Source organism: Pleurodeles waltl, chromosome 8 (genome assembly GCF_031143425.1).
Source record: "Pleurodeles waltl isolate 20211129_DDA chromosome 8, aPleWal1.hap1.20221129, whole genome shotgun sequence".
Classification (NCBI taxonomy): domain Eukaryota; kingdom Metazoa; phylum Chordata; class Amphibia; order Caudata; family Salamandridae; genus Pleurodeles; species Pleurodeles waltl.
This window is the reverse complement of record NC_090447.1, coordinates 151,403,298-151,691,655: the sequence shown is the minus strand read 5'-3', so window position 1 is coordinate 151,691,655 and position 288,358 is coordinate 151,403,298.

The window sequence follows — 288,358 nt, the reverse complement described above, 5'->3', positions numbered from 1 at the left end:
AGTCGAATTTACAGATAAAACTGCACACACAGACACTGCAATGGCAGGTCTGAGTCATGATTACAGAGCTACTTATATGGGTGGCACAACCAGTGCTGCAGGCCCACTAGTAGCATTTGATTTACAGGCCCTGTGCACCTTTAGTGCACTGTACTAGGGACTTACTAATAAATCAAATATGCCAATCATGGATAAACCAAACACATACACATTTTGTAAAGGAGCACTTGCACTTTAGCACTGGTTAGCAGTGGTAAAGTGCCCAGAGTAACAAAAACAGTAAAATCAGAGTCCAGCACACATCAACAACCTGGGGAACAGAGGCAAAAAGTTAAGGGAGATCACGCCAAGGATGAAAAGTCTAACAACATCACAGTGACATTATATGAAATTTGGCCCTCATGCCTCATGACCTTAACCCTTATGACATCATAGTAAGTAACATTGCTGAAGTTCCATAATAAATGCATGATTAATATACCAACACAACAAGGACATTACAAAAAGGGCCTGTCGTATATGAACAAGGACAAATGTCTATTTTGAATCCCTTATATATTGTGGTGCTGATATGATCTTCGAAAGAGCTGAGTCATAACATTATCTTTGAACCACAGTAAGCCTTTTAGGGAGGCTGGTGGGAGCAGCAGTGGTGGGGGGGGGGGGGTGAAATGGCATTCTTCACCTACCTAGGAAAAGTTTGAAAACATAGGAGTCAAATAGTACATTATAAGAAACAACTTTCAAATGAATGTGCCAAAAACCATTGTTTCTGATAAAGCACTCATTAAATATCCAAGTCGTTTCAAAGTGTACCAAGTCAGTGAAACCTGACGCTCTCTAGGAGATGACCCCATTTTTGTCAGCATGTGCTATGGGTGCCCCCATATGTCAGAAATGACCTCCCTTGTGTCAGGCCCAGCATTTTTTCATGGGTGCCCCCCTGACGCCCCATATCCCATTGATGCCCTCTTAGGATTAAATCTACATACAATATACCAGACTCAGAATATTGCCATTATTGCCATCCAAATGATGGGTAACCGTTATGTCAAAATTACCTCAGAATGTCAGGACCAACATTTAGTCACTGGTGCTCCCAGTGCAAAGAATGTTCTTAAGTTTTCCAGCTCCTGAATGTTTCCCTGGGTGCCCCATGTGACAAGAATTTACCTCTTTTATGCCAGTAACCGTTTTTCCCATGGCTGCCCATTGTGCCAAGAATTACTTCCAGTGTTCAAGTGGCAGTATTCTGTCACAGGTGGCTGTCATGCCTGGAACTGCCCTCAATGTGCAGGTGCCTGCTTATGTCCATGGGTGATTCTATGAGAGGAGAATTGCCTTCTGTGTGTGAGAGCCAATTGCATACTCGTAAGCATAATACTACATTCTTACTCATGCTCACTTACCTTCACCCATTCTCACGTATTCATTTTCGCTCACTCTCATTCATTGTTCTTACACTCACTCCTCACTCATTCACCGTCATGGATCTAACAGCAGTGGCAGCCGGCAGCTTTAGGAGGGAGGGGGGCCGGCGGGACGCAGACGCACACACACACACACACACACACACACACACAACACACATTCTTTCACACACAGGCACGCACACACATCCACATACACACACACACAAACACACACAAACTTACCTTCAGCCTCGAGGTGCCAGGAGGGCTGGGACTGCTGTCTTCCCTCATTGGCTGACCTTAGGTCAGCCAATGAGGGAAGGCAGCAGTCCCAGCCTCGTCACAGAGTGGGATGGGGTTAGTGAGACTGCTGGACCAACCCCACTCTGTGACGAAGTGTCACTGATTGACACTCGCCCTGGGCACTTCAGGGCTTAAACCTGAAGCGCCCATGGAGAGTGTCAATTGGTGACGCGTTCCTCGTCACCCAGAGGAGGGCCTCGAGGCACCTTTGCTGAGCCGAGGAGGTCACGCCCATAGGAGCTGTGACCTCCTCAGCCCAGCAAAGTTCAGCTCAGGCAGCCAGGAGTGTGCACAAATCGCACATGTCTGCTCCTGGCTGCCTGACCTGAACATGGAGAGTGTCTGTCAGGCTGACCTTTGTTCAGCCTGACAGACACTCTTCAGGCGGCGCAAAGGGTGGGGGGGGCATGGCCCCTCCGCCCTAAAGGACGGGTTGCCACTGTCTAACAGTTTTTAATTGTGTAAACTATACTAACCTTTGGTTAACTTTCCTTGTGTTGGGATTGGAGATGGCACTGTTGCACTTCATGTTAACATGAAAATCTTATCAGCTAGGGTTAGGATGGGTGCATCTGGGGAACTATTGGATTAATCTAACCTTTTGCACAGCATCTGGCGGGGGTACATTCTCGCCCCCTTCTTTTCATTCTGTACAATAATAATTGAGTTTTTTTTTTAGCAAACTCTGTTAGGGATGTCCCAGCTGCAAATAATGTTCCTATTCCTGCATTCTTATGCGCCAACGATGCGGGCCTGGTGGCGCGTCCACCTAGGGATTTACGTAAGCTGGTCAACTCCTTTGTACAGTTTATGGCGGGCCTTGATTTAAATACTAACTTTAATAAATCTCATACAGTGGTGTGCAGTTCCAAACTGCCAAGCAAATCTACTATGCCATTTCAAGAATCATTCATTTGGAATTATCCCTTACATTAGGGTTTCTTTTGACTACTCTGGCTCTTGGAGCACTACTATTTTAACCTGCTGAATAAATCTGTGCAAATCTGTGGGTGCCCTTTTTAACTTACCCCTGTCCTCAAAGTTCATAAGACCCAGTGTGTCCCCGCTGCGCTATACAGAACTGCGGTCTGTGACTATGGTAATTGTTTTGGAATACAATCTGAGAAGAATTGCTTTGTAGATGACTTCTCTTATTACCCTGCCCCTTAATTAATATTTTATCTGCCATGAGTATCTTGGCTCTGTTTATCCAGAAGTCAGATTCAAACTACTGGGCACTGTCTTTGTGGTTGTCTGTTTGGCTCAATCCAGAAGCTAGTCTAAATCACTCCTTTATTAAATATTGTCTGCGATAAATGGCTTAGCATAGCCTGGCTTGCATGTAGAACCCTATCACAGTTGGGGTATCTTTCTTTGTTTGATAATCCAACCTCTATCCACACACAGGTTAATAAACAAAAAAATCAAGATATTGTTCCTGGAAAAAAGTTGTATTGTCAGGTGTAGTGTGGAGTCTGGGAAATCTATGGTGAAGGCCTACGTCAATTTGAAAACAAGTATTGGCATAGAATTATATTTACTGATGGCACTTGGAAACTGGGAAGGTCTTTGCTGTTTCTCTTTAGGAAAGGTACAGTTATATACTTGCTCTGTTTTTCATTGGGCCATCTTTATGATTTTTCCACTCATATGTGCCCATGTGGTGGGGTTTCAGACCAATCACTGCTTAACTTTACTTTTTTTTGTAAATGTTATGCTATTTTTACCATTTTTAATCCTGCTTTTAAAGAAGTATAAATTTGTGCACTGTAGAGTAACGCTTCACTTTTATCAATTGTTAGGTGGTGAGGAGATATGTTTCAATGTAGGCTAATTTTTTTAATCAGCTGTTCATTCAGGAAAATCTATGCACTAGTAGCTGCCTGAATTATGTAAATTATTTATTATGAATTAAAAAAATATAATTATTTTTGTGCATTCTTTTATGTGCCACTCACAGACGAATAAAGAGTGTTTGAACTGAACATTCACTCATTTATTCTTATTCTTCCTGTTAGAAATGGGGCCTCTAGTTGGCAGAGGTATACACCCTTGTCCAAGTAGGGACCACAATCTCAGTCAGGGTAAATCACACACAATCCAAATTATCCTGTGCCCACTCTCTGGTAGCTTGGCACTGAGCAGTCAGGCTTAACTTAAAAGGCAATGTGTAAAATATTTGAGCAATAAATCATGCAATAACACAGGAAAGACACCACAAAAATACACCACACAGCTTTAGAAAAATATAAGATATTTATCTGGATGAATTAAGGTCAAGACGATCAAGGTTTGATAAGTACAAGTTGAAATACCACTTTTGCAATGATAAGAAGAGTCTTAAGTCTTTAAAAAGCCACAAATGTCTCTTGTGTGCACAAAGTACCTGGCATGCGTCAAAATTACATGCACGGAGACCGCAGAGGAGGAGATGCTTGTAAAAAGGAAGGTGTGTGTTGGATTTCCGGGTGCACACAGACGATGCGTCAATTCTTTTCCATGCGGCAAGGACTTTGTGTCGAATTCCGGCGCACAGGCTTGAATCCTCTTTTGCGATGCGCTGTCTTTTGACGCCCAGGGACGATGCGTGGAAATCCTGGGTGTGCTGGATGAAGTCACAGGTGCTGCGTCGATCCAGTGGGAGATGTGGTGGAGTTCCTGTTGCACGGCAGGCGCTGAGTCAATTCCTCATGCAGGAAGTATGGCTGCATCATTGCGGCTTGGTGATGTGTCAATCCGGTGGGCTGTGCATCAAAGATGCGGTTGCAACGCTGGCGCTGTGTCGATCTCCACTCAGGGAGCTGGGCTGCATCGTTCTGGAGCGGCGATGCAGTGATTCTTTCACTGCTAGGCAGGCTGTGGTTTGATTTTTGCCACACACAGAGTTTCTTGAAGAGAAGAAGTATTTTTGGCCTTGAGACTTCAGGAGGCAAGCTCAATCCAAGCCCTTGGAGAGCACTTCTCAGCAGAGGCCAGCAAGGCAGCAGGGCAAAAGCAAGGCAGCAGTCCTTCACAGAAAAGCAGTCCAGATGAGTCCTTTGGGCAGCCAGCCAGACTCTCTTGGAAGGTTGCAGGGTCTGGTTCAGAGTATCTCTCCCAGGAAGTGTCTGAGTTGGTGGGGTCAGGGACCCAGTTTATATACCCAAAAATGCCTTTGAAGTGGGGGAGACTTCAAAGAGTGGTTTTGAAGTGCACAAGGTCCCCTTTCAGTACAGGTCTGTCTGCCAGAGTCCCAGTAGGGGGTGTGGCAGTCCTTTGTGTGAGGGCAGGCCACTAGCATTTGTAATGTAAATGTAAAGCCCCTCCATCCTTCCAGCCCAGGAAGACCTATTCAGGATGCAGATGTGTGCAAGTGTGACTGAGCATCCTGTTTTTGTGGTTGCCTGGGTGAAATGCACAAGGGAGCTGTCAAACAGCCCAGGCGTGGCTTGCAGACAGGCTTGAAGGCACAGAAGGATTTTAAGTGCAAAGAAATGCTCACTTTCTAAAAGTGGCATTTCTAAAGTAGTAATATAAAATCCAACCTCCCCAGTCAGCAGGATTTTGTATTACCATTCCGGCCATACTAAATATGACCTGTCTACTACTTTATGATCAGAATCTCCCACTCAACAGTATATGAGGGTAGCCGTAATTTTAGCCTATGAAAGGAGAAGGCCTCACAGCAGTGGAAAACAAATTTAGGAGTTTTCCACTACCAGGTTATATAAAACACACAAGTATATGTCTTGCCTTTTACCTACACAGCACCCTGCCCTATGATTTACCTAGGGCATAACTTACTGGTGACGTATGTGTAGAAAAAGGGGAGTTTAAGGCTTGCCAAATACTTTTAAAAGCCAAGTCGAAGTGGCAGTGAAACTGCACACACAGGCCTTTCCAATGGCAGGCCTGAGTCATGGTTAAGGGGCTACTTTTGTGGGTGGCACAACCAGTGCTGCAGGCCTACTAGCAGCATTCAATCTAATAACCCTGGGCACACGTAGTGCACTTTACTAGGGACTTACAAGTTGATGAAATATGCCAATTGGGTGTGAACCAATGTTACCATGTTTTAAGGGAGAGAGCATATGCACTTTAGCACTGGTTAGCAGTTGTAAAGTGCGCAGAGTCCTAAAACCAGAAAAAACTGCATAAAAAAAAGGAGGCAAAAAGTTGGGGATGACCACCTTAAGGCTGTCAGGTCTAACACTTCCTATAACTCAGTCATACTTTCTCACTCATATTCACTTGTGCTCACTCTTCCTCATTTCCAATCTCACTTCTTATCGTTCACACTGACTCACTCTTGTTCATTCACACTCAGTGTCACATCCACTCTAGTTTCACTTTCACTCACTCTTGTACTCACTAACTCTTTTTAAGCTCACTCATTCTTATTCACTCATTCTCACTCTCTCTCAATCTCACTCTTTCCTGTTCACATTGATTCTCATTGACTCTAACACTCCCTCACACTCATTCCTTCTCACTCACTCTATCACTCTTACTGTCACTTAATCACTCACTGTGACTCACTCATACACACTTACTGACACTCTCTCTCACTTATTCTCACTCATTAACAGTCACTGACCTCCACTCACACATGCATACTTACACCTATAGACAAACTCACTCATAAACACACTTTCTCTCTCTCTCTCTCATAAACACACTAACCCACAAGCGTACACACAACATACCTTTTAAAGCATTTCTTTACCTAGCTCTGATGCCAGCGAAGGTCTCATTCCAGTTCATTGTGCTTAATTCGTTCTTCCACTAATAGCAAGTGAGAGGGTATTATTCACCTTTAGTATAATAAAAAGTTTCAGAAAACAAGGAGGGTGATACCCTTATTCCCCTGTGATCTTTGCACTGATTTTTCTACCTCTGAGGCCCGAAATCACAAAGAAAGCGCAAGGGGTCAAAAGGGCGAACCAGGGGTCACAGCTGGGACCTAGAAATGACGTCCTTGCCAGAAGTACACGTCTTCAATCTGCTGTTTTTGTATGATCGTCGTGCCTCTGGCTTTCAGTGGAAGGTGCCACCATGTAACATCTGCATTCTGTGGCCAACGCCAGCACGGTAAGTCTTGGCTCTTGCGGTACGAAATCCTCTTACAAGAAAGACCCCAGGATGTATTTGCTAATCTTTCTCAGGTCAGCCATTTTACTTTCCGTACCTCAATCACAATTGACGCAGTTATGCAATCAGTCATCTTTAAGCACTGATAACCAATGTTTATTTTACCGAACTCAATGTGACTCGTTTTATCAACCCTGTAGGTTAAGCATCTAAGGGGACTCGCCGGTTTTATAACTTCAGATTAGACACAGATCTCTGCATTATGTGTACTGACCCACTGAGATACCTCGTGCAAACACAAAACCAAGTCATATGCTGCTGGAGATAGCAACCCTGGCCCCACAATGGAGACGTAACTTGCTGCCAGTACGCAACACCTACATCTGATCAGTAATATTTACTCCGCTGTTCCCTACGGTTAGTTTCAGCGCAGTGTCATGTACCCCGTCCATGGTGCTGAAACTCATTCTCTCCAATCCACTGCTACCGAACAGCGAGTCAGACACGTAGCTACTCTTTTAAGTTAATGTTTGCCTTCGTTTTATCCTCTTCTTGTGGTCCCACTGGTCGACATTACTTTGTGATGATACCTATCGCTGCAAATCCTACGTCTCGCGGGGTGCGTTCCCATCCACCAAGACAGGCCCATATAGCGCCTGGTACTGAGAGCCATACCTAGCATGCACTTATTTCACATGGCATGCGTCCAGTGCTTAATTTGTGAATACAAAGGTGCCGGTGCCCAAAGCCCTCCTCTTAAACACGTGGCTGCTGTAATTAAATGTGTGAACATGGAATACTGAGGCAGCGTAATCCTGAAGCCATCTCGGGCCTCTTCAATCCATATAAAGCCACTCCCTGCCCTTCTGCTCATTCTTGCAGCTTTTTACTTTCTCCCTTGTGACGCGTTTTCGTTTTTCCCTTCATCCGTCTTTCCTATATGTGTCTTTTGCTCGCAGCAAATGCTTGAGGCATAAGAATAAGCCCCGGCCCTCAAAAATGAGTGCCGGTGCTCAGCACCGGAAACAACAAGCACAAATTAAGCACTGCATGCGTCACAGTGCCTGAAGACAGTGTTGTGCAATTTTTTATACTATTTTTTTTTTATTGAGAATGTTGATAGCGTTCTATTTGTGTGCGAACAAAAGTTGCTAATGTGGGTTAAATGTGATGATGACTTACATTTTGCAAGCGACTTTTCGAATTGGTGCAAGTATATTTTGAAAGGTGTGCCAGATAGCAAAGCGCCGACAAGTCTAGCCCGCAAGAAGTATACAGAGTTTTTTTTGGGGTGGCATTAAGTCAATAACTACTCCCTGTGCTCCTATAGACAGACTCTCTCCAGAAATCCTACCTTCTCTTTGGGTCTTCACTTTCCCTGGCTCGCTTCTTGCTGTTGTGATTGAGGCTCCCTACCCTACTGCTATTTGTCCTCTTTTTCCATCGACTTTTCGAAGCATCACAACCTTTTCCAGGGAATCGAGTGTTTGCATTATGTGGCAAAAGAATGGGAGTTTCATGCAGTCTGGTAATCTGTGCTTCGAATGAAGCTTTTGGCTTGATTTGATCATCTGCTTCTTTTTCTGGCTGTGCATGCCGTTCGTAGAAATCTCCTTCACCACCACAATTCAGAAGTATTTGTGCTTTTTCTCTCCTGTTTGTTCATTGTCAAACATTTGCATCCTTACCTTGTCATGGGAAATGCCATCACTTGTACATTTCTGACATTTGTTCTTGGAAACGATTTTCAGATACACTGTTTTCTTTACAAATCTTTCACCACAGCTCTGCCCAGTGCTAATCTGTGGTGTAAATCTTAACTGCTGGAACCTTCATTAATGATAGTTGATCCTAAGTGGTGTACAATGTCCACCACTCGGTCTTCTTCACCATCAACTCTAAAGTTGGTTGAAGTACCTCTTGTCATCACTTTGGTCTTTTTAGGTCTCTTCATTGAGGTTACAGCACAGCAGTTTGTTCACTTTTTATAAAGTATTACTATCATTATCGGCATTTTTATTGTTGTCATTAATAATGAAGAGAACTTTCATGCATACAAACCACTCGTCTTTAAGAAACAAAGTGTACTTTACTAAACAGTTCACATTTGTGCTTGTTATTAACTGTTAGAAATGGGGTCTTTGGTTGGCAGTCAGGTTACCCCCGGTCCAAGCAAGGACCCTCACTCGAGTCAGGGTAAGTCACACACAATCCAAATTATCCTGTGCCCACCCTCTGGTAGCTTGGCACTGAGCAGTCAGGATTAATTTAGAAGGCAATGTGTAAAGTATTTGTGCAATAAATCATACAATACCACCATATAGCACCACAAAAATACACCATACAGTGTTTAGAAAAATATAGAATATTTATCTGGATAAATGCAGGTCAAAACGATCAAAGATGCAATAAGTAAATGTAGAAATATCACTGAAAAGTGATACAAAGTGTCTTAAGTCTTTTAAAAGCAAACAATGTCTCTTTCAAGCTCAAAGTATCTGGTTTGCGTGAAAAATCTCCGCAAAGAACCGCAGAGGAGGAGAAGCGTGGAAGCGTGGAAACAAAGGGGTGTGCGCCGATTTCTAGGGCTGCACACAGTAATGCGTCGTTTAGTTTTCACGCAGGGACAGCTGTGCGTCGATTTCCGGCGCTCGGTCATGGATCCTCTTCAGGTTGAGAGGTTTTCAGACGCCCCGGGGACAGTGCGTGGATTTCCTGCGCTGGCAGGATGAAGTTACAGGAGCTGCGTTGATCCGGTGTGCGTTGCGTTTAAATTTCTACCGCACGGCAGGCGCTGCATCTATTCCTCTCTGGAAGTCGGGCTACGTCATTCCGGGCCGGCTCAGTTATGCGTCGATCCAGTGGGCCCTGCGTCGAATATCTGGTCGCTATGCTGGCACTGCGTCAATCTTCTCGTTGCAAAGTCGGGCTGCGTCGTTCCGGTTCGGCGTGCAGTGAACTTTTCACCACGGTGCAGGCTGTGCGTTGTTTCTGGCAGGCTGTGCATCGAATTTCGCTGCACAAGGAGTCCTTCTTGAAGAGATGAAGTCTTTTTGGTCCTGAGACTTCAGGGAACAGGAGGCAAGCTCTATCCAAGCCCTTGGAGAGCACGTCTTCACCTCAGCCAGAGAGCAGCAAGGCAGCAGGACAACAGCAAGGCAGCAGTCCTTCACAGAAAGCAGTCAGGTCAGTCCTTTGGGCAGCCAGGCAGCTATTCTTGGCAGGATGCAGGTTCTCGTTACAAGTTTCTTCTCCAGGAAGTGTCTGAGGTGGAAGGGGCAGAGGCCCTGTTTATATACCCAAACGTGCATTTGAAGTGTGGGAGACTTCAAAGAGTGGCTTAGAAATGCTCCAGGTCCCCTTTCAGTTCCATCCTGTCTGCCAGGGTCCCAGTAGGGGTTGTGGCAGTCCTTTGTGTGAGAGCAGGCCCTCCACCCTCCCAGCCCAGGAAGACCCATTCAAAATGCAGATGTATGCAAGTGAGGCTGAGTATCCTGTGTTTGGGATGTGTCTGAGTGAATGCACAAGGAGCTGTCAACTAAACCCAGCCAGACGTGGAATGTAAGGCACAGAAAGATTTAAGTGCAGAGAAAAGCTCACTTTCTAAAAGTGGCATTTCTAAAATAGTAATATTAAATCCAACTTCACCAGTCAGCAGGATTTTATATCACCATTCTGGCCATACTAAATATGACCTTCCTACTCCTTTCAGATCAGCAGCTACCACTCAAACAATGTATGAGGGCAGCCCCAATGTTAGCCTATGAAAGGAGCAGGCCTCACAGCTGTGTAAAAATGAATTTAGGGGTTTTACACTACAAGGACATGTAAACTACATAGGTACATGTCCTGCCTTTTGCCTACACAGCACCCTGCCCTATGGGTTACCTAGGGCATACCTTAGGGGTGTCTTATATGTAGAAAAATTGGCGTTTTAGGCTTGGCAAGTACTTTTAAATGCCAAGTCGAATTGGCAGTGGAACTGCACACACAGGCCTTGCAATGGCAGGCCTGAGACAAGGTTAAGGGGCTATTTAAGTGGGTGGCACAATCAGTGCTGCAGGCCCACTAGTAGCATTTAATCTACAGGCCCTGGGCACATCAAGTGCACTCTACTAGGGACTTATAATTAAATTAAATAGTCTAATTGGGTATGATCCAACGTTACCATGTTTAAAGGGAGAGAACATATGCACTTTAGCACTGGTTAGCAGTGGTAAAGTGTGCAGAGTATAAAAACCAGCAAAAACAGTGTCCAGAAAGTGGAGGGAGGCAGGCAAAAAGTTAGGGGTGACCACCCTAAGTCTGTCAGGTCTAACATGGCCCCCCCACCTGAAAGTGGGGAGAGCTACCCAATCTCCTGGGACCACCTCAAGAGTTTAGGATTCTCATCCCTCATCTGCATGAGCCATCTGATGGGCCTGTGGTCTGTCTGAACCCGAAAGTGAGTCCCAAACAGGTATGATCTCAGCTTCTTCAGTGCTTAAACCACAGCAAATGCTTCTCTCTCAATAGCACTCCACCTCTGTTCCTGTGGTAATAGCCTTCTGCTAATAAAAGCTACTGGTTGGTCTGAGCCCTCCTCATTTAGCTGTACTAGAACCGCCCCTATGCCATGCTCTGAAGCGTCTGTCTGCACAATAAATTCCTGGGAGTAGTCAGGGGCCTTGAGCACGGGGGCCGTGCACATGGCTTTCTTCAGAGAATCAAAGGCTTTCTGACAAGCCTCTGTCCAATTCACCAACCTAGGTTGCTTTTTGGAAGTGAGTTCTGTCAAGGGTGACACAATGGTACCATAGCCCTTGACAAATCTACGGTAGTACCCAGTGAGGCCTAAAAAGGCTCTTACTTCGGTCTGTGGTCTAGGTGGTTGCCAGGCCTTGATAGTTTCAATCTTGGCCTGGAGTGGCTGCACCTTGCCACCACCTACTAGGTGTCCCAAGTACACCATGGAACCCTGCCCAGTCTGGCACTTACTAGCCTTGATGGTCAGGCCTGCCTGTTGCAGAGCCTGGAGCACCTCCTTGAGGTGGAGCAGGTGTTCCTCCCAGCTGGAACTGTAGACAGCTATGTTGTCTAGGTAGGCTGCGCAGTAGGCATCCTTGCCAGCTAGGACCCCGTTAACCAACCGTTGGAAGGGAGAGGGGCATTTTTCAACCTAAAGGGCATCACCCGGAACTGGTAATGGCCATCAGGTGTGGGAAATGCAGATCTCTCTTTAGCCTCCTCAGTCAGAGCGATCTGCCAGTATCCTGAGGTAAGATCAAAAGTACTCAGGAATGTGGCAGCACCTACCCTGTCAACAAGCTCATCAGCTCGGGGGTTGGGGTGAGCGTCAGTCTGTGTGACTGAGTTGAGACCCCGGTAGTACACGCAGAACCGGAGTTCTGGCTTCGCACAGTGGGCAGCAGCTTTAGGAACCAGTACCACAGGGCTGGCCCAGGGACTACTGGATTTCTCAACAACCCCTAAAGTCAACATCTTGGAGAACTCCTCCTTGATGCTGACCTTCACCTTATCCGACAACCTGTAAATTTTGTTCTTCGCAGGGGGACTGTCGCCTGTGTCAATGTCATGGACACATAAGTGGGTCAGTCCAGGAGTAAGGGAGAACAGGGAAGAGAACTGCTCTAACAGCTCATAGCAGTCTCCTCTCTGGTTTAGAGTCAGGGAGTCAGAGAGAATGGCACCCTCCACTGACCCATCACCTTCTTTGGCAGAGAGGAGGTCGGGGAGAGGTTCACTCTCCTCTTCCATGCCCTCATCTGTGACCAGGAGCATACTGATCTCAGACCTCTCAAAGTGAGGATTGAGCCTGTTGTGATGGAGGACCCTTAGGGGGTGCCTAGGGGTTTTGAGGCCCACTAGGTAAGTGGCCTCTCCTTTATGCTCCTTAATCTCAAATGGGCTAGTCCAGCAGTCTTGGAGAGCCCTGGGCTCTACTGGCTCCATCACCCAAACCTTGTCTCCAGGTGAGAACTCAACCAGAGTGGACTTCCGGTCATACCACTCCTTCATCACCTCTTGACTGGCCTCGAGGTTAGTCTTGGCCTGCTTCCAGAAGCGTTGGATTTGGTTGCGGAGGGCCAGCATGTAGCTGACCACATCCTGGGGAGGTGTCTTGGGAGCTTTCTCCCAGCCCTCTTTAACTATGCTCAGTGGTCCCCTGACGGGGTGACCATAGAGAAGCTCAAAGGGGCTGAACCCCGCCCCTTTCTGGGGTATCTCCCAGGCATGGTAAGAGGACGTGCCACTTACTCCTCATGGCTTCAGTCAGGCCATTAATCATGCCTTTCAGGGTCTTGTTGAATCTCTCAACAAGCCCATTGGATTGAGGATGATAAGGAGTGGTAAACTGGTAGGTCACCCCACACTCATCCCACATGGACTTCATTTACGCAGACATGAAGTTTGTGGCCCTGTCAGACACAACTTCCTTAGGGAATCCCACACGGGTAAATATTCCCAACAGGGCTCTTGTCACCACTGGTGCAGTCACTGTTCTCCGAGGGATTGCCTCTGGATAGCAAGTGGCATGGTCCACCAAAGCCAGCATAAACCTGTTTCCCAAGGCAGTTTTGGGGTCCAAGGGACCAACAATGTCGATGCCCACCCTTTCAAAGGGGGGTGCCAACAACGGGGAGTGGGAGCAGGGGAGCTTTAAGCTTTTTCCCTGTCTTCCCACTAGCCTGGCAGGTGGGGCAAGCTGCAGAAATTATCTGAGGCTAACCTCATTTTGGGCCAATGGAAGTGAGTGACAAGCCTGTGAAATGTCTTGCCTCTGCCCAGATGTCCTGCCAGGGGAATGTCGTGAGCTAGACCCAGTAGGAAGGCCCAATAACTCTGGGGGACCACCAGCACATATGCTCCCCTAGGACCCGGAACCTTAGGCTCACTGTAAAGGAGATCATTCTCCCAGTAAATATGGTGAGTGCCAGAGGCGTTACCTGCTGCTTGGGCTGTGGCCTGTTCCCTCAGACCCTCAAGGTTGGGGCATTCCTTCTGCACCTTGCAGAATTCTGCCCTGGTTGGCCCACCCTCTACTTGCCAGCCAGCAAGTTCAGGCAGGTTACCCAGGTCAGCTATGTCCTCCCCAATTGGCTCAGTGGCTTCCTCCTCCTCTTCAGGGGCGCCATCCACCACTGTGGGAACATCTGAGGCGGGTTTCCCGCTCTTCTTGCCCTTCCTCTGTGCAGCTGTCTGGGCCATTGTTCCAGGCTCCAGACGCCCTTGACTGCCTTCCCGGGCAGCCATGGACTGTGTGGTCATGCAGATCCACTCAGGCAAACCTAACATCTCTAGTTGGGATCTGAGCTCTACCTCCTTCCAGGCAGTATGCTCAAGATCATTGCCTAACAGACAGTCTACAGGCATGGCAGGACTCACAGCTACTTTCAGAGTACCAGAGGCCCCCTCCATTCAAAGGGAACCAGAGCCACCTGTAGGTGACTCTCATGATTGTCAGCGACTATGACCTGGTGGAATGTATTAGGGACTATCTGCTCTGCTAACACCAGCTGACTCTTGACAGTAGTCATACTGGCTCCTGTGTCATGCAGAGCCTCCACCCTTTGCCCATTAATGGTGACCCACTGCCTATACGTGGAAGTATTTTCTGGCATGTAGGCTTTAGGTACCATCTCTCTTTCTCCCAGGGACACTAGGGAAAGCTCTGCCTGCCCCCCAAAGCTAACTGGGACTGTCTCCCCCCAAGCGCTACACTAGCCAACCCAGGTGTCTGTCCAGTAGTGGACTGTGCTCTCTTGGAACACTGGGAGTCGCCCTTAGAGTGTCCCTGCTGCGAGCGCTCTAAGCATTTGGGGATGAATTGACCTAATGTTCTATCAAAGCACCCTGGCTTCTTCCCAAATCTAGAAGAGGAATGGTTACCACCCCCCATGGGAATTCTTTTGGGGGCCTTTTGAGAACTCCTTATCTTTAAGTTTTTCTCCCCCCTCTTTCTTCTGTTGGGAACCCTGACCACCTTTGTGGGTGTCCCTCCCAGATGCCTTCTTGGACACTCTGGTGCTAACCCAGAGGTCCACCTCCTCAGCAAGCTTCCTGGGATCAGTCATCTTGCTATCTACTAAATGCTGGCACAACTCTGTAAAAGAAATACTGAGCATATACTCTCTCAGAATCAAGTCATATAACCCTTTGTAATCATCTACTTTGATGCCCCGAACCCATCCATCCAGTGCCTTATTGGAGAAATCATAACAATCCACCCAAGTTTGTGTTGAAAGTTTGGTGCTGTCCCTGAACCTCTGACGGTATTTCTCAGGGGTCAGCCCATACTTAGCCAGTAAAGTGGCTTTCATGTGTGGGTAGTCATTTCTATTCTGTGAAGCAAGTGTAAGAAGTGTGTCCCTCCCCACTGTTGGTACATAAAACCACATGGCCGCCCCCCAGTGCTCCTCAGAGGTCCCATGGGCCCTTAGTGCAACTTCATAGGCAGCCAGCCACTTGTCAATGTCATCTCCCACCACAAAACTTGACACCACATTCTTAGGTATATGAACCTTTGTGTCCCCAACAGGCCCTGCACATATGCTACCACCATCACTGCTGGACTCAGACTGTCTCGCCTTGATCTCCAGCTCCTTGAGACTCAGTTCATGAGCCAATACACGTTTTTTCTCAGCCAAGGCTCTCTCAGCTGCAGCTTCAGCTCTTTCAGCTTCAATCTGTTTGGCTGCTCTTTCAGCCTCAGCTTGCTAGGCTTCTCTATCTGCTCTCCTTTCCTCCTGTTGAGCCTCAATCTTTAACTATGCCATTTGCAACTGAAACTCTCTCTCCTCTCTCCTTTCCTCTGCGGTCAGGCTTTGATCAGAGACACTGCTCCCTGGTTTTGCAGGGGGCACAATTGCAGCACTAATCTTATCTAATGAGGGCAAAAAATCCTCTGAGGGGCCATCCTCTGGATCCTCTTCCTCAACATCCTCCTCTGTAGGGGGTTCTGCCCAGGCCCTCAGTGCCATTTGGAATTCCTCCTTCCTGGAGGCTTTCTGGGTAGGTACACCCATATCCCTGCAGAACACCCTCAGCTGTTTAACAGTGTAGGTCTCCAGCCTAGCCATATCAAAATCTTCATCTCCTGTTTGAGACCCAGCCAGAGACATGTTAATTGAGGATTTTAGTCACAAATTGACAGGAAAAACGAAATTGCAAAAAAGAGATAAAAATCAAGTTGACCTTTAACTGTGGGTAGGTAGTGAAATACTTAGCTACTGTATGTCAGTGCACAAATACAAGTCCTAGCCTCACCGCTGATCACCAATGTTAGAAATGGGGTCTTTGGTTGGCAGTCAGGTTACCCCCTGTCCCAGCAAGGACATTATCCTGTGCCCACCCTCTGGTAGCTTGGCACTGAGCAGTCAGGCTTAACTTAGAAGGCAATGGGTAAAGTATTTGTGCAATAAATCATACAATACCACCATATAGCATCACAAAAATACACCACACAGTGTTTAGAAAAATATAGAATATTTATCTGGATAAATGCAGGTCAAAACGATCAAAGATGCAATAAGTAAATGTAGAAATATCACTGAAAAGTGATACAAAGTGTCTTAAGTCTTTTAAAAGCAAACAAAGGCCCTCATTCTGACCTTGGCGGTCGGCGGAAAGACGGCGGTCGGACCGCGAACAGACCGGCGGTATTAAAAATGGCATTCTGACCGCGGCGGTCACCGCCGCGACCGACCGCCACTTCCCCACTCCGACAGCCACGGCGGTCATGACCGACGGGCTGGAGTCTGCGCACTCCGGTCCGGCGGTCGACCCAAGACCGCCAACGGTATCATGACCCTGCTTACCGCCGCGGTTTCTGGCGGTCGGGAACCGCCATGCGAACCATGGCGGTAGGCACTATCGGGGCCAGGGAATTCCTTCCCTGGCACTGATAGGGGTCTCCCCCACCCCCCACTGCCCCCCCGAGTCCTCCCCCCACACCCTCCACCCCCCTGCCACCCCCCAGAGGTGGTACGAACCCCCTCCCCACCCCCACCCCGACATGCACATACACGCACCCCGACATGCACACACCCCCTACATGCACATATACACACCCCCTACACACACACTTACACAACGGGGACACATACCCGCACACATACATGCCGACAAGCGCACCCGCCGAACTACACACATTGCCCATAGGCACAGCAGCACTCCCCGCCCGCATGCACGCACTCACACACCCCCTCTACACACTCCCACGCACACATCACACAACACCCCCCCACCCCCTCCCCTCACGGACGATCAACTTACCTTGTGCGTTGGTCCTCCGGGAGGTGACAGGAGCCATGGGGAGGTGACCGCCAACAGAAGACCGCCAACAGAAGACCGCCACACAGAAATGTGGGTCGTAATTCTGTGGGCGGTGTTCTGCTGGCGTGGCGGTGGAGGTTGACCAGTCTCCACTTTCCCGCCGACCGCCAGTGTGGCTGCTGGCGGTTTTCCGGCGGAACGCTCCCAGCGGTCAGAATGCGCACAGCGGCATACCGCCGCGGTCGGCGGTCTTCACCGCAGCGGTAACTCGGCGGTCTTGCGAAAAGACCGCCAAGGTCAGAATGAGGGCCAAAGTCTCTTTCAAGCACAAAGTACCTGGTTTGCGAGAAAAATCTCCGCAAAAAACCACAGAGGAGGAGAAGCATGGAAACAAAGGGGTGTGCGTCGATTTCTCGGGCCACACACGGCGATGTGTTGTTTAGTTTTCATGCAGGGACAGCTGTGCGTTGATTTCCGGCACTCGGTCGTGGATTCTATTCGAGTTGCTGGGTTTTCAGATGCCCTAGGGATGGTGCGTGGATTTCCTGCACTGGCATGATGAAGTACTTTTAAATGGCAAGTCAAATTGGCAGTGTCTGAGGCGGAAGGGGCAGAGGCCCTGTTTATATATCCAAATGTGCCTTTGAAGTGGGGGAGACTTCAAAGAGTGGCTTAGAAGTGCACCTGGTCCCCATTCAGTTTAATCCTGTCTGCCAGGGTCCCAGTAGGGGGTGTGGCAGTCCTTTGTGTGAGAGCAGGCCCTCCACCCTCCCAGCCCAGGAAGACCCATTCAAAATGCAGATGTATGCAAGTGAGGCTGAGTATCCTGTGCTTGGGGTGTGTCTGAGTGAATGCACAAGGAGCTGTCAACTAAACCCAGCCAGACGTGGATTGTAAGGCACAGAAAGATTTAAGTGCAGAGAAATGCTCACTTTCCAAAAGTGGCATTTCTAAAATAGTAATATTAAATCCAGCTTCACCAGTGAGCAGGATTTTATACCACCATTCTGGCCATACTAAATATGACTTTCCTACTTCTTTTAAGATCAGCAGCTACCACTCAAACAATGTTTGCCTATGAAGGGAGCAGGCCTCACAGCAGTGTAAAAACGAATCTAGGAGTTTTACACTACCAGGACATGTAAACTACATAGGTACATGTCCTGCCTTTTGCCTACACAGCACCCTGCCCTGTGGGTTACCTAGGGCATACCTTAGGGATGTCTTATATGTAGGAAAAGGGGAGTTTTGAGGTTTGGCAAGTACTGTTAAATGCGAAGTCGAATTGGCAGTGAAACTGCACACACAGGCCTTGCAATGGCAGGCCTGAGACAAGGTTAAGGGGCTATTTAAGTGGGTGGCACAATCAGAGCTGCAGGCCCATTAGTAGCATTTAATCTACAGGCCCTGGGCACATATAGTGCACTCTACTAGGGACTTATAAGTAAATTAAATAGTCTAATTGGGTATGATCCAATGTTACCATGTTTAAAGGGAGAGAGCATATGCACTTTAGCACTGGTTAGCAGTGGTAAAGTGCGCAGAGTCTAAAAACCAGCAGACAGTGCGCATTCCGAGGGTGCTGGGAAGGGGGTGCCTGGGTCCCTTGTGGCTCCCTGCACAGCCTTTCCACCAGCCTTTCCATGGTGGTTGAACCGTCATGGAAAGGCTGGGGGAAAAGGGACTTGTGCGTACCAAGGCAGTGATGAACTCAACATTGCCGTGGCTGAGCACGAGTCAGACTGCCGTGTTCCTGATGGGAACGGCGGTGGCCTGGTGGTCCGACCACCATGGTCGTAATGTAGAGGTCGGACCATCTGGAGTGTGGCGGTCCAACTACTACCATGAGTCTGGTGGTCCTTTGACCACCAGACTCGAATAAGGCCCTAAGTTCTCTATTCACAGAGCCACAGGTAGTACCCACTGCAGCTTCTGCATGCATTCACCAGTGTTCCTTCAAGTACTTGCAGGCATAGGTGTCAGGCTATAAAGACTCTTAGGGCATAGTCCTAACATTAATTTTTTTTGAGTCAAAGTATCAAGTCCTTTCACATTGCTTGTGTTGCTTTAGCCTGCCATAGGATCCAGGCTCCAGGCTCCACATCTTGCCAGGTGCCTGCTTTTGAAAGAAGAAGTGATTGAGTCATTAGTACATCTGACAGATTCGGCTTGACCCCTGGCACACATAAAGCAGCAATTGCGAACATCTCTCCCTTATAAGAGGATTAGCACAAAAACATTATCCCTTTAATCACAAAACATCGCTTTTAAAAAGTACCAACTAAATTTACCTCTGTTTGTCATTTTATGTTATTTATATGACCATCTACCCCTTAACATGTGAAAGAAATGTATGTGATTTACAATATGTAAAACATTTAAAAAGTTATTTTCACATTTCTATTTGTGCTAACATTTAGATTATTGCTTTTGTATAATGGTTTTAGTCAGTAGGCAGTTTGAGAGCTTTAATGTTAAAATAACTGAGTAACAAACTTTTGAGATTTTTGCCTGTAAATTGTATTAATGTTCCCTGAAATACTTTGTAAAATGTATCACAATAAATTTATTTGACATGCTATATCTCCCTTGATACAAACTTGATGAATTCCTTGCATAAGGGAGTAGAAAAGAACACAGCTTCTGAAAGCAACCTTTGCAGCCCTTAGTGTCTTTTTTTCCCACACCAAGCATGAGTAAGTGTTTTTAGATGCACACATTATTTTTTTAATGTAAGTGTATGTAGTGCTCCAAGCATCCAATCATTTGCAGACATAACCATGTTTTTCTTTTTGCACAGAAAACATGCATTGAAAATTAATGTATTTCCATGCATATTGAATGTGCACTGCAACCTTTGTCCCTTGGCTGTTTTCACAAAAGGGGCTATGATGGGCTGTAACAACCTTTTGTTCGATGAACTGCCATCATTTCGTGTGCTACAGTATTGAGATCTAATTCTCTCCTTCCAAAGGAGAGGCTGGTTAGGTGTTCAGTGCTAGATTGCTGGCACTACTTAATTAATAAATAAGTGTCTCATCCCTGGTTCTGGAATATGGGGCATGCAGTAATTCCTAGGTCTTTTCCGTGGGTCATCCAGCACACGAGTCAGGGCAATCTACTGTAAATGCATGACATCTCGCTTTGTGGATCTGCTACAAAACGGGGCTGGGCCACTAAATGGGGTTGGGCCCTACCAATAATTTGGTGAAACTGGCTCCCATGCCTGCAGGTACCTGATTTGTATGCAGCTTGTTTCCTTGCTGGTTTGTGACTTGTCTCCTGCAGCTACTGTGCTAGTTCCTAGAGTACATCCCTTGGAGTGTGTGCTAATGAAAGCCCAGCAGAGCGGAGGTGTCTGAAAGGTTGGCAGATGTGAATGCAGCTATTCAGGTAGTCAGGGCTTATGTTGTGGGGTGCTTTGTGGATGTAGGTGAGGAGTTTCATATGTGCGCACATGTGTATCAAGAGCAAGTGGAGTTCCCTAAGGTGTGGGGTGGTATGGTCTTAGAGTGAGAGGTTGAGGAATTGTCTGGCTGTTGCGTTTTGGACATGTGTAGTCTTCTTGTGAGTCGCTTGGTATTCCCTGCGCACATGTTGATACCAAATTCCAGTATGCTGCAGATGACGACTTGCGTGGTTGGTTTCCTGGTGTTGTTCGGTAGCGACTTGAAGATTTTCTTCAGTTTCTGTAGGGTGTTGAAGCAGGACAAGACCACTGCATTGAATTGGGCACTCATGCCCAGTTTGCTGTCTCTGATAATTCCAAGGTTTCTCACTTGCACATAAGGTTTGGGGGTGGGTCCAAGGTCTGTAGTTCACCAGGTGGAGTCCCATGGTAAGGCGTCTTTCCTGAGACCACCACTTTGGTTTTGTCCGAGTTCAGTATGAGGCAATTGGATTTCATCCAAGTGGCCGCTTGGTCATTCATGTGGTGAACATGTTCCAGGTGTTTCGTGTTTTGTCCAAAAGGGGAAGTATCAGTTATGTGTTGTTTGCATAAGTGAGGATGTTTATGTTGTGAGCTCACATGACATTGGAGATTTTGAGTATCAGGCTGAGCGAAGAGCCCAGCGGGACTCGACAGATTGAATATATAATAAAAATAACTTTCCACCGTATTGCTGTACAAACCCAACAACCTGCAACTAAAATTTATTACAAAACCCCAGAAAATTATAACAAAATATAAACAAAACAATAACCTTAAAATATGAATTAAATAAAACAAATATTACAACCAATAACAAACATAGAATACATTTTAGAAATGTCATTATTAAATACACTTATCAATCATCAATTAAGTAAAAACCATTACATAACAAATAATAAAAAATATAATATAATTTATTACCAAATAAACATTTAATTAAAATTGAAAAAATAGAATTCAAATAACTTACCAGCCAATACTCCTTTAAACTCAACAATCTGCAACTAAAGTACAGCATACAAGTTTAACTATACAAAACTAAAATGTACATTCAAAATCACAAAATGCACTTAAATAATTAAAAGAACAATTAATCAATTTACATAATCACCAATTAAATGGTTAACAGAAAAATAATTACATATGAAATAACTTCCCACTCTATTCCCAAACAAACTCAACGCTCCACTACTAAATTCTAATTCATTATAAAAAATTATTTACACATTTAAAATTGCAAGTTATACTTTAAAAAATGTCCAACAAATACATTAATACTATTAACACCTAAAGTCAGTATATCATTATATTAAATTAATACGTTTTATTACTTCATATTAAAGTAAACAATATTATATACAATAGTTTAAACATTGTATTATATTAATACAAAAGATATTCTTACTTTTTCTATATTTTGTTAGTCAATATTTTTGTAGTGATTATATTTTGTACGCAATATTCATGTCATACCATATTTTTGATTCAATATTTTTGTCATTCACCAATATTCAGAGTAAAGAACTGAAGCTGTAATTGAAAATAATTCCACAACATTTTATACGTTTATACTTGTTTTGCACTCAAATACAAATCCTTTTCTGAATTACTTTTTTCTGACAGTGGAAGATAGAATATTGTTCTCTGACTTATACAGTGATTTGGGTTCACAATACTATGCTCCCACAGATGATGATATTTTTGGTAGTGGTCACTGGGGATCTGGGTGGTGCCAGGTCCCGTCCAAACAACGCTTAGCTACCCACACATTGTCTTTCATGCTGCTGGATTGGTGCAGTCTGTGAAGTCTGTTGATTCTTTAATGGGGATCTTCCAGTTCCAGAAACTGGTGCAAGAACAAAACAATCACCCTGGGTTTCTACTGAGGGCTTAGACTGCAGTTTTGGTGGCAAAAGAGATGGTGTCCTTTAACAAGAAACCTGCAATGCCACTATTTCAACAGGATATCTGTCATGAGCGTACCTAACAGCAAAAGCAGTATCATCAAGTATGTGATTTGAACAAGAGAAACAGTGACCGTATGATTTCTTTGAGCACGTGAGAGGAGATCTCAATCCAAACCAGCAGCACATTCTGCAAAGGCAGGTTCCTTTCTGCCTATGGTGATTTAGAAGTCAAGGTTACAAAAAGAAGAGTCGGCACAGCAGCAGGCTGAACCAGGAGATGCAACCACAAAAGTGCAGAAGGCTGTGACAATGGCTGATAAGACACTAATAGCTGCACCTATGAAGCACCAGAAGACTCGAGCAATAAGAGAAACCACCTAGGTCTGGAGAAAAGCAGGATGGAGATAGTAAGAATAGAAAGTGTTGGACTTCGAACGGGTTTCAAATGTCATTCCAAATTCTAATCATTTTTAAACAAACATTTAAATATCTAACAACATAAAATATGTACTATGTAAATAAATACAATTAAATGTAAAAACAGAATGATAAAAGGACAATAATGTTGCACATAATAAAATACATTTTAAAAAGTGCACTTTCTTCCCTACTATCATAAATAACACAACCCCCATACATTATAATAAATTATAAATAAAACTAATAACATTAAAATAATAATTAACTTAAGCAAATAACACTAAAACTACTCCCACTCCTATCTCAACAACAGCAGGAAAGTTTTAGGCTTTGGAGGGGTTAGATTTACGTACTATTCCTACTCAAATCTATGCAAAGGTAGGGAAAGTCTTGGACTTCAGTGGGGTTAGTGTTTCTATGCCTCCTCAAATGTAAGCAAACGTAGAAAAGCACTGCATTTTGGATGGGCTAGATTTACTATTCCCTCTCCACTATAAACAGCAGTAATGAAAGTGTGGAACGTTTGAATGGTTACATTTACTATTCCCACTCTAACCTAAGCATGGAGTGAGATTAGTAAGCATGAAATGTTCTGGATTTCAGACGTGTGAGATAAACCATTCTAAACTCTAATAATTTTAAAATAAACTTTTGAATATCCAACAATTTAAGATTACTGAAACATATTCAAAACAAAAAATATACATTGCTAAATAAATAAATTTAAATTACAAAAAGAATATTAATAGAACAATGCTGTAGCAATTTGTAGCAATTAAAAAAATGAAATGAATTAAAAATGAATTTTTCTCTACTACCGAAAAACCAAAACACCTCAGAACATTATAATAAAGTATAAACAAAATACTAAAGTCAAAACAGTAATTAAATAAAACAGATATTAAAACCAATAATAAATATATAATGCATTATATACATTTTATTATTAAATGCATTTATCAATCAATCGTAATTCTGTAAAAAAACAATAATTATATAAATAAGTAGAAATATAGAAATTATTTTAATTAAATATTTAATTAAAATGAAATGATTAATGCATATATAATTTAAATAACTTACCACCCTATACTCCTTCAAACTGGACAACCTGCTGCTAAAATGGAACATACTAATGTAACTATACAAAAATAAAATATACATTAAAAATCACAAAATACACTTTATTAAAAGAAAAAATAATCAATTTACATAATCGCCAATTAAAATTGTAACATACAAAATAATTAAACATGAAAAATAATAATTATGTATAATTTAAATAACTTCCCACCCCATTGCCCTACAAACTCAACAACCAGCTACTAAATTATATATTACTAATTAGATGTAAAATACAAAAATTTAATTACACATTAAAAATCACAGACGTTACTTAAAAAAATGCCACACAATTACATTAATAATATTAACACCTAAAATAATATAGTAATATATTAAATTAATTAAAAGTGATACTTAATACAACCATATGAAAGTAAATTATTTTAAATATAATAGTTTTTCCAAACAATATTACATGCATAAAAAAGATATTCTGACCTTCTGTATTTTGTTAGTCACTATTTTGCAGCTATTATATTTTTTACACAACATAAATATATTATATATACATCTATTGCACCCTCAAAGACCAAGAGGAGCGCACTCAAGGATTACTTGGCAAGACCATAAAGGCAACGGGGAGGCGGGTGGGACCGTGAGGAATCCACAGGTAGCTAATGTATCCACCAGAAAAGTCGTTACCGAAGGTAAGTAACTCGTTCTTCTGATGGATACAACTACCTGTGGATTCCTCACCTCATGAATAGAGTCCCAAAGCAGTACCACGCCCGGCGGTGGGTGCCTAAATGGTCAAACCAAGAAATCCTGCAGCACTGACCGTGCAAAATGGCCGTCCCTTCTAACCTCAGAATCTAAACAGTAATGTTTTGCAAAAGTGTGAAGGGACGACCAAGTTGCGGCCTTGCAGATGTCGACCACAGGAACACCTCTGGCTAAGGCCGAAGTGGCCGACTTAGCTCTGGTGGAATGAGCTCTAATGCCCTCAGGAGGATCCTTCTTTGCCAAAGAGTAACATATTTTAATGCAAAGAACAACCCACCTGGATAGTGTTCTCTTGTGGACTGCCTTTCCTCTCCTCTTGCCCACGTATCCAATAAACAGCTGATCCTCCAGCCTGAAATCCTTTGTTCTATCGATAAAGAAGCTCAACGCTCTCTTTGGGTCCAGACGGTGCAGTCTTTCTTCCTCTTTGGAAGGATGAGGCGGAGGATAGAACGTGGACAAAGTAATTGCCTGAGCCAAATGGAAGGGTGAAACAACCTTCGGGAGGAAAGCAGCCTTGGTCCTCAACACCACCTTATCCCCATAAAAAGTTGTATAAGGGGGTTTTACTGATAAGGCCTGCAACTCACTCACTCTCCTTGCTGATGTTATAGCTATCAGGAAGACTGTTTTTAAAACCAAATACCTCAAGGGGCAAGAATGCATAGGTTCAAAAGGGGACCCCATAAGGAAAGTCAGGACTAAGGACAAATCCCATTGCGGCATAACGAATGGCTTTGGAGGATATTGATTTAGAAGACCTTTCAAGAATCTGATAACAATAGGGGATTTAAATAAAGATGGTTGGTCTGGAAGACATATGAAGGCTGACAAGGCCGATAAATAACCTTTAATGGTAGCCACTGCACAACCTTTCTGCGCCAGAGATAGAGCAAAAGACAAAACGTCCGATAGATGAGCATGTAAAGGATCAATCTGCCTCTCTCCACACCACGCAACAAATTTAGACCACCTATTAGCGTAGATAGATTTAGTGGAGTGTCGCCTGGCCGCTAATATAACATCCACTACCTCAGGCGGGAGAGAGAAGGAACTCAGGTTGCCCCGTTCAATCTCCAGGCATGTAGGTGCAGACTCTGGAGGTTGGGGTGTAGAACCTGCCCCTGCGACTGTGAGAGGAGGTCTGCCCTGAAAGGGAGACGGAGCGGCGGGCACGTTGAGAGTTGGAGAAGGTCGGAGTACCACACCCTCCTTGGCCAATCCGGAGCTATTAAGATTACTAGAGCCCGGTCTTGGCGAATCTTCCTCAATACTCGAGGAATCAAGGGTATGGGAGGAAACGCGTAAAGCAACTGGCCGCACCAGGTCATTTGAAACGCGTCCCCCAACGCTTCCTGCATCGGATACTGAAGGCTGCAGAACAACTGACAATGCGCGTTCTCTCGAGTGGCGAACAGATCTACCCGAGGAAACCCCCACTTCTGGAAGATTAAACGGACTTGATCTGGATGGAGACGCCACTCGTGGTCTGCCGAGACGTGGCGACTGAGACTGTCCGCACGCACGTTCAAAACTCCGGCCAGATGGTTTGCTATCAAGCAAATCCGATGGTCCTTTGCCCAGGACCATAGTCGAAGAGCTTCTCTGCAGAGAAGGTACGACCCCACTCCTCCCTGCTTGTTTATGTACCACATCGTGGTAGTATTGTCCGTTAGGACCTGTACCGACTGACCACGAAGGGAAGGGAGGAAGGCCTTGAGAGCCAGACGTACAGCCCGTAACTCTAACAGATTGATGTGAAAAATCTGTTCCCCTGGAGACCAAAGACCTTTGATCTCCAGATCCCCCAGATGAGCTCCCCACCCTAGAGTGGAAGCATCCGTTATGACTGTGGCCACTGGTGGCGACTGCTGGAACGGCTTTCCTTGTGAAAGATTGTTGCTTGCAATCCACCACTTCAAATCCACAGCAGCATCTCTGGAGATCTTGACAGTACCCTCTAGATCCCCTCTGTGTTGAGACCACTGCCTTCGGAGGCACCACTGAAGAGCCCTCATGTGCCAGCGAGCATGCGTGACCAACAGAATGCAGGAGGCAAAAAGACCGAGCAGACGAAGGACCTTGAGGACTGGAACTACCGCTCCATTTCGAAACATTGGAACCAAATCCTGAATATCTTGAATCCGCTGAGGCGGAGGAAAGGCCCGACCCAATGTTGTATCCAGTACTGCCCCTATGAACAGGAGGCGCTGAGAGGGCTCTAGGTGAGATTTGGGCTCGTTCACCGAAAAGCCCAGGTCGAACAACAACTGGGTTGTTGACTGCAGATGACGCAACACAAGCTCCGGGGACTTGGCTTTGATCAACCAATCGTCCAAGTAAGGGAATACTGCTATCCCCTTCCTTCTGAGCTCTGCCGCAACCACCGACATCACCTTCGTGAAGACTCGAGGTGCTGAAGTAAGACCAAACGGAAGGACCGCAAACTGGTAGTGTTGCGATCCCACCACAAACCGGAGATACTTCCTGTGTGACTTGAGTATCGGGATATGAAAGTAAGCATCCTGCAAGTCGACAGACACCATCCAGTCTTCCATGTTCAACGCCAAAAGCACCTGTGCTAGGGTCAGCATCTTGAACTTTTCCTGCTTGAGGAACCAATTCAAGATCCTCAGGTCCAGAATTGGTCTCAAACGACCATCCTTCTTGGGAATCAGGAAATACCTTGAGTAAACTCCTTGACCCCTTTCCTGCTCCGGGACCAACTCCACCGCGCCCTTTAAAAGGAGGACTTCTACCTCCTGTTCTAGCAACAGGAGGTGTTCTTGTGAACAATACGAAGGGCGGGGCGGGATGAGGGGCGGAAACTCCCGAAAGGGAAGGGTGTAGCCTTTTCCCACAACACTGAGAACCCAAGTGTCCGACGTAACAGTCTCCCATTTGGTGAGAAAATGCTGTAATCTTCCCCCTACAGGAGAGGAGTGAGTGGGAAATGGTGGAAGCCTAAGGCTGCTTCCCCTGCTGCACCCCGCCAGAGGATGAGGAAGAGGCAGAGTGCTGCTGAGAAGCTCCCCTGGTGCGGACCCTACCCCTCCCCCTAAAAGATCTATAGGGATGGGAAGAGGCAGGTTGCTGATATCTTCCCCGAAAGGAAGAGGAGGAAGAGCCACGCCCAAATCCACGAAACCTCCTGAAGAATCTGGAAGAGGCCCTGGAAGAAGGAGCTTGGAGTCCCAACGACTTAGCCGTGGCCCTGCTCTCCTTAAACCGTTCCAAGGCCGAATCAGCCTTAGCCCCAAACAGTTTGTCCCCATCAAACGGGAGATCCAACAATGTGGACTGTACATCTGCCGAAAAGCCCGAGTTACGGAGCCAGGCCTGTCTCCTTTCCACCACAGTTGTGCCCATTGCTCTGGCTACCGAGTCGGTGGTATCCAGTCCCGTCTGGATAATTTGGGTCGCAGCAGCCTGGGCATCAGAGACAAGATCCAAAAGACCCTGAGGAAGCTCTGTAAACGAAGAGGAGATGTCATCCATCAGAGCATGAATATACCTCCCCAGGATACAGGTTGCATTGGTGGCTTTTAATGCCAGACTGCAGGACGAAAAAATCTTCTTCGACTGCGCCTCCAGCCTTTTTGAATCTCTGTCCCCAGGCACCGTCGGAAAAGAACCAGGCGCTGACTTGGACGAACAGGAGGCCTGCACAACCAAGCTCTCCGGCGTAGGGTGCCTTGATAGGAAACCAGGATCAGTTGGAGCCGTCCGATACCTCCTGGCCACGGCTCTGTGAACTGCTGGGGAAGATGCCGGCTTCTTCCACACCTCTAAAACCGGATCCAGCAGAGCGTCATTAAAAGGTAATAGAGGCTCCGCCGCGGCTGAGGCCGGATGCAACACCTCTGTCAAAAGGTTTTGTTTCGCCTCCACCACCGGCAAAGGCAGGTCCAAAAAACTAGCTGCCTTCCGTACCACTGTATGAAAGGAAGCAGCTTCCTCGGTATATTCCCCCGGGGACGAAAGGTCCCACTCAGGGGAAGTGTCCAGCCCACTGGCCGACTCCAGTCCACGCAGCCCATCACCCGAGTCCTCTAGCTCTCCTTCCTCTAGGGCTCGTTGGTACTCCTGCTCTTCTAGTACCCGGAGAGCACGCCTCCTTGAATGCAGTCGTTGTTCAATCCGCGGAGTCGACAATACCTCCGCCGAAGTCGGAGATCGGCGCCGATCTTCCGAAGCCACCGACGCCGCATCCGGCGCCACGGGTAACTTCGGCGCCGACTGAAGAGCAGTTGAAACGGATGGACCCACCGGAGTCACAGGCCGAAATCTCGACGTCGACGGGATGGAAATCCCTGGGGCCAATCCCTCCGAAGCCACCGGAGCGGCCACCGGCGCCGACACTGGCGCCGAGCCCACGTTCCCAAACGGGAGAAAGGGCATAAAGGGTGCCGGCCGAAGAGGCGCAGGATCACCCAAAGAAAAGGCCAAAGGCCCAGCCGGAGCACCCCCTGGAGCCATCTGTTGGAAGATGGCATACATCGCATTCAAGAATGCGGAACTATCGGCTCCAGGGGTGGGAAAAGCCGGATACTGGGGTGCCTGACTCGGAGGCGACCCCGACGCCGGCCTCGGCGTCTGCGCCGGAGAAAACACTTGAGGCTCCAATACCTCAATCACCGACGCCTGTCCAGGCGAAGTTGGAGACGCCGGAGAGGGCAACGGCGTCGAAGGATGCGGCGTCACCGTGGGGCTGACCTCCCATGTCCTTCGGCGCCGATCCGGAGACCTGGAACGAGCCTCCCTTGAATGACGCCGAGATTCTCTACGGCGCCGGGAGTCTCGATGACGCCGATGTCTTGGAGAAGACTTTTTCTTGTGATGCTTCTCCTTTGACTTGGCCATAAACAGCTTCGCCTCGCGTTCTTTAAGGGCCTTCGGATTCATGTGCTGACATGAATCACAAGTCGAGACGTCGTGGTCGGAGCTCAAACACCAAAGGCAATCGGAATGAGGATCCGTCACCGACATCTTGCCTCCACACTCACGACAAGGCTTAAATCCAGACTTTCTCTGCGACATTATTTCCACAGAGAAAGAGTACGCAGCAAGATGTACACTGTAACCGCAAGAGTAACAGTTGCTCCCTCGAAGATAACCGTTTCGAATGCACGGAAAAAAGGGAACTGACGTCTGCACGTCGTCGAGGACCTCTTATTGCCTGTATGACGTCAGACGGCGTCGCGTGCGAGACAGTGACGTCCTCGTCGACGTGCAGAGACTAGTAAGAAGATTTCCGTCGGATGCTGGCGCCATGGGAGTATTCATGAGGTGAGGAATCCACAGGTAGTTGTATCCATCAGAACACACCCTTCTCAGACCACAGTCCTTTGCATCTCCACTGGAAGACAAAGAACACAGATCAACGTAATTTGATTTATCCTTAGATAAGGCACCCCTTTTTTCCCACCATCTCATGTAACACCTTGCACACACTTCTGTTCATCCACTCCCTATTGCACTTTCCCTGTTAAGCAAGTCCCTGTCACCCATTTTTTTGTCCACCATGTCACATTCCAAACATCCCAGTTTCTCCGAAGGTGAGTTGAGAGTCGCGGTGGATGGAATCATAAGAGTAGAGCCACAGTTGGTTGGAGTCCAAGTCCAGCACACTTCTCTCAGAAGGAAAATGGAAATGTGAGACAAGAAGCTTAACAGAGTGAATGCTGCAGGCACCACCCTGCACACAAAGGAGGACATTAGGAAGACGTGGACAACCGCAGGGGCAAGGTCTGTTCCCTGGACTCCATGCAGAAGTTGCAGGCCAAGAAGACTTGTGGTGGCCCTCCCAGTGCCCCTGGGAGGAGGAGGTCTTGGCCATCCTGTCAAACTGACAGGAATACCTGGGGGAGTGGAGCCTGGTACGTTACAACACAAAAACCGATCACAAAAATGCAATGTCAATCATGCATGCCCAAAGCTCACCTTTTCCCACTGTCTTGTTTGTGTATTTCTTCAAGATTCATTACCTAAAGTATCTGAGATATAACACTGTCAATGTGTATCATTGGACCCACCATCACAGTTACCAAGGTCCATCACATGCCATATGTCCAAATGGTGCCTGTAGAGCTCACAATACCAAAAACACAATCCAGGATCCATGGTATGGCCCAAAGTGTAAATGTATGCTTAAACCTAAATGCAGCCTGCGTAACAATATGTAATACACAACTCTTGTCAAGTGTTGTGGAGTAGAGAGAGTGACCTGACTACAGCTCCCAAGAGGCCATGTGTCTGTAATTCCAAACACCAGCCCAGTGGTCACTTGCCTATATACCCATGTTTGTCAACTCTCAAACAAAGTTTACTCTCCTGGGGAATACCATTTGGCTAGTGTTGGGAAATAGAGGGACTGACCTGCCTGCAAAGGCTACTAGGCCTGTTGCTGCAAGTACAAACACCAGCCCAGTGGTCACTCGGCCCAATTACCCCTGTGTCAGGACTCCCAATAGAAGGTTACTCACCTGGGAGGATACCATTTATACAGTGTGTATAGCAGAGGAAGTGATCTGACTGCAACTCCCAGGAGACCCTATTGTTGTGACTCCAAATACTACCCCAGTGGTCACTTGTCCAAATATCCTTGTCTGCCAACTCACTAGTGAAGTGTACTCACCTGGGAGTATACCATTTGTCTAGTATTGGGAAGTAGGGAGAGATACCTGACTGCCAAGCCCAATATGACCTGTTGTTGTGACTCCAGGCACCAGCTCAGGGGTCACTTGTCCAGAGTCTCAAAGTCCCTGTTTGCCAAGTCTCAATTGCATTTACTCATCTGGGAGCATACCATTTGTCTAGTGTTGGGAAGCAGAGAGAGATACCTGACTTCCAAGCCAATAGGCCCTGTTGTTGTCAACAAAGTCCTGGGTTTGCCTTCACCCCACCCAACAAGGCCTCCAAATGGTCAAAGTCAAATGTTACCTCTGCACTGTGTTGGCTGCACTGGTGGTAAGATGTCATTTACAGTCCATCATCCAAATTGCAACTGATCTGCACATCTCATCAGCTGCTTGAGTCAAATAGTTTAGGCAAGCTTCACACGTCTTGTCAAATCACCCAGTACCTTGGTTACCTGGCACAATTGGATTACCTAGAAATTAACTAGGTCCATGGTCTCTGTTTACTTTAATACAAAGCCTTTGGCGATAGATGTCACAAGTCAACCAGTAATAATGTATGTCTCTCATCAACAGGTTGATTTGCCGCTAGGCACACAAAGGCCACAGAACAGACTACCACTATCCCCCCTGGATGAAGCCCTCAATGACAACAACACTCCTAGACTTGTGGAAATGGAGGAAGGTTCTGGCCTATCTGGGCAATCTGGGCAGATGGCAAAAGTGAGCCTCCCTGTGCCCACAACGGCATCTCCCAGCCCCGTTGCTTCAACATCACAGGAAACCATTCGCCCCCAACCTGTGTACCTACCACAGTTTCCACCATCCTTTGCCACCCAGTACTGGATCCTGAGGTGCAGCTCCACACTATGGACACTGTGGTTCAAGGACCCAGTTGGAGAGGGCATCCTGTGGCAAGTGCACAGGCTTGTGGGGTTGGGTGTTGGAGGGATACTGTGGGCCAGCGGAGTGAGGCCACTAGGGCTGCTGTCGGCCAGGACACCATCAGCCAGGAGGTCTATCAGGAGTCCCAAGGCCTGATCGGCCAGTTGTTGATCGAACTCCGGGAAATCAAGCAGCTACAGAGGTACATGCATAGGGACATGCAAGATGTCTGATCATGTGAACCATACGATAATGTTCCAAGGTAATTGTTCAAGATAGGATATGTTATATGTACACAGTGTTTAGCTCAGGATTGCAACCATTCCATACAAGCACCTACATACAAGTGTCTGGTCAAACTAAAAATGTTATTACAGCACATAGGCTGTTAATATGTATGAACTATTGGAAATCAGAAATTCTTTGAGTCATACTGAGTTAATGAACATATTTACAGGTACAGACTTCCAGACCATGGTAGGAAGGGATTTACCAGACATTGTCCTGTAAAATAGGCAAGCATTGAAGTGGTTGATGTCACCAGCTTGAGTCTTGTTACATACTACACTAAAGTTATCCCACATTACATAATCCAACATTCAGACAGATGGCAGCGTGTTACAGTGATCTGATACACTATCCTGGGTAAGTAGAGGAGGGATCCACCAGTCCTGTCAAGACAGCAAAATCTAGTCTTCAGGAGCCCAAAAGCCCACTCCACTGCCCACCGTGTGACTGCTCACTGTGTTCTTCCATGGGTCTCATTGAAGTGGAATTCCACTGGTGTATTCAGATTCCTCACCTGTGTCAATAACCAAGGACGGTTTGTATATGCTGAGTCTCCTGTTAAGGAATGGGACATATGTGCAACAATGAGTCACTGACTTCATGACTGTAGCACCTGACATTGCTCACACACAATCAAGACAGATGTGACTTACCAACCAGCCAGTCCCTCTCTGGTTGCAGTTGTGACATCAGCTGGGGTGTGGTGCTGTTCCGCATTATGAAGGAATCATGGGCTGATCAAGCAAAACAGGCATATGTTTGGGAAGTAGCGATCTCCCACACAGAAAACTTGCATTTTGATGGAATAAAAGTTTTTTTTTTTGCGATAGACTTGTTCAATGGCCTGAAGTGGCACCACGCCAACATGTGTGCCATCAATGGCCCCCACCAGATGTGGGAGTCGAGCAAAACCATAGATGTCAGCCTTCACATTGGCTAAATCCTCACGTCGGGGGAACCTGAGATAGCTGTTAATGTGTTTCAGCATTGTTGAGAGGAAATCACTCAACACCAGACTGAATATAGGTTGGGACATACCACCAGATAGGGCCACTCTATGTTGGAAAGACCCTGTGGCCAGGAAGTGCAATACTGACATGAGCTGAACAATGGGTGATATGCAGTATGGATTCCTGAGATATGGCTCCAACTGATGGCATAAATCCACTATTGTCTTCTTATTCAGACAGTAGATCTGGATAACATGGCATTCCTCCATGGGCTTATGGTCTGGCAATGGATGGTAGACAAGAGGTTGTCACATCCTCCTTCTTCCAGGGTACCTATGTGTAGAAATACATCATTTGGAACATTAGTCACTGTGTCCACAGCAACATACATGATGCATGCTTACAATATCATGTGACATAGCATTTCTCACTAGAAATACTTTACACCCAGTACACATCATAGCTGTCAACCACACATGGGTCAAATGTGACCCCCCCCCATGGTTGTCCACATGTGTCCACAACAACGATTCAGGTGACATCCAACTATCTGATACTCAATTGCCCCTTGGAATGTGACTTTTTTTTCAACGCCAAAGATACCGTCAGCTGTGCCCAAAACACACTACACTGGTGGTTGTGCAGTCGGACCTACACAACAAGACAAACTGAGGATGTTTGTTGTGATCCTAAACACATATTGTTGTTTTTGCATTTAACAGGGCCATGCCTGACCTACTCCACTAGACCGCTGCTGCTGGTGGAAGTCATCCATGCGGTGGACGGTACCAACCGCTGTGGACACAGCTATAGGCTTACGTTGTTGCCAGTAATGGTCACGGCCCAATGGGTGTGTCCATCAGTGGTGATGACCGCATACGCCGCTTTGTGCAAAATGTGTCACTTGACTCCTGACACTGCTGCCAGCAACACCTCCACCACTTCAGCTGCTGTGTGCTGCCTCTGGGAGCAATCATGCCACGCCCAGCAGGTGACAGGGCCCCTGCCTTCTCTCCAAAGGAGCTGGGAGGAGCTTGTGAGCAAGGTCCTTCCCCTGTATGGTCACCTCTATGGCTCACCAGAGAAGCAGGTAAGTATCTCATATGCACAATTGACTCTGTTCAACACCATCCTTTCCCTCCTCACAGGCTACAATGTGCTCCTGTGTGCCAGATAACCTTCATATGTGCCTGTCATTGCAGTTTGTGTGGCATCAATGGGATGTACAAGGTGCAGGTTTTGGAGAACAGTACTATATGTTGTGCTTACTCACATTGTGATGTGCAAGGTTTTTGGAGGCCCTAGATCCTCCTTGTGTTGGATGTACATTACTAGGCAGTGAGAATTTATTGTCACACAATGACATTTTTTGTTTATGATTGTTGTAAATGTTAGTCAACATGTATGTGCATGACAGCATGAGCTGTGTATACCCCTTGTTGGAGGCATTTGAGTATCTTGTAAGCAATGTGTATTGTGCCACAGATCTTTAACTCCATATGTGGCCTTGCCAAACTGTTGTCTGGAAGGCATATCTTGACTCACTATGCCCTTCAAGGTGCCACACAAGCCACAATCCACATTGCTGATGGCCACATGATGAACTGTCATGCATGGAAGTGATGGAAATGTGAGTGTCATGTAGGTTCTGTTTGCTCAGCCTGCAGAGACTAGGGCCTGTCAACTGTATCTCCCAGTATGGGACCTACTCCAGGATGTGAAAGAGTCACTGTGGCTATGCAACTGTGGCACTGTGCCCACTCTCTGTAGACCTGCACATCCTATCATGTGGCCATTATGAGGTTCAAATGGCACAACATGCCCTGAATGCCTCGGTCCATTGACTAGATCAGGAATGGGTATTGTGATAAATCCCTGAACTAGTCCATACGTGCATTTTTGCATCATTGTCAATGTGTGTTTTTGACTCATGTCAGGTCCCTTGCTACCACAGCTCTGTTGTCACCTTCACATAAGTCATATTTGTCCTGTACAGGTGTATTGCACAAATGACAAACCCACAGTGCAGACAGTGTGTAGAGTCCTGGGAGGCCATAACATGTGACTCAGTAGCTTTGTGACACAGCTGAAATTGAAAAAAACATAACTGTAGGTTAGCAACATATGTTCAAAGATGGGTTCTGTGGTACAGGTACATATCACAGAAACCCACCCTGAAGTGGCATGAGTCTGCATTTGTTAGACCATGTGTCCACACATGCACAGGGAAGACACTTTTTGACACACCATGACAGCCTTTCATTGTAACTCAGGTGTAAGGATGAAGTTTGTACTGTTCTAGTTGCCTGTAGAGACTGCATGCATTGAGTCAGTCTTGCAGAGTGTAAATGTGTTTGTCCAGTCAGGCCTAAGGAGTTTACCCTTCAGAAGCCACATTGGTGTGTAGTGTTTCATTGTGTCTAACATCACAGTACATGTTGCTGGAGCATGGGCTACTTAATGTCAGTAGGGGTGCTTAGCCATTGTATGCCATAAGCAGGGTAGTGGGTTAGTGTGCAGATGACTCCAAAGGTGTGTAGTCATGTCCCTGTGCTTATTGGCATGTGTGCTTTACACTTGTTGAGTGTTGACAAATTGGCCATTTTGTGCTTGGTGTTTCTCTGACACAAGCATTTATGCATAAACTTGTGTTTGTAATCACTTGATTTGTTTCTTTCATCCATACAGATCAACGCCCATCAGAAGAGGGGATTTGGAGAGCCATCGCCCGGAAGGTGCGGACCCTGCGGTCCATAGCCAGCGGAGCGCCCACTGTCAGAAGAAGTTGGAGGACCTGAGATGCTGGGCCCGGAAGATCGCAGAGGTCCAGCTGGAGATGTTCTGCCTAAGTAGACGGGATGCACATCAGCGCCTGACCCCCCCCCAATGACCCACATTCTGGCGGTGGTCTACCTGGAGCTTGATGGGTGTTTGAGGGGAGCACAGCAGCCACAAGGAGGTGAGTACAGGCATATTCTTGCCTGTCACATAGCCAAGTTGATGTGTTAGGTTCTGACATCTCCTCCTGACGATTAGGGATGGACCATGTGTGAAACACAAGATGACTAACTATTTGTGTGGGTATGGTATTTGCTTTATACTGATGTGCCTTGCCTATTAGCTCAGGAACCTAGGACACAACCGTCAAATCACCCAATACCTCGGTACAAGGACAACATGCAGCTGTGTACATTGATCAATCTAGTAATGTTTGTTGTTGTAGTAGGTCTAAATTCTGCGCTACAGACCACTACTTCTCAGTGTTACAGTCCAAAGGAAATGAAGTGATGGATCACTGTCCTCACCCGTGTGACTGGTCAAGTGAGTAATTTGGCATCTGCACCCCTAGGCCACTTGTCTTCAGTGTGTGACAAGTGCTGGCGCCTCACTGCTATCTGTCATGTGAAGGTGGCCATACTTGCCCTTGATAAGTGGAGAATGTCCATTGAGATGATTTATGGACCATTCACTGTTGCCAACATTCCTTGTGGGTACATGTTAACATGTGTCCCTTTCTCTTTTGACAAATTGTGTACGCTTATGTTTCATGCATGGTTTACCTGTGTTCATTGGATCATTTTTGGATTCCTTCACATATATGTGCATGCCAATCGGTGTTTGGACTTGGACATATGTATTGGGGCTACATTTCATGTGTTACCTCAGCCAGGAGTGTGTCAGTATTGATTAGTGGCTCACATATATCTTCAGCCATTATAGATGTCATTTGGCATGTACAAATGCTATAGCAATCAGGGACATGACAGGTAGGACTACAGTTTTTACCCGCAATGAGCATTTCCATACTAATGATGTGGCATCATGTAGCAAAGTGCTCTGCACATGTGAAATGGGGAAGGTTCATTACCATCATGGAGTGACTTGCAGTTTTGTGGAAATCATATGTGGTTGTATCTGGGTTTGCATGACCAAATTGGAGACAGTGATGTGGCTCAACTTTAGGCAGCATGTCGAGGGCCTTCTACATGTACTTGAGAATCCCTGGGCCTCTCCAACATACAAAGGACTGATGGTGTCTACTGATGCAATCAGAATATGCCATTGTAAAGGGCGCCATACATTAGAGGTGAGTTCCCCGGGGCTAGCTGATTCCTAGTTTTGTGGATTTTGAAACATCTTTCCCTGACAATTTGCCCATTTTGTCTACAGTGTACATTTCCATGCCAAATGTGTCATATATCTGAGCAACATTGGTATGACCTCCATTACTCCATTAGGACAATTTACATATGGTGAAGTATGCATTGTTGATATGTTTCCAGTGTGACATGAGTATTTTCATGTCGCCTTCTTCAGGCTACTCTACTGCTATCAGCAACATGGCAGGATTTTGGAGCATCCTTTCTTATTGTTGAGGTATTGTGTATATGACAGATAGATGTATGCATGACCTTGTGTGGGATCAGTGGGAATTAACTTTGCATTGCCCTACTACTGTATGAGGTAACTGAGGGACACTTCATGAGGCACAGCAATGACGGTGATGAGGTCTCCTATTTGTTCAGTGGTTACTGTGATTACACAACCTCACCCTGCAATTGGAGTTGTCTGAGATTCCAATTTTCCTGTGGGAAGCTGTTGGCAGTTCATGTGGCATGGATGCATATTGTGTTGTACATGTATGAGACACCTTGATGTAGTTTGTTGCTGGGGCCTTCTTGACCTATTGATAATGTTTGCTAATCACAACTGTTGTACAATTGTGATCAGGAACATGTAATGACCCTTTTCTCTTTGTATGTGCAGCATCAACCCAGGCAAGCAAAGGAGACAGGGCGGATCCAAGTGGGGAAGCATCTGGCCATTGTACCTCCAGTCATGACACCACTGACACAGAGAGACCTGGTGGACCGGAGGGTGAGGGGAGTACCATGGAGGACACAGGCTCAACATCTTCATGTAGGAGGCTGGCCCTCTATGTAGTGTGCAAAACCAGGCACACTGTGTAGAGGGTCCGGCCAACCACACATTTGTTTACAGAGGTAACAACTAGACCATCTAATACTCTAATTTTTATGGTAGCTTGGTCGAGCAGTTAGGCTAATTTTGGAGCAGTGCTAAGCATTTGTTGTACTCACAGTATCAATAAATAAAGAAACACACTCAAAAGAATAACTCAAGACCAATTTACAAAAATACTTCAGATTTTTAAGACCAATGTCATCAAAATCGAGTAAGTACTTTTAAAGTTATGAATTTTCAAAATTTAGAAAATGTCTCAGTTCTGTGCGTAATTACGCACCATAGGAATCAATAGAGAAATACTTTTAAAATACATATAAAATCAGATTTTGGTTGTAGGTCGAGGATATCAGTTGGCCCTGTGGACCAGTTGGAGAAGTTCAGGTGGCTCCCGGTTTCGTTGGGAGCAGATGTAGAAAAGTCTTTGGAGCTGGTGCAAGGCCACTGCAGGGGACTACTTGGAAAAGCACTGCACAGGTGGACTTCAAGGTGAGTCAGGTGGGCCCCCTTGGAGTGTCCAGGCCAGGTCGAGGTCATCAGTGGGGGACCCTTACAACACAGATGGATCTTCTGTGCAGGGCACAGGGCAGCTGGGTGCAGAGCGAATTGGTGAGAGAGGAGCTGTGTGCAAAGGTGCCCCTGGAAGCAGGAGGTAGGTCGCTATGAGGGCCGCTTGCAGGTCCGAAGAGGTGCTCTGGTGGGAGTTCTGGTGTTTTCTGAAGTCCCTTGAATGGGGCTTCCTCCTGGTCCTATTTCAGTCCAGAGTGGACAGTCCTTCTGGGTGTCTGACGTGGAGTAACCAGTACCTGGGGCTATTGCACGGTTCTGCCACTGGAAGTCGCAGTGCCACCAAGCTTGGCACACTGGTAGGTTTTATCCTCATGATCCATCGGGTGAAATTTGGTCATCCTTCAGCATCTGGTTCCTTGGTCAGCAGCCAGTCAGTGAACTGGAATTCACTGGTATTGTAGTCTTGGTTGCAGGAGAGTGATGCCTTCACTCTGAAGGGAATCTTTGGAAATTTTTAGAAGAATGGAGGTCCTCCGGGGGTTTGTAGAGTCTGTCCGATGTCCAAGCAGCCCCTCAGCGGTGATTGTCGAGACCTGGGTGCAGCAGGCAAGGTTTGATGCCTTCTTCTTGGTGCAGCAGGACTTCAGTTCTCGAGCCTTGGGTCTTCTTTGTTTCTGGTCTTCTTGTGTGCTTGGAATCTGAATCTCTGGTTTACGGGTGCCCACAAAATATTGTATTTAGTGGGCGTTTCGGGGAGTACCTTGTAGTGACTAATGGGTCATCTACCTTAGGGTGGCTACACCTACCATGTGACCAGTTCCTGTGGGCGGAGGTCACTTCCCTATCCCTGATAGCCTATTTTCCTACCATGCAAGATGGAGGAAAATGAAATGGAGGGGTCATCTTGCATGTAACGCCTTAAGGGAGGTGAGATCTAGGACTGACCACTCCTCTTATCCTTTGTGTGTTTTCCCACCGTTGCTCCCACCAAAAGTGGGGGTTTGCAACAGGGGCAGCCATCTGCTGCTAGCAGCAGGCTTGGGGGTCGAGTTTCAAAGACAGTAAGCTCACCAGCAAAGCAGTGCACATTCCTGAAGAGCGAGGTGTGACACCTCAACCGAGGAAGGGCTTTGTTCTGGGAACCAGAGAGCAGGAGCTCTCACCCCAGGGTTCCAGAATCTTGTCTGGTGGTGGGAGGCTAGTTGTGACCGCCAAGCAACCATGCCAGTGTTAGTTAGCTTTGTAGGGGTCACCTCTAAGGTATCCCCTGGGTACATTTTGCAATAAATCTAATACTGGTACCAGTTTGGATTTATTATTCGGAGTTGTTTGATACAAAACAACCCAGGTTTCTTAGTAGCCATTATGTAGCTGTGAAACTCCTACTGACCAGTGTCCAGCACATGCATTTAAAATGGCTGCTATGTTCACTTACTATGTCCCAGGTTTGGCAAGGACACAGTAGGGGCATATTGCTCATACAGTACAGTGCACCCTGCATTAGGGCTGAAAGGCCTGCTAGAGGGGTGAGTTACCTATATTGTATGCATTGTATAGTGGACAGGGCACACAGGCTGTGTGCTATGTTGTGTTTGCATATTAGGATTGCACCAGGACACTTAGCTGACAATGGCAGTGCTGCGTGCACCTGGATTCATGGCCCTAGAGGGTGACACAATCTGTGCTGCTGCCCTCAGGGGCCTACCCTTACTACCGCATGCCCTGGGTACTTAAGTACCATATACTAGGGGCTTATAGAGGCAGCTAAGCGTGTTGTTAAGTGTGCCAATGCATCACAACAGTTTTGGAAAGGAGATCAAGGCACAGGTAACCTGGTTAGCAGGGGCCCTGGGCACTAACAACTTTGAGACCACGTAATGTACCAGGCAAACAGTAGTCGGGACTAACCATGACAAAAGAGGCCTATTTTCATACTACCTACCCTCCCCCAAACAAAAGAGGGTGAGTTTACCCTTTCCCTAGTGAGTCTTCATCATCTAAGTAGAAGAACCTGGAAAGGCCATCTGCATTGGCATGGACAGTCTCAGGTCTGTGTTTTACTTGGAAGTCCATTCCCTTTAGGGAAATAGACCACCTAAGCAGTTTGGGTTTTCACCTTTCATCTGCTGTAGCCATCTGAGAGGCCTGTGGTCAGTCTGAACTACGAACTGAGAGCTAAACAGGTATGGTCTCAGCTTCTTCAGGGCCCAAATCACAGCAAATGCTTCCCTCTCTATGGCACTCCATTTCTGTTTCCTAAGGAGTATTCTTCTGCTTTTAAAAGCAAGAGGCTGGTCATGTCCATCATCACTTTTCTGGGCAAGGACCACTCCCACCCAATTCTGAGGCATATGTTTGGACAATAAACTGCCTGGAGTAGTCTGGAACCTGTAGGACTAGAGCAGAGCATTCTTCAGAGAGTCAAAGGCCTTTTGACAACTCACTCCAGTTAACCTTTTTTGGCATTTTCTTGGAGATTTACTCTGTGAGGGGGACAACTATGGTGCCATAATCCTTCACAAATCTCCTATTATACCCAATCAAGTCTAGGAGTGCCCTGACCTGTGCTTGGGGTGTGGGAGCTTCCCAAGCCAGAATGGTCTGAATCTTGGGTTGACGGGGTTGAATTTGGCTTCCACCAACCAGGTGTCCCAAGTAAACAACTTTACACTGCCCTTTCTGATGGATACAACTACCTGTGGATTCCTCACCTAATGAATACTCCCATGGCGCCAGCATTCGACGGAAATCTTCTTACTAGTCTCTGCACGTCGACGAGGACGTCACTCTAGCCCACGCGACGCCGTCTGACGTCATACAGGCAATAAGAGGTCCTCGACGACGTGCCGACGTCAGTTCCCTTTTTTCCGTGCATTCGAAACGGTTATCTTCGAGGGAGCAACTGTTACTTTTGTGGTTACAGTGTATTTTTGCTGCGTAGTCTTTCGCTGTGGTAATAATGTCGCAGAGAAAGTCTGGATTCAAGCCTTGTCGTGAGTGTGGAGGCAAGATGTCAGTGACGGATCCTCATTCCGATTGCCTTTGGTGTTTGAGCTCCGACCACGACGTCTCGACTTGTGATTCATGCCAGCACATGAATCCAAAGGCCCTCAAGGAACGTGAGGCGAAGCTGTTTATGGCGAAATCGAAGGAGAAGCATCACAAGAAGTCTTCTTCACCAAGACATCGGCGTCATCGAGACTCCCGGCGCCGTAGAGAATCTCGGCGTCATTCAAAGGAGACTCGTTCCAGGTCTTCGGATCGGCGCCGAAGGACATGGGAGATCAGTCCCACGGTTACGCCGCATCCTTCGACGCCGTTGCCCTCTCCGGCGTCTCCGACTTCACCTGGACAGGCGTCGGTGATTGAAGTATTGGAGCCTCAGGTGTTTTCTCCGGCGTTGCAGACGTCGAGGCCGGCGTCGGGGTCGCCTCCGAGACAGGCACCCCAGTATCCGGCTTTTCCCACCCCTGGAGCCGATAGTTCCGCATTCTTGAATGCAATGTATGCCATCTTCCAACAGATGGCTCCAGGGGGTGCTCTGGCTGGGCCTTTGGCCTTTTCATTGGGTGATCCTTCCCCCCTTTCGGCCGACACGCTTTATGCCCTTTCTCCCTTTTGGGAACGTGGGCTCGGCGCCGGTGTCGGCGCCGGTGGCCGCTCCGGTGGCTTCAGAGGGATTGGCCCCGGGGATTTCCATCCCGTCGACGTCGGGATTTCGGCCTATGACTCCGGTGGGTCCATCTGCTTCGACTGCTCTTTCGTCGGCGCCGAAGTTACCTGTGGCGCCGGACGCGGCGTCGGTGGCTTCTGAAGATCGGCGCCGATCTTCGACTTCGGCGGAGGCATTGTCGACTCCGCGTATTGAACAACGGCTTCATTCGAGGAGACGTGCTCTCCGTGTATTAGAGGAGCAGGAGTACCAACGAGCCCTGGAGGAAGGAGAGCTAGAGGACTCGGTGATGGGCTGCGTGGTCTGGAGTCGGCCAGTGGGCTGGACACTTCCCCTGAGTGGGATCTTTCGTCCCCGGGAGAATATACTGAGGAGGCTGCTTCCTTTCACGCAGTGGTACGGAAGGCAGCTAGTTTTTTGGACCTGCCTTTGCCGGTGGTGGAGGCTAAACAAAACCTTCTAACAGAGGTGCTACATCCGGCCTCAGCTGAGGCGGAGCCTCTTTTGCCATTTAATGACGCTCTGCTGGATCCGGTGTTAGAGGTGTGAAAGAGGCCGGCATCTTCCCCAGCAGTTCACAGAGCCGTGGCCAGGAGGTATCGGGCGGCTCCGACTGACCCTGGTTTTCTGTCTAGGCACCCTACGCCGGAGAGCTTGGTGGTGCAGGCCTCCTGTTCATCCAAGTCAGCGCCTGGTTCTTTCCCGACGGTGCCTGGGGACAGAGATTCAAAGAAACTAGAGGCGCAGTCCAAGAAGATTTTTTCATCCTGCAGTCTGGCGTTGAAGGCCACCAACGCAACCTGTATCCTGGGGAGGTATATTCATGCTCTGATGGATGACATTTCCTCATCATTTACAGAGCTTCCCCAGGGTCTTTTGGATGTTGTTTCAAATGCCCAGGCTGCTGCGACCCAGATTATCCAGACTGGACTGGATACGACCGACTTGGTAGCCAGAGCAATGGGCACAACTGTGGTGGCAAGGAGGCAGGCCTGGCTCCGTAACTCGGGCTTTTCTGCGGATGTACAGGCCACATTGTTGGATCTCCCGTTTGATGGGAACAAACTGTTTGGAGCCAAGGCTGATTTGGCCTTGGAACGTTTTAAGGAGAGCAGGGCCACGGCTAAGTCGTTAGGGCTCCAAGGTCCTTCTTCCACGACCTCTTCCAGATTTTTCAGGAGGTTTCGTGGATTTGGGCGTGGCTCTTCCTCCTCTTCCTTTCGGGGAAGATATCAGCAACCTGCCTCTTCCCATCCCTATAGATCTTTTAGAGGGAGAGGTAGGGTCCGCACCAGAGGAGCCTCTCAGCAGCACTCTGCCTCTTCCTCGTCCTCTGGAGGGGTGCAGCAGGGAAAGCAGCCTTAGGCTTCCACCATTTCTCACTCACTCCTCTCCTGTAGGGGGAAGATTACAGCAGTTTCTCTCCAAATGGAAGACTGTTACAACGGACACTTGGGTTCTCAGTATTGTGGGAAAAGGCTACACCCTTCCCTTTCGGGAGTTCCCGCCCCTCATCCCGCCCCGCCCTTCTTATTGTTCAGAAGAACACCTCCTGTTGCTAGAACAGGAGGTACAAGCCCTCCTTTCAAAGGGCGCGGTGGAGTTGGTCCCAGAGCAGGAAAGGGGTTGAGGATGTTACTCAAGGTATTTCCTGATTCCCAAGAAGGATGGTCGTTTGAGACCAATCCTGGACCTGAGGATCTTGAATTGGTTCCTCAAGCAGGAAAAGTTCAAGATGCTGACCCTAGCACAGGTGCTTTTGGCGTTGAACAAGGAAGACTGGATGGTGTCTGTCGACTTGCAGGATGCTTACTTTCATATCCCGATACTCAAGTCACACAGGAAGTATCTCCGGTTTGTGGTGGGATCGCAGCACTATCAGTTTGCGGTCCTTCCGTTTGGTCTTACTTCAGCACCTTGAGTCTTCACGAAGGTGATGTCGGTGGTTGCGGCAGAACTCAGAAGGAAGGGAATAGCAGTATTCCCTTACTTGGACGACTGGTTGATCAAAGCCAAGTCCCCGGAGCTTGTGTCGCATCATCTGCAGTCAACAACCCAGTTGTTGTTCGACCTGGGTTTTTCGGTGAACGAGCCCAAATCTCACCTAGAGCTCTCTCAGCGCCTCCTGTTCATAGGGGCAGTACTGGATACAACATTGGGTCGGGCCTTTCCTCCGCCTCAGCGGATTCAAGATATTCAGGATTTGGTTCCAATGTTTCGAAATGGAGCGGTAGTTCCAGTCCTCAAGGTCCTTCGTCTGCTCGGTCTGTTTGCCTCCTGCATTCTGTTGTTCACGCATGCTCGCTGGCACATGAGGGCTCTTCAGTGGTGCCTCCGAAGGCAGTGGTCTCAACACAAAGGGGATCTAGAGAGTACTGTCAAGATCTCCAGAGATGCTGCTGTGGATTTGAAGTGGTGGATTGCAAGCAACAATCTTTCACAAGGAAAGCCGTTCCAGCAGTCGCCACCAGTGGCCACAGTCATAACGGATGCTTCCACTCTAGGGTGGGGAGCTCATCTGGGGGATCTGGAGATCAAAGGCCTTTGGTCTCCAGAGGAACAGATGTTTCACATCAATCTGTTAGAGTTACGGGCTGTACGTCTGGCTCTCAAGGCCTTCCTCCCTTCCCTTCGTGGTCAGTCGGTACAGGTCCTAACGGACAATACTACCACGATGTGGTACATAAACAAGCAGGGAGGAGTGGGGTCGTACCTTCTCTGCAGAGAAGCTCTTCGACTATGGTCCTGGGCAAAGGACCATCAGATTTGCTTGATAGCAAACCATCTGGCCGGAGTCTTGAACGTGCGTGCGGACAGTCTCAGTCGCCAATTCTCGGCAGACCACGAGTGGCGTCTCCATCCAGATCAAGTCCGTTTAATCTTCCAGAGGTGGGGGTTTCCTCGGGTAGATCTGTTTGCCACTCGAGAGAACGCGCATTGTCCGTTATTCTGCAGCCTCCAGTATCCGATGCAGGGAGCGTTGGGGGACGCGTTTCAAATAACCTGGTGCGGCCAGTTGCTTTACGCGTTTCCTCCCATACCCTTGATTCCTCGAGTATTGAGGAAGATTCGCCAGGACCGGGCTCTAGTCATCCTAATAGCTCCGGATTGGCCAAGGAGGGTATGGTACTCCGACCTTCTCCAACTCTCAATGTGCCCTCCGCTCCGTCTCCCTTTCAGGGCAGACCTCCTCTCGCAGTCGCAGGGGCAGGTTTTACACCCCAACCTCCAGAGTCTGCACCTACATGCCTGGAGATTGAACGGGGCAACCTGAGTTCCTTCTCTCTCCCGCCTGAGGTAGTGGATGTTATATTAGCGGCCAGGCGACACTCCACTAAATCTATCTACGCTAATAGATGGTCTAAATTTGTTGCGTGGTGTGGAGAGAGGCAGATTGATCCTTTGCATGCTCATCTATCGGAAGTTTTGTCTTTTGCTCTGTCTCTAGCGCAGAAAGGTTGTGCAGTGGCTACCATTAAGGGTTATTTATCGGCCTTGTCAGCCTTCATATGTCTTCCAGACCAACCATCTTTATTTAAATCCCCTATTGTTATCAGATTCTTGAAAGGTCTTCTAAATAAATATCCTCCAAAGCCATTCGTTATGCCGCAATGGAATTTGTCCTTGGTCCTGACTTTCCTTATGGGGTCCCCTTTTGAACCTATGCATTCTTGCCCCTTAAGATATTTGGTTTTAAAAACAGTCTTCCTGATAGCTATAACATCAGCAAGGAGAGTGAGTGAGTTGCAGGCCTTATCAGTAAAGCCCCCTTATACAACTTTTTATGGGGATAAGGTGGTGTTGAGGACCAAGGCTGCTTTCCTCCCGAAGGTTGTTTCACCTTTCCATTTGGCTCAGGCAATTACTTTGTCCACGTTCTATCCTCCGCCTCATCCTTCCAAAGAGGAAGAAAGACTGCACCGTCTGGACCCAAAGAGGGCGTTGAGCTTCTTTATTGATAGAACAAAGGATTTCAGGCTGGAGGATCAGCTGTTTATTGGATACGTGGGCAAGAGGAGAGGAAAGGCAGTCCACAAGAGAACACTATCCAGGTGGGTTGTTCTTTGCATTAAAATCTGTTACTCTTTGGCAAAGAAGGATCCTCCTGAGGGCATTAGAGCTCATTCCACCAGAGCTAAGTCGGCCCCTTCGGCCTTGGCCAGAGGTGTTCCTGTGGTCGACATCTGCAAGGCCGCAACTTGGTCGTCCCTTCACACTTTTGCAAAACATTACTGTTTGGATTCTGAGGTTAGAAGGGACGGCCATTTTGCACGGTCAGTGCTGCAGGATTACTTGGTTTGACCATTTAGGCACCCACCGCCGGGCGTGGTACTGCTTTGGGACTCTATTCATTAGGTGAGGAATCCACAGGTAGTTGTATCCATCAGAAGAACGAGTTACTTACCTTCGGTAACGACTTTTCTGGTGGATACATTAGTTACCTGTGGATTCCTCACGGTCCCACCCGCCTCCCCGTTGCCTTTCTGGTCTTACCAAGTAATCCTTGAGTACGCTCCTCTTGGTCTTCGAGGGTGCAATAGATGTTGTATATAATATATTTATATATGTATATATGTATATATCTTTGTGTATATACTTGATGTGTATATATATTTTAAAAAGAGAGAGTTATATATATATAAAAGATTTACAGTTATTCATGCAATGTTGTGTATTTTTACAATGTTATGGGATGTTGCCTTGCTCTTTCATTGCATTGCCTGGTTGTTCTCATGCACGTAAAAAATGATTGGTACTGACGTCGGCACGTCGTCGAGGACCTCTTATTGCCTGTATGACGTCAGACGGCGTCGCGTGGGCTAGAGTGACGTCCTCGTCGACGTGCAGAGACTAGTAAGAAGATTTCCGTCGAATGCTGGCGCCATGGGAGTATTCATTAGGTGAGGAATCCACAGGTAGCTAATGTATCCACCAGAAAAGTCGTTACCGAAGGTAAGTAACTCGTTCATCTGGCACTTACTGGCCTTGATAGTGAGGCCTGCCTCCTGCAGAGCCTCAAGGACCTTCCCTAGATGGATCAAGTGTTCCTGCTTCCTGGACCTATAGATAGCTATGTCATCCGGGTAAGCTGTACTAAAGAATTCCAGCCTAGCAAGGACTTGGTTCACCAACCTTTGGAAGGTGGCAGGTGCATTCTTTAGTCCAAAGGGCACAACAGTGAATTGATAATGCCCACTAGGAGTATAGAATGCTGACCTCTATTTTGCTACTGGGGTCAGGCCAATCTACCAGTACCCTGATGTTAGATCAAAAGTACTCAGATATCTGGCTGCTCCTAGTCTGTCAATGAGATCATCAGCTCTTGGGATTGGGTGTGTATGAGTTTGTGTCATAGAATTGAGGCCCCTGTAATCCACACAGAACCTAATTTCCTTTTTCTCTCCTTTGGAGTGAGGTTTGGGGACTAAAACTACTGGGCTGTCCCACGGACTCTCTGAGGGTTCAATGACACCCAAATCCTATATCATTTTGATTTCTGCTTGTATGCTCTCCCTGACACGGTCCTACTGTCTGTAATTTTTGTTTTGACAGACAGGCTGTCACCAGTGTCCACATCATGGGTACACCAATCAGTCTTCCCAGGGGGCAGGGAGAATAATTCAGCATACTGGTTGAGGACTTGCCTGCAACCAGTCTGCTGGTATTCTGAGAGGGTGCCTGATAAGACCACTCCATCCACAGAACCATCTTGTGGATTAGTGGAGGAGAGATCAGGGAGAGGCTTACTCTATTCCTGTCCCTCATCTTGTAACCATGAGCATGGTCACATCTGTCATAATAGGGTTTTAGGCGGTTGACATGTATAATTCATTTTGGGATTTTTGCAACTGCCTAAGTCCATCAAGTAGGTGCCTTCCCATTTTCTTTCAACAATGGAATAGGGCCCAGACCATTTCTCCTGGAGAGCCCTTGGAGCAACAGGCTCAAACACCAAAAACATTCTGCCCTGGTTGGAACTCCATCATAGCAGCTTTTTGGTCCTACCAGAGCTTTTGCAGGTCTTGGATGGCCTGAAGATTTTGGCTGGATTTTTCCATGTACTCTACCGTCCTAGAACATACATAGTCTACTATAACTTGCTTTGGCTTTTTGAGAGGTCTCTCCCAGCCTTTGTTTACAAGACTTAATGGTCCCCTAACAGGATGCCCAAACAAAAGCTCAAATGGAGATAATCCTACTCCGTTTTGTGGCACTTCCTTGTAGGCAAATAGCAGACATGGAATTAAGACATCCCATCTCCTTCTGAGTTTTTCAGGGAGTCCTCCAATCATGCCTTTTAGGGTCTGGTTAAATCTTTTAACCAACTCATTGGTTTGTGGGTGGTATGGGGTTGTGAATTTTAAGTCACACCACATTCCTTCCACGTGTGTTTTAGTTATGTAGACATGAAGCTAGAACCTTTATCTGATACTTTCTCCTTAGGGAACCGTACTCTGGTAAAAATACCCAGGAGGGTTTTTGCTACTGCTGCAGGCATGATTGTCCCAAAGGGTATAGCCTCAGAATACCCAGTGGCATGATCCACTACCACCAGAATGTATTTATGTCCTGATGCTGCTTGAGGGTCAAGGGGGGCAACAATGTCAACTCCGATCTTTTCAAAGGGAACCTCAACCACGGTAGTGGCATTAAGGAGGCCTTTAAGTGTCCACCTACCTTGCCATTGGCTTGGCAGGTAGTGCAGGGCAGACAAACGTCCCTTACTTTCTGGGGCATTCCAGGCCAGTAAAAGTGGTTTACCAACCTACTCCAAGTTTTATTTTGGCCCAAATCCCCAGCTAGGGAAATGTCATGGGCTATAGTGAGGAGAAACTTGCTGAACTGCTGAGGTACTACTACTCTCCTGGTTGCACCAGACTTGAGGTCTCTGGCCTCAGTGTACAGGAGCCCATCCTCCCAATAAACACTGTGGGTACCACTGATAATATCCTTTTCTTCATGCACAACTTGCTGCCTGAGGCCTTCAAGAGTGGGACAGGTTCTCTTCCCCTGGCATAGATGCTCCCTAGAGCGTCGCCCTGGGCCCAAGTGCTCTGGGTGGTAAGGCCCAAGATCCACAGGCTCAGTTCCCTCTGGGACTGGCAAGTCTTCTTCCTGGGGAGAGGGCTTCTGACTTGTGATCTGATTGGAAGCTGGTTCCCCAGTCTTCCTGCCTCTTCTCTTTGGATGTTGGTCCGCTATTTCAGGAGCCAACTCTCCTTTTTCTCGTTGATGTTTACTCTGTGACCTAGTCTTGACACAGGCTCATACTGGGATTCCAAGCATGGCTGCATGGGTCTGGAGTAGCCCAGAGGGAATGCTCCAGGTCATTTCCAAGCAGGCAAACTACTGAGATAGATGGGGACACAACCACTTCTTTCTGCCTACTACTCTACCCCAATCAAAGGTTACCATAGCCATGGGATGGAACTTTGTCTCACTGTCAGCATTGGTGACAGGATACAACTTACCAAGATCTGAGTGGACCAAGTGCTGAGTTACCATGGTAATACTAGCTCCTGTGTCCCTCAGGGATTTCACCTTCTATCCATTAATCAAAGGGTGCTGCCTGTATTTTTGCATATTACTTGGCCAGGCAGCACAGGATAATTCTACCTCTCCCTCAGTGACTAATGTTTCCTCTGCTGGATCAATGACATGGTCAGGCCACAGCTCTGATCCTATCAGGAGATTAGCAACTGCATTTACTGCATTCTTTTTGTTTTTACAGCTAGGGACTCCAGTTCGGAGCCCTCTATTCTTGCAGTCATAGCACCAAGCCTTGTTGGGATCAAAGGTCTTTCCTTTGTACCCATCCCTAGACTGTGAGGAGTCTCTGGGCCCACCCTCCTGTGCAGCTTTTTGGGGACCTTGAAACCTTTGGCTTCCATCTTTCCCTTGAGGGGCTTTTTGGCCTCTTTCGTTTGGTCTCCCCCACCAGTGGTAGTTTGGGTTACCCTTGCTTTGACCCAGTGGTCTGCCTTCCTCCCCAACTCTTGAGGGGAAAGTGTTCCTTGGTCTACCAGGTATTGATGTTGCCTCTCACTGGAGCAATTACTCAGCAGATGCTCTTTCATGAGTAGATTATACAGCCCATCTTAATCTTGCACCTTGTTACCAGATTACCAACCACCCAGCATTTTTACTGAATAGTCCACAAACTCTACCCAAGTCTGGCTCTGGGTTTTTAAAGCCTCCCTGAACTCTATGCGGTACTCTTCAGTTGTCAATCCAATGCCCTCAATCAGGGTACCCTTCATAAGGTCATAGGATTTAGAATCTGCAAGGTCATAGGATTTAGAATCTGCCTCATTCAGTGTCAGGAGCCTATCATTGCACTTTCCTGAGAATAACTCAGACAACGATGTGTCCCAGTGTTTTTTCTCAATTTGCCACCAAATGCAGGCTCTTTCAAAGGCAGAAATCCATTTCGCTATATCATCCCCTTCTGTGAAGGGAGGGACAACTCCTTTTGGGAATTTTAGATTGAAAGGTCTCTCTTTCATTACATGGATGCTGCCACCAAAGATGGGCCCTAGGCCCAACTCTTTTCTCTTTCCTTCAGTGTCCAAAAGCTGACTCTTTAAGGCCAGTCTTTTGGTCAACCTGGCTAAAACCAGGACTTCCTCTGTGGGTGCACTTATGCTAGGGGAAGAGGAGCTACCCTCATCCCTATTGTCCACAGGGTTTTCCTCTCCATAAGAGACTTCACCATCTACTTGCTCTGTGGAGTGGGCTTTCTCATGCTGTGCTACCAGGAATCTAAGCTGGTCAACTTTCACATGTTTTCCAGTAGGAATGTTGTACAGCTTGCAGAGCTTCCTTCACTGGGCATAGCTATATGCCTGGTAAGGGATCAGGGTGAGCTCCTGGCTCTGGTTCTCTGAATCTGACATGTTTACTTTACTAAAATTGGGACCTTTTTAGAAATTTGAAACCCCTTTTGCATAAGGCCAACTAAAGTAAGGACTTTTAAATTTGAACAATTGTTGTAGGGACCTAGCCAGGGCCCTAGCAGTTAGTAAAATATTTTGCAAAAATTCTAGCCAATTGGAAAAATGCAAGTAAGCTAGAGACAATCTGGAGAGCTATTCATGTGCTCACAAATTGACAAAGTGGTATCAGCAAATGTAAAGTCTTTATCCCACTGCTGAGACACCATATGTAGGAGGCTGGCCCTCTATGTAGTGTGAAAAACTAGGCACACTTTGTAGAGGGTCTGGGCTACCACACAATGGTTTACAGAGGTGGGCCCATGACATATTTGACTTCAACCTGACAACAGTCCAAGGCATGTGAGGAATGTGAGGGTGTCAGTTGAATTGGTAGATGAAATGTTGCTCTGGTGTTGCTGTTGTGTGACACAATGTTCTGTACTCTTTACTGTCCTTGTGCCTAAGATGAGAAGACGTGTTTTTGTGGAGTGTGGTGGTGCAGTGTCAGTGACCTGCCCAAAGGGGGTGTTTGATATCTGTGTATGTGTCATTTGTTGTGAATGACTCCAACTGTGAAAACAATGTCAAGTGTACCTGGTGCCCGTAGTGTACGCCCCATATCATGTGAATGGCGGTATGACAATCTCTTGTTGAGCTTCATGCCACAGACAGGTGTTATGTCTTACCATCGGTTGTGTCTACAGAGGCGTGGATTTTGGGCTCCATCAATGAGCAGTGGCACGACGTGTGTGATGGGCTCCATGTCTGCACAGGACGTGTCACGCTGCCTGCAGGTGAGTTGCTCCCTTTATACTCTCCAATCCACCTGCTGGGCTGTGGTGGTTGGACCGCCACAGTCACGTTAGTGGTGAGCATAATCATAATGTGTTTGGCGGAACCACTGACTCTGTAGGCCTGTTTAGCCTCCTTCGCCACTGTAGGGGTCTTCAATGCCTGGCGGTGCCGGTGGGTCTGTGTTGGTCTTTCCTCCATGGGACCACCAACATCGTAATACAGTGGTCTGACCGCCAAGCTGATGGTGCTCCGACTTCCGCCACCACTATGGCGGTTCACGGACCGCCAAACTTGTAATGAGGCCCTTAATCTGTCTGTAATCCCAGCCTCTATGGAAAGGAAAAATAGTTCAGATAAGCTTTATCCAAGATTTGACCTTATACCATAGCATAGGGGGAAAAGAAATGAAAAAGCTGCAGAAGATAGCAGAAGTTGAAGCATCCATCATATCAGTCTTGGAAAAGATGAATTTTCTCGACAAACAGCCAGCCAATTCAACTTTAGAGTCAAATCCATGATTAATTGCACTTAGAATTATATGATATACTATCACCATCATAAAAAATGGTCCACCACACCTTATTTCAAGCCCAGACCTGCCCTTCTTCAGGGTTTACATATGATTTGTCAAAAATACGTCAGGACTGAGATTTCTACCTCAAGCGTCCACTAGACTTCTTCAATCTTTCAGTGAGTCAATTTTTATTTCTCAGCATGACTCAGGCGCAAAAAAGGTAACAATGCATTAATAAAAAAATGTACAATTAATATATGAAAAAGCTTGAAATTTAGCCAGAGGTTATAACATGATGTCACTAGATGCATGACTGTATCTCGGGCTTTTCTGTATCCCGTTAAAGAAGAGACCCACTAATCAAAGACAACCGAAACCTGTAAGTGAACTGACCAATTTCTTAGCAGCTTCGGCTGACCCGGCATTGTTGTTAATCCCATGCACCTCAGCTTCAGCTCTGCACTTCAGGTCCTGGCACATACCCACACCTCAATTTAATGAAATGCCACGCATTGGTGCACACCTCATCCCACGAGGAAAGACACACGAAGCGACGCTTTCTGAAAGTTCTTTGTGTAAGGTGCAGGCGTCACACAGCCTGGGGTGGGTTCCTGAATCCATGACTTCAGATCAAATGGCGCCTCTGTGGTGCGGAGGAGGTGGCTGCCTAGAGAAATGGTCCTCCCCGGCAATAATGGGGCTTCAACTGTCACTCAGTGTTCATGCAATGGATAAGAATAAAATAGATAGGATCCTTGGGAAATCTCGGCAATATTCTAAGTTCAGCACACTAGAAAATAAAGAAGCGCTACAGAACCAAGGTGTGGCAAAAATCTACCAGAGCAACAAAGGCCTTATGCAAAGACGGCCAAGCACAATTGGGAATTCACAGAGGTCTTAGTTGATTCAGAGAAGTGTTCTGTTCACCCGGAAGTGCTTAAAAACACACACAGTACGTCCATGGAACTTATGGAAAAAAAGCTATCGCTCCTAGTGGGTATGTTTTGTTAAAGGGGAGCAGATAAAGTAATTGAATACATCGGGTTGTGGCACAATATTATGCACATAAAAGGAATAGCGAGCTAGGTAACAGTATCACAGTATCCAGTGCCCATCACTCGTTCTGTGGTTGTGTATATAACACCAAAAAGGTTGTGTTGGAAAATAAATCCTTTGGCATTTCTTCTGGCATATTTTTGGTATAATTTTTAATATACCAAACATTTCAGGGTTCTGCCAATAATAGGAGGCTCTAAGTGCACCACAACACAGCCAGTAATGCCACACACATACCATCCTTTAGAGTACATTCAGTAATATTAGAGTGCTGTTCAGTAAATCAGAGATGGTGTCCAATACACCATCAATATTTCTTAACATTATATGGTGATGCTCAGTATGCCAGGGTACATCTTGTAGCAGCATACCATGGTGGTCAAATGTCAGCATTCCGATCACTATGTCATGATGCTCCTAGTAACGCCAGTTTACCAGCCAGCATCCCTCCCAGAATGCTGCTCAATGTGCCAGGGCTGTTGATGTATTCCAGTTTTTTTGGAGGGGCTCCAGTGGAAGTTGGCATCTTTAAACATAACCTCTAAACACAGACTTTTAAGTGGCAAGACGTCTGCTTTATCAAAATTAAGATTGTATCCAGAACCTTGGAATAAAAATTACCTTGAGATAAAAAAAAGGTTGTTGGAGGGATTCGAGATCTGACATACAGAGTTAAATGTATATTCATCACAGAGGGTAGAGAGGAACAAATTATCAACTGGCTTCCCAGATAATAGTAACACACCGGCAAAGGTTACAATATGGCTTTCTTGCACATTAGAACACTTGACGAATGTATCACTACAAGGCGATGCCCCCTTGTTACCCTGGGTTAAGAACAGCTATTTTAATGACTGGAATAATCTTCCAGAGTTGAAAAAAACTGTATCATACATTTACTTTGTGTTATTAGCACCACTCAACATCTTTTTTGTACTAACACGGTAGTAGAATGAGTAAGGCTCTCACAGTCTGAGGAAGCCTGTCGACTCACTTAGTCATTCATTAGCGGTAGAAACATGTTGGCACAATCCAAGGGACTGTAGTGTGATATGTGCCCTGACCCCATCCAACCTGTTATGATTTTATTCCATGGGAACCCAAAAATAAATTCAATATGAATGGTATCCTTTTTAGACAGTTTTATCATCGTTGATCCAGATCCCTAAATACTGTATCATTTAGAGCTCTTAAAGGGCGACTGAGCTCCACCATTGTACATAAAAATATAAAAAAAGTGGAGCATGCCCAAGTGTAAGAAATTGGGTTATTAGTTGAGAGAGGTGAGAGTCCCACTCAAATAATAAACACAATCCATGCCAGGGTAACCATAAAAGTCACTAAATAAACTTGTGTGGCAAGTGTTCATTGCCAGGTGCAAATGACAATTTAAAACTGCAGTACTGGCTGCATTGGCAAGCCTGAGACATGGTTTACAAAGCTACTTTAGTAGGTGCCACAATAAGCGCTGTAGCCCATTTGTACCATTCAATTTCCAGGCCCTTGGTACATGCACTACCAGATACTAGGACTTATAAGTAAATTAAATTTGCCATCATGGGTAGGCCAATTGTACCATGTTTAAGGGACAGCACAAGTACTTTACCACTGATGAGCGGAGTCCAAATACCAGCAGAAACAGGTTCTGCAAAAACAAGGTAGTGAAGGATAAGGTTTGGGGGAAATGCTACGCCAAAAGTGGTCAGGCCTAATATGTGTTTCCTCCAGCTAAAAGAAGGGAGAACTACTGATCCTCGAAGGAGTTCTCATTGCTAAGGCCAAAAAACCTGGAAATACCATCAGCATTCGACTGGTCATTCACAGGGCAGTGTTCCACTGCAAGGTCCACACCCTGCAGGGAACTGGACCACCTCAACAGATTGGGATTTTTACCCCACATTTGCATCAGCCATCTGTGAGGTCTGTGGTCTCTCTGAACTAAGAAGTGAGTCCAAAACAAATATGTTCTCAACTTGTTCTGGGGCCAGACCACTGCAAATGCCTCCCTTCCTGTTGCACTCCACCTCTGTTTCCTAGGAAGTGAAGTCCTGAAGAGGAAGGCTATAGGTTGATCCAAGCCATCATCGTCCATCTGTGAGAGAAGAACTACAATGCCATGCTCTGTTGCATTCGCCTGCACTATGAACTCTTTGGAGACATCAGGTGCCTTGAGCACTGGTGCTGTGCACATGGCCTCCTTCCAGGCGTTGACTGCTTTCTGGCATACCTCTGTCCAGATCACCTTTTTGGGCTGCTTCGTAGAAGTCTGTGTGTTATGGGACAACAATGCTTCCATATGCCTTATCAAATCTCCTGTAATTTCCAGTGAGACCTAAGAAGGCTCTTGTCTCAGCATGAGTCTTGGGGGGCTTCCAAGCCAGGATGATCTCTGTATTGGGATGGAAGTGCTGGACATAGGCCACCGAAATGGTGGCCCAAGAACATCACTGAGCCCTGTCTTACTGGGCTTAATAGGCAGGCCGGACATCTGCGGGTCCTGTAGCACTTCCTGGTCGCACAGAAGGCCATCCGAGCTGGAGCTGAAGACAACAGTGTCATCTAAATAGGCAGCACTGAAGCCCTCCAGCCCAGGCAGGATCAGGTTGACCAACCTGCAGACAGTTGCAGGGGCATACTTCAATCAAAATGGCATACATTTGAATTGAAAATGGCCCTCTGGGGTGGAGAATGTGAAACTCTTCTTGGTCCCCGCGGTTAAGGCAATCTACCAGTACTCTCATGTCAGGTTTAAAGTACCCAGGAACTTAGAAGCTCACAACCGATCAATGAGCTCATCAGCCCAGGAGATGGAGTGAGTGTCCGTCTTGGTGGATGAGTTGAGCCCTCGGTAATCCACAGAAACCATAGTCCTGGGGTGGCACAAGGAGAGACAGCCTTAGGTTTCAGAACCACTGGACTGGACCATGGGCTGATGAGGTGCTCAATCACCCCTAACTCCAGCATGAGCATGGTGACTTTAGAACACTCAAAGTGGGGCTTGAGGCAACTGACATGCAGGACCTTCAGAGTGTTCCTGGGTTTTGGAGGCCAGCCAGGTAAGTGATTATCATCTGCCACTCTTGGACTTCATAGGGCCCAGTCCACTGGTCCTGCAAGGCCCAGGGCTTCACAAGACTCATCATTCACATTTTTTGCTTAATTTGAAACTTCTTCCACCACAGTGGCCTTCTGGTCAAGCCAGAGTTTCATGACATCCTGGATGGCCTCCAGGGTCTCAGTGTCCTTTTTCCAAAAACTCTTTGACAGGAAAGCCAACATGTAGCTTACTAAGATCCAGGAAGGTTTCTTGGGAACTTGCTCCCAACCTTCCTTCACAAAGCTAAGAGGCCCTATAACAGCATGGCCAAACAGAAGTATGAATGTACTGAACCTTACTCCCTTCTGAGGCACTTTCCTGTAGGCAAACAGCAGGCATAGTAAGAAGACACCCCACATAATCTCAAGAACTCTGACAGCGCCATAATGATGCATTTGAGGGTTTAGTTGAATCTCTCAACAAACCCAGTGGACTGGGGTGGTATGGCATGGAGAACTTATAGGTTTATCCACATTCATCCCACATGGACATCATGTATGCTGACATGAATTTGGTGCTCCTGCTAGACCCCACCTCCTTGGGGGAAACCTACTTGGGCAAATATCCCCAATAGGGGCTCTGGCCGTCACAGGCACAGTCACTATCCTCCATGATATGGCCTCTGGGTGCCATGTGGCTTGGCCTACCAAAACCAGGCTAAACTTGTTGCTCAAGGCTGTCATAGGGTCCAGAGGCCCCAAATGTTGATGCCCACCCTCTTCAAGGCGACTCCCATGACAGGGAACGGGAGGATGGGAACCTTCTGCTTCACCCAAACTTCCTACTGGCCTGGAAGGTAGTGTAGAACCTACAGAACGCATCTGTAGTCACTCGCATCCAGGGCCAATAAAAGTGGGTGGCCAACCTCGCAAAGGTTTTGGCCTGCCACAAATGTCCTGCGAAGGCTATATCATGAGCCAGATCCAGTAGGAAGGCCCATAACACTGGGGGCCACCAGCAAATGGGTTGCCTAGACATCAGGGACCTTAGGCTAGCAATATAGGAATTAATTCTCCCAATAGATGAAGTGATCACCAAAGGTGTCTCCATTTGCCTGGGCTTGGGCCTGCGGTGGACCCTAAGAAGACGGGCACCTATTTGACTCTTCTATCAGGCTGACATGGACCGTGTGGTCAGGCACACCCAGTCAGACAATCCTAACATCTTCAAGTGGGCCCAGGATGCCACCTCTTTCCAGAGAGTGTGCTCCATTTAATTCTCTAGTACGAGAATCCACAAGCATGGTTGGACTCACAGCTAGTGTTAGGGGATCTGAGACTCGCCACCTACTCAAAGGGAACCAGAGCCAATGCATAGCGACTCATCTGGTTGTCTGCTGTCACAACCTGGTGGACTACATTTGTGATTACCTACTCTAAGGACACCAGATGACACACACCAGTAGTCCTACTGGCTCCTGTGTCTCTCAGAGCATCCACCCTCTGCCCATCAATGATGAACCACTGCTTATATTTCTTAGTATTGTCAGGCATGTGAGACCTTGGCACATTATCCTTTTCACCCTGGGACACTAGGGTAACCTCTGCACTTCACATAACTAACTGGGTCTGTCTCTCTCCTGAGCACTGCACTTGGAGTCTCAGGGTGGGCCTACTGAGAAGGGCTGCTTCTTGCAGGAACAGATGAAATCTCCCTTTAACTCACATACTTTTAGCACTGATGGCCCTTGTTGTGGGCTGGAAGTGGTCCTGGGGTTTATTTGGTAGAAATACTGTTTCTTCTGATCGGAGATGGACTGGGACTGCCTCCCATGGAAATTCATTTGGGGTCCTTTACAAAATTCCCATGAGTTTTCTCAGTTTCCCCGTGGAGGGAGACTCCATCCACTAAACCTAAACCTATCAGGGGTTAGACCATATTTCCTGATAAGGCCTTCCTTCATAGGGTGTACTATATCCTGCTCCCCCTTGCTAACACCAACAGAGAGACCCTCCTCCTCAGGCACCCTATTCATCTCTAGAGCTACGTCCTAGGCTTCAAACCACTTGCCTATGTCGTCCACCAACACAAAGCTAGGAACCAGATCCTTAGATATGAAGACTCTTTTGTCTCCTTTGGACACTGGGTTGTCACTGCCCGTATTATTTCTGGACTCTGAGAGCTGTTTGGCTTTTAAATCCAGGTCCTTCTGACTCACTTCATGAGCCAGCAGGGACTTTTTCTCCTCCAAGGCCATCCTTCTCCCCTCCATGGTCATTATTCTCTCCTGTGCTGCCAGTTTAAATTTGGCTAGCTGTAGTTTCAGCTCCCTCTCATCTGTCCTGTCCTACATCTCCTCAGGGGTCAGGCTATTTGAAGACAGACTGCCCCTGGATGGTGACCTCACTTCTGTGGGCAAGGATTTTTCCTTCCCTTGCTGCAGCTCAGTGCTTGTGACCAAGCCATTTCCTTTATCTTTCTCATCTTCCATTTCATCATAATCCTCTTCCTTCTGCTTTTATGATGCAGACTGCCACATATGGATTTCATTCCAGGCTCAGGGGGTTCTCTGATAGCAACTTTGGTGGACCCTTTCCTCAAGGGTAACCCCCTCTTCTTGCAGAGATTTTTCAATTCTGCCATCTTGAAGCTCTTTTTGCAAAGATCCATCTCCATGCTTGCAAAATATCACAGATGCAAGTATATAAAACAGTAATTAAATCTGTAATAAGAAAAAAATGAAATGGTCAATCAAAAACCAAAAACTTTAAAAAATCGATTCTGATGTCGGGCTATAACGAGGGATTTTTGGTTTTATGCAATTCACTGAGTGCTTCTGTACAAACACAAGTAGTGGATCCTACTACTGAACACTAATGTAAGAAATATGTTAGTTGAGAGAGGAGAGACCCCCACTCAAATAGTAAACACAATACTTGTTATGGTAAACCATACAAGTCACAAAATAAGCCTGTGCTTAGCTCATTGGTACGTGGCAAAAAAGCAGTCTGGGTTAACATAGAGGCACCATGTAAAGTATTTGTGAAGCCCTCAAACAGCATTAAAGTGAAAGCACAAAAGTGAAAAGTGAACACAAAAAAAATCCCAGATCTAGACAATTAGAGTTCAGTTTCATAAATAAAATGACACCAAAACAAGAAAATCCAATAAGTAGAACCTGAGTTATGATTTTTTTAAAGGTTCAGATAAAAATAGTGCCACAGATGGTCAATCATGGTTATCGCATAGCACCAGGTCAGAGTCAAAAGTTCAGGCTGACTGCAATGGAATGCAAGTCAGATATAAGGACCTGGTTTGTCCTGTTGAAAGTTTACTTTTTAATAAAGTCCAGTTTAATACAGTCCGTAGAGTCCAGTTTAATACAGCCACTTCTGTGGTCCTGGGTTCAAGGCAAGCAGGTCCAATCTTCCTTTTTCTGAATCTTTTTTTTCCTACAAGCTATTAAAATTTTAGAGTCAATACACACAACATATTGCATAACAAAAATAAGAACATATGGCCTGACACAGTTCTAGCAACATCAGCCAGTAGCATTTAACAGTATGAATCAAGTTGGGCAGTAAAGGAATGGCTCAGGGCATGCAAGTGCAATGATGGAGACACCAACACTACCTCCTCTCAGTTCTTTTGCCAATGAAAATGTAGTTCTGCCACTAACCCCCTTGGCTTCAGTACAATTCGCAGTAGTCCCTTCACTGTTGGCCTTACACACAGGGAGAGTCAAGAGGTACATCCCACAACAAATCCTCCCATGTATAAATCTATGTATATATATATATAAATAAATATATGTGTGTATATATATATATATATATATATATATATACATATATATATATATATATATATATATATATATATATATATATATATATATATATATACATACATCCGCCTGAAGCGGCTGGGAGGAGCCAATGGACATAGGTAGTATCCTGTGATGCACCCTTTGACGAATGTATGACTACAAGGGGCATCCCCCTGCTCCCAGACATGAGGTACTAGTTCTCTTAAGTATGGGTTTTAAATAGGTGGGCCCTGTGCAATTTCACTATTTCTAATCATACTATTGACTTTCCACTTTTCCAGTGTGGGATTGTTAGGGATCCGTAGCCCAGATGAATACCCTAGACGTGTAGAGGCTTGGAAAATGGGCAGAAACATGTTGGCTTACCCATACATGAGCAGGGGTCATTGCACTCAAGCTCATTTCTTCCCTTTTTTGTTTTTTAATCATACCAGTGGTACTATATCTGGATCCTGTCACTGTCCAGTCAATTTTATATAACAACGTCTTCTGGTAGGTCCAAACCAGATGGTTGAGTCTGCCATTGTGACATTGTTCTACAGGAGTGGGTAGGGGTGGCCTATGATGAAGCATGACACATAAGGGGTCATTATGAGTTCGGTGGGCGGCAGTGACTCATTGCCGCCACTTGACTGCCAGTGCGGTGAAGTTCCGGCTGGCCCTATTATGATTTTCCTGCTGGTCCAGCACCCGCCGGCCCAGCGGGAAACAGGGCCTTTACATTGTGGCGGTGTGCCGTAATTCGTGCAGTGGAATGCGCGACGGGGCTGTGCATGGGGTCCCTCGAGTCACCCATTCCGCCAGCCTTTCCCTGGCAGTATAAACTGCCAAGAAAAGGCTGGCGGAAGGGGACTCATAATCCCCAGGGTAGTGCTGCTTGCACCTCCACCATGGAGGGTTACAAATGCCGAGACTGCCAGGCTGCTGGCTGGCGGCAGCCTGGCTGTGGCGGCGTTTCGAAAATGGCGACTCTGCCATGTTCATAATATGGCGGGTGGACCGCCACAACTGCAGCGGTCCTCCCGCCACCGTGAGTCTGGTTGTCCCAGGACCGCCAGACTCATAATGAGGGCCTAAGTGTGTGAGGTCACTCCTTCAATAGAGGAAACGTTCCTTAGTTCTTCCCATGCATAGAGGGATTTCTAAAAAAAATGTCAAGGAGCTTTTCTCTTCAGAAGGGGTAGCTGTGAAGTATTTTTGTTATCAACCCTTGATAGTACGAGGTCTGACCCCCATTGGTGGAGCCTTATGTTGAGACATTCTACTGTGATATTGTTCTTAGTTCATCATATCGTCCCCTCCACACCTTTTTGTGTATATAGGTCCCTCCATTGTTCCAAGACTATGCCAGCTTTGTGTGGGCATTTGCGGGCTGCGTACAGCATCTCATCTGCCCTCGTTCTCTAATCCATACCCATATTAGTCCAGTCTTCCCAACTCGGCATTGATGGACTACCTCAAAGTCTGATAATCTCTCTATTAGCCACAATCAGGGTTATGTTGCAGGGTGGTGTAGTGTATCTTGGTAAAGCCTGCTCTACCCATATCCCCATGGTAACCAGTGCAGGGTTAATATCAATGTCTTCTTTCACCACCTGTAAAATTGAGCTTCCCACCTGTGCCCAGAAATGTTGTAGTTGCAGGCACCCTTATATTTTGTGAATTAGTGTACCTGTCTGGCTGCAGCCTCTAGGACACCTGTCATTGTTGACCTTCCCCATATGAAACAACCTAGTCCTGGTGAAATATATTTGGTACAGTGCCTTAAACTGCAATAGACAGAACCCAGCACTTTTGGCCATCTCACGTGGGTAGCAACATGCTTCATCCCCCCGCCCCAGGATCCCTAAATCTCTCTCCCACATATCCTTCAGTGCCTCTAGTGAGGGTTTGGTGTTTGCATTAAGTGTTCTTTATATGTGGGATAGTGCATGTTTCCACAAATGGGCTGCCAACAACCTGTATTCAAAGGGCGTATCTTCCTCTACCTCCACCTCCTGAAAGTTTTCCCTCTGTTGTCATGAGAGCTTGGTGTAGTTGTGCATAGTGGAAATAGTGGCTATCTGTGGGTTCACACTGTTGCTGGAGTTCCTCAAATGGGAGGGTCCTCTGTGTGGTGTATCTCAGACATTTTGCAGATTTTGGATCCCCAGTAAGTCGAACACTAACACTAATCTTTTGTGCCCCCAGACAAGCTGGGACCAGGGCAGGGAGGCTGGAAATTCCAAACACATCTGATCTGGGGGTGGAAACCTCCAGAACCTTTGCCTACTTCAAAGCTGATACAAGGTATGAATACTGGACTCTCAGACCCAATTCTTCACAGCACCTCTGGACCCGTGGAAGACTCAGTAGGATTGATGTGCTGCTCTGCATGAAGGACTGCTACTCTGTTGCCCTGCTGTCCTGCTGCCTGAGTGAAAAGAACTGTACCGACTACTTGAACCGAGGACCACTAGAGTGACTCCAAGGGCCAGTTGGCTGGCCTCCTGATCAGAGCCTCAGGAATGGAAAAGGTTCCAACCACCTTGAACCCAGCACCTGGGCTCTGTCTGCTGTGAGTCCTACCCCCCAAGTGGTGCCACCCCAGTTCTGGACCCCCGGAAATGGACCTGAAAGTGCTCTGACTGTCAAGCTTGGGTCCTGTGAGCAAACCTGATGCTGCACATAACCGCTGCTGTGAATCATCCCTGACACAGTACCTCGCCTCACAGCACATAGCCTCCTGGGAACTGCCACTGCACAATCAATCCTCAACACAGGACTTCACATTGCAAGCATCTTATCGATGAAATCCTCGATGATGAAGCAGGACTCCTGATCATGGCCCCTCAGCTTCCTCAGAACTGTTACTGTGCAACACAGTCTCGATGTAGGATTTCACAACGCTCTGCAACCAGAGTTTAAGGTACTTTGTTCAACAGGCCTAACTGAGTCCCTGCATCCGGTCTGTGCACACATTCTGCTTGCCCTGAACTTGTAACTTTGTCCTAGATCAGCACGACTGGATAACCACAGTTGGCGCTTAGTGCATTAGGCACTACTTTCACTTAAATCTTTAAATTTTGATATATCTGGTTCTACTGACTGGATCTTTGGTGTTTTTGTCTCAAATAATTTATTACAGTTTTCTCTAGTTTTCTAAATTGGTGTGGGATTTTTCTTGTGTTGTGTTTTCTCCTTATTGCTGTTTAAAATGCTGTATAAATACTTTACATATTGCCTCTAAATTAAGCCTGACTGCTTTGTGCCAAGCTACCAGATGGTTAAGCAAAGGCTAATTTGCGGTCTGCTTGTGTTCACTGTGATACGAATTGTGGTTGTGGCTTGAGTAGGGTTTCATCTCCTCGGCCAGTAACCCAATTTCTACACTCAAAGATTGCCTGTTGGAGGCGGGCTCACCCCAAGCAGTCGTCTCCCACCTCCAGTCTATGGTGAACCTCCTGCATTCGCTGGGGTTCACTATCAACATGCTGAAGTCACACCTGACTCCTTCACAGATGCTCCCTTTCATTGGGACCAGTCTGGACAAAGTGCAGATTTAGTCCCATCCTCCTGAATGGCTTGTCCAGTATATTCAGGCTATGACTCCGTTGTTTCAGCATCTATCCAGGATTTCAGTGAGACTGTCTGTGAGGCTGTTGGGCCTCATGGCCTCCTGCATCCTTTGTGTAAGACATGCTCATTGGCATATGAGGGCTCTGCAGTGGGACCTGAAGGTCCAGTAGATTCAGCCTCAGGATACTCTCTCTGACCTGGTCCAGATCTCCACAGGAGCTACAAAATGCCTGCAGTAGTGGTTGATGAACCACAAATGAGTGTGAAGCTCCATCAGTCTGAATCTTCCCACTCGTGGGGACTACCACTGTGAAATTCCAGCAATGTCCATCTACAACACTGGCCAGCCCCTCGCTCTTCAGCTTACGTTTACGTTTTACGTTTACGTTCACCGACAGTGTCCCTTGACCCTCTCCCTGCTCCTCATGGCCCTCTTCAATGCAAGTGTGACTCTTGGCACGAACTCGAGAAGGTAAATCATCAACAGTACTAACTGAGGAAACCTGCGCTCCGTCATTGTCGGCCTAACTTAGGAAACCTGCGCTCCATCATGGTCGGCCTGAACATTTGACTTTTACCTGTTCCATTGCAATCAGTTAGCTGCGGTTGGCCCTTTTTGCTTTTGGGCACATTTTTCACTTTATTCTTTAAAAATTCATCTTTAGTTCTACTGATTGGATTTTTGTCATTTTGGTCTTGTTTATTTACTAAATTTTACACTACTTTTCCAACGTGATGTGTAATCTTTTTGTGTGGTGTTTTCACTTTTTTACTGTTTGAAGTTTTGTAGAAATACTTTACATATTGCATCTAAGTTAAGCCTGACTGCTCTGTGCCAAGCTACCAGGAAGTTGAGCAAAGGTTAATTTGGGTTTTTCTTGTGCCTTACCCAGATAAGGATCAAGGTTGCTGCTTAACCAGGGCTCAGACTCCAGTCAACCAATAACCAAGTTTCTTACACCGACCCATTCACGTTCCATCAAAGGAGAGAAAGACCATGCCCATTTTTTCAGGCAGTTCTTGCATAATGTATCATGTAGTTCTTGGCCCTGCTCTCCTCACCTGCTGGCCGAGTTGTGTGCTATCTTCCAAATCAGGCAACTCCCTGCCCCATAGAACTCCCCCTTCCTACTTCTCCAGGCTGCAAAGTTTCAAACTACTCACCTCCCCAATCCCTGGGATGCCTGTCCCCCACCCCATTTTAACTTTAAACCTGATATGTTCCTGCCTCTGTGTCTCATCTAGCAGTTTCTGGCTGGCAGGGATGTGTCAGGTTGGGTAAGTTGTTTGTCAATGATGTGACTCCTGCTTTTGATTCCACCAGACGTGTTTTTATAGTTTGGCCACGTTTCAAGTATAGTCCTGCAAGATTTGTCTTTGGACCTATAGTCGGACCTATTCAATGTTAGACCCAATGTCTCTCTTTTTTGTTTGCCTGGTGAGTGATGGCTCCTCTCGGTCTGAACCCTTAGGTGGTGATCGCGAGCTGCCTCATCGTCTGGTTGCCACTGGACTCCAACCCTCCAATCCATCCCATGCCTCGTCCAGTGACCCGAAGAACCAGGATTTACTTTCTGCTAGAACTTTAAGTTTAGCGTGGAAAATCAAAATATACTGCAGGTTGCTTTTTTGGAGTTCCAGTTTCACCTTATCAAAAGATCTGCAGCTAGCTTGCACCTCCTGAGTGTAATCTGGAAAGGCTGTGATGGTGTGGTTCTTGAAGTGTAGAGAGCCATGGAAGCAAGCCACCCAGAGAATTGTATCCCTGAAATTCAGGATGCATGCTATGAAGGACCGTGATTTTATTCTAGCCATGGTGGGGTGGTCGGCACGTGGTGGGCCCTTTCTTTTGCAAACTGTGAGGATAGTTCATCCAGTTTCACTATAGTTTGTACTAAGTTCCTCACTAAGCGTTCCACTTCTATGCCCTCCATTCTTTCAGATAAACTCACCATCTGTATGTTGCTGTGGATCATCCCACTGCATCCTCCGCTCTGGCATGAAGGCGGTTGGTAGTCTCATTAAATTGTCTCTCTTCTTTTTGCAACATTTTGATGGATTCTATATGATCGCTGATCGTGTTCTTCACAACATAGACTCTTTCTGCGATTCTTCCAACATCTACCATGAGCAAATGTATGTCAACTGCCACTGAGTCAATTTTATTCTCAAGGGCAGATCAAATTTCTTTGATTACCAATAACATTTTCATAAATGAGGGGTCTTGATAACCTCTTCCTATGGATCAAGAGCATCCGCTCATGTCTGTGTCCTGATTGGTGTCTCCATTCCAAAATGCATACTTTTCCAATTTGTGGCTGTGTTACTTTCTGCCTCTTATTACAAATTATGGTCATTACTACACCATGGGGTCTGCCCACCACTCCCATTTGAGCTGCTGTGGTAGTTGACTTTATTCTGCTTCCACTGATGCTTGTGACTAAGGGAGTGAGAGGGATTCAAGAGGAGTCCAAGGTCTGGATCCAAAAAACAGGGATTGGGATGTGGAAGGAGCATCCAGGAGCATGTCACACCTTCTTATGTCCTCATTCTAGAGTGGGGGTCCAAGAGCTCCTCAAAGTGGGCCCTGGTCATCGCCTTGTCCGGATGGACTCCATTTAGCTAGTTGGCCCCAAGTTCCAGAGGAGTGCAGCTCCTTTCTCCAGCACCTGTCACGGGAGTCATTTCCATCAGGGTCTGACTACCATCTTGGTTCTCAGCAATTGCCAAATGCGCTTAGGGCTGTGCGTCATCTGCAGGATTGTTGTGTCTCCCCGAGGCCAAACTGTGGGGCCTGGCAGTTCCTTGGACCGCCACCACCTGTTCCCACTTGTGAAGCCCAGGGAGATTATGGGGAAGCGCTGATGGTCAGTGAATGGACGGTGCACATTGCATGCCCTCTTTTCTTCGGTATTGTGGTTCTTTTTAATACTTACAGGTCCAGGAGTATTTTGATGAGAGATCTGAGGTGTCACTCTTTCACCCAGTGCCAGCCTGTGCGTGGGGGCCACCTCCTTTGACTAACACTTAAAAGTTCAGGTCAGTCCTTCGCCTTCCCCTGGGTCTGACTCCAATCTGTCTAGGGTAACAAAGTGAAGGCAGGCACAGGAAGCTAGCTTCCTGCATCCAACAGCATTAACACATATATTAAGGCACCAAACTATACATGACTAAAGCAGATTAATGCCAGGCTGCAATGTTCAGCAGTGAGTAGCCATCTCTCAGCACCAGATCATACCCATTTGAGAGAAACTATTGAATGTGGGTGATAGAGATAATCCACAAAGAAGCAGAAAAGCAGAAAGAATAATACATGCCACCTTAAGAGCAAAGCAGTCCTCTGCATAAGTGAACAAACCCTGACAAAACAAACAGTCTGGATTTATTTAGTGATAGTGCTTGATGACTGATGAATGAGTTTAAGTCTGTGTGTTTTTGTGATTTTGTATGGATGGCCAAGCCAGTGAGTGCAGGGGGTTATGTGAGGGGTAAATATGGATGATTGTGGATGGACAAATGGATGAGTAGGAGCATTGCGGAGTAACAGCAAAAGATGTTACCCCAAGGCCATACTGTAACACCAGTATGACAATGTCCATCCACTGACTGTGTCTTCCACTGATTCATCCATCCATCTGATCATTCACCCATTCATGTATGCAATCACTTACTTGTGCACTCACTCAACTACTAATTCATCTATGGACCAGATCTTCCAGTCATGCACTCATTCACTCACTAATCCACTGCCATTTTCATGGACTCACTCAGTGATTCATACTGTCACATGTGCAATATTGTTAATCAATGAAAAAGCCCTTTTATTTCCCTAAGGATCTGACCAGGAGGCCAACCAACTAGACTTGGGAGTTACCTGGTGGTCCTGGGTTCAAGATGCAGCGCCAGTCCTTCTCATTCAAGCAGCAGGGCAGCAGAGTAGCAGTCTTACATGCAGCAAAGCAGCACAGCAGTCCTTCTCTGTCTTCACAGGTGCAGAGATGTACTGAAGACTTGGGTCTGAGTGTCTACTATTTATACTTGATGCCAGCCGTGAAGTAGGAGCACATTCTGGAAGTTTCCACCTCCTAGTGTATTTGGAATTTCCTGCCTCTCTCCCCTGGTCCCAGCTTGTCTGATAGCATAAAAGACTAGTGTCAAATCCTTTGTGAGTTTGCTCAGGCAGACTTTGTGATGCACAAGTGTGCTAGGTGACAGCTCCTCCTCTCTGTCAAGTCAGAGATTGCCCATCCTGCCACATCTAATCCCCCTGTGTCTCACTGTATGTTGGCAATACACAAAGATCAACTACCAGCTATACCTAGTCATATGACCCAGAATACATTCTGCAGGCACCAAATGTTTGAGGCAAGGACAGGCCAACTTTCTAAAAGTGGCATTTTCAGAATTGTGACTTAAAATCCAACTTTACCATTAAAGAGGGTTTTAAATTACAATTCTTTAGAATCCAAACTCTACATTCTTACCTGCTCCCAATCAAAAGTTATTACCTACTAAATGTAATAAGGTAACCCAATGTTATCCTATGGGAAAGGCAGGCCACACAGTAGTGAAAAACAAAATTAATAGTTTTTCACTGCCAGGGCATGTAAAAGATAATAGTACATATCCAACATTTTAAATTCACTCCACCGTTCCCTATTGGCTATTTAGGGCCTAACTTAGGAGTGACGCGTGTTAAAAAGGACCTTTTAGGCCTGGCAAAAGGTTTATTTTGCTAGATCGAAATGGACGTTTAGAACTGCATACACACGTTTCAATGGCAGGCCTTAGGCATGTTTAAAAGGGCTACTTAGGTGGGTGGCACAATTAGTGCTGCGGGCCCACCAGAAGCATTTATATTTACAGGCCCTGGGTACATGTAGTACCACTTTACTAGTAAGTTAAATGTGCCAATTGGATGTAAGCCAAATTTACAATGTTTTAGCGAGTGAGCTATCACACTTTAGTACTGGTTAGCAATGGTATGTTGTACAGAGTCCTAAGGCCAACCAAACCTAGATCAGCAAAAATAAAGGAGTAAAGCAAAACATTTGCGTGAAGATCATCCTAAGGCTGACATGTCTAACATTGAGAAAAATCTCGTTCTTGTGCAAGTATGCACAGCCATGCACAAGTGCCCTTTCACATTGCTGGTATTGTCTACTTTAATCTCAGGCAGTCATTATATTTATCGTATCCCGTGAAGTGAGTCCCTGCTGCCTCTGCATTCACTTCACCACTGTGCTCCAGGATCTTACAGTGAACACTTGCTCTACCATTGTAGCACGTGTGCTTGTTCTGCACAGCTACCATCTCTGTGGGGAGAACGAGGACTGTATTATAGCTTGGAATGGATTCAGGTGCATGGCCTTCCAGTTCCAGGAATATTCAATACATTAGATTATGCATTACTGTTTAGAAGTTGTTTAAAGCTGAATTGATTAATTGAAAGTACTGCTGTTTTCTCTTTAATGTTTAAATTGTGTAAAATGTTGATGCATTAATTTGAAAAAACACCTTCTATTAAATGCTTATGTGCAATAGGACCACCACTCTCCCCTCACAAAGATGGCAGCCAGGTGAGAGGACAGCAAATTGTTTCCTTTTCCTGGTTAGGATGAGAAGAGGATACAGCTGAGGCTGACCATTTGGTGAGCAAAACTTCCCCATTACTGGGTCTCGACCATAAATAAGAAGCTGTCAGCACTGGCTAGATTTGGGAAGCTGGATCTGGACCTTTTTGCTGCTGTTCCCCACGCTGTGAGGCCTCTGCCCTTTGATGGAGCCTGCACCGCTGGTGGTCAGCTGATTGTACATGATGGACTGCCTCGTGTCTTTGACCTGGAGTGGAGGTAATGGGCTCTGGAGATCGGCTCTTCAGATGAGGTACAGTCTCTCTTGAGAGCCTCCTGGCTACCAGGGCCCGTATTATACAATGCTGTGCATTTTCCTTGCTTTCAAAAGGTGTGCCCTGCACCAACAAGGAGTTTGCACTGTATTAGACTGAATGCATTGCCCCCAAGGCAGCCTCAAACTCACGCTACCTTGAGAGCAGCGTATTCAAGTGAAATACGGATCGGGTTTGAAGCAGCCACTTCCTGTTTCACTGTGCAGGCGGCAATCCGCCTGCCCTTTTCAGAGGGATGAGACATCCATGTGCAGGCAGTTGCAGTGAGTCACTGCTCCCCCTTCAAGGGGATATCTGGGGGGGGGGGGGGGAGGGTCTTCCATAGGACTCCCTTCATCTCCTCCAGAGGGCTGCCATCCTGGGGTGGCATTGACAATGCTCTACATTTTTGTGGTGCACTGTCAGTGAAACAAAATCGAGTCTCACTATGCTTGTACTCTAGTCAGATATGCCACTGGTTCTAACCCAATTCATATGAAACACCCACATTATGTTGTAGTGAAAAACAAGCAATAAACCATCTTCCTTTTTGGGAGCAAATTAAAGTCTTGACATACTTGTAGAGACCGTATGAGCTTTGCCAAGCACGTCTTAAAAACAGATATAAAAAGTTTAAGACTGCTTCAGACTAACAAAATCTCCTTTTTGGGATGATCCCAAGATTTCCTCACATAATGAATCTCTTTTTTGGAAAACCTGGATATGTCACAATATAATGCTGCTAAAACAAACTATGCCTCAGACTTGAAAAAAATCATCTTTTTTAAGGAGATGAAAAAATGGTCTCCCACAAAATGCATATGTAACTATTTACTTGTAATCAAAACCTTCAGAGGAGTGAAACAAACTCATTTCACATCCTGAATCAAGAGCAATTGCTATTCTTCCAGCTATCTCCCTATGTACCAAGACTCACAACTAAGATAGTCAGAGTTCCAAAGTTTATTCTTTAAACAAAAAAGTGATTAGGAATTTGGAATGAGCAGAGAAATATCAGAAAATTACTGGCTTAACTATTGGAAAGATCTTACAAAAGTGACAACTAATTTGTAAGCAAATCTAATTTAACAAAAAATCCAAGATCTAAGATGGTGAATACATGGGCCCATATTTATACTTTTTGACGCAAAACTGCGCAGATGCAGTTTTGCGTCAAAAATTCCAACGCCGGTTAACGCCGTTTCTTTGTGCCGCTCGGGCGTCAAATTAATACTTTGATGCTCGGCGGCGCAAACCTCTGGTGTGAGTCATTTTTTTTTTACTCAAACCAATGCGTCACGTCATAAAGAAAAATGACGTTAGCGCTGCAAAAATGACTTTGATCCGGTTTACGACGTCGCAAACCGGATACGCGCCTTTTTTGCTGCAATTGCGTCAAAAAGAGGCGCAAACACAGCAAAATGTGCAAAGGTGAGTGAAAATGGATCCAAGAAGCTTTGAGAGACCCCAGGAAGATGACAACAGACCAGGAACCAGCCAGGAGGACCCACACAAGGCCCAGGAGAGGGAGAAGAAGAAAAGAAAGTGTTGGTTTAGTGCAGAGGAAGAGGAAATACTGGTGAACGAGGTGACGGAACACCAGCTCCAACTTTTTGTCACCTCTAAATTGCCAATTAGTAGGAGGGAGGCAATATGGCAACACATTGTTGACAAGATAAACAGTGTGGCAGAAGTACAGAGAACAGTCATCAAGTGCAAGAAACGCTGGCATGACTGCAAGCGTAGGACCAAGGAAAAGATGGCCAGGAACATGAAGGCAGCACTGCAGACTGGAGGTGGGAGTCCAGCACCGCAGGAGGCCCTGGACCACATGGAGGAGATGGTGGCAGCCGTCATCCCTGAGGAGATCTTGACAGGGATTCAAGGACAGGACAGCGCAGACTACCAGGAGACAACACAAATGCAGGGTAAGTCGCATGGGGAACTAAAATGCCCAAATGTTAACTGTAAGCAGGGGGGGCTGACATACCTACTACACAATGCATGTAAGTCATGATATTCAGGGAGTGGAATGGGTAAAGGGGCACGGCACGGGGGCATGGGCTGTTCAGAGGAAACCTGGGGCACAGTACTACACTACACCAACAACCTTTGCATTGGGGTATGCTGCCATGCCAAGGATGTTGGAAAGGTAAAGCCAGTCCAGGAGGGTAGGGTACAACGTAAAACTGGCCTGCTGTTACACGACAGCTGGTATTCTCCCTACATGAACTAGAGCTCAATTAACAGTCTCAGGCCATATCTGCAAGTGGAATGTAAGATTGACAACAGTTGCCACTACCACCTCTGCTGTGTGTGCAGATCAAGTAGCTAATGACAGTTACGTGCCCATGGATCAAACACACCCAAATTAGAGGGTTCAGGATGACAACTTTATCAATCCCCTGTAATCAATAAATGTGCTAATCCTGTCAAATGTGAATGTCCATAGTTGCTACAAACATCAACCATTGTCATAAACATTATGAGGTACACAGCACTAATGTCATACCCATGCTGCATATGTCAGGGTCCACCCTGTGCCTGGGTCACAATAGCTGCAATGACACCATGCAACATCCCAACTGTTATAGTGCTCAGACAACAGCATTGAGGGGGATGACATATGTCACTGGCTAGTGAAATATACCCGCACAGTCCGAAGAGGAAATGGAACACTGCAAGGGCCATAAGTGCAATCCTATGTAGCACACATTCCCCAACATCAACATTACACACTACCAATGCTGACATCTGAAGTGTGCCATGACAATGCTATACATAGTATATGCTAGGGCTCAGCAACATCTAGCTGGATGTGAAATATCAGAGACTGGGGCAGTTCCAGATTGTTAAGTGTGGTGCAAGTGCCATCAGAACACTCACAGCCAGTGCAAGGCCACAACATGAGAATGGAAGTAGACAGAGTGTTGAATAGGACAATAAGGTGGAAACATACAATTTGGGCAGAACCTACACCTAGAGGATGTGACGCTGACAAGTCCCCAAACTGCCCACAATACATGTGACATGCAGGTGGGGCATAGGCCTGGGAGAATGCTAATATTAAGACAGGAACAATGAACAGGAACCAATATCACAATGTGCAACTAATAGGAAGTCAGACACGTCACATTACAAATGCCACAACACAGACACACTAATTGTACAATATCTCATTGCAGAGGACGATGGCTCTCCTGGGGATATGCCTGTCCTGGACTTCCCTGATGACATGGATGACGAGCTGACAAACATCAGCCAGCAGACACTCCAAGATGTCCTTGGAACCCTCCAGACCCCACCTTCAGTCACAAGGAGGAGCACAGATACAGCAGCCATCACAAAGGACTCACCCACCACCGCAATTGTACGACCTGCCAACTCCAACCCAGCTGAGGACTCTGACGACACTGGCACCAGCTTTGAGAGAACTGTAGTTGGAGTACAGCGGGAGTTGGCCAAGGAGGTGCAGGTGGGGATGCAAAATATGGCAGCCAGCCTAGAGGGGGTGCATTTGTGCATGATGTCAACTGCAGAACAGGCAGCAGCCATGCAAGGGCAACCATCAATCTTGCAAGAACTTCAACAAAGTGTGAAGGAAACCAGCACTGCAGTAAGGGAGTTGACACAACCCCTCCAACAACAAACCTTTCAACCCGTGCACAAATGCAATATTGATCCCCTCAGGGCCGACCTGGCTGCCTACCACAGTGATGTAGCTGCTATCCTTAAGAACCAGCAGCTCCTCCTTGCTCCAGTACTGCCCTTAATAGCCCCACAGTTGGCAGCTACCGGGATTTCTGACTCCACGTCTTCAAACACTGAAGTGTGTGTTGCCCCTTCAAACCCACCACCACCAAGGGCAGAGGAGACGATACACACATCAGAAGATGAAGACGTGGAACAGATCACCTTCACCCGTAAGAGTACCCGGTAGCACAAGTCCCTGCCACATGGGCACTTATAACCAAGGTCCTGTGCTTTGTAACATGCCAGTCTTGCAACAGCTGCTCACAAGCACTGTTCTCCAGCCCACTGTTTACCTTGTGACTATGCCCTGTGATTGTCTCTCACTACATCATCGGAAATTCATGTCCCTCTGCACTGTATGACACTTCACCCCAGCATGTCCAATGACATTTCCTTTTACACTTGTGTAGGATCACAATGGAAGGTGTCACACTAATGGACTCACAATCCTGGACTCTGTAAATATAGCACTACAGCACTTTAAAATAAATAGCACTTACACAACCACTTTGTCTCTGTGTAATGTGACACATCAACCGTGAGGGAGATTATTGATGTTTGCATCATGTCAGTGCCCATAGAATGTCAATACAACTGCCCTGAAAGATTGTGAGCTGATAACTATATACTGTGGTCTGGAATGTGCCATCATCTGCCCTTTCTGAAGGTTAATTCTGAAGTAAATAGAAACATTACAGTATAATGCTGTGTTGAACAGAATAAGTCTTCTTCAAGGGATGTCTAAGCAGAAAATCATTGTCTTCAAATTTTTCTTCTAGACAATCTTTAGGTATGTGACATTTGACTCAAATGTTTAATCACACACACCATACAGCAGGAATGGATGTGTACGAGTGTACATACAAATAAGTAACCTGCCTGTACAATGTAACAAATGATAGGTGTGAGTTATGTATGCTATACTACATGAGATTATACCATCACTCACCTTATCAGGGTTCACATGAACATCAGGCTGCAGGCAGACATAACACAGTGTCCTCAATACCAAATGTGGTCTCAAAGTATGACAGATTGAGAACATACATTCAAACTTAACAACACATTGGGAACCATAGTAACATTGAGTGGCGTGTGCAATGGATGGCAGATTCCTAGCGAAGTAGCTTTAGTGTAGCTGCCAATGTGACATCTCAATTGGGATTTGGATGCAGGATGGAACACAATTGCAAATACTAAATTGACACTGTTCATGCATGCCAAGGCCCTGATCCCCAAGCATATGACACATACTGTAAAGGAGTACCTAAATATTTATTTAACAGTAAAAAAGGGTAATAAAACTTAACTAACCTAACCTATCCAAACTACACATTACCCACATCTGGCCCTAACTACCCTAAGCAAAACTTACTTATCACATTTAACTAAACACTCTAAACATCAACCCCCCTTATACGACGGGACACATGGAGGACAACATATACTAACCTAAACTCATACTATCTTCTACTAAACAAATATATATATGTGTATATATATATATATATATTTTATTTTATTCATTTAATACACAAAAAACACAATATCATCCAACCCACCCACAAAAAAACAAATGTAAAAATATCAAACCCTCCACCCCAACCCACTAATACTAACTAAACTAACAGCCTATTCTAACCTAACACTAAGGTGGTCATTACAACCCTGGCGGACGGTGTTAAAGCGGCGGTAAGACCGCCAACAGGCAGGCAGTAAAAATGTTGGAATTACGACCGTGGCGGAAACCGCCAACAAAGACAGCCACTTTAACACTCCGACCGCCACGGCGGTACAAACAAACACCACGGCGGTAACCGCCAACAGACAGGCGGAGGACAAAGTACCGCCCAAAGTATTACAACAGTCTAATCCACCACCTTTTCCGGGGTGGATTCAGCACGGATAAAAACACGGCGGAAACAGGCATTTCGAATGAAAAACGCTCACCTCTACACACTCCACGAGGAAGGAGGACACCATGGAGCCGGAACTCCATATTCTTCCTGCGATAGTCTTCCTGCTCCTGTACCAGGAGCACCAACTCCGGCAGCGAAGACCACGGTGAGTACTGCACCTACGACACAGGGGAGGGGGGAGGCAAAAAACAGGGACAAACACACACAACACCCCCACCCCCCCACACCCACTACAACACACACACCAATGCATATCTATACATTACAGTTACACCCTCCAACCCCAATGCAAAGACAAAAGGAAATGAGTGTAACCATGTAATATATCAAAATTCAGTAAGCAAATATATACATATATACACTATTAACAAAATATACACCACGATTAATAGTTCAGGTATTGCACCATTTATAGTCCGTGGACCACTGGGCCCAAAATGCATGGGCGAGGCCCACACACGATACCAGATCAAAACAGAGAGAACACTGCTGGGGCATCAGATAGAAATACAACAGGCACCTCAGGGGGAAAGGAAGGGGGGGCACCTCAGCCGGATGAGTGCACAACGCCAGCTCCACGAGGGGGCTCCATGCCCATTGATGTATCCTGGGGAGTGCAAAGCCACAGTCTCTCAAGTCTCTCCTGTAGGTGGGTTGCCCACTGTACCATCCTGGGGATTGCAAAGCCACAGTCTACCAAGTCTCTACAGTGGGTGGTTTCCCCACTGTACCATCCTGGGGAGTGCAAAGCCACAGTCTCTCAAGTCTCTACAGTGGGTGGTTTGCCCACTGTACCATCCTGGGGAGTGCAAAGCCACAGTCTCTCAAGTCTCTACAGTGGGTGGGTTGCCCACTGTACCATCCTGGGGAGTGAAAAGCCACAGTCTCCCAAGTCTCTACAGTGGGTGGTTTGCCCACTGTACCATCCTGGGGAGTGCAAAGCCACAGTCTCTCAAGTCTCTCCACTGGGTGGGTTGCCCACTGTACCATCCTGGGGAGTGCAAAGCCACAGTCTCTCAAGTGGATAACAGTCTCCACTGGTTCTGGAGGGGGACTGGTGCCCAGAGTGCTTCATCCTGTGCAGGACAGAGGTAGTGGATGCATGTCTCCACTGGTTCTGGAGGGGGACTGGTGCCCAGACTGCTTCATCCTGTGAAGGACAGAGGTAGTGGATGCATGTCTCCACTGGTTCTGGAGGGGGACTGGTGCCCAGAGTGCTTCATCCTGTGCAGGACAGAGGTAGTGGATGCATGTCTCCACTGGTTCTGGAGGGGGACTGGTGCCCAGGGTGCTTCATCCTGCCAAGGACAGAGGTAGTGGATGCATGTCTCCACTGGTTCTGGAGGGGGACTGGTACCCAGAGTGCATCACTCACCCCGTGACGGTCCCTGTTGCGTCAGTGCCCCTGCGCTCATGGGCTAGCGGTGCTTGAGTTGGCGGTCCTTGCCCTGTTCAGCGGTGCTTGCCCTGTTCAGGGGTGCTTGAGTTGGTGGTGCTTGCCCTGTTCAGCGGTGCTTGCCCTGTTCAGCGGTGCTTGAGTTGGCGGTGATTACCCTGTTCAGCGGTGCTTGATTTGGCGGTCCTTGCTCTGTTCAGCGGTGCTTGCCCTGTTCAGCGGTGCTTGACTTGGCGGTCCTTGCCCTGTTCAGCGGTGCTTGCCCTGTTCAGCGGTGCTTGAGTTGGCGGTGCTTGCCCTGTTCAGCGGTGCTTGACTTGGCAGTCCTTGCCCTGTTCAGCGGTGCTTGCCCTGTTCAGCGGTGCTTGAGTTGACGGTCCTTGCCCTGTTTAGCGATGCTTGCCCTGTTCAGCGGTGCATGAGTTGGCGGTGCTTGCCCTGTTCAGCGGTGCTTGACTTGGCGGTCCTTCATTGGTCAGCTGGGCTGTGGCTGGCGGGGTCCTCCGGGCAACTGGGCTGTGGCTGGCGGGGCCCTCCTGGGCAGCTGGGCTGTGGCTGGCAGGGCCCTCCTGGGCAGCTGGGCTGTGGCTGGCGGGATCCTCCTGGGCAGCCGGGCTGTGGCTGGCAGGGTCCTCCTGGCCAGCGGGGATGATGGCGGTCTTCTCCGCCGTGCTGCTCCTCCCAGACTTTCCGGGTTTCTTCTGCCCCTTTCCCACCTTGGGAGGAGTCACAGCTGAGTCCACACTCCCCCCGGCACCCCTGTGAGCGGCTTGGCTGGCTGGAGTCTTCCCCCTCTCCCGCCGGGCACTGGCCAACTTCTGGTGCTTCACAGGGGGGGACTGGCTGTGCTGTGGCTCTGTGACACACTGGCTGGCCTGGTGGCCGGTGCACTCCACATACCTGGTGGGAAATAGGTTAAGGGTGGACAGGAGAAGTTGTTTGGAGACACTGGGACGAGTAGCTGGAGGGGTGGTTGTAGAAGGTGTATGTTTTGTGGCTTTGGGTGCAGGTGCATGCGCTGGAGGCTGTTGTGAGGTGGATGGCTGTTGGGTGGGTGTGTGCCTGCGTTTGTGTATCTTCGGAGGGGGCGTCACAGACACACTGGGAGAGGACACAGGGCACGTGTGAATGGTAGTGGGGGTGGTGAGTGCACATGAGCGGGGTGTGGTGGTGGGTGTGCTGGTACGGGATGTAGTGGCTGTAGTGGTAGTGCATGCAGGTGTGAGTGGAGACGAGACTGGGAGTGAGGAGGGAGATGAGGAGGAGGGGGACACAGTGGAGGCAGTGGAAGTTGGTGTGTCTGTATGTGTGTGATGCTTGCGTGAGTGCCTGTTGGATGTGTGGTGCTTATGTTTGCCTGAGCTTCCCTTGTGTGGTGAGGTGTGTGCAGGCTGGTCTGATGGTGTGCTTGGGATAGGCAGAGGTACAGGGGATTGGGTCTGGGTGGAGGAAGTTGGAGGGGGGAGGCTAGACACAGGGACAATGGCTGCCATCAGTGCTGAGGCCAGAGTTTGAAAGGTTCGATGAAGGGCCGCCTGACCAGAATGAATGCCCTCCAGGAATGCATTGGTTTGTTGCAACTCCCTTTCTACACCCTGGATGGCATTCAAAATGGTAGACTGCCCAACAGTCAGAGAGCTGAGGAGGTCAATGGCCTCCTCACTGAGGGCAGCAGAGGTGACAGGGGTTGAGGTGCCTGGGGCGAAGGTGATGCCCACCCTCCTGGGTGAGCGGGCACGGGGCGAAGGCTGAGGGGCTGCTGAGAGGGCGGTGCTGGTAGGGGGGGTGGCGGCTGTACCTGTAGTAGTAGGGGGCACAGATGTTGCCACCACTACTAGGGAGCTCCCATCGGAGGACGAGTCTGTGTCGCTGGTTGCAGCTCCTGTCCCCGCCGTTGTGCTCCCCTCGCCCTCCGTCCCACTGGTGTATTCAGAGTCCGTAGTGTGGCCCTCCATGGCCATGTGAGATGCAGCTCCCTCGTGCTCTGGTGCCACTGCTCCTCCGCCTGATGAGGCTAATGCACACAAGAACAGGGAGACCACAAAAATGGTGGGGGGGAAACAGAAGAAAGACATGCTGAGTGCATGGCTTACCGCTACCGTTGGCGGACAAGACAGACACAGCAGCCCCCTGCACTATGCCGCGCTCTTGGGCTCTACAGTGCAATTCCTGGGAAATGGCCTACAAGGGTATGGATGACATCTGCACACATAGATGACACAGGTGCATGAATAGTTGTACTTGGCACTCTACAAAGGTGGGGTGGGGGGGCCACAGGGCCATGCCTTACGAAGGGGCCTAGCCTGCAAAACTCGCCCTGGCCTAGGGAAACCCACAGCCCTCCTCCCCCACCCAGACACCTCCACTGCGCGCAAAGTAAGCTGAATGAGAGTGTACTCACCCCCTTGTGTCTGCTGTGATGCCCTCAAGCGCCCATCCAACTCCGGGTAGGCCACCACCAGGACCCGGAACATCAGGGGGGTCATGGTTCGACAGGCACCTCTCCCACGTTGGGAGGCCATCCCCAGCTGAGCCTCCGCCGTCTTCTTGCTCCAGCGGCGAATGTCCTCCCATCTTTTACGGCAGTGGGTGATCCGTCTGTGGTGGACCCTCAGGGTCCAGACGTTCTTGGCGATGGCACGCCAAATATCCTTCTTCTGGTGGGCGCTGACCTACATGAAATATACAGGGGTAGAAGAGAAGTCATTACCAACTGCGCCGTCAAAATGAGTGGCCCCCATCCCTACCCTTGCCATGTGGTGCATGCACCCACCGTCTTTCATGCACTCAGTACTCTGCCCCCTTCCTTCTTACAACCAGCCCTCTCCACACAGGCATAGCCCATACTACATGCTCCCTGTGTACTTACCTGTTGGTCTGGAGGACCGTGGAGGACCGTAGAGTAGTGTGTACTGGGGAGGACCTCATAGACGAGCTTCTCCAACTCCTCCGATGTGAAGGCAGGGGCCCTTTCCCCAGACGCACGAGCCATTGTCTCTTCCAGACCGAGGTCACAGCAGCACTTGCAGTGTAGGTCCTCTCCTGTCGAAGATCAGGTATCGCGTGATTCAACAGATAGAAAATGGCGGTCACGTCCGTGGCGGTCACGTCCGCGGCGGTGCGTACGGTCACCGCCGGCGTACATCGTCATTGGCTCCTGGGACCCATAGGGTCCAATGTTAACCAATGCAGCATTGCGCCGCGGTCTTCGACCGCCTACCGCAACGGTGTACAACGCCAGCGCAGTTACCTCACATCCCATTGTCCCACTTTACAGGTCAGGCAGCCGCCATTTCAGGGGCCCACATGGCCTAGTTACCAACTGCATCACACATACCTAGACCTACTCTCAACGGACATACAGGCCAGATTTTGTGTATGAATGGTGTTCTGTGTAGACTGTGGGTACATACCGCTGAGTTGTTTGACTCTGTGCTCGCTGTTGTCCTTCATAGGCACCGTCCGCTGGGACATGTGAGGAGATGGCGGAATCCTCTGGTGTACCGACCGCTGATGGACCTGTCGACAACGGAGGAGCGACATTTGATAATCACCTACAGGTTTGACCGTGCCACAATCCAGGAACTGTGTACCCAGTTGGAGCCAGACCTGATGTCAGCAATCCGCCATCCCACAGGAATCCCCCCTCAAGTGCAGGTGCTGTCAGTGCTCCATTTCCTTGCAAGTGGGTCATTTCAAACAACTGTGGCCATGGCATCAGGGATGTCCCAGCCTATGTTTTCCAACGTATTGTCCAGAGTGTTGTCTGCCCTGCTGAAACACATGCAGAGCTACATCATTTTACCTCAGGTGGAGGACTTGCCTACAGTGAAAGGTGACTTCTATGCCCTTGGACATATCCCCAACATCATAGGTGCCATTGATGGGACCCATGTGGCTTTGCCCCCCCCCCAACAGGAGTGGACAGGTGTACAGGAACCGGAAGAGTTATCATTCCATGAATGTACAGATGGTATGTTTGGCCGACCAATACATCTCCCATGTGAATGCCATGTTCCCTGGCTCAATGCATGACGCCTACATCATGCGGAATAGCAGGATCCCTTATGTGATGGGTCAACTCCAGAGGCACCGTGTGTGGCTATTAGGTGACTCTGGTTACCCCAACCTGTCATGGCTACTGACCCCAGTGAGGAATCCCAGGACAAGGGCAGAGGAACGCTAAATGAGGCCCATGGGCGGACTAGGAGGGTGATCGAACGCACCTTCGGTCTCCTGAAGGCCAGGTTCCGGTGCCTCCATATGACAGGTGGATCCCTAGTCTACTCACCAAAGAAGGTGTGCCAGATCATCGTGGCCTGTTGTATGCTTCATAACTTGGCTTTGCGATGACAGGTGCCTTTTCTGCAGGACGATTGTTGTGGCAGCTGTGGAGCCTGTGGACAGTGAGGAGGAGGAAGCAGAGGAAGAAGACATGGACAACAGGGACTCAGTCATCCAGCAATATTTCCAGTGAAACACAGGTGAAAATACATTCCTGCCTACTACATGTACTTCTACACTTCTACCTCTATCCTATCTGTCGATTTCACCCAGTGTATGGTCACTGAGTTGTCACTTTCCCTTACGGTTTCACAGGTGTGGGTCCCAATGTGTGTCATCTGCTTAGATTCCTCTTGGACTAGAGCTGTGTGACATAGGTATGTTGACATTACTATTTCCTGAGAATTTTGTCACTGTAATTGCAAATACACTATTTCGATATCACAAACAGACTCCAGATCTTTTGGTGCTTTAGGTGTGTTTATTTACATACAAAATATTGGAGGGGGAAGTTAAATGGTGAGGGGTGATGGCGGAGGAGTGTCCATGGCAGAGTCCAGTCTATTAGTCTCACAGGTGCATTACCCATATGGGCATAGGAAGTGGAGCTGGGGCAGTTTCAATATGGACAGGGTGACAAAGTGGGACAGTGGGATGACAATCAGGGTGGTCTCATTTCTTGGCGGGGGTCTTGTTATCGTGCTCTGTCTTGTTCCTTGATCTCAGGGACCGTTTGCGGGGTGGTTCTCTGTCTGCAGGGGGTGGGGTGCTAGTGTGGTGGTCCTGTGGCGGTGCCTCCTGTCCACTAGCGCCGGCGGAGGTGGTGGGCAGTTCATCATCCATGCTAGTGTCAGGGGCCCCTTGTAGTGCCACAGTGTCCCTCCTGGTGCTGAGTATTTCCTTCAGCACCCCTACGATGGTGCCCAGGGCGGAGCTGATGGTTCTGAGTTCCTCCCTGAACCCCAAATACTGTTCCTCCTGCATGCGCTGGGTCTCCTGAAACTTGGCCAGTACCGTTGCCATCGTCTCCGGGGAGTGGTGGTATGCTCCCATGATGGAGGAGAGGGCCTCGTGGAGAGTGGATTCCCTTGGCCAGTCCGCCCCCTGTCACACTGCAGCTCTCCCAGTTCCCCTGTGTTCCTGGGCCTTCGTCCCCTGGACCGTGTGCCCACTGCCACTGCCCCCAGGTCCCTGTTTTTGTTGGGGTGGTGGGTTATCCTGGGTTCCCTGTAGTGGTGGACACACAGCTGATTGACGTGTCCGGGGGGCGGAGGTATGGGCCCGCTGGGTGGGTGCTGTGCTGGTGTTTCCAGAGGGGGGAAGGTCTGTGGTGGCCTGTGCCTGTGTGAGGGGAACCAACTGTCTCGAGGCCCACGATGGTCCGGGCTGGTCATCTAGATCCAGTTGGACAGAGCTGCTGTCATCACTGTGGGCCTCTTCTGTGGGTGGAGTGGAGATGTCTGGACCCTCCTGTCTGGTGACGTTGGGTAGTGGTCCTTCAGGGGTGTAAAGGCATGATTATTGCATCTGTGTGTGTCATCGTGTGCAATGGGTGGGTGAGCGTGTACCCCAGTGCTTGCATTCCTGTGTGGGAGCTTGTGTGATGATGGTTTAGGGGGGTTTATGGGTATGTGCAGTGGGCATGCTTTAGTGATGGGTGTCAATGCGTTGGTGGCAGGGCTTGGTGTTGGGATGTGTGGTTTGTGATATTGGTACATTTGTGAGGAGTTGGAGTGCTAGGGGTGGGGGCGAGGGTGGGGGTATGTGATAGCATGCAGGTAGGGTGGGGGATATGGTAGTTAAAGGTTTGACTTACCAGAGTCCATTCCTCCACCGACTCCTGCGAGGCCCTCAGGATGCAGAATCGCCAAGACCTGCTCCTCCCATGTTGTAAGTTGTGGGTGAGGAGGTGGGGGTCCGCCACCAGTCCATTGACCCGCCTGGTGGTGTCTTGAGACCACGGAACACACCTTCCCCCGTAGGTCATTCCACCTCTTCCTGATGTCGTCCCGATTTCTTGGGTGTTGTCCCACTGCGTTGACCCTGTCGACTATTCTTCGCCAGCAATTGAGGTGTGCTGCACCTGTGATCCAAATAGCTGTGGCTCTACCCAGACGATTTCCTCCACTATGACCCTGAGCTCCTCCTCCGAAAACCTGGGGTGTCTTTGCCGTGCCATGGGGTGGTGTAGGTGATGTGTGGGGTGGTGTGTGTGGTGTTAAGTGTGGTGATATCTAGTGGTGTGTGGTGTTTTGTGCGTGGAAGTTGTGTGGGTGATGGTGTTGTGTGCCTGTGGATGCTAGTTTGTGGATGGTGGTGTCTCTCTCTGGCCTTCTCTCTGTAGTATCGGTCATAGGGGTTTGTGGGTGATGTGGGTGTGTGTATGTGTATCAGGTGTGTGTATTTTGAATTGTCCAATGTGGCGGAATTTTGTTAGAAGTGTGTGTATTTTGAGCGCGGCGGTGTGTACCGCCACTGGAATACCGCGGTTGAAAGACCGCCGTGTGGATTCATGTGTCGTGATAGTGTGGGTGTATTTCTGTTGGCGTGACGGTGGAGGTTTTGTTTTCGCCAGTTTATCATTGACCTTTGGTGTGGCAGACTTGTGTGGGTGTCTGAATTTTGTCGGATTCCGAGATGTGGGTCATAATAGCGGTGGCGGTTTTCCGTGGCCGCGGCGGTGTGTTGGCGGTCTTCTGCACGGCGGTAAGCGGCTTTTACCACCAATGTTGTAATGAGGTCCCCTAAACCCACTAATTAAAAGAACCAGGAAAGAGGAGGGAGGGGAGGCAATCACAGGTGAGGGTATCAAATTCACAAGTTTGCCCTCCGCAGGGTCTTCTTAATAGCACGCACTCTCTTAATTATCTGCGACACCTCCTGCTGCAGCCTGTCCAGTCTGCGCAACATCTGTTGCATGTCACGTTGCATAGCACGAAAATCACCAGTGTCAATGACTGCAGCAGGGGTGGTCTGAGTGCCAGTTGTCGAGGGTGGTCCAGTTGGTGGTGCCATGCTTAGAGGGGAAGGTGCAGGTGCTGCTGTCAGTGGTCCAGGAGCTGAGGAAGTTGATGGACCTGTAGTGGTGGCTGTCATCCTTTGTGCCACCTGGGTCGTAGTGGAGGTGCTGGTGGTGGCGGCGGTTGTGGACACAGAAAGGTCCCCTTGGGCAAGTGCCCTCCACACCCCTGAGGCTCTTTCATGGTGATAAAGCCGTGCCATGTGGCGGAACCCAGACTCTACATCCAGAATGTGGCAGTAACGCATCGCCCTCCACTGAAATTCACAGATCTGGTTGCCATCCATATTGGCTGCTGTTAAAAAAGATAAAGCCAAACATTAGGTACATCATTGTGTGATACAGCTACTGATGAGAATCAGACAATACATCTAATGTAGCTGAAACAGGCCATATCACCATACAGATCACACATTCTCCCTGAGAAAGTACATGCCAACGCAGCCTACACATGTCCTATCTAACAGCACAGCAATGCTCTAAAAGATGTGTACCAACTTAAATGATCTAAGCATCATTGTTCTGCCATTAGTCATGTAACAAATGCTGCAAGTCCTCCACATGTGACAGGCCAACTAATGACTATCTTCTGGATGACAATCAAGGGCCACAAGTTGTGTGATTTGTAAATGGAATTGCCGGGGTGGTATGCAGTTTCTAATCAAGAGTAGGTATCCTAGGTTGGGACAAATGATTTACAGATTTACATGTCTGTGTACTACACTTGGATCATCACACCTAGGTACACATATTTCATAACACTAAGCCTGTGCCTCAGGGGGGCTGGACAAGCAATGCATACTTTCAAACATCAAGGACACCCATGAAGCTTTAGATAGCTGTACATGGATTTAGTCAGTCCACTACAGGTAAGGAGGGTGTCCAACTAGGATAGACACAAACCTTGGACAATCCCATCCACATTTATGTTTGTAATTGCAGACAATTGTCAACATCATTTGATACCACCAATATCTGTCCTACAATAAGCAGATAGATGCAAGCACACATCTGGGCATGTGCTGCATGCACACCTATGACATTGTACTCAAGTGCCACATACACGTAGCACAACATGTGGAGCTAGATGCTGCTAGGAAGCCAAACATACAGTGGAACATGTTCATTAGTAAACAGGGAGGCTCAAGTCTGTGGGTAATACTTTGGCATCCCTATCCAGTGAGATTCAGGGTATGACCTGCTGACTGAATCATGAAAATGGCCCTTTGCAAAATTGTGTTTACAATAAATTTAACAACAAATGTCACCCTATTCACATGGCCATGCCTACAGGGCTGCACTACAATCCCAAAATATGACTCTACACTACTGATTGCCCAACTCAAATATGGAAAAAAAAGTGAAACTCCAGTCAAATTACATATCAGATCATGTGTCAGCACATCGTACCTTGCTATGTGTCCAACACACAGGAGTCAATCACACAACAGCTGCAAACACAACACAGAACAGAAATATCAACACTTACTGGATAGGTCTGGATCTGCAAATCGAGCCACTTTTGCCAATTGTGTAAGGGGAAGGTCCACCTGTAAAGCATGGAAGGGTGAAATGTGCTCAATGTCTGTGCACTGTACAACACCTTCAAATAAAATTACTGTGTGTGACATTATATCTGAAAGTCCAGCCCCTCAGGCATGATGATACTCCAACAGACATAGCACTGCAAACATGTATAGACCCTGTCACTCCAGTAAGTGATCTGTGAATTGGCCACATCTGCACACATGCAGTGGCCCTAATTATCATGTGGTGACAAACATGATCCCTCATTTTTTGTAATGGGAGACATGCAAAGCCACATTCCTGGAGCACTGCAATACCAGTCACTCAGGTATTGTGGCTTGTGCATCAAGGGACAATCAGTTACCGTTGATGCTCACGTGGGTTGAGTGAACCTCATGATTTATTATGCTTTCTATGGTCCCTTACATGCAGGGCCTGTGTTGTGTGTAGGTTACATATGCTACATTTACAGTGTACCCTGAGCCACATAAGCCCCCTATGACAACATAATGGCAGGGATCCTGTGCGTTACTTGATGACAATCTGACGTAAAACATGGATTGGCCATTTTCCCAAATTTAATACAACAAAGAAATATATGCTGACAGTGTATATTGTGGTCATCCATGACAGAATGTATGGGCACAGGTGTAGTCATTGCACCTGAAATGTGTCACTCATTGCCCTGTGTACCCAAATTGGGTTTTGGAAATCACAGTTAGCCACGTTCATCATCTTATATTTGCCAAGTTGATAGATCAGAGGGGATACAGCAAACTGACACTGTCACATTATTGAAACCTGGTTTAGCAAATGTCCTACTGTGTCAATCATGATGATGTAGGTTTCAATTTGTATGTACCTTCGGAATGGCAGCAGTCTTAGGAATGCTGGTCTTCTGATCTTAGCGTACACCCATGTCTGTGATAGCCTCCATACTGGGACGTTAGCTATTGTACATATGCTGCACTAGATCAGCAGGGGTGTACCAAACGTAAATTAGCAAATTATTAGGGAACTTTATATGTATGATGGAATTGGTCGGGGGTCCCTTGCACAACATCATGCAAGTAATACATTGTGACCATGCATTCCCCAACGTCAGGCATCCCATGATGACCCAATAACTTATGAGAAGTGCATGGCTATAGAGTAACACAGATGGGAAATGCATCAGCTCTGTTCCAGCTATTGTGCCCAAGACCAATTTAAAACACACAGGTACAATGAACAGAGGGGCAGGGATAGTTGTTATCCCTCAATTTGTATAATTTGCTTCATGTTTTACGCTACAGCTATGGAAAGTAGCACCAAACATTTAGATATGAACCCGTGTGCATTACTTTGGCATCCATTTCTAATTTAATTGCGGCACAACCAAGTCAAACTATCAGCCTAAGATATTTCCGGAGGTTAGAAAGAAATTGGTACGTATGGGCCAGAATACAGTTCAGACATGTATTCAAAATAATTGGGGAATACATTCAATCTTTGCTTTAGCTTGTAAAAAACATCTCTTTCATGGTACACTCACAGACTATGGATAAAACATATGTTTGAGCCGCATTACCATCATCTATTGACGTGAAGGCAGCACTAATTTACAAGATCAAGTTGTGTTCTGTAAGTTAGTGCAGCTGTTGCGTCAACAAATTACGGTAATGTGTAGCAATTATTGTATAACTCATGGTCACTGTATGTTTAACTTGCATTCCACATGTCCAAAAACATTGCCTGCAGCATATCAACAAATCTGCTACTGTCACTACAGAGCATTTAAATGTGCACATTACTCTGAATTGTACTCACCAACAGGGCCACCAATCACAATACCCAGGTGGTCCAGCAGGTCTTGCTCTCTGGCAACAAGGTCAGCCCAGTGGTGCTTCAGTTAGTGGTCGCTGCGCGGTGTGATGAAGATGCGACGCAGATGGTACAACACCTTGGACCACTGGAGCCTCCTCGCCTCTGTGTGATACCCCTGTATCACCCTGCCACCTGCTTCAATCACCAAGGGGAGGAAGTGGCACACCAGCCAAATGAATGCCCCCAGCTCCTCCTCACCCATTCTCCCCAGACGTGGCCTACCCAACATGACAGAAATAATAGGAAAAATAAAGGGTACAGAGGAAAATAAAGGGAAAGGAGGGAGGAAAATTAAAGAAAAGTAACCCTCAAACAGCCCAACTATCCCCAAACTAGCAATACCCACAACAGTCTCCCAACAGTACAAAGACAAAATTAGACACTGAGGGGGTCATTACAACCCTGGTGGTCAAAGACCGCATGGGTTGTTTTGGCGGGTTTCAGAAATCCCTGGTACTACGACCGTGGCGGAATTGCTTCGGTCGCACCGCCGGGACCGGCGTTTTCCTGCCACTTTAGTCCCGGCGGGAGTAATCCTCCAGAGCAGCACTGCTTGCAGCGCTGCCTAGGGGATTACGAGTCCCCCTCCCGCCAGCCTTTTCATGGCGGTTTGCACCGCCATGAAAAGGCTGGCTGAAATTGGAGTCGCGGGCCCCTGGGGGCCCGTGCAGGTTTTCACTGTCAGCCATGCAGACAGTGAAAAGCGCTACGGGTGCAACTGCACCCGTCGCACGGCCGCAACACTGCCGGCTCCATTTGGAGCCTGCTCCTCTGTTGCGGCCGAGATCCCCGCTGGGCCGGCGGGCAGAAATCAGGTTTCCGCCCGCCGGCCCAGCGGGGATCTCCTGATGGCCGCGGAGGGAGTGCGGCCACATTGGCGGCCGCCCGGGTCGTAATGACCCCCTAAATATGACAAATAAACACTTATGAAAAGGCTGGCTGAAAGGGGAGTCGTGGGCCCCTGGGAGCCCCGTGCAGGTTTTCACTGTCAGCCATGCAGACAGTGAAAAGCGCGACGGGTGCAACTGCACCCGTCGCACGGCCGCAACACTGCCGGCTCCATTTGGAGCCGGCTCCTCTGTTGCGGCCGAGATCCCCGCTGGGCCGGCGGGCAGAAACCAGGTTTCCGCCCGCCGGCCCAGCGGGGATCTCCTGATGGCCGCGGCGGGAGTGTGGCCGCATTGGTGGCCGCCCGGGTCGTAATGACCCCCTAAATATGACAAATAAACACTTACAATGAACAACTGAGACAATTACAAATAAAGCAGATGACAAATAGGATGGCACACAGGAGACAAAAGCACAATTGGGACAGACAAAACTCTAATCACAGCCACACAGTCTAGAAAAATCACAGACTGGAAAGTGAAAGTGAAAGTACACCCACTGTGCCAATTCTGTAAACAGGATATCCTATTACATCACTTCCTGCCTCAAATATGGTGCGTTTTTATTATGATACGTCAACATTTTATGACTCTTACAGTCTGTGGTCAATTTTTTTTACTCAAATGCTTAAAAATTACCCCACATCCATAGTTCAAAATATTTAGCATTGGTAACCAATTTCATGGGGTGCAGTGTAGGAATTACCGCTCGGGGCCAATGGATATATCATGGCTGTGAGCGTCATTTTTCTATGCATATGCAGCAATTTTTGATGCATATGCATCTTTTTTGACGTGTTTGCGTTAAAATGTATGTCTTTTACTGGGTTTGTGTCATTTCTCACATTTTTTAAGTAAATGACAGCTGTAACTGTACAGGGATAGGCTGTTTGCACCTAAATAGTGTATTCTAGTGTTTGGGTACACGTGGAAGATCACACTACTGCGGACCATGATACTCCAGTTGTTGTACCGGATGAGCATTCTCCACTGACGCAATAGATACCCCAAATCTTTGAAATACAAATTAGTATTACCCAGTTTGAGCAGGTTGTGCGTCAATAGAGGATAGCAAAGCTACGCAACTTAATACATGAACTCATTGCCTGTGGGTCAATGTCTGTGAATTGGCCATATCAATTTTAGTTGGGCCTCTGTGTGAACGTTACAAGACGTGCTTTCATTAATGTGCTTGTATGCATGTGTTGTAAATGTGGATAACCATCAGATGCTATTCAGTGTGGAAATGAGTCAGGATATGTGTTTGTCATACACGTAGCAACTAATGATGTGTGAACTTCCCTGACTTTTGGGACAAAACATTTACCATGACAAACTATGCACAGAATAGATAGAGGATGGTTAATAATGGCAATGTTACAAGAGTAAGCCATCAGATGTACTGGAATGCTGGATACAACTTCTTGGTCACTTGTTTGGATACTACCCATGAGTCAGGCATTTGAAAATTCTATGTGGGTACAGTGTTTGTGACACAGAGTCCCAAGACCAATCCAAAAATGTAGTGTCACTTCACAGTTTGAATCATATAAATGACCTATGTTTCTTTTGTGGCAGTGGAGGACCAGCCGACCAAGCTGCATGTGTTCACATATTTCCAGTGGTTAATTGCATAAAGGTGTCCAGTTCAAGTGTGTGGCCATGTGTACTCTGTGTCATTATTGGCTACCATGTTGTCACAGTTATGTGCAGGTCTAGTCATGAGTCTGTGGAGCTATTCCTTGCATTAACAGAGTATCCTTCAAAGCAGAATTGACCGAAAGCCAAAGAGGAATTGACAACACACATGGGGATAGTCCAGCTATGGCACTGCAGAAGTTTTATGAGACTGACAACAGGGCAGCCTTGGTGTGCTCACAAAGTTAATGGATCAGTAATTAAAAACCGGCAGGTTTCATCACAACATTTGTACACAGGGTGCCCTCTAAAATTCCCATTGCAACCGGGAACATCAGTGCCTCTGTGCTGATTAATCTCACAGCTAGTCAACACGCAAGCACTATCATTGGGTTGCGGCCAATGTGAATCTGGGGGTGGACCGTCAGGGCACAAACACGTTTTGTCCTTTCATGCACATTAGCAAACGTTGTTTTTTGTGCTGGAGGCACCATACCCAATCCATGCATACAACCATGGTACACTGTCACTGTTTGTCACACATGCATACATGAAACCCAGACAAGGGATACGGCCGGGATTAGGCTATTTAAATACATGCCCCAGACTATGATACGGTAAGTAAACTGATTACACTATACAATCTATTTGAGGATTCATCATAGACCTACCAGACACAATACCCCAGGAGGAAAGTGAGGGCATGGAAAGCAACTATGAGACAAATGTAGCCACAGGGAGCCTTTATGGTAACACAAAGACAGGAACCAATCAGGTTTACAGGATGGAGGCTCTGTCAGGAACTAACATGAACAAGGCAAATACACAGAGAGCAGACTCTGGCTGGGAAAAGCTGGAACAACACTGTGGAAAATGAAAACTGTATTTGTGCTGTGGGCTGCAACGTTACACAATAACCCAAGGCCTGTGTAACACAAGTGATTTATACGGCAATGCACAACAAGGATATAAATAAAATGGCAGCTTCTAAGCCGTTCCAGGCAGCAGCAAGGGCAGTGCAGGTTCAAATGGCTAGTCTGCATGGAAGTGCTCACAGGTGTGTGCAGCTTCAGTCTCTCAAAGTCCTGTAGGTGAGAATCAAGTTTAAAGGGCGAACAGTACCTTTCACATGGGAAGCAATGGACAGGTGATTAAAGGTCCTATGGACTACCAGGCAGTGCATTATCGGACCTGAAGTCCATGCAGGCAGATGAACTAGGACTATGGCATGCCATAATAAAGAGGGAAGCACACTGGAGTCAGAATGTGAGTCTGGGTGTGTGTAGATGAAGGATTATCGCGGTACAAATAGTCCAGTTACAGGGCCCCCTAGAGAAGGGTGGGGAGAGACTGAAAACATGCCTGTGGCAGGACTTATAACCTGGGTGTGGCATGCACAGGGCATGTCTTGTGATCAATGCTTGTCATACCTGGGGAACTCGTGCTATCCATTTGCAGCTTACATGGACTTCTTATCACACATGCTCCTTGCAGAGATAGCTGATGTCACACTTACTGCTGTCAAGGGTCTGGTCATACATTCCTGTTACCAATGCAATAGCACATCCACTGCCTCATGTATGAAGCAGTTTTTCACCTTATGATTGATGGTGTCTTAGTTGTGTGCCACATGCTGCAATGAACCATGTGGCCAACATGGATGTGTGCCATAGCTGTGCTACTCTGATATTGCCCTTCAAATGTGAAATGGACAGGATATCTGCCATTTACACTGTGTGTGAAGTTGGGTGTACACTCATACCCATCAAATGTGATGTGGTTTTTTCAGTATCCTAATCTGTATATCTGCAATGCTCCATGAGGCTAAAGTCTGAGTATGATTCCTAGGGATCATATGATGCATGATTAATTACCCAGACCATGATTTAGTGATGAAGTGAGGTGTTTAATGACATATGGTAAGACAGTGGTGATGGTGATTAGAGTTAAAGGAGGTTTTGTACAATGTGTTGTCTCCGACGCAATCCTGCCACAGTGTTTGGATGGTCCCCCTCATGTTGATGGACAACATACTCCTCTTCATCCTCTTCAGGTATTTTTGGGTCTGGTTCATAGAGGGGAATGTTCCTCCTTACACAAATGTTGTGCAGGATGCACAGGTCAAAATGATCTTGCACACCATTTCAGGTGAATATAGGAGGCTGCCTCCGGTGATGTCGAGGCACCTGAATCTTGACTTCAGGATGCCAAAGGTCCTCTCTACTATGGCGTGTGTCCTCCGATGTGCCTCATTATAGGCACACTCTGCTGCAGTGCTTGGGTTTGCAAGTGGGGGTCATGATCCATGGCTGGATCCCATACCCCTTATCAGCTGAAAGAGAAAATGAGTGACAAATTTTGATGGAGCTTGCACCATGATTATCACTTTGCATGGCAGTTGTTATCTTGTGTTGTCTGTGACTCATCTGTGTTTGTGTTACTGTGTGGAATCCTATGCTTCTAGGATGTACCATCAACATTGGGATGTTTCATTATCTGAACTAGTGTTTGGCTGATTGACACGGATGTCAGTGGTATTTTTGTAGACTTGCTGTACATTGTGTACTCCCATGCCTTATGTCATGTGAAAGAGGTGTCCATGTGTCTTAGCGGGGGTGACATGATACCTCCATACACAGAATCAATTCCACAGTGGTGGTAACCCGGTTGCATCTATATGGCCTGGACATCCAATCTAATTTAACATATGCAATAGAATTTGTTCAACATCAGTGAGGCCCTCATTGATTTGGCTAGGTGACAATGCACAACACATCTCCATAAGTTGGCAGCACTGATGGGTTGACAATTGACAATGCGAAAATATCCCATGTGTGACAAGTTCTATGCAAACCTATTTATCTGCCCTCACCGAGTTGGCTCATGTTCAAACGTGTACCTACACTACTGAACCTGGTCCAGGTAAGCTGGCTAACTTGGTTGTAGGGGTGAAGGTTTAAGTGTCAGAAGGTCCATATGCCTGTACATCCTTTGTGTATATGTGTAATTGTCTCAATCCATATGTGTAGCAATGTGCACTTTGCAATATTGTCACATCAGTATGTGTTCTTAGCACAGTCCACTTGCTTATTGGTAGTGGGCAATATCAGACCAGGAGTGATGTGAGATGTTGGTACAGCCTCAATGATTCCATGTCCCATTCATTGGACCCATCATCATCATGCTATGTGTGTCATGGTGTTAGACCTGCAGCAAAACACATTGCATACCCCTTACACAGTACATATTGTTTGGAAGGGTGTGTGATTGAGTGTTATTGATGTGATGTTGGAAGATTCACTTTCCAAGTTGTACTGCCAGTTAAGGCTATGTCATTGTCACTTTGTGGATTTAGTTGTTCCCTTGTGTCTCTGGAGTGGCATCTGTTGTTATTTGCATCTGTCATTTGTCCATAGGTGTGTATCCCATTGGGTCAGGATATCAAACATGACTAGCAGTGTCACAATCTCAGTGTCTTCCTGGCCAAGTGTCAACGTAGTGGTGTATGTGTTGTGTGTCCTACAGGGTTGCTGTGCTGTGTGTATATAACTAGGTTTCTGTACTTACCAACAAGTATGCCATATCCATATCATCCATCCTGGAAGTGTTGATTGATTGTGCAGTGGCGGAAGATAAATGAATAATGTACACTTCCACGATACTTTGCCACGATGTTGGTGATCAATCCACGGTGATCCACAATGGCCTGCACATTGGTGGAGTGTGTGTGCTTCCTGTTGCGGTATAGATGCTCGGTTGCAGCTGGTGGTACAATCCGTACATGTGTGCAGTCATTGGCACCAAGCACGTGTGGGAAGCCGTTGATTTGGTAGAAGCCCTATTTGGTCTCCTGCTGCTTCTGCTGTGTGTTGGGGAAGCTGATGTGGCGGGGTGTGAAGGAGATTATGGCATCCAATACCTTGGGTAGGAAGGCAGAGAATGAGGGCTGTGAGATCCCGGCAACCAGGGCACCAGTGGTTTGAAATGAGCCACTTGCCAACATGTGGAGGACAGCTAGCAGCTTGGTCTCTGGTGGAATGATGTGGGGTGTCTGCAAGCTGGGTACCAACCGTGGCTCAATGTGGGGCAGCAGCTGGTGAATGGCTTGCCAGTTTAGTCTGTACCTCTGGATGATGTCATGTTCTCTGAGGCCCAGAAGGGTTGTCCTGGTCCTGAATATCCTCTCCTGCCTTCTGCGTTGCCTTTGGGGTCCCCACTGTTGTGGTGGAAGCTGCTGCTGTTGGTCCTGTGCTCTGTGTCTTCGTGCATGCTGGATGAATAGCACCTCCATGTCTTCCTTTTTCGAGCTCTAAGGTTGCTTCTGTGGGTTTTCCTTAAGTAGTGGTGTGTTTTACCCCATTTTAACGCCTGCCCTGACCCAGACGGTATTTTTTTAAGCAAATCGGGCTGTGCGTCATTTTCCGACTCCACCTCCCAGCCGTGCAGGATTTTTGCGCGGTAGGATAAATATGGCGCACAGGTGTTTAAGTCATTTTTTGGATGGGAACGCCTACCTTGCATGTCATTAACGCAAGGCGGTTTCACGCATCCAGAAACTGACGCACACGGCGGAATTTTGGCATTTGCAGGCTTGGGCGTCAAAGTATAAATATGGTGTTAGGTTTGCGCCGAATTTGAGTCAAAAGTTCTGATGCAAGTTCGGCACAGACAGAGTATAAATATGCCCATTGGTCTTTTGGAAAGTGGGAGGCGCTGGGTGCCATAAGCAATAAACTGACTACATTAATTTACATTCAGACAATGCCCCATGGAGGAAAATCAGCACTATTGTAAACAGTATCTTAAAAGTCAATATAAAACTAATGATCCAGAATATTCCTTTTACCAGTATACCAAAGTCGCCACTTCAAGAGAAGGGGCGACAATTGCGGCTGCTATGAACAATTAAATCAGAATAGAAAACAATGCTGAAAAGCTGGAATCCCACTATCGAAACTCAGCCTGATACTCAGCTTCTCTACTTGACAAGACCAGCCCAGTTCTTGAAAATTTCACTCCCAAAGATCCGCTTTTGACATATGTGTAAAAAATCTTACACCTCTATATAACTTTTAAACTTCAGCAATGATAATCTGCTCTAGCAGTGGAATTTCACTATAAAACTCCAAAAAACAAATTCTACAAGCACCATTGTCTACGATGTCCTACATAATCCATATCATTCTCTTTATGGCAGTTTGCCTTTGAAATAAAAATATAACGCATTGGAAAAAGAAAACACCTGAAGGAGGAAATGGGCTACCATGCAGTTGTAACAAATGTAAATTAACCCCTTGGATTTATTTCCTTCATCACTGTTACTTTATAGGGAAATGGCAGGTTTTTCTCATAAAATGTGACTACTTAAAAGCTATTTTGTCAGAAACCTCAGTGTCACCGGCTTTGACCATACAGCTCCAGCATCCCAAAAGACTCACCAGCTGACTGCCTTAGGACCCAAAATCAGAGTGAGTAACTCATGATATGTAAATGGGTGAACACGTAGCCTGTCTATCAGTGTACGTATTACCAGAGTGGGTACAGATGCACAATGTTCTTGGACTGTGTGCAAATACAGAAAGCAAAGTTAAAGTGGTGTCAAGTGTGGGCGACAAGCAAATGTGCAAGAAAGAGGAAAATGTAGGTGACCTCAAATACTCCGGTTGAAAACATCCTCTCACGGAGTAATTACGGCTGCAACCTGAACTGGGTAGAAAAAGAGGCAAACTACAGCACAGGACACTATTAATATTTGAGGAGTCCTCTTAAAAAATATCCAGTTGTATTACCAGACTCATGTTAAAAAATGGGGTTGTTGGTTGATTGGGCTATGAGCCCTGGTCAAGCAACAGCCACATACCCATGCAGGGTGAACCACAGAAAGTCACTAAATTAATGTGTGCTTAACCCTGGGTAGCTAAGCACAAAAATCAGTCAGGCTTAACTTAGAGGCAATTTGTAAAGTATTTACACAGCACACAAACAGTAATAAAGTGAAAACACAAGCAAAATCCCAAACCAATTTAGAAAATTAGAGTACATGTTAATTAATTAATTGACACTAAATCAACAAGAATCAAATCAGTAGAACCAGTTATGATTTTCTTTATTATTAGAAATAAATATCACCTAAAAGATCAATGCACCAACTGTGGACATCCAGTCGCATGAAACCGGATTAAAGTTGAAAAATATGGCCAACCACGATGGAGCGCAGATCAGATACAAGAAGTGGATTGGGCCTTGTCAGCGTTTACCTTTGGACTTTGAAAACTTCACGAGAAAAATGTTTTGAGAAGGCAAAGTTCCGCTGAGCAAGGCTGCAGAAAGTGGCAGAGGAGAGAGCATCTTTGGAGGATAGCCTTGGGTCAAAGCCACGGTGAAGATATCTGCTTTCAGACTTAGGGCCTGATTATAAGTTTGGTGGTAAGACTGCCAGACTGCCATGTTGGTGGGCCCAAAAAGACCGCCATGGCGACAGTCCCCTGCTCACCTTATTACCATTCATACAGGCAGGACCTCTGTCTGGCAAGCAAAAAAGGCAGACCGCCAGCAGCATGGCAACTAAGATTTAGGCCACTTCACCACTTCAGCTGCTGTTTGCAGCATCTGGGAGCAATCATGCCATGTCCACCAGGCGAAAGGGGCCCATGCCGTCTCTCCAGAGGAGCTGGGGAGGCTTGTGACTGAGGTCCTTCCCTTGTATGGTCAGCTCTATGGCTCACCAGAGGAGCAGGTAAGTACCGCATAGGCACAATTGACTGTTCAACGCCATCCTCATCCTCCTCACAGGCTACAATGTGTCCCTTTTTGCCAGTTAGACTTCTTGTGTGTCTGTTGTTGCAGTTTGTCTGGCATCAATGGGATGTACATAGTGGAGGTAGGGGAGACCAATGCTATATGTTGGGTTCATTCTCATTGTGTTGTGTGATGTTTTTTGGGGCCCTAGATCCTCTTTGTGTTGGATGCACACAACTAGGCAAGGATATTTTCCTGCCATACAATGACATTTCTGTGCTTATGATGGTTGTAAATGTTAGACAACGTGTATGTGTATGACAGCATGAGCTGTGTATGCATCTTGTCTGAGTCATTTGAGTATCTTATAAGCAATGTGTATTGTGCCATGGATCTTTCACCCCACATCTGGCCTTGCCAGACTGTTGCCTAGAAGGCATATCATGACTCACCGTGCCCTTCAGGTTGCCATACAAGCCACATTGCTGATGGTCACATGATGTCCATTGATATGATTTATGTGCCATCACAGTTGCCAACATTCCTTGTGCCGACATGTTAGCATGTGTCCCTTTCTCTTTTGACAAAATGTGTACACTGATGTTTCATGCATGGTCTACCTGTGCCCATGGGATGATTTCTGTATTCCCTCACATATATGTACATGGGGATCTGTGTTTGGAATTGGACTCATGTAACAGGGCTACATTTCATATGGTGCCACAGACAGGAGTGTGTCACCATTGACTGTTGGTTCACCCATACCCTCACCCATCATTGCATGTCATTTGGCATGTACAACTGCAGTAGCAATCAGGGACATGACAGGTAGGACTACAGTTTTTACCATAATCTGCATTTCCATGCTATTGATGTGGCACTATGTGACAAAGTGTTTTGCACATGTGAAATGAGGAAGGTTTGTTACCTGACTGTTGGCATGCATCATGGAAAGACTTGGAATTATGTTGGAATCACATGTGGTTGAGTACAACCATTCATCCATGAACATCTGGGTTTGCAGTACCAACATGGAAACAGTGATGTAGCTTGCCATTGGGCAACATGTTGAGGTCCTTCTACAAGTACTTGCAAATCCCTGGGCCTTTCCATTATACAAAGGATGAATAGCATCTACTGATGCAATCAGAGTATGTCATTGTAGGAAATGCCATGCAGTAGTGATTTCTGTAGGGCTAGCTGATTCACTATGTTGTGGATTTTAGAGACATATCCCCTGACAATTTGCACTTTTTTTCTACAGTGTACATTTCCATGCCAGATGTGTAGTATATCTGGTGCTGCATTAATCCTACCTCAATGACTTCATTAGGACAATTTATACATGGTGAAGTGTGCATAGTTGATATGTTTCCAGTGTGACATGAGTATTGCCGTGTCACCACCTTCAGGATACTGTACGGCTGTCAGCAACATTGCAGGATTTTGAATCGTCATTTCTTATTTTTGTGTTATTGTATATGTGAAAAATAGATGTATGCATGAGCTTGTGTGGGATCTGTGAGAATGAACTTGGCATTGGCCTACTATTGTATGACAACAGGTAACTGAGGTGTGCACCATGAGGCAAAGCATTGAAGGTGATGAGTTCTCCTACTTGTTCAATGATTACTGTGATTGCACAACTTCACTCATGCAATTGCAGTTGTCTGAGATCCTTATTTTTCTGTGGGCAACTGTTGACAGCTCATGTGGCATGCATGCATATGGTATGGTTCATGTAGGAGCCACTTTGATGTAATTTGTTGCTGGGGCCTACTTGACATCATGGTAATGTTTGCTAATCACGGATGTTGCTCGAGTGTGATCAGGAACATGTGGTGACCCTTTTTCTCTTTGTATTTCCAGCATTATCCCAGGCAAGTAAAATAGACATGGCACAACCAAGTGGGGAAGCATCTGACCATGGTGCCTCCAGTCATGACACCACTGACACGGAGGGACCCAGTGGTCTGGAGGGTGAGGAGAGTGCCATGTAGGATACAGTATCTTTTTGGCATCTTCAGATTCTACCTCCAGTGGCCACTCCCCGGTGGGGCAGACCCATCAGGACCTGCTCCTCTACCATTTCTTGTCCTCCACCCCCAGTTCTATTGCCACCCTCCCAGTTGCTCCCCACCCAGTTGGCGGTGCCTGGTCACCCAAGAGGGTGGGTGCACATTTGCCCCAGGCACCTCAACCCCAGCCCCTGTTACCCCGCCTACCCTGAGTGAGGAGGCTATTGACTACCTGAGGAGTATCTATGTGGGGCAGACTGCCATTGTGAATGGCATTCAGGAGCTGGCAAGCCAACTTCAGTAGACAAATGCTTTCTTGGAAGCCAGTCATAGTGACATATCTGGCCTACAGAGATCTTTTCAGACTCTGGCGTCCTCACTGACGGCAGTCATCCACCTATCCACCACAATCCTCCCCGTACCACCTCCCTCTTCCCTCTTCCCAATCCAAATTACCTATTCCCCTACATGTCCCAAGCACACAGACACATCCGCACCCACCCACCTCAACACAACAAGACACACCGGCACACAGGCACTCAACATTCACCCACAGACACCACATCAGCCACCATTTCAACAGACACCCTCACCACCCCTACCCACCCACAGACCACAACCACCATACCCAAAGTCACCACCACAACGCCTAGTGACACATCCACTACACCCACCATACACCCAGACAACAGCTCCCATCCTATGGACCCACACACATCAGACATCATACCACCAGACACCAGCACAGCACAGACACATCCACCACATCCACTATGCCCACAGTCATCACCCCAATACAGACAAATCCACCATACCCACAGGCACCTCCCCAACACACACAGACACATCTACAACATCTACCATACCCACAGACACCAACCCAACAGACACACACACATCCAACACTCCCACATCACACAGGCCCCCACCTCCTAGCCCCCGAAGACATGCAAGCACCCACACTCACACATACAACAGACACCAACCAAACACAGGCATACCTCCCACACCCACACACCCAAGCCATCAACACCCACAGACAAGACCACCAATTTCTTAACCTCCAAATGCCTAACCCCTTCTGATGACCCTATCCGTTTTCCCAATGAGATTTTCCTATTTGACCTTGCCCTTTTCCCTGCTCCCTCCACCCCCTTCCAAATCCAAAACTCCCGCACCCACATCCCAACCCATCCCTTCTACATTGAAGTCCTCCCCGTCACACCTTGCCCCCTGCAAGCACCCATAACCCTCCCCCCAACGAAGAAGCCCACCCCTCCAAAGAAAAAGTCCCCCTCTTAAACCCAAACTCACCCATCCCTTTTCCAACCCCACCCCACCCCACCCAAGGATGATCCCTGAGGTGCCTGTCTGCACACTTGATGCCTCTTCCTGTGGAGGTTCCCTGGCAGTGATTGGAGTCAAGGTTGGGCAAAGTACTGTGCATGGACTCGTGTGGACTAGCCAATGGCCTTTTCACCTACATTTTGCATTAATAAACCAACGTTGTTGTCCTGTTGGGTACACAGTTGTTCTCCCATTACTTTTCTACCTTTTGTTGCTCCTGAGTAACTTGTGTTGTATGCCTACAGTTTTGTGCGTTTCACCCTGATTGCTGATACATTTGCTTTTGTTTGCAAAATCTGACTTTGTGGGCAGTGATGTTGTCACCTAAGAGTAAATACACAGTATGGATATGGATGTTAATCCAATTGGGGTGTCACTGCATTGTGTTATGTTTGCTATGGTAAGTATTTCATCTCGTGTTGGCCAATTTCAGCATGTAAGGTATTTGAATTGTCTCCCTGATATGGAATGTACAATTGTATGATGGAATTACGCATGCCTAAACCACGCATGCCTTAACAACGTGGTCTCAACAACAACTGCATCTTTACCACACATGCCTTTACAATACATTTTGTTGTAAAAGCATATTTGGTAAAGGAACATACATGGTAAATTCTCCTCCGCCGTGCACCCTAACACCTGATACCCTACCCTACAATCCACCCCACCCCAGCCACTGAAACTGCCCCTTCTATCCCCTGCCCTGCGCCCTAAACACCCCCCCCCCACCTTTAGCCCTAAAAGTAACCCTGGTCTGCACTTAAAACTACCCTGACCTGGCCTAAAACCCAGTCAATGCCCTTAAAACGACCCTGACCCCCACCCTGAACCCTAAAATTGACCCAGCCCTACCTTAATAACTATCCCCACCCTCCACCCTGAGGCCTAAAATCGGGTCAATGTCCTTAAAGCTACCCTGGGAGTCCGTGGACAGGTGCTACTTAAGTGAGTGGCACAACAGGTACTGCAGGCCCACTGGTAACAGTTCATTTACAGGCCCTGGGTATATGATACACCACTCTACAAGGAACGTATAAGTAAATGAAATCTGGCAATAGCCAATTTACCATTTGTAAAGGAGGGAGCACAAGCACTTTAGCACTGGTGAGAGGTAATAAAGTGCACATAGTCCTAAAACCAATAAAAAGAAATTCAGAAAAAAGTTGCAGGAAAAAGCAATACATTTGGGGTGACCCTGTAGAAAGGGCCAGGTCCAGCTTGGCAGTTGATTCTACCTCCAGTGGCCACTCCCCGGTGGGGCAGACCCATCAGGACCTGCTCCTCTACCATTTCTTGTCCTCCACCCCCAGTTCTATTGCCACCCTCCCAGTTGCTCCCCACCCAGTTGGCGGTGCCTGGTCACCCAAGAGGGTGGGTGCACATTTGCCCCAGGCACCTCAACCCCAGCCCCTGTTACCCCGCCTACCCTGAGTGAGGAGGCTATTGACTACCTGAGGAGTATCTATGTGGGGCAGACTGCCATTGTGAATGGCATTCAGGAGCTGGCAAGCCAACTTCAGTAGACAAATGCTTTCTTGGAAGCCAGTCATAGTGACATATCTGGCCTACAGAGATCTTTTCAGACTCTGGCGTCCTCACTGACGGCAGTCATCCACCTATCCACCACAATCCTCCCCGTACCACCTCCCTCTTCCCTCTTCCCAATCCAAATTACCTATTCCCCTACATGTCCCAAGCACACAGACACATCCGCACCCACCCACCTCAACACAACAAGACACACCGGCACACAGGCACTCAACATTCACCCACAGACACCACATCAGCCACCATTTCAACAGACACCCTCACCACCCCTACCCACCCACAGACCACAACCACCATACCCAAAGTCACCACCACAACGCCTAGTGACACATCCACTACACCCACCATACACCCAGACAACAGCTCCCATCCTATGGACCCACACACATCAGACATCATACCACCAGACACCAGCACAGCACAGACACATCCACCACATCCACTATGCCCACAGTCATCACCCCAATACAGACAAATCCACCATACCCACAGGCACCTCCCCAACACACACAGACACATCTACAACATCTACCATACCCACAGACACCAACCCAACAGACACACACACATCCAACACTCCCACATCACACAGGCCCCCACCTCCTAGCCCCCGAAGACATGCAAGCACCCACACTCACACATACAACAGACACCAACCAAACACAGGCATACCTCCCACACCCACACACCCAAGCCATCAACACCCACAGACAAGACCACCAATTTCTTAACCTCCAAATGCCTAACCCCTTCTGATGACCCTATCCGTTTTCCCAATGAGATTTTCCTATTTGACCTTGCCCTTTTCCCTGCTCCCTCCACCCCCTTCCAAATCCAAAACTCCCGCACCCACATCCCAACCCATCCCTTCTACATTGAAGTCCTCCCCGTCACACCTTGCCCCCTGCAAGCACCCATAACCCTCCCCCCAACGAAGAAGCCCACCCCTCCAAAGAAAAAGTCCCCCTCTTAAACCCAAACTCACCCATCCCTTTTCCAACCCCACCCCACCCCACCCAAGGATGATCCCTGAGGTGCCTGTCTGCACACTTGATGCCTCTTCCTGTGGAGGTTCCCTGGCAGTGATTGGAGTCAAGGTTGGGCAAAGTACTGTGCATGGACTCGTGTGGACTAGCCAATGGCCTTTTCACCTACATTTTGCATTAATAAACCAACGTTGTTGTCCTGTTGGGTACACAGTTGTTCTCCCATTACTTTTCTACCTTTTGTTGCTCCTGAGTAACTTGTGTTGTATGCCTACAGTTTTGTGCGTTTCACCCTGATTGCTGATACATTTGCTTTTGTTTGCAAAATCTGACTTTGTGGGCAGTGATGTTGTCACCTAAGAGTAAATACACAGTATGGATATGGATGTTAATCCAATTGGGGTGTCACTGCATTGTGTTATGTTTGCTATGGTAAGTATTTCATCTCGTGTTGGCCAATTTCAGCATGTAAGGTATTTGAATTGTCTCCCTGATATGGAATGTACAATTGTATGATGGAATTACGCATGCCTAAACCACGCATGCCTTAACAACGTGGTCTCAACAACAACTGCATCTTTACCACACATGCCTTTACAATACATTTTGTTGTAAAAGCATATTTGGTAAAGGAACATACATGGTAAATTCTCCTCCGCCGTGCACCCTAACACCTGATACCCTACCCTACAATCCACCCCACCCCAGCCACTGAAACTGCCCCTTCTATCCCCTGCCCTGCGCCCTAAACACCCCCCCCCCACCTTTAGCCCTAAAAGTAACCCTGGTCTGCACTTAAAACTACCCTGACCTGGCCTAAAACCCAGTCAATGCCCTTAAAACGACCCTGACCCCCACCCTGAACCCTAAAATTGACCCAGCCCTACCTTAATAACTATCCCCACCCTCCACCCTGAGGCCTAAAATCGGGTCAATGTCCTTAAAGCTACCCTGGGAGTCCGTGGACAGGTGCTACTTAAGTGAGTGGCACAACAGGTACTGCAGGCCCACTGGTAACAGTTCATTTACAGGCCCTGGGTATATGATACACCACTCTACAAGGAACGTATAAGTAAATGAAATCTGGCAATAGCCAATTTACCATTTGTAAAGGAGGGAGCACAAGCACTTTAGCACTGGTGAGAGGTAATAAAGTGCACATAGTCCTAAAACCAATAAAAAGAAATTCAGAAAAAAGTTGCAGGAAAAAGCAATACATTTGGGGTGACCCTGTAGAAAGGGCCAGGTCCAGCTTGGCAGTTGATGACATTGGAAATTTAGGGGGCCCAAACACCTTATTTGCATTGGGAAGAACGAACAAGTTAAGAAGAAAGCTGACCTCACTTAGGAGGGATTATGGTGATTCTTCCCTGGAATTGTGTTTGTAAAAAAGGAATAACTGTATTTTATAGCTCACTTTTTAGCATGCAGTAGTTTAAAACCCACAGGGTCTGATGGTGTGCTAGTCAATTATTCAAATAATTTAGGGGTCCGCCAGGCATGCCTTTCCTTTCATAGGGGTACTACAACTCACCTTCCCCAAGTAAACATTGATTCACTGGTGACAAAAAAAGAGACTTTTCAACATAATGGGGGTTATTCTAACTTTGGAGGAGTGTTAATTCGTCCCAAAAGTGACGGTAAAGTGACGGATATACCACCAGCCGTATTACGAGTTCCATAGGATATAATGGACTCGTAATACGGCTGGTGGTAAATCCGTCACTTTTCCGTCACTTTTGGGACGGATTAACACCTCCTCCAAAGTTAGAATAACCCCCAATGTCCCCTAAAGGTTAGGCAAAAGCGCAGTGGGCTAAAGGCAGTTAAGAAAATTGGATTTATGCAATCATTTTTCAAAACCGTTTGGCATCTTTCTTTCCTTCAGTTTTCCATCCATCCCTCCCTAACTAGGATTTCAGTCATAGTTTATGGCTATAACGGTGTATGGAACTAGCAGTGTGAACCACTCAAAGGTTATACAAATCCTCTAATCACAGCCTTGACAAATCTAACATACTTATGCAACAATGCTACTGCTCAGTTTCATAGAAATCACACAATTTACAGCATAACGTTTGCAACAATATTTCTTGTTCGAGGCTCAGGCAGCAGTAGTGATAGCATTAAATAAGCTTTTTCATTATGAATTACAAAATGCCTCCAGGCAAGTAGCATCGGGCATCAGTCTCACACAGTCAACAATTTCTCAAATATTACAAAAATGCAATCATTTCTTTTTCTGAAACATCACCTTGGCACATTCTGAAAAATGGCATTTCTCAAAGAAAAATGTATTTTCAGTTTTGGACAAATACTCTTTCTTCACGCAAATGGGAGCTTGTCATTTGAATGGACAAATGTATTTTGCCCCCAAGTTACCAGATTTTAAACTTTTTGGTCTGCTGCATTCACCAAAATACCAAGACTAAAACAGGTCACTGTGGTATCAGGCATGTTGCATTATATTAATACATTCTGACTCAAATAAAGTCAAAAATATTTTGATGACAAGAATAGCATAGGCCAGAATAATGCAAGTAGGAATATTATATTTTAAGTGTTTCATATTTTTATATAGTTGTACATAATAGCACGTTTTCATTATTTTGTAATGTTTTATGAGTTTGTGTTATAATGTATTAATATGTTACTGTTAATTGTTTTTTATATTTTAGTAGTTTTATTGTATAATATTTTTTTTAAAGGTGCATTTATTTTGATTTTTTTTTAAATTATTGACGAGTTGTTGGGTTTGCATGGGAGTAGAATAGGAAGGTTTTTTTTTGTAATTCAGGGTCTCCAGTGGATAGGATTTCTTTCTCACCTTGTCTCGGCTCAGAGGGCAGACTGTGCAGGGTTCTAAGGTGGTCTCTCCAAGCCCGCTTATCCTGATCAAGGGCCAGCACGGGCAGCCTGGGCGAGACATAGAAACATTAGAAGCCGACCAAGGAGGAATCCCTGAAGGTGAAAAGTGGAGTAAAAGGTTCTCATTAGCCCCCAAAGGAAGCAGGGAGGAAAGTGGAGATGCCCCTAGCAGCAGTCAAAAAGGGGGAGAGACGTTCCCGACAGTAAGGAGCAGTGAAAAGTTGATGTCTTCTCCGTGCTGAGAGGCCTACTCACCCCCAAGCACATCTCCGAGACAAAGAAATCCAAGGCAGCAAAGGTGCCCAAGAACTGCAGAGCCTCAGCCAAAAATCAGGTGTGCGAGGGGAGGGCAAAATCCCATCAAGATGCATTGCAAGGCAGAAGAGCAACAATAGAGTACCTTGTTGTCTCAGTTGTAGATTTCTAGCTGCGGGGACTGTGTCGACACCGAGGCTGCTCCCTTCTGTGGCCACAGGCCAGCCGGCTCATGCAGAGTGGTCAATCAGGTACCTCATGCCACATGAGGAATCCAGTGCAGGCCCCAAGTGAGGACTGTCATTGGCAGTGAGGAACTGGCCTCGAATCCCGGCTGCGTTGCCACGTGGCTCTCAGTCTCCTTGGCAACACACTGACTTAGTCTGGAGCTTAGGGTAAGTCAGGGCCACGGCTTTAACTATGTGGCCCCAGCTATTACCGCCATGCAGCTTGCCGCCTCTCTCCGGCATGGCCCAGCAGCATCCAGAGGGGCATGGCAGACCCGGGCTACATGCAGACAGGCACCCCCAACACAGAAGTGGCCGCAAGAAGTGGCAGTTAGAGGCATCCAGAGCCAGGGATGCCTCTAAAGTGAATATGTTACACCTTGAGTCACGGTCCACGGGCCGTGGCCATCTTGTGAGAGTACAGGAGTGGCTTGGCTGAGACTGATGGCTAGGAAAAGCACTACATTGTAGCGCTCTTTGGCTCAGCCACAATAAATCTAAATAAGGCAGGCGGAAGACTATCAACTTGGTAGTCTTCTCGGGTCCTCTGCCGACACTGCTTGCTGGTGTGACTGCCAAGAACTAAATTAGGCCCGCTATATCCCACACCACCCTAAGCAATATTAAAGGGTTGGTAAAAAACATCATAATGATTAATATTAAATATTGTTTTTAAATATCAAAACAAACATTATCATAAACAAATAAAGAATACAAATATTTACTGTTAGACCCGAGATTCTTGGTGTAGTCTTCCCACAAACCTTTTGTCTTCATTCCTCCTGTTTTCTGAAATTAGTTTTTTGTTGGCATTAGGACTCTGTGCACTTTACCACAGCTAAGGAGCTTGTACTCTTTCCCTAAAACATGGTAAAATTGGGCAAAGCCTGATTGGCACATTTAATTTACTTGTAAGTCTATAGTAAAAGGTATTGTATAGTACCCAGAGCCTGTAAATTAAATGCTATACTAGTGGGCCTGCAGCGCTCATTGTGCCACCCACTATAGTAGTATTTTAAAACATGTCTCAGGCCTGCCATCGCAGCCTGCAGTGCAGTTTTAAAGTGCCAATTCGATCCGATCCTTTTGCCAGACCTAAACCTTCTTTCATAATACATATAAATAAGTTGTCCCTGAGGTAGGCCCTCAAATCTCATTTATTTAAAAAGTAGAACATGTGTTTTAAGTTTCACATGACCTGGTAGTGAAAAATGTGTACGTTTATTTTTCATCATTTTAAGGTCTACCTCTCCAATATGTGTTAATGTTTGATTGGGAACAAGTCAAAATACCATGTTTGGACTTAGATGAAATGTACTTTATAATCCTCTTTCATGATAAAGTCAGATTTTAAGTTATCATTCTGAAAATGCCACTTTTAGACAGTAGGCATTTTCCTATCCAAACCATTTGGTGCCTGCTGCCAGTGTCCTGGGTCACATGCCTGTGAGTGACTTAGCTGTTGGAGTTTGTGTATTCCTCCCAGACAGTGAGACAAAAGGGAATAGATGTTGGCAGCATTTGCAATCCTGCCAGGATTCCCGGGTGGCGGAGCTGTTCCATTCCCCACTTAAATTTTAAAGTGCATTCCAGGAAACACACAAAGGAACCTTGCACTAGTCTTTTGTCACTCTAGACATCTAGGAGCCTTGACAGGGCAAGGAAAGAACTTTCCAAAACCAGATGTGGGGGTAGCCAAGAAGATTCCTCCACTTAAAAGCCTGCCACCAGGTATAAATGTTGGACCCTCACAGCAACTCTTAAGTAAACTCCTGAATCTGTGGAGGACTTTACAAGGACTGCCTTGAACCCCCCGAAGTCTACCTTGCTGCTTGAGGCCTGCCTTGTACCTCGTAGGACTGCCTTCCTGCAACCAGAGGACTACCCCGCTGCTGAAGGCCTGCCTTCTTCCCCAGAGGACTGCTCTGCTGCTTGAGGCCTGCCCTGCTCTCTGAGAAGAAAGACTGGACCTGCTACTTTCATCCCAGGCTAACCTGAGTGACACCAAGGGTCATTTGGCTGACCTCCTCTTCTGAGCTACAGAGTCACAACAAGCTCCAGAGGCCTCCCTGCAACTGCCCAGCAGATCTGTTGCACTGGAACTGCCTGGTCTTGAAAATGGACTTGCCTGAGCCCTGCTGACCTCTGCTGATCCCCAGGAGGTGTGTCCCCAGGTCATGGACCCTGAGCTGGCATCAGAGTACACTCTTTTTGCAAGAAAAGGAGAAATTCAGATTCTTTGGGCTCTTTGCGACTGCGAATGGGCCCATGTTGCACCATATCTCCACCTTCAGCAACGACTGCCAACATGAAGATCCAGTGAACCCAACCTTTCATGCTACTACAACTGCTAGTGATGACCTGCAATGTGAGATCAGCACTGAGGGCTACATCAACAACAGATCACCAACTAGAAGCCCCTGCAGTGACCATCTGCGATGATCAACCAGATTTCCACACCGCAGCGAAGACCATTGGGAACGCCAGGCCTGCTCTTTGAGCTACAGCGACTACCATTTGCAATGCTCACCCTACTCTTCGCGGCCTCTTCCACTGCAAACAGAAATCCTCCTGCCAACTTGGAGAAGGTAACTTTTTCAGCTGGACAAATCTGTTCCCTGTATCCAGCCTGTACTCCATCGCAGTTGACTTGAACTTGTGACCTTCCCATAGCCTAGCATGACCAAATGATTGTGAGTGGCGCTTTGCGTTTTTAGGTGCTATATCTACCTAAGACTTTGACAATGACTTTGTCCGGTTCTACGGATTGAATTTTTGTCATTCTGATATCATTTAATTTTTTTTAAAGTTACTCAATTCTCCAAATTGGTTTGAGGGTTTCCTGTGTTGTGTTTTCACTTTATTGCTGTTTTTGTGCTGTATAAATACTTTAAATATTTTACTCATTGCCTTTAAGTTAATCCTGGGTGTTTTATGCCAAACTACCAGAGGGTTAACCACAGGTAAAATTAGTGACCTTTGTGGTTCACCTTGAGAAAGATTGTGAAAGTTATCTGAGTGGGGCTTCCACCCTCCTCAACCAATAACCAGATTTCTTACATTTTATCATTTTTATAAACAACCAAGTACTCCTAATATTTACTTAAATAATTTAAAAAATGTATGAATAAAAACACAATTTAAACATTATTTAGTAATTCAAAACAATAAACATTATATCGATAAAAAGGACGCAGTCAAGATGAAAGACACGTCTTAAGGATGCTCCTGAGGCCTTCTACTTAATCATCTCTCATCCTGGCACCCTGAGTCTCCTAATACCCTGATACTTCCTACCTGGGCTACCTGCACAACGGGGACAACTTTGCTTTGCACTATGTCCCCCCACCAGACAGGAAACTGCAGGTGCTGTCTCAGCCAGGCCACTCCCGTACTCTCACAAGATGGCCGCGGCCCACAAACCATGACCAAAGGTGCAACATCTTCACTCAAGAGGCATCCCTGGCCATGGACGCCTCTAACCGCCACTTCAAGTGCAGACCTACCTCCTCTGTGGCCACTTCTGTGTCAGGACTACCTGTCTATGACACAGCCCAGGCCTGCCCTGCTCCTCTGAATGTTGCTGGGCCATGCCAGGGAGAGGCAACGAGCCGCATCGCAGCACTAGCTGGAGCCGTATGGTTGAAGTCGTGGCCCCGACTGATCCTAAGCTCCAGGTTGAGCCAGTTTGTCGCTGAGGAGACAGCGAGCCACGTGGCAGTGCATTTGGCCTGCCGGGCTGATTCCTTGGACTCCTCACACGGCACGAGGCTCCTGATTGACCACTCTGTGCTAGAAGGAACGGCTGGGGCCACAGAGGGGAGAGGCCTGGGCACCATCACGGTCCCCAGCCACCTGAAATCTACAAATGGGACAACAATGTACCTGGGGACGGATACTTTTGCCATTGCTCTTCTGCCTTGCAATACACCTTGCTGGGACTTTGCCCACCTCTCTCACACACCTGATTTTGGGCTGAGGCTGTGCTGTTGCTAGGCACAGGGGTGTTGGGTCCCCCCACACACTGTTGCCCTTGCTGGCCTGGGGTCTGGGTAAGACCACCTACTAACCCTGCACAGTCAGCTTTCTGAGCCGAGATGTGGAAAGCAAAAAATCGTATCCACTGGTGGCCCTGCATTATGTCTGGATTCTCTGTGAACTTTGTACCTTGTGCGCCTTCCTGGGGAACTGGCCCCCGCTCCTTTCTTGGAGTGGTGAAGATGGGGAAAGGCAAACTATCCACTTAGTGCTCCCTATCCAAAATCAACTCAACACGTTTTCTACCTTGGCACCCAACCTCGAGAAGTCCAGAGGAGGGGACTCTTCTTTGGCAGGCACAGTATCACAACATGTGCACCACATCTTCCAGGCCATCGAGGCATCCAAATAGACCCTGGAGTCCAAAATAGGGGAGGTTGGAGTTGACATGGCCCTACTGAAAAAGACCTCTGCGATGTGGTGGGTCGGTGGACGGAGGTAGAATGTCGCCTATCTACCCTCGAAGACGATTCCTCTGACATTAAAGTTAAAATGACTACCCTGCAGACCACCGTTCGGACCCTTAAAGCCAGGGCAGAAGGCGCCAAAAATCGATTTTGCCAGAATGACTTCCACCTGGTGGGATCCCCCAATGAAAACCCACGCTCAACACCTTTCATAGACACATGGATTCAATCCTGGATGCCTGAGGGTTTTCCATCACCATGGTTCATGGTGGAATGGGTGCAACATTCATTAGCGCAGAAACCCCCTCCTCTGGCCTCCCCGTCCATTGATCATGCGAATCCTCAACTTTCGAGACTGCAACGCAATCCTGCGTGAGGCATGCCCCCAAGATAAACTCCTCTATCAGTCATTGCGAACAATGATATTCCCTGACCGTACGAGGACATACCAGCTGCAACACAAATCCTTCGAGAGTGAAACAGAAGCTCAGGGCCATGTCCGTCCCGTACATGCTGGTCTTCCCCTCAAGACTGCATGTACTGCATAACTCCTGCACTCAATTCTTTGACACCCTGGAGTCAGCATGGGTGTGGGTGACTGAGCAGAGCTCCCTACACAGTCATGACCCTCTGGGGGACACTGGGCGGGTGCCCCCAAAATCCTCACAAACTCCTGCTGTTCTCTCCTGTTCTTGTCGATGTCACAAACCTAGAAGAGGGATGGGAGGCCCTGCTGATCTCCTACATCATTTGACTGATTGTCCTGGGTTGCATCCTCACCCTGGAGAGGGTACAGATCCCCGGCAACCCCAAGACTACCTGACAGTGGAGGACACCGATGTGTCAAGTCACACACCAACCTTGACAGTCACGTTGTGATCTTTCAAGTTTCCTAAACTGGCAAGTACTCAACCTTGACCCAGGGTGCCTACTAGTCAGTGGCGGTTTCTTCTCGAGGGTGAGGTAGCGTTGCCCTCCCGCCCGCTGAAAGCAACGCAAGCAAAAATGAAATAGCAATGATAAGATTTAATTGCCATTTTATTTTTACCAGCGCAGCGGGCACCAGCCCAGAGACATGCTGGCCGTGTCCTCTGCTGCTGATTGGCAGCAGAGGACTGGAGCAGTGGCTTGAATGGATGCACCAAAGTGCACATCTCACTTTGGTTGGCTGTTTTGCCCCAGCAAAACTGAGATGTGCACTTTGAAGCTCTCCACTCATCTGTCTTAAGAAAGCTGGGTTGAGACCAAGCAAAATAGTTGCCAGTTCACTAGAAGTGGGCAGTTTTTTACAGGCAATGAAATATCCATATTTCGTGAGACTATCTACTACCACCAGAATTACTAAATGCTGTTGAACCACTGGCAAACCGGTTTAAAGAAATGTGCTCCCATGGACGACTTGGAGTTGGAAGTGGATGTAACAACCTTTTTGGTTTTGAATGACTTTTTTTAATGCGAGCACAAACTTCGCAGGTGTTCACCATTGATTTTACATCTTTTGTTTGGGTAGGCCACCAAAAATAATGTTGGATCAGTTCAATAGTTTTAGGAGTACCTGGGTGACCTGCCGTAGGTATAACATGCAAACAATGAAACACTATCTTGCGAAGCTTGGTAGTGGGTACAAACAAACGAGCGTTATGAAAGGGTAGTCCTTGCTTGATTGACCTTTTGGGATCTGCTTGGGCCCATGTTTGCCATTTTTCAACAGTGAAAGAGTTGCAAATTTCTTCAAAGAAATCTTCAGTTTTTATGATACATAGAACCTTGTCAGGAGCAATGATAGCTCTGGAGGCTTGAAATACAGGCAACGTGGTAGACTCTTGACGGTACAAGGCGTTAGCTTTGCGATTATCTTTACCAGGCCGGAAAGTTACTACAAAATCAAATTCGGCAAAAAACAGCATCCAGCATAATTGCCGAGGGGTCCAAAGTCTAGCGGAACTCATGAATTGAAGATTACGATGATCAGTATATACTGTAACCGTGTATTTGGCACCCAGCAAATGATGTCTCCATTCTTTAAAGGCATCACAAATCGCCAGAAGCTCTTTTTCAGCAATGACATAGTTCTGTTCGGCTTCGTTCAACTTCCGAGACATATGAGCTACAGGATGAAGTTGACCAGTGTCTTTATTTCGTTGTGATAAGACGGCTCCTATTGCTACATCTGAAGCATCAGCTTCCACTATGAAAGGTCGATTTGCATCAGGATGAATCAAGATTGGGGCAGTGGAGAAAGCTTCCTTCAAAGTTGAGAAGGTTTGATCAGCTTCTGGGGACCAAACAAATTTTTCTTTCTTTCTTAGTAGCTTAATGATTGGAGCTACTGTCTGGGAGAAATGATTTATGAACTTCCGGTAAAAATTTGCAAACCCCAGAAAACATTGTACATCTCAAACAGTCTTTGGGGTGGGCCAATCAGATACTGCTTTCACTTTCTTTTCTGCCATCACCATACCTTAAGGGGTAAGAATAACTCCTAAAAACTCAACTGTGGTAACGTGAAACTCACACTTGGTTAGTTTGCAATATAAATGGTGCTTTCGAAGGGCTGCGAGAATTTTCTTGACATGTTGGACATGTTCGTTTTCATTGTCTGAGTAGATCAAAATGTCATCGATGTAGACTATGGCAAATATGTCGAGGTACTCTCTAAGAATGTCATTCAAGAAAAATTTAAATGCTGCTGGAGCATTACACAGACCAAAAGGCATGACGGTTTATTAAAAAAGACCATGTCTGGTCTTGAATGCTGTTTTCCATTTGTCACCCTCTCTCATTCTGACCAAATGATAAGCACCTCGAAGGTCAAGCTTTGTGTAGATTTTTGCTCTCTTTACTTGTTCCAATAAACCCGGAATTAGGTGTAAAGGATATTTATTTTTGATGGTGACTTTGTTCAAACCCCTATAGTCAATGCAAGTTCGAAGTTCTCCATTAGCCTTTGGAACAAATAAACAAAGGAGAAGCTGCAGGAGACTTAGAGGAACGATTGAAGCCATTCTCCAAAAATGTATCTAAGTATTTTTGTAAATGTTGGTTTTCATGTTCTGACAGGGCATATACACGACAGTTGGGAGGTATCGCACCTGGGGCTAGATCAATTTGGCAGTCATAAGATCTATGAGGAGGTAGATTCTCTGCTCCTTTCTCATCAAATACATCTTTGTAAGTTGAATACTGTTTGGGCAGTTGAATTTCTTTCTCCGTGGCAGTAGCTATGGAAGATTTGCAAACTTTTGCTACTTGAATCTTTTGGAGACATTGTTCATTACATAGCGCAGATGAGAACATGATTTTTCGTTCTGCCCAATTGATCTCTGGATTGTGATGAGTTAACCATGGCAAGCCGAGGATAATCCCACATTGGGGAGCATGAATCACATCAAAGATGATTTTCTCATTATGTTTCTTTCTTTGATTCTTATCTTCACAAATCATTGACAAGGGTATGGTCTGAAGAGTTACTGGGCCTCCAGTCAATAGTTTTCCATCGACTGCCTGCATGATTTCTGGGGTTTTCTTTTCAATACATGGGATCCCCCATGCACGAACCAATTGGATATCAACAAAGTTCCCAGTAGCCCCAGAATCGACTAGAGCCTTTTTGAAATAACTCTTTTTGTTGACCTGAACTCTTATTTCCAGTTTAAGATGCCTAGATTGTGAAGGGTCCACGGGGACACCCAAGAGCAACCCTTCTCTACATCTCGGGTGTTTTAGTTTTCCAACTCGACTGGTGTATTGGCTGTGACCTTCTGAACCGGACCTTGCTTGTTCTTTGGTTTGATTGGACAATCTTTGGCAAAATGACCCTTCCGCCCACAATAAAGACATTGTCCATTTTTTTTGCGTAAATCCTTTTCCTCTTTGGTCAAAGGTCTTCTGATGGTTCCAATTTCCATCAGTTCCGGTGTTCTCTCTTTCAGAATTCTTGAGTCTCTGTTATCATGAATACGCCATGAATATTTTTCAATCTTGTTGCGCGTTCCTTTATGTTCTGCTAAACGATGATCAAGCCTCAAAACAAGGTTTATTAATTCTTGACAGTCTGTTGGTTGTGGGTCAATTTTAAATCCTCTTTGAGTCTCCTGTAAAACAAGACCGCTTGTTTTTCTTCAGGCCATGATGTCTCGGCAACCAACCAATTAAAATTGGCTAAATACGATACTAGATCTTGATTCCCTTGGCGTAAATCTAATAATTCACGATCTGCTGACTGTGTTACAGTTCTACGATCAAAAACTCTCTCAAACTCACAAACAAAATTTCTCCAGTTGTACAATAAGGGACTATTTTTACGCACAAGAGGAATTGCCCAAGTAGCTGCATCCCCAGCCAAATATGATAACAAGAAAGCTACTTTGGACTGGGCATCGGGGAAAGTATGTGGTCTGCAGGTGAAGTATAGTCCCACTTGAACCAGGAAAGATTGCGCTTTTGAAGGGTCACCTGAGAAACGTTCTGGGGGAGCTAAAGGAATTGCGGAAGGAACATTTAGAGAAATGTTTGTTGGATTACTTCCAGAAGCCTGAGAAGAAGTACCTGGCCAAGACACACCTGTGGGACTTTGTTCCTTCTTCTCTACCTTATCTTGCAACTGACTCACTTTCGCAGCTAAGCTAGTTGTTAATTCTTTGGATGATACCATCTCTGCCTGTAGCTGGGTGATAGCCTTGACTAACTCGTATAGCGTGGCCATGCTGAGAACCTACACAAACCTAGAGGATAATAATTTGTGAGCTCACTATTCTGTCAGAGTCACCAGATCCTCGGGGTCTGCGCACGTTCCCAACACGTCCACCACTGAACAGCTCCAAGACTCTGATAGATAAATCACAGAGGCTAAGAGAGTTCAAGAGGGAAAGAGGGGATTAAGGAAGGGAACAGCTGGGAAGAAGACCTATAGTAAGAAAAAAGGTTAGAACACACAATATGAAAATTATATCTCCTGAAAGCAATACTAGACTATGATTTTAAGCATAGTCATTCTGAAAACGTGAATAATCTAAGAATGAAGTTTAAAATGACTAGGTTTAAAGATGGCCAGATACCTGTACAGGAATCAAGATTGATTAAATGAAAACTTTATTTTTCAAACATTTTCCTTTACATGAGAATCAGAAACAATATTCTGACTAAATTTTAAATCAGTCGTATAAATCCTTTTTTTAAGAATGCATAATAGAAGCATACAATATTACATTCAGAAACTCTGGCCTTTTGTGTTTTCTAGAAATGTGTCAACACAGATTACACACTTTGCAGATATTTATATATAATAAACACTATGGAAGAATTGTGCTTCAATGACTAACATGATATGAGTTCAGGAAATAAATCACACACTTGCCAACTCGAATACTACAAAACAAATATCCTAGAATGGTAGCATACAATGAACAACATGAAATAGGCTCAATGAGAAAATCGCGTGTCTTACTGATTTAAATGTCACATTGCAAAATGTCAAGAAATGGTAGCGCGTAATAAATAACAAGGTTTAAAGCATCATGAAATGAATCGTATGTCTTTCCGATTCGTAAGCCTTCATGTAAATGTCAAGAAATGGTTGCGCGCTATAAATAACAAGCTTTAAATTATCTTGAATCGAATCGCGCGTCTTGCCGATTCATAGCCTCCATGTAAATGTTAATAAATGCTAGCGCGTAATGAAACACAAGTTTTAAAGCTTCATAAAACGAATCGCGCATCTTGCTGATTCGTAAGTGTCCATGTACAAATAAAAAAACTATAGTGTGTAATGAAACACAAGTTCTAAATTTTTAGAAAACGAATCGCGCATTTTGCCGATTCATAAACCTCAATGCAAGTATTATAAACACTCAAATGCACATTTTCATTAGTTCAAAGTAAGTTGTTAATCAAATAAATAATTAGACTTAAGAATATGAGAGTTCTCAAAATAAACGGTGTTGGGAATGAACCCAACTACTGTCTTACCACCCAAGAACAAGATTCACCAATGAAGCATGAAAAGCAGAGGACTGGAAAATCAAATAGGACACCGGGACAGGAACTCTGGGAATAGCTGCTGTTCTGCACCGGGACCTCTGAATAGTGAGCACTGGGAGTTGGGCTGGCTCTCCTTTTATAGAGTCTTGGCCCAGCCCTTAACCACGCCCAGGCATGCTGCAGGGAAGTCTCTGGAAGACCCTGGAAAGGGACCACACCCTAACACACTTTGAAAACCTGCAACAATACATTGCAAAGGAACAGTATTTGTAAGCATATTAAAAATCAGTCTTCAGGATTGAATTCTGCAATGCAAAAGGTTAAACCACAACTTATCAACAAAATGCATACATTACGGTGTTTTGAGAGTGCTGGGTTTTTGCACTCTAGTCGCCAATAGAGCACGTAATATTCTGGTGTTGACACCTGCCTTCCTTCCAATACATACACCTTCCATCCTAACCAATAAGCTCCTCTCCTAGAAAATCAACAGTCTTCTGCACCATATTTAACATACTATAGTCCTCAAATTTCTCCACCGACACCGACCAGGATTAGTGCTATCACAGGTGACCCACCTCAGGGATACCAAGTGCCCCTTCCTTGGCAGATTTGGTTACAATTGTATCCTTCACGCTGCCTTTGCTAGAGGTCCCAGGGTAATGGCCATACTCCTTTATAAGACTTATCCTCTTGTGGTCACCGAGGGACTACATGATCCCCATGGTAGATATGTGGGGGTGATGGGGCGTTGTAGGGAGAACACTATAACATTTTCAGCATTTATGTTCCTCCACACTTACATACACAGACTCTCCATGACCTGACTCAGCTCACGGCCGACCTGCCCTGTGGCTCATTGATCCTTTGGTGGGATTTAAATGCAGTGGCGGACCCAAGCCTAGATGTGACTGGCCCTATCTCTTGAGATTGACAGGCTGGGTTGTGTTCCTTAAATGGCTGGATGACCTCTTTAGGGCTCTGCGATGTTTGGAGGGTTTGGAATCCACAAGAGAGGGCCTATTTCTGCACATCAGCCTCCACTAAGTCAATGTCCCGGACGACTACATCTTCCTTTTGGCAGTGGATGTTTCCATCACTACGGGAATGTCAATGCTTCCCCAGGGTATATCTGACCACTCCCCACAACTCGTTCGACTGGGTAGCTTGGCCTCTTCTGCTCGCCCCATGTGGCAGCTTAATGCTTGACTCTTGGTGGATGAGGGACTGGTGGAACAACTGTCTGAAGAGCACACGTCCTACTTTGACACTAATAGCAGATCCACACAAAGCTCTGGTACTTTCTGGGCAGCTAGTAAGCCAACGATCCGAGGGCAGTTGAGGAGTTACCTTAAGTGTAAGTAGATGGATAGGCAACACGATATGTGGTGTTGGAGACTCGCATACTTGACAACTAATCTAGGTTGACCCGGGTGTCCACTGAGACGCTCATCTACGAGCTGGATATGGACAGGGCCACACTATGGCAGCTACTCTCATGTGAGGCACATTGCTGCTGGTGAGCGGCCACCCAATGTATCTATGAGTGCAGCAACAAAAATGGTGTGCTCCTTTATGGACTGGCAACTAAGGATACTGTCTCACGATTTATCCCCGCAGTGAATGATGGGTGGAGCTCTAAAGGTCTCTACAGGCGCCGAAATTGTGGCAACGTTTGCAGCCCATTACCGGCAGCTCTATGCCTGCAATCCATGCCTCCACATAGAGAGCTCTCAACCTCTCCTTAATGACATACCAATTCCTTCTTAAACTCCGACGCAGGAGAGAGCATTGGCAGAGCCAATCACAGAAGATGAAATTCATGCCACCATTACAGACCTGAAATCTGGGAAGTCTCCAGGCTAGGATGGCTTCCCCCTTAAGTATTACTCCACATTTCGTGAAAATCTGGTCCCCCATCTACTCCGACTTTACACGGAAGCCATTGTTTCCTCAGGACCTAGACCTAGCAACCATATTGGTGGTATTCCTAAAACCACTCCACCCTCATGGGATTAACTTGACCAATGTGGATATTAAGATATATGCTAAGATCCTTGCATTACGGATCCATCCAGTTCTCACCTCACTAATACATCCTGACCAGTGTGACTTTTGCAGTACCCAACATTGTATCTGATGACTGCAGCGTGCTCTTGCTCAAGTGGAAGAAGTGACAGATTACTTAGGGCCATATTTATACTTTTTGACGCAAAACTGCGCTAACGCAGTTTTGCGTCAAACAAATTAGCGCCGGCTAACGCCATTTCGATGCGCCGTGCGGGCATCAAATTTATACTTTGACGTACGGCGGCGCAACCAACAGGTGGGAGTCATTATTTCGTGACGCACACAGCGGCGTTATGTCGTAAAGGAAACCAACGTTAACGCGACGCAAATCACTGTGGGTTGATTTACGACAGCGCAAACCGGAAAGCGTTGTTTTTCTTGACGCTATTGCATCAAATTTTAGCGCGAAAACTGCCCTTTCAGCAGAGGAGAGCCAAAATGGATCCCAGATGCCAGTACAGACCCCAGGAGGATGACAGCAGACCAGGAACCAGCCAGGAGGATCCATACCGGAACCAGGACATTTTTAGAAAAAAAAGAAAGTGTCGCTTCAGTGCAGAGGAGCAGGAAATCCTGGTGAAAGAGGTGACGGAACACCAGCACCAATTGTTCATCACCTCTAAATTGCCACTCAGTAGGAGAGAGGCCATATGGAAACAAATTGTGGACAAGATCAACAGTGTGGCTGAAGAACGCCGCACAGTCACCGAGTGTAAGAAACGCTGGCATGACTGCAAACGTAGGACAAAAGAAAAAATGGCCAGGAACAGGAAGGCAGCAATGCAGACTGGAGGGGGGAGTCCAGCACAACAGGAGGCCCTGGACCACATGGAGGAGATGGTCGCAGCCGTCATCCCAGAGGAGATCGTCACAGGGATTCAAGGACAGGACAGCGCAGACTACCACGACACAACGCACATGCAGGGTAAGTCGCATGGGGAATTAAAATGCAATAATGGGGACTGTAAGCAGGGGGGGGGATACCTACTACACAATGCATGTAAGTCAGCACATATATGAAGTGGCATGGGTAAAGGGGCACGGCAGGGGGGCATGGCCAGCACAGACTGAATCTGGGGCACGACAAAATACAGCACCAACAACAGTCCCATGGGGCCATCCTGTAAGTACAACAATAGAGCCAAGGGAAAGCAGCGACAGGTGGGAAGGCCACTACGTCAAACTCACATCCAGGCACTTGTCTTGCAAAATCTATCCTACATCAACTAGGTCCCTATCAGTAATGCAGTAGCCAAAACAACAACTGCAATGTAACTGCCACAACAGTTGACAATAACACCTCTCATCTCTGTGCAGCTATAGTACCAAATGGCAGGAACCTCCCCATGGAACATACATACCTAAATTAGGGGGTGAGGATGACATCTGCAACTATTCATAGAAATAAGACAAAGGCACCAGTACACTCAAATGCCGAATGTCCATACTTGACACATACATAAGCCAAAGTAAACAGCAATAGGAGCCACACAGCACTAAGGACACACACATGCTGCATACGTCAGGGTCTCTCACGTGCCTGGCTAACAAGGCTACATCACTAATGTCATACTGCTCAGACAACAACATTGAGGAGGGGACACAGGCAACTGGTCACTGAAACACACCTGCACAGTCTGACAACCAAATCGAACCTTCATACGATAAACAGGCCAATCCAATTAAACACGCATGACCCAACATCATCTTCAAACATCAACAATGTTTACATCCATACCACATCCTAACATTGACATGCATAGGATATGCCACGTCACATGTACATTTCGGGCAATGTGAATAAAAAGTGTTTGGGGCAGGTCCTGAGAGGCAAGTGTGCTGCCAGGGCATTCACAACACCCACAGTCAGTCAAAGTGTAGTGTTGTAAGTGTAACGTATACTTTGCGCATTAGCTTCAGGCTTTAGGCCTTTGTGCACCTTGCCCTGAATGTACTTTTACTCATTTGCTCACATCTAAGAGCCTCAGAGCACTTTGCACTAAATGCTTTTTATTGGCCTTCCTATCAGTTAATTTAGCAAATAGCCAGTCCTACGGTGTTGTTAATTAGTCAAATCACACTGTTTTGCCTACTTCTGCACTGGAGTTTGCCAGAACATATTCACTCTGTGCCCCAGTCAAGGATACAGTCTGGTACATTGCCGATAGACGTGGTAGGGGTTAAGATTTGGAATTCCTGCGTAGGGACACTTTGTCATCACGATGACATATGACTTATAAAATCACGTCCTTGTCCCAAGACACGCAAGAGGGAGTTTCCAAACAGAGAACCACAACTAGACGCTGCCTGCCTTGCTGCAGATGCAGAACCAGATCACAGGCCATTGCTCTGATATGAGGGATGATGTCTCCCCAGTGATTCAGACAGGCAAGCTCCAAGCTTAACATGCTGTTCTATAATAGAACAAGCAGAGGGATAGTAGAAACAGTTAGGCTGCATGATAGCTTTGTACAAATGTTTTACTCTCCTGCTGACTATTTCAATTCTAACAGTTTGTATTGTTTGGGTTATTGTGGCTCACACCTAAATATGTACAAGTCAGTTGTACAATGAAATCATCATATTAAACAAATACTGTCTTTGTCATTTGTGTATGAGAACAAACTGGAAAAGAGAGAATTGTGTAGGATCTGAGTGACCACGACTTCCCTGAGAAGTTCCAAAGATGTCATGCGCTCGGATGTCTAAACATTCCTTTGCTGTGGGAGACCAGAGGCACTGCTAGTTAGCCAGAGCAAAAAGAAAGAATCAGGGTGACAGAGGGCCTGATTCTAATGTTCCCGCCGCCCGCCAAGCTACCGCCGCTGAATGACCGCACCGCGGTCAAAAGACCGCGGCGGCCATTTAGACATTTCCTCTGGGCTGGCGGGCGCTCTCCAAAAGAGCGCCCGCCGGCCCAGAGGAAATGCCCCTGCAACGAGGACGCCGGCTCAGAATTGAGCCGGCGGAGTTGCAGGGGTGCGAGGGGTGCGACGGGTGCAGTTTGCACCCGTCGCGTATTTCAGTGTCTGCTTAGCAGACACTGAAATACTTTGCGGGGCCCTCTTACGGGGGCCCCTGCCGTGCCCATGCCATTGGCATGGGCACGGCAGGGGCCCCCAGGGGCCCCGCGGCACCCCCTACCGCCATCCTGTTCCTGGCGGGCGAACCGCCAGGAACAGGATGGCGGTAGGGGGTGTCAGAATCCCCCATGGCGGCGCAGCAAGCTGCGCCGCCATGGGGGATTCAAAGGGCAGCGGTAAACCGGCGGGAGACCGCCGGTTTGCCTCTTCTGACCGCGGCCGAAGCGCCGCGGTCAGAATGCCCTGCGGGGCATCGCCGGCCTGTCGGCGGTGCTCCCGCCGACCCTGGCCCCGGCGGTCTTAGACCGCCGGGGTCAGAATGACCCCCAGAGTTAATTACAAGTGTGTCAGACTTAGCCCCCCACACCATTAGCTATCCTGCTGCCTAGAAAGCCAGTAATCTCATGTAGGATAATGAGAGCCCACCCAACAAAATGTCCCTCCATAAGAATAGTTAAACACGGAGGGAGGAGTAGGACAAAAACATGCCTATTCCTAAATTTTGACAAAGCAACACCTAGAGGCGATCAGGCAGACAAGTCTGATAGCTCCATATCATACATGTGACACACAGGTGGGCCATAGGCCTACAACAATGCCCATATGAAGGACAGCAGATACCAAGACAAAAACAGAGCACAAAGTTAAGGCATCCAAAGGCTTGTATCTTAGTGCAAAATTGTCACAACACAGACACACTAATTGTACCCTGTTTCATTGCAGAGGAACATGGATCTCCTGCCGATATGCCTGTCCCTGATTTCCCTGATGACATGGATGACGAGCCCATAAACATTCCACAGGAGACCATCCAAATGGTCCTTGAAAGCCTCCAAACCCCACCTTCAGTCACAAGGAGGAGCACAGAAGAAGCAGCCACCACAGGAGAACCACCCGCCACCCCAATTGTAAGACCTGCCAGCTCCAACACAGCTGAGGACTCTGACGACACTGGCACCAGCTTCGAAAGAACCGTCGTTGGGGAACAGCGGGAGCTGGCCAAGGAGGTGCGGGTGGGGATGCAAACTATGGCAGCCAGCCTTGAGGGGGTGCGTTTGTGCATGATGTCTTCTGCTGATCAGGCAGCTGCTATGCAAGGCCGAACATCTCTCTTGCAGGAACTTGTCAAAACACAGAAGGAAATCTGCACAGCTGTCATCCAGTTGACACAACAACTACAACTGCAATCCAGTCAACGTGTGCACGAATGCAACATAGAACCCCTCAGGGCCGACCTGGCTGCCTACTTCATGATGTGGCTGCCATTCTCAAAAACCAGCAGGCCCTCCTTGCTGCAGTACTGCCCTTCATAACTCCACAGGGAGCAGCCCACGGGATGTCTGCCTCCATGTCTTCTAACACTGAGGTGTGTGTTGCCCCTTCACAACCAACAACAACAAGGACAAACCAGGCAACACACACATCAGAAGAAGAAGACATGGAACAGATAACATTCTCACGGAAGAGTACCCGGAAGCACTAGTCCCTGCACCATGGCCTACTTTGACCAAGGTCCTACGTTTTGTCAAATGCCAGTCTCACTACAACTACACTCAATGACTGTTCGGCAATCCACTGTATGACTTGTCCCCATTGCCAGTGAATGTCTCTCTCCTACTATTTGCCAATTCCTGTCCCTCTGCACTGTCTGTGACATCACCCCAGCATGTCAGGAGCATCATCCACACCCCTTCTGTAGGATCACCGTGTAAGAATGCACCAGAACGGACTCAGCAAACATGGTGAATGGACATTTTGCACTACAGCACCTATAAATAAATAGCACTTGCACAACTATTATGTCTCTGTGTTATTTCACACTTCAACTGTGCAGTACCTAACTCCAAAGTGCCTGTGTGGCAACCATGTAGATTCTCAATACTACTGTCCTGATTTCATGTATTCTGAAACATCTGTGCAGTGGCCAGGATTGCATCATAGCCTTACCATACTTAGGAAAATAACTGATGAAGGGACTAACCCCACACAATCATGCTGTGTTGGACAGAATGATGCACCATCTATAGCTATTCTAGACAACTAATGGTGGCTGAGAAATGTAGGCACCATGCAATACTAAAATAAGAAATAATGCCGCAAAATGTAAGGAAACATTAACAAATTACACTACATCATTCACCCTTACGGAGTATACTTCCATGAAGGAAAGTCATGCAGAATCAGTACACACATGATGTAGATCAGCAATGAAAGCAACAAGACAAGAGTGTGAACAACTCCTCATCTACAAAGATCTCCCTGAACTTCACACTGATGTCCGACCTATCAATTTACCCACAATAACAAGTCTGGAAGCACTCTTTGTGAAGTAGGATACATACCAACACAAAACCTTGGTGATCAATGCACACTACCAATGGTGGGTCTCCCAAATGGTGGATACTTACCAAGTTAGCACACGGGTAGCTGGCATGTTAAACCTCAATTTCCTGGGGATGGCGAGCATAGGACACAAATATCATACTAAAACATTCAGCTACACTGATGTCAAGGCCATGATAAAGTAGCACCTAACGCATCATGTAAAGGGTTAACTATATATTTATTTCTATTGAGTAACACAAGAGGCAACTAAGGGAAAGGTAAACCTACACTAATCTAACCTGACTACTACTAACCCACAACTGTCCCTAACTAACCTAAGCTAAACTTACTCTACACATGTAACGAAACGATCTAAACATCAACCCCCCACCCACCATTATGAGACAGGACACATGCAGGACAACACTTACTAACCTACACACATACTATGCTATCCTAAACAAACATATATTTTTGTGTAATTTTTGGAAAGTTTTTTTGTTTTTTTTTGTTTTTGTTTTTTAAATTTTTTTAACAGGAATCCCAACATTGACCCACCCACCCACCCACACAAAAAATACAGATAGAAAGAATAAGGACCCCCCACCCTCTTCCCTAACACTAACTAAGCTAATTACCTATACTTACCTAATACTAATCCCCAAAACCCAACTAACAGTAGAAAATAGGTAAGAGGAGAGAGGGGAGGGGTAGAAGTTCTACAGGGCAAAAGTCCTACAGGTTCGCCCTCCGTAGTGTCCGCCTGATGGAGCAGACCCTTTTTTTAATATAGCCCATATCCTGGCTCAGGTTGTCCACCTTCTTGACAAGCTTGTCCATTTTTCTACTTAATGCCAGGAAGGCAGCTGGGTCCACAGGAGGGGCTGAGGTTGTTTGTGTGCCGGCGGTGGTTGAGGTTGTGGTTGTGGCAGGAGTTCGTTGCCCACTGGACTGTCCTGGTATCACAACACGGCTGGGTCCAGGTCTGGAGGAAGAGCCAGGGTCTATTGTTCCCGACGTTGCTGGGGCCACTTGGGGAGACCTGGTGGATTGGGTGTTGGTGGCTGTTGGTGGCAATGTAGGGGGAGCCTGTGGTGTGGCCCACCACGCCCCGGAGGCCCGATCCGAATGATATTTGCGGGCCATCCTCCGGTACCCACACTGCACCTGCAGGATGTGCCTGTATCTCATGGCACGCCTCTCAAAATGGTTGCGATCTTCGGCACTCATGTTTGCAGCTGTGAAGAGAAAAGGCAAATATTTACCTTTGGAATTGCATTTGGTGGAATAGCACAATGGGTTATTTGTACATTACTAGAAATGTATTGGTTGCAGCAATTGTCACAACATAGTTCACTGAAAGGCTCAGAGGAAGTACACACCTAGCATATCCATGTCTCTACATGATGGATGACATCACCCTAAACTACTCATCCAAATTATACCTAAGGCATCTGACGTTATGGCTGCACCTCTTCCGCATACTGACTTCACTAGATATGTCACTCTATGTGATAACTATCACAATCCTCACTCAATGCCATTTGTAATTAGTTGTTTGCTAATATTGAACCCATGGGCCATAACCGAATGTGTACACTAGGGGCCAGATGTAGGAAGATGGAAAATTGCGACTAGCAATTTGCAATGCAGAACGGTGTCTCCGACACCGTCTGCGAGTCGCTATGGGGTCGCTAAGACCCACCTCATTAACATCAATGAGGTGGGTTCCAAGTTGCGCCCCCTTAGCGACTATGGGCACTCACGGGGATGGAGGCCTGCTGGGAACAGCAGACCTCCATGGCCGTGACTGCTTTTAAATAAAGCAGGTTATTTTTTCCCAAGTGTAGGCCGTTTACCTGAAAGGAAAACGAGCTGCACTTAGAAAAAAATACAAAATCTTCAATCTTGGATTATTTCAGGGCAGTTAGTGGTCCCTTGGACCACTGGCTGTTTTGTCCATGATTACTTAGGTCCACTCACAAAGGGGAAGGGTTCCTATGGGGACCCCTTCCAGTTAGCAAGTGGGTTACCATCCACTTCAAGTGGATGATAACTGCGACTCCCTTTGCGACCACGTACTCGGTTGCAAATGGAATTGCATACCACTGCGAGTCGCAAATAGGAGGGGAAAACACCTTCCTATTTGCGATTTGGAAAAGCATTTTGCAAGTATGTTCAGAATCACAAAATACATTTCTGAATAGCAAACAGACGTTTGCAAATCACAAAGAGCAATTTATGACATTTGCAACTTGTAAACAGTTTGCTACATCTGGCCCTAGGTTCTAAATCAAGTCGCAAAAGGTCGCAAGTACGTGTAACATACTGGTTGCTACAGTCCTAGGTACCCTGTTTCACATTAACATGGCAGTCTTTGAGGGTGGTGTGGGAATAACAACCAACAATCCCATGTTCAATGCACACCCAGGAGTGTATAGAAAGTTCAACAAGTATGTGCCTTCACACAAAACACCTATGAAGGGCTAGCAACACGTTGGAGTCAGCCAAACATTGTCACATCCAAGGTCCACACATGTCAAAATGCCATGACTTAGGCCAACATCACATACTATCAGTGAGGCATGTTTTACAACACACACAGAGAAGCAAGAACGCCCATTATCATGAGTCGACAGAACACCTAGGCCATTGCACTCAAGTCACACACACTTCTAGTTCACCTTGTGGCAGTACATGCCCCCGGAAGATCCAACCTACAGTGTACACAGTCCATCCTCAACTAGGAAGATGCACTTTTCATCAAAGCCATTTGCCAAAGCTATATGGGAGAATGTCAGTCTGATATGCAGACTCAGTTCATGCCAAGTCCCCGACCAAGTCTTACATTGACCAGTGTATTCCAAATGACTCATCCCATTCCCCATTGCGGCCCAACTGGAATGACCTACAGCCCCTAATTCTGAAAGATGGCTAGGTATTGGTTTACAGAAACAGAAGTGCTATTTGATATCCCACTAAAGCAACAATGCCAATTAACGGCCAGCGCATCAAATCATGAATTCTGTTGAACACACAGTAGTTCATCATGCATCACTAGCAAACAATAAAAATAGCACTCAGGCCACACTCACTGTAGGTATCTGGGTCCTCAAAATGTGCCACCTCTCCCACGGTGTACGGGGCTGGTCCACCTGTAAAGCATGAAAGGAAGAATATACTCAGACTGGGTGCACTGACAAATAATTGCAGTTACAATGACACTGTGTGAATATGACATGGTAATGATACACTTTCCCACATGCTCATACTGTATGGATGAATTTGTATTCAACATTAACATTGGATGAGTCTCCTGCTACAGTTACACACCCTACTACACACATGCAGTGGCCAGGACAGTCAGGTGTTGTCAAAGATACCCCTCCATTAGTATGCCCCAACAATAATGTCTTCCATACATCTCAGCATGTGCATCCCAGAGAGACATCCAAAAGCTGGTTACTTGAGGACTGCATGACCCCTCACAATCAAACAGGCTAGGTGGACATGTTCAACACACAGCAACCAGACACACATGTGACATATGTGTGGCCAACATATCTAACTTCGTGTGACGTGAAGGCAACACACATTTATAGCATCATCATGGGTTACAAATTTTCTGTCTAGCTAAGGCGTCAACATATGTAGGTATGTTGTTTCTACATGACTTACTCACTGGCCAATATGACCTGTAGAGTACAAATAGAGGCATGAACGTGTCGCTTGTCTGACACAAATGCAACACTACATTACATACAGCTACTGGCATCTGGTATGTGTTGAAAACATGAGCCATCTGACTGCTAGCATTGGTCTTCCTACACATTGTGCAACAAATACACATTAGGGCACATATTTATACTTTTGTAGCGCAGCATTTGAATCATTTTTTGACGCAGAGACGGGGTAAACTAGCAAAATACAAATATATTTTGTAAGATGGCGCAGTTTTTGCGTGAAAATGTGGCGCAAAATCGGGGATAGAAATGTATAAACATGGGCCTAGGTTTCCCTAGCATTACACACAGTCAGCTACTTATCTAGCAGATTGGGTAACTATCATCACATGTCCCCACACAGATTTCTATTATTCCCATGTAATTGATTTGTACTCACCAACATGGCCACCAATCCTGATTCCAAGGTGGTCCAGCAGGTCCTGTTCCCTGGATATCAGATCTGCCCAGCGGTGCTTTAATTGATGGTCATTCCGCATGCTCCCATACACCCGGACCAGGTGATGGCGCACCTTCCCCCACCGGACTTTCCATGCCTCCGTGTGGTACCCCTGTATCACACGGCCCCCAGCCTCCAGCATCAGTGGGAGGAAATGGCAAACTAGCCAAATGAGTCCCCCCAATTCATCCTCACCCATCCTGGAAAGGCGAGGCCTACCTGACATATTTACAGAAAAAATTAGACAAATGAAATAATAAAGTAAAAGTGGGAAATGGGGAAAGGTAGAGTTGTGAAGGAAAAAGAAAAATGAGAAAAATAGCCCAACTAACCCCAAACTTATGCTACCCAGAACAGACTCCCACAGACAATACAAACAAAAACAGGATTAGACAAAACTAGACTAAACAGACTGAGACAATATTATGCAACAAGACTAGGATCACAAAAAGACAAAATACAAGGTACACAGGACACAAAAGCAGTTAAACACAGGACAACACCTTTCACACAACCACACAGTCTAGATAAATCTGAGACTGCAAAGTGAAAGTTAACTCCCAGTACAGATTTAGTAAACAAGATATCCTATTACATCACTTCCTGCATAAAATGGCCGCCGTTTTTATTTTCCCGTAATGCGTCATATTTTTACGCATACACAATGTGCGTAATTTTTTTATGACGCATAACATTGCACATGATGCAGAGTCAAAAAATATGACATGAAAATTAATAACTTAATAAGGTACATGAGATGTCCAACATATTGTCCATGTTGCGTCAAATTTACCACGATACATCATGGGCGTCATATTTTTTCCACGTACAGGAGTGCACATAATGCAGAGTCAAAAAATATGATATGAAAATTAATAATTTAATAAGGTACATGAGATGTCCAACATATTGTCCATGTTGCGTCAAATTTGCCACTCATACATCATGGGCGTCATATTTTTTCCACGTACAGGAGTGCACATAATGCAGAGTCAAAAAATATGATATGAAAATTAATAATTTAATAAGGTACATGAGATGTCCAACATATTGTCCATGTTGCGTCAAATTTACCACGCATACATCATGGGCGTCATATTTTTTCCACGTACAGGAGTGCACATAATGCAGAGTCAAAAAATATGATACAAAAATTAATAATTTAATAAGGTACATGAGATGTCCAACATATTGTCCATGTTGCGTCAAATTTACCACGCATACAGCATGGGCGTCATAATTTTTTCACGTACAGGAGTGCACATTATGCAGAGTCAAAAAATATGATATGAAAATTATAATTTCATGGCTAAATATGAGAAACATTTATGAAAATTTATATTTGACTCTGCATTCTGTGCACTCCTGTACGTGAAAAAATTATGTCGCCCATGCTGTATGCGTAGATATTTGATCAATTTTTAAATTATGTCTTCATTTTTTAAACTTGGGGAAGGTGATTTGTCATGGCCAAACGGTGCTATGTGATACACATTTGTGGTTAGCTATGACACATGTCCGTTGTTGTATGTATAGAAGGCATTCACACTGTAATATTTATGATACGTTAAATAATGTATTAACCATATTTGTCCACATATTTTGGGTAATTGCTGATGGCTATTTTGGAGTGATGGATGGGATACCATGATGTATTCCTTCTCCAAAATGTGTCCACAATTATGATGGTGATGCTTTTATCTATAGTCCGAACAGGGAGTTCAATAGTCACTTACAGTTTTTATGGGGCTAACCATGTCCCATTATGAATTTGTGTTTCTGATTTTTGTTTTACTTTTGACATGTAACCCACACATGTGCCTTATGCATGTGTTTAGTTCACAAGCACAAGATTCTTGTATATTTGTGGGGCGGTAGAGGTGGACTTAGGCCCCCAGCACCCTAGGATTTGCACATCCAGATTAGCTAATGTATCCATGGCTTTTATTTGTTCTGTTATGCAAAACCTGCAGCAGCAGGCTAATGTAAGGCCATATGGTATGAATCACTGTTAACCATTCATTCATCTCATTAGCCCATTTGACGTTTGCACTATTGTTGAGTTGGAGCAATCTGGCATACCATTTTCCAATGACTATGTTTGCAAAATCTCAGCGTTCCTCATGTGCTGATGACAAATATTTAGTTGATGTCTGTGGCCCTTTTGGCATTACCTGGTTTAGTGGCATGTTACATTCTTCCTGCTAGGTTCAAACTGGGACACTACTGTGATGGGCTGCTTTCAAATATTTGGTTGATTGGATGACATATGTGTACATGTGTGTGGGAATGTGGATCCACTATCACCTGTCTGGGTGTATGTTGTCACTGTAACTTCAAGCTCTCCTCATGAGTTAGTGGCAGCTAATGTTGTTCCAATTGGGTATTGCTCATATCACACACTTGAGAGAAGCTATTGATGACATGGTCACGTACACATGGATGGTCCCACCATGTCTCTGAACACATGTGATGAGACTTTCAAATGATCTACATTTTTGGCCTGGGTGAGAGACTGTCTCAGGTGTCTGGATCAGGCATGTGTAATTGCCACATTTGTACTCCTGTTGGCCTCTGTGTATGGTAATGTATCATGTCACATCCTACCCTCTGTGCATACATTTGTGATGTTTATTTTTGGTGTGATGATTGGTATAGCATTCTTGCTCAATGAGACGACATTCTTCTTCAGCAATTTCAAACTAAAGGTGGTCAGAAATGCATAGGCCAAAGCATGATGTGATGTTTGTTATCTGTGTTTATTTACAATTGTGCAATACAAGTTGTTATAAGAAATTATGAAAAAAAATTATTGACAAGCTGTTGGCGCCTACGCACTCCTGCTGGCGTGTTAGGTTGTTCCCCCTCCTGTTGCAGGGCAGCATCCTCCTCTTCGTCATCCTCAGGCATGTCTGGGTCCGGTTCAAGGAGGGGAATGTTCCTTTTTACACAAATATTGTGCAATATGGCACAACTGAGTATGATCTTACAGACCATCTCTGGGGAATAGAGTAGGCTACCGCCAGTTATGTCAAGGCAGCGGAACCTTGACTTTAGGATCCCAAAGGTCCGCTCCACAATGCTGCGTGTCCTCTTGTGGGCGTCATTGTATGCCCGCTCTGCAGCAGTATTTGGGTTCCCAAATGGTGTCATTATCCAAGGCTGGATGCCATACCCCTGATCAGCTGAAAGAAAAACACAGAATGGGATCAATTAGATGTAGGAGGCACTGTTGTACAGATCTTTGATGGCAGTAGTTGTCTTGTGTTGTCTGTGACTCTTTTGTGTACTAATGTGACAACCTATAGTTGTTGGTGAAAACTTTGGCATTTAGTTTTTTGCCTTGGCTGAGCAAGTGTTTGTTGGCTAACCGTTTGTCAGCAGTATGTATTTGTTTTTTCAGTACAGTGTGCCCTCCCTAGCATTGTGACTTGTCATACAGGTGTCCGTGTGTCTTCACTGGGGGTGAGATGATAGTTCCATGCAGAGTTGAAACATGAAAGTGTAGTTAACACGTTCATGTGAAAGTACCCAGGCCATCCCATACCTTAAAACTTATGCAATGTATTAGTGTACAGTTTATTGTGAGACTTCCAATTTGCAAGGTGACATTTAGTTAACCACACTCATTAATGTCTTCACATTAAGCTGTAGAGTAAAATCAAATGTGTGACAGGTTCAATGGTGACTTCTGAAACATGGCTAGTGATGTGAGTACCTCAGTGTGTTCCTGTCTAGGTGTTGCTATTGTGGTGTATGTGTTGTTTGTCCTAGAGGTTTGCTGTGCAGTGTGTATATAAGTAGGATTTTTGTCCTTACCAACAAGTAGTCCATTGCCATACCGTCCATCCTGGAAGTGTTGGTTGATGGTGCTGTGACGGAAGATGAATGCGTCATGTACACTCCCAGGATATTTAGCCACAATGTTGCTGATCAATCCTTGGTGATCGACTATGGCCTGCACGTTGATGGAATGTGTGTGCTTCCTGTTGCGGTAGAGGTGTTCAGTCGCAGCAGGTGGCACAAGGCGTACGTGTGTGCAGTCGATTGCACCAAGGACGTGCGGGAAGCCACTGATGGCGTAGAACCCCTGTTTAGTTTCCTGCTGCTTCTGCAGTGTGTTAGGGAAGCAGATGTGGAGGGGTGTCAGTCGAATGATGGCATCCAGTACTTTTGGCAGGAATGCAGAGAATGATGGTTGGGATATTCCACCAACCAGGGCACCAGTTGTCTGAAACGAGCCACTTGCCAGCAGGTGAAGTACGGCAAGCAGCTTTGTTTCTGTTGGGATAGTGCGGGGAGTCACTAAAGTGGGGGCCAACTGCTGTTCAATATTTCTCAGCAGCTGCTGAATGGCCTGCCAGTTCAACCGGTACCTCTGGATGATGTCCCATTCCCTGAGGCCATGCAGGGTTGTTCTTGGGCAGAATATCCTCTCCTGCCTTCTGCGCTGCCTTTGGGGTCCCTGCTGTTGTTGTTGTAGCTGCTGTTGTTGCTGCAGGGCTCTGCGTCTACGTGCACGCTGAATCAAAATCACCTCCATGTCTCCCTGTTGTTGCTCTGCTGCTCTGCTGCTCTGCTGCTCTGTTGTTTGTTCTGTGTGTTCTGATTAAATACAGGTGTGTTTGCCCCATTTTAACGCCTGCCCTGACCCAGGCGTTAAATTTTGACGCTATTCGTGCTTTGGGTAATTTTTTAGCTCCGCCTACCGGCCGGGAGTCGTTTTTACCCAGAAGCATAAATACGACGCACGGCTGTGTGCGTCGGTTTTTGGACGAGAACGCCTACCCTGCATGTCATTAACGCAGGGCGGGGTGCCGCTTCCAGAAACTGACGCACATAGCGGAATTTTCCTTTGCGCCGGCTCGGGCGTCAGTGTTTAAATATGGGGCAACGTTTGCGCTGAATGTGCGTCAAAATTTTTGACGCACATTCAGCGCAAACGGAGTATAAATATGCCCCTTAGTATTGTTACTTGTCGACTTTGAAAAAGCCTTTCACACGGTTGACTGAGACTCTCTGGCCGCATTGTTGCACCGTATAGGCTTTGGGACCCGTTTCCGTGCAATGGTATCCCTTCTTTTCTCACACCTGACAGCTCAGGTCAGAATCAATGAGGTACTGTCTGGCTTGTTTTCAATTGAACAGATAACCAAGCAGGGTTGTCCCCTTTCCCTGCTGCTCTTCGACCTGGACATTGAGCCTTTAGAGAGTTTTGTTCAGTGTGATGCGCAACTAGAGGGCTGGTGATGGGTGAGAGCTTTTGAAGACAGAATCACGTAATGGGCGGATGATGTTCTCCTCTATTTAGCAAGCACAGCAGCCCCCCCTCTGTCTTTTTGAGGAGGCCTCCGGCTTGTGCCTTGACAAGGTAGAATCACTCCTCATTCCTCTGAGGGGGGAATAGTGCATCACCCAATTGGAGTGCAGGGTCCCCTTTCGCCGGCTCAGCTTCAAACATTTGGGAATGCACATTGCGACAATACCAGACCTCACCCGGGCCCTTAACTTGACGCCCCTCTTGGGTAGCATTAAGTCCAACCTAACTGCATGGTGGGATCTCCCATTAAATCTTGTTGGTAGAGGGGGGCGTGGCCAAGATGGCGATCGGAGCGGCAGCATAAACTGCAGCTCCGTCACCCAGCCCGCACAATTATCCTGCTGTTGAGCCCCCAGCCCCCTCCCCCCGTTGCAGGGTGGGGTAACCGCTTGGGGGGCCCCGGAGGACTGTATCGCCGACCGCGACTGCGACCTTGCAGCCGCCGTATTCCCGGAGGAAAACCCGTGCTCGCTTTCAAGTCCGCGCGGCCCAGCAGATCGAAGCCGCATGCTCGGTTGAACTGGAGCTGCCGCCCAGTCCCCGTCGCTACCACAAAGGTAGGAGCTCGCCGCTGCGCCTCCGCCACGCGCGCCGGGGCTGATCATTAGCCCGCGGAGGGCTCCCCGGCGTGCGCAGGGCCGGCCGAGTCCTCCCGTACACGGCCTTGCTCAATCTCGAGCCGCGCTGGAGCGCGTCTGCTCGTGCCGCTCCTTCCCCTTGCCCAGGCACCCATCGGACACCCGCGCGTCCCGTAGACTTGTCCCATACCTGGGACCAATTTAAATTAAGCACCGCTGCCGGCCTAAAGAACGGGGGAAGAAAAAAAAACAAAAAAAAATAAATAAAACGAATGATTTAATCGGACGTCCGCATATTCGGAGGCCGCCATTTTGGGCGATTCAAAACTTTGTGGGGCCGGGATCCTATGGCTCAGGAGTGCCGAACCCATCGACAAAGGAAACCACACTGCTTAAACATCCCCCACAGACGTTTTGTCTCATATCTGGGATTAATTTAAGCCAAGCAATGCTGTCGTCCTGGAAAATTGCTCGCAAAAGGATCCCATAATCGGTGGCCGCCACTTTGGGTGCTTTAACAATTTGTGGGGCCGTGATCCTTCGTCCCAGAAATGACGAACTCGTCGGCAAAGAGCATCACACTGCTTCAGCATCCTCCCCACAAACGCTATGCACGCCTGGTGCACTGTTTGACCATATTTGTGTGATAATATCACCCCAAGCCCCACCGTGATCTCCTATGACACCAAGAAAAACAGAACCAGTAAAGTTGAATCACCCTACACAGGCAGTCCGTGCCCACACCAATTTTACCGCACTCCACTCCTTAGTAGTGAAGGGGTAGCTGCAGAACAAACTGCATACAGATACCCGCGGCACAAGGGGTGCAGCCAATAACGCAAGGTGAGCCTCTTGGCGACACCCCTCAGATCAAAACTTCATAATACATCAAATATTCCTTTCAAAAACTCAAAAGTTCAGGCACAGACACTGCTCCTATCTAGTCTAAAAGCGCCGAATCCACGCCTCTTCAACAGTGCGGTACCTGGCTGGCACCACTAACTGCGTCCTCCTTAAGCTGTTAGTCAACGCTTCTGGCTGATCCTCCCCAAGTTATTCGTCGGACGTGTGCCCAGATCGGCTGGCTTGCCTCAACATCTGACCAAGCGGCTTTCACTGCAGGGTCTCCAAACCCAATACTAACTCACGGACACTGCTGCAGTCCTCAAATGGTGAAACCAAAGACCACCAGAGCACCTCTCACCAAAATGGATCACACTATAACACCCCCTCCAGAAGCCCACATCACTGCGCAATCAACGTTACAGAAGCTGGAGCTAACTTTACAATCACACACTTCACAATTCGAAAAAATCTTGCAAGCCATTCTAGACACTAAGACCACCTTGGAAGCCAAAATAGGCTCTGTAACAGAAGATCTCAACATCCTTCGCACGGACCAACATGCTTTGGCCGATAGAGTATCCGAACTTGAAAAAGACACGGCGTCCTTACCTGGCTCCATGAAAGACCTGCAAACACAGCTAACGCAGCTGTCAACAGAAGTTGATCTCCTGAAGCGCAGAACGGAAGATGCAGAAGGCAGGTCCCGCCGCAACAACATACGCCTGGTCGGATTCCCCGAACGCACAGAGGGCTTAAGCGCGGAACTGTTCATTGAACAATGGCTCATAGACACAATCTTTAAAAACAATATCCCGAAGTTCTTCTCGGTTGAAAGAGCACATAGGATCCCAGGCAGACCTCCAGCACCCGGCTCACAGCCACGTCCTCTTATAATAAGACTCCTCAACTACCGAGACAGAGACCTTATCCTCCAACTATTTCGGAAATTAGGTCCAGTGTGCTACGAAAATGCTACGATAACAGCCTACCCGGACTTTACAGCAGAAGTGCAAAAAAAACGCAACTCCTTCTATCGTGTTAAAACATGCCTCCGCAAACACGATATCAAATATTCACTGATGTTCCCAGCCAGACTTCGAGTACAGGATGACTCTCGCACTTTCTTTTTTACTACCCCAGAAGATGCCTGGACTTGGCTGCATGCTAAAGGCCTGGCGGACCCGCTGGATGCAAGTACTCAGGATGACACTAGATCTCTCTCTACTCTGAACCGTAAACAACGCAAGAAACAAAGAGCCGGACCCTCACCTGAGCAGGAAAAATCCGAGCGCTCTCAGCTCCTCCGGGCAACATCTAATTTTGTCAATGCTTCTACCATTGTACTACCTTTGCAAACGGAAATCGAACTGGAACAGGATACAAACTCTGACTCAACCGAGTCCACACGTGGTCCTCTCCTTACTCCACGCACGGCGGATGATATCTGCTGAAAGGTCGGACTTGCTTACTTAACGTCTAAAAGTTTTCACCACAGCTTCTTCAATGCTCTTGCGCGCAGTCTTGCAGCCAACGGGTGCCCCCCCCCGACTGGTGCGCTTTGTTTTCTAAACCATAGGAAACCCGGGCAGGGTAAGACCGCACTCTTGCACCAACGCTAATTGCCACCCCCCTGCTCCATATGGACAAGTATCTCACACTGGATTTTTCCGGTATCGTTTTCTATATGTTAATGGTTTATTTGTTGTATGTTGTTTTAGTGTGCACCTCTATATTAGGAGTACGGATTTACAGTAGGCGGTTTAAACATAAAAAAAGCGGCAAACACATATGGAACGCTTACTGTAGTAACAAATGTACAGCTGACAGCTTGTTACTTACTGGTCAGCCAATCATAGTGACTGGGTCCCATAACAATGTCAAGATCGGGTTGACAGATAATTATAATTCAGATTATATAATATACAAAAAACAACTATGGCTACTCACAAGCACCAAGGGACCCTGAAATACAAAATACTCACATGGAATGTTAAGGGTATGGCTAATCCTCGAAAACGCCAAAGAATTCATGCTTTTCTTACAAGATATCAAATACACATAGCTCTGCTGCAAGAGACACATTTCACCAAATCCATCCTGGACACTGCGCGTTCAAAATGGAAGGGTCAATTATACGGCACCACTTCTTCGTCCTTTGCTCGCGGAGTAGCCATCTGGATAGCACCTAGTGTCCCGTTTGTACTCTCTCGCACACAATGTGATCCAAATGGTAGATATGTAATACTTGAAGGCGCCTTAGACGGGTCCCCATTAGCTCTGGTCGCACTATACTCCCCAAACGCGAACCAGCGTGACTTCTTGTCCACGCTCACTACTGGCAACCTTAGCGACCCCACACTGGAATGCATATGGGGGGGGTGATTTCAATAGTGTCCTGGACACTCAAATGGACCGCTCATTTCCACCACTTATTGCAGCCCCCGCTAATCGCGCCTCAGAGACTTTGGCGCAGTGGGCATCAAACAATGGACTAAGAGATATATGGAGGGTGCACCACCCCACTCACCGTGAATATTCTTACTTCTCCCCAGTACATAAACTGCATACTAGGATAGATATATTCTTTGTATCCACCACTATTAATCATAAAATTTGCTTATCTGAATATTTGGCACGCACAATATCAGACCACAACCCATTATGCCTGACATTGACATGGGGACACATGCACACTCGGATACCAACATGGCGTCTGCAACCAGAAGCCCTCCTAGATCCTCCTTTTCAACAAGATATCTCCAAAAGTTTAACTGATTACTTCCTATCAAATAAAAACACAACCTCATCTCGTGCCATAGAATGGGACGCTCATAAAGTGGTGATAAGGGGTCATTGCCTTTCGGCTACGGTAGGGGTCAGGAAGGTACTCATTAAGGAATTACAAGACTTAGAAACAAAGCTCCGAAGCGCAGAGAATGCAAACGATAACACCGAACCCGCACTGGCAACACTACACCTGCTTAGGTCTACTCACAAGGAGACAGACAATAGATTGAGTAAACATGATTATAGACACTATATGACCAGACAACACGCTGAAGGTGACAGATCTGGTAGATTATTAGCTTGGCTGACTCGGCAGCCATCACAATCAACACCCATTGGCGCAATATGCGTAAACTCTGACACCATCGTTAATACCCAAGCAGGCATAAACGACGCCTTCTTCACATATTATCGCACCCTCTATACACCCCCTCCACAACCTCCAGAGCAACATCTTATTAACACACTATACCTGGTCCCCCAAAATCAACCTATCCTTGACAACTCCGCCACCCTAGACGGCCCTATCACTATTGAAGAACTGCGGCTTGCACTATCACAAATGGCACGTAATAAAACACCCGGGTCAGATGGCCTACCGATAGAATATTACAATTCCCACGCCGCCCTCTTACTACACCCACTTACAGAAGTACTCAATGAAGCACATCGTAAATTACAACTACCGGACTCAATGTGCGAAGCATTGATAGTGGTTCTTCCAAAAATGGGTCGTGACCCTCTAGATGTCAAATCATACAGGCCGCTCTCTTTGCTAAACACAGACTGCAAATTATTAGGAAAAGCACTCGCAAACAGGCTCCTCCCCTACTTACCGTCTTTAATACACCATGATCAATCAGGCTTCATTCCTGGCAGAAGCACTTTCCTGAACATTAGGAGACTCTTACATATAATACACAGCAATGCAAACTCGGAAGCAGTGGCTCTTTCCCTAGATATAGAAAAAGCATTTGATACACTCAGCTGGAATTATCTTTTACACACACTCAAAGCATTTGGTTTCGGCACTGGTTTTATTAACTGGATCAAAACGCTTTACTCCAGGCCCACTGCCCGTGTCAAAAATGGACGAGTCATCTCTGAAGCATTCCCCATAGGCAGGGGCACTAGACAAGGCTGCCCATTATCCCCATTGCTGTTCGCTATTGCCATGGAGCCACTTGCGATTAAACTACGGAGCTACGCACATATATGGGGCATCCCGGAGTCTAATACCCACCACATCGTATCTTTGTATGCAGATGATGCCTTAATATATCTGCGTGACCATTCGGCCCACATGACGGAGGTATTGCAGTTGCTAGACTCCTTCGCCATCGCCTCTGGACTGCACGTCAACTGGTCCAAATCAAGCATATTCCCCATTTCTCCATCCCCGGTAGCTCACCATACGACACTACCGCAATATAAATTACCCTGGTCGTATATAACCTTTAAATATCTGGGAGTGCAGATCTATCACTCCATTATAGATCTAAAAGAAGGAAACATAGATAGGGTCCTTGCCTCTGTTCGTGGCTCAATATCCTTCTGGAGCTCACTCCCTCTGTCACCAATGGGCCGGGTGGCGATAGCCAAGATGCTCATCCTTCCAAGGTTTTTGTATTACTTTACAGCCCTCCCGCTGTGCTTGCCACGTTCCTTTTTTAATAAGCTACAATCAATGCTAACTGATTTACTCTGGGGTAAGGATAGACGCAGAGTGGCGTTGTTAATAACACAACACCCGCAGGAGATGGGTGGACTGGGAATGCCTAACTTCGAAAGATATTACGCAGCCGCTCAATTATCTTGGCTGTCCACATGGTTACGTGACACCCCGTCGGTTGAAAGCAAGATGTTACAGACACATACAGCACCACAGGGGCTGCTGCTCTCGATACTAACTAACGCTCCTCACACGCTTCCCAGACTAATATTACTAGAGGCAGCCCCATTCTGCTGGCGCAGATATGTCCAAAATAAGACCACATCTCTCCCCTATTCGCCCCTGTTGCCACTGCTTCAATTGCCGGGTACCCAAACCCTGTCACTACACCACGATACACGAGAAATGAATAGGCTCCAAATAGGTGATTTATACTCTAGCTCCGCGATGCATACGTTCGCGGAACTGGTGACTGCAGGCATTATGCAAAATGGGGCCTTTCTAACATTTAATGCTATAAAGCTACTGCTCAACAACATCTGGGGCGTAGGAGACTCTGAACCTCCCGAATCCTCACTGCTCACCATTATCCTAACTATTGGCAGCTCAAAGGGCATTATTACCACACTATATAAAGCATTGCTTGAGGCAATATGCACAACACTGCCACATGCGAAAGCGCGTTGGGACTCTGTCCTTTCTACCCCATTACCACAGAAGACCTGGGTTACTGCCCTTGCAACAATCAAATCAATATCCCGTAACCCTCGCCTACGTTACACCCAATTTAATTATCTTCACCAATCATATCTATCACCAGCTCGCATCCAAAAAATCTACCCCAATACAACACCAACGTGTCCCAGATGCGCTACACCAGCAGCTGACTTCTATCATATGGTTTGGAGTTGCCATCCCATAAACTTGGCCTGGCAACGAGTGACGGAGATCACAGCAGAGATCTCATCTCACACCCTGGTACCCACACCTGACTCCTGTTTACTCGGCATACGTCATCGTGTCAAAAAAGATAAACATACGCACAGGTTTATAGACCTGGCATTTGTGGTGTATAAACGTTTGATAGCAACACATTGGAAAGCCCCACATACCCCCTCCCACGCGACATGGCTACGGGAGTTACATAGCCGATCTCAAGCTGAAGCACAGACGCTGCACTTGCTACAGCACAGAGGCCTCATTCTTTCGGGCCCGGAGATTTGGGACACGTTTGTGGTGGCAATAGAGGCCAGAGATGACATGTACCCCCCGTGAACAGGATACAACATACAAACAACACAGCTTGAGCTGACGCCGTTAATACTTTAGCTACACGGTACCAGTTCTGATTGTCCTTAACTGAACTCATTGCTAATATTCTCCTTCTCTCTCAAATGACACTTCCCAGCTGCACCCATTCACACCCCACGCGCTAACATAGGCATGTAACATACATTTACAACATGTAAAATATTCTTGCCCTTGTATCTGTCAATACCACAGACACTTTTTACACCCTTGAGATGTAATTCACCTCAATTACGGATGCCGTCAGAGTTTGGCCAGACCCCCTTAAGCCGCAATCATTCCCCATAATAGCTCTCACGCTAAATGCCACTGTACCCTCCTTTCACTCCGCCCTTAATTTTCTCGCACTCTTAGGATTGGTTATAAATGTTCTCCCTTTCAGTTATTCTCGTTCCCCTCTTTCTATCCCCCCTTCCCCTCTTCTCTCTTTGACATCTTACGGTGTAGCAATGCTGTGTAAAATTATACAATTGTACAAACGTATTGCAAAATGGCGAACAGCTATTGTATTGTTGTGTGAAGATTGTGTTTAATAAACAGATTTAAAAAAAAAAAATCTTGTTGGTAGAGTCACGTTAATAAAGATCATCACACTACCCAGTTTTTCATACAAACTACAGAGTTTTCCGCTCTACATTCCAAACACTTGGTTTAAGGAGGTTGTGACATTGCTTCGCTTCTTCCTCTGGTGCGGTTGTCCTCCCCGTGTAGCTCAGGATACCTGTTGTTATTTGGTCTACAAGGGAGGGAATGGGTCAGTAGCTATCTGTCTATATTACTGGGCATCCAATAATTTGGTTATAAATGACTGTCTAATGGGTGGATGGAACGACCCAGCATACCAAATGGAGTTATGTGGCCTAGGTCCAAACGGTTTGATGCACTAAATGTATGGTCGTCCACTTCCCCTCTCACTTCTGGAGGTCAACTGGGTGGTTTGTTTTCTTGATATGGAGGGGGCTCATGGACTGGAATTACTGTCTGACAGAACAAATGCCCCTGTGGAAAGGTCATTGGCTTGAGCAATTGATGCTTCTCGAGGGGTTCCATCATTGGCACTTAATTGGAATCTCCACATTAGCTGACATTTGGAATGAGTCCACTATGTACTCCTTTGCTGAACTCCAGACACAATTTTCTCTCTCCCATAACCAGCTCCATCAGTACATGCAGGTGTGCCAAGCGCCTTGATTCATACAACGAGGAGCAGCATGATCTCCCAGACTTGAATCCCCCAGAAGCCCATCTATTGATGAAGAAGGTTGGGCAAGGGTGGAATTTCCCAACTATACAGAGACCTGGCGGCAATGCACCAGTGTCACTTAGGTCACTGCGTATGAAATGGCATAGTTGGATTGGGGAACCGGACGAAGTTGAATGAGGGAGGCTTGTATGGATCACAGGGAGTTGGAGCTATTTTCCTGATTACAACTAATCCAACTGTACTATCTTCACTATACCTACATGACTTCACAGAGACTGGCACACACACAGATCCTTACTGACCCCAGATGTCTCTGCTGCCAGTCCTAAGAAGATGATTTCTTCCACATGGTATGGCGGTGACTGTAGATTGCCACATACGGGTTGATGCTACCCTACAAGTGGGCCTGAGATCTTCCATAGATTTAACAGCTAAGGTGGGACTGCTGGGTGTGCTGGATGGGCTGGAGACTCTGGTGGCCAAAAGAGACATTGCTCACACTTGGGAACAACCTTACCAACCAACCCTGAAACAATGGCGTGCTGGAATGGATTGGTAAGCTAAATGGGAGGAACCAGTCTACATTGCCTGGGGCTGTCATGCAAAGTGTTCCAACATTTGTTCAAATGGTAGCAATAATATGGATTGTCTTCAACACTGGATTCTTTGGTGAGCTAGGTAATTTAATTTCTGGGGGGTGGGTGTGCTAGGATGAAGGATGGAAAGAAAGGGACTGATGGCTCAGAGCTTTATTATTGTTGCTTTTGTCTTTTTCATTTTCTTGTTAGTTCTTTCTTGTTAGTTCTTATCTGAAATTTCATAAAATTGCTCATAAAAAAAGATATAAGGAAAACACTTTACACTCTAATTCACTCCAATCCCAAAATCTTTAAAATAATGGTTAAAAACTATTAAATAGCTCACAACAAACAAAATATCACAAAAAACAAACATTTATTAGAAAAGATATAAGTGCCAGATGTACTTAACCGATTTGTGTTTGCAAAACATCCAATTCACAATATCAGGCCATTTGTGACCGCGAAAAGGCCTTTTGGTATGTAAGAAACCCAAAGCGTGATTCAAAAACACGTCACTGAATCACAATATGCATTTGCACCTACATATGAATTGCTATTTGGAAGGGGTGTGTTTAGGACACCCCTTCCAAATACTGATTAGGAATGGTATACATTAATGTTTTGCAACTGAAATCCAGACCCCGTTCCTTGTGAGAATGTTTAAAAAATATTTTTATGAGCAGGCAATGGTGTCATGGACCATTAACACTCCTAAAATTGTTAGTTACACTTTACTTTTTTTTTAAGTGCATCCCGTTTTGGGCTGCATTTAAAAAAAAGAAGAATTCTTTATTTAAAGAATTAAGCTAATAACCAGTAAAAATGAAATCACAGACCTGATGGCCTCAGCAGCCCACCATCCATGTGAAGACTGCAATTCATAGAGAGTCGGAATTTGTGGCCTACCTCATTAATATACATGATTAACGCACTTTGAATTGTTTTGTTGTCAACCAAACTATTAGTACATTGACAGGTCCCAAAATAGCACACTGGTTGCAAATTACGACCAATATTTTGTGACCAGTGCTTTGTACATCTATCCATAAGTATTTAAAAAAACAAAAACATTAGATTCAAATAAAGTAAGCCAGTTAATTTAAATATTGAAATAACTTAATAATTCATAATCAAATGATCTATATAATATAAAAAAATTATTACCAATTTGCAAAAACAATTATTAAGTATTGTATCAGTTAAATTATTTACAGGATTAATAATTTCATCAACAAATTAAAGTTTACAAATTGAAAAACTACATAAAAAATTTAAAATATATACTAAAAAAGTCCTATTCTACTCCCCTCCAAACCCACCCAATTCATCAATGATTAAAAAAAATAAAAATAAATGCACACACATTTTAAAAATATTACACAATAAAACTACTAAAATATTGTACACAATTAATAGTAACATATTCATAAATTATTACACACAAATTCATAAAACATTACAAAATAATTAAAACAATATTATTTACAACTATATAAAAAATATGAAACACTTAAAATGTAATACCTACTTGCACTATACTGACCTATGCTATTCTTGTCATTAAAATAATTTTGACTGTATTTGAGTCAGATTATATGAACATCATGCAACATCTCTGATACAACAAAGACCTGTTTTTGCCTAGGTATTTTGGCAAACAGAGCAGGCCAAAACGTATTTACTAAAGTTTAAAATCTGGTATCTTGGGGGCAAAGTACATTTTTCCATGCAAATTACAATCAACCATTTGGGAGATGAAAGAATATTTGTCCAAAATTGAATTTACATTTTTCTTTGTGAAATATCATTTTTCAGAATCCCCCAAGCTGATGTTTCAGAAAAAATGATTGCATTTTTGTAATATTTGAGAAATTGTTGACTTTGTGAGACTTATGCCTGATGTTACTTGCCTGGAGGCATTTTGTAATCCATAATGAAAAAGCTTAATTAATGTTATCACTACTGCTGCCTGAGCCTCGAGCAAGAAATATTGTTGCAAACTTTATGCAGTAAATTGTGTGATTTCTATGAAACTGAGCAGTAGCATTGCTGCATAAGTATGTTAGATTTTTCAAGGCTGTGATTAGAGGATTTGTATAACTTTTGAGTGGTTCACACTGCTCATTCCATATACAGATTTAGCCATAAGCTATGACTGAAATCCTAGTTAGGAAGGGATGGATGGAAAAATGAAGGAAAGAAAGATGCCAAACTGTTTTGAAAAATTATAAACCATGTGACCTTGCATAAATCCCATTTTCTTAACTGCCATTAACACATTAGGCTTTTAGCCAACCTCTAGGGGACATTATATTGAAATGTGCCTTGTTTTGTCACCAGTCAATCAAAGTTTGCTTGGGCAAGGTGAGTTGTAATAGCCCTATCGAAGGCAAGGCATACTTGGCAGACCCCTAATTTATTTGAATAATTTATTAGCACAACATCAGGCCCTATGGATTTTAAATTACTGTATGCTAAAAGTGAGCTATAAAATACAATTTTTCTTTTTTTTCAAACAGAATTCCGGGGAAGTATCATTATAATCCGTCCTACATGAGGTCAGCTTGCTTCTTTAACTTGTTCACTCATCTCAGTGAAAATAAGGTAGTTAGGGCCCCTACTTTCAAATGTCATCATCTGCCAAGTTGGACCTGGACCTCTCTACATGGTCACCACAAACGTATTGCTTTTTACCCTCCACTTTTTTCTGACTGTGTTTGTTGATGGCCTTAAGGCTGTGTGCACTTTACCCCCTCTCACCTCTCTCCAGAGCTGAGGTGCTTGTGCTCGCTCCTTCACAAATGGCAACATTGGATTTTGCCATATTTATTTTACTTATACGTCACTTGTAGAGTGATGTACTAAATGCCCAGGGCCTGTAAAGTAAATGCTATCAGTGGCCCTGCAGTACCTATTGTGCCACTCACTTAAGTAGCACCTTAAAACATGTCTCAGGCCTGCCACTGCAGCCTGAATGTTTTTAAACTGACATGACAACTTGGCAATGAAACCTCCTTGCCAGGCCTTAAGCTCCCCTTTTTTTACATATAGGTCACCCGTCAGTTAGGCTCTAAATAGTCCATAGCCCAGGGTGCTGTGTAAGTAAAGGATTGAACATGTCCTTTGATGTTTTACATGCCCTGGTAGTGAAAACTCCTAAATTCGTTTTTCACTACTTTGAGGCCTACCCCTACCATAGGATAACATTGGAGATACCTTATTACATTTAATTAGCTGTAATTTCAATTTGAATGCAAGTAGTTATTTCACATTTGGTGTCTTTGGAATTGTGGTGAAAGTCCTATTTATTGGTAAAATGGGGTTCTCGATCGCAATTGTAAAAATTGCACTTTTAAAAAGCTGGCATTTTTCTGTCCTTAGCCCTTTTGTGCCTCTAGTCTGGCCTGGGTCACATGATTGTGTGTAACTGACAGACTTTCTGAATTCCTCCCAGACAGTCACACAATAGAGGGAGTAGGTGAGCTTCAATGGGCTATCTGCTGGCAGGCTGGTGGTTAGAGCTGAGCACAGCCCCACTTACAACTGTGCTCTGTCTTCACAAAGAGGCCCTAATGACTTTACATTGTCACTGCAGTCAGCTTGAAGCCAAGGCAGGAGAGTAAGGAAATTCCATGTAATTCAAAGCCACTGTCTAGAGGTTTCTCCCACCTTCCAGAACCAGGGCATCAGGGTATAAACGTAGGACCTTAGATACCAACTCTTCAGTACACTTCTGGACTCTGTGGATATTCTGCCAGGAAGAAGTATGGCTGTGCTGCTGGAAGGACTGTTACTTTACTGGACTGCTTCTCTGAAGGACTGCTGCCATGTTGGATTGCTGTCCTGATTCTCCTGCTGCTCTGCTACCTTCTGCCTGGGGATAAATACTGGATCTTCAATGGTTCCAGGATCTGAAGAATGACTCACAAGGGCTAGTTTGCTGACCTCCTGTTCAGAGCCACAGGGACACAAAAGGCTTCTTCCATCTTCAACCCACATCTGGGCCCAGCCTAAGTGAGTCCTGACCCTCCAAGTGGTGCCCCTTCAGTCCCGGACCAGTACAAGTGGTACTTAAGGTGCCCACATAGTCAAAATCTAAAAGTAGGGACTGTTTTGGCTAAAACCTGCTCTAAGAATCAAGGGGAGACCTTGCTTATCCACCCACGGAACATCGCCGGTTGGATTGACTTTGCGGCTTTTCCCACTTTGTTCTTCTCTGCAGCATCAAATCAGTTTCAGCAGTCCTTCGTCGAAGGGGTATTTGACCTTTTGGACCTGTCTTTGGCTACAGCTCTCTGCCTCATCCCAATGAAGATTTTCAACTTCCATTTCAAAGACTAAGGGCCTGATTATGAGTTTGGCGGTCTGAGGACCACCAATCCCACGATGGTGGTCAGACAACTGCCCTCCTGGCGGTCCAACTGCCAGATTACGACCCTGGCAGTCAGACTGCTAGGGGACTGACGCCACCACCAAGATCATGGATCCCAATGGGATGCCGGTAATCAGAGTTGTCGTCAGCCACAACGACGCTGAGTTAAGCGCTGTCATGCTGATCACGAGTCCTCTTTCCACCAGCTTTTTCATGGCGAGGTCCCCGCCATGAAAAGTTGGGCAGAAAGCAAGTGCTGGGTTCCACAGGGGGGCCACTGTGCTGGGTTCCACAGGGGGGCCCCTGCACTGCCCATGCCCATGGCATGGGAAGTGCACGGACCGCCCTGCCAGCATCCTCAGAATGCGCACTGTCTGCACTGCAAACAGTGAGCATTCCGGAGGGTGCTATTGTGCGACGGCATTGTCCTTGGCTCTCTTAAGGGAGCCGAGGACAATGCTGTGGAACTGTTTCCACCAAGCTGACTGACGGAAATGTCATAATATGATGTTTCCACCGGTCAGCCCAGTTTAAACATTGTAATACAACTGGGGGAGGCCATTGGCATGACAGCAGCCTCCTCTCCGCAGCTTTGGCGGTTGGCTGGCCCAACCACCAAAGTTGTAATGAGGCCCTAAGTCCAAATGCAGAAATGTTCACTGTGGCTTTGACTGAAGGCTACCTGCCGAAGATGCTCCCTGCTCGGACACCTACTTCATCCTTGCCCCACGGAACTTTACCTTCTCAGCAATTTTTCTAAAGAATTTTTCAAAATCCGAAGGTAAATGCTGAGCAGGCCTAATACACTTCTTGTATCTGAACTGCGCTCCATCGTGGTCCTACTGATTGGATTTTTCTTGTTTTTGTGTTAATTAATTTAATAACATGTACTCTATTTTTTTAATTAGTTTGTGATTTTTCTTGTATTGTGTTTTCACTTTGTAACTGTTTGTGGGGTGCATAATTACTTTACACATTGCCTCTAAGTTAAGACTAACTGATTTTTGTGCCAATGGATTGTGGCTGTTGCTTCACCACGGCTCACAGATCAGTCAACTAACAACACAAGTTTTTTAACATGCCTCAGGTAGCACAAATGGCTATTTTTGAAGAGAACTCCTCCAATATTAACAGTGGCCTGTTTTGTAGTTTCCCACTATTTCTACCCAGTTCAGGTTGCAGTCCAATTACTCCATGAGTGGAAAGAGCATTAGAGGTCACCTACATTTTCCTATTTCTTGCACATTTGTTTGTGGCCCATACTTGACACCACTTTAACTTTGCTTTCTGCATTTGCACATAGTGCAAGAACATTGTGAATCTGTGTCCACTCTGGTAATACGTATGCTGAAAGACAGGCTACTTGTTCACCCATTTTCATTTATGAGTTACTCACTCTGAGTTTGGTTCCTGCGGCAGTCAGCTGGGTCAGCTTTTTTGAAAAATCCACTTGGAATGCTGGAGCTGTATGGTCAAAGTCGGGGACACTGGGTTTTGTAACAAAATGGCTTTTGAGTAGTCACTTTGTGCGAGAACAACTGGCCATTTCCCTATAAAGTAACAGTGATGAAGGAAATAAATCCAAGGGTTATTTTACCTTTGTTACAACTGCATGGTAGCCCATTTCCTCCTTCAGGTGTTTTATTTTTTCAATGCATTATATTTTTATTTCAAAGGCAAACCGTCATAAAGAGAATGATATAGATCATGTAAGACATCATAGACAATGGTGCTTGCAGATTTCGTGGCATATTTATACTTTTTCAAGCACAACTGCGCCAGAGCAGTTGTGCGTCAAAAATGTCACCGCCATGCGGGCGCCTTATTTATGGAATTACATTACCCGGCGCTGCGGACTGGTCTGAGTCAAAACAAATGACTCACAACAGGCAGCGCCAGCGTATGGGAAAATGGGGGTTGTGCGTCAAAAAATGGTGCAAATCAGGTCTGAGGCAAAAATCAGGCCTCAAACCGGACTTGCGCCATTTGTTTGACGCACAATCCCCATTGACATGACTCCTGTCTTAGCAAAGACAGGAGTCATGCCCCCTTGCCCAATGGCCATGCCCAGGGGACTTATATCCCCTGGGCATGGTCATTGGGCAAAGTGCCATGTAGGGGGGCCCAAATCAGGCCCCCCTATGCCACTTAAAAAAAACTTTAAAAAATACGTACCTGAACTTACCTTTAGTTCCCTGGGATGGGTCCCCCCATCCATGGGTGTCCTCCAGGGGTGGGCGAGGGTGGCAGGGGGTGTCCCTGGGGGCAGAGGAGGGCACCTCTGGACTCCTTCCGAGCCCACAGATCCCTTAACGCCTGCCCTGACCCAGGCGTTAAAAAGCGGCGCACATCAGGCTGTGCGCCGTTTTTTAAGGCCCACCCACTCCTGTGCGTCAAAATGATGCTGGGGTCTACATAAGGCGCACAGGCCTTAAAGTCATTTTTTGGAAGAGAACACCTACCTTGCATATCATTAACGCAAGGCAGTTTCCTGCTTCCAAAAAATTACGCACATGGTGGAATTTTGACGTCCGCGGGGTCGGGTGTCAAAGTTTAAATATGGGGCAGTGTTTGCGCCGAATGTGCATCAAATTTTTTGACGCACATTCGGCGCAAACAGAGTATAAATATGCCCCTCCGATTTTATAGTTTTAGAGTAAAATTCCACTGCTAGAGCAGATTATCATTGCCGAAGTTTAAAAGTTATATAGTTAGTTCTAAGATGTTTTTACACACATGTCAGAAGCGGACCTTTGACTGTGAGTGAAATTTTCACTAACTAGGCTGGTCTTGTCCAGTTGAGAAGCTGAGTATCGGGTTGAGTTTTGATAGTGGATTTCCATCTTTTCAGCATTGTTTTCTCTTCTGATTTAATTATTCATAGCAGCCACAACTGTTTGTTATGTAGATACTTCTGGAAGTAACATAAAGGAAACTGTAAAAATGTTTATATATTGAAGCCTGGTACTGCAGGAAACAGGTCTGCTAAGGTCAACTTAACATACCACATTCCATGACACCTGCATAAGTATACACAAACATTCCACATCCCCCTTTTTATAATAAGCAAAACCCAACACACACCCCATTCCCTATTTTGTTTTATTTACCCAAACTGTTGATAATTTATACTACTTTTAACAAATATTAATAATACGAATAAATGTCACACTAAAATTTCAGTATTTCACTATGTAATCCCCCAATCGTTTTGGTAATTCTTGCTTTCTTTTCGTACTATATGACTCATTAACCTCACTACTCTCATGTGACTTTTGGTTATCATGTTCATGGATCTTGTTACCAACTCCTACTGCCTTATTAACTTCATCATCAATGTTGAGTCTGTTTCCATCCTCTACTTCCCTATGCACTTCATCCAAATGTCCTTCATGTGATGCATCCTGTATCTCTCCAACGTCGAAATCCTTATTCATCCACTCCGCACCTCTGTATATGCCTTCCTTCAAGTCTCCCCTCCTATTTACATGCATATCTTCTGATGGCCCTGGAACTATTCATTTCATATTCCACACCTGGCCATTTTTCAATCTGACCGTGTTCCTTAAAATTTCTACCAATTTCTATGGTTCACAAAATTTACTCTCATCCTCTGGCACTCTATTAGGCTTCCTCACTGTCACCCTGTAACCTATTTTAACCTGAACCTGTTGTACCCCAAAAGTTTTATCATGACATTCCTTACTCTTTCCATGTGCATCATACAATTTTTCCTGTACCAACCTAGGTGACTATGTTTCCACCTCACAAGTTCTTAACCAGGCAAGATTGAACTTGCACCTAGGTTTTCTTCCCCTCACCATGACAAACAGAGCTAGCCCTGTAGTGTCATTACTGGTAACTCTGTTTGTCCAAAATGATTTTTTACTTCCAATCGCCAATCACTTTGCTTGCAAATAGCCCCTTGAATAACACCTTTCACCGCATGATTAAACCTTTCTACAGTGCCATTACCACTAGGATTGTAAAATGAAGTCGTTCTGGGTTTCACCCCACGCTTCTCAAAATAATTTTTTGCTGCTTTAAAAGTGAACTGCACACCATTATCACTCAGTACTACTGCAGGAATCCCTTCTGACACAAAAACTCCATCCAAAAATTCCAATACAATGGTAGCGTCTGCTCTTTCAACAATTTCTATCACAGACCAAGTAGAAAATAAATCTATCAACATAATTATGTATTCTTGTAACTCTCCGACAAGGCCCAACAAATCCACTGCAACACATTACATGGTTGCGTGGGAATAAGTCCTTCACTCATAGGAGGTGTTAGAGTGCGCTATGACTTGTTAGCAGTGGAACATACTCCACATGACCTCACAAATCTCTACACTGCTTTATCATCTCCATGCCACCAAAATACATCCTTTGCCAGTTCCTTGGTCCTTACTACCCCAAAATTTCCTTTGTGACAAAACTCTAAAATCACATTTCGTAGACCACAAGGTAGAACAAACCTGCTCTCCTCTTAAAACTAGACCATTATCCACTGACAATTCTGACCTTACCTCCCAATAAGATCTCATTTTATTTGACAAGTGTTGCTTCTTTGGCCAATCTTCACACATACACTTTATCACATTCTGTAAACTTACATCTTTCTTTTGTTCTACCTCCCATTCTTCTTTTTTAATTGCAGGCTCACCTGAATCATGAACTAATGCGATCTTGAAATCATTCCAAGGATCATCCTCACAAACCTATAATGGGGCTGGTAGTCTCAGAAGGCAATCTGCTACTACTTTCTCTTTACCATGAACATATACAATGTTATAAGTATAATCCTTTATTTGCATAGACAATCTTAAATTCTAGCAGAAGCATTTACACTCCCTTCGGCTGCTAATAATTTAACCAAAGGTTTATGATTGCATCGAATAGTCACTGGCCTGTCCCAGACAAAAGGACAAAAATGCTCTAGAGCCCACGCACAAGCCTGTGCTTCCTTTTCGATATTCGGATATTTTGCTTCAGTTGGTGATAGTGTACTGGATGCAAAGAGAATGATGTTCTCCTTGCTCATAGAATACCTCTGCGATAATACAGCTCCCAAGCTTTTATTATTTGCATCTGTTGTGGGCAAGAGTTTAAACTTGGGTCAAACTATTCAAAGCAGGTTCTTTCCTTAAATACTCTTTAATTTCTCTAAATTCTTCCGCACACAGTCAATTCCACAAAACCTTACATTCTTCTTTAATAACTGACAAATGTTATACACTTTATCTGCAAACTGTGGAATAAACTTGGCACAATACTCTGCCATTTCTAATAATGATCTTACCTCATACTTATTACCAGGTGTAGGAGCATCAATTAAAGCTGGTTTAGGTTTAACTCCTTCACTAATCACATGCCCAAGTAAGTTACACTAATCTCCACGCAAACTTACACTCACTCAATTCCACAGTCTACCCCACATTTCCCAACACATCCAAAACTTTCCTCAATCTGTCATCAAGTTCTTTCTTATTAGTTCCAAATACAAGAATATCATCCTGAAAAAATATCATCCCCACATTGTTTCCCAAACAATTTATGCATTAGGTGTTGGAATACTGCAGAGGCTGGCGCTAAACTAAACTGCATGCGGTTAAATTGATAACAACCAAAAGGTGTGATGAACGCAGTATACTTTCTAGACTCCTGTGTGAGAGGTATCTGGTAGTATGCTGCAGAAAGGTCTATTATGGAAAACTACATAGCTCCTTTAAGAGATGAAACCATTTCTGTGATTTTTGGCAGAGGAAATTGATCAACAGCAATATTATTGTTTACATGGCATAAGTCCACACAGAGACAAATCTTTCCATTGCTGTTGCTCGTTACCACAGTTGGTGAAATCCACTCCGAAATTTCATTTGGTTCAAATATATCCCACTCGATTAGTTTCTCTAACTCTTTTAATACCTCATCCCTTGTTATCATTGGAACTAATCTTACTTTATGCATTTTTGGAGTCACGTTACTTTTGAGTACAATATTATGCTCAAATCCCTTCAATATTCCTAAATTTGTAGTGAACACATTGGGAAATTCATCAGCCATAGCTTTACCCATCATACTTCCATCATCCACTACTAAAACCTTTTCCTCACTGTTTGGATTTAGAATGATATGTAGATTCCCTTGGTCCACCATCCCAAAACTGATGGTCCATGCTTTGCCACATAAAGCTTTCCTCTTGTGTGTCTACCCTTGAATGACAAAGATAACCACCTGTGTCCTAGAATGTCAATCTTTTCACCTGTAAAGCTTTTGGGAGTTATATCTGACGGTAACAAATATGATCTGAGCTTCTCACAAAAATGTTTGTTCCACACCTCCTCACTCACAGTGGTGACTGGTAATCCAGAATAAGCATAAATCTCACAAATCAGCATAAATCTCTATTGCCACACCACCTATTAACATATCAGTCACTGGTTTGCTTTTACATTTGCTTCCATTGACGTAAAGTACAAATTTACTTTGTAACCTTTTTATGCTGTCTGGTTTTAGCAGTGATAAAGTGCAAAGAGTCCAAGGGCCTCATCAGGAGTTTGGTAGTCGGATGAGCCAACCGCCAAACTTGCGGGGAGGAAGCCACCGTCATACCGGTGGTGCCCCATGAGCATGTTACAATGTACCTGCCAAAGCTGACCGGCAAGAACATTGTATTATGCGTTCCCGCTGGGCTGACCACCGGGAACAGTGCTACGATATTGGTCTTGGTTCCTATAAGCACACCAGTACCAGACAGTGCACATTCCAATAGTGCTGGGCAGGGGCTCCCTGCACTGCCCATGACACAGGCATTCACAGTGCAGGGGCCCCCTGAGGCCTCCAGCACTGGCTTTCTGCTAGCCTTTCCATGGCTGGGTCCGCGCCATGGAAAGGCTGACAGAAAGTTGAGTTGTAATCAGCCAGGCACCGCTCAGTTCAGTGCCTCCCGGACTGAGTACAGCTGAGTACAGCTCCAACCGCTGTCACCCCACTGGGAACCATGTTCCTAGCGGAGACGGCGGTCCCGTGGTGGGTCCACCTGCCAGGGTTGTAATGTGGCGGTTGGACCACCACAATTGCAGTGGTCTGAACATCACCACAAGGCTGGAGGTCCTTGGACTGCCAGCCTCGTAATGATGACCCTCATGCCAAAAAAAACTAACTTCAGCAGGAATGAAGGCAAAAGGTTTTTGGGAAGACCACACCACGGATGTCGGATCTAACAGAAAATATATATATATTTTTTTTTTATGATAATTTTTATTTCATGATTTTTTAAAATATTTTATATTAATCATTAGGATGTTTTTTCCAATCCTTTCCTGAGGTCTCGAATAAAGGAGCAGGCTCATGCCAAATGCATAAAATCAGCAGGGTCAGTGAAGCATTGTGCACATCTCAAGGCTCGGGACTGGTACATCTGATGTAGATGTTTTGGGGTATAATAGATATGGTTAAAGAAATGAAAGTCAATGGGTCTACACATTTGGCTAATGGAAACACATTTTATCTGTTAACAGCAGTACTCCTAAGTCTTCTTGGAGGCAGGCAAACACAGGTTTGTCTCCCATCCCTCTCGGGGCAGCAGTGGCAGGGGGCGGTACATTTTTCTTCATTTTGTATAAGCTGGAGACCTAGCTCCTGGTATTAGTGAAAGATACATTTGAGTAAGAGGACTAAACTCCGATGGCTTCCGAGGTAAGGCAGGCCGTTATGCTGTGGCAGCATAGTGCAATCTAAAATAGGTGAGAACGTTGAGCTTAGAGGTCTCTTCCAAGGTCCAAAACTGTTCCAGAGTAAGAAACAGACTATCCCAAAATGAATGGTTAACTTTAATGATACGGGGCGGAGCAGCATAGCACATGTTGCCTTGTCTATTGTCGGGTGGAGGGACGGGTATCAGCAACAGGTATAGCCGGGGAATAGTGTATTGATAGTCCATAACGACTCACTAGTGTCCACATTGCACAGTGTGGATTGATTCAATTTGCTTCTTCGGCTTGGACAATATCCCAGCTAGGACTATATCCAAGATACTCACTTCAAGCTGGTCCTTTTCACTCCAGAGGTGGGGAGCAGGGCATTGGGAGCTAATCCAAAATGTGGCGTAATGTGCTTGTGCTGCTAAGAAATAGTGTTTGAGGTCAGGGACTGCAAAGCATCCCCTCTTGCAAGCCTGCGCTAGCCTCTCCCAGACGTTTTTGGAAGATGATCATTTTAACAAATGCAACTCTGCCCATAAAGGGCGGAGGGAGATCGATTTAGCACTCATCTGCGCCACCAGCTCTTCCAGCACCAGGCCATAGTTGTCTCCAAGAAGTGAGCCTGAAGTTATGCACATGCGTATACTGAGATGGCGTACCGAGCCTCCTCTCCAAGTCGATTTAAGTCTAAGGGGACTCATAAGGTTTCCTCAGTAAGAAAGAAAAATTCAGTCTTTTTCCAATTAATGTGCAGCCCAGCAAAGTCACTGAAGTGTATAAAACCTCAGATGATTAGATTAAGAATGTTCCAAGGGTCCATTACATGTAATACAATATCCTATCATATATCATATTATATCATTGGTGTAGAATGAAAGCAGGTAATGTTGCGTTGGGAGCGTCAAGGCTCTGTGTATATGCTTCTCACGCAAGGGGTTCAATGGCCAGAGCAAACAATAATGGTGATAGGGCGCAGCTATACTAGGTGCTTTTTCCACCTTTAGTGTGGGAGTCTGAAGAAAATTAGAAAACTCAGAAAAACTATTGGTTGCCTGCCAACTTTTTGTTTGTGCAGGCTGGTTAGAAAACCACAAACTTATCTTGTTTGTAAATTGAGAAATAGGATATGTGCTAAATTTCCCAGTGCATTCCTGTTTGTGCGCACTTTTGGAAATGTATCTTCTTTGTGTGGTGGGAATTTGGGAAGGGGTTGCATCAGATTGGCCAGGCCCCAAGAGGGGGGTGCTGCTCATTGGCTAGCACATTCATGTTATGAGCTCTGGTTCAGCGAGCAGGAGTCTGTCTTTGTGTGGTTGTGATGTGACATGATTTAGCTGGTTGGATGGTGTTTTCTTTTTTTCTCTGGTTGGGCAATTGCCAATTAACCTTCTTTGTATGGCAGGCATGCTGGTGATTGATTGGTTGGAAGGAAAGCATAAAATGCTCTTAGTTGCCTGCTGTTGGTGTGTGCCAGTTGGGATAACAGTATGTGACTAGGAGGTGGTGGAGATGATGTTTGGCAGACACTTTCTAATTATTGTCCACTGGTTGTGTGAACAGGAATAAGTGTTCCCTGTGAAGTATGAAGGTGTGGTGTACTTCTGATATTTGAGGCAGGCACAGGATTTTCTTGGTCATCCTATGTTTTCTATAGACTGCTTCTTACTATAGAATGAGATAAACTACCATGTCCTTTCAATACATTGTCTATAATACTTCCTGCATTAAATTGATAAACAAACTATTCATACCAAAAACTTGTGAATTGCAATAAACCACAAATATCTCCGAAAACTGGAAGGGTAAATGTTCAACACATCCATCACCTCAGGTCTTTTATATTCCATTTAAAACAGAGGTACCCAATGAAAACATTTATGTATTAATTATTAATTATGCATGTTAAGTTAAGCAAATGTATTCTCACAAATTGTATGTGAAATGTTATTAATGGAAAACAATGTTTATGATTCTAGATACTGATAGAGCCTTGTTACTGCTGGAGCAATATTGTACTCGTTTAAGGAGGCCAGAGGAGCAACAGCTAAAATATGCAATTAAAAAAGTTATGGGTCTCTTTAAGAGTAACTTATTTAAGGCTTTACTGGGTAAGTCTCTTTTCAATTTTCTTTTGGCACTTTCTAGGAATATAACTTTTGGAAGATTTACTTTTCATGCATGTTTAATTTTGAAATTAAGCAATATTATCCATTAATACTATGCTTGCGAAAACTGCCTATTGCTTTTCAAATGTGGTGGCAAGTTTACAATAGTCATTGCTAACATTTCTTATCAAATAATGGCCGAAAATGTGATTGTTAAGCTTTGTGTAGTCTAGGAGTTGTTTAAGGGATGCTCTTCTATTCAGAGTGTCTCCTTCTGAACTTACCTTTTCTAATGATGTGGTTTTCTGGCTGACCACAATAAAGGGAAGGGAGCCGTAAGAGTTAAAATAGTTAAATGTTAATTAACCAAACTTCTGTACTGTTGTTGTGTTTGTGTACTGTACCTGATCTGAGGTTTTGCGATGGGCATTTTTGGATTGCTTTTCAATATTTAATATGGAGGGAAATGCTTTACCCCATAATTGAGTCATGTAAGGCAAACATGCCCACAACATTACTATAGGGGTGCCACTACTGGTGACAGATCACAGTGAGCTGAGACGGTCTTGTGCTAAATCTCTGAATATATTTGACTGTCCGTATCCACCTTAAAATATGGAGATGGTTGCCTAGTTTCAGGCTCTCATCGAACCCTCTGCCTACATTTTTCACAATTAAGGTGAGGTGGTCATTTCAGATGTGAATGTTTGTGACAACCGTCAATGAACCGTATTTTGAGGCTATGACTGAGCAATTCAGGTTCCCCAAGTGCTTGAAATATTTTAAGAGTGGTTTAAATATAATTAACTCTACTTAAGGGACATGAATGCAAACTGGAAATGAATCCTCTACGGGTGATTCTAAAGCCAAGGCTGAAGAAGAGCTCCTTTAAAAGACTCCAGAGCAGTGGTTCTTAACCTGTGGTCCGGAGATCCCTTGGGGTCCACCAGGCCTCTTAAATTAAATAATATTAAAATTATTATATTTAAATTAATAAGTTATATACAAATAAAGAAGGAAAAATGAAAATTTAAAACTTTTCCAAATTTGATTGTGAGTTAAACTAAATATTCCAATGTTTGATGTATACACGTTTTCCTTTTGTGTGTGTTGTTTTGAGGTTCAAATCATAAAAAGTGCTTAGGCTGGGGGTGTCCTTGGCTTCCAATAATGACTCAGTGTGGGTGGCTGGACTCCAGTAATGATGATTCAGTAGAGAGGTGCACAGCAGTCAAGGCATTAAGAAGCTATTGACAGTGCTCACAAACTTGCGAGGAAACCGAACTACTACGACTTATCAAGGTCGTATTTCTGTACTGCACAAAGGCATAGTATACGCTTTATATATACTTTCTGAATTGGACTCTCAGCATGTCCAGGATATAGGATATTTGTCAGAATTTGTGTAATTGATTCAGCTTTTTCACTTTGGCCTTGAGGAAGTCTTATTGGCGAAACATGTGTCGGCTGTATTGTCATTGGACTAGCTGTTGCTCTTATTGGAAATATAGGACAGTGGATAAATAAAATCCTCATGATGCACTGTATAGTCGTGTTGTACGCTGTTTTTCAAGCACATTAAGGATTAGACCCTATGGACTTTTCGGTGTGCCCTGGTACATATTTTCTTTTCGAAGGCGTTAAGAACCACCGCTTAAGAGGAATGGGTTTAGAATTAACACAGTAATTCTTCGTATGAGAAGAGACTACAGTGGGCTCACTGGTCCAGATGCTGTGGTCGTGGTATGATTAGCAGAATGTATTACATTTTAGAAAGTGTTCTTAACCAGTTGATGAAATTACTTGTAGCATTTTATCATTGTACCTGCAGAAAAAACGGAATGTCTAGTAATATAACATGCTGTACTTTACCCTTGTTCTGTTGTTATTTAATTGAGTCAGATGTTTCATATCTTGTTATAAGGATATTGTGAACATGGGTGAGTTGTGTTTATATTTTAATAAACGTTTATTTCTGGTAGTGATGATTGGATGTTAATATAAGATAGTAATTTCTCCTAAACTGTAAACACTTTATATTTGTAACAAAGCATTTATGTAAAATGTAAACACTTGTAAGTGATAAAGCAAAGCTAATTTTGAAAAATACTTTATAATATGGTATATGTCTAAAATAGACAAAAATCCTGGAATGATTAAAACTGTTCTGAAATAATGGGAACTATTCAGTTGCAAAGTTGAGGGCAGTGTAACTCAGTGCCCACTCACTTCAACCTCTGCATATTATTCCAGTCGTTTCACTCACACGTCTTCGCTCTGGTTAACATCTGCTGCTAATATGGTCGTGTTATCACTTATTCATCAGACATGTCCCCTTCACTTTATGTCATCATAGGCGAAGCAAGGTGACATGAGTCCTAATGTAAGGAAGGAAAATGGGCATCCCTGAGTAGTAAAAGCCAATCATAATGTGGGTGCTGTTGGCTCCCTAAGCCTCTCCCCCCGGAGCCACTGTAGTTACTGCACTAATGGTACCTACGGGGGGGGGGGGAGGTGGCTTCAGATTTTCCGACGATCAGACCGCCATATAGTGTAAAAATACACTAGACAGCAAGCAGGGTGCATGGGAGGGGCCTAAGGGGCAGTGGAAAGGGAGGGGAGTGCGGAGTGGTAGGGGTATCAAGAGAGGGAAAACACCGTATTTTGCAACATTACCAATATTTTTGAGGGCTTTAAAAACTGAGAAGGAGAGAGTGTGTGTGTTGTTTTTGTCTAAATGAATGTAAAAATTCCCGGTGAAATCGGCAGACATCTCCCCGTACCCGACTCAACGCACCTGTACCCAACTATTTGTCAGAAAATGTATTCATTAGGGGGGTGTACCCCCTCCCCCATCGAAGCTATGCCCTTGCCTGTATGTCAGGGGCATAGGGGCACAACCAAGCTGATATCGACATAGGTATCTACTGTCGAGCTGTTTTCGCTACTAAATAAATACACAGCTAATTTCTATTATTTTTCACCCGCCTGTGGCTTCCTTTTTTTATCGGAATAGCCGAAAATGCCTTTCTCTTTGTTGATGTTGTTATGTTTGATCTCCCCCTCCCCGAAGTCTAATCTACTTCCGCGATGGATTTATGCCCCCCATTTAAAAGCATCCGATGTGCAGTTGCCCGGCTGTGTTCATTACATAAAGTGCACGGCTCTGAGGCTTAAACGGCTTCTCTCGAGGTCAGTGTTGGGGCATTTTCCGCCTCCGTCCATCTCCATAAAACATTTTCGAGTGATAGGAATTAATGTGCTCCGAAGGCACTAATCGCTTTATGTATAAACTAATCTCTCCCCGCTTTGTAAAATTCTGATAAATGTGGCCCCAGAGGCCAGCACTGATCACAGGGGTGGAAAACGTCATGTCAATATGTTCATCACCACCACTAGAGTCTGTAATGGCCGTAGTATACTGCGTCATTGTGATGCAGGAGATATATATGGCTGTGTTCAAACCTCCAACATTGTCAAGTAAATAGCACTTATTGTAAACATTTTATTGTAAAGTAAATAGCACTCATTGTAATTGTTATTGTAACATTTTATTTTGAAGTAAATAACACTATGGGTAATTGTTCGTTTATACACTTTAGAGTGAGGTAAATCCCATCAGTATAATTGTTATTGTAAACATGTTATGGTGTATGATTGAAATAATGTTACAAAACTTGCAAAATATTAAAATTATTTCTAAACATGACGTACCCCTCTTTGGTTCTAAAGTCATGCCTATACTTAAGCTCAGTGACAATTGATGACAGGTTGTCATACTTGCAATGGAGACTTTAAAGCAGCACAGGTTGTACAATGCCCATATAATCAGTGTTTACTGAAATACGGATGGTGCACTGATGCAGTAAAATACATTTTCATTGAAGAAATATTGACAAGAAATGTATCTAAATAACAGCTAGCACTAGTTAAACCATATATAATTAAAATAACCTCAAGGAGTAATTCTGATTACAAAAGGAAGGTGGGGGACTTTTTGCATTTTCATAAAACGCGGAGGTTTTTTTCCACATTTTTGTAGCTCTCGAGCTATAAACGACCTCTCCTGTACTTATGTTGAAGCTACGTCAACTCCAGAAACCCTGAAAGTGGTGTTAGTCTGTGTTCGGCTTCTATTTCGGTTTCCTTTAGAAGAGTGTGAAAAGTCCTCTATAACCATTTTGGGAGAGGTTGTTGGCTACAGGTGTTTTCTTGCTAGTATGAAGATTTGTCAGTATGAAGGTAAGTGGTGGTATCAAGTATAAATTTGATCGAGGATGTGTTGGTGGAGGAGGTAATAACCCTGTAGCATCCTCCCCACCCTCGGTACCCTTAAATGAACATGCCACACGGGGCTTGGTCTTACACATCTTTATTATTCTGCATGCAAGTGTGAACTCAACATTTTAAAACTGAAATCCAGTCACCATACCCAAACACTCGTGTCACAGTTCTACTGAGTCCTTCGGGAACCAAAGCGTCCCGTCATTACTACTCACATGACACTACAAGCTCTCACTTTTTTTAGGGGGCGAGGGCTATGTTAAGGGGGAAAGGTGTAATGGTAAGACGATGGTCTTAAAAAAAGTTTAGCACCGGCTTGTGCCATTTCTTAGCACCAGCCGGGCGCCATATTTATGGAATGGCGCAAGCCGGTGCAAAGGGTGGGCTAGCGTAAAAACAATGACGTTAGCCGGGTGGGGCTGGCGGTATGGGAGAAGGGGGTTTTGCACTAAAAAATGAGGTTAAACTGGTTAGAAGCAAAAAAAATTACTCTAACCAGCCTAACGTAATTTTCTGATCCAAAACCATCCATACCACATGACTCCTGTCTTAGAAAAGACAGGAGTCATGTCTACCACCCCAATGGAAAGCACAGGGGACCAGTGTTCCCTGGGCATGGCCATTGCACCCTGTACCATGGAGAGGGCCCCCCGAAGGCACTTTAATTGAAAAAAACAGTTGCTTACCTATACTTACCCTACTTACCTGGGATGGGGTCCCCATCCTCCAATGTCCCTCTGGAGAGGGTGGAGGGGAGGGTCCCTGGGGCTTAAGGAGTCATGGACCCATGGAACCATGGAACCATGGAAATGGGTCCACAGGTCCCCTGACGCCTGGTCTGACCCAGGTGTTAAATAATGGTGCAAAGGAAGCTTTGCACCATTATTTAGCCCCTCCTCCCATCCATGCATCATTTTAGCACGGAGGGATAAATATGGGGTTATGGGGTTAGCACCATTTTTTAGATGGGAAGACCTACCTTGCATGTCATTGACTCAAGGTAGGTTCATGCATCTAAAAAATGGTGCAAACTCTAATATATCAAAGTTAGACAGGTCTAACGTCAAAATATAAATACAGAGTACGTTTTGCGCCAAATTTGAGTAAAACAATTGACGCAAATTTGGCGCAAATGGAGTATAAATATGCCCCTTAGAATCATGGAGGACGATGGTGGGAGTGTGAATTGTTGTTTATGGATGCTTGGCTAACTGTGATTTCTGTCATTTTTGAAGTTGCCTAAGCATTGCAGGTTTTTTTTATAACATATTTTATTGCATTTCCAGCACATTCCAGCCAAAGCCAGACAAAAATGGCATATATTCACATTATCATGCAAAAATATAACACATTCGAAACATTAATCACATGTTCCCCCACCACCCCTGCTTCCCCAAGAGCCTGTGTATATTTATTAGTTGGTAGTTACACATACATATGATATATCTACTACACTGCAACATTCAGTACATCAATGTCAGATAGAGTAGACCGTACTGAGTGTAAGAGAATGCCCCTGTAGTCCGCCCATTTTTGCCAGATCTTAGGATGTTTATATGGGCACCCCTCTCCTGATATATAGGTATCTCTAGGGCCATACAGGGAGCCAGGCCACGTTTCCAAACACTCAACACATGAGGCAGCTCTGATTGCCATACTCTGGCAATGTCTCTCTTCGCTACGGTGAGGCCCAGCAACAACAGTGTGAGCTGATATCTATTTCTCCCCACTCCTTCGGCTACATGTAGAAGTATTAACTTGGGTTCTAATGGTATGGTTTGTTACAGGACCATACCAAGACAATCTCTGATGCCTTCCCAGAATGGTTTCAACACGGGGCAATCCCATACAGTATGTATAAATGTACCTTCCGTCCTTTGACAACAAAGGCACTGTGGTGATGCTATCATACCCATTCGCCAGAGGCGCTGCCTGCTATAATACGCCCTATGGAGATATTTTAGTTGTATCATGCGTAAGTGTGAGGAAATAGCCGCCTCACTGGGTGACCGCACCGCCTCAGCCCAATCATCATCGTCTAAGGCTATGTCATCCTTCTCCCACAACTGTTTCAGAGCCTCCAGTGTGTTTGGTTTGTTAACTTTCAACGAGCGATATAGCCTTGAAATTTTGTGAGCCCCCATATCTCCTTGTAATTGCTTGCATTCTAATGGGGTGAATTCAGGCAAAGTCTTCAATGACCCAACACAAGGCAATATAGCATGTTGTAACTGTAAATATTTATGGAAGTGGGTGCGGTGCAAATTGCATTCAGTCCGTAGTTCTTAAAAAGGATTTTAAGTGAATCCCATTCATTATGTCTCCTAATAATGTAACACCTATTAGGACCCATCTCCTGAATCCCTCCGGTAGGGCCACCTGTCGGAGAATCGTCCCGTGCCACAGAGGTGTCATTTTTGTGAGGACACCCCACAGTTCCATGCACCGATGGGCCTCACTCCATAGTTTGATCACTACCTGTGTTGCCTGAGGTAAGTAGGGGGCCTCTTATTACTGTAGAGCAGGCCCAATACAGAGGTGTTGCCCATTGCCCATTTCTCAGCAGCATAAGCGGGGTCATCGTGTTGGCCACTCCACCATTCATTAATAACTAACAGGTGGGAAGCCACATAATGTGAATACAAATCTGCCACAGCTATGCCACCCATGTATGTAGAAAAGAAGCATGTAGCCAAGGATATACAGGGAATCCCCCCATTCCAGAGGAATCTCAACAATATGGAATTGATTAGGTGGAACTACTGGCACGGTATGATGTATGAGAAATTCTGAAGTTGATATAGTAGCCTGGGAAGGGAGATCATCTTGAAAATTTAGGACCTGCCCATCAGAGAAAGGGGGAGAAGCGACCATGTTTTAACCTCTCCCTGAGTCTTACCCAGCTGTGGCTCAATTTTTCTACTCTGTGACCAGTCTCTGTCTGGTGACAAATAGACCCCTAGGTATTTAAGGCCTTTTTAAAAATTACTAAAATCCAAGTTAGGCTGGTAGCTGATTCCCAAGGAGGAAGGTGCCCCTTTGGGAATTGTGTCAGACAATCTAGGGGACCATTACCTGCTCTATCTAATATCTACTAAGCAGGAATATTTTAAGCAGCATCTGTTCCTTTAATGGACATGTACTGCGTTCAATAAATGTTTCCAGTTTTGAAATGCAAATGAAGAAACGCTGGTTTGCTGTCCCTTGAATACCACCATCTCTGCATTTGCAGCCAATCTCATCTTGCAAAAGGAAACTGTCCCATTACCGGTCATTAAGCAGGCTGTTTTGTCACCGCAGGCATATAGCCATTTTGTGATGTGAACCATTAGCACAAAGGGCTCACTGCAAAATGAAAGGCAAGCTGTAAAACGTTGGTAAGCAACTTGCAATGACTCTGCAACTCATCTGTATATACATCAAGTACTTATTTTTTTCAAAACAAGCTTGGGCAGAAAGACAAGGAGCATGGCAGCAACAGGCCCATCTTATTAAAATAGATCAATAACTACTTGGCAAAGTACTCACATACAGATGTAAAGAGGAGGCCTAATAATAAAGATAATGAATAATAATAAATCTGAAATTGAGACTAGAAATCAATATATATAAAGGATGTTTAACCAATAATGTATTATATGCTCTGTATAATGTGTTGGAGGCTCAGAGTCTCTTGTAGAGATTTATGGAGGTGGAACACGTGCCAAAAACTGTCGAAGTAAATATGCATACATCGCAGTACTGAGCATAGGTGTGGGATTGCGGGAAGGCTGGCCCTTAATTGAGGTATTCAGCACTCTGCCCCAGCCATCTACCTCAGGAGCTCAGTCAGATTTGATGGCAGTGGCTAAGTGCTTTTGTCCCTATCTGCTGACTAACAAGCTGCTATCAGTAATAGTAGCATTCTTTTTCTCGGCTCCACTGAGCCATAAAAGGCATGAAATATTACATTCATATCAAATAATTAAAAGTCAACAATTGCAAAATCATACATTCATAAAAATATATAAACATTTTCTGTTGCTTTAAAATACATTTCTGCAGGGTTAGAATGAGTTTGTGAAAAAATATGAATTACTAGCAACCGACCACAGCCCCTAAATATAATAAGTGCCTGTACAATAAAAATAGTCGAATCTTTGTTAAAATCTTTGATCTGCAATGTCATACTGTTGACAGATAACTGGCAACTGAAAACACACTGGGATTACTTGCATTAGGTTTGCACAGACTCAAGTCCATGAGATGATTCCGAAATCCATAGAGTTTGCACAGAGGTTTTATCCATATTCAACGTTGTTTTTTATACACCATACAAAAGAATAAAACATGTTCAATGTTTTCAACTGTCTCACAACCCATCGAACATAGATTTGTCACGCTTCACCATTTGAGCCAAGAGCAGATAAAAGAGTCTAGTGGTAAAATACCCAGCCTAAACTTTACATAAAGTGCACATGCAGAAGGTTTAGAGACTAAAGCCCTCATTATGACTTTGGCTGTCCCACCATGGGACCACCGAAGCGTATTACAATGTTTCCGCCGGCCGACATTGAAGGGAGCCGATGCCAATATCCTAGCCCTCTGTGAGCCCCGGCACTGGCTTTCTGCCGGCTTTTCATGGTGGGGTCCTTGCCATAAAAAGGCTGGCAGAAAGTGGGGTTGTAATCATTCAGGTGGTGCTGAGTTCAGCGCTGACCTGGCTGGCAACAACCCTGACTGCCATCACCATGTCGGGAACCATGTTCCTGGCAGGCACGGCGGTCTTTAGGCAGGTCCGTCTGCCAAACTTGCAATTTGGTGCACGGACCTCCTGGAGTGCTGCCTAAGATAACTTGTGAGATTTTTGTTTCAAAGACGTGACTTTTAATTTTTCATTGGCATCTCAGGGAAGGGAAGTAGGGTGTAAACAAAAGTCCTGTAAGCCCAACTTAACTAACGAAGCTCTTATGTGGACCAAGCAAGGAATTGTATCCATCCAATAACCATCCAATATACATTTGATCCAAGTCCTGTAGGATTCAAGGACTAATATTGGATAGGTCTCAGGGCAGCAATGTCAGAAATTGGTCTCAGGTTTAAGTTTAACCAAATAGGTAATGTTGGAGCACTGGCTGGACCCCTTAAGTGGGACTTTATAAAAGCATTCTCAACTTTCTCTAGAATATCTACATTTCAATGACCCCATAAATCAGCCCCATACAGGCCTGCCCCCCAAGTTTGAACCTTATATATTTCCATGAGGTTGGGAAGAGATGGACAAAGTGGGTGCCCGTGTTACGAATCTTAGTTCTTTGTTTTAATATCATAGCGCTCTTCTCAATTTGAGCTAAACATCTATGGGAGTCCTCGATTCTACCGCCCAAGTAATCAAACTCATGGACCTTGCCCAAAATCGCTCCCTCTAGTAGAATGTTTCTCTTCATCTTTTTACATGCACCAAAAAACATGTATTTTGTTTTGCTATTGTTTATTTCTAGATCATGTTCTTTGCAAAAACGAGAAAACAAGTCTAACAAGATAGACAAACCGTGAGGAGTTTTTGACAACAACAAAGTGTCGTCGGCGAAGAGTAAACATGGGATTTTAAGTTACTTCACCTTGGGCGAGTCGTTTTCACAATTTAATAAGTATGGGCAAACATTTATGGAAAGGATAAAGATGGTGGGGGCTAATACACACCCTTGATGAATGCCTCTCCTGATAGGGATATCCTCTGTCAGTTCTCCTGTCGGGCCCCATCTGACTTTAGCATAATTATCTGTATACAAGCCCTGGATTAGGGACAGTAGACTCCCTGGGACCCCAATCTTATACAGCACCTCCCAAAGCTTGATCCTTGGGACTAAATCAAATGCGGTTTGAAGATCCACCAAAGCCACATGCATGCTCCCCTTATCAATATCAGCTGTTTCCATTGTAATGGATAAAAAGTGTGTTATTTAATCAATTTTGAAGATGTTTTGAAGTAATCTTGCCTGTACGTGGGATATCACATTTGCTTGAATAATCCAGTCCCACAGCGTAGATCGCGGGTCTCCAACATTTTCTGTAGTGAGAGCAGTGCTTAATTTGTGCTTGTTGTTTCCGGTGTGAAGTTCCGGCACTTAATTCTGAGGGCTGGCGCTTAGTCTTCTGTCTCAAGTATTTACTGCGAGCAAGAGACACGTGGGAAAGACGGAGGAAGAGAAAAACGAAAAAGCGTCAGAAAGGGGAAAAGCAGGAAGCTGACAGAGTGAGCTGAAGAGGTAGGGAGTGGCTATAAATGGACGGAAGAGGCCCGAGAAGGCTTCAGGATTACGCTGCCTCAGGATTCTGTGCTCGCACTTTTAATTGCAGCAGCTGCATGTTTAAAAGGAGAGCTTTGAGCACCAGCACCTTTTTATTTACAAATTAAGCACTGAGCGAGAGCTACTTCTTATTGGTGAAAATCATTGTGAGCTACTGAAGGCTAAGGCCCTCGCGCAGTGTTACTAAACACTCCCTGCCCAGCTCACTGACTAAGAGCCTCATTACGGGTCTGGCGGTTAACGGACCGCCAGACTTGTGGTGTCGGTCATGTCTGCCACAGGTGTGGCAGTCTGACTGCCAAATTAAGAGTTTGGCAGCCGGAGCACCAAACGACCACTGTCTCCGCTGGGAACAATGTTCCCGATGGGCTGACAGTGGTGCAGGTGCAGCCAGGCTGCCCTGCTGGTTACGACCTGGTTCTTCACCATGAAAAGGCTGTCGGAGAACAGGTGCAAGGGGCCACGGAGGGCCCCTGAACTGCCCACTTTCCTGTGGGCTGAGACGAGGATCCGCCAGATGGATTACCGATGCAGACGCGTACCAAAGGGTGGGGGTGGGAGGAAGGCTGATTATGCACTTAATCGACCTCTGTCAAGCCACTACCCTGATCGGTATCACAAAAAGAGCAACAGCCTTGGTTTTTGTTTTTCTTCCGTTCCTGTATCCCCTCTATTTCGATTCTCTAGGAGACTGGGCAGATTGTACATGAAGTGTATTCCCGAAACATTTGGAGGGGAAACCACACCTATAAGGACTGGTTTGAGCCTTGCGCTTGCCCATCCTTGAACTCCTCAAAGGGAAAAAAAGAAAAAGCACACCAGTACTTTCAGGTTTCAGGCTACTACAGCTTGTTTTTTTCATAAGCCTGAGACCGGGAACCAAAAGAGGTGTCCCAGCCCAGCCTCCTTCGGGCTCTGATGGGCGCAGACGGGCCCGGTCTTCGCCTGGGCACATCCTGCGCGCATCCCGCTCTGTGGGAGCATGGTCTTCTTTTAATGACAGCGCCTCCGGGCTCGATGAGGAGATTGGGTGTGCTGTCCCAATGCAGACTGGAGCCTTAAGGCCTATTGATGGTGAGCTGTGCGGTCCGTTAACCCTGCTGTTATTAGTAATGATTGTGCAGACATGCAGATGCTCTTTCTAAGAAAAGGAGGTGGTACATGATAATTGCCCCTGCTGAGCAGCATGTGAAACTGCATTATGTGGGCTGCAGTTAGATGCAGAAACCTAGGCATGGACTGAGGGAGCTTTGCTTTCCTGAAGCAGACCCGTGCTGCCTTTGTCATTCAAATTCTTCTAGCATTCCTGTATGCCATTCCAGCACTGTTGTCATGATGCTGAACTGTCGAGACATGTCTATAATTACTACTCATCCCCAAAAATTGCTCATTTACGTCAGCAGAAAAATGCATATTTCAAACATACAGGCGTAATGTGTCCTGAATGGTTCAATGAAAATGCGAATGTGACCACTCATAAGAGAATAACAAATTCTCTGCACAGGAGGGGATGTGGCCTAGGGGTTCAAGCTCCCCTCCCCCCCTTTCGAACTTGGGGATCCAGTTTAGCATCATCCAGCCTCAGCCCAGGAACATCATCTGATTCTGGACAAGTTGCTTACTCACCCTGGGTGTAAACTGTGTTTCTGTAGTTCCCATCTTGCGGCTGTCCTCAGACCCCCTCATGTAGTGTACAGCACTCTAGTGCTTTGCAGCGAGGTTCGCACTGTACACATGCATAGTCTCTCAGTGTGCCGTAAATTGTAATTGAATAAATATTGTCAGTTTTTGTAAAGGCACTTGGGACACAAGGGCAAGCTAGAGATGTGTAGCAAACACTCGAAGCAATCATTTCTAAAGCATTTGTTGAAGAGCCCCTCGAACAGACATACTATATAGGATTACAAACATGTGTCTGTTGTGTTACTTGAGGTCTTGGTTTCTTGTGAATGTGTAGTGCGGATAGTGTGGCAGTGATAGTATGTTACATTACTGTCAGTGGTTCCAGCATCTGCAAATATATGTGGCAATTGTATCTGCATATTTACCTTCTAGTGAATGGTATTTTGTAAAGCAGTGGTTCCCAACCTGTGGTCCGGGGACCACAGGGGGTCTACAAAGCCTCCTCTGGGGGTCCGCGACTGCTTAGAAAATGTAATAATATTAACAGATTAGGTCCCCAGCTTTCAGAAATGACTCACTGGGGGGTCCCCGGATTCCAATAAAGATAAAGTGGGGGTCCACAGAAGTTAAAAGCTTGGTAACCACTGTATTAAAGGATATATTGAGGTGTTAGGTAAAATTCTTAATTTGTAAAGATGGTAAGTGCAGTTACCCTAAGTTTTTCTTAGGTGCTTGCTACTGGTGGTTTTGAATGCCGGGGTTTCCAAATGCCACTGCCAAGCAGTGATTCCATCCTATCCACGCTTTTGTCCACATCCGTACACTCTCTGCCTCTTTACCTCACTCATACATTTTTTCAGTCCTTCTTTCTCACTAGCTACTTTTCTGATCTTTGCTTTCCTCCTTTCTCTGGTTGCTGCCTTTCTCTCCCTTGCTCTGCGTCAAAGTCAAATGATGAAAAATAAGCCTCTGTCCCCAAAGATGAGCGGTCACCAACTGAACCACTGGCACAAACAGAGTACTTGTAGGGCCTTTCTAGAGCAAGAAAGTGATCTTTGAGAATTTGAACAGAAAGTTGATTCAGCGGCTGTGGCGGAGGGCTGAGGGGTGTTTAATAGCAGTGGTTCAAGCTGGAAGGATCGGAAGAGCACAGTAAGGGCCATGCCTAGCAAGAAGTATCATGTTGCTCAACTTAGTGGTTGAGCTGGCATGGGTATGCTCTCAGTTGGAGAAGGTATGGCGGGCCTGAGTGTTGAATACCTCATAGGTACCAAGTTTCCCAGATGCATGCGCGATGTGCTGCTCCAGTCCAGACATTTTCCTTTGAGTTCTTGGACTTGTCGTCCTGTTTTACAATAGAATAAATAAAACTACAAGTCCCAGAATTCAAAGGAAAAACCTGGACTGGAGCAGCTAAACTTGACAGGGCTGATACCTAGATGGGGTAGGGTGGGTAGCTTGCACTATGCTCTCCGCTCAGTAGATGGCCTACTTGCATGGTTTCTGTCTTTGGTGGTGGGTGCTCATCTGGGCAAGTTAAGACAGGTTCTTGTATTAAAATTGATACTCATAGGGAACAGTAGCCTAAGACTGACGAAGCCAGATTGGAGATGCTTGAGGTTTTTGGAGAAGATGCAGTGCTGTGTATGTGGTACGTGGAAGAGGAGAAGGCGGTGTAGAGTGAGGGCAAGCCAAATGTCGACTTGAAGCACTTAAGGCGGATGCTACAGAGAAAGGAGGAAACAAGGTGAGGCAGACACAGTACTAGCAGAAAGGCAAGAGGTTTGACTATCAGGGTACGGATGGTGAGAGCAGATGCCCGACAGAAGTAACGATTGGGATAGCTTCTGCCATTGAAGTTGGGCTCAGCCAGTCAAGCGTGCAGATTGTAGGTTGGGAAGTGGCCATTATGCGAGGAGGAGGAGACTTGAGTATGGTGTGTTGATTCCACATACAAGGAACATTGGGGTGTTATTTATTAGCAGACTGTGTCATAAATCAGCTACCTAATTTCAGGCACGTTTTCGGTGAGAAAGGTCGTGAGACAGAGCAGGTTGGAAGTACTGTAGATTTTACACATATAACAACAGAGTGTGAGTCACAGGAGGCCCGGGTTGTCTTAAAACCAAGGTGGAGCCACCACGTGGCATGACCTGTGCATTTTCAGCTCCTTTTCTCCAATTATTTTCTGATTCCTCCAGACACATATACACAGTTTCCTTTTCTATCGCAATACTGAAGATTCTTCCCAACTGGCGAAGAGTAAAGGAGTCTATATAAAGTTTTGGGGACATACACCTCACTTTTTTCCAAACAACTCATATGTGTTCCTCTTAGACAAAGGCGAGAAAGGGAAAGAGGGAGCTAAAATGGACAGCAGTGTTAGTTATTTTAGTTATGGGGTGAAATAATTCGAGTTTGTTTTCTAAACGTGCAGGGGTGGGTCCAATGTCGATACACACATTACTGGAACAAAGCCAATTGCCTTTTGGCAGATTCAAAATGCATACAATATATAGGGAACACAAAGGGAACTGTGACTATAATTTACAAAAATAGCACCGTTATTAATTCGATGTTCTTCAAGTCGTATTTACCCTGCAGTGTGTATAGTGTAAAGCATGGCCAATCGCCATTGTGTTTTTTTTTTTTTACTTTGTGGTTTCGAGTTTCCGATGGCCACATGGTACCTCTCTAATCCGTTGCCGTTGAATGCATTTGTCACATAAGCAAATCATAATGTTTCTGTCTGCTACGGTAGTCTGCAAGCACAACTTCAATCGTGGCTCACGCGTTAAAACGTGATTATGTAAATATCGGCCCATTCTCAAAGGAGATTAAATGATTTCGCGCGGACGTTCTCTAAACTTACTTTCTCAAGGCTAGAGTGACATCTTGTGGTTAAAAACTCTTGAAGCAATTCATCCAGTGCATTGTTCTCTTGATGGCTTTTGTGGAAATAAATGTATGTTGCGCTGTTTTTTTGTCTTTGTGGTAAATGAAGACAGTGCTTGTTCCAAACTCCCGTTACCACTGCATTATTAAGACAGGAGGTGGTTATGTGTGGCAAGAACGTTCATGCATATTTGTCCTATGGCATTTTGTTGAGGTGGTGACGTGTTATGTGTTTTTTTTACACTGCTGTGTTTTTGTGCTGAAGCATTGCAAAGTGAGGTAGTTCTGTTTTGATTTGTTGTGATGTGCTCTGTTTTGTTTCGAACGTGTCTTTCTCTTGCTTCGTATATGTTTTTCTGTTTACTGCAGGAATGTAAAAAATGCTACTACATTTCCAGCCAACAGCAGCACAGCACATTAAAGTTCCAACAGCAAGAAACCATTGACCACTGTCTAAGGTGGTAAATACTCTTCAATTACTCAACACGCCAGTCCACCTAAAACCGTGTCTACATTTAGCGCTCCCAGTGGTTCCTTTGTGTGACAAGGCCCCAGGTATACAAACAATGACCTCTGAGAAAACAAAGACCCATTCAGATTCATTAAACCGGGAATGGTGGGATTTCACCCTGCACACAAGGAATGTTTTCCACTATTGTGGATTTTTCATTCCCTGGAGTGACACCAGCCGCCTTTGCTGCCTGAGGCCAGGCACACACCTTTACATGATAGTTCGAAGGTGTATGGATGACGTTTAGCACAGGCTTTGCACTAAAAGTTTTCCAGTACAAAACACTAACTATGCTTAGTCTAACTTCAAAATGTTTCACACACTGGATTATGCTGCACAGTGAAGCACACATACTATTGTGAAAAGTTTTTATAAATGAAAACCTTCCTCCGTGTTAATCCCAGCCTTGAGGAGGTACTATTTTATGGCTAACACTTTTAGTAGAGAGAGCTTTGTCTCAGAAACCTTGGATGGTATTGTAAGAATGCCCATGTAATACCACACGTGGGATGCCCCCGACACAAAGTAACACATGCAGCCCAAAGTATTACTTGCATTACTTGTAGGGCAACTTTCCAGCACAAAAACTAGTTTCCCACTAGAAAGTCAATACTTTATCAAGACTTTGGTTTGGGCCACTTTGCCTGACTTTGCACGGGTTCAAAGTCACGAGAAATCTTTATCAAGACCTTCTGCTAGCTTACGTCACTTTGCCTGACCTTAGATTTGTTAAAGTGGCATTGTGAATCATGCTTGAGTTGTCATGCCGAAATTTGCATTTCTTACTTCCACACATGTGATAAGGACATGGAAAATGCATTGTGTAAACTGCCCAGAGCTTGCTGAATGAAGTAAATGTGTCCCGAATAGAACCACGGTCAACATAAAACATTTGAGAAAACAGAGCACGATTTAGATTATAGCTTAGGCAGAAATTCGTCTGTGGTAATAAGTTCCACAGGTTACTCTTAAAAAGTGATGAGTCCCGCATCGAGGTAACTCATGCAGATGAGGATCGGGACGCCACCTGTGGAGAACGCACATGTTGTTTAAATGGCCTTTGCAGTGCAGATTAGACACTCGGTGACATTTGTTCAGATGTCTCAGATCTCCTGCTTTAGTCAACCTAAGGCCTGTACTGAAAGTTACCAGTTAATTACAGGATGCCCACTGGTCCCCCTTCCCGCCCTCTGACGCTGGTGCAGCACAGCCTCATATGCTCTTGGTCTAGGATTTATGATGGGTCAAAGATACTTTGATGGAAAGTTTCACTATCTTGCCTCAAATGCTCTGCTAGTGCCCATGATGAGTACTTTTGTGCACTGGATGGCACTTTAAACACTTCTACAAAGAAGCATGCAATGTCGGACACATTCTGGGACACAACTGTAATGTCAGCTGCATGACGTTCACTCTCTGATCTCTACTTCACCCAAAGGCCCATATTTAAGAAAATGGGGCGCGTCAGAGCTGATGCCGCACATTTTCTGTGCCCCCCTTACTGGCACCTAACTACACCATGGTTGTGCCATATTTATAACCACCATGGCGGTCGTTAGCACAATAGCGTCATCATTTATGACTTTATTGTGGCTCTTTGCTACACTAGCGTCAAACACGTTGACACTGTTGTAGCAAAGTGCAAGGAGGCCCATAGGTTTCTATGGAAGCGTCATTTTTACACCTGCTCTTAGCAGGCTTTGAACATAACACCAAAAATGGTGCTGTAAAATCTGTTAAATTTCACTGTGCCGTTTTGGCTGGCCTCGTAGCGCCGGAACGCCCTGGCAAAGGCATAATGTGGCACAAGGGTTTACAAAGTGGCACAATGCATACATTGCGCCACTTTGTAAATATGCCGCATTAGCGTAAAAAAAAAATGACACTATGGCGGCTATAAGGTGGCGCTAGGGACACAAATATGCCTCACAAAGTCACTGAAATGACGCTATCAAGAGAAGCTCTTTATGATCTATTTCAACAGTTGCGTTAATTTAGCCAATAACAAGAACCCTCAACTATAGTCAACACGGCATCTGAGATAATCTCAGCATGGGAATGAGGCACAAACAAGCAGAGGTAATGTTACTAGCAGATGACTCAGTCCTCCTCTAACAGAGCCATGTCCCTTTTGTTTGAGTTTTTAACCAACATCTGGATGTTATGAGGATGAACCAGGGCAGCTGAATAAGCTCCTGTGATGCAGTGCGGCTCACTCCTTAGGGTGTTCCATCCTGCAGTCCCTCGCCAGGCCGTATTACACTTGCAGTAGCTTAGCCACTCATTGCCACTAAAGTGAAGGGTGTGACACTGACAAAAGACAAGTACTGCACTGTCACTGTTGCGGTTAGAACTGAGAAATCATTCCTTGGGGGAGTGGGAAATTCAGAACTACATGAGAATTATGTACAGGAGACTCTCTCATGCTTGTAGGGGCATACCTTTTTCAGGATTGGAGAGGTTTTGAGAGATGTGGCATACTGACAATATGATATGCTGTATAATGAGGGTGAGATGCAATATCATGTCTATGAGGTCGAGATTTATCTAGGATGTGCTGGCGTTATGGCCTTGATACCTAGTATGGTTTTCAAAATGTGATACTTTTGTAATGGCTGTACTCTTTTTTACATATGCTTTTTCATTTATCAAGGTTTTACACTTTATTGGTATAGTCCACAATGAAATCATTTATTGACACCTTGTCTTCCAAAGTTAAATGCTCATGGCGATGCCTTGTCTGCCAAAGTGAAATGCTCATGGTGATGGGCATTGTTGTTTTTCTGGTATTCCTTGATTTGTCGTGAAGTTGTAAATTTGGGGCTCCTGGTCTTATATGTTGGGCATGCCATCTTCTCTAAAAGTGGCAGTGTGAACAGAGGCATTACATAGGTGGTGATGGCATGAGAGATAAGGATGCTGTATGCACCACACAAACACAGATCTCCGTTATGTCCATGAGGATGGTTCTTTATCTTGAATTGAGGCTAAACCATAGATTCAACAATATATCAGTTATAGTGAAGCAGAATTTGCCCCAAAATAACTACAGCGAAGGGTTATTGTGCAAACCATTAACGTTTATTACTAAATTAGAACAGTTACCATCTCAAATGTAATCAATTAAGCATGCATCAATAGTCATCTGAATATAGCATGTATTACCAAAATCCAGGCAATTCATATCGGCAAACGTTATTACAGGCATCATCTGCAAAGTAAGGTAAATTCTGTTCCCGTAAAGGGAAACTCCCAACTGCGAATCTAAGGTTATGGGTAAGTCAGAAAATTTGCAGTGTCAGTAAATATAGCATTGAAGTAGAACCAAATGAAGGTTCCAATCGAGAAAAGGAGAAATTTACTTTCTTAAGAAAGTAAGTCTATGAGCAGAAATGTAAGCACTGAGTCTCGAGAGAGAGGGAATAGGATGTCTGATGCAATTAAGTCAAAGTGATACATTGCATAGGCGTATTCCGAACCAGTCAAAAATGTCTGTTCCCACTGTACTTGGATATGGCTTGTGTTCGGACAAAATATCAAAGTAAAAGTATCGAGTTATGGAAATATTGAGTGTTTAATATCGTGACACAGAAATATTGTGTGCAAAAATATCATTGTCAGAAATATTGATGTTTTAAGGTAAGAAATATTGTTTCTTAAGTTTCTCTTTAGGCGTTTGAATAATATTTTAATTGTCTATGTTTTATATTGTTTGTGTAATTGTTGGTAATGTTTTTCAAATATAGTTAATAATTTTAAGTTATTTATATGTTTAATTCAGTTGTAAAATGGTACTTCATAGTGCAGTAGTGGGTTGTGAGATTTATACAGGTACAGGATGGGGAATTAATTATGTATAATTAATTTATATATTTGTTTAAAATGAATGTTATTTATTTGATTATTAAGTATGTTAATTGTGTAAATAATATATTTTTAAGATATATTATAGGTGCAGGTTGTTGGGCCTGCAGGGGTAAAGAGTAGTACATTAATTAAATAATAATGTATTAACTATTGATACATTATTAATTAATTAATTGTTAATTATGTTTGTAAATTGTGTAATTATTATAATTTTGTAATTTATTTTTTAGGTGTGGATTGTTGGTTTTTTAAGGGTATGGGGTGGGAAAGTAATTACAGAATACATTATTAATTATTCATAAACAATTAATTAGTTAAGTGTTAATTAATTATGCAAATATTGTAATTATTATAATTTTTTATTTACATTTTAGGTGTGAGTTGTTGGATTTGTAGGGCTATAGGTTAGGTTGTTAAGTAAACAGATATTTATTAATGATAAATTATTTATTTCTAATTAAATATTAAAGTGTAAATTATGTAAATTGTGAAAATATATTTTTTAAATGTAGGTAAATGTTTATTGTGTGGCAACAGTATGGGAATTTAATAAAATACGTATTGAATAACAATGTTTTTTAGATTAATTATTGAAACAACTTATAATTATTTTATTGTTTAATTGTTTTTTATGTATATATTTAATTTTATGTTAATAGTTTCATAATTTTATGAAATTAATACTTGTATTAAATTAAAATATGGTATGTGGTTGAAATTAAGTACTTTCCCTACTGCTGCACAGACTGGAGTGGGAATAGTTAATTTTACCTCTCTTGAGTTCAACACTTTTCTTACTTTTGCACTGAATGGAGTGGGAATAGCAAAATTTACCTCTCCATCAGTCCAACACTTTCCCTACTGTTGCACAGAATGGAGTGGGAATATTGTATGTATTATTCTTAAATATGGTTTTGTTTATATTGTTTCAAATTATAATATTATGTTTCTGTGTATTTTAAATTGGAATATATATATATATATATATATATATCAAACATTTTCTTGTAACCACAAAGAAAGGGTCAGGACACTTCCAGTCAATTGTACAAAAATTGACTGTCACACAGAGTCTTCCTCCCAACGTGTTTCAGCCGTAGCCTTGTTCACGGATGGGGGAAGTAAGCACATTAACCCTTCAAATATCTGAATACAACAAAACTAAAAACGGACAAATCACATAAATCAAAACAAACTACTCAACAAAAACAGCTGCCATGTTGGACTAGTGTGTAGTATATAGTCTATCTCTATCTTAAATCACATAAAGCACTCATAGATATATTGTACCATTTGTTTATATTCTTGATGCTTTTGTTCAAAACTGATTATGTGGCACTAATAAAAACGAATCATTACCATCCCAGAGTCATAATACACCTGTTAATTTACAAAAATAACATACTTAATTTTTGCTGGGATAGATATATATTACTTTGCAGTACCCCTCACATGCCAACAAGTTACACAAGCACCTTATTATTTGCATATAACCTAAATATACTTACACACGTCCACATTCCACTTTATTAAAGTCTGTTTTTAAATGTGCCCAATAAAACCCCACACCCCATAATCAAAAGCCCGGTGCAAAACCACAATAAATATATAATTGAATACACAATCATATTAACATTAACATACCTAAACTAATACCCAGAATTTCTATCCAAGATGACTACTCATCTCCTCACTGGAGTTTAATCACCCAGGGGAGAGAGTCCTAAATCTGATGCTATATTTAGATTCCAAAGTTCGCAAGATTTTTTGTCTGTCACCACCCCGGATGTCAGATTTAACTTGATCACACACCAAATAGCTAAGTAGTTTTTCATTGCTATGATGCTCTTCCTGGAAATGTCTTGCTACCGGATAATTGCGATCATTATTCCGGATGGCTCTTATGTGTTCAAGGATTCTCTTTTTTGCCTTCTGTATGGTAATTCGCACATATAAGTTGTTGCACGGACATTTCAAACAATACACACAGAACTCAGTATTGCAATTGTAATGACCCAGAATCCTGTACTTATTGTGTCCATTGCCCCAAATGACATTCGAGCAATTAGCACTGTATCTGCAAGCCTTGCATTGCTGACAGCAATAGAATCCTGAAACACAAGAACCATACTGTATCCTATTGTTCGAACTAACCACCATGTTGTGACTTAAATTGCCACCTATAGATCTCCCTCTACGGAAGGTAATAGATGGCAAATCATGAACAAAATTCATCAGGTGAGGATCTGTCTGCAAAATATGGCAGCTTTTACTCAAAATTTGTCTCAACCTAAATGCTTGGCTTGAAAAAGTCGTGATAAATATCATTTTTTGATCATTGTCATTTGTCTTATACGAAGGATAAAGAAGATCCGATCTAGTTCTACATTCCACCTTCTTCCTTGCTATACTGATAATTTTATCACTATAACCTCTTTCTGCAAGTCGTTGGCACATTACCGTGCATTCCTGTTGGTAACTATCATTAGTGCTACAAATTCGTTTGGCGCGTAATAGTTCACCATATGAATACTCCTGATTAGATTAGGGGGATGAGCACTATTTGCATTTAACAAACTATTGCCCGCTGTTGCTTTCCTATATAGTTTTGTTCTTACGCAATCCCCATCAATGCTCACTTCAACATCCAAAAACGGGATTAGTGTCTTACTATGTTATTCACTCAGTTGTAAGTTGTACTTGTTTGTGTTTAACAATGCTACAAATTCCATAGCTGACTTCTCATCACCTTTCCATATTACAAAGATGTCGTCAATATAACGACACCATAATACAACTTTATCCTCATAATCAGTGATGTCAAGGGATACCTGCTCCTCCCACCAGCCCATGAACAAATTCGCATAGCTGGGAGCGAAGCAAGTACCCATTGCTGTCCCTTGTAGTTGTTTATATATTTGGTTGTCAAAAAGATAAAAGTTATTCGTAAGACAGTACCAAATCATATCACAAATCATCTCCGAATGCCTCAGATGTGAAATAGATCTAGCTCTCATAAAATGTCTAACAGCCATAAGGCCCAGCTCATGTTGAAATCACATATACAAGCTAGTAACATCCATAGTTAAGAGCAAGAAATCATCTTCCCAACTGAAGCCATCCATTAGTTTAAGAAAATGTGTAGTATCCTTGACATACGAAGGTAAACTCTCCACAAATGGTCGTAAAAAATAATCAATATATCTAGACGTATTTTCCAGTAACGACCCCATTGCTGACACAATAGGTCGACCTGGAGGGTTAAGACTGTCCTCGTGAAGCTTTGGTAATAAGTACAGAACTGGTGTCCTAGGATAATCACACTTAAGGAATTGATATTCTTCCCACTCTATAAGACCCATCTCGCTCCATTCCATTAACTTTTCATGGTACTTCACAGTAGAAAACTTCAGGTCTGATTGCTCAGCTTTAACATAGCAATCTGACACACTCAATTGTCTTATCCCCTCTTGTAGATAGTGATTCTTATCTAGAACCACAACATTACCACCTTTGTCTGATTCATGTATTACAATATTAGGATCCTTAGCTAATTTGTCCAACGCTACTCGTTGTGAAGATGAAAGATTATCAAACTTGCTGCTTCCTATACCAGACCTCATTTTCTTAAGCTGATTAATCACATCCCTCTCAAACACCTCAATGGCATAATTCTAAACAGCTGGTAAGAAGGTGGATTTAGGTTTAAACGGACTAGGGCATGCAACATCTATCTCTAGACCCAAAACCTCCAAGTTCATGATTGGATCACTATGTGCCTGTGTATCCTTATCCAAAGTAGACAAAGTATGTAACATATCAATATCAGAAATTAATAACCTGCTAGTTTGGGCTTTTTTTACCGTTACTGGTTGTGTCACCTTAGTTTGAAACAATTTTTGTAATTCAAATTTTCTCACAAACTGAAAACGATCAATTCTTGTCTGTACATAATCCAAACACCTAGTCGGACAGAAAGATAAGCCCATAGCTAATAGGCTATTCTCCTCAGCCGTCAAAGGCCTACTAGATAGATTGACTACAGTTCTTATGTTGTTGTCCGTGCCCTTGTGGTCATTCCCATTGGCATGAGCCTTCTCTTCCTTCTTTGTGTTTTCGCTGCATGGTTCCTCTTCCTCTGCCTCTCGAGCCGCGACCCCTGCCTCTTGATTGAAAAGATTCTTTCTTTTGGTCTGTCCTCCCTTGGTTGAGCAATCGGAATTGTTTAAAAAAATTAGTTCTATTAGTATTTTTATCAGACCCCATACTGTTTTTTAGGAGGGAAGTGTCTGAGATATCTGAAAGATTGCTATCCGAGACATCACTCTCTTCAGATTCATGTAGGTTGACACCGAAGTACCCCCTACAGCCGAAGGTGTTGGTTCCTTATATTCTTCAGAATACATATAGTCATACTTCCGATGAAAGGTCAAAATTCTACCCGATTGATAATCCTTAAAATCTCGTAGAAATTTTCTCTGTTTTTTTGCAGTGATTTCTTCCTCATATTTGATACGTTTTTAATCGAAGTTTGCTTTAACCTCATCAAAAGTAGCTTGAGTTACCATCGTGAGTATTTCCGTAGTTGTCTTGTCAATCTCCTCGAGGATGTTAGCCCTCTCTTTAGACGCATATTTTATCAGAATCCTCAACATATTGAGAGAGCTTACTTTCGCATTCTCAGCCCACTCTTCCAATAGATCTGGATCCGGATTCTCATATGATGGAATCGTATAAATGCGTAAGCCCCTAGGAACACGCTCAGCATTGATATACTGTTGAAGTGATTCAATCTCACACCATTTGGAGAGTTTTCTTCTCAACAACTTTTCTAATTTATCATAAAGAAGTTGTAATTTCAATGCAGATCCTGGTGTAGAAGTCCCCTGTCAGTCTCCTGGATCATTCTGGGTAAAAAATAGTTTGCTTGATTTCTCCTTCCTACGGGCTTCTGACGAGGAAGCCATATCTGTGTGACTGCAATCTTTCAATCAAACAAAACACTGGAAATGGGCATATCCACATGCGTGTACTACACAACTGTTATAACCCACTCCACACTGCAAGTAGCTGGAGTTCGCGTTTAGAGGGTAATTGCTGTATTCAGTCAATTTTTTATCAAAATTTTTATTATTCTACATTACATTTCATTCACATATGCATTAGGGGAAGCACCAGTGTCCTCAAACCATCATATATCCACAGCTCTTGATCATTTGAGAATAATTTTTCAAAATTAGAGGTATCACATCAAACGAGAGCAACCCACCGATTCTCTCAACATACACAAGCCTGCACATTTGATGTTCAATGAGGGGTAACAGGTGCCACAGCAAATATTTCAAAAAAGTGCGTGATCCCACAAGCTCAAAGGATTGCACAGTGTCATGTTAATTGCACAGCATATTTCGCTTGCCATAGACCGAATACATCGGCGCGTTTAGTTATCATCCATGTTTCCTCGGTTTATGCGGCGTATGACTAATTGCCAATAACGAGCTTGTGTCCAAAACAATACTGCAGTACCGTAAAACCGCTAGCGACATACGGTAGCGGATTGCTCGATCGTCAACCACCGCTTACCGTCAGTCTGTGAGTTATCAGGGTTAGGTCCGTAAGTGTTCTGACCGCGTTCCCCACAACGGCAAAACAGTGTATGTATCTCACTGTTACACCAGTGTTCACGCTCGGCACGATGGCGCACCCATTACTCCCAATATGGCGGGCGCTGTGTTCCAAGTAATTACTTGCTTCCCCTTCCAAATTGTCTTCAAAGATCGAACAGCATTATCCTCCGATATAACGCACAACAGCAAAATCTCCTTGCAGGAGCCTCAATTTATACATAAACTTTGCCCAAAAAAGCTCCTCCATGCACACCTCTCAGTGGTAAACTTTTACCAAGGAATCACTCCTACTCTCAATATCCTATGTCCCTTTTTCGTCATCTTTCATTTTTTTCTTTTTATGAACCCATCTATCACTAAACAACTGTGTGTTGCTTTACGATTCAGTGTTACGGATTAGTTCCCTTATTACAGTTTTAACCCAGAGGCTGGCTGTTCTTAAGTGCATCTTAAGTCACAAACATCCTAAAATCTTTCCTTGGGGTCGCATTTATTTGAAGGCCAATCTAAAATTCTGTGCCTTCCTATTCAGGACTGTCACGTGCCACACAAGCATACTTAGTAGCTTCTTTGAAAGTAACAAAAGTTCTTCCTCATAGTACCCGTCAATAAACCACAACTAAAGATTTCCTCTAATGATTTCCATTAACTCTACCTTCACACTAACCTTCTAGTGTTCTTAGATGGGTGTCATGCTCCCTTGAAAGTGACTCAAGGCTATCAATCTCTATAGTTGGCACTCTCGCAACACAAATTGCTCCTGTTTGGGGTTTTGCTCTGATCTCTGCAAAGGTATCAATCCCAGACACAATAGTGGCGTTGGTTGTTGTAGTTGTGACAGGTGTTGCAATTATTTGGGGACACTGTTGGTAGAGCTTGCATATGAATCAGTGGCATTACCTGTGAGCTGGAAGTTAGGAGTAGAACATGGGACAGATGTGGAGGTAGAAGGGTACTGGAGGAGGCTCTGATTAACAGGCACACTAGCACCTGAATCTGTGAGTGGCGGGAGACCCATAGATGGTTAACTTCCCCCAGCTTGTTAAACCTACTACTTAATACCTCATCTAAAAAGACAAAACTGGATTTGCTTTTGCTCGCTTTAGCATTCTTCACTTCAGTCTCACCCCTTCTCATGCTTTTTTTCCCCTGTTTTCCTACTAGTGAGGACAGGATCCATCCTAGCTCCCTCAATCATATCTTTCCTCCATGCTTGCTGTTCAGCATCCCTTTTAACACCCATCGAGCTCTTACCTGTCCTTTTAGCCTTATTCTGATATTATTCATTCTCTCTCGCATGTACTGCATGGTGCAATGAATTCAAGGTTTCAAATTGGGCTGGTCTAGGTGAGGACTTCATTACATATAGCACCCTCCTCAAAATCTCAATTATTGTCTGGTTGAAAGTGCACGGAGAGAAGGCTTCCGGGGCCCTTTGTTTGCAGTGAATTTATTCCATTGCTTAAGCCAAATACACATGTGTAACCCAATAATGGTTCTCATGTAATGAGAAGGCTCACCCTTGAGATGGGCCTCCTTACCTTCACAGACAGGTATTCTCACATCATCACTAAATAAAGCCCTTAATTTTTTGAACAAGTTAAGCTTTTTTCTATCAATAACACAGTATAAATTCTATGAACCTGAATCGATGAACGGTTCTCAGCAAATCACAAATCTACGCTCAACACACTGACTTCCAATCACAGTACAACAGCATTAACCATTCCACTCATAGTGTGACACTTTGTTACGTGAAGACCAGGCCCATTGTGTCACAAACACCAACGGACCAATACCAGAACTGCAGCCTATGAAGAAATTTACAGCACTTTATAGCAGCTCTCATTCAACAGATGTCAGCTTTGCAATAGCAAATTATTAAAAAGCAAAAACAAATCAATACTGTTGAAAGTTCAAAGTGCACAATCCCTACAGGGGAGTCAGGAAATATCACCCTTCTGGAGCTATCACACACACAAAGTGAAATGCCAACCAGAGGGAAATCACCCAGACTAGTATGGTCTTTTCCTCTGTGCAAAAGGAATATCCCTGTACCAGTCTCCAATAAGACACCCTTGTCATAGAAGTGAATAAGTCCCTATCTCTTTTTTGAGACCAATGGTGATTCACAGTCTGACACCACAATCCTTACCAACCAAGTTACTGAATAATACACAATGTTTATCCTGGGATCTCAGACTTCGACAAGTCCAATAACCAAAACTTAAACTCTCGCAATAAGCATGTTTCTCTTCATAAGCACTGGCTTTTAAGTTTTACATGTTCTGTAATGAAATTCGTTTTTCACTATTGCAAGGCCTACCTCTCTGATAGGATAACATTGTAGTTATTTCCAAAAGGGAATAGATAACCAGTTCATATTTGGTGTCTCTGGAATCCTAATCTAAAATCCTAACATGATAGAGTTGGATTTAAAATTACAGTTTTGAAAATTTCACTTTTAGAAAGTTAAAAAACAACAAGGTAATAGATGGAATGCTTGAATTAATTTCAGCTACTGGCAATCGCTTGGACCACGTCCCGATCCATCATTTTGTTCGCCCACCATGCCATTTGAGTTTGGACTCAGTCATATGCAAATCTGTCTTGACCTTATTCCTCATGTGAACAGTCCAGCCTGAACTACCAGGCCAGGTTCTCCTTGAACCGGAACACACTTATGGTGACAAATGCAAAAAGAACAAGGTGATGGATGGAATGATTGAATTAATCTAAGCCAACGGCAATCACTCAGGCTGCATCCCAATCCATTGTTTTCTTGCCCACCCTGCCATCAAAGTTTGGACTCAGCCATATGCCAATCAGTCTTGACCCTGCTCCTCATGGGAAAGTCCACCCTGAACGGCCAGGCCAGGTCCTCCCTGAACCAGAACACAAGCAACCTAGGACTGGTTTCGCCCTAGTTAGAGCTCTTCAGCCAGGTATATCATGGTTCCAGTGGCACAGAGAGCACGGGACCCATGGTCTAGGCATACCACGCGCACATAGGGCGGCAAATGCAAAAACAAGGTGATGAATGAAATGCTTAAAATAATCTTAGCTACTGTCAATCTCTCAGGACGCATCCCAATCCATCATTTTTTTGCCCACCATGCCAGCCCAGTTTGGAACCAGCCATATGTAAATCAGTCTTGACCCTGCTCCTCATGGGAACAACAATGAAGGACTTTGCATTGCAGCCTTGCAGCTCCTCAGAACCAACGCATCACCCAGATTGCTCTATGGATCCTCGGCTCCAAACTTCGTGTCACAAACTGTTGTTGACAGGATCTTTGATGTTGATGATGATGCAGGACCTCGCACCACAGCTGTTGCGCATCTTGGAACCGACCCATCACTTCGGCTGCGCAACACATCAAGTTCTCTGTTCAGCTGGCTTATCTGGCTCCCTATAGTCAGCTCGCTCTCCATCATGGTCGGCCTGAACTTGTGACTTTTTCCTGGTCTGGTGCAACCAGATAACGATAATTGGCCTTTTATGCTTTTTGGTGCTATATTTACTAAACTCTTCAAAATTCAACATCTCTCATGCTACTGATTGGATGTTTGTCATTCTGGTCTTGTTTTCTTTACTTCAAAATACTCTATTTTTCTAAATTATCGTGGGATCCTTCTGTGGTGTGTTCTCACTGTGTTACTGTTTGAAGTGTTGCAAAAATACTTTACACATTGCCTCTAAGTTAAGCCTGACTGCTCTTCGTGAAGTTACCAGAGGGCTGAGCACATGATAGTTTAGGTTTTGCTTGTGACTTTACCTTGAGGAAAATTATGATTGTGGCTTTAGAAGGATTTCAACCCCTAACCAGTAACCCAATTTCTAACATTTTTTCTTTAATTTATTTTTCTTTCTTTCTTTCGTTCTTTCTTCCCTTCTTTCCTACTTTCTTTCTTTCCTTCCTTACTGATTTCCGTCCTCCTCTCTCCCTTCCTTCCTTATTTACACACTCCCTTACCCTCTCCCTCGTCCCTTATTTTAACAACCGTTTCTCTCTCCCTCCCTTCTTTTCCTTCCTTTTCTTCTCTCGTGCTTACCTTCTTTCTTAATTTTGATCTTTATTTTCCTCTTTCTTTTTGCCTTCTTCCTCAAAGGCCTGTGTTAGCCAAGACCTTTTGATTTTACTAAACTTACGTGTATAATGTACTTACAAGGAGAGGAGGGTTGGATAGCCATAGTGCATAGTTTGGTCCTCTTACACCTCTGCCCATTCACAGCACCGACAGACTCCATTTCCGCCAGGCCTACATTTCACTAAAATAAATAAGCTACAAATGAACGCAAAGGTTGTTCGCTCTGAAAGGGTTAGTGTTATTTAAACAAAAATACGAAATTACAACCCGTTCTTAAACACTTCCATTTCCGACGCTTGCATAAATGCGAGATCCCCTCAATGATTTGCTAAATGATTTAGCAATTCTGACCCAGTACCTAACACTTCAATTACTTTTGATTGAAGCCTGGTTGTCTTGAAGGTTGTGATTAGTGACAGGTGTGATCCTTTGCAGCAGTTACATCAACAGGAAGCCGCAGGGAACGCGATTACAGATGATTGGTTCAGAGACAAAGACTCACTGAGATGTGTTCTATCTGATGTTGGCACACAAGATGGCTTCACAGGAGAAGAGGATGCAGACTAATAGGGAGGTATAGAAGATTGGTTACAAAAGGACTGCACCTCGGCTAAGTCATCAAGCTCTACATTTGCTTTTGTTGTAATAATTTATTTGCTCTCGGTGTAGTCAGAGAGGAGTCTGGTAAAGTGTTCCACTGCTCTTTATAAAGTAAGAAGTGCACGTTTCTGCATAAAGAACTTGAAAAATTAGGTGCTTATAGATAAATCATATTCGAATGTTTTTACACAAAAATAATATTTTTATTTTTAAAACTCTTGAAATATTGGAATTTCGATAATCCTGAACACAGAAACTAAATACAAAGAAAGATGTACATTGCAAATCAGTTTGTTTTAATATATCTGTAAAAGAAAATGACCAGCCTCTTAAAAAATAATTCACATACAATTATCAAATTTCACCTAATTTAATAAAGTGAATGAATAATAAGCCTGCCAAAATGAGAGAATAAAGTGCCTCATTAAAAAAATATAAATTCAACTACCAAATCTGTAACTTGAGGAATTTTGATTATACCTACTACATGCCAAATTTATCAGTTAGCGGGTATTTGAACGTTATCAGGACCTGTATTAGTGACACGGTGCACCGTCTTTGTTTGCACCATGGTGAACCTTTAAACTGGTGCATTGGGTGCAATCAGGGACAGTGCACCTTATTACAATGAATGCACTCAGGACCGGCCAGCCACAAACTCTATCTTGTGGTGCCCTGGGGGCAACACATTCAGTGAACTAAGGAGTGAGTGCTTCAAAGCTGTTTCGTGTTTCACAGTGCAGGTAGCAACCCATCTGTACTTTGAAGAGGGAAGATCGCCTTGCAGGCAGGTGCAGTGTGAAACTGCACCCATCTACAGGTTGATGTCTGGCGTGGTCCATGGGACCTCCTTTCACCACTCCAGAGAGATACCCTCAGGAGCCGCATTGACCGAGCACCACTTTTTTGTGGAACACTGTCAGTGCACCCTCTAAAGGCATGTTGCCTCTGCGCCCATGTCCATAATAATGCGTGGGTGGAGTCCAAGAGATCCCCTTATTTGCATGGGGCGTGTCCCCACACGAATAAGTGAATGCTCCCTGAAGGTAGCACTGGTGCTACATTTCACACCAGCGCTATCAGTATTCCAAAAGGGGCCTCACAAGAGTTTGCAGCCCTTTCTGTAATATCATAGTGCACGGGTAGGGGGGCACAAAACGGGTACATGCCCATTGTGTCCCTTGGGCACTCTCTGTACTACGGCTCCAGACACAGATGAGCACAAATACTGAATAACATAAGTGTGGAGACAGCTTTATGATGAATCATTTGTGGTTGGAAATACTATTCCTCATAGTTTTCATAGGCATATCAAGCTATTGGTTCCTATATTGTATAGTAATGAAATTGCATGTATACAGTGCTTCATACCCCACTGCAGGGCACTGAAGTACATCAACAGACACAAAGCATGCTACACTGTGGCTGGGTACTTGGATAAAAAGAGTGTTGCACTTTCTGTCAGCCTCTGTGGGAAGCGTTGTTATATTTGTGTGTTTGTGACCAGAGTGGTGCTCTGTTGTGTCTTGGATTGGTGTTGCACAGATAGAACGTTGTCAGCATATCTTCTGACATAAATAGTGTGCCTTTAATATCGTTTACAAAAACATCGACCCTTTGAAGTTAATAATAGAAAATCGGCAGTTAATGGAGCAATATTTTGTAAACGATATTTTGGACAGAATATTTATGTTAGATGATATTTCTGTTTAGAAAATTCTGACATGCAACCCTCGGGTCTCAGCACATAGCAGTGTGGTTGTTGGGGGACACACATCTGGGAGATAGGCAAGTTCAAATCATAAGTAGCTGGTAAATATGATTTATTCTGCAGAATCCATGTTGAGTTAATAGAGATTTATTTTCAGTCCACGCTTGTTACATCGCGCAGCACATGTACCGCCTCCAAGACTGCAAATAATATTGCGCTTCAACTAACCCTGACTTTAATAACAAATGGGCAGATGTACGAAAGTCTATCGATTCATTAACCAGTCACAAGCTGCTTAAACAGGCTTTTGCTATGTACAAAAAACAATTTGTACCCTTTTTTAGCGATTTTTAAAATAGTAAATCGTTATTTTGCCAGCTCCAAAATCCAAATCGTGGTTCCTTACTTTCGATTTGCAAATAAGGACTCGCTATTGGTATGTACAAAGGATTCGCAATTTGCAAACAGCAGCAGGATGGGCATTCTGCACAGGCAATTTACCACCAAAATAAAACAGGTGGTAAGCATATGCAAAATATAGAAATGCTTCCAGATTACGACAGGGTTTGCTTTCTTTAGAAATGTGCCACAGTTCCCACAAAACGCTATTTTGTTTTAATGAATACCGACTCCTCACCCTCCCAAAGTAAGACCTAGGTCAGCAGTAGTAAGGAGAAAATAGACGGACATTTGGCCTGATTTTTACAAATATTTAGCTGCCACAAGCAATGCACTCCCTAGCTTGTGAACACTAAATAACATTAATAAATGTACAAAATACAGTTACTAAATTAGATAACATTAATCATCGCGTTAACCCTTAAATATGGTGGGTGGATTACTACAAGATAAAATAAGAAAAATATTTGAGGTTTTAGCGAAAAAAAATACTTTTGATATTGTGATACGTAGCATGTGCCACTCCTGGCGTTTTATTAATAATACAATAAAATGTGGAAACAGAAGAGATATCATGATAACAAACTATGTAATAATAATGATATCGTATGCCCAAAAGGTCGTATTTGTACCATATATTAAAGAACAAATATACCCAAAAGGTTGTATTTGTCCCACATATTAAAGAACAAATTCATCTAAAAGGTTGTATTTGTACCATATATTAAAGAATAAGAACATACGTTTCTATCAAATGTAACTATTTCCATAACTCAATCTCACGTTTTTAACAATCCACATTGCATATGTGACATAGGATGCATAATTTCCTAATGACGTTCTATTGCTGTCATTTTTTTTTGTAAATTTTTTATTAGAGAAAAACATAAGACGATACACAGAATGCATTGACATTTTTCAGTAATCCGTGGTTCAGATGGTAATTTTACAAATGATATCTGAATGTACATTGTCTAAGAGGTACATTGATTCGTCGATATAGACTATGGTTTGAAAATTAGGAAGGGTGCGGGGAAGGGGGTAGAGGTTATTGAGGGGTCAAATTGTAATAGAGGGGAGAAGGAGAGAGAGAAGAGTGATAGAGAGGAGAACGGGGAAGTAGGAGGGTTAGGTAGAATATTAGGGGGGAAAGGCAAATATTTTGGCTCCGTGCTTCTGGGTTATTAGATGAATATTCCGGTTGTTCCTCGTCATTTGCCGACGATCTTATAGGATTGTGCCATGTGATACATTTATCAACGTGTATTGTAGGATGGGCCAAGAGGATATATTTATGGGGGGGGAGAGGGCCATTCCAGGGAAGGGTAGACAAGGGAGAGTATCTGTGTGGATTCAGAATTAGATGTATAAAGAATCCGGTTTTGCCTACTAATGTTGGACAGTTAGCCTCTGATCGAGCAAAGCCAGGAAAGATAATTTCTAGTACGTATTTAAGCGGGTCGATATGGCATGGTGTAAAGGATGTTCTCTGGGATGAATAGTCTCTGGAGTGGAGGAAAGGGGTACGAGAGCAGGGAGGGAAGCGAGGGAAGGAGAGAAAGGAAGATGGTGGGGTGTCAACTGCCATCCACTGACCATCAGCCAGCTACCTCATGGTCTTGTCAGAAAGGGGCTCCAAATTTCTGTAAATAGGGCCGCTTGATCCTGTAGGTTATAAATGACTCGCTCATGGGTAGCTGTTTGGAACATGGCTGTCATCCATTCTGTTGGTGTTGGGGCAACAGCAGACCTCCAGTGTCGAAGAATACAGATTTTCGCTGTGGCAATTGCCGTGTGAAGTAGTCGTTTATGGGGGCGTGATAGGGAGGGGTATGGGCGCATGTCATGTAAGATAATGAGTGTTATCGGTGACGGGTTTGGTATTGATATGAAATCCCTAAGTGTCTGGAACACAGCTTCCCATAGGGGCTGTATCGTCGGACAGTGGCACAGAATATGAAGTAGATCACAATGGAGCTCTGCGCATCGCCAGCACCTCGCATGTGGTATCAGACCTGCCCTGAAGAGTTTTGTGGGGGTCCAGTACCAGTCCTGGAGGATTTTGAAGAGACAGAATTTCAGGCGGGCCTCGCGGACCCCTCTGTCTAGGGCTTCGATTATGTCTTGCCAATCTTCTACTGTGTAGGCTATCGCTAGTCGATCTTGCCATCTGAGACGCAGTGGTTCTAGGAGGGGTTGCAAGTAAAGATGGTTCGTAATCTCTGCGTATAGACCGGCCATAACTCCTCTGTGCCGGCCCCATTTCTGTAGGTAATTGACAACGGTGAGGTTTTAATCGTCCACGGGGGGGGGTCCTAGGGCCTTGCGCATACAGTGCATGAGTTGCCTGTACCTCCATTCCTGATTTTTGTGGATTCCGAACTCTTCCTGTAGGGATTCAAAGGACCGGAAATCATTGCCATCTATTATTTGAGTTATGTTGTGGATACCAGCGTCGTTCCACTGGGGCCATCTTAGGGTACTTCCCCCTATTTTTTTACATTTGTTTCCCGCTAAAGGGGCTTGAGCATGTAGAGAAGGGTGCACTCCCAGTAGCTGGTGGGATCTGCGCCACGCTGTATTTGTGGCCGCGATGATAGGATTGGACGAGTGAGAGTAGTCGGTATATATCCCGCCTAGTTCGGAGTGTTGTCCCTGTATGTGTTTCTCCGTGATTGTCCATTGTGGGGGGGTCTGGAGTGCCTGGTAGTGTGTAGGCTAGTTGTGATAGTTGTAGGGTTAGAGCGTATTGTTCTACTGAGGGTAGACCTAGTCCTCCATAGGGTCTGCGCGCTAATATTGTCCCCGGTTTTAGTCTCGGCCGTGTAGAACCCCAGACAAAGGACCTTATCAAAGTATCAATCCTTCGGAGAAGAGAGAGCGGAATCTGTAGGGGGAGCATGCCTAAAACATATGTGAAGCGGGGAGGGTGACCATACTAACCGCCTGTGTTCTGCCCCACATAGATAGGCCGAGAAAGGTCCACTTGGCAAAGTCCTGTTTCATCCGGGATATAAGAGGGTCTAGGTTGTCCCTGACCATGTGTTCTAAGCCTCGGTTAATATATGTCCCCAGATATTTGAGGTGGGTTGGGGTCCATTTGAATGGGCGGCCATGGATTGGAGCTCTCGTTGTTACGCGAGATAGGGGCAACGATTCACTCTTGTCCCAGTTTACTCGATACCCGGACAAGGGTGCAAAGCTTTCTATGATAGAGAGTAGGGATGGAATGGATCTCTCTAAGTCAGACAAGGTTAACAGAATATCTTCTGCATATAGATAGCTTTTGGAGGAACCCCCTGGTAAGGAGATACCTGTTATCTGTTGAGAATTCCTTATAGTTGCCGCCAGCGGTTCCATTGCTAGTAAGAATAAGAGCGGAGACAAGGGGCAGCCCTGTCGAGTGCCCCTTCCGATGGGGAATGGGTCCGACAGAAAGCCCCCGCAGTTAACTTGTGCCGTAGGGTGATCGTATAATAATCGGACTTTAGAAATAAATTTATCTCCGAGACCAAAATGTTTCATGGTGGTGAATAGATAGGGCCATTGGATGCGGTCGAATGCCTTCTCCGCGTCAAGGGATAGTGCCAAGGCTTCTTCTGGTAGGTTTAACGATTCAAGCAGGGTATGACTTTGTGTAGACGTGCTGCAAGGACACTAGCTAGTAATTTAACGTCTCCGTTTAAAAGGGAGATGGGGCGATAGCTACTGCAAAGTAGGGGGTCCCTTCCAGGTTTAGGCAGGACGACAATCGTGGCCCTGTTGGACCGGGCACCCAGAGAGCCCTCCTGGCACGCCTCCATGAGTGCCTCGTGTACTGCCGTGGTTGTCTCCTCTCCTGACCATCTGTAAAATTCCGCTGGGAATCCATCTTCGCCCGGGGATTTATGGTATGGGAATTTTGTGATAACCTGTATAATTTCTTCCTTGCTTATATCGCCCTCAAGGAGAGCTCGGCCAGCTTCTGATAGGCAGGGCAATTTTGCCGCAGTGAGAAATGCCTCTGTCTGTGCCTGGTTGGTCGGGGTTTCGGGGGTGTAAAGGAGTTGATAATATGTAGCAAATTCATTCACAATGTCTTGCAGGCGGGTCAGTACTGCTCCGGAGGGAGACATTATAGCTGGGATAGCTGAGGCAGCATCTCTCTGTCGGAGCTGTGCCGCTAAGAGGCGTCCGGCCTTTTCTCCTTGTTCATAGTGGCGGTGACGTAATCTTTGTAGTGCATATTCTGCCTGCGTTGTGTAAAGATCGTTGTGTGCCATTCGGGCTTGTTCGAGGGAGCAGCGCAGCGCTGGGGACGGCTGAGTAGTGTATTGTTTGGTGAGGCGTTGGATCGTGTCTTCTAGGTTGCGGTGGCGGACCTCCCTATCTCTATTGGCCAGTGCTGCGTCCCTCATCATGTTCCCTCTCAGAGTGGCCTTAGCCGCTGCCCATAAGACCCGCTTGGATGTCACAGAGCCTATGTTTTCGGTCATGTATGTGGATATGTGGGCCTTGAGTTGCTCTTTCCCCTGGGGGGAACGGTATCTGTGTATGGCAAAGCACCATGGTTTACGACCAGGAGAGGTCAAGCCCACCTGAATAGAGAGTGAAATTGGGGAATGGTCTGAGAGTCCGCTATCTAAGATGCTAGTGTCTAGTATTTGGGGGATTATGGTGTGTGATACAAGAAAATAGTCCAGGCGTGATTGGGTGCCATGGACGGACGAAATGAATGTGAATTCCTTGTCCTTTGGGTGTGTTAGTCTCCAGCAGTCGACTAGACCTACATCTGCTGTGATGTCCGTCAGTAAGGCCCTATCGGGATTATTGCCCACATCGATGGGGCCTGTCCTGTCCAGTATGGCATCTCTAGTAAGATTCCAATCCCCTCCGATGATATAGCGTGTGGTCCCTATTTCGGTCAGTACGCGATTGAGTTGTAGGAAGAAGGAACGCTTTGGTCCGGTTGGTGCGTAGACAGAGCCCACACATAGGAAGGTATTTCCTATTTTCAGTTTGACAAATGTATATCTCCCTTCTGTGTCATTCCATGTTTTAATAATCGTGGTCGGCAGGGAATTACGTATTAGTATCGCTACGCCACATTTACGAGGAGTGCCTCCCTTGATTCCCTGATCTTCTGGACAGCAGCTTAAGAGGACCTTTCCTACCCAGTCACGTCTAAGTTTGTCGGACTCTATATTATCAAGATTTGTTTCTTGGATCAGGGCTATGTCTGCTTTTGTAGATTGGAGATATGACAAGATCTTTTTCCGTTTGATGTAATTGGTCATGTCATGAACATTCCAGGAGAGGATTCGTAGAGGGTGTACTATGTGGGGGGTTGTCGCTGGCATACTGAGTTGGAGGAAGGAATTTCAGCAATACTGGGGGTGGTAATCGTATGGTACTGTGTTCGCTGTAATATGAATATTTGGGAGTTCGAGGGACAGAGACAGAGGCAGCTGATGAGGGTCGGGTACCTCGACAAGAAAAGGGGGGGGAGGGGGGAGAAACAAGAACGTGTAGGGGTTGGTGAGGGAGGGGAAAGGGATAATATGGGAGGAAAGAAGGCTAGAGTTAGCGTTTATCTGTAAAGGGGAATGGATGTGATGATTAGGAGGGGAAGAGGTTAGAGGGATATAGGGAGGATCGGGAGTACTATGCTCCCTTAGGGACGGTCTGTAAATGGCGAGTCCGAGTCCTATCCGACCTCCTAATGCCGTCGATGCAGCCTCTCTGCTGAGGAGGCGGCGTTGGGGCAGGGGGAGGCCAGTATTGATCCAAGGTGGTCGAATGCACAGGTTCTGAGCTGAGCTCCGGAGGAGGGGAACGGATATGGGGGGAACCCATGGGCATATTATGGAAGGGGGGGGGTGGGCCGGGAAAGGGTAGTAGCTATGTTGATGAGGGAGGGTATGATGTGTAGATAATGGGGGGGGGATTTGGTGACATAATTTTAAAATGGCGAGGGTGGATACAGTGGGAAAGGTGGTAGAGGAGGAGTTCGCACTGGCCTGGATTAAGAGATGGAGAAGGATCCAGTTGATACCTCGTAGTGTCCAGTGTCTAAGTTAATAGGGTAGATGTTTATCCTATTTTCGAGTGGAAGGGGGCTAGCGATCACTGTACTTGATGTATGTCATCGCAATGGGTTCTATGTTGTGAGGGTATATATTGGTCGAGGAGAGGGGGTGGGTGTGGATCAGGGTGTGTATTTGTAATCATGATTATAATGATAGATATAAATGTGGTGATGGTTGTAATGTAGATGTTACCATAGGTGTTGGTATTTGTGTAAGGGGGGGGAGAAGTGATTTGTGGGATCAAGGGGTGGGTGTCTAAAGGGCCGGAGGAGAGGAGAGGGCAGGGGGGGGGAAGGAGCCAAGTAACATAATGCCGGTTCAGATCAGGATATTGGAGTACATTTGTACCTAATAACAGTTGAAATATTACTATACTTATATAGCATAATATCGCTATGTCAAACAACATAATGTCAATCAGCATAATGTCACTGCAACCTGTTAATTTGTATAACATAACATAGTATAATATAGCATAACGTAACGCAATGTAACTTATTTCCACACAGGTAATCTTATTACATTCTATTAGTTTATATGTCGCGGGACCAGCCCCGGCGTGGGTGTTGTTATTAAAGGGTGGAACATGGGTTGTGTATACAAGTGGTTGGTCTACTGCTCATCATCTACGTGGTCAGGTGTCATCGCGAGTATATGGAGGGGTTGCATCCCCCTCATGGGGAGGATTCTGGGGAATACGTATGAATGTCGACCTGTTTGTCATGTCTCCATGGAGATATAGGGGGTCATTCTAAGTCTGGCGGGCGGCGGAGGCCGCCCGCCAGACTTCCCCCACCAAAATACCGCTCCGCGGTCGAAAGACCGCTGAGGGTATTTTGGGATTTGCCCTGGGCTGGCGGGCGACCGCCAAAAGGCCGCCCGCCAGCCCAGGGCAAATCAACCTTCCCACGAGGACGCCGGCTCAGAATTGAGCCGGCGGAGTGGGAAGGTGCGACGGGTGCAGTGGCACCCGTCGCGTATTTCAGTGTCTGCAAAGCAGACACTGAAATACAAAGTGGGGCCCTCTTACGGGGGCCCCTGCAGTGCCCATGCCATTGGCATGGGCACTGCAGGGGCCCCCAGGGGCCCCGCGGCACCCCCTACCGCCATCCTGTTCCTGGCGGGAGACCCGCCAGGAACAGGATGGCGGTAGGGGGTGTCAGAATTCCCCTTGGCGGCGGAGCGCGCTCCGCCGCCATGGAGGATTCTCAAGGGCAGCGGAAAACCGGCGGGAGACCGCCGGTTTTCCGAATCTGACCGCGGCCAAACCGCCGCGGTCAGAATGCCCTGCGGGGCACCGCCGGCCTGTCGGCGGTGCTCCCGCCGACCCTGGCCCCGGCGGTCTCAGACCGCCGGGGTCAGAATCAGGCCCATAGTGTTCCCGTAAGAAGTAGTGGTGCATCTCCGTAATATGTAATGTTGTGTTGTATTATATCTTATCGTCCCCTGTGGCAGTACTCTAGTGATCGTCGGGATGTGTATTATTGCATGTAGATTATATTACATTTGTTTCGTTTCCCGGAACGGACGTTTAAGGGAGAAGTGGAGGGTGGTAGATTTAGCTGAGAGGGGACAGCGTTACGACTTGTCTGCAGGATCGGGCCTGTTCATGTAGTCTTGTTGTTATTGTGTGGTGTTGTGTTGTCGAATATTCTATATTGTAGTAGTGCTGTGACGGGTTGAATGGTAGCTTCTCTTTAGGTGTTGGAACTTGTCCCTACTGAGCAAGGTCCCGATGTATGTGTTTGCATCACCTGTGGGGTCTGCAAGATCCAGCTTGTGCGTTTCGTGTTATACAGTGGATGTCTATGCAACAGTGTCATAAAATAAGCCCTGTGTTATCTTGTAGAACATGTAAACATAATGGTCATCTAATGTTGTTAAAAAAGGTTATTGACGATTGTTAAGTCATAATGGTTACAAACAAAACCCGGGCTTGTACTCATCCTTCCGTGAGTTCTCGTCGTTCCGGTTTCAATGTCTTGTAATCATCTCACATGCACCCAACGAGGGATCGGTGTTTCAGGGGGGTACAGCCATTGGTTTTAGAGGTGATCTGGATTTGTCTCTTTCTGACAGTTGGGTGTAGGTTGCCACAGCGTGGAGAACCTGACCCCTGTCGTCGTGTAGTCTGGCTAGCCTCTGTGTCCCTGCCCCTTTGATTGAGGTCGGTGTCGTGATGGAGCGGGCCTTCTTTCTCTGGGCCCGGGGGTAAGGGTCCTCCCCCTTCGTTTTCTCTCCCATAATCTTGTGAACAGTCTGGATTGGTAGAGTCCATAGGCTGATGTTGAAAAGAGTCAAGGAAAAGGCTCAGTTCGTCTGGATTATAGAAGTCTTTGGATATACTGTTATTGGTGACCCACATTCTGGCGGGGTCGAAGAGGCCGAATTTCATCCCCATTTGGCGAAGTCGAGGTCTTAGAGCTAGGAAGGCTTTTCTTCGTTCGTTTGTGTCCTTGGAGTAATCAGCTGTTATTCGAATGTCATGTTGACCTATCCGGAAAGGGCCCTGTTTACGCACCGTTTGTAATATCTGTCGGGCATGGTTGTGGCGTAATAGACAAGCGATTATCGGTCTGGGTCTTAAAGATGTATCAGAACGTTTCGGGCCTACTCTGTGTGCTCTTTGGAATTCCAGCGGTGGGTCGAAGTCCAGGGAGGTTAGTTTGGGGAGAACGGAGCCCAGGAAGGCCTGCATGTCTGTACCTTCTTCATGCTCCGGGATTCCCAGTAGGCGAATGTTATCTCTTCGGCTCCTATCCTCTAGGTCTGTGAATTTACTCCTAAGGTAAAGGAGGTCTTGGTCTCTGTCTCGATAAGTGGTCATCTGCGTTTCTAATGAGCCCATGCGGTGTTCCAAGCCTGTCACCCTGGTTTGAAAACCTGCAATGTCTAATCTCATAGATTTGGTTTCCAGTGTCAGTGAAGACAGAGAAGCATCCATTCCCTCTATTCGGCGGCTGACAGCGGTGATCTCCTGTAGTATTTTTTCCATGGTTATTGATTGTTCCTTGTCAGACATTGTGGTGGATTGTGTTGGGGAGGGTGGTGAGTGAGGTCCTGTTATCGTAGATATTGGACGCTTGTGATGGAGAGCTTCGGAGAATAATAATTGTCGTGCCGACTTACCAGTGGGTTTCTGGTTTGTTTTGCTGCCGGGCATCGCCTCGTCCGTCTGTGTGTGTTGTCCAGCTGGTTTCGGAGTTTTCCTCGAAGTCTGGCGAAAGCAGTGTTACGCAGTCAGCCGGCTCTTGTCGTGTTCTGACTTTTGATGTTCTCTCTTTTTTTTTCCCTTTTCTTTTTCCCCTCCTCTTCTTTTTTTGTTTTGTTTTGGGGGGATTTTAGGGTTGAGGCGGTAATTTATTTGGTCCTTTTTCTGTTCCCGGATGTGTTGGGGGGGAATTTTTTGGTGTGTTTCTTCTTTCTTTCTGTCTTCTCCTCCTGTTTTTTTTTTTTTCCCTCCTTCCCCCCCTTTCGCCTCCCCTCTCCCTCTTTGTTTAGCTTGGTTCTTAGCTCTCTTCTTCCCCTTTTCTGTTTGCTCTTTCTTCCTCCTTCCCTTTATTTTTCCCTTACTCCCCTTCTTCTCTTGTTTCCGTGTCTTTATTCCTTTCTATTGCTCGGGACTTAGGCGGCCATCTTCTTTCGTGGCCCGGCCACACCCCCTGCTGTCATTTTTTAACTAGAATCTAAAACTAAACTATCAAAGGAGCCAAGGAGAGCATTTAGTGCCCCAGCAACAGTCTGAGAAGGATCACCACCTTTTACGCAGATCTTACTCTGCCATAGACGTATAGACTCCTGTGTGGAAGCAGTGCTAAGGATTGAAGCCTGTTCAGTCCCTGTTGGCCCCATTTGACACGCAGTAGCCACATTTTGAATTGGTAAATTATGTAAGGTGGTGTTGACCTGAACTAGGATGTGGGCAACATTGCCACTATAGATGAGCATATCCGCCTGTGGCATGTGCAAGGCGACTCATAGGCTTACTGTATGGATCTAAGTATGATATGTACATATGTTGGCTATGCCTCTGTATTATGGATTCCTCTTGTGTGTTACAATACAATAGAGATTTCTTACAGCCTACTTTGTTATTTCAGATGTTTTGCCAGTTGTATTGCCCTCACCATTTTTGAAACATTAGCTGAATAGATTTGTCTCTGGCCCCTAATTGTCCATAAGGGCCCGATTTATACTTTTTGACGCAAAACTGCGCTAATGCAGTTTTGTGTAAAAAAATTTAACACAGGCTAACGCCATTTCTTAGCACCACCCATGCATCAAATTTATACTTTTATGGACGGTGGCACTAAGAACAGGTTAGAGTAATTTTTTTTACGCTAACCATTGTGCCGTGTCATAAAGCAAAATGACGTTAACGCAGGAAAAATGACTCTAATCTGGTTTGCGACATGGAAAACGTTGCATACCGGATATGTGCCATTTTTCACCACAATAGCGTCAACGAGTTACACAAATGCAGCAAACAGTGCTAAGGAGCCCCAAAATGGATCCCAGAAGCCAGGAGAGACCCCAGGGAGACCTCAATCTACCAGGAACCAGCCAGGAGGACACAGACAAGACCCAGGGGAGAGACAAGAAGGAAAGGAAGTGTTGTTTCATCGCAGAGGAGCATGAAATACTGGTCAGAGAGGTGACGGAGCACCAGCATCAACTCTTCATCACCTCTAAATTGCCAATTGGGAGAAGAGAGCCATTTTGGCAACAAATTGTGGACAAGATTAACAGTGTGGCAGATGTCAGGAGAACTATCACTGATTGTGAGAAACGCTGGCATGACTGAAAGCGCAGGACAAAGGAGAAAATGGCAAGGAACAGGAAGGCAGCACTGCAGACCGGAGGTGGGAGTCCAGCACCGCAGGAGGCCCTGGACGAGATGGAGGAGATGGTTGCAGCCGTCATCCCAGAGGAGATCGTCACAGGAATCGCAGGACAGGACAGCGCAAACTTCCAGGATACAACACATATGCAGGGTAAGTTGCATGGGGGACCAAAATGCTTAAATGTCAAGTGCAAGAAGGGGAGGTACATACCTACTACACAATGCATGTCAGCCATGGAAATCAGGCAGTGGAAAGGGCAATGGGGCACGGCACAGGTACATGGGCTGTGCAAGGGCATGCAGGGGCACAGCACAACACAACACCAACAACCTTTGCATGGGAGGTACACCGCCATGCCAAGGCAGCTGGAAATGTGAAAGCAGACCAGGAGGTAGGGTAGAATGTAAAACTGGGCTGCTGTCACAGGACAGCTGGTATTGTCAGAATGTAAACTAGAGGACAATGCTCAGTCTCAGGCCATTGCCGCAAGTGGCATTTACCATTAACAACAGTTGGCACTACTACCTGTGCTGTGTGCTGGTCAATTAGGAAATGGCAGTTAGGTGCCCATGGCACACACACACTCAAAATTAGGGTTCAGGATGACTACTTGATCAATCCCCTTCAATTCCTATCCAAGTGCAACTCCTGTCAACTGCTCAAGTCCATAGACTCAATAAACATCAGGCACTGTCACTTACATTATGAAGTACACAGCAGTAATCTCATACCCGTGCTGCCCATTCCAGGGTCTACACCATGCCTGTGTCACAATAGCTGCAATGCCACCAGGCAACATCTCAAGTGTCATAGTGCTAAGACAACAGCATTGAGGGGGAGGACATATGTGTGTACCTAGTGAAACACACCTGCAAAGTCATAAGAGAAAATGGAACTTTGCCAGGGCCATTAGTGCAATCCAAGGTAGCACACATACTCAAACATCTACATGAGAAACTACCAATGCTGACACCTGTATCATGTCATGCCAATGCAATACATGGAATGGTGATAGGTTTCAGCACCGTATAGGTGTATGTGAAAAATGATAGACTGGGTCAGGGCCATATTGTTATGTATGGTGCATGTGGCATCAAAACACCAACAAGCATTGCAAGGCCTCCCCATACTAATGGTAGCAGAGGGATGGTTGAGTAGGACAAGAAGGTGGCAAGACACAATTTTGGACAGAACCTACACCTAGGGGATGTGACGCAGACAATTCCCCAAACTGCCCATACAACATGTGACATGCAGGTGGGGCATAGGCCTGAGAGAGTGCAAATATTAATGACAGGAACAATGAACGGGAACCCAGATTACAATGTTCCACTAATAGGAAGTTAGTGATGTCACATTACAACTGCCATAACAAAGTACAATATCCCATTGCAGAGGGCGATGGTTCTCCTGTGGATCTGCCTGTCCTGGACTACCCTGATGACATGGATTACGAGCTGACAACCGTCAGCCAGGAAACCCTCCAAGATGTCCTGGGAACCATCCAGACACCACCTCCAGTCGCAAGGAGGAGCACACATGTAGCAGCCATCCCAGAGAACCCGCCCACAATCCCAATAGTATGACCTGCCAGCTCCAACACAGCTGAGGACTCTGATGACACTTGGACCACCTTTGAGAGGACAATTGTGGAACTACAGCGGGAGCTGGCCAAGGAGGTGCGGTGGGGATGCAAACTATGGCAGCCAGCCTTGAGGGGATGTGCATGTGCATGATGACATCCGCAGAACAGCCAGCAGCCATGCAAGTCCAACAATCACTATTGCAAGGACTCCAACAGTGTGTGAGGGACCTCACCACTGCAGTGAGGGAGTTGCCACAACACCTGGCCTCCCAAACCTTTCGCTGCATGCATGACAACAATCAGGACTCCCTCAAAGCAGACATGGCTGCATACCGCAAGGATGTTGCTGCCATACTCAATAACCAGCAGCTCCTCCTTGCTGCAATTATGCCCTTAATAGTTCCACAGTTGGCAGCTACCAAGAATTCAGAGTCTACTTCTCCAAACACTGAAGTGTGTGTTGCCCCCTCAAACCCACCACCACCACCATCAAGGGGAGAGGAGACGACACACATATCAGAGAATGAAGGCGTGGAACAGATCACCTTCACCCGTAGGAGTAACTGGTAGCACCAGCCCATGCCACATAGGCACTGTTTTTCCTTTGTCCTGTGCTTGACAACATGCCAGTCTTGCTACAGTTGGTGACATGCACTCTTCTCCGACACACTGTTAGCCTTACCACTATGGACTGCAATTGTCTCTCACTACCCAATTGGCAATTCATGTTCCTCTGCACTGAATGGCACTCCATCGCAGCATGTCCAATGACATGTCCCTCAACATTACACGTGTGTTGCGTCACAATATAATGCTTCACACTAATGGACTCACAAACCTGCACTATGTAAATATTGCACTACAGCACTTTAAAATAAACAGCACTTACACAACCACTTTGTCTCTGTGTAATGTGACACATCTACTTTGCTGGAGGTTTGTGATGCATGTAACATGTCAATGGTCACAGAATGTCAATACAAGAGCGTAGAAATAATGTGGGCTGATATCTATGCACAAGGGGCTGGATTTTAAAATAATCTGTGCTGCTTGTGGCTCATTTCTGAAGTTAAAGCACCACTAACTCACAAAATATAATTGCAATTTGTAAGTTTGTGTTGCTGTTGCGTTAAAATAATTAGTCAAATGCTGTGTAAAAAATGTAAATGTCAGGGCCCAAGGTATCTACAAGATTAAACTCAATGCTGGCCACATCCTCTACAAGTCAATCATTGTGTATGTGACATTTGACTCAAAACATAAATGCCACAACCACAACATACAGCAGGAATGGCTGTGTAAGAGTGTTTGGCCAATAACGTCACCTGGGAGTACAATTTAAACCCACAGGCGTGACTTTTGTATACTTAACCTCATAAGAAATTGACACCACTAAGTTTATCAGGGTTCACATGAACATCAGGCTGCAGGCAGACATCCCACAGTGCCCAAGATTCCAACACAGGACCCAAACGATGACAGCTTAAAAAGCACACCTACCTGTCCAATACATGGGAACCCTAGTCACCTTGAGTAGTGGGCACAATGGATGGCAGATTCATAGAGAAGTAGCTTTGTTGTAGATGCCAATGTGACAGCTCAGTTGGAAGCGGGAATAAACATGTCAAGAATGCAGTGTGGATGCAGGACAGAATACACAGGCCAACACAAATTTGCCACTGTACACTCAATCAAAGGCCCAGATCCCCAAGCATATGACGCATACCGTAAAGGAGTACCTAAAACTTTATTAACTTTGTCTAAATGAGAACTCAAAACTATGTCAAACACCTATACTAACCTAACCTATCCTAACTATGCATTACCCACAACTGGCCCTATCTACCCTATGCTACACTTTCTTACCACATGTAACTAAACATTAAGCCCCACCCACTCATATGATGGGACACAGGTAGGACAACATATACTAATCTAAAGAGATACTAACTAATACTAAACAAATATATATTTTTTTGTATTTTTTTTTAATGATAGAATACACAAAAGCCCCAACGTCAACCCCCACCCACAAACTAACATATAATAATGTAAATCCCCCACCCCGCAACCTACGTATCCTACCTAAACTAATAGCCTACTCTAACCTATCATTAAACCCCCTAAAACCACTAATAAACAGTATATGGAAAGAGGAGGGAGGGGACGGAATTAGGGGTGAGGCAATGCAGGACTTAGAGGTTTGCCCTCCTCAGAGTTTTCTGAATTGATTTGAGCCTCTGGCTATTACGGTCAGCGTCCTGCTGGAGACTGTCCATTTTCTTCAGGACCTTCCACATGTCCCGCTGTAGATGCCTGAATGCGGCCATGTCCAAACCAGCTGGTCTGTGTCCCTGATGTTGTAGGAACTGCAGGTGCCGTGGTCGGGGGGGGTGGAATTGACGGTGCAGCAGGTGTTGTGGTTGTAGCTCCAGAGGTTGAGGGTGCAGTAGTTGTGGCTGAGATACTGGTGCCCACTGTGCCACTGCCTGCAGTCGGGTGGTGGCGATACCGGTTTTGGCCAGTGCTGGGCCTCTTGGCTAAAAGCCGGCTATGCTCCAGTGGCTAGCGTCTTGCCATCATTCGAAAGCCAGACTCCACATCCAGGATATGCCTGTATCGCACTGCCTGCCTCTGGAACTCTCGAATCTCTACGGCATTCATGTTAGAAGCTGTAAAAAAGGGACAGGCAAACCTTAGTGTCATCAATGTGTGATGCATTGTTAGACTTTTCATCCTTGGTGTAGTCTTCCTTAACTTTTTGCCTCTGTTTCCCAGGTTGCTGATGTGTGCTGGACTTTGTTTCTGCTGTTTTTGTTACTCTGGGCACTTTACCACTGCTAACCAGTGCTAAAGTGCAAGTGCTCCTATACAAAATGTGTATGCAATTGGTTTAACCATGACTGGCATATTTGATTTACTATTAAGTAAAGTGCACTAGAGGTGCCCAGGGCCTGTAAACTAAATGCTACTAGTGGGCCTGCAGCACTGGTTTTGCCACCCACCTAAGTAGCTCTGTAATCATGTGTCAGACCTGCCACTGCAGTGTTTGTGTGTGCAGTTTTAAACTGTAAATTCGACTTGGCAAGTATACCCACTTGCCAGGCCTAAACCTTTCCTTTTCTTACATGTAAGGCACCCCAAAGGTAGGCCCTGGGTAGAAATACTGCTAAATTCGTTTTTCACTGTTGCAAGACCTGTCCCTCTCATAGGCTACCTTTAAATGTGATTAAAGTGTAGATTACCTTTGGGAGCAGATAGACATCTTTTAGTAAAGTTGATTTTAAGACTGTGAGGGTCATTCTGACCCTGGCGGCCGGTGGCCGCCAGGGCCACCGACCACGGGAGCACCGCCAACAGGCTGGCGGTGCTCCAACGAGCATTCTGACCGCGGCAGTTCAGCCGCGGTCAGAAGCGGAAAGTCAGCGGTCTCCCGCTGACTTTCCGCTGCTCGTGTGAATCCTCCATGGCTGCGGAGCGCGCTCCGCAGCCATGAGGATTCCGACCCCCCCTACCGCCATCCTGTTCATGGCGGGAAAGCCGCCATGAACAGGATGGCGGTAGGGGGGGGTCGCGGGGCCCCTGGGGGCCCCTGCCGTGCCCATGCCAATGGCATGGGCACGGCAGGGGCCCCCGTAAGAGGGTCCCGCAAAGTATTTCAGTGTCTGCCTTGCAGACACTGAAATACGCGACGGGTGCCACTGCACCCGTCGCACCTTCCCACTCCGCCGGCTCGATTACGAGCCGGCATCCTCGTGGGAAGGTCGTTTTCCCCTGGGCTGGCGGGCGGTTTTTCAGCAACCGCCCGCCAGCCCAGGGGAAAACTTGTAATACCCGCCGCGGTCTTTTGACCGCGGCGCGGTATTTTGGAGGGCGGCATCCTGGCGGGCGGCCTCCGCCGCCCGCCAGGGTCATAATGAGGCCCTGTGTGTTTGAAAATGCCACTTTTAAAAAGTGAGCATTTTCTTGCTTAAACCACTTCTGTGACTGCCTGTTTGTGGATTCCCTGTCTGGGTCAGTTTGACAGTTGGGCTGGTTGCACCTCTCACTAGACAGTGACACAGAGGGAGCTGGGGTGTAGCCTGCACATCCTGATGAGCCATCTGTGCCCTTTTTGACGGACACTCACCCGTGTGGAGTTATTTTTGACGCATCCAGGTACATTTTCACACTAACAGCGTTAGCGTTGTGTTTAAAACTACATGAAAACTCTTTTTGTTTTTTAATTGATATCTTGACTTGTGTATTGTGGATGTTTGTCATTTTGGGCTTGTTTTGTGTAGATAAATATTTTCTATTTTTCTAAACCTGTGTTGTGTCATTTGGTAATGTTTTCATTAAGTTACTGTGTGTGTTGGTACAAATCCTTTACACCTAGCACTCTGAAGTTAAGCCTACTGCTCGTGCCAAGCTACCAAGGGGGTGAGCAGGGGTTAGCTGAGGGTGATTCTCTTTGACGGTGACTAGATTGAGGGTCCTTGCTTGGACAGGGGGTAACCTGACTGCCATCCAAAGACCCTGTTTCTAACATTGGTGATCAGCGGTTGGGATTGGACTCGTATTTGTACTTGACCTATAGTAATTAGGTGTACACTACTGTTTTGAGTTCAGACCACTACGTGACCACATACTACTTGTCTTGTAATTCTTGCTTTTTCTCTTTTTCTTGGATCTTCCCCTACATCAATTTTTGTGGTAATCTTTGATTGACTTCTGAACTTTATTGGGAACTTGTTTTCTTCTTTTTGGACCTTTGCACTTTTGTTGACTTTTCATTATGAACCAATCTGGAGATGCATCAGTTGGAGTTGAGAATTGAGAAATTAGAGAGCTATACAAAGGCTCAGTTGAAGCAGTTCTGTAAAGGTTTTGACTGTCCCATTAAGAGCTCATCCAAGAAGGAGCAGCTGCAAAAGGCACTGAGGACCTGGGTGACAGCCAAGAGCACTGAAGGGCACACAGAGGATGAGAAGGAGGAAGAGCATTCCATACACAATGGTATTGTGGGTGGGCCTGTTATGTCTACGGAGAGGGTCTCTAGGGCAGGTGGCAGTGTCTCATCTAAGGGTCTGACCCCTGAAGAATTGCAGGACAGACAGGCAGAGAGGGAGCACCAGAGGGAGTTGGAGAAAATGAGGATGGCCATAGAGGAGGAAAAGTTGTTGTTGGCTCATGAGCTCAGCTTAAGGGAGCTGGATCAGAGGAGCCAGTCTAGTAGGGATGGTGGCAGCCACATCACAGTGCAGCCTGAGAAGAGGGTGCACATTCCTAAAGATCTTGTGAAAGATTGCATGATGGAGGATGACATATACTTGTGGTTCAAGGGGTATGAGTCTGCTCTCCACATGAATCTGGTCCCTGAAGCTCATTGGGGGGCGGGTCTGTGGAAGCACTTTGAGGTAGAGGAGAGGGATACACTGACTGCCTTAGGGGATGCTCAGAATCTCACCTACACTATCATAAAGGATGCCCTACTCACAAGGTATGGTCTCACCACTGTGCAGTAAGGTAACTACGTATGAGGGGCTTTACAATCTGATTGCTTGGGAGCACATGTACAGTTTATGTTTTCCAGAGCTGCGCCAGCACCTGATTGACAGCAAGCTGACTGATCCCAGGAAGCTTGCGCAGGAAGCAGACTGCTGGGAGAACACGAGGGTCCAAAAGAGGTATAGGGCAGACCACACCAAGGGTAGGCAGGGTCCCTCTCACAAGAAAGTGGGGGAGGGTAAGGGTAAACAGGGGGAGTTCTCTAAAGGGCCCCAAACTGATTCCCAGGGTAAGGATTCCCAACTCCCCAGTGAGAAGAAGCCATGGTTCTCCAAAGGGAAGCCAGTGGCAGGGGGACCCCAGAGTAGGTTATGCATGTGACCAGGTGGGTCATGTGAGAGGGACCCCAAATGCCCCAAGAATACACCGGCAGCCACTGGTGCACCGTCCCAGGGTTTGGCTAGTGTAGCGCTTGCGGAGGAGTTGGTTCTAGGTGGGTGGGAACCAGCTGAGATGACCCTTGTTTCACTAGGGGACAATGAGATGGTCCAGGGAACCCTCATGCCTGAGAACTCTAAGAAGTACATGCAGTGGGTGACCATCAATGGACACAGGGTGGAGGCTCTGATAGACACAGGAGCCAGTGTGACTACAGTGAGGATTCAGCTGGTGTCTGAAGAGCAGATTGATATACAGGTGCTTCACCAAGTAGTTGCAGAGGACAACTCGGAGCGCCTGTGCAGAGTGGCAAAGGTTCCCTTTGAATGGGGGGGTCTCAGGTTCCTTTCAGGGTAGCTGTGAGTCCAACTATCCCTGTAGATTGTTTGCTAGGCAATGACCTGGAGGATTCCCCTTGGAAGGAGGTGGAACACAGGTCTCACTTGGAGATGTTTTGTCTGCCTGGGTGGGTATGCATATGTACCCAGTCAATGGCAGCCCATCTGGGTGGTCAAAAGCTCCTGGAGCCTGAAATAGTGGCCCAGTGGACCGCCAAGAAGAGGAAGGGCAGGGGGCGTGGGAAACTGGCCCCAGAAGTTCCACCGGTCCGGGAGGAGGCAGAACCTGAGGGTGAAGCCCCGGAACCTACAGGTGAACAGGTGGCTTAACTGGGTGAGGTCCCTGAGCTGTCGGAGTGGCAGCAGGAAGGGGGCCCCACCAGGGAAGCATTCTGTGCAGCACAGAGGACATGCCCTACTATGGAGGGTTTGCGGCAGCAAGTTTCAGACTAGGCGGCTCACAAGGAGCCAGGTTTGCACCTGATCTATTGGGAGGATGACCTCCTGCATAGTGAGCCTCAGGTTCCTGAGCCTAGGTCAGCCCGTGTGCTGGTGGTACCCCAGTGCTTCAGGGCCTTCCTACTGGGTTTGGCTCATGATGTGCCTTTAGCTGGACATTTGGGGCAGGACATGACCTTTGAGAGGCTTGTCACCCTCTTTTACTGGCCCCTAATGCGCAGGCACTCAGATGCACATTGCAGGTCTTGCTCAACTTGTCAGGCAAGTGGCAAGAGTGGGGGGAAATGTAAGGCTCCCATCCAACCTTTACCTGTTGTTAGTACTCCCTTTGAGAGGGTAGGTATTGACATTATGAGGCCTCTGGATCCCAAGACAGCCATGGGAAACAGATTCATCCTGGTCTTGGTGGACCATGCCACCAGGAACCCAGAAGCCATTCCTCTGGGTTCAATGACTTCCCCTGTGGTGGGCCGTGCTTTGATGGGGGTTTTTACCCGCATGGGGTTCCCCAAGGAAGTAGTATCAGACAGGGTTATCAACTTCGTATCTACGTATAAGAAGTCTCTGTGGAATGAGTGTAGGGTAACCTACAAATTCACCACCCCTTACCACCCCCAAAGTAATGGTCTGGTTGAGAGATTTAACTGCACCTTGAAAGGCATGATCATGGGCCTGTCAGAGCCCTTGAGGTGGGAGTGGGACATCCTCTTGCCATGCCTTCTGTTCGCTTACAGGGAGGTGCCTCAAAAAGGACGTGGGTTTAGTCCCTTTTATCTCATCTATGGCCACCCTGTGAGGGGACCTTTGAGTCTGGTGAAGGAGGCTTTGGAGAAAGCTCCTAGTAAAAACCCCAGGATGTATTTAACTACATGCTGGCTTTGAGAAACCAGACTGTCCGCTTCAGGAGTCTCGCACAGGAGTGCCTGGAAGCAAGCCAGGAGGATATGAAACGCTGGTATGACCAGAATGCCACTCTGGTCGAGTTTCAACCTGGACAAAAAGTGTGGGTGATGGCGTCAGTGGAACCTCGGGCACTCCAGGACAAGTGGAATGGGCCATTTGAGGTGGTGGAGTGCAAGAGTGAAGTCACCTACCTGGTGGACTTGCAGTCTCCAAGGAACCCTTTAAGTGTCCTGCATGTCAACCGCCTCAAGCCCCACTTTGAGCGGACTGAACTGTCAATGCTCCTCGCAACAGGTGATGGGGTGGAGGAGGAGAGTGAGCCTCTTCCTGACCTCCTGCCTTCAGGAGAAAAAGATGGGTCTGTGGAGAGAGTGATCCTCCCCCCCTCCCTGACTGAGGAGCAGCAGAGTGACTGTTGCAATGTGTTGGGACAGTTCGCCTCACTGTTTTCCCTGGTACCAGGAGTCACACACTTGTGCCCACATGATGTGGGCACTGGAGACAGTACACCCATTAAACAAAAGGTTTACAGGGTGGCTGACAGGGTCAGGGCTTGCATTAAGGATGAAGTATCCAAAATGTTAACCCTAGGGGTTATTGAGCATTTCCAGCACTCCTTGGGTCAGCCCAGTGGTATTAGGCCCAAAGGCTGCTGCACCTGGTGCCGCTCCAGAACTTGGGTTCTGTGTGCACTACCGGGGATTTAATGCGGTCAGTAAGACTGACGCACACCCCATCCCCCGAGCTGATGAGCTCATTGACCGGTTGGGAGCTTCCCAGTACCTCAGTACGTTTGACTTAACATCTGGTTACTGGCAGATTGCTTTGACTGAGGGGGCCAAGGAGAGGTCAGCATTTTCTACCCCAGATGGACACTTTCAATTTAAAGTGATGCCATTTGGGATGAAGAATGCCCCTGACAGCTTTCAGAGGTTGGTCAACCAGGTGTTGGCTGGGCTGGATAAGTTCAGTGCCCCCTACCTGGATGACATTGCTGTATTCAGTTCCACATGGGAGGAACATCTGCAACATCTCTGGAGAGTATTAGAGGCACTGCAGAAAGCAGGCCTCACTATTAAGGCAAGCAAGTGACAAATAGGGCAGGGTTCTGTGGTGTACTCGGAACACCAGGTAGGGAGTGGCCAGGTGGCACCCAGACAGCCAAAAATTGATGCTATTCTGCCTTGGGAGCCCCCCAAGACCCAGACTGAAGTGAGAGCCTTTCTAGGTCTCATAGGATACTACAGGAGGTTTGTCAAGGGATATGGTACCATTGTTACCCCCTTGACTGAGTTGACTTCTAAGAAGCAACCCAGGAAGATGATCTGGAGAGCGTCTTGCCAGACCGCTTTTGATGCCCTGAAGGCTGCCATGTGCACAGCACCTGTGCTGAAAGCACCTTACTACTCCAAGGAGTTTGTTGTGCAAACAGATGCCTCAGAGCATGGTAGTGGAGCAGTATTCTCACAGCTTAATGAAGAGGGCCTACATCAACCCATACCCTTCATTAGCAGGAGGTTACTTCCCAGGGAACGTAGGTGGAGTGCCATAGAACGTGAAGTGTTTGCTGTGGTCTGGGCGCTTAAGAAGCTAAGACCCTACTTGTTTAGGTCTCACTTCTGGGTTCAGACAACCACAGGCCCCTCAGATGGTTAATGCAGATGAGGGGTGAGAATCCAAAACTGTTGAGGTGGTCCATTTCCCTACAGGGTATGGACTTTACAGTGGAACACCGTCCTGGTACAGAACACGCCAATGCTGATGGTCTGTCCACGTTCTTCTGACTTAGTGATGAGAACTCCCATGAGGTTGGTAGCTGCTCCCCACTTTCAGCTGGGGTGGACACGTGTTAGACTTTTCATCCTTGGCGCGGTCTCCCTTAACTTTTTGCTTTTGTTTCACAGGTTGTTGATGTGTGCTAGACTCTGTGTTTGCTGTTTTTGTTACTCTGGGCACTTTACCAATGCTAACCAGTGCTAAAGTGCAAGTGCTCCTATACAAAATGTCTATGTAATTGGTTTATCCATGATTGGCATATTTGATTTACTAGTAACTCCCTAGTAAAGAGCGCTAGAGGTGCCCAGGGCCTGTAAACCAAATGCTACTAGTGGGCCTGCAGCACTGGTTGTGCCAACCACCTAAATAGCTGTGTAATCATGTCTCAGACCTGCCACTGCAGTGTCTGTGTGTGCAGTTTTTAACTGTAAATTTGACTTGGCAAGTATACCCACTTGCCAGGCCTATACCTCCCCTTTTCTTACATGTAAGGCACCCCTAAGGTAGGCCCTAGGTAGCCCCAAGGGCTGGGTGCAGTGTATGGTTAAGGCAGGACATATAGTAATGTGTTTTATATGTCCTGCAGTGAAATACTGCTAAATTTGTTTTTCACTGTTGCTAGGCCTGTCCCTCTCGTCGGTTAACATGGGGGCTACTTTTAAATATGATTAAAGTGTAGATTCCCTTTGGGAGCGGATAGACATGTGGAGTTTGGGGTCTCTGAGCTCACAATTAAAAAATACATCTTTTAGTAAAGTTGATTTTAAGATTTTGTGTTTGAAAATGCCACTTTTAGAAAGTGAGCATTTTCTTGCTTAAACCACTTCTGTGACTCTGCCTGTTTGTGAATTCCCTGTCTGGGTCAGTTCGACAGTTGAGCTGGTTGCACCACTCACTAGACAGTGACACAAAGGGACCTGGGGTGTAGCCTGCATATCCTGATAAGCCATCTGTGCTAGGAGGGAAGGGAGGAGTGGTCACTCACACCTAAAAGGGCTGTGCCTGCCCTCACACAGTCTCCAACCCCCTGGTGTGTGTCTGGGGCCTGGGCAAGGCAGGATTTTACAAACAAGAGAGAGACTTTTCTTTGAAGTAAGCTTACTTCAAAGGGCAAAATGGGTATAAGAAGGGCACCCAAAACCACAAACTTTAGAACACTTCTGGAAACCTCTGCCTGGAGAAGAGCTGAAGAGCTGAGGAAGAAGAGCTGCCCTCCAAGGGCTTGATTTATAGCTTGCCTCCTGTTGTTTGAAGTCTCAGGGACAGCAAAGACTTCTCTCTGCCAGCACCTGGAGCCTCTGCTGAGACTCCTACTCTGCCAAGTGGTGCCCATCCAGTTCCTGGGACCCTGAAAGGGGCAGCTGATAGCCCAAGAGTGAGAAATCCACGCACCGACCGCCGTGCAGGAAAAAGATCGACGTGACTTCGATCTGTGACTGAAAAATTGACGCACCGCTGGTTTCGCGGCTGAAAATCAACACTGCCTGCAACGCGACTGGAAGATCGTCGCCCGCGGCTGGAGAAACGATGCGCAGTATCTGTGACGGAGACCGGTGAGATCGCAAACTCGCGCTGTGTGGTTTTCGGATCATTGTGCGGCTGGATTTCTGAACCAACCTTCGCTGGCCATGCAAAAAGACACACGGCCTGCCCGGACCCAAGAATGCTAACCGGATCAACGCATCGCTCTCCTGCAGAGAGAAGAAACAACGCACACCGATCTGAGTGAAGGAGAAATGACGCAAGGTCTCACTCGTGAGTGATATTGACGCATCGCAAGCCCTTTTTGACGCACACTTGCCCATACGGGGTTATTTTTGACGCACCCAGGTACATTTTCATGCTAACAGCGTTGTGTTTAAAAGTACATAAAGACTCTTCGTTTTTTAATTGAAAACTTGACTTGTGTGTTGTGGATTTTTGTCGTTTTGATCTTGTTTTATTTAGATAAATATTTTCTATTTTTCTAAACCTGTGTTGTGTCATTTTGTAGTGTTTTCATTAAGTTACTGTGTGTGTTGGTTCAAATACTTTACACCTAGCACACTGAAGTTAAGCCTACTGCTCATGCAAAGCTACCAAGGGGGTGAGCAGGGGCTAGCTGAGGTTGATTCTCTTTTACCCTGATTAGAGTGAAGGTCCTTGCTTGGACAGGGGTAACCTGACTGCCAACTAAAGACCCCATTTCTAACATGCATGTACAGATGATAATCTAACACTCTGTCTCAAATTGCACATGCAGTCCAAATCACAGTACAGATGATAGATTGTCCCTGAGGAATGACATGACAATGCGGCCTACCCATCAAGTATTTAACAGCACAGCAAGGCATTACAAGGTGTGCACCAAATTAAGTGATCTGTGCGTTTATGTAGTGCAATGTGTCACAATTGTAATGCAGCAAGTACTCAACATGTGCCAGGCCGACTAATCCCTATCATCTGGATCAACTTCATGGCTCACAAGACCTGTGATTTGTATATGTAAATGGCAGGATGGTATGCAGTTGCTAATCATAAGGGGTCAGTGTTGTTTGGGACACATGCATGCTTGAATTAGATGTCTGTCGTCTACACTGTGACCATCACACCTACCTACACATATTTTCTCCTCCTACCCCTGTGCCTGGGGGGGTGGGCATGCAATACATCATCTCAACCGTCAAGGACAACCACAAAGCCTTGTCCAGCTGTACATGAATTTAGTGAGTGTAACAAACGTGAGTAGGCCTGCCAACTAGGAGTGAGGTATCCATTGGTCAATCACATCTACATTCATGTTTCCATTTGTGGACAATCATCAACATCAGATCTCACTGACACATTTCCTAAATCACCCTCATTGATACAAGCACACATCTGGCCTTGACCTGCACGCACCCCTATAACATACCACTTAAGTGGCACGTAAATGGAATACACCATTTGGGGCTAGATGCTAGGGGACAGTCACCCATACAGTCCTACATGTAGATTACAATACAGGGATGCACAATTTAGTGTGCACAACTGATGCATTATTGTCGTGTGTAAATTGGGTTATGACTTGCTGTCAATATTCAGACACTGGACCACCTCCAACTCAAATGTGGGCCTACATGTGGCTAACAATTACCTTCTTCACTTGCTGCTGCCTATTGCACAGCACAAGACTCCCAAGATATAACTCTCTGCCAGTGATGTCTAACCTTCGCATGGAACACTATGTCAACCTCCATTCAAGTCATATATCACATCATGTGCCAGCTCATCATATCTTGCAATGAGTCCAACACACAAGAGTCAATCACACAACAGCTGCAATCACAACACAGGCCAGACATTTTCAAACTTACTGGAGACGTCTGGGTCCTTGAACTGAGACACTTCCCCGATGGTATAGGGGCCCGGTCCACCTGTAAGATATGGAAAGAAGATATATGCTCAATGTCTGATCACTGTACAAACGTGGGAACAACATATCACAGTGTGTGACATTTTATATGATAGTGCTGCACATCAGGCATGTAGACACACCAACAGACACACCACTGCAAACTTCCATTGACACTGACACTCCAGTGAGTGAGAGACACACATATTCACACATGCACTTGCCCTAACAATCATGTGGTGCTAAACCTGACTACACACTTTTGTGGCAAATCCATTTCAGATCGTACTCCATTTTATTATTTGTTATTGGGTGACAATTGCAATGGCACATCCCTGGTGCACTGCAATACAAGTGACTCAGGTATTGTGGCTTGTGCATCAAGGGAGAATGAGTAACTGTGTGATGGACACGTGGGTCGATTTTCAGTCAGCAATTATCGTGCTTTCAGTGGTCCATAACAGATGTGGCACAGTTGTATGTAGGTAACAAATGCCCCATTAACAGTGTCCCCTAAGCCATATATGCCCCCTATGACAACATGATGGCAGAGATCGTGTGTGTGTAATTATGACAATGTAGCGCTAAACATGGATCGCCCACTTTGCTGTTCCAAAACTGCAAAATATGGTATGTTGACAGTGTCTTAGCTGATCATCATTGACAGAATGCATGGGCACAGGTGTAGTCATTGCACCTGAAATGTGTCACTCAGGTGCAATGACTGCTTTCATACTGAGATGTAAATATTCGTTGAAATGCACCAATTTTCCAGCAGGGGTGAACAGAAAGTATTTTAACAAACTATTTCATTACTAAAAGAGATTTTTGGAAACAGTCAGTGGTCCGTGGCACAACTTCATGCTCAGAAAAAGTTTTTGATCATGCATTCACAAAGAGTAAGGGATCCCATGGTGACCCCTTCCCTTTTGAAAATGGGTTAGCACCAAGTTGAAGCGGATGGTAACTGCAATAGCTTAGTGCCGGCATTTGTGCCCAAGAATAAAAGAAATAGGTGCCTGCGACTCAATTTTGTGATTTGAACGCCTACTCCTAAATGCCACTAGTAAACCCTGTTTTGTGATTGTGTAATCTGATAGCAGAATGGCAAATTGTGGTTGGTGCAATTGAATTAATATTTGTCATGACGTAAACACAAACATTCAGTAAACTTAGCCATTAGTGAAAGTTATAAATGGCTTGGTACATATTGCCCTGAATAATAGTCGGACATGGCTCAACAAAACTCTGGACTGCATTGTTACCATGTATTAACATGTGTAATACATCTCATTACTGGTACACTAACAGTTTGTTCAACTTGCATTCCACATGGCCACAAACATTGCATGCAGCACGTCACAACATCTGCTACTGTCACTCAGGAGCATTCTACTGTACACATTTGTCAATGTGATACTCAACAACAGGGCCACCGATCACCACACCCAGGCGGACCAGCAGGTCCTGTTCTCGGGCCACCAGGTCAACCCAGCGAAGTTTCAGCTGGTGCTCGTTCCGGGAGGTGTTGAATATTCTTTTAAGGTGGAAGAGCACCTTCGCCCAACGCAGCCGTCTTGCCTCCATGTGATACCCCCGTATCACACAGCCACCTGCCTCCAGCATCATTGGAAGGAAGTGGCACACCAGCCACACAAATGCCCCAAGCTCCTCCTCACCCAGGCGCCCCAGCCTCACCTTTCCCGACATGGTACAGTACAATATTTTGACAATAAAATGAAAAATAAATTGAAAGTAGAGAAAAGGAAACTTACAAACCCCAATGACAGACCCCAACTACCCCAACTAATTTAACCCACAAACAGACACCCGACAGTTCAAATATAATTCTGACAACAATAAACGACACAAAAACACTTACACAGGTACAAAATACAAACAAGAATACACCAAAAGACAAAATATAGACCACACAAGAGACAATATACACAATCCACAACAGAGCAAGACCAACACACAGCCACACAGTAAAGACAAATCACAGACTGCAAAGTGAAAGTGAAAGTACAACCACTGTACCATGTCTGTAAACAGGACTTCCTATTACATCACTAAACTTCCTGTTCCCTTTGCGCCCTGTTTTCCGTCTTGCATGTAAATTTGTTGAAGCTAACGTAGTTTGCGTGAATATTTTTGACACATAAGTTATATGTGCGTCAAAATCCCACACATTAACGGAAAACGATTATTTTTATGGATATCCGCATTCGTGGGGTGAGCTGGTGGAATTAACGCTAGGGACCCATTTGTGTTTGGTGTGCGTTTGTGTCATTTTTGGACGCATTTGCATCAAACTTTGTGACTCAAACTGTGTTTGCATCATTTTTCATTATTTGCCGTGCATGCAGCCTATATCTAGACGAAGATAGGATGGTATGGCCTGCAGTGTGTGTTCTAGTGTCTGGGCACATGTTATAGACCATGCAACTGCAGCCCACATTTCAACTATCTTTGTACAGGATTTGCTTTTTTGTACTGACGCAAAAGCAGCGCAAAGTTAGGTAATTTAAATGATATTTGTAAGTTTGCATAGATTTTGGTTCAATAAATGATGGCAAGGCTGCACTACAAAAATATAAATAATGGCCTGTGTGTTTTGTGTGTGAATTGACTGTTACAACTATTTGTGTGCTTCTGCTGGAACCGCATGCAATACATTAGGGGGCATATTTATACTCTGTTTGCGCCGAATGTGCGTCAAAACTTTTGACGCACAATCGGCGCAAACCCTGCCCCATATTTATACTTTGAAGCCCGACCCCGCGGGCGTCAAAATTCCACCATGTGCGTCATTTTTTGGAAGGGGGAACCAGCCTTGCGTTAATTATATGCAAGGTAGGCGTTCCCATCCAAAAAATGACCTTAAGGCCTGTGCCCCTTATTTATACTCTGGCATCATTTTGACGCACAGGAGGGGGTTGGCCTTAAAAAACGGTGCACAGCCTGATGTTAAGGGACCTGTGGGCTCGGAAGGAGCCCAGAGGTGCCCTCCCTTGCCCCCAGGGACACCCCCTGCCACCCTTGCCCACCCCAGGAGGACACCCAAGGATGGAGGGACCCATCCCAGGGAAGTAAAGGTAAGTTCGGGTAAGTATTTTTTTCCGATTTTTTTGTGGCATAGGGGGGCCTGATTTGGGCACCCCTACATGCCACTATGACCATGCCCAGGGGACATAAGTCCCCTGGGCATGGCCATTGGGCAAGGGGGCATGACTCCTGTCTTTGCTAAGACAGGAGTCATGTCAATGGAGGTTGGGCGTCAAAACAAATGGCGCAAATCCGGTTTGAGGCCTGAATTTTGCCTCAGACCTGACTTGCACCATTTTTTGACGCACAACCCCCATTTTCCCATACGCCGGCACTGCCTGGTGTGAGTCATTTTTTTTGACGCACACCAGTCCGCAGCGCTGGCTAACGCCATTCCATTAATAAGGCTCCCGCATGGCGCGTTGGAATGGCGTTAGCCGGTGGTAAAATGTTTGACGCACAACTGCGTTGCCGCAGTTGTGCGTCAAAAAGTATAAATATGGGCCTAGGTGTGATGTTCATGTATGGATGGGTTACAATGGGTATCAACATCAGATGGCAATCAATGAGGTACAACAGTCATAATATGTGTTTGTAATATGTGTTGACTCTTTTTCTGTGTGTAGTTCTTTGACTTTGGGGACAATACATTTCCCACAACAAACAATACACAGGGAAGATCGAGGATGGCTGATGAACTCTATGTCGAATATGTTACCCCTCACATGTCATTAATTGTTGCCTACCACTTCTTGGTGACTTGTGTGTAAACTACCAGTAAGTCAGGCATTTGAACATGTTTGGTAGGTACAGTGTTTGCGACACAGAGCCTCAATTCCAATCATAAAATTGTAATGGACACGTCAGTTTGACTAATGTAAATTACCTATGTTCCTCCTGTGGCTGTGGTGGACCAGCAGCCCAGGCTGCATGTGTTCACATATTTTCAGAGGTGCATTGCACAAAAGTGTCCAGTTCCAGTGTGTGGGCATGTGTACCCTGTGTCAGTATTGGGTTCCATGGTGTTACGGTTTTGTGCAGGTCTAGTCACGGGTATGTTGGGGCAACCCTTGAGTTCACAGAGTATCTTTCAAAGCAGATTTGTCCTAAAGCCAAAGATCAGCTAAAGGCATACAAGGGCAGCTATGGTATGGCAGATAATACAGAAGAGTGAAGACAGAGCAACCTTAGTGTGGACAAATATGTAATGGATCAGTAATGGACAAACATGCAGGGCTCATCAATACGTTTGTACACAGGGTAGGGCTCAGAACTTCCCACAGCAACAGGGAACGTCAGTACCTCTGTGCAGATTAATCTCACAGCTAGTCAACAATCAAGCCCCATCGAAAGGTGGCGGCAGAAGTTAATCTGTTTCTGGACCCTCAGGGCACAAACATGGATTGTCCTTACATACAGAAGACTAGCCCTTGTTTGTTGAGCTGAAGGCACAGTAACAAATCCAGGAATACAGTCATAGCACACTGTCACTGTTTGGCACTAATGAATACATACAAAACTAGACAAAGAATGGGGGCTGGGTTAGCCTCCTGGAAACCATGTGCCAGTACAAATACAAAATTAAACAATTCTATACAGTTGAGGACTGATCGTACCCTTGCCAGACACAATGCCCCAAGAGGAAACGGAGGGCAAAGGAACCAACTGGGAGGCAAATGCAGGCACAGGGAACGGGCTCTGGTTGACACAAAGACTGGAACCGGTCTGGCTAACAGGAAGCAGGCACTGTCAGGAACAAACATGAACATGACTGAAAAACAGGGAGCAGAGACTGACTGGAACAAGCAGAAACAACACTGTGGAAACAGAGAGCGGTTTCAGGGGCACTCCGAACTGTAACACAATCCAACAAGGGCTCTGGTACACAAATGAATTGACCTCCAATACCCGACGAGGAGCTTCAGGTAATGGCAGCTTCTAAGCAGTTCCAGGGAGCAGCAAGGCCAGGGCAGAGTCAAATGGCTGGGCTGCATCATGAGAGAGCTCACAAGTGTGTGCAGTTTCAGTCTCTTACAAGTCCTGGTGGAGAGAATCCAGTATAAGGGGCCAACCAGTCTTTTCCCATGGGAAGCTATGGACAGAAGATTACAGGTCTTACCGACTACCAGGCAGTGCATTATGGGACCTGAAGTCCATGCAGGCTAATGTAGTTGTACAATGGCATGCCATATAGAAAAGGGGAAGCAAACAGGAGTCAGAATGGGAGTCTGGGTGAGTGTTGATGATGATTCCAAGAGTACAGATAGTCCATTTACAGTGCCCCCTAGAGGAGGGAGGGCAGAGACTTAAAACATGGCTGTGGCAGGACTTATTACCAGGGATGGACTGCGCAGGACATGTCTTGTGAGCATTGCTTGTCATACCTGGGACTCTTGTGCTATCCATTTTCAGGATTGATGCACCTCTTGTCACACAAGCTCCTCACAGGTGTGTGCAGCTTCAGTCTCTCACAAGTCCAGGAGGAGAGAATCCAGAATAAGGGCCCAACTGGACTTTTTCCACTGGAAGCTATGGACAGAAGATTACAGGTCTTACCGACTACCAGGCAGTGCATTATGGGAACTGAAGTCCATGCAGGCTAATGTAGTTGTACTATGGCATGCCATATAGAAAAGGGAAGCAAACAGGAGTCAGAATTGGAGTCTGGGTGAGTGTTGATGATGATTCCAAGAGTACAGATAGTCCATTTACAGCTCTCCCTAGAGAAGGGAGGGCAGAGACTTAAAAAATGGCTGTGGCAGGACTTATTACCAGGGATGGACTGCGCAGGGCATTTCTTGTGAGAAATGCTTGTCATACCTGGAACTCTCATGCTATCCATTTTCAGGATTGATGCACCTCTTGTCACACAAGCTCCTTGCAGAGATAGCTAATGTCACACTTACTAATGTCAAGGGTCTGTTCATACATTCCTGTTACCAATGCTATTTCACATCCATGGCCTCTTGTGTGATGCGCTTATTTACCTTATGATTGAAGATGTCATAGTTGTGTGTCATGTGCTACAGTAGACTATGTTGGGAACACAGATGTCTGTCATAGCTGTGGTCCTATGAGTTTGCCATTCATATGTGAAATAGAAAACATGGTTTTCATACAAACTGTGTGTGATGTTTGCTGTACAATCACACGCATCAAATGTGATGTGGCATCAGAAGTAGTCAGATTTGTCTTTGTGACATGCTCCCTGAGGTAATACTCAGATTCCTAAAGAACATGTGATGCATAAATAATTACCCAGAGCAGGATTCAGTGATAAAGTGAGGTGTTTAATTCCATATCATAACAATGTGTTTATAGTGACTATTGTTAAAAAAAGTTTTGGACTATCTGCTGTCTGCGACACATTCCTGCAGCTGTGTTTGGATGTTCCCCCTCATTTTCCCTGGCACCATCCGCCTCCTCCTCCTCTTCAGGCAGTTCTTGTTCAAGATCATATAGGGGGATGTTCCTCCTAACACAAATGTTGTGCAGGATGGCACAAGTCAATATGATCTTGCAGACCATTTCTGGGGAATATAGGAGGCTGCCTCCGATGATGTCCAGGCACCTGAATCTGGACTTCAAGATGCCAAAGGTCCGTTCAACAATGGTGTGTGTCCTCAGATGTGCCTCATTATAGGCACGCTCTGCTGCTGTGCTTGGGTTGGGGAATGGGGTCATGATCCATGGCTGGATCTCGTAACCCTGATGAGCTGAAAGAGAAAATAGGAGTAAGTATTTTGTTGTTGCTTGCACCAGGAATGTCATGTAGCATGGCAGTTGATATCTTATGTCATCTGTGACTCATATGTGTTTGTGGCATTGTGTGGGATCCTGGGCTTCTGTGAGTTTGTTTCTGCATTGGGTTATTTGACTTGAGAACTTGTGTTTGGCTCATTGACCTGATATCTATGGTTTAGTTTCCAAATTGCAGTGCATTGTGTATCTCCCATGCGTTGTGTAGTGAGCAAGATGTTTTAGTGTGCATTCACTGGAGGGGACATGATGCTTCCACACAAACAATAGATTCCAATGTGGTGGTAACATGGTTGCACTACATGGCCTGGACATCCCATCCACTTGGACATATGTAATTGCAGATGAAAACCAGAGGTGAGGCCCTTTGATTGGGCTTGGTGGCAATGCCCAACACATCTCCCTAAGTTGGCAGCACAGAGGTGTTCAGTTCTGACAATGCACAATTGTCCCATGTGTGACTTGGTTCTATGTAGACCTTTGTGGTTCCCTCTGCCAGTATTTCCATGTCACCTACATGTGAGTCAGCATCATCATGCTATGTGTCTCATGGTGTTTGACCTGCAGCAACACAGATTGCACACCCCTTCCACAGTACTTATTGCTTGGGAGGCTGTGGGATTGACTATGTGGCATTATGTAATAATAAATGGTTCATCTTCCAAGTTGTACTTCCAGTGCAGGCCATGTCATTGTCACTGTGTGGTTTGAAATTGGTCCCTTGTAGCTCTAGAGTGGCATCTAATATTATTGGCAGCCGTCATTTATCCATAGGTGTGTATCCCATTGTGTCAGGGTATCAAACATAACTATCAGTGTCACACCTCAGTGTCTTCCTGGCCATGTGTCAATGTAGTGGTGTATGTACTGTGTGTCCTACAGGGTTGCTGTACCGTGTGTATATTACTTGGTTTATGGACTTACGGACAAGAAGGATATTCCCATAATGCCATCCTGGAAGTGCTGATTAATGGTGCTGAGACAAAAGATGAAGGAATCATGTACACTCCCAGGATACTTTGCCAAGATGTTGGTGAACAATCCCTGGTGATCAACAATGGCCTGCACATTTATGGAGTAAGTGTGCTTTCTGTTGCGGTATAGATGCTCGGTTGCCGCAGGTGGTACAATCCGGACATGGGTGCAGTCAATAGCACCAAGCGCATGCAGGAAGCCATGTATTTGGTAAAACCCCTGTTTGGTTTCCTGGCGCTTCTGCTGTATGTTGGGGAAGGTGATTTTACGGGGTGTGAGGGAGATGATGGCATCAAGGACCTTGGAAAGGAAGGCGGAGAATGAGGGCTGTGATACCCCAGCAACCAGAGCACCCGTAGTTTGGAATGAGCCACTTGCCAACATGTGCAGGACAGCTAGCAGCTTGGTCTCCGGTGAAATATTGTGTGGTGTCTGCAGGCTAGCCATTATCTGTGGCTCAATTTGGCGCAGCAGCTGCTGGATGGCTTGCAGTTGAGTCTGTACCTCCGGATGATATCCTGTTCCCTGAGGCCCTGGAGGGTTGTCCTGTTCCTGAAGTCCACGTTGGTGTGGTGGTAGCTGCTGCTGTTGGTCCTGTGCTCTGCGTCGTCTGGCATGCTGCATGAGTAGCACCTCCATGTTGTCCTTCTTGAGCAATGATGTTGCTTGTGTGTGTTTTCCTTAAGTAGTGGTGTGTTTGCCCCATTTTAATGCATGCTGTGACCCAGGAGTTCAAATTTGACGCAACAGGCTTTGCGTAATTTTTCGGGTCCGCTTCCCAGCCGTGCGTCATTTTTGCCAGATGGATAAATATGGCGCACAGGTGTTTGAGTCATTTTTTGGACGGGAACACCTTCACGCATCCAGAAAATTATGCAAACTCGGCTAGACAGGTCTAGTGTCAAAATTTAAATATGGTGTTAAGTTTGCCCCGGATTTGCGTAAAAACACTTTTCGCTAATCAGGCACAAAGGGAGTATAAATATGGGCCTAAGTGTCTTTTATTGTCCTAAACAGAAGGCCTTGCACATTTATCATCGATTTCTCCAAAGCATGGTAGAAACGTTCAGCTGATGGGGTGAATAATCATTAATATTCCTAAATCCACATGCCCTTACTTGTATTCAACACTTAGGTGGTCATTACAACCCTGGCGGACGGTGTTAAAGTGGCGGTAAGACCGCCAACAGGCTGGCGGTAAATTTTTTTGCAATTACGACCGTGGCGGAAACCGCCAACAAAGACAGCCACTTTAACACTCAGACCGCCACGGCGGTACAGACAAACAGCTTGGCGGTCACCGCCAACAGACAGGCGGGAGACAATGTACCGCCCACACTATTATGACAGGCCAATCCGCCACCTTTTCCGGGGCGGATTCAACGCGGATAAAAAGACGGCGGAAACAGGCATTTCAAATGAAAAACGCTCACCTCTACACACTCCACGAGGAAGGAGGACAGCATGGAGCCGGAACTTCATATTTTCCCAGCGCTAGTCTTCCTGCTCTTCTACGAGGATCACCAACGCCGGCGGCGAAGACCACGGTGAGTACTGCACCTACGACATAGGGGAGGGGGGAGGCACAAAACAGGGACACACACACTCAACACCCCAACCCCCACCCCGACCCTCAACCACTACAACACACACATCAATGCATATCTATACATTACAGTAACACCCCCGAACCCCCCCGGAAGAATGCAAACACAAAAGGAAATGAGTATAACTATTGTAATATATCAAAAACCAGAATGCAAAAATATACATATATATATACATATATATATATATATATATATATATATATACACTATAAACAAAATATATACCACGATTAGTAGTCCAGGTTTTGCATCATTCATAGTCCGTGGACCACTGGGCCCAAAATGCATGGGCGAGGCCCACACAAGATACCCGAACATGACGGAGAGAACACTGCAGGGGCATCAGATAGAAATACAACAGGCACCTCAGGGGGATGGGAAGGTGGGGCACCTCAGCTGGATGAGTGCACAACGCCAGATCCACGAGGGGACTCCATGCCCATTGATCAATCCTGGGGAGTGCAAAGCCACAGTCTCTCAAGTCTCTACAGTGGGTGGTTTGCCCACTGTACCATCCTGGGGAGTGCAAAGCCACAGTCTCACAAGTCTCTACAGTGGGTGGTTTGCCCACTGTACCATCCTGGGGAGTGCAAAGCCACAGTCTCACAAGTCTCTACAGTGGGTGGGTTGCCCACTGTACCATCCTGGGGAGTGCAAAGCCACAGTCTCTCAAGTCTCTACAGTGGGTGGTTTGCCCACTGTACCATCCTGGGGAGTGCAAAGCCACAGTCTCTCAAGTCTCTACAGTGGGTGGTTTGCCCACTGTACCATCCTGGGGAGTGCAAAGCCACAGTCTCTCAAGTGGATAACATTCTCCACTGGTTTCTGGAGGGGCCTTTGTGCCCAGAGTGCTTCATCCTGCCAAGGACTGAGGTAGTGGATGTCAATCTCCACTGGTTCTGGAGGGGGACTGGTGCCCAGAGTGCTTCATCCTGTGCAGGACAGAGGTAGTGGATGGATGTCTCCACTGGTTCTGGAGGGGGACTGGTGCCCAGAGTGCTTCATCCTGTGCAGGACAGACGGAGTGGATGCATGTCTCCACTGGTTCTGGAGGGGTACTGGTGCCCAGAGTGCATCATCCTGTGCAGGACAGACGGAGTGGATGCATGTCTCCACTGGTTCTGGAGGGGGACTGGTGCCCAGAGTGCTTCCTCCTGTGCAGGACAGACGGAGTGGATGCATGTCTCCACTGGTTCTGGAGGGGGACTGGTGCCCAGAGTGCTTCATCCTGTGCAGGACAGACGGAGTGGATGCATGTCTCCACTGGTTCTGGAGGGGACTGGTGCCCAGAGTGCAGCACTCACCCTGTGACGGTCCCAGTTGCGTCACTGCCCCTGCCGCTAATGGGCTAGCGGTGCTTGCCATGGCGGTCTTTGCCCTGTTCAGCGGTGCTTGAGTTGGCGGTGCTTGCCCTGTTCAGTGGTCCTTGCCCTGTTCAGCGGTGCTTGAGTTGGCAGTGCTTGCCCTGTTCAGCGGTCCTTGCCCTGTTCAGCGGTGCTTGAGTTGGCGGTCTGTGCCCTGTTCAGCGGTCCTTTCCCTGTTCAGCGGTGCTTGCCATGGCGGTCTCTCCCCTGTTCAGCGGTCCTTGCCCTGTTCAGCGGTGCTTGAGTTGGCAGTCTCTGCCCTGTTCAGCGGTGCTTGGCCTGTTCAGCGGTGCTTGCCATGGCGGTCTTTGCCCTGTTCAGCGGTCCTTGCCCTGTTCAACGGTGCTTGAGTTGGCAGTCTCTGCCCTGTTCAGCGGTGCTTGCCCTGTTCAGCGGTGCATGAGTTGGCGGTCTGTGCCCCGTTCAGCGGTCCTTGCCCTGTTCAACGGTGCTTGCCATGGTGGTCTCTGCCCTGTTCAGCGGTCCTTGCCCTGTTCAGCGGTGCTTGAGTTGGCAGTCTCTGCCCTGTTCAGCGGTGCTTGGCCTGTTCAGCGGTGCTTGCCATGGCGGTCTTTGCCCTGTTCAGCGATCCTTGCCCTGGCGGTCCGTCATTGCCCAGATGGGCTGTGTCTGGCGGTCCTTCATGGGTCAGCTGGGCTGTGGCTTGCAGGGCCCTCCTGGTCAGCTGGGCTGTGGCTTGTGGGGCCCTCCTGGGCAGCTGGGCTGTGGTTTGCGGGGCCCTCCTGCTGTGGCGCCCTCCTGGGCAGCTGGGCTGTGGCTTGTGGGGCCCTCCTGGGCAGCTGTGCTGTGGCTTGTGGGGCCCTCCTGGGCACCTGGGCTGTGGCTTGCGCGGGGCCCTCCTGGGCAGCGACGATGGAGTTTGCGGTGGCCTCCTGGGCAGCGACGATGGGGCTTGCGGTGGCCTCCTGGGCAGCGACGATGGGGCTGGCGGTGGCCTCCTGGGCAGCGACGATGAGGCTGGCTGTGGCCTCCTGGCCAGCGGGGATGATGGCGGTCTTCTCCGCCGTGCTGCTCCTCACTGACTTTGCAGGTTTCTTCTGCCCCTTCCCCACCTTGGGAGGAGTCACAGCCGAGTCCACACTCCCCCCGGACCCCTGTGAGCGGCTTGGCTGGCTGGAGTCTTCCCCCTCTCCCGCCGGGCACTGTCCAACTTCTGGTGCTTTACAGGGGGGGGGGACTGGCTGTGCTGTGGCTCCGTGACAGACTGGCTGGCCTGGTGGCCGGTGCACTCCACATACCTGTAACAACAGGCACCACTGGTCCCGGAGATTTTTTGTCTGAGGTGCTAGTACGGGACCTATGAGTTGGAGGGGGGTGGGAAATAGATTAAGGGGGGACAGGAAAAGTTGTTTGGACACACTGGGACGGGTAGCTGGAGGGGGTCTGGGAGTGGAGGAAGAGGTGGTGGTTGTAGGAGGTGTAACTTTTGTGGATTTGGGTGCAGGTGCATGCACTGGAGGCTGTCGTGAGGTGGATGGCTGTTGGGTGGGTGTGTGCCTGCGTTTGTGTATCTTGGAAGGGGGCGTCACAGACACACTGGGGACGTGTGAATGGTAGTGGGGGTGGTGACTGCACGTGAGCGGGGTGTAGTGGAGGGTGTGCTGGAGAGGGACGTAGTGGCTGTAGAGGTAGTGCATGCAGGTGTGAGTGTAGACGAGACTGGGAGGGAGGAGGGAGACGACGAGGAGGGGGACACAGTGGAGGCAGTGGATGTAGGTGTGTCTGCATGTGTGTGATGCTTGCGTGAGTGCCTGTGGGATGTGTGGTGCTTATGTTTGCCTGAGCTTCCCTTGTGTGGTGAGGTGTGTGCAGGCTGGTCTGATGGTGTGCTTGGGATAGGCAGAGGTACAGGGGATTGGGTTGGGGTGGAGGAAGTTGGAGGGGGGAGGCTAGACACAGGGACAATGGCTGCCATCAGTGCTGAGGCCAGAGTTTGAAGGGTTCGATGAAGGGCAGCCTGCCAGAATGAATGCCCCCCAGGAATGCATTTGTGTGTTGCAACTCCCTTTCTACACCCTGGATGGCATTCAAAATGGTAGACTGCCCAACAGTGAGTGACCTGAGGAGGTCAATGGCCTCCTCACTGAGGGCAGCAGAGGTGGCAGGGGCTGAGGTGCCTGGGGCGAAGGTGATGCCCACCCTCCTGGGTGAGCGGGCACGGGGCACACGCTGAGGGGCTGCTAGGGGGGTGGCGGCTGTAACTGTTGAAGTGGGGGGCACAGATGTTGCCGCCGCCACAAGGGAGCTCACATCGGAGGACAAGTCCGTGTCGCTGGTTGCAGATCCTGTGACCGCCGTGGTGCTCCCCTCGCCCTCCGTCCCACTGGTGTATTCTGAGTCCGTAGTGTGGGCCTCCATGCCCATGTGGGATGCAGCTCCCTCGTGCTCCGGTGCCACTGTACCTCCGCCTAGTGATGCTAATGCACACAAGAACAGGGAGACCGCAAAAAAAGGGGGGGAACAGAAGAAAGACAGGTTGAGTGCATGGCTTACCGCTACCGTTGGCAGACAATACAGACACAGCAGCCCCCTGCACTACGTCGCGCTGTTGGGCTCTACAGTGCAATTCCTGGGAAATGGCCTACAAGGCTATGGATGACATCTGCACACATAGATGACCCTGGGGCATGAATAGCTGTACTTGGCACTCTACAGAGGTGGGGGGCCACAGGGCCATGCCTTATGAATGGGCCTAGCCTACGGAACTCACCCTGGCCTAGGGGAACCCACAGCCCTCCTACCCCACCCAGACACCTTCACTGCGTGCAAAGTCAGCTGAATGATAGTGTACTCACCCCCTTGTGTCTGCTGTGATGCCCTCAAGCGCCCATCCAACTCAGGGTAGGCCACCGCCAGGATCCGAAACATCAGGGGGGTCATGGTTCGACGGGCACCCCTCCCACGTTGGGAGGCCATCCCCAGCTGAGCCTCCGCCGTCTTCTTGCTCCAGTGGCGAATGTCCTCCCATCTCTTCCGGCAGTGGGTGCTCCGTCTGTGGTGGACCACCAGGGTCCGGACGTCCTTGGCGATGGCACGCCAAATATCCTTCTTCTGGTGGGCGCTGACCTACATGAAATGTACAGGGGAAGAAGAGAAGTCATTACCAACTGCACCGTCAAAGTGAGTGGCCCCCATCCCTACCCTTGCCATGTGGCACATGCATTCACCATCTTTCATGCACTCAGAACTCTGCCCCCTTCCTTCTTACAACCTGCCCTCTCCACACAGGCATAGCCCATACAACATGCTCCCTGTGTACTTACCTGTTGGTCTGGAGGACCGTAGAGTAGCGTGTACTGGGGGAGGACCCCGTCGAGGAGCTTCTCCAACTCCTCTGCAGTGAAGGCAGGGGACCTTTCCCCAGAAGCACGAGCCATTGTCTCTTCCAGACCGAGGTCACAGCAGCACTTGCAGTGTAGGTCCCCTCCTGTCGAAGATCAGGTATAGAGTGATTAAACAGTTCGAAAATGGCGGTCACGTCCGGGGCGGTCACGTCCGCGGCGGTGCGTACCATCACCGCCGACGTACATCATCATAGGGTCCAATGTTAACCAATGCAGCATTGCGCCACAGTCTTCGACCGCCTACCGCGACGGTGTACAACGCCAGCGCAGTTACCTCACATCCCATCGTCCCGCTTTAGAGGTCAGGCAGCCGCCATTTTTTAGGGGCCCACATGGCCTAATTACCAACTGCGTCACACATACCTAGGCCTACTCTCAACACACATACAGGCCACATTTTGTGTATGATTGGTGTTCTGTGCATACTGTGGGTACATACCTCTGAGTTGTTTGACTCTGTGCTCGCTGTTGTCCTTCATAGGCATCGTCCACTGGGACATGTGAGGAGATGGCGGAATCCTCCAGTGTACCGATCGCTGGTGGACCTGTCCACAATGGAGGAAAGACATTTGATCATCACCTACAGGTTTGACCGTGCCACAATCCAGGAACTGTGTAGCCAGTTGGAGCCAGACCTGATGTCAGCAATCCGCCATCCCACAGGAATCCCCCCTCAAGTGCAGGTGCTATCAGTGCTCCATTTCCTTGCAAGTGGGTCTTTTCAAACAACTGTGGCCATGGCATCAGGGATGTCCCAGACAATGTTTTCCAACGTGTTGTCCAGAGTGTTGTCTGCCCTGCTGAAATACATACAGAGCTACATCGTTTTCCCTCAGGTGGAAGACTTGCCTACAGTGAAAGGTGACTTCTATGCCCTTCGACATATCCCCAACATCATAGGTGCCATTGATGGGACCCATGTGGTTTTGGTCCACCCCCACAGGAGTGAACAGGTGTACAGGAACCGGAAGAGTTATCATTCCATGAATGTACAGATGGTATGTTTGGCAGACCAGTACATCTCCCATGTGAATGCCATGTTCCCTGGCTCAGTGCATGACGCCTACATCATGCGGAATAGCAGCATCCCTTATGTGATGGGTCAACTACAGAGGCACCGGGTGTGGCTATTAGGGGACTCTGGTTACCCCAACCTGTCATGGCTACTGACCCCAGTGAGGAATCTCAGGACCAGGGCAGAGGAACGCTACAATGAGGCCCACGGGCGGACTAGGAGGGTGATCGAACGCACCTTCGGCCTCCGGAAGGCCAGGTTTAGGTGCCTCCATATGACAGGTGGATCCCTATTCTACTCACCAAAGAAGGTGTGTCAGATCATCGTGGCCTGCTGCATGCTTCATAATTTGGCTTTGCAACGACAGGTGCCTTTTCTGCAGGAGGATGGTCCAGATGGCGGTGTTGTGGCAGCTGTGGAGCCTGTGGACAGTGATGAGGAGGAAGCAGAGGAAGAAGACATTGACAACAGGGACTCAGTCATCCAGCAATATTTCCAGTGAAACACAGGTGAGAATACATTCCTGCCTACTACAAGTACTTTTACACTTCTACCTCTATCCTGTCTGTCGATTTCACCCAGTGTATGGTCACTGAGTTGTCACTTTCCCTTACGGTTTCACAGGTGTGGGTCCCAACGTGTGTCATCTGCTTAGATTCCTCATGGACTAGAGCTGTGTGACATAGGTATGTTGACATTACTATTTCCTGGAAATTTTGTCACTGTAATTGCAAATATACTATTTCAAAATCACAGACAGACTCCAGATCTTTTGGTGCTTTAGGTGTGTTTATTTAAATGCAAAATATTGGAGGGGGAAGTTAAATGGTGAGGGGTGATGGCGGAGGGGTATCCATGGCAGAGTCCAGTCTATTTGTCTCATAGGTGCATTGCCCATATGGGCATAGGAAGTGGAGCTGGGGCAGTTCCAATATGGACAGGGTGACAAAGTGGGACAGTGGGTTACAATAAGGGTGGTCTCATTTCTTGGTGGGGTTCTTGGCATCGTGCTCTGTCTTGTTCCTGGATCTCAGGGACCGCTTGCGGGGTGGTTCTCCATCTGCAGGGGGAAGAGTGCTGGTGTGGTGGTCCTGTGGCGGTGCCTCCTGTCCACTATCGCCGGCGGAGGTGGTGGGCAGTTCATCGTCCATGCTGGTGTCAGGGGCCCTTTGGAGTGCCACAGTGTCCCTCCTGGTGTTTAGTATTTCCTTCAGCACCCCTACGATGGTGCCCAGGGCGGAGCTGATGGTTCTGAGTTCCTCCCTGAACCCCAGGTACTGTTCCTCCTGCATGCGCTGGGTCTCCTGAGACTTGGCCAGGACCGTTGCCATCGTCTCCTGGGAGTGGTGGTATTCTCCCATGATGGAGGAGAGGGCCTCGTGGAGAGTGGGTTCCCTTGGCCTGTCTGCCTCCTGTCGCACAGCAGCCCTCCCAGTTCCCCTGTTTCCCTGGGCCTCCGTTCCCTGGACCGTGTGCCCACTGCCACTGCCCCCAGGTCCCTGTTGTTGTTGGGGTGGTGGGTTATCCTGGGTTCGCTGTAGTGGTGGACACACAGCTGATTGATGTGTCCTGGGTACGGAGGTATGGGCCCGCTGGGTGGGTGCTGTGCTGGTGTTACCAGAGGGGGGAAGGTCTGTGGTGGCCTGTGCCTGTGCGAGGGGAACCGACTGTCCCGAGGCCCACGATGGTCTGGGCTGGTCATCTGGATCCGGTTGGACAGAGCTGCTGTCATCACTGTGGGCCTCTTCTGTGGGTGTGGTGGAGATGTCTGGACCCTCCTGTCTGGTGACGTTGGGTAGTGGTCCTGCATGGGTGTAAAAGCTTAATTATTGCATCTGTGTGTGTCATGGTGGGCAATGGGTGGGTGACCGGTGTACCCCAGTGCTTGCATTCCTATGTGGGGACTTGTGTGATGATGGTTTAGGGGGTTGTATGGGTATGTGCAGTGGGCATGCTTTAGTGATGGGTGTCCATGCATTGGGGTTGCATGCAGGGCTTGGTGTTGGGATGGGTGGTTTGTGATAGTGGGGTATATGTGAGTTGGTGGAGTGATGAGGGTGAGGGTACGTGTAGGAGTTTGTGATGGCATGCAGTAAGGGTGGGGGATATAGTAGTAAAGATTTGACTTACCAGAGTCCACTCCTCGACCGACTCCTGCGAGGCCCTCAGGATGCAGAATCTCCAAGACCTGCTCCTCCCATGTTGTTAGTTGTGGGGGAGGAGGTGGGGGTCCGCCGCCAGTCCGCTGAACCGCCAGGTGGTGTCTTGAGACCACGGAACGCACCTTCCCCCGTAGGTCGTTCCACCTCTTCCTGATGTCGTCCCGATTTCTTGGGTGTTGTCCCACTGCATTGACCCTGTCGACTATTCTTCTCCATAGCTCCATCTTCCTTGCAATTGAGGTGTGCTGCACCTGTGCTCCAAATAGCTGTGGCTCTACCCGGACGATTTCCTCCACCATGACCCTGAGCTCCTCTTCCGAGAACCTGGGGTGTCTTTGCCGTGCCATGGGGTGGTGTAGGTGATGTGTGGGGTGATGTGTGTGGTGATAAGTGTGGTGATATGTAGTGGTGTGTGGTGTTTTGTGCGTGGAAGTTGTGTGGGTGATGGTGTTGAGTGCCTGTGGATGCTAGTTTGTGGATGGTGGTGTCTCTCTCTGGCCTTCTTTCTGAATTTTTGGTCGTAGGGGTTTGTGGGTGATGTGGGTGTGTGTTTTATATTGTAATGGGTGTGTGGGAGTGGTGTGTGTATGTGTATCAGGTGTGTGTATTTCGAATTGTCCAATGTAGCTTTCTTTTGCATATGTGTGTGTATTTTGAGCGCGGTGGTGCGTACCGCCAATGGGATACCGCGGTTGAAAGACCGCCGCGTGGATTCGTGTGTCGTGATAGTGTGGGTGTATTTCTGTTGCCGTGACGGTGGAGGATTTGTTTTCGCCAGTTTATCACTGGCCTTTGGTGTGGCGGACTTGTGTGGGTGTCTGAATTTTGTCGGATTTCGAGATGTGGGTCATAATAGCTGTGGCGGAATTCCGCGGCGGTATGTTGGCAGTGTTCTGCACGGCGGTAAGCGGCTTTTACCGCCAATGTTGTAATGACCACCTTAGTGTGATTATTCATCTTAACTGGCTTAGCCTTATTGATAAAGATGCTTTATTATGTGTTCTTCTTCTTGCGGTTTGTTCAGGCTCTCCAACAGTGTGTGACAGACAAGGTACTCTTGCTTGTGCCATTTATGTGATTGTGATGTTGGGGCTACAAGGTGTTGGTGATATTCATGTCAGATTCACACTCCTAACATTCCTCTCTCTTTCTTTCTTCCCCTTGATATGACATTTCATCAGTCTGCAAACAACAATAATTAATATAATTATTACATTTTAAAATGATTACATTCATTTTTATCAATGAGTCTAATTTAGTAACATTTCATTATTGAAAATATACTTTTTCAATCTTAATGATTCACAGTGTGTAATTTTATGAAACAACTGTACTTGAGTTCTTTTCCTTAGATTTGTGATTCTAAGGGAATGACAGTGGTGAGGCAGATTGCAAAGTATGACTCCCCTATTCTATAGAACAGGATTGGTGGTCTGCAAGGGTCAACAGACCACCTTCCTTGGCCTTATTTTTAAATTATTTTGATTTTAAACTTGAACCTTAAAGGACCACAAGTGTAGGTCACTGCCTACTCACCTTCAGTTCTAAAAAAATGCATTTGCAAGTGGGAGAGGGGTCGCAAGGGGACTACTCTCAATTTGTGGGGGGCTTATAAGAGAATCATTAAAAGCAGGGCTTGGGTTCTGGGTTAACCTTTTGATACATGTTGGACCTGGCCCTTGTGGCATGTTCATCCCCTGACTTTTTGCCTAATTCCTCCTATGTTTTCTAACCTCTCGCTGTTGGCTCTAGGACTCTGAGCACTTTATCACTGCTGATCAGTGCTAAAGTGCAGGTGCCCTCCCATCTAAAGTTGGTATGATTGGCTTATACCTAATTGGCATATTTAATTTACCTATAAGTCCCTTGTACAGGGGTATCTCTCTACCCAGGGCCTGTAAATTAAATGCTACTAGTGGGCGTGCAGCACTGCTTGCGCCACCCACTGAAGTAGCCTTTCAAACCTGTGTCAGGCCTGCTAGCGCAGGCCCTGTCTGCACAGTTTTCTGCCACAGGGACCTGGCATTTAAATTTACTTGCCAGGCCCAGAACACCCCTTTTACTACATGTAAGTCACCCCTAAGGTAGGCCCTAGCTAGCCCTATGGGCAAGGTGATATGTATGTAGAAGGCAGGACATGTGCCAGGTTGCATGGCCTGTCCTGGAAGTGACAAACAGCCTAACTTGCCTGCTCGTAGGATTCCATTAGAAATGCCTTGCCTTATGTGTAAGGGGTATTGTCTGATTTATGAGGGGTAGCGTAGGTATGTTTGGTATGGTTGTAATGGTGATAAGAAATGCTGCTTACTGGTGTGGGTGTATTTTATATTACTATTACAGAAATGCCACTTCTACAAAGTGAGCATTTCTCTGTGCTTATGACTCTGGGGTTTTGCAGCTTGACTCCAATCCACGTCTAGGCAGAGTGACAGTTGGGGCTTTGTGCACACTTTTCAGACAGCCTGTACACAGGGAGGGTGGAGGTGTCACAGTGGTGCATCTACATACTGAATAGTCTTCCTGGGCTGAGAGAAGGGAGAGGCGGGGCACACCTGCATTTGTAAAGGCTGTGCCCTGGCCTCACACAATAGGGTAGTTTACCCCCAGCTGATGTTTGGAGCCTGTGCTGGAGGAGAGAGGGGGCACTCCCAGAACCAGTTGTAACTGGTTGGAACCTCCTCTCCCCAACCATTGCAAAACACCGTAAAAACTGAGTATAAGTACAGGGGAGTTTTCCCCACACTTTGGAGAATATTGTAGACATTTTGGAACTGGACACAGAAGGTTGGAAGGACTCACCAGGAACCGCTGTGACCTGCTTGGTCACTGTAAGGACTTGCCACTTGCTTGCATCTTCTTTGTGCTGGCCTGTTGCTGGGCCCCTCCACCTGTGCTCTGCTCCCCAGGGGCAGGGTGCTGTGGCCCCTGACCCCTGCAACCTTGTGAAGCCCGATGAGTGCTTCAATTCTTGACAAAAACTAGCGCTTTAGAAAGCGCTTCATCTTTGATCCTTTAAGAGCTGTGAGAGCGCTCCTTATCGCCCAGAAACACCGCCGCAAACCGGGCTCATCCAGAAGTGTAAAAGTGCTTTGTGAAGTGCTGTTGCCGTAGAAGAATCACCGCCGCAGCCCGGGCGGGCTTTTCACCTCGAGTGCAAGAATGCGCTATCTCACTGTAACCCAGGGGCACCATAAAAAGATGACGAGGAGTGAGCGCACTCCTATCGTGCCCCCGGGGGTGAAGCGCTCTCCGAGGAGTGCCCCCGGGGCACAGGCAGGCACTTACTCTGGTGCCTGCCCTCTCGGACGGGGGGCGTGCCGCCGCATGTTGTAGGAGACATCAGGCGGGGAAGGAGGCCTCATCGGAGGCTCCCCCACTCCACTGGGCCCCTTTCTCCTTGTTTTGGGAAGGGCAGGGGAGAAGGAAGCCTCTCCCTGCCCCACAGGACCCCCGAAGGAGTTGTTGCAGGACTGTGGGCGGGGCAGGGACCTCACCGTAGGCCCCCCTCGTGGCCGGTCTCATTTTGGTGGCCCCTTGTAGGCTTGTGTCCTTCTGTTGCCTCAGAGATCGCGGGCCCCAGGGGGGGGCCCATCATTAAAGCAGAGGGGGTGCGTGCCGCCCCCTTCAAACCAGAATCCTTGGGAGGCCCCCGTTTGGCACAGAGGAGCACCGGGGCCCCATTTTTGTTCCACTGGCACTGGAGGTGCCCTCATCTAAACCAGGTACTGCTGAAAGACAATATATATAACATATGTTCTTTTTAGAATTTTTTGTGATTTATATGTCGCCTACCTTTTCGATGATGTTTCATATGTGTATGCAAATGTTCCTTTTATGGGCATAACATGCTAAAATGTTTCTCTGACTTGCCACACGTTTTATAATGTTCCTAATATGGGCATTTATAATATTTCTATGACAAGTGCTTTGGTGTAATAATGTGTTTCCTGACTACTGCTTATGTTGCAGAATACTTAGTAACCTGTGTGTTATTTGTGACTACTGCTAGTTTTGCAGACTTATTAATGTGTAACGTTCTGACAACTGCTAAGGTAGTAGGATATTACTGATATGTGATGTTTGGTCTGATAATTGCGTTGGGTACAATACAGTATATTTTCATATAACTTGCTGTTGTGTTTCCTTTTTTTGGTGGGGATAGTGCGTCACGTGTGTTTTGTGTGTTGTGCAAACGCTTTGCACACTGCCTCCGGTTTAGGGTTTATTGCTCGTGGTAAGCTACCAAGGGGTTGAGCAGGGGTTATCTTGGATGTGTAACTCCCTTGCCCTGACTAGAGTGAGTGGGTTCTGCCTGGCTTAGGTGCATACCCTAGCCAACCAGAAACCCAATTGTTTACCAATACACATAACACTGTGGCCGACATCTAGATGTGCTGTGACAGACTGCTTTCTGGAGGAAAGGAAAGGTAGAGGGAAGGGCATTTCAAAAGGAAGCAGATCCCCAACACAAAACTCAACTGTCAAGAGCCAGATGGGCTGTGCCAAGAGGGGAAGCTCTGCACGACTTCTTCCTGTGACAAGGCTGGAGGCTAAGTCTTGCCAGTCCTGCCAGCTGGGTGAGGGGACATCACCATGGGAATCTAAAACTACTTGTTTCTGGATCCTGGAGCACCAATGTCTGCCTGCTTGCCAGGACCATTGAGTCCTGTGAGTAAGAGGAAAGTGCTACAGGCAGCAAGGTCCAGTGGGGGATCCTGGTGAGTAGCTCCCTGTAGTTAGATGTGAGGAGATGGTTGCTGCACCAATCTGGTAATTTGTCATGTTAAAGTCTGTGCCCCTGTATGCCTGGCGGGGTGGCTGTGAAGTTTGCGGTGTTGATCCAGCTGTTGCCTGTGTGTGGTGTGCAAGACGGCAACCCCATATGCCAAAGGGGTCCACTGTGACATTTGCTGTGTTGATCCAACAGTCACTCATGTGAAGTGTGTAACTACATGACCCCAAATCCAGAGTTGGCTGCTGTGAAGAGGAACCTGCTGTTGAGCTGATCAGGCCATCACCCAGTGGGGTGCTGGTGTGGTGAAAGGTGTGGAAAAAGACAAGGATGTTGGCCTGGTTGATGCCATTGTTGCGAGGAGAGGCCTTCATGGTGGCCTGTAGGGGCCCAAGTACCAGCTGAGGATTGGAAGCCGGGACTCGAACCCAAACCCCCCCCCCACCTGTGGGGAAAGCAAAATGAAATTTACCATTGCATCAGAGGAGCACTCAGAACATTCCTCTGTGGCTCCTGCAGAGCCACATGTGTGACACTCAACAGAGGCAGCAGCTGCAAATGCCACGTCCACAAGAGTGATGCTCTTGGAGACTCCCATCTGACAAGCTCTGCTGGTGTGGGTAGAACTGAACGAAGGGCCAAAAGTTCCCTGGGGATCTGTCTGCCAGATAGCACTTCGACGGTGGAACACTTTTGGCTCTTCTAACAGAGTTGGAGTCGGAATTCTGAGACTAGGACTGCTAGTGGGACCTAACCTGTATGTCACCTATAGTGAATGGGAGATAACCATTACTGCTAGCATGTGGGAAGTGGGATGCAGCTGACTGCCTATTAAACACTAGAGCCCTTACCTAAGGTGTCTTTGTGTACTGTTTGTGTATGCCTTATTTCCCCTTGTGGTCATATATAAATACTCCTTTTATCATAAAATACAGTATTTGACTGGACAAATATGTATTCCTGTTATTGAACATATTTTGAGGTGAGAGCCTGTGTTTACCCCCTGTGTCTACCTCCCCCTAGAGAAAACCTGAACTGTTCAACCTATGTTACCACCGAGAGTCAAGTGCTGAAGTGGTACTTGGCTCAGTTGCTCAGGATCCATAGTAGATTGGGACCCTGGACCTCAGGAGTAAAAGGCCTCACCCCCATGGTTGGGCCCAGTAGCTCCTGTTTGCCCCATGACCCTCTGAAATGGGTTCTGACAACCTGAAAAGGGACTTTGTACCTCTCTGGATGCACATTTATCCCTGTTCCAAGTCTCCTGAATTTCAGACACAGCACCACATTGTTAGATAGATTCATAGATGCACAAAGTACATTTTCAGAGCATTTCACATCCACCGTGTAAAAGAAGATTACGTGAACGTTTCCTACAATCTCTTTATCCTTGGAAAATCTACGTCTTGACCACTAGATCACATAGTAAGGGTGACAGTGGGTAGCCTTCATGGAAAACGGATGTTGTTTTTTAGTCTTGGAAAGCATTCATGGAAATCCATGCAATATATGTGTAGCCCAAAAACACCTTTTCAGTGGTCAGTACTAATTGCCAATCCAATTTGTGAATTGCATTATGAGCACCAGGGTAGCTATACTATAAAGTGTGGTGTCTTCTTGCAGCAATTCCAGTAATAAGAATATTCATCAGATATGTGTTCCCATAATGCATTTGCAACAAATTTGTATTGGCTCTTTTTATTCCATGTATGGCAAAACAGCGCCCATATCTACACCAGCAGTTACACAAAATATTGTGGTACAGTTAAATAAGTGTATGTGAAACAAAGGATTCCATTCCCATGAGTATTTACACAAACTCTTATTGTTGGCTTTAATCTTGGAGATCTAGGTAGCATACACAATAATTACTTCCCTGACAGATCTGGGTAACGTACACTGCAGCATTGTCTCATAATATATGGGATACAGTACCTCCTACAATAAGTCATACCAAAATTGCAAGCCACAGTGGAGTCCTGTGATCATCTAGATGGGCAATGCCCAAAGGCTGAATTATTTTATAAGGCTAAAGAGCTCCTAGGTGACTTATACTATCCTTGTACTATCATTTTTATACAGTAGTGTGAGGGTTAATGTATTGCTCATAATACTAGATCCAATCAACCACTTTGTGATCCTCCTCCAAATCCTTCCTTTCCTGCTCCTTCAAATAAAGGATATCCCTTGATTGTAGATATGTGGGATCGAGTAACCTGCACTCAGATTGTCTCCGGGCTGTAGCAGTAGACACTAGAACTTCCCAAGTCAAGTGTCATAAGTTATTATAGTTGAGTAAGTATAATAAGTATAATTTTCTTATTACTGTAGACTGGTGATCTCACAATGGGACTGAAATAAGGTAGTTTGAGACAGGGTTTTATATATGGGATAAAGTGCTCTTTGCCGTACATTATAAGGATAATGCACATCAACGAGGAATTCCATGTCCTTGTAGAGGAACAAGGCTGAATGCCGAATTCCTATCTTAAGGCCACGGATCTCTGAGGTAACTTGAAGTATCCTTATAATGTAAGACAGGGGGTACTTTAGTCTTTACAATATATGGCCAAACTGTCACCCTTCCTAAAAAATGCTGAATTCCCTGGTGTGTTACTCTTCCATGTGAAAGAGAAAGAATGTTTCTAAACGTGAAGAACAGAATTAGAATATGTAGTTCAACTTTAAACACACCAAAAAGCAGTTAGATATTTGTTGCAAAAAGGTATTAAAATCATTTAAATCGAAGACATATTTAAAAAACTCTCTGTAGTTCAGAATGTGTAGAAACATGCAGAAATAGTATATCTTTCCTACAATCACCTAAGTACCTAAAGTGTGGAAAAATAAACATCCTTCCATAAATATTTCCTTTCTCCATATCACTCTGCCCTCTACTGGATCAATGATGATTCATCAGAATCTAGAATGAATTGGGTAGGAAATGTGGGTTTTTGATGAATCAAAAAACAGAATCCCTGTCAGAGTGAACAACAAAGGTCACTAAATTAACCTACGCTTAACCCTCTGGTAGCTTGGCACCAAAGCAGTCAGGCTTAACTTAAAGGCAATGTCAAAAGTATTTTTGCAGCACTTAAACAATAATAAAGTGAAACCACAACACAAGAAAAAATCCCACACCAATTTAGAGAAATAGAGAAAATTGTATTATCAAAAAGACATCAAAACAAATAAAATTACATTTATGGAATTTTAAAAGGTTTTAGTGAAAAATAGTTCCTAAAAGATCAAAGTGCCACCGCAGACATCTAGTTTTGCAAGACCAGGACAAGGTAAAAAATGATGGCCAACTGCAATGGAGCGCGGTTTGAATACACAATGTGGATTGGGCCTGGTCTCGTCTGAACTACAGACTTAGAAGGTTGTTTGAGGAAAAATGTCCTTAAAGCTAAAATTCAGTGGGGGAATGCAACTAGTGATGTTCAAGGAGGAGGCGTCATCAACAGGGAGTCACTGGACGAAGTTGCTGGGAAGATTTCTATGCTCCTACTTGGTCACTTTTTTTAAGTTGAAAATCTCCAGGGGGGGTGCTCCATGAGGCTGGGTACTCTTCCGAAGAGGAGCAGATGAATAGGGTTAGCTGCTGCAGAGAAGAACATAGTGGGGTCTACCACAAAGTCAGGCCCACTGATTATGCACCTGGGGTGGATTGGCAAGAAGGTAGGGCCTTGTCTTCTGTCTTTTCTCAGGCCACTTTTTGATGAAAAAAGTTTCAGATTTCCTTGGTTCTGTTTTGGGTTGTTTTGGCACCTTTAGCACCACTTCAAGGTTCCAGGTCTGGGTGAGCACCTCTTGGAGGGTAGAAATCACTTCAGGCAGGATCCAGGTGCAGAGTTCAAGTTGTTGAAGCTGTTTGTGCCCCTTTAGCGCAGAACAGGAGGCTGTCCAACTAGCCCTTGGAGTAATTTTGTTATTCTTGGGATCAAGCAGCAAGGCAGGTCTGTAAGTGGGGCTGAGAACAGCTCAGATCCTACCATACTGACAGCAACTTGTCGCTCTTTGTCTCACTGTCTGGGAGGAATACACAAAGGCCAACTGCCAACTACTCACAGTCATGTGACCCAGGACACAGGCTGCAGGCACCAAATGATTAGGACAAGAAACCAACAACTTTATAAAAGTGGCATTTTTAGAACTGTGGCCTAAAATCTGACTTTACCATTAAATACGATTTTAAATAGCTATTCTTATGAGACCAAACATGACTTTTCTACTCATTCTCAATCAAATGTTAGTATCTATTAAATGTAGTAAGGTAACCCAATGTCATCCTTTGGGGGACGTAGGCCTCAAAATATTCAAAAGCAAATATAAGAGTTATCAAATAAAAAAAATCAATCAAGGCTTTGTAATTATGACAAATCACCCATGAGTGATTTGCCCAGAATCACAGGATGTTGAACCAACATGAAACTTGAACCTGGTTCCTCCAGCTCCGAAGTCAGCAGCTCAGGTGGTTACGCCACATCCTCTCTCTAACCAGGCACATAAAACTTCAAAGTACATGTCCAACTTTTTAAATACCCTGCATCTTGCCCTGTGGGCTGTTTAGCCACTACCTTAAGGGTGACTTGCATGTATTAAAAAGGAGATTTAGGCCTGGCAAAAGGTTTATTTTGCCAGGTCAAATTGGCAGTTTTAAACTGCACACAGGCTGCAATGGCAGGCCTGAGACATGTTTTAAAGAGCTACATAAGTGGGCAGTACAATGAATGCTGCAGGCCCACAAGTAGGCTTCAATTTGTAGGCCCTGGGTAGGTGTAGGGCCACTTTACTAGGGACTTATAAGTAAATTAAATGTGCCAATGGGTGTAATCCAATTTTATCATGTCTAAAGGAGTGAGCAAAGCACTTTAACACTGGTTAGCAGTGGTAAAGTGCGCAGAGTCCTAACACCAACAAAATCTAATTTCTAAAACAAGAGGTGAGTTGTCAAATGTTTTGGGGGAAGACCATCTTAAAGGCTGTCAGGTCTAAAAAATTGTCTAATGTATTTTTTTGGCTTTACATTATATTAGTGTATGATTGGGAGGCCCTAAAAAAATATATTATGCATTGTGTGTAAGATAATTTTTAACTTACTCCCCTACTTAGGAAGTGCCTGCATTGATTAATGCTCTCAGATCCAAATCCCTTAGTATTCGGGGATACAAGCTTAAGTGCCATAGGAGTGTTAGAGTGTGCTGTAGTTCTTTTTTCATGTCTTAATCAGGATATATAACCTGATTTGCCTAATTTAAACATGCTTATTTGTAGCTTGGAGATTCTGCAAGATAATTATTTTGCATTTAACCCTCCCCCCCCACACACAGATGAACACAAATCAAAACTTTGCTTTAGGAGGCCCTCAAAATTGTTTAGCAGTTCTTCAGTTTCAATGGAAGCACTCAAAATTCAATCAGCATAAAAGATATCAGTATCAGACCTGTGACTAGGGTTAGATGCCCATCATCTCCCTCTACCAAACCAAATCTGACTTTAATCTCCAAACAATGTCAGAAGCTAACAGTGAAAGTAAAGCCTTGTTTGAAGTATTAAACATTACAAAATCAATACCACCTGTTAAGCACCTTTCGATTGAAATATTGGGCAATAATAAAAACATTTTGGTAAACAAGGTAAATGTTATATTTAGTCTATAAAACTGCACAAATGTTTGTTACACATTCCAAACAAGAGGGTAAGGGCCAAGGCAATTCCCAAGGTTCCAAAGTGGGGCAGTAACAGAAGGGGAATTGGGTTTCAAATCCAATACCCTTTAATGTGTATTTCTCTGCTGTACAGTCATCCAGACTCTGGAAGAGCATGGGAAATAGCGCACGTCTTACATCAGTCACCTCATTTTGGGACCGTATAGTGTACAATTGTGTCCCCTGGCTGCATCCGGATCTTTTTGGGTTTTTGACATGAACCTCCAGCTAATCTGACTTGGGTACGAAGGCTTAGTCCTGAATTCTGACCATAGTCTGATCCAGAACTTTTCTTGGACCTTGAGAGGTGAACCAAGCGTCTCCCTGATAGTGGCAAAGGACTGCTCTTCTTGAGAGTGGCATGTCACTGGCACCATATTGTGGTTTGTTGGGATCCCAGCATGATCAGGCCTTTTTACCTGTGTCACTGGAGTGGAAGCATACCGGCTCACTTGTGTCAATTTCTACTGTTAATCATGACCCCAAAATCCTAGAGCAAGATCCCAAGTGCATGAAAGTACATTTATTATGTGTGTCAATTGCGGTCTACTCACTGTATGTAGGTATGAGTAAACCAGAGTGACACAGACCTGTAGTTTCCATTTTGTATCTCTTTGCCTGCCTCTATGCACAAGATGGAGGAGAAGTTACTTTTCCAGACACTAGAAGTGCATTGATGGCATTCTTGAGACTGAAGGAAGAGAACCCTAACAGCGAAGTGAGGAAAAAGGATATAGGCTCTCCCTCAGAAATGTGATTAGATCATTTGATGTGGAAGGCCTGCTTATTAGTCTTTTTGGAGACTGCCATTTGGTGGATGGTAAGAGTTAAGTGCCTGTTGTCAGGGTGTGCAGGATCTTTTGAGGAAGGTCAGCCTTTTGTGTCTTCCTGGTCCCTGTCAGGTATGGCTGCGATAGTCAACCTAGTGCTCCAACCGGGAGAAGACCCTGTTATCAAAAGCATTACTGAAGAAAAAGCCTGGTAGACAACACACATGTAAGGAGAATCAGTCCAAACCAGAACTGAAAATGAAGCCTGAGAATAGATATTTACTGTCTGCTATACCTAAATAAAAGTGGGAGCTGTTAACTCACTTGTTGTTGAAGTTCCAAGTTCTGTCTGACCAAGAAGAGGGTACTCAGACATAGTAACCAGAGCACTACTGCCCAACCGAGCTGGTGGTTGCCTGACAGAGAGTCACTGACACTCCCCCTTCTTGGAGCAGGTCATGCAACTCTGTGGAACATCCCTGGCACTCCTGAAGCATGCTCAGGCGGATCCTGCTGTCATCTCCACAGTCATGACTGAGGCACTTGTCTGAATCAGCCCATTTGGCCCTGAAGAAGGGATTGATGTTGTCCTGTGGCACTTGAGGTGTAGCCCAAGTCACTGTTGCTGTTGTGAATGTGGCACTGGTTGGCCCATGCCCGAGTGGTCACTGTCACCAAAGAAAAACCTAACAACCTGTGACACTTAACTGGGCTCAGAAACTATTACTCAGCATGTCTTGAAGCTGTCAGGTCTTTCCACAGGATCTCTACCTGAAGGGAGAACTTCCTGATAAAGATTCAAGATTCACCAGCTCGGAGTAACTGAGACCATAAGGCCTACCTATTGCCAGCTGCATGAAGTTCAGAAGACGGGCCCCTGTCCAAAAGCAGCGGGTGCCACCACTTCCTTCAGGACACCACTGAGTGACTTCCGACTCCTGACCTAAGTAGGTAGCTGTATGTCTTGACCACAACCGGCATACCTCTGATGAGCCCTGACAGTGAGTAGAAGGCCAACAGGCCACTTAGAGACTGGTGAGAGACTCAACTGAACGGCTAGAATGGACTAACCAGAGACTCCTAGATAAAATAATGAAAGTGCTGCATTTATGCTATTTACTACCTCCTTAGACCTCCAGAATACCGAAATAAGTAGGAGGTGGTGGAAGAGGAGAATGAGAGAGGGCCAGCCTTTCTGTCTGTATTAGTCTCATGCCCACCTGACGCGTACCTGATATTCTTTTGCTCTATTTAGTATGTAGTCACTACCACTGAGAAACAAGTATTGGAGGTGCTCTCTGTGGCCCTGTTTTGTAGAATGAAAGTAGGACGCATCCTAGGACAGTAGAGGCAAAGGACTACATTCCTCACTGCTGTGGCCTAGGGACTCCTGCCTGCCCAATGGCCATCCCTATGGGGTCTGACACCACATCTCTAGTCTCTCATGGATACCTTTAAGCTTGTGTGCAGGTTGTGTGCATATGTATGCATGCTCAGAGTGGAAGACTGTTGCCTCACTCAGCCTGCCATCTGCGTGCAAGAAGCACTGTTGTAGTGCAGACTAAACTAAATTATAATATGATTTGGTTGGAGACCAAAAGTGACTGTACCATTCCATTTTGGATATATTGTATCATGAGTTTTCACTGTGCACTATGGCCCTCATTACAACCCTGGCGGTAAATCCCGCTTACCGCCGTGCAGAAGACCGCCAACATACCGCTGCTGCCGCGGAATTCCGCTACAGGTATTACGACCCACAGCCCTGAATCCGCCACAATACAGACACCCACACAAGTCCGCCACACCAAAGGTCAGTGATAAACTGGCGATAACAAAACCGACACCGTCACGCCAACAAGAATACGCCCACACTATCACGACCCACGAATCAACGCGGCGGTCTTTCAACTGCGGTAGTCCATTGGCGGTACACACCGCTGCGCTCAAAATACACACACATATACAAATCACAACCACATTGGACAATTTGAAATACACATACACACACCACACCCACACACCCAATCCAATATAAAGCACACACCCACATCACCCACAAACCCTTACTACCAGAATTTTGACAGCACGCCAGAGAGAGACACTACCTAAAATAACACCAGCATCCACAGACACACAACACCATCACTTACACAACATCCACGCATCTCAAACAACACATACCAACACACCCCCTCACACACCACAAAAGACACCACCTCACACTTCACCCACACCACATCATGGCACCTCAACGACACCCCAGGTTTTCTGTGGAGGAGCTCAGGGTCATGGTGGAGGAAATCGTCCGGGTAGAGCCACAGCTATTCGGATCACAGGTGCAGAAGATGACCATTGCAAGGAAGATGGAGCTATGGCGCAGAATTGTCGACAGGATCAACGCAGTGGGACAGCATCCAAGAACTAGGGATGACATCAGAAAGAGGTGGAACGACCTATGGGGGAAGGTACGCTCCATGGTCTCAAGACACCAGATTGCTGTACAGAGGACTGGCGGTGGACCCCCACCTCCTCCCCCACAACTAACAACATGGGAGGAGCAAGTCTTGGCAATACTGCATCCTGAGGGCCTCACAGGAGTAGCAGGAGGACTGGACTCTGGTAAGGCAAATCTTGACTACCTTATCCCCCCCACCCCACCTGCATGCCATCACATACTCCCACCCTTACCCTCACACCCATCACCCCAACAACCCACAGATACCCCACCAACACAACCCACACATCCCATAACCAAGCCCTGCATGTAACACCAATGCATGGACACCCATAACCCAAGAGACTCACTCATGCCCCAAAATCACCAATCACACAAGGACCAAGCCAATAATGCAAGCACTGGAGTAGAGGGTCAACCACCCATTGCACACAATGGCACACACAGATACAATAATTATGCATTTACACCCCAACAGGACCCCTACCCAACGTCACTGGACAGGAGGTGTCAGACATATCCAGTCACCCCACAGAAGAGGCCCACAGTGATGACAGCTGCTCTGCACAAATGGATCAAGATGACCAGCCCGGCCCATCTGGGACCTCGGGACAGTCGGTTCCCCTGACACTGTCACAAGCCACCACAGAGCCTCCCCCTCAGGAAACACCAGCTCAGCACCCACCCAGCGGGCCCATCCCTCTGTCTCCAGGACACGTCAATCAGCAGTGTGTCCACCACTAAAGGGAACCCAGGCAAACCCACCAACCCAAGAAAATCAGGGACCTGGGGGCAGTGGCAGTGGGCACACGGTTCAGGGGACAGAGGCACAGGATAACAGGGAAACTGGGAGGACTGCTGTGCGACAGGGGGAAGACAGGCCTAGGGAACCCACTCTCCACGAGGCATTCTCCAACATCATGGGAGCTTACCATCATTCCCAGGAGACGATGGCAACGGTACTGGCCAAGTTTCAGGAGACCAAGTGGCTGCAGGAGGAACACTACCTTAGGATCAGGGAGGACTTGAAGTCCATTAACACCACCCTGGTCACCATTGCAGGGGTGCTGGCAGACATTGTCAACACCAGGAGGGACACAGTGGCACAAAAAGGGGTCCCTGACACTAGCCTGGACGATGAACAGCCCTCCACCTCTGCCGGCGCTAGTAGACAGGAGGCACTGCCACAGGAACAACAGGACATCAGCACCCCACCCCCTGCAGATAGAGAACCACTCCGCAGATCCAGGAACAACACAGAGAACATTGCCAAGACCCCCGCCAGGAAATGAGACCCCCTGAATGTCACCCTTCTGTCCCACTATGTCACCCTGTCCATCCTTAAACTGCCATTGCTCCACTTCCGATGCCCCTTTGGACAATGCACCTGTGAAACAAATAGACTGGACCCTGCCATGGACATTCCTCCACCGTCCCCCCAGACCATTTTACAACCCCCTCCACTTATTAGCACAGGAATAAACACATTTCAATCACAAAACAATCTGGAGTCAGTCTGTGCTTTCACAAATGTGTAATTGCAATATCTATGGAATATAGCAATGTCAATTTACTTGTTCACATACCAATGTAACACAGCTGTAGGCCAGCAGTAAACATAGCAGAGGGCACAAAGTGGGACCCAGATCTGTGAAATGGGAAGTCAAAGTGAAATGGCAGGGTCCATACACTAAATGAAAATGGCACCCTTATGCTAGTTCCAACAATAGAATGAGATGTGGGAAGCAGTGGCATCTTCTTACCTGTGTCTCACTGGAAGTATTGCATGATGATGTTGTTTCAGTTATCGATATCCTCTTCTGCCTCCTCTTCTTCACTGTCCACAGGCTCCACAGCTGCCACAAGACCAACATCTGGCCCATCCTCCTGCAGAAAAGGCACCTGGCGTTGCAATGCCAGGTTGTGCAGCATACAGCAGGCCACAATTATCTGGCACACCTTCTTTGGTGAGTAGTATAGGGAGCCACCTGTCAGATGGAGGCACTGGAATCTGGCCTTCAAGAGGCTGAAGGTGCGTTCGATCACCCTCCTAGTTCGCCCATATGCCTCATTGTAGCGTTCCTCTGCCCTTGTCCTGGGATTCCTCACTGGGGTCAGTAGCCATGACAGGTTGCGGTAACCAGAGTAACCTGCAAATGTCGAGGGACAACTGTTAGACACACCTTAACCCTTAGGGACAGCGCCATACCCAGACACCTATGTCAACTGTATTGGGACCTTGGCCTCACCTATTAGCCACACACGGTGCTTCTGGAGTTGGCCCATCACATAAGGGATGCTGCTATTCCTCAAAATGTAAGCGTCATGCACAGAGCCAGGATACTTGGCATTCACATGGGAGATGTTCACACCATCTGCACATTCATAGAATGGTAGCTCTTCCGGTTTTTGTACACCTGTTCATTTCTGCGGGGGGTACAAATGCCACATGTGTACCATCAATGGCACCAATGATGTTGGGGATATGTCCCAGGGCATAAAAGTCACCTTTCACTGTGGGCAAATCCTCCATCTGAGGGAACACGATGTAGCTGCGCATGTGTTTCAGCAGGGCAGACAACACTCTGGACAACACGTTAGAGAATATTGGCTGGGACATCCCTGATGCCATGGCCACTGTTGTTTGAAAAGACACACTGGCCAAGAAATGGAGTACAGACAGGACCTGCACTAGAGGGGGGATTCCTGTGGGATGGCAGATAGCTGACATCAGGTCCGGCTCCAACTGGGCACACAGTTCCTGGATTGTTGCACGATCAAGTCTGTATGTGACCAGGATGTGTCTCTCTTCCATTGTCGACAGGTCTACCAGGGGTCTGTACACTGGAGGATGCCACCATCTCATCACCTGCCTCAGCGGACGTGCCCTATGGAGGAGAGCAGCGAGCAGAGAGTCATCCAACAATGAGGTATCACAATGTCTTATTTTCAGAAACGTTATTAATCCACAATGTGCCGGTATCTGTCTATATTCCCAGCCTAGATAGGCATGACGCAGTTAACATCCATCCCATGTGGCCTCCTGAAATGGCGGCTGCCTGACCTGTAAGGTGGGACAAGGGAATGTGAGGTAACTGCGCTGGAGTTGTACACCGTTGCGGTGGGCGGTCAAAAACCGCTGCGCAATTCGCATTGGTTAACATTGGGCCCTATGGGTCCCAGGAGCCAATGACGATGTACACAGGCTGTGACGGTATGCACCGCCGCGGACGTGACCGCCATTTTCTGTCTGTTCACTCACTTGATACCTGACCTTCAACAGGAGAGGACCTACACTGCAAGTGCTGCTGTGACCTCAGTCTGGAAGCGACGATGGCTCATGTGTCTGGGGAAAGGGCCCTGCCTTCACTTCTGAGGAGTTGGAGAAACTAGTGGATGGGGTCCTCCCTCAGTACACGCAACTGTACGGTCCTCCAGACAAACAGGTGAGTACACTGTGAGCATGCAGCATGGGCAATGCCAGTTTTGAGTGGTGTGGATGGAAGATACATGGGGGGGCTGAGGCCTGCATGTGCGGATGGTGAGTGTATGTGTGTCAGTACAAGGGTGGGAACTGGGGGGCAACGAGTATGATGGTGCGGACGGGTAAGTAATTTCCTTTCCCCCTGTACCATACCTCTAGGTCAGCGCCCACCAGAAGAAAGGTATTTGGTGTGCCATCGCCAAGGACGTCCGGACCCTGGGGGTCTACCACAGATGGAGCACCCACTGCCATAAAAGATGGAAGGTCCTGCGCCGCTGGAGCAAGAAGATGGCGGAGGCCCAGCTGGGGCTGGCCTCCCAACGTGGGAGGGGTGCCCGTTGCACCATGACCCCCCTGATGTTCCGTATCCTAGCGGTGGCCTATCCGGAGTTGGATGGGCGCTTGAGGGCATCACAGCAGCCACAAGTGGGTGAGTACACTCTTATTCAGCTGACTCTGCGCGCATTACGAGGTGTCTGGGTGGGGGAGGTGGGAAGTGGGTTCCCCTAGGCCAGGGCAAACTTGGTAGGCAAGGTCCCTTGTGAGGCAGGCTATGTGGCACCCCAACCCCACCAGTGTTAAGAGCTATCTACACCTAGTCAGGCTCCTGTGACTTCCAGGTGTCCAGTAATTGGTCTTAGGCCTCGTACCCCATGGTCAGCTGAAATTTCTAGGAACTGTTAGTGCATGGCATAGTGCAGAGGGCTGCTCCCTGTGTGTTGTGTCCGCCAACGGTAGTGGTGTTGCATGCACTGAACATGTCTTTCTTCTGTCTTACCCCCCCTTTTTGTGGTCTCCCTGTTCTTGTGTGCAATAGCATCATCAGGCGGAGGAGCATTGGCACCAGAGCAGGAGGGAGCTGCAACCCACTTGTCCCTGGAGGGCGAAACAACAGAGCCTGAATCCATCAGTGGGACGGAGGGCGAGGGGAGCTCCATGGCGGGAACAGGAGCAGACAGCAGTGACAGCGACTCCTCCTCTTTTGGGAGCTCCTTTGCGGTGGCGGGCACCTCTGTGCCCACTGCATCAACAGGCACAGCCGCCACCCCCCCTACCAGCACCGCCCTCCCAGCATATGTCCTGTGCCCACTCACCCAGGAGGGTGGGCATCTCCTTCGCCCCAGGCACCTCAGGCCCTGCCCCAGTCAGCCCTGCTGCCCTCAGTGAGGAGGCTATTGACCTCCTGAGATCCCTCACTGTTGGGCAATCTACCATTGTGAATGCCATCCAAGGTGTAGAGAGGCATTTGCAAACAAACAAATGCATACCTGGAGGGCATTCATTCTGGGCAGGCAGCCCAACAGAGAGCATTTCAGGCTCTGGCCTCAGCACTGATGGCAGCCATTTTCCCTGTGTCCAGCCTCCCCCCTCCAACTTCCTCCACACAGACCCAATCCCCTGTACCTCTGCCTATCCCAAGCAAACCATCAGACCAGCATGCACACTCATTAACACACAAGAGTGGCTCAGGCAAACATAAGCACCACACATCCCACAGGCACTCACACAAGCACCATCCCCATGCAGACACAGCAACATCCACTGCCTCCACTGTGTCCCCCCCCTCCATGTCCTTCTCCCCCCTCCCTGTCTCGTCTCCACTCACACCTGCATGCACTACATCCTCAGCCACTGCCTCCATCACCAGCACGCCCATCACCACACACCTCTCACGTGCACTCACCACCCCCACTACCATTCACACATCCCCAGTGTCCTCTCCCAGTGTGTCAGTGAGCCCTCCTCCCAAAGTACACAAACACAGGCACACACCCACCCAACAGCCATCCACCTCAAAACAGCCTCCGGCCCATGCACCTTCACCCAAATTCAGCAGACGTACACCTACTACAACCACTACCTCTACCTCCACTCCCAAACCCCCTTCCATCTTCCCGTCCCAGTGTGTCTAAAAAACTTTTCCTGGCTAACATTGACCTCTTCCCTTCACCTCCCCCCCGTCCATCCCCTAGGGCCAGGCTTTCCAGGTCCCAGCCCAGCACCTCAGCCACCAAATCCCCAGGCACAGTGGTGCCAGCAACTGCGGGGTCATTGAGTGCGCCACACATCAGGGCTGCCAGTGTGCAACGTAGCGAGGGCAAGAACATTCTGCCACCTGCCAAGGTGGAAAAGGTGCCCACATCCCGGAGGGAGAAACCAAAAGTACCAGCCACCAAGGGCTCAGCAAAAACCAAAGGGGATAGTGGCAAGACAACTGCGGCACCATCAAAGCTGAGGAAGGGCCAAAAGCTGAAGAGCAGGTCAGGAGAGGACATGGTGGCATTGACTGAGGGACCAGTGTCACACTTTCTGTCCACGACCACGCCAACCTGTATGGCGGCGATCACCGCTAGCTGCCCCGCCACCACAACCGCCACCTGCACCGCCACCTGCACCGCCCGGCACGTCTACAGCCTCAACGACAGTCCCCAGCCTCTTCCCCAGTGGGCAGCCATCCGAGGCTTCATGAGATGTCCTGCTGTGTTCCTCAGCAGGTGCTGACCCGTGCACCACCCGCGGCGTCCTCGGACACAGGCACCACCGCTGACATGGTTACCATCCCCAGTGGCCAGTCTTCTGAGGCTGGGGGAGAGTTCCTGGACCCTGGGCAGCTTCCATGAGGCATTTCTTCCATCACTGTTTACACCTGCAGGTGGAAGGCGCAGCAGTGTGGGGTATGTTGCTGCCTCCATGGCGTATCATGCTACCTGAACCTCGCAAATCTCGTGGCACGCACACGCAGGTGAGGGAATTGTACTGGCCACACTGCACGTGGAGCACTCTGGGCACCAGGCCCCCTCCAGAACCAGTGGAGAGATACATCCACTTCCTCAGTCCTTGGCAGGATGAAGCACTCTGGACACCAGGCCCCCTCCAGAACCAGTGGAGAGATACATCCACTACCTCAGTCCTTGGCAGGAAGAAGCACTCTGGGCACCAGGCCCCCTCCAGAACCAGTGGAGAAAGGCATCCACTACCTCAGTCCTTGGCAGGATGAAGCACTCTGGGCACCAGGACCCCTCCAGAACCAGTGGAGAAAGGCATCCACTACCTCAGTCCTTGGCAGGATGAAGCACTCTGGGCACCAGACCCCCTCCAGAACTAGTGGAGAAAGGCATCCAACACTCTGGACAAACCACCCACTGGAGAGACTTGAGAGATTGTGGCTTTGCACTCCCCAGGATAAAGCAGTGGGCAACCCACCCACTGGAGAGACTTGAGAGACTGTGGCTTTGCACTCCCCAGGATAAAGCAGTGGACAACCCACCCACTGGAGAGACTTGAGAGACTGTGGCTTTGCACTCCCCAGGATAAAGCAGTGGGCAACCCACCCACTGGAGAGACTCGAGAGACTGTGACTTTGCACTCCCCAGGATAAAGCAGTGGGCAACCCACCCACTGGAGAGACTCGAGAGACTGCTGCTTTGCACTCCCCAGGATAAAGCAGTGGGCAACCCACCCACTGGAGAGACTTGAGAGACTGCGGCTTTGCACTCCCCAGGATAAAGCAGTGGGCAAACCACCCACTGGAGAGACTTGAGAGACTGTGGCTTTGCACTCCCCAGGATAAAGCAGTGGGCAAACCACCCACTGGAGAGACTTGAGATCCTGTGGCTTTGCACTCCCCAGGATACATCAATGAGCATGGAGCCCCCTCGTGCAGCAATGGCGTTGTGCGTTCATCAGGCTGAGGTGCCCTCCCTCCCCCTCCACCTGAGGTGCCTGTATATTTTCGATCTGATGCCCCAGCAGTGTTCTCTCCTTTTCCAGTCAGGTATCATGTGTGGGCCTCGCCCATGCATTTTGGGCCCAGTGGTCCATGGACAATGATTAGTACACTATCCAGACTTGTGTAGTTGGTGTACATATTTGTATATTCTGAATTTTGACCTTTGACTAATGGACCTTTAATGATTACAATGGTTACAGTAATTTCCTTTTGTCCTTGCGTTCTTCCAGGGAGTGTGGGGTGTATATGTAATGTTGCTGCATGTATTTGTGTGTATGTTGTTGTGTGTGAGGGTGAGAGTGGGGGTGTTGCGTGTTGCGTGTGTGTGTCACTCCCCTGTGTTGTAGGTGCAGTACTCACCGTGGTCACCGCCGCCGCCGTTCGTACTCCTGGTAGAAGAGGAGGTAAACCAACATGGGCAGTACCTGTAGTTCGGGCTCCATGGCGTCCTGGTTCCTCGTTGGGTGTCGAGAGGTGAGTGTTTTCCCTTCTGTGTACTGTTTCCACCGTGCTTTTGATAGCGTTGGTTCCACCCCGGAAAAGGTGGCGGATAGGCCTCTTGTAATGCAGTGGGCGGTACTTTGTCTCCCGCCTGTCTGTTGGCGGTGTCCGCCGCGCTGTTTGTTTCTACCGCCGTGGCGGTCGGAGTGTTAAAGCGGCTGTCTATGTTGGCGGTTTCCACAACGGTCGTAATCCCGTTTTTTTCCCGCCGGCCTGTTTGCGTTATTACCGCCGCTTTAACACCGACCGCCAGGATTGTAATGAGGGCCTATATGTGTAAACTGTGTTTTCCTGCATCTCCAGATTTCCGTGTGGTACAGAGTTCAGAGTATACACAGTATTTGATGTGGAATTCAGATATGAGGTCTATTTGTATGTATCTGGGTTGCTTCAAATAATTATCAATGGAGAATAATTCTCTGGGACAGCGTTAATGAGATCAATGTTTAAGCTGCCTTCTTGGGAGAGTTACTTGCTCAGTGGCATATCAAAAAACAGTAAACACATTGGGCCCCATTGCATTGAGATTAGACTTCACCTGGTAGAGGGAGAAGATTAACGCAGAATCTTCATAGCAGCACCTCTCTACAAACTGGCTTGGAAAATGTTCCCACATGGGAAAACAAGAGGAACGGCAGAACCTTGGCTCTTGTCATCAAAGGAGATTTCTTTGAAGCTTTTGAGGAAAGAAACCAGACCACAGTGGGTGGAGTTCGACTCAAGGCAAGATATGTGCTACAATTCAAAAGCGGGTTGTCATTGTAAACACTTTCCAAAATGTGACATAAGTTGATACAGATAGTAGACTCTGTAAGGTGAGTGACATTAAAGGTAGAGAGATAATGTGGTACTATCAGGATGGTGGTGTGCTTTGACAATCAAAAGAATTCCAGTTTTCCTTTTAACCTTTGCGCAGCCTCAAGAAGCTGCGACAAAGATAGTGAAAGATGGAGGAATGACCAGCTTGTGCTGATGCACCCTTCTCATGAGTTGGAGATTTCTGGCTTGTACGTTGGACCTGCATGTGGATTAGCTGCACAAACTCCTTGACCTCCTTGTTTGGCATTGCTGGGGTGCCTGGAGCAGGGGCTCAACTGAACTTCTGTAGTCTAGTTCTGTTGTGGATGCCCCGGGAAATGGGAATTGTAGGTTCTTGATAAATACACAGATACCCAGCAAGTGAGGGCTCGCCTGAATAACTGAAGAGTTCTGGCAAGAAGAGTGCTCTGCTTTTGAGGACCCAGGAGTGTTTTTACCAGGAGGAATCAAAAGTAGGAGACCAATAGGGCATGACAGGAGGGCAGCTCCAGGCTCCAAGGAAGAGAAAGCAGCAGCACCAAAAGTCCACAGGAAAGCACTGCAGGAATTTGTCATTGAATAAAGTAGAAGCATATGCCTGGTGGATAAAGCTTCATCGCCAAGAGCTCAAAGCACCATACCGCATCACAATTGGCCTTATGTGGCATAATATACAGAGAAAAATGTTGGCTAATAGAGGACAAAAATAAAATCCTCTGCCTCCTTTAGGAACTGAGGAGTTGTTCCCCTGTCCCAGGTGAGTTCTCAAGCCTCACCAGATTGGCATGTACCTGTAGGGGTTCTCCTTAGGGCAGTTGTGACAACTAGGCCTCATAGACTCTGGGGCACTGGAGAACAATAGAAATGTGTCTTCCCCTCCAGTCAACCAGCAGAAGAGTGCCAGGCTGGAAAAGAAGGCTGAAGGCTGAAGGCCACATAGTCCTAGGACCCCCTAGTATTCAACACAGTAAAATGGGCTGGTACTCCAAGAGAAGCAGGGGCACCAGCTCTAACACCATCTACCTTGTCATTACAGCAAAGATAAATAGAAAGAACATCTGTCCTTGATGCAGTCGTACTATAGGCTCTAAATCTCCGAGCCTGCACAGTTGTTTTTCTGTGGGTGTCCCCAAATGGATAGAGTCCCACATACCACTGAATGTTGTTCTGAAGGCCATCTGGAGTTGGAGTGAGCCCCCACACATCCCCTTGCACAGGGTGGAAAAGTCTTATTCTAAGTTTAAAAAGAGAGAATCGATCATCCCACAAACCCAAAATTTTGGGCTTTTTCCAGTCCACTCATGTGGTTAAGATTTTGTGTTGGCCTTAGTGTGTTGCACCTTGTGTGCACCTTGTGTGTTGTGGTCCTAAGTTGCTGCTTAGCGCTTTTGTGTAAAATAAGCTAGGCTTGATTCTTGTGTATTTGTGATGATGAAAATTTGAATCACCCCAATTAGCTTGGCTTTTTGATGGTAAATGATCCCAATTGAGACTAAGCTCAAAGAAGAAGCTTGTAATCTGCAGGAGCAACTTGGTACCCAACTTCCTCTGCTGATAATATTCACTAACACAATAACAATGTGGAGTAGTACACCGGGTGATGGGGAAAGGGGAATATAGTAAGTGAAGAGGTGAGAATTGTCAGTTGTCGTCTTCTGGTTGGCTATTCCAGATTTTTCTATCATTTCTCTGTCTAATCAGGTAATGTAAGGCACTGCTATAGAGAACCATAACACATTACATGGTCTATGTGTCCACCACACAATAGAAATTAAATACTACTAGTTAGTCTGCAGCACTCATTGTGCTACCCACTGAAGTAACCTTTTAGAACATGTTCTAAAAGGTTGCTTCAGTGGGTAGCACAATGAGTGCTGCAGACTAACTAGAAGTATTTAATGTTCAGGCCCTGGTTACAGGTCGTACCGTCTGCTAGGGACTTACAGGTAAAATAAATGTGTCCCAATTTTTGGTGTATGGCAATTTCACCATGTTTGGAGCAGAAAGTAGTGGTTAGCAATGGAAGCATGCAAATAGTTGTAAAGCCAACAAAACAAAATCAGAAAAAAAGGAAAAGTGACAGCAGAATGTTTGGAGGAATACCACACCAGAGATGTCAGGTCTAATGTGAGTTCCCCAACTGAAAGCAGGTAGAACTACTCTCATGGGATTTCTCATTGATAAGGGGAAAGTCCCTGAAAAAAAACCCACATCAGCATTGGTGTGGTCATTTTCAGGGCAATGCCCCACTATAAAGTCCATTCCTTGTAGGGAGATGGACCACCTCAAAAGTTTGGGATTCTCACCCCTCTTCTGCATTAGCCATCTGAGGGGGCTGTGGACTGTCTGTAGCTGAAACCAAGTCACAAATAAGAATGGCCTCAACTTCTTCAGTGCCTGGACCACTGCAATTGTTTCCCTTGTAATTGTACTTCACCTCTGTTCCTTGGGAAGTAACCTCCAACTGATGAAGGCTACAGGTTTGTCTCGGCCTTCCGTGTGTCGCTGTGAGAGCACAACCCTTTTGTCATGCTCTGAGGCATCTGTTTGGACAATTAATTCCTTAGAGAAGTCATGGGCCTTGAGCACTGGTGTTTTGCACATGGACTCTTTTAAGGTGTAAAAATAATTCTGGTATGCTTCCATTCAGATCATCTTCCTGGGCTGCTTCTTAGAAGTCAGCTCTGTCAATTGGGAAACAATGGTACCATATCACTTGAGGAACTTCCTGTATTAACCGATGAGGACTAAGAAAGCTCTCACCTCAATCTGGGTCTTCGAGGGTCTGAATTGTGGCCTGAAGGGGCTGCACCTTGCCTCCAAAGACCTGGTGGCCCAAGTAAATGAACTATTCTTGATATATCTGGCAATTACTGGCTTTGATAGTCAGGCTTGTCTTTTTCAGGGTCTGAAGCACTTCCTGGAGGAGGAACAGGTGACCCTCCTAGCTAGAGCTTAAGACAGCAATGATGTCCATGAAGGCAGCACTGAAGCTCTCCATCCCAGCCAGGACCCAGTTGACCACCCATTGGAAGGTGGCAGGGGCATTCATTAAACCAAATGGCATTATCCTAAACTGGAATTGGCCATCTGGAGTTGAGAATGCAGACCTCACTTCAGCACCCTGAGTTAAGGAAATGTGTCAGTACCCATACGTTGTCACGCTTGCTCGGGAACTTAGCAACTCCTGACCAATCAGTGAACTCATCAGCTCGGGTAATGGGATGAGCATCAGTCTTTGTGATTGAATTGAGCCCCCTGTAGTCCAAAGAACTGGAGTTTCAGAGCTGACACCCGGTGGGACAGACTTGGGTACCAGAACAAGTGGACTGGACTAAGGAATCTTGGAGTGCTCAATCATCTCTAATTCCAGTGACTTAGAAACCTCCTCCTTGATGCTGGCTCTCACTTTGTCAGACAGCCTGCACATTTTATTCTTAACATCCATGCTATTTCCAGTATCAATATCATGGGTGCTATCTATTGCATCTCCCCATTGGGCGATGTCCCCTTGGTGCACTACTCAAATGTTCTCTGACCAAGATTAAAATGCTTTTGTTCTTTTAATTCTTTTTGACCCGTATGTGTTAGTGTCTGCCTCCATGAATTTTAATCCATCACTAATGTTCTAGTGTAATTCCACTTGTTTATTTAAGGTACAACATAATTACATCTTCATTGGTGAATTCATCAATCAATATACACAGAATCACACTATGGCAATGCATCTTGGGACATTGCCTTTCATAAGGGGACACAAACTGAAAACTACCCAGGGTCGTTTCACACAACTGTATATGCACATACTGACAAGAACTCACGGCGAGTGGAGGATGGTCCGTAAATGAGTTTTGATGAATACACTCAGCGCACACAGCATTTTGCAGTATGATTATTTTTCAGATTGTTTCCCCCGATGAAGGGCAATGTCTCAAAATGCATTGGGATAGTGTGACTCTGTGTACTGCTTGGCTTTGACGTTCATCTCTTTCTGACTCCTCTCATGAGCCAGGAGAGTTTTCTTTTTCTACGAAGCAAGTTTAATTTCCTCCAAGGTCCCCTGGGCAACTGCTTGCTCCATTATGGGTTTGGCCAGCTGCAGTTTGAGCTCCCTTTCCGGCTTCCTGTTCTCCAGTTACTCAGGAGACACATTGTCCTGGCAAGGAATCTCAACTTTTGAGCAAGTTGTTCTCCTCCTCAAGGTTCTGTAGCTCAGGACCTCCACATCCTCCAAACACACCACCTCATCCTCAGAGGTATCCTCCTCCTGCTCCTCTGTAGTAACCTGCTTTCTCCTGACTTCCCCAAAGGCTCTGAGGGCTATTAGTAAGTCCACTTTGGTGGTCTTCTTTCTCACATGCAGCCCTCTCCCCTTGCAGAGCCTCTGCAGCCCTATCTTCTTGAGGTTGTCAATATTGCTCAGCTCCAACTCCATTGTAGCAATTGAGCATCAACCTTCTCTTCTAATAATTCAATTTCTTACAGATAGCTTTTGGATTTTGCAGTTATTAGATGTGCATATATAATGGTAGAGGGAGACAATTCAGCTTCTTCAGAGTGGGGTTGATGTGGTCATATTTGTGTTGTCAAGTCATTAAATGAGTACCAGCATGTTACACAGCCTTTAATGGGGCCAACAGAGAATTCCATGATGCTGCCAGCAAGGCAATAGTTTCATTGGTGTGACGAATGGGATAGGAAGCAAGACAACTTAGAGTGGAGTGAAGTTACTGTACCTCTATTATGTCAATTGGGGTCTTTCACCTTTAGTATCCTGGTGTATAGTGATAATTTCAAACTGGGGTTCAAATAACCCTTTAACACTTGACAGTCAGGCTAGTGAGGCAGATCCGTCGAAGGATAACTCAGAGCGGTGTTGTTGGCTAGAAACTCAGATCTCAGCAACACATTGAATAACACTCAATAGTCTGTACTTGTGTGTATTTTAAAAATGAAAAGTACTTACACACAAACACACACTCCTAAATACTACACACAAAATAAATTACAAATATCTATAAAATGTCAGGCTTGCTTACTGGGCAGATTCCTTAGATTTGAGAGATGTGTGGCATATCTGGCTTAGGAACATACCTTTGCTTTCCACTCCAAACCACATAACTCACTAGCTCATCTAGATCGCGTTTTCCTACCTATTGCAGATATTCAGGAGGTGGGGGTAATAGATATCCCACTAAGGTGCATAGTGGATCCCTCAGCACAGGATCCCAGGCCAAAGATCACAAGGCGCTTGTTTAATCGGTTGATCCTGGACAATGACCTGGTGGCCTTGCTTAGGGAGAACATTGAATGCTTTAACCTTAAAAAAACTGTTAGGTCCAGTGTAAGATTTCATAATTTAAACCTGAGCTTAACCCCTGATAGCTTTGGCACGGAGCAGACAGGATGGGAATAATTTAAAGCTATAACTAGGGGAAAGGCCTTGGCCCATGTTAGGTTTAAAATGGGAGAGCAAGAAACTAACATAGTAGCTCTAGAGACCAAGGTGAAAGAGTTTGAACAATTGATGCTGCCCTCTGGAAATAGACATTGTCTGAGCCAGTTGGAAGCCACAAGGGCACAACTGAATAACCCACCAGTAGATATTGCCAGGTAGTTTTGGATGCTGCTGCAAAGCAAAGTATAAAATTCAGGGAACAAGACAGGTAAACTCATGTGTTAGCTTGCCATCAAGGAAATGTAATAATACCTAGCATTAGCTAACTGGCATCTGATGCACAAAGCATAGAAGGCACCTTCGTATCATACAACAAATCTCTGTATGCAAATTGCCCCCTTCCAAAGCCAAAATGAATACAAAAAATAATGAATGGTCTACTAGTTAGAACATTAAAAACCTCAAACTGTAATGATCTTGAGTTACCTATAAAGTTTAAGGAAATTGGTGAAAAGGTTGCAGGAATGGGAAAACACCTTGTCCCAATGATTTCCTGGTGGAATTCTTTAAAAATTCTTATCAATAACAAGTCCTTATTTCCAATTCCTGTGTAAGCAAACAACTCAAAATTGCCTGCTGGCAGAGACCTAAGTGGGGCCAGAACTGTTGTCATTCCAAAGCCGGGGAAACCTTTAAAGCTTTGCCCATCATACTGGCCTATAGCTATCATGAACACAGAAGCAAACATTTGCACTAATGTATTAGTAAACAAGCTGCTAAGGGTAATACATTCTCTGATACACAGAGATCATAATGGCTTCATGCTAGGAGAGAGTACCAGACACTGCCTCAGGTGACTGCATCTGGATTTGACTAGTAGACATGAACTGAACGGATCCATACAGTTCACCTTTTTGATTACAAAAATGCATTAGACTTCATAAGGTGGACATTCCTATTTTAAGTACTTGCAAAAAGGAACTTTGAGCCTTAGTTGCTACCTTGTATTAAGCTCTTATACTCATCACTATTGGCCCAAGTAACAGCCAATGTCAAACCCTTTTCCAATTGAAAGAGGCACCAGGGAGACATGCTCATTTCCCAAAAACCTGTTTGCTGGTAATTGAATCCCTGGCTGAATGGATCAGAAAGGATGCTTTGGTGGGGGTTGGGGAGGAGGTTTTGATGGGAGAATAAACATCTTATTATACATTATCCATGTGCTTTGATTCCTACCTGATTCCAACCTATTACTGGTGATCGAATCAGGAAAATATTAAAACTTTAATAAGATGTTGTTAGACTTGAGGTCTACTTGAACAAGTCAGTCATGGTGCTGCTATGAAAAGGAGCCTATGTGGTAAAATGGCACCCTGCCCTCCAAGTCAAAACCAAAAGCTTTAAGTACTTGGGATTGTAAGAATGTGAGTTATTAATTGGGATGGATGGTAGTCTGCTACCAGTAATAAAGTCACTGACCTGTTAGGTCCAGTGTAAGGTTTCAAAATTTAAACCTGAGCTCAACCCCTGATAGCTATGGTACAGAACAGGCAGGATACAATTAGAGGAAATGTGTAAAACACTTAGGAGTACCAAAACAGTGAAGAAGTCAATCAATCAATCAATCAATAAACTTTATTTCAGCCAAACAGCAATAAAAAGACAGAATAAATACAACGTTCAGCTAAGACATTTAAAATCGTTCATACTACACTTAAATAGAAGCATAACTATCATACAAACAAATACAATGCAGGTGCCAACAGGCAGCACACAAAAATACAATTACTAACATGCTCCCTGAAGCATAACACTTGCTCAAGTGAGTGTAACAAAAGCTACCAAACTTCAAATCAAATCAAATCATTAACATTTATAAAGCGCGCTACTCACCCGTGCGGGTCTCAAGGCGCTAGGGGGGAAAGGGGGGGTTATCGCTGCTCGAACAGCCAAGTCTTTAGGAGTCTCCGGAAAGCGGAGTGGTCCTGGGTGGTCCTGAGGCTGGTGGGGAGGGAGTTCGCTAGAGATTAGGCTAGATACATACAAGATCACTTAATTCATTATGTATGATAAAGTGCAAGTGCAATAGCCAAGACAAAAAAGTAATAAATAGTTAGAAAACCTATGACATCTCCTTAAAGTTAAAACATTCAGATCAGAGATGTGGAGTTATAACAAAGTCTTTGCAGCCTAAAGCTAAGACATCAGCTGGAATTTAATAACAATGCATTACACTCTCCATTTACTAAATACATCAGTGCCGTAAAAATGAACCCGGCCCACCCTGAACTTTTACATAAGTAAGCATTATGTTAGGTTTTTGTCTGCATAACTTAGGTAGTGGCTCTAAAACTCTACCCCTCTGCTGCCTGGAGGACTGTTAACATACCAGCTCAGTCTCTATCCCATCTGTCACCCAATATATGTCATGTAGTACATAAAAAACAAACAGTCCAGTTAAACAGTAATCACTTCTCCAAAATACTCCTCACCTTTAAAACAGAAGAGACGTAGTACAGAATGACACATATTTGATGCGTGGGGAGCATTTACAGATACCACAAAGCTTCTCTGCACCTTCTAATATTAAGGGCTTTCAAAAGTGGGATTGATATCCAAGATCTCTGCTCGTGATACAGTCCACACAAAAAAAACATGTGCAATTGGGATTGTGTTGTCATAGCATCACACAAACATAGGGCCAATTCTTTAGCAGTGTAAATATTAGAGGGGTTGGCTACCAGAAAGTGGGCAAGCCAAGCCCAAACGTTACCAAATAGCATCTATGGTGCTGTGGCACTTTCAAAAGATACGACTCAATGTTGGGAGTTGTACATTAAGGGAAATATGCAGCCACCATTTCCTCACCTAGATCCCTCCTCCACCTTCCTTCCCCCATCAAACTTCTAAGCTCTCCTATAACCAGAGCTTTAGTGTGCATGTTAATAGTCCCTGGAGTTCAGTCCTGCCAATAATACTAAAAGCATTCCTAACATATGTGAGCCACTTGCTCTTAGTAGTTCCAGCAAGACTTAAGCAGTCAGAAATCAAAGTCTGAGTTAGCACTGCTTCCGGTCTAGACCAAACTGACAGCTCAAGAAGAATTTGAGCCATCCTCAATGTATCGCCCAAAAACTGCAGTCCTAGTTCTTCATGGGCAATAATGGCAGGTATACTACTGGGAAGTGACAGGAGCCTTCTCAGAAATGTATTCTCACTGACCTGAAGGAATGAAGTATCAACATATCCCCAAACTCCTGTGCCATAGGTGGCAATTGACATAGGCTTTGTAAATGGTAAGGGCTGCAGTCAGGGGCATAGAGCCTATTCTTGAGGCAAACTTACACAAAGATCCTACTCTCTTCTCATATTTCATAACCCTGCATGTCTTAAGATGACCCCATGTGCCCTTACTATCAAACTGCAGGCCTAGATAAGAAAAGGTTGAAACAGTTTTAGGCTAGGTACCACAAAAGTGGAAGGGGGTGATAGCGCGTCCAGTCTTTATAAATTACTTGTACTTGGACACGCCGGAGGTCGGTGAACCTTTTGACCGAGTTGGGTTCTCCTCATCCAAGAACAGTCGGATCACTCAAATCAATAATCAATAACCATTTGTAATCAATACCCAATACTCAATTAATTGATCAAACAACAAATTAGTTAAACAGAAAATCAGTAATTAGACACACCATAACCTTTCAGTCATGAATAACCACACCTGTTTATTAAAGGTTAATGAGCTTATTTCCCTATATTAACAAAGCTAGCACAATATAAGTAAACCTCAAAATCAGATTATATACGTATACGAACATTACTAGCTGTCCATAGCAACGGAAGAAACTCAATCTACGCAAAATCTGGATTATAATGCACTCGGTTATAGCAATGCAAATCACTAATATAAGCAACTGAATTTGACTAATTGCATACATCGGTCAGCATGACAAGATTTCAATTTAGCATGGTGCATCAAGTGAATACCTCAACTAACCTCTAATTAGCATTGGCATGTGGGGCTTCATGCAAAACTAATTTAGTCAACATAAATGTAGAAAACTTCTAGCTTGGGCCCTGTCAAAATGAGCAGTTGGTACCTAAGAAGTAAAACACAATGCATAATACAATTATCCTTTTATAATTACCAAATTCAATCAGCATTCAAGGAAAAGTCTTTGTCCTTCAGGTACCGGTTCGATCAGCATCGGGCAGATTTCAAAGGGGCAAAGTTAAAGCAAGTTTCCTTGCGGCAGCAAGGAGAATGGGGCAAATTTTTACTGCATGGACAAGATGGGGCAAAATTAAAGTTAAAGTCTCTAGGGTGAGAATTTTTAAAGTCTCTTTCTCTGCGACAGAGAAAAGGCATCAAAGTGTCATTTAAAATGACGTCTTGAATCTGGCTTAAAAATGGCATCAAAGAAAATGGCTGACTTCTCTTTGTCCGGTGGGTTTAAGTAAGAAACGTTCCAAATTCTTCAGGGTCTTCCATTGGAGGGTTCATAGGGTGGCTTCCTTTTAACCAATGAATAGTGTCTTTCTCTTAGTACTCATTTATACATAAGGTGTCCTTGGAGCCTTGGAACACAAGTTGCAACAAAGTTTGCCAATTATTTCTATATCAGTGTCTTTATTGTCTGCACCTGCAGAAACTGACCTTGCTTCAAAGAGGATTAAACTAGCCTAGCACGAAACCTTGAGATAAGTGTATTAGTCATTTCTACTGGAAAAATACAACCTTAAAGTTACAGTACGTTTTTGTTAATACAAGTGAAAACTACGCAGTTAAATTTGAGACCAGGCAAACTAGGCCAAAGCCTCTGCTAAATTTAAGCTAAGCATATAACAGTTTCAACAAGAAAATCATAGAATACATTTGCAATTATGACGGATTACTACATTTGTCGATTCTTCATGATTAATTAAGCTTGTTTATAATAATGGCGAACTACCTCGTGGGCACAATTTCCCACATACATTATTTTTCTTTGCTAAAATCACATTGCTTTATACGATTTTGTTACATGATATATGAATATTTGTTAGTCTTTCTTTTTCTGCTTCATCAATCCCTCCTCTGATGACTAATTATGTCATCACAGCAAATCTTCCATCACAAATTTTATTTCATTAAAATTCTGTTTTAGTAATTTGGCACTTCTGTCAATTCCCTCTTCCTTTTTGTTCCCTTTGATTTTTCCCTGTATATTTCTACTATTTTATTTTGTTCTTTCTCTTCTCTTCTCCTTTTGCTTCTTGATTTCAATATTTTAATAGATTTCCATATTCCCCAAATACCTAACAAGCAAATTAATATTATTAATATTCCTTTTACTATTTTCAGTAATATTCCGTTCCAAATGTTGCTGAGCCAATTTCCCACGGAAGCAAATCTTTTTCTAACATTTTCCCATACTCCTGGTTCTTTCAATTCTTTCAAATCTGCAGTATCATTAGTTAAATTTGCAAATTTGTTTACTGTTGTCCGGTATATAAGAACAACAGTGACGTGCACTAAGCATTTTGCAAACGCCGCCATTCTTTGCTAAAAGAATGTCTAAAGCAAGCCGATTTTGAAGAGTCAAAGCTCTTTCTGCAGCAAGTTCAGCATCAATCAGGATCATGGCTCCTGAAAATTTTGTCAGCATGTTATCCACAATAGTAGACAACTTTCGTATTTTAATTTAATTCAATATGACTCCTACTGAAGGAATCATCGCTCCAAATATATCTCCTACCACACCAGAAGCTGTCTCCCTTTTCTGAATACGATGTAATTCAGACAGCTTTGGAAATTTCTTTAAGTCATCCAGTTGATAAATCTTTGGAAATACTATTCCCAAATAACACATCCCATACCATCCTTTAGGAAGACGATAATAGGCGTTAAGTCCACAAATATAATATACCCCTGGAATAACTGGGTCTTGTCCATTTAGCATGAACGTCCACTGAGCCTGAAACGAAAACGTATGTTTACATTCACTCGTTCCCACAAAGATTGTGTCATAATATGATTTAGGTCTATATACACAAAGTTTCCCTATATATAATGCATCTAAAGCTAGTTTCCCTTGTGTCTTTATTGCGGCAAAGGCATAGTTATCTACAGATGACCTTTTGGGTAATTCCCTTTCTAATTTTTCCTTTACCATTTTCCTTCTATCTTCAGTGTGATCTAAAAACTCTTTTCTATGGGTGAAAGTAAGCATGTAAGGTTGTCTCTATGAGCGTGGACTGTAGAAAAAGGCAATAGTGGTTCAAAGAAACCTCTAACTAATTTTATATAATAATCTCTTGCTGTTTTACTCAAATATTCAATTATGGGGATGTATGGAAATACGACGTCCTGATTGGAATAAAAGTATTGAATATACTCCTGGTTATAGAATCTGGTTAGTAACAAACTACATGAGATTCCATACTTAAGAGGCATACTATGATATTTCACTCCTTCTATTACTGAGGTAGGTATTTGTGTGCACACATAACAATCTTTCGCATCCATTGTCTCAACATACTCATTCAGCAAGCGATAGAAGACGTTCAAGGAGAGCTCTTTCTTGTTGTGTAAATATTTCTCGTCTTGTTCGAGTTTCTGCAAAGGAGTTAATTCAGTAGGAGTTTTAGAAGTAGAAGCATCATTTGCGTCTCTTTCATTCTCTCCATGCATTCCAAGAACTATTGCTATAATTATTAGTACACATGCAGTTATTAGACCTATACACATGTATTTACAACACTTCATTTTATGTCCCTTTGTAGTACTGCCTGGCATGATCTATATAGAATCAGAAAGTTGAAGACACTTTATCAAATCAGATTTGCAGATATATATAAAGCTGAACGAGTTCAATGTTCACACGGTTTTCTTTAGCAGCTTAGTCTCTTATCGGATTAGCAGCCTTGTCTCAAAATCGGTTTCAAAGTCAATCAGGTTGTCAATGTCTTATTCGGTAATGTTAATGAAATTTCACTTTTCAAGTACCAAAGTGACGTTCTGCTTCTTCGTTTTCAAGACTGAGAGATAGAAATTCGCCTGACCAATCGTTAGTGGCTGTGTATGCCCACTCTGGACCGGAATATCTTCTGCTCGGTATTCTTTTCCTTTTCAATTTTGCATCACCTTTCAATTCTCTTTTGCTTATGTCTTGTTCTTTGGCTGTATCTTTTTATTCATTCGGTGTTGTTATTACAATAGACACTTCTTTTCTTTTCTCCTTCAATTTTGGCCCTTCATTTTCTTTTAATATTTCTTTAGTCTTTGATTTCACTGGCGATATGCTTTGTCTCTGTTTCGCGCTGCTTTCACCTGATGGACCTGCAACCGGTTCTGGAAGAATTTGGACGATTTCACTCTGTTCTGTCTTGTCTCCTTCACCTAGGAGGTCAATCAGGTTTTCTCTTTCTTTGGCTGTATCGTCTGCTTCTGGGAAAGCCCTCCTCTTCTCAGGCTCTCCTGCTTCTTCACCTGTGACAGGCTCTTTGTCACCTCCAGGATCTTTGTCACTTCCTGAGGCTTCTTCTCTGTTATCCTCAAAAGGATCGACTGCGTCTTCCTCAGAAAATATCTCTTTTGTCTCGATTTCTGCTTTCTTTGTTCTGTCTCAGTGCCTGGTACTTTCCTGTCAGTTGTTGGTAATTTCAGCGCTTCAATTTCCTCTTCTGTGGGACACGTCACCCTTTTCGTGTGACTGGCGTGAATCCAGTTAGGAACTCCCGCACACTTCACAGCGGTGGTAGTTGTCAGAATCACTTGAAAAGGTCCTTTCCAACGAGGTTCCAGACACAACTTCCTCATGTGCTTCTTTATCACGACCCAGTCACCTGCTTTCAGGGTGTGTCCTGGATCTTGGATCGGTGGCAAGGTGGTTGCCTCCACCTGGTGAGAAAAAGAGCGGACCACATCAGCCAGACCTTTGCAGTAGTCCAATACCATGTCATCGGTAATATTTACAAGAACATTTGCAGGAACTGCTGGAAGTCTCATGGCTCTGCCCATGAGAATTTCGTGTGGTGATAGTCCAGTTTTTCTGTCAGGTGTGTTTCTCATTGACATTAACACCAAGGGCAACGCGTCAGGCCATTTCAAGTTTGTGGATGTGCATATTTTCGCCATCCTTGATTTCAATGTGCCATTCATTTGCTCCACTAGTCCTGAGGCTTCAGGGCGGTAGCTACAATGCAATTTTTGTTCAATGTTCAGTGCTGCACACAATAATTTGATTACTTTGTTATTGAAGTGACTTCCCCTATCTGATTCTAAAGAGATCGGGAATCCGAAACGTGGTATTAGTTCTCTCAAGAGTAGTTTTGCGACCATGAGACTGTCATTTCTGCGTGTAGGGTATGCTTCAATCCAGTGACTAAAAATACACACAATCACCAACACATACTTCAAGCCTGCATGCATAGGCATCTCAATGAAATCCATTTGCATCATGCTGAATGGCCCACCTGCTCTCCCAATGTGGCTCAAATTTACCACTGTTCCCTTCCCTGCGTTCCTTTGTTGGCAAATGACGCAACAATGGCAAACTGCTTCAGCAACTTGACGGAATTTGGGATTAAACCAATCAACTTTGAATAGTCTAATCATGGCATCCCTTCCAAGGTGGGCTTGTCCATTATACAAACTGGCTAATTGCGTCAAAAGACTGTCTGGCAAAACCAATCTCCCTTCACTTGAAACCCACAGATCATCTGGTTTCTTTACGCATTATAATTTGCTCCATGAGAGTTTCTCCTCCTTACTGACATTATTCTGTAGGAATTTCAATTCTTCGATTGTATCTACAACCTTTAGAGCAAAGGCTTCACTTGGTTCAAGTTCTGGCTCATTTATCAAGTTCCATTCGTCTCTGAGCAATATACAGTTCAATGCGCAAAACCTTGCGACTTGATCTGCATATCCGTTTCCCAAAGAAACAAAGTCTTGTGATTTCGAGTGTGCACTGCATTTTACCACTGCTACTTCTCCTGGTAACTGGATGGCATGTAACAATTCTCTTATTCTTTCACCATTTTTCACTGGTGATCCTGAAGAGGTCATGAAGCCTCTCTGTGACCACAATTGTCCAAAATCATGCACTATTCCAAATCCGTACTGACTGTCAGTGTAAATGGTGACTTTCATTAATGCGGAAAGTTGGCAAGCTCTAGTAAGGGCTACTAGTTCCGCTACCTGTGCAGAGTAAACTCCCTGAAGCCAAGATGCCTCCAGAACACCTGTTATTGTACATAAAGCATATCCTGCTTTCAATATTCCTAGTGTATCTCTTAAACATGAACCATCAACAAAAATAATTTGATCATTTTCTTCCAATCGGGTGTCTTTGATATCAGGTCTTGGCTTAGTACAAAATTCAGTCACCTGAAGACAGTCGTGCTCGATGTCTTCGGCGTTCTCAATTTTGACATTTTGACTGGGAAACAAAGTTGCTTGATTCAACGTAGTGCACCTTTTCAGCTGCACATTGGGTGATCCCAAAATTATTGTCTCGTACCTTGTAAGCCTAGCACCGGTCATGTGCTGTGTTCGGGAACGTGTCAAAAGTATTTTGACTGAGTGAGGGACCATAACTGTTAAAGGATGTCCCATCACTATTCCTTCACTCTGATTTAGGCTTATACCAACTGCTGCTACAGCACGCAAGCATCCCCGTAAGGCTGCTGCTACTGGATCCAAAGTAGCTGAAAAATATGCTACTGGTCTGTTTACGCCACCATGGGCTTGAGTCAAGACAGACAAGGAACATGCATCACGTTCATGACAAAACAATGTGAACGGCTTTGTGTAATCAGGCATACCTAAAGCTGGAGCTCTGCACATGCATTCCTTTAATTCAATAAAAGCATCCATTTCATCTCTTTTCAACACTATTTCATCCAGCGCATCTTTCTGGGTCAGTTTCAGTAAAGGTTTGGCTAGAGTTGAGAAATTGGGAATCCATTGGCGGCAATAGCTCACCAGGCCCCAAAACTTTCTCACCTCTTTTCTCATCTTGGGTGGACTCATTTGAAGTACACTTGTTATTCTTTCTTTCATGATTTTTCTCGACCCTTTCTCTATTTGGTGACCCAAATATTTCACTTTCTTCTGGCAGAACTGTAATTTTGAAGGAGACACTTTGTGTCCATTCCTTCCCAAATGGTTCAATAGGGCAATAGTGTCGACCGTACAGTCATTTTCTGTCTTGGATGCGATCAGTAAATCGTCAATATTCTGTACTAAGGTTGATTCAAAAGGTAATTCCAATGATTCAAAATCTTTCTTTAGAATCTTATTGAAAATTGATGGTGACTCCGAAAACCCTTGAGGAATTTGACACCAACTGTAGACTCTGTCCAAGAATTTGAAACAAAAGAGAAATTGGCTGTCCTCATGAAGAGGCACAGAAAAGAATGCTAGTGACAAGTAGATGACTGAGAACCACTCTGCATCACAGGGAATTTGAAACATTATCACAGCTGGATTTGGTACCACGGGACAACATTTGACAATTATGTCATTTATTCTTCTCAAATCTTGAACAATCCGGACTTTCCACTTGGTTTTATTAGTCCCATGATTGGTGAATTACATGGACTACTTAGTACTTCTTTCAATACTCCCTGTTTCACAAACTCATCAATGAGTTGGGCGACTTTCATGAGAGTGTCTTGTGACATATGGTATTGTGGAGTCTGAGGAAAATTTACATTAGGTTTTACAGTCACTTTCACTGGTTCTTCTCCTTTGACCAATCCTACTTCTTTCCCTGTCATATCCCACACGTCTTTTTCAACTGTTTCCTGTAATTCAGCAGGAATATCTGCTTCAGTGAGCATTGGATAAAGAGTAATCAGGGGATACTCTTCATCGACAGTTTCCACTTCGTCCCCTCCTAAACTGTCCTCTTCTTCCTCATCACTGTTTGTCTGAATTTTAATTCCATCATTTGAGCACATAATCGAGCATCCCAATTTGCACAATAAATCTCTCCCTAATAGGGATATCGGACTTGAGTCACACAACAGAAATTTATGTGACCCTTGAAAGTTACCAATTCTGACTTGCACTGGATCTGTGATTGGGTTTGTCAAATACCTATTTGCTACTCCCACTACTTGAACTGTTCTCCCTGAAAGTGGCAAATTTGGTACTTCGATACTTCTGACTGTAGAGCGTGTAGGTCCTGTGTCAACCAAGAATGAAACGCTGTGACCCATAACTCTTCCTTCCACATACGGTCCCTTTTGATCAACTTCCAAAGATGCTGCAAGCATACAATTTCCCTCCTCATCTGAACTTTCACTCTCCCATACATCGTTTATTCCATTCTCACTGTGTAACGGGAATTGGTGTACTGTGTCATTTTGACTCATTCCTTGACCCGTGACCTGTTGAGGAAGCATTACTTGTTGCTGATTCATTGGTGCTAAGGGTATTTTCATTTGCTGATTAGGTACCGTAGGAAACTGCTGTTGCATTGGCTGCGATTGTACCATTTGTACACGGGGCATTTGCACCTGCTGTGGTTGTAGACCCTGCATCTGATTTACATTATTTTGGAAATTTGGATTTGGACCTCTCAATTTTGGTCCTCTCATATTATGAAATGTATTGACATCATTGTTTTGCTGACCTACACCTTCCTGCACCAACATTGGGCACTCCCGTTTCCAATGCCCGACGATTCCGCACGTGTGACATGGCATCACCTTCTTCATTGCCTCTATACCATTTGGAATCACAACAGTATTTAAATCAGGACCATTATTCACAAAACCTCCTCGGCCTCTGCCTCTCATCTGTGGCTGAAACATAGCATTTCCCTGCTGTTGCTGTTGCTGCTGCGGCAACTGCTGTTGGAAACCTTGCAAACCTTGCAAACCTGTCTGAGCTGCTCTAAGCTGCATCACCATCACTTTTTCTTTCAACCTTTTCTGTTTTGTCTCAATCTCATCACTGCAGTATTTTGCATAATTCAACACTTCATCGATCGATTTTGACTGCCAACAAATCAAATACATTTTAATCATCTGGCTGATTTCAAGTCTCAATCCTTCCACAAATCTGAACACAAAATGGAGCATGTCCTTTGCCTCAATCGTTTCCGTACCACTGTAATTTTTAAACGCTTTCAACAATATCTCATAGTATGCATGTATCGACTCTTTAACTTCTTGTGCTGTTCTGTCAATTCTCTGCCAATCCACATTTTTCAACGCAACCTTTGTTTTCAAGTGCTCAATCACCTTGTGGTATAAACTCATTACCGTAGGCGATGGTGCACCTGTGTCCCTATCTCTTTCTGGTTCACTTGTTGGCCAACCTACAGCCCTTTTACAATCTTCCCACAAATCTGCCGGAACTACAATTTCGAATAAAGTATTCAGGTCTTCCCAAAGACATTTTGCGAGTTTCACAAATCTATCTGTTTGTTGATACCACTCGATCGGTTTCTCTCTTAATTTAGGGAAGTCATCCGTAAAGGATTGAATATCACACCTGTGCCATGGTACATGGACAAGTTTTCCCCCTGCCGTTTCTCTCATTGGTAACATGGTTATCAGATCATCATTCTGTTGTACTTTCTCATTCCGGTCTGGGGTACTTTCTTTCTTGTTGTCCTTTTTCTTAACCCACTTGCTCTCCCATTTGTCTAAACATCTCCAAACCTGCGCGCTTTGCAGTATCTCTTTAAGGTGTGTTTTCATTCCTGCAGATCTCATGTGTTCAAAATCTTTTGTCTCAAAGTCTAACCTGTAACTTCTGCTCAAGTGTTTGGTTTTACCTATGTCAACTTTGTTTCTGTCTGCAATTTCTTGTAACTTCTTATGTATGCTGCTTACTTCTCTTGTAATTCTAGGACACATGTATCTCAGCTCTTCTGTTTATGATTCTAACCTGTTCAAACCCATCGTTCCCTCTACTAGTTCATCTGCTTCCATGCCCAGTCTTATTCTATTCAAATATTCTTCTCCTTTCCCGCTGGGTGTACTCTGTGGAGAGTTCAGGCTGTTCAACCATTGTGTTAACTGTTGTGCATTCAGTCCCATTAATGTGGCACTTACGTCTACTGCTACTGATGGTTTCTGTAGCACTTCTGTTTTTGAGGTTAGCGGTACTATTAGTGGTGGACCTGACCTTACCACAGTTGACGGAGCACAAGCTGGAATTGGACTAAATTTCAACAAAGACCCAGATCTATTTGGTGGCGTTCCTACCGGAGTCGTTTCTTGAGTATTTTCTATGCATCTCCTTCCTGTCTCATTTTGTGTCATTACCCCTTGGTCGCATACATTCGGCTTTGCCTGTATTTACAATGGCACTGGCGGACCTACAGTGATAGGCAAAGATATTGCATCCGGATTCTGTCTGTTCCCCGAATTCTGTGACATGTTAATCCCCACATTATGGTTCATCATTGCTGGCATGTCTAACTGGTTTTCTGCTATTTGAATGTATTTCAGCAGTTCTTGCATCTGCTTTTGAGGCATCAAAATTTGTGTTGCTTCGGCTTGAATCAATGTCGGTCTTTGGTAATTCTGTCCTCCCTGCGCCATTAAACTAGAAGTCATTTCCAGATTATGCTCATCACAATAGCGCCTCTGAACCTGTGGCTGATAATCATTGACAGGTTTCAATTTTGGCATGTCGGGATATATTCTCTGAACTTGTGGTATTTCTGGTGTAAAAGGCATATCGGGACTACCTTGCCTCTGCGATATTCTCAAATTCGGTGTTACAGTACCCTGTATTGGTTCTGGAGGGGCAGTACTAGTGCTTGGGCCATTTTCGCTTTCCACATATGGTGGCAGGCGGTCATTTAGCAATTGCAGAATGAACTCCTCATCGTCTGATTCGTCTGACCTTTTCAAATTTCTATTGTTTTCTCTATCTCTGGACTGACTCCTGTTTGTTTTATAGGTAGCTTTCCTTCCTTCCGTCTCTGCTTCGTCAGTAATTGCTGGAAACAATTTAATTCCCTGCAATATGTCTGATCTCCAAACCTTTTGAGTACTATCCCATCTAGCATCCGCTAGTGTCTTTTCTACTTTTCTCACTCTTGTCTCAAATTTCTTTTGTAGCTGTCTCCTAGCCATTTGCTCCCAAATTGCTAATGCTTCAAACTGTGCTGGTCTTGGAGGTACTTTCATGTCGTATAGCGCGAATCTTAGATTCTCCAAAACTCTTAGATTAAACGACCCATGGATAGGGAACGCTACACTTCCATGCTTTTCTGTTAATTTGCACCATTGCTTTAACCAAAGACATGGCGCGACACCCTTTTCTTCAATCACGATGTAAGCTGGTGTACCCTCAGGTGGTGTTTCTTCTCCTACATTTGCTTTAATATATACATCTCCCATCAAGGCACTCTTAAGTGCTTTGAAAAATGTCATCTTCCCGTCTTTTATTTTCCTAAAAAAATGTAATCAATAAGTGACTTTAATTCCCGGAATACTCTTCGCTTGCCTTTCCCCACCAATTGCGCTTCACGGACTGCGTCCAATCCGTGTGCAACCCTTCTCACCAACCAACCTATCCCAGCGCGGCTCCTAGTGACGTCACACCCACACACTGCGGCTGACAAAGTCTCGCGGCTTGTCCTCCTTCATTCAGCCTCACTCAAAACTAATTTCTGCAATATACCGCGAGCACTAACCAAAAATAAGAAAACAAATCTGTCGGTTTGCTACAGGAAGGGTAATACAATCGCTTCAGAAACCTTAGGGATTTTTCACTAGCCTCTGCAGTTATTCCATCTTTCTCGGTTTCCCACTTTCGCAAGCAAAATTTGACCCGCAAACTTTACTCTCAACTGATCAATGAACTATTCTAGCGCACCTTAGAATTCGTCAAATCTCAAAGTCGAAAATTTTCTTTCATTCCTCAATATTCATACTGACTTGTTGACCACGCCCGATCAACCTACTAAACCGAACAAATCACAACATCAACCAAGTGTCTCATACACTTTTCAACATACTCCGGAGTCTCTTGACCTCGCAGGGCCCGTCTCAACATCAACAACCAAAGCGCTACACACATATGAAGTTCGACAACTTCCCTACTCTCACACTTTGGAGTATCACTCCTCTAAAAAATGTTATTTCTAGTTCGTAACCCCCTAAAATCCTTGCAAACTTCACAATTCATCTGCGGGATAAGCTGTGCAAGCGCGAAACCCTAACTTCACTCATACTGTCACTAGAAACGCCGAAAACATTCTCACACCTCCATTTCCTCCATTCGCAAGCTCCGAGATTCCGGGAAAGGCATAAGGGATTTAGGGCATCATCATCTCTCCAACTTGTTTTATCAAAGAAAATTCTAACTTGAATCCGTCTATTGTTCGGATGGGGTCCCAAAGGGCGAAACCATCCTCTGCTACCATCTCCTGATAGCGCGTCCAGTCTTTATAAATTACTTGTACTTGGACACGCCGGAGGTCGGTGAACCTTTTGACCGGGTTGGGTTCTCCTCATCAAGAATAGTCAGATCACTCAAATCAATAATCAATAACCATTTGTAATCAATACCCAATACTCAATTAATTGATCAAACAACAAATTAGTTAAACAGAAAATCAGTAATTAGACACACCATGACCTTTCAGTCATGAATAACCACACCTGTTTATTAAAGGTTAATGAGTTTATTTCCCTATATTAACAAAGCTAGCACAATATAAGTAAGTCTCAAAATCAAATGATATACGTATACGAACATTACTAGCTGTCCATAGCGACGTAACAAACGCAATCTATGCAAAATCTGGATTATAATGCACTCGGTTATAGCAATGCAAATCACTAATATAAGCAACTGAATTTGACTAATTGCATGCATCGGTCAGCATGACAAGATTTCAATTTAGCATGGTGCATCAAGTGAATACCTCAACTAACCTCTAATTAGCATTGGCATGTGGGGCTTCATGCTAAATGAATTTAGTCAACATAAATTTAGAAAACTTCTAGCTTGGGCCCTGTCAAAATGAGCAGTTGGTACCTAAGAAGGAAAACACAATGCACAATACAATTATCCTTTTATAATTACCAAATTCAATCAGCATTCAAGGAAAAGTCTTTGTCCTTCAGGTACCGTTTCAATCAGCATGGGGCAGATTTCAAAGGGGCAAAGTTAAAGCAAGTTTCCTTGCGGCAGCAAGGAGAATGGGGCAAATTTTTACTGCATGGACAAGATGGGGCAAAATTAAAGTTAAAGTCTCTATGGTGAGAATTTTTAAAGTCTCTTTCTCTGCGACAGAGAAAAGGCATCAAAGTGTCATTTAAAATGGCGTCTTGAATCTGGCTTCAAAATGGCATCAAAGAAAATGGCTGACTTCTCTTTGTCCAGTGGGTTTAAGTAAGAAACGTTCCAAATTCTTCAGGGTCTTCCATTGGAGGGTTCATAGGGTGGCTTCCTTTTAACCAATGAATAGTGTCTTTCTTTTAGTACTCATTTATGCATAAGATGTCCTTGGAGCCTTGGAACACAAGTTGCAACAAAGTTTGCCAATTATTTCTATATCAGTGTCTTTATTGTCTGCACCTGCAGAAACTGACCTTGCTTCAAAGAGGATGAAACTAGCCTAGCACGAAACCTTGAGATAAGTGTATTAGTCATTTATACTGGAAAAATACAACCTTAAAGTTACAATACGTTTTTGTTTATACAAGTGAAAACTACGCAGTTAAATTTGAGACCAGGCAAACTAGGCCAAAGCCTCTGCTAAATTTAAGCTAAGCATATAACAGTTTCAACAAGAAAATCATAGAATACATTTGCAATTATGACGGATTACTACATTTGTCTATTCTTCATGATTAATTAAGCTTGTTTATAATAATGGCGAACTACCTCGTGGGCACAATTTCCCACATACATTATTTTTCTTTGCTAAAATCACATTGCTTTATACGATTTTGTTACATGATATATGAATATTTGTTAGTCTTTCTTTTTCTGCTTCATCAGGGGCATATCCTGATTCTCGGGCGGCCTCACATCATGGTGTATGATTTAGATTTATTGGCCGTGAGCCCCAGATTGGACATAAAACTGCACAAAATTATCTAGCAATTTCTGAAGGCCCCTCCCAGTCTTGGTCCTGAGGACACAGTCATCTACATACATAAGAACAGGTCGATAATGTGATCCAATCCTCTGAGGATCCGCTGCTCCTTTAATCAAGAAGTACTCGAGACCATTGATAAAGAAGATGAATAGTAAGGGTGCAAGAACTCCCCCTTGCCTAATGCCTTTTCTGATCTTAACATAGAGGGGTACATTCCCGATTTGGCCAATCGCTACATCCCATCTTCTACACTGGCGTGCAATTGCACAAGTAGGGATACATTATTAGGGTTAGCCCCCTTCTCTAATAGCATATCCTACAATTTGCTCCTGATAACATTGTCTAAGGCTGTGCTTAGGTCCATGAATGCCTAGTAAAGACAATCCTCCTTGGCGCTCACAGACTTATCCACCAACAAATCCAGATTTGAGCATTGATCAGATGTTCCTAAGCCCTGCCTGAAGCCATATTGGGCAGGTGTCAGATGCTCTTATCATTAGCCCGACCCTCCAGAAGATGTCAAAGAATCTGGCCCAAATCTTGGCTGTAGCATCAATCAGTGACAGAGGGCAATAACAATGTGGATTGCTTCTGTTGCCTTTTTTAAAACTCAGGACAATAGAGCCCTGGACCAAACAACAGGAGGAACTGTCTTTAGCAAACTCCTAAAAACTCTTAGTACAACAGGGGCCCACAGCTCCAAATTGTCTTTAAAGTGATCGACTCTGACCCCAACTGGACCCGGGCCTTTATTCGGTGGACAACCCTTAATGGCTGATATTACATCACCAAAAGTAGTGTGCAAATCTTCTACATCTGCCATACCAGATGGATTACTTAGAGGAGTGCTATTAGTCTAACCATAGGGAGCAAGATCTTTACAATCATAGAGTTTGGAAAAATTAAATAAAATGTGGAAAGCACTTGGAAGAACCAAAACAATGAAGAAGTCAGACACAACACCATAAAAATCCACCTCCAATTTATAAGAATAGAAAATAAACGGAATACATAAAATGGCACCAAAATGTCAAAAATCTACTAAGGGGCACTGGAGATATGATTGTTAAGGAATTAAATAGAAAAACTGGCAAGATGGCAAGAAAAATAAAGAGACCAATGGAAGTCACTGGTCACATTGTACTGGAATCAAGGTACATTTTCAGGATGCCTGCGGTACAGCATAAGTCAGACACACCAAGTGGATTGGTTCATGTGAAAGTTTGGATCTCCAAAAATTTAAAGAGTTTCTAAATCCCACTTCAGAAAGAAAAAATGTCTCTTTTAAAAAAATAAAATAATTGAAGTTATTTCTCTAAAGTACTTAAATCCTCCCACAGTGGATTTCTGAAAATCTGTAGCCACTTCCATGGAACCCAAGGCCTGATACTTGAGGTGCTCTGGAGCTTTAGCAATTTCTTGCTGAAAAGTCCCAACGCACAGTGGAAATTAGTCATTTTTACAGCGTTGTGGAGTAGGATGAAGCTGCAATTCCATGTGTCTCTGTAGAACCTTTGATCAGATACTTTTTCTGGTGGGTCCCTCTGGAGCGCAGGAGGAAGAGTGTTCAAATCTTTCCAAACTTTCCTCTGGTGCCCAGACAACCAAAGGAGTACACTTCCAAGGTCCTCCAGATAGCAGGGGAATGAATTAGAGACTCTCAGGGTGTTAGGCAGTGGACAACAGTAGTGTTCTTTCCTTTTACATTTGCTATTGTTCAGCCTTGCACTTAAGCAAAAACACCCCTCGAAGTGTATTGTGCCCCCTAGCTATACAGAAGATCAGCCAGCTGACCCCTGGAATCCACTTACTTTCCCTGCTTACATGTGGGAGCAGGTCCAGCCTCTCAGGTCCCTTCACAGGTCTCAAACAGTGGGTGCAGTCCTTCTTCTGTTCTTCCACAAGTTCAGAAAGTATTCTGAAGATAGTGTCTTGGGATGTCACATTTATGCATTATGCCAATATGATGAGGACATGGGAAATAGAAACCAAAAAGATGACTTACCTGATTTTCCTCGCAGGCTTCTTGATTATTTACTGCTTATAAAAAAAAAACCACCAGAGTAATTGAAAGAGAGAAAGGACCTATATGCATAAATATAGAAGGAAGACTTTTTTTGTCCCCAACAGGATTAATGGAGAGCAAAAGAAAGCGTGAAGGACACGAAGAAGGGGAGGGGGTGTGGCAAGGAGAAAAGAAAGATGCAGAAGAGGGGAATAGAACACAGGATGGAGAGAGACACGAGAAGGACGATATCTGGATACACAGTCCCAGAACAGATTTCATCCTTCTGGAACAGGAGGCTGTCCCCTATGCCAAGGTGCCTTCTGTAGAGGAAACCCACTGAAGAGGCCAACCGTCCCCCACACTCCAGGAGGACAGTGTCTTGCTCAGGTGCCTGCAAGGGTTCAAGGGTGGTGGGCATGGGGAGGGGAAAAGAATTGAGGATGCACATACGAGCAAAAAGACCTTCAAGAAAAAAGGAGTGCTAACTTGAAAGAGTGGAATTGATTCCAATGGCAATATTTTTCAGTTGTAAATGAAGCTAGTTAGGTGCGGAGAGTTTTTTTGTTTTATTTTGCCCAAGAACCCCACCAATCTTGAAACTCTAGCTTCAGTTGGAAAGACCCAGTGAAAGAAAACGTTGTAGAGCCAGCAGTAAACCTGGGAGGGAGCACAGAGAGTGTAATACTCATACAACCTCTGAGTAAATAATCAGGGTTATTTAAACATACTGTAAAAAGGGTAAAACATATACTCATTAAGAATGAAGAAGAATGGAAAAAAGAATTACAGAGAGAAAGATAACAGATAGAGAGAAGTTAGGAAAAGAACAGAGAAACATTACAGCCACACAGCCCACTTACTTGTGCTTATCCTTGTTTTTCCAAGATACTCTGAATGGGAAAATTCTAAACCTAGAGAAGAGACAAGAGGTTGTGAGAACAAGAAACATGTTCAAGCACATCACCTCAACAGGACTCATAAGGAGATGTATTCAGAGACTACCTAGCTAACACCAGATAAAATGGGCAATAAAGCTCTCCCATCTGAATGCTAAACTAAGGAAAGACAAATAAAGAAATGATAGGCAAGTGAGATTTTAAGATTTCAGTAAATCTAGTGGAACCAAGCTTACAACCAACCATGGGTGGTGGTGACTCCTGTCTCTTCCATAAACAAAGGGATAAAAGATGCCAGGTGCAACCCCAATATCTTCTTCGGCAGTTCCTTTTTGCTCTACTCAAAAAAATCCCTAATGGCACCTTATTCCCAAAATCCAAGATAGAGAAACCCTTTTCTCCTTGTGGTGAGTTTGTGTGCCCATCCAGAGGTGTAGCCACGGGAATGAGCAGACCACTCCTCTGTGTTCACCCAAAACTGGTTCTGGGGAAACTTTGCTCCCACTGGGTTTGATGCCAACCTTTCTGTAGTAGACAAAAACTGGGCCTTTCCAGGTGTCACGTGGCTTTTACTTGTGACAGGACTCCCCCCTTTGAAGTTGTATAAGTGCCTGGATCCACCCAATTTTGTCTTCTTTAGAGTGGAGGAAAAACCTGCCCACTCCAAGGCCATTGTCCATGCTCTGGGAACAGTTTCCACTCCTCTGGAAGGTCAAGCACTTGATTCACTGCTGGATACTATTGTAAATTAGCCCCAGGTGCTTTAGGAAGAAACAAAGTAATTTTCTAAAAGTTACTTTTTCCTAAATATTAGTAAAAATAATCCAAGGACAGGGCCTTGCGCAGTATAAATAGCTTATGGTGGACTTGTTACTGCAGAGACATGGTGACATTAAATTTATACTTGTCCAATTTTTAAATACCAGGCACCTTTCCTTGTGGGCCACAAGGCCTAAGTGGGGTGACATTATTATTTAAGGAAGCTTTTCCCCAATCCAAAGGGTTATTTTGACAGGCTGGGCTGCAGGTTTAAATTAAACTGTCAGAATATACTGGTAGGCTTAAAGCCATGTTTTCCTTGTCACACTGGTGGGTGGCACAATAAATACTGCAGTCCACAGGAGACATTTTACTTTCTATGCCACATGTTTATTTTCTGCACCATATATTATGGCCTTACAGGAAAGTCAAAGAAGCCATTAATAATTAGCCAATTTCTACATGCTTTAGAAATCAAAGCACAAAAACTGGACACTAGGCAGCAGTGCCCTAGTGTGTAGAGTCTACACACCAGTAATACAATTCAGCAAAAAATAGGGATGACCACTCAAAAAGGGAAATTTTCTCACAGGTATATACCTAACACTAAACTCACAACAAAAACTCCCTTAATGGTTCGTACCAACTAGGAGTTATGGCTATAGGTGACCCTTCCCTGTCAATACTGGGCAGGATTACAATGTTTAAAATGATTGCCAAACTCAAAATAGAAGAGGCGGCTGCCCAGAGTGCTTGGAGGAAAGGAACCTTGGTTTGGAGGAGGAGAACATTCTGCTGGGTCATGAGATGAGTCAGACAGAGCTGGACCTGAAAGCCAATCAGGAACAGCAGTAATGGTGGCAGTGATAATCCAGTGTGCAGTGGAGATACGAGGGCCCGCATCCCCAAGGATCTGATGCCTACCTTTATTAGGTAGGATGACATAGACAAGTGTTTTGAGGCATTTGAGGTAAATCTAGAGATGCACATGGTCCCTGAGGTGGACTGCAGAACTGACTCTGGAGAAAATGTTAATAACTAAAATGACACAAAAATGAATTAAATCCAATTAGTAGAACCAGAGTCATGATTTTTTTAAGGTTTTTAGTGAAAAATAGCACATAAAAGATCAAAGTGCCTATCGCAGGTATTTGGTCATGCAAGGCTGGGGTGGAGTCAAAAGTTAAGGCCAACTGTGATGGAGTGCGGTTACGATACGCAAGGTAGATTGGACCCGGTCTCGGCTTATCCTTCCACTTGAAAGAAATTCTGAGAAAAAGTCCAGGAGAAGGTAGAGTTCAGCAGGGAAAAGCAGCAGGCTGTGTCCGAGGAGGAGTCGCCGTCATTGGTTAGCACTGGACGTGGTCGCAGTGAAGCCATTGACAATGACAGAAGACGGCTCGAAGCAGGAGAAGCCAATTTCCAGGCTGAGGAAGTCATTGTTGTCAATGGGCAGCCTGTTGCCGTCGAACCCAATGAAGATTTTTACCTTCGAACTTAGTCAACTTTTTGGAAATCTAAAACCTCCAGCAGGGAGAAGCTGCAAGCCATAGCTAAAGACGGCTGCACGAGACCCGACACCGTTACTCAAATGTTCTGCTGAACAGGATTTGCTACTGCAGAGACGAACATAGCAGGAGTTACCGTGAAGTCAGGAAAACTTGTGATGCACCTTGGATGGATCGGCTGCTAGGTAATTACCAGTCTTCTGTCAGATCTTCTTTGCATTTTCGTAGTGAAATTTTTTTCAAGTCCCAACTTTTAGGGTTAGGAAGGAGCAACACCCTGAACACCACTTCCAAGGGTCCAGGATTTCAGGCGTCAACATGGGTGTTAGTACTCTCTCCAGTAGAGGCCATGTGTACTGTTCAAGGTCTCTGTAACTTGTTATTGCTCTGTAGCTCAAAGAGGAGGCCAGCCAACTAGCCTTTGGAGTCATTCTGGTCATCCCGGTTTGAAGGAGATGGTCCTCTCTCCTTCAAGCAGCAGGGCAGGCCTCAAGTAGAAAGGCAGACCTCTGAATATCAAGGCAGAACTCATGCAGCTGGGCAGTCCACTTGGGATACCGCAGTCCTAATGAAGTCTTCCACAGCTCCAGGAGTGTACTTAAGAGGTGGTTCAGGAGGTCCAATATGTGCACCTGGTGCCAGCCTTTTGAGTGGGAGTGATGTGCTGTTCTGGAAAGTTTTTCCTTTCCCCTGCCAAGGCTTCAAGTAGTCTATGGTGACAAAAAGACTGGTGTCAGGTTATTTCGTGTGTGCTGGAGGCAGTTCTTTGAAATGCAAGAGCAGGGAAAAGCTATGCCCTGCCCATCCTGCCAGGATGTCCCATTCTGTCAACATCTAGTGCCCCTTTGTCTCACTGTTTTGACGGAATACATAAAGGCCAACTTCCAAGCTATTCACAGTCATGTGGCCCAGGACACAGGCATCGGACAAGAAAATGCCAACTTTCTAAAAGTGGCATTCTCAGAATTGTGAATTAAAATCTGACTTTACCATTAAAGAGGATTTTAAACTACAATGCATTTGAGTCCAAGCGTAACCTTCCCATCTGTTCCCAATCATAGGTTAGCACTTATTAAATGTAATAAGGTAACCCAATGTTATCCAATGGGAGAGAGAGGCCCTACAATACTGAAAACCGAATTTAGGTGTTTTTCCACTACCAGGACATATTAAACAAGGGTCCTTCTTTTTACAGACAATGCACTTTGCCTATGGGCTTTTTAGGCCCTACCTTAGGGGTGACATATGTATGAAAAAGGAATTTTAAGCCTGGCAAAATGTTTATTTTGCCAGGTTGAAACAACACTTTACTACAGTACCACAGGCTCCAGTGGTAGGCCTGAGACGAGTTTTAAAGTGGTACTTTAATGGGTGGCACAAGTTGTGCTGCAGGCCCACTTGTATTAAATTAAAAGTCCCTGGGTACCAGCAGTACAACTTTACTAGGGATTCACAAATAAATTGCCCAGAGTTCTAATGCCAGCAAAAACAATTTAAGAAACAGGAGGAATGAAGGCTAAACGTTTGGCGATGACCCTGCAGAGAGGGCCAAGTCTAACAGTAATGATGAAATCATTTCTGTCATACATTTTCCTTTTAGTTTAAAAATATAATTAGATGTGGTTGCTAGGAATTTGTCACCAAGTACAATACCTTTTGAATTTAATTATTTTCAATTTTACTCATTTACTTTTAAAATGTACTTCCCGTGAGGCAGCAGTTATAAAAAAAAATGATTAGCACTGGTGGGTTTTATGAATGATTCATACAGTATATTTTTAAACCAATGTCACTTGCTCCATCAATATGCATAAGAGCTCATTATGGCCCGGCAGGCCATTTAGCACACAGTATTCACATCACCAAGGCTACCGATATTTCTACCATAAGACCCCAAGATGGCAAACAACCTTAATGGAGTTGTCTGAAACAAGTGCCAAGAGTGACATGAACACGGGTCATTTAAATATCTGCCTGCATTTCAATGTTCTGCGCGGACGTTTTGACTCCTTTTATTGAACCACTTAAAGGGCACAGGGTGAGCCTTCCCAGTGACATGAATAGATTCATCGGACCGTGATCTGGAGGAGGAGTACACCTGCGTGTCTGTCATGGGACAGTCAACTTTGGTGGCGAGATAGACAATTTTAAAGAACAGATGTCCAGCAGTGTGAGCTACGGTGGAAGTTTAGGAAACGCAGGTCTTTTATAATGTTGAAGAATGCCTAGTTTGTATCTTTTAGAATAACTTGAAATGTGCGGGGCCTAATCTATAAGGCAGTAAAAGTACGTAAAGCAGTACTGCTGCGGTAAGTAGTCTTGTATGTACTCCTGCATGCCTTTGTGCATTTGCCCCAAACATCTAAAATGGTAAAAATAGGAAAATCCTGGGAATATTCGTAAACGTTTAGTACAAACAGAAAGGACCGTGCCTTCTTTGCACCTGTACAAACACAGGGTAGAATGTTTTGGGGGCGGGCCAGTACATAAAGGATAGCAGGAGAACGTAAATGGACACTCCTGTAACTCAACTTACAAACGCTTTGTGAATCTGTGCCGATGGCGTAACAAAGGCCCCCGCGGGCCTCGTGGTGCCTGGTGCCCCGAGCTCCAGCCACCCCCCTCATCACAGTACACTATGCACAGGTGGCAAGCCCCTGACTGGATCCAGAGGGTAGGGGGCCTCCTTCAGGTACTTTGCGGGGGATGCTTAAGTTTTGTTAAGCCACTGATCTGACCCTATGTATTTCAGAGGTTTACCTGTTGTGCAGGCATTTGACTCCCCCGAAAATAGTGCTGGCAACCCCAGCTCTGCTGAAGAAGGAACCAGATACCACCCCCTGCAGTCATTTACAGAGAAAGCCTACCGTACATAGATTAGATAACTGGAACACGAGGCTGAGGCCCTAACACCGGAAAGTATGCAACTCTGTTCATGTGTCACTTGACACTTGACTCTTGCTAGCGCGCCTAGTCCTTAGTAAGTAAACTGTCAAGGGGACACGTATAGGTAGATGAACCTTTTGATTCGCATGGAGTATCCTAGCTACGGTGCAATCAATGTTCATCAATAATCAATATACAACCCAATAACCATTAAGCAAAACATTGATCAGTAGCTATTAATGTCAACATTAATGAATAACCACAACTCAATATATGTTTTAGCAATTTTATTTCCCTATTGGTTATAATAGTAAGGTTAATTCAAACTTTATTCAAATCCACTCAAGATTAATTCATTAGTGACCACCAAGGACATAATCTAATCAGTACTTGAGAAAACATGCATTCTAATGCATCAGCATAAACCAATAACAACAAATATGTCAACGTGAGTAGTTCAGCAAATCAGTCCGTCAATCATTTGTCACCGTTTAGGTCAACGTCTCTGAATAGTAACCCTACCTATCCCAGATTAGCATTAGCATGTGGGACTTCATGCAAAAACAGTTTAGAACATGAATTTGGAAAAACATCCTATTTAAGACAAGAAAAATAAAAAACTATTTAGACACCGCAGTTGGTACCTAGAAAGAAAAGGCACAACTAGTCAATCAGTCACATTTTGATAGCTACCCATCCAAGGTATGGACCAGCAACAAAGTCAGTCTTCGTCTTCAGGTCATCAATCGATCAGCATTGTATCAGGCTCTCAAGAGCTTGAGCCCAGTGACAGAATCTCGGATTTCTTCTCCACATTATTTCATCAATTTCGGAATAAGGTCTCTCCTCTGACATCTGCCCTCTAACATCTCTCCATCAGTTCTGAAGTTTTCCCCCTTTGTCACGGCATTATATCAAAATCACCCAGACTATCCCACAGTTCCTAATTGGTCAGTTAATCTCTAGTTATGACTCTATCCAATAATTTCCGTTCTTCAAATCTATGAATTCTAATATTACACAGTTCTCAAGGTGTCAATTGGTTCACTGTACGATGTCTTCATCATCCGGCTCATCAGGTATCAAAAATGTTGCATCTTCTTCTCCATTCAGTGTCTCTATTGTTCGAGCCTTGGGAAAGTACATCTTGTCTTCTTAACATCGAGTTTGATACAAACTTTAATTCTGTGTTCTCCTGTTCGCCGGTTCATCGCAAATAATTTTAGCTAAGCAGTTTTATTAAACAACGAGTGGTTCATGGTCAGTTCAGCACATTAGCTTCTCTACATTGCGTTAATGATTCAGCTTCTGCATGAGGCCTGGCAGACCTAGGCCACAACTTCGGCTAAGTTAACTCTACAATATAATGCAAAACACAACTTATATATCTCAATATGACATCCTACTACATCATTCAATGCATTTTTCTATATTTCATACATGTTATTCATTCTTTTAGTACATTTGTGAATCTTGGTGATTGCTCTCCGACGGCACATTTTCAAACGTGCACATTAATTTCTATATTAATCGATTTCTACGATTATCTTTATTTAAAATACATAAATATTCCTTAATACCTTTTAAGTAATATATTCACTCTAACACTCTCAAGCGCTGCAAAATCGTTCAAGAAAGGATACAGAAAAAAACAATATCTCATCAATGTGCCTTGCTCACCTGTAATTCTCAAACCAATTCTCTTGCATTGGAACGGGTGTTATAACTTATCACCAAGACTCCTCCATCCCAATAGACCAGTGGTTTTCAAACTTTTTAATGCTGAGCCCCCTAGTGGGAAAAAAATAATCCCCCTCTCAGAATTTTTCACAATTATTCTATTAAGTTGGCACTGTTTAAATATATCTAGGCTTGTATAAACATTGCAGTTTAGTTCTGTTACCTTTTTAAAAGTGCAATAAATGTTTCTATGCTTAAAACAAAGCACTGTTATCTGGATAATGCTTCTTTTGGCCAGAGGCTGGCACTCCCCTCTGGGATCATTTGAGGCCCCCTGCAATAGACCTATGGATAACGGAGTGGGGATCTCAATAGGAGAAGACAGGAAAAAAAACTTTAAGCAATCAAAATGGTATTCAAAATCATGATATTTGCCAAAGGTTGGTGCGACTGTTAAGCTTCATTGGTATCTATCTATCTATCTATCTATCTATCTATCTATCTATCTATCTATCTATCTATCTATCTATCTATCTATCTATCTATCTATCTATCTATCTACTTACCTACCTACCTACTTGTCTGTTTGTCCAAAATGCAGGTAGTTTAAAGATTCATTTCTTGCCTGCACTGAGGAGCTGACCCATGGCTCATGCTATGGTACGTAGGGAAGAGTTTGCTGGCAGTAGGGAGAACAAATCATTCCAGAGAACAAAAGTCACAAAGGTTCATTAAGCATAACCTTGTTGGCAAATAGGTCTGAGCAACCTCTGGGCAAGATTTATTTAGAAAAATATACCTGTTAAGGCAGCTGGTAATTTTAGGAGGAAGGGGGACAGGGGAGGTTACACATGCACACATACACCTCACTCACACCCATTCATTCACACATGCACTCACACCCACTCTCAACACTCACTAACAAATACATATACATTCATACAGGAATGCACACACCAAACATACACAAAAATATAACTTACCTCAGAAGGTCTGACAGGGACGCCTAGAAAGTCCCAGGAGGGTTGGGACTGCTGGCTTCAATCCTACCACAGAGTGGGATGGGGTTAGTGAGACTGCTGACCCCACCCTACCTCGCTCTGTGATGAGGTGCCACTGATTGACACTCAGCCCTGGGCACTTAAGGGCTTAAAACTGAAGCACCCAGGTCCGAAGCAATCAGTGAAATTCCCCCTCGTCATGATGGGGAGGGTCTTGAGGCACCATTGCCAGGCTGAAGAGGTCACCCCCAGAGGGCTGTGACTTCTTCAGCCCAGCAAGGTTTCGCTCAGGCAGCCAGGAGTCTGCACATTTAGCGTATGTCCTGGTAGCTCCTGACTGCCTGACCTGAACCAGAAGAGTATCTGTCAGGCTGACTTTTGTTCAGCCAGACAGACACTCTTCACATCAGGAAAAAGGTAGGGGGCGTGGCCCATCAGCCCATACGGACATGGTAGGTATTTCTGGGTGACAGATTAATTGATTTACCTTTGTTTTGCTTAGAAGCAAAGCTATCGTTTCAGGCTTTTTATTTTGAAAAAAAGTTGTTTTATTCTTTAAGAAGTGTTGCTTTAAAATGCAGTTGTACCTACAATGTGGAATTTGGAGCAAATCATAAAGAACATTACTGATCTCATATTGTCCTAAAGTAGGTGTGTTTTTAGTGTCAGTTTTTGTAGGTTGACTAGTTTGTTTAAAGACTCGAATGCCACTTGCTCACTGTTAAGGTACATTGGAGTACCCTTTGCCTCGTCAGGAAATAGTTGAGGATCTTGAAACATAGATTCCTCTTGTTGGAACAGGCTTAAACCAGGGTTAGACTCTAACAATGTCTTGAAATAGGCTCAAGGAACATTGAGAAAATTCCTTCTTCTGGGCATCGATTCAACAAAATGTCAGGGGTAATGAAATATACTGAAAAAACTACAAGAGGAGATAATACGCCTCTCAAGTTACCCACATCAAATTAAATAGGGTGCTGCCATGGTGGGTGCAAACATGGTAGACCAGGGCAGGGCAATAGACCAGCAGTAAAGCCCTGCCATACGCTGAGACATAATCATCATATTCACACACTTAGCTTTACATATCATAGAACCATGTGTGCAGGCTCCCCTTTTCCACAGAACCCGTCTGCACACAAGTTGCATATCCCCTCAGCCCACAAAGCATGCCTGATTCTGTGGGTTCTGCCCCAAACAGGCATCTGTGTGCTGAGGAAACTGGGGTGTCTGGTCTACCGAAATCACGCTTAGTTTGATCACTAATGTATAGAGCAAACTCCACAAACCAAATTACATTGTCTGGATTTAGTAACAGTAGTGGTACTTGATGTGTGAGATGTTTTCACCTCGAATTACAGCTGTGGATGTGTGCCTTTTACATGGTTCCTGTTGCAAGCATACAGCCTGTGGAATTATCCCACCACCTACAAAGTTATAG